General features: G+C 40.3%; 19 protein-coding genes across 43 annotated transcripts; 7 read left to right on the top strand and 12 right to left on the bottom strand.

Annotated features, from left to right (window-relative positions):
* Positions 1-761: 761 nt before the first annotated feature.
* Positions 762-14231, bottom strand: mospd2 (motile sperm domain containing 2). The gene is made up of 15 exons (XM_058612295.1): positions 14015-14231; positions 13843-13900; positions 13165-13320; positions 11989-12075; positions 11707-11861; positions 10419-10479; positions 10250-10288; positions 10024-10148; positions 9689-9862; positions 5753-5868; positions 3057-3150; positions 2613-2709; positions 2157-2277; positions 1946-2048; positions 762-1321 (listed from the first exon to the last, which is right to left on the bottom strand). The coding sequence occupies exons 1-15, from the start codon at positions 14045-14047 to the stop codon at positions 1184-1186; spliced, it is 1557 nt and encodes a 518-aa protein (XP_058468278.1). The 5' UTR covers positions 14048-14231; the 3' UTR covers positions 762-1183.
* A 164-nt stretch (positions 14232-14395) lies between these two features.
* Positions 14396-22545, top strand: fancb (FA complementation group B). Its single transcript, XM_058612294.1, has 8 exons — positions 14396-15486; positions 15693-15848; positions 16296-16382; positions 16623-16751; positions 17527-17699; positions 18671-19101; positions 19191-19431; positions 20205-22545. The coding sequence occupies exons 1-8, from the start codon at positions 14590-14592 to the stop codon at positions 20614-20616; spliced, it is 2526 nt and encodes an 841-aa protein (XP_058468277.1). The 5' UTR covers positions 14396-14589; the 3' UTR covers positions 20617-22545.
* A 1781-nt stretch (positions 22546-24326) lies between these two features.
* On the bottom strand, positions 24327-35787 carry glra2 (glycine receptor, alpha 2). 3 transcript variants are annotated; one of them, XM_058612296.1, is made up of 9 exons: positions 35246-35787; positions 34581-34699; positions 32682-32893; positions 30509-30732; positions 29366-29448; positions 29141-29278; positions 28845-29059; positions 27158-27307; positions 24327-26014 (listed from the first exon to the last, which is right to left on the bottom strand). In XM_058612296.1, the coding sequence occupies exons 1-9, from the start codon at positions 35329-35331 to the stop codon at positions 25733-25735; spliced, it is 1509 nt and encodes a 502-aa protein (XP_058468279.1). In that variant the 5' UTR covers positions 35332-35787; the 3' UTR covers positions 24327-25732. The 3 variants fall into 3 exon arrangements, with proteins under 3 accessions (XP_058468279.1, XP_058468281.1, XP_058468280.1); XM_058612298.1 differs by having other exon boundaries at positions 32826-32893; positions 35246-35786; XM_058612297.1 differs by having other exon boundaries at positions 32682-32749; positions 35246-35785.
* A 15674-nt stretch (positions 35788-51461) lies between these two features.
* Positions 51462-81703, top strand: gpm6bb (glycoprotein M6Bb). Of its 3 annotated transcripts, none has more exons than XM_058613268.1 (7): positions 51462-51691; positions 74837-75023; positions 75804-75960; positions 76617-76785; positions 77217-77290; positions 77464-77529; positions 79650-81703. In XM_058613268.1, the coding sequence occupies exons 1-7, from the start codon at positions 51688-51690 to the stop codon at positions 79797-79799; spliced, it is 807 nt and encodes a 268-aa protein (XP_058469251.1). In that variant the 5' UTR covers positions 51462-51687; the 3' UTR covers positions 79800-81703. The 3 variants fall into 3 exon arrangements, with proteins under 3 accessions (XP_058469251.1, XP_058469247.1, XP_058469262.1); XM_058613264.1 differs by lacking the exon at positions 51462-51691 and adding an exon at positions 68035-68157; XM_058613279.1 differs by lacking the exons at positions 51462-51691; positions 79650-81703 and adding exons at positions 68036-68157; positions 77952-78148.
* A 2-nt stretch (positions 81704-81705) lies between these two features.
* On the bottom strand, positions 81706-90664 carry ofd1 (OFD1 centriole and centriolar satellite protein). Of its 4 annotated transcripts, none has more exons than XM_058613195.1 (22): positions 90558-90664; positions 90280-90396; positions 89041-89244; positions 88875-88943; positions 88747-88774; positions 88554-88661; positions 88332-88468; positions 88059-88232; positions 87811-87917; positions 87605-87724; positions 87031-87104; positions 86869-86960; positions 86559-86748; positions 85754-85884; positions 84956-85067; positions 84018-84569; positions 83743-83899; positions 83551-83642; positions 82670-82798; positions 82274-82494; positions 82106-82176; positions 81706-81922 (listed from the first exon to the last, which is right to left on the bottom strand). In XM_058613195.1, exons 2-22 carry the CDS (start codon positions 90373-90375, stop codon positions 81877-81879), a joined length of 2910 nt encoding a protein of 969 aa, XP_058469178.1. In that variant the 5' UTR covers positions 90376-90396; positions 90558-90664; the 3' UTR covers positions 81706-81876. The 4 variants fall into 4 exon arrangements, with proteins under 4 accessions (XP_058469178.1, XP_058469152.1, XP_058469170.1 ...); XM_058613169.1 differs by having other exon boundaries at positions 84018-84719; positions 90558-90663; XM_058613187.1 differs by having other exon boundaries at positions 84018-84719; positions 90280-90377; positions 90558-90584.
* Positions 90665-92096: 1432 nt separating this feature from the next.
* Positions 92097-94503, bottom strand: LOC131443582 (PWWP domain-containing DNA repair factor 3A-like). Its single transcript, XM_058613321.1, has 6 exons — positions 94253-94503; positions 93517-93656; positions 92866-92961; positions 92599-92784; positions 92386-92474; positions 92097-92288 (listed from the first exon to the last, which is right to left on the bottom strand). The coding sequence occupies exons 2-6, from the start codon at positions 93571-93573 to the stop codon at positions 92162-92164; spliced, it is 555 nt and encodes a 184-aa protein (XP_058469304.1). The 5' UTR covers positions 93574-93656; positions 94253-94503; the 3' UTR covers positions 92097-92161.
* Positions 94504-94510: 7 nt separating this feature from the next.
* On the top strand, positions 94511-96465 carry trappc2 (trafficking protein particle complex subunit 2). Of its 2 annotated transcripts, none has more exons than XM_058613343.1 (5): positions 94511-94545; positions 94888-94941; positions 95148-95296; positions 95952-96033; positions 96128-96465. In XM_058613343.1, exons 2-5 carry the CDS (start codon positions 94906-94908, stop codon positions 96224-96226), a joined length of 366 nt encoding a protein of 121 aa, XP_058469326.1. In that variant the 5' UTR covers positions 94511-94545; positions 94888-94905; the 3' UTR covers positions 96227-96465. The 2 variants fall into 2 exon arrangements, with proteins under 2 accessions (XP_058469326.1, XP_058469317.1); XM_058613334.1 differs by having other exon boundaries at positions 94517-94545; positions 94838-94941.
* Positions 96466-96576: 111 nt separating this feature from the next.
* rab9a (RAB9A, member RAS oncogene family) lies at positions 96577-99102 on the bottom strand. Its single transcript, XM_058613293.1, has 3 exons — positions 98740-99102; positions 98292-98407; positions 96577-98186 (listed from the first exon to the last, which is right to left on the bottom strand). The coding sequence occupies exon 3, from the start codon at positions 98146-98148 to the stop codon at positions 97540-97542; it is 609 nt and encodes a 202-aa protein (XP_058469276.1). The 5' UTR covers positions 98149-98186; positions 98292-98407; positions 98740-99102; the 3' UTR covers positions 96577-97539.
* An 868-nt stretch (positions 99103-99970) lies between these two features.
* On the bottom strand, positions 99971-108530 carry egfl6 (EGF-like-domain, multiple 6). Of its 3 annotated transcripts, XM_058613236.1 has the most exons (13): positions 108135-108530; positions 106782-106888; positions 106347-106439; positions 106023-106142; positions 105803-105922; positions 104710-104844; positions 104503-104625; positions 103962-104024; positions 102956-103234; positions 101450-101524; positions 101261-101356; positions 100886-101148; positions 99971-100638 (listed from the first exon to the last, which is right to left on the bottom strand). In XM_058613236.1, exons 1-13 carry the CDS (start codon positions 108221-108223, stop codon positions 100531-100533), a joined length of 1671 nt encoding a protein of 556 aa, XP_058469219.1. In that variant the 5' UTR covers positions 108224-108530; the 3' UTR covers positions 99971-100530. The 3 variants fall into 3 exon arrangements, with proteins under 3 accessions (XP_058469219.1, XP_058469227.1, XP_058469235.1); XM_058613244.1 differs by lacking the exon at positions 103962-104024; XM_058613252.1 differs by lacking the exons at positions 103962-104024; positions 104503-104625.
* Positions 106813-187721, top strand: LOC131443516 (rho GTPase-activating protein 6-like). Of its 5 annotated transcripts, XM_058613204.1 has the most exons (16): positions 106813-106915; positions 118643-118753; positions 169301-169364; positions 170801-170842; positions 172205-172362; positions 180686-180845; positions 181330-181398; positions 182231-182493; positions 182679-182874; positions 182987-183042; positions 183128-183278; positions 183360-183508; positions 185131-185307; positions 185785-185882; positions 185986-186248; positions 187606-187721. In XM_058613204.1, the coding sequence occupies exons 5-16, from the start codon at positions 172216-172218 to the stop codon at positions 187614-187616; spliced, it is 1740 nt and encodes a 579-aa protein (XP_058469187.1). In that variant the 5' UTR covers positions 106813-106915; positions 118643-118753; positions 169301-169364; positions 170801-170842; positions 172205-172215; the 3' UTR covers positions 187617-187721. The 5 variants fall into 5 exon arrangements, with proteins under 5 accessions (XP_058469187.1, XP_058469180.1, XP_058469196.1 ...); XM_058613213.1 differs by lacking the exon at positions 118643-118753 and having other exon boundaries at positions 106899-106915; positions 168815-169364; XM_058613197.1 differs by lacking the exons at positions 169301-169364; positions 170801-170842.
* tmsb4x (thymosin beta 4 X-linked) lies at positions 119798-121015 on the bottom strand. Its single transcript, XM_058613356.1, has 3 exons — positions 120876-121015; positions 120258-120370; positions 119798-120173 (listed from the first exon to the last, which is right to left on the bottom strand). The coding sequence occupies exons 2-3, from the start codon at positions 120355-120357 to the stop codon at positions 120148-120150; spliced, it is 126 nt and encodes a 41-aa protein (XP_058469339.1). The 5' UTR covers positions 120358-120370; positions 120876-121015; the 3' UTR covers positions 119798-120147.
* LOC131443482 (toll-like receptor 8) lies at positions 121738-126009 on the bottom strand. The gene is made up of 2 exons (XM_058613156.1): positions 125946-126009; positions 121738-125041 (listed from the first exon to the last, which is right to left on the bottom strand). The coding sequence occupies exons 1-2, from the start codon at positions 125973-125975 to the stop codon at positions 121949-121951; spliced, it is 3123 nt and encodes a 1040-aa protein (XP_058469139.1). The 5' UTR covers positions 125976-126009; the 3' UTR covers positions 121738-121948.
* On the bottom strand, positions 126355-129489 carry tlr7 (toll-like receptor 7). Its single transcript, XM_058613144.1, has one exon. It carries the CDS (start codon positions 129487-129489, stop codon positions 126355-126357), a length of 3135 nt encoding a protein of 1044 aa, XP_058469127.1.
* Positions 132757-165464, bottom strand: frmpd4 (FERM and PDZ domain containing 4). Of its 4 annotated transcripts, none has more exons than XM_058613114.1 (17): positions 165299-165464; positions 150818-150934; positions 144897-145057; positions 144504-144606; positions 142722-142767; positions 141606-141710; positions 140441-140548; positions 139962-140093; positions 139320-139439; positions 139014-139150; positions 138597-138723; positions 138280-138369; positions 137982-138164; positions 137701-137821; positions 136625-137605; positions 134861-136069; positions 132757-133994 (listed from the first exon to the last, which is right to left on the bottom strand). In XM_058613114.1, the coding sequence occupies exons 1-17, from the start codon at positions 165340-165342 to the stop codon at positions 132757-132759; spliced, it is 5022 nt and encodes a 1673-aa protein (XP_058469097.1). In that variant the 5' UTR covers positions 165343-165464. The 4 variants fall into 4 exon arrangements, with proteins under 4 accessions (XP_058469097.1, XP_058469092.1, XP_058469105.1 ...); XM_058613109.1 differs by lacking the exon at positions 165299-165464 and adding an exon at positions 159689-159855 and having other exon boundaries at positions 137689-137821; XM_058613122.1 differs by lacking the exons at positions 150818-150934; positions 165299-165464 and adding an exon at positions 150393-150649.
* Positions 187722-193804: 6083 nt separating the features above from the next.
* mid1 (midline 1) lies at positions 193805-220662 on the top strand. Of its 7 annotated transcripts, none has more exons than XM_058622862.1 (11): positions 193805-193894; positions 209059-209780; positions 211590-211649; positions 215168-215263; positions 215764-215871; positions 217405-217553; positions 217638-217765; positions 218267-218410; positions 218888-219049; positions 219162-219369; positions 219622-220662. In XM_058622862.1, the coding sequence occupies exons 2-11, from the start codon at positions 209115-209117 to the stop codon at positions 219968-219970; spliced, it is 2070 nt and encodes a 689-aa protein (XP_058478845.1). In that variant the 5' UTR covers positions 193805-193894; positions 209059-209114; the 3' UTR covers positions 219971-220662. The 7 variants fall into 7 exon arrangements, with proteins under 7 accessions (XP_058478845.1, XP_058478843.1, XP_058478844.1 ...); XM_058622860.1 differs by lacking the exon at positions 193805-193894 and adding an exon at positions 197836-197935; XM_058622861.1 differs by lacking the exon at positions 193805-193894 and adding an exon at positions 200074-200337.
* Positions 220663-222411: 1749 nt separating this feature from the next.
* On the top strand, positions 222412-234489 carry cog3 (component of oligomeric golgi complex 3). 2 transcript variants are annotated; one of them, XM_058623029.1, is made up of 23 exons: positions 222412-222613; positions 222891-223037; positions 223136-223197; positions 224579-224744; positions 226021-226095; positions 226434-226526; positions 226751-226876; positions 226958-227038; positions 227124-227167; positions 227283-227409; positions 228073-228164; positions 228443-228582; positions 229421-229581; positions 230024-230126; positions 230257-230366; positions 230502-230591; positions 231134-231254; positions 231542-231630; positions 231721-231855; positions 232289-232364; positions 232514-232641; positions 233233-233331; positions 233439-234489. In XM_058623029.1, exons 1-23 carry the CDS (start codon positions 222446-222448, stop codon positions 233466-233468), a joined length of 2463 nt encoding a protein of 820 aa, XP_058479012.1. In that variant the 5' UTR covers positions 222412-222445; the 3' UTR covers positions 233469-234489. The 2 variants fall into 2 exon arrangements, with proteins under 2 accessions (XP_058479012.1, XP_058479014.1); XM_058623031.1 differs by having other exon boundaries at positions 222526-222652.
* Positions 234490-246784: 12295 nt separating this feature from the next.
* LOC131452241 (endothelin receptor type B-like) lies at positions 246785-251554 on the top strand. Its single transcript, XM_058622366.1, has 8 exons — positions 246785-246978; positions 247162-247602; positions 247744-247856; positions 248023-248227; positions 248398-248538; positions 248639-248772; positions 248844-248952; positions 249754-251554. Exons 2-8 carry the CDS (start codon positions 247174-247176, stop codon positions 249922-249924), a joined length of 1302 nt encoding a protein of 433 aa, XP_058478349.1. The 5' UTR covers positions 246785-246978; positions 247162-247173; the 3' UTR covers positions 249925-251554.
* A 4764-nt stretch (positions 251555-256318) lies between these two features.
* cnmd (chondromodulin) lies at positions 256319-260729 on the bottom strand. The gene is given in 7 exon segments (XM_058623117.1): positions 256319-257648; positions 258221-258411; positions 258708-258861; positions 259008-259121; positions 259268-259408; positions 259910-260044; positions 260171-260729. Coding segments are annotated over 7 exon segments (1035 nt in total). The 5' UTR covers positions 260243-260729; the 3' UTR covers positions 256319-257420.
* Positions 260730-261217: 488 nt separating this feature from the next.
* Positions 261218-265230, bottom strand: si:ch211-199f5.1 (protocadherin-8). Its single transcript, XM_058623116.1, has 3 exons — positions 262628-265230; positions 262324-262522; positions 261218-261914 (listed from the first exon to the last, which is right to left on the bottom strand). The coding sequence occupies exons 1-3, from the start codon at positions 265103-265105 to the stop codon at positions 261601-261603; spliced, it is 2991 nt and encodes a 996-aa protein (XP_058479099.1). The 5' UTR covers positions 265106-265230; the 3' UTR covers positions 261218-261600.
* Positions 265231-270659: the final 5429 nt, after the last annotated feature.

Below are 270659 nucleotides of genomic sequence, written 5' to 3'. Positions count from 1 at the left end.
GTGATACCAAAAGCTTTTACTTTCAGTCTCTAGAGAAAAACACTCCATTAACCCTCATCCTCTTTCACTTCACAGGCACTTACTGCCCAAATAGGGCAAAATGCCGTTCTTACGTGTGCACGGTTTACAGCCAATGCAGACTTTTTTCTTTAAAATGATCCTTTTCCTTCTAGAAGCAGCTTTTAATGGAGGGGTTTACTACGAAATGAAGAGGGTGACCATGAGAATATGCACCGTTTAAAATCGAGTTCAACGTAGGATTAGTTTACTCATTATACAAATCTTTCTAATCATCCTTTCAGTGCGAGCAGTCACCACCTACTACAGAAAACAAGCAACAACTGTAGCAGGCAGCCAGCCCTTCTGTGCAACTAATAACAAAACTGTAATCAGTCCTCCTTTTGCGGCTGCTCGTGCCCTGATTGCTGTGGGCTGGATCTTGTTATAGATATCAGTGCCTTCCCACTAAGCTACGACTGAGTTGAGCCACATCCTTGTACTCGCCAGTAATTGCTTTGGTATTTTTAGTTTGCAAGAGTCGGGGTAATTAAAACAAATGTAGGAGACGGTGGAGACATTGACGATCAAGATCCCCTGTGGCTCCTTGGTCTGAGTGCGGCAAAGTGTAGTTACGTAGGTCATATACGACAATGTTTTCAATCAGATACCGCTAGCAAAAACTTCAAAATGTGTAAACGTTCATTTTTTTTGCTCCACGTTTACTCATTTACATAAGAAGAAAATCAAACTGTGAAAAGAAATAAGTTGGAAAAAAAAGTTTATTTTATATATTCTGTCGATTTATTTAATGTAAAAATTGTACATTGTGATCCAAAAAATAACTAATATTTCCTAAATAGCGCAATAAATACCCATTTATCTTCACATGATCGTTTTTTTAAAAAAATACATGAATTATAGATATCACACTGACAACAGTGTCTCTGTTACAGAAACAGTCAAGTACTTAGTAAAGAGACAAGTACAATCTCTTCAGTTAAAAGCTCAGTGACGACTCACATGTCCCTAACGTCAGTTCTCCTCCTCCTCCTCCTCCTCCTCTATGACAGCAGGCTGTAGGGAGGGCGTGAATGATGACCGTCCCTCAGGTGGTCAGCTGTGGCCCCGCTGGAAACATCTGTGTCTGCTGTCGACTGATGCAGGCAGAGGGAGAGGTGGCACGTCAAGACGGCTGCAGGTGAAGACACAGCAGGTTCAGCACCACGAGGACCAGCACGAGCCCAGTGAGAACCTTCTGCAGCCACAGACTCGTGTTCAGCTTCTGCTCCAGCCGTGAGTTGTAGGCCATCATTCGCATGAGCTGGTGCGGGAAACAGAAACAAAACAATCCCCACATCACTCGCTGTTTCTTTTCACTCATCATAGACACACGTCAGACAATAAAGGAATAGTTTTGGAAAGACAGGAACCTGGAGGGAGAAGACAATTAGCTTAGCATAAAATTTGGAAGCAAGAAGAAACTACCACACTAGCTTTAACAAAATATAAAAAAAAATGAGAGCACATTTAAAATAACTTAAAGGTCCAGTTTGTAACACTTAGGGGACAGAAATTGAATTCAATAGCCATAAGTATGTTTTCATGAGTCTGTATTCACTTTTAAATAAAAAATTATTTGGTTCTCATAGTTAGAATGCAGCCCACACCAGCCACAGTGTGTGCTTTGCATTTTGAAGAGGAAGTTTACTAAAATTAAAGAAGAACAACATGCTGTCTGGTAAGACCACTGTAGTTTCTTCACAGGCTTGGTAAAGAGAAGGCTCATTACACTCTGCAGTCTCAACATTAGATGTCAATAAACCTTACACACTGGAATTTAACATGTCTTTCTTATTGGTGCATTTCAGATGAGATTGAGGATGATGCATGCCCCCCCCCCCCCAAAAAAAAAAAGTACTAGGTTTCCCCTTTAAACAGAACTCACCACTGTGTCTAATTCAGTCTGCCCGCTGGTCCCTGTATCCAAAGAACCGTCCCTGAGAGATCCCGCTGTTGTTTTAATGCTCTCCAGAACATGGCAACGTAATCTGTGGGAACAGTATATTGATTCATGAGGAGTCCACCGTCACAACTGTGATAACAACTGTACACAAAGAAGACATCACCATCGGGTTTAAATACAGAGGTGTGTGTACCTGTGTTCCATGATCTTGGCTTTTGGTACTTCTTTCCAGAACTGTGCAAGTTCTTGTGATCCGGCATTGTCCATCTCAGCAGCCATGACCAGAAATCTGTCCTGTGGTGAGGCCTGAGATCCTGCAAATTAAGAGAGATGTTGTTGCTGCTTTAAATGCTTGATGAATATCCTACTTTTTGTGATTAAAAAAAGAAGGTTAAAGAAATTAAGCCTTATTTATTCAGTAAATATGAGAGAAGGATTTAAGCTGCAAACAAAACAACAACAACACTCAAGTGCTGCTTCTTTTGAGCAACGTGGAGAATAACATGCAGCTAACACGTTAGAGCTCAAAGGCCACAAGAGGTTTTTTCTCAAACAGTATTTCCTGTGTCGTCTGATAGTTTGTTTTCAGCCTCTCACTTTGAGAGAGTAACATATTCTTTGGTTCTGCATTTGAAAACCAGCAAAGTACCTCCATGTAAGGACACCACTATGTCCACTGAAGCTCCAGGTTCACAACAGCTGCTACTGGGCTTCACTCTGTACTTCTCAGGTGCTGTGGTCCGTACCTGCAGAAACACCACATTCACCACATTTAATTTACTAATAAAGTCCACGAGATATGTCACACACTGAGCGTCAAGTTGACATCAATACAAAACCAAAAAGGAATTCAGTATAATGACAATGAATACAATAAAATCCTCACTCTTAAAGTGAATATCTGGTAATTATACTGCACAAAAGATTCCACTGACAATTACTAATCCACATTCCAGTTCAATTAGCAGAATCAAACAATGGCATCATATAATTATCATTATTTTATATTCGCAGCAATCATTGTGTCAACCCAGACATCCTTCACTAACGAGTGCCCGAGTTGGCACAAGCATGCGAGTGTCTTCACACCCACCTTGAAGGCCACTTGATTTTTGGTCACATTGTCCAGGATAATGAGACATTTCTTCTCAGTCTCTCCCGAACCAAAGCTGAGCTCCTCCGCAGGGCTGGAAAAAGAAAAGAAGAAGAAAAAAAAAATACTGTCACAGGAATTGGATAGAATTGCAGAGATGTTGGTCTTGAACACATCACAGTAATTCTGTGCCATAAAACGTCTATGTGTGCACTCCAGAACTCCCACTTAAGTAGCAACACGTGTCTCTGTTTTATACAGCTTATGGATACAAATATGCCTACCGTGATTTATGTGCCCTGCCGTCTGTGTGGGCTACTATCATTCAGGGACCTGTTGCTTTTCCTTCTGCACATCACCTAAAATAAGAACCTTAGCCAGTCTTAAATACTGGATGATGTACTTGCAGGATTCTCCGGTTCTTTTTCTTACACAATAATTACATTGAAGTCTAAAAAAGTCTTACAATTCATTATCTGGAAGTGCTGGTGGATGCGTTGTGGCAAGTTGATTTAACACCAATTAAATGATCAGAATGGAGTGCAAAAACCACGCATCTTTGATTAATCACTTAAATCAGGCACTGATTGGGGTCACACAACAGTATAATAGATGGCACTGTTGCCTTCCTCTGTGGAATGAGCACGTTCTCTCTGTGTGCCATAGGTGTGTGTGAGAGTGGGTGGTTGTTTGTCTCTTTATGTTTGCCTTGCAATGGACTGGAGACCCGTCCAGGGCACACCCTGCCTTTCACCCTAGGCCACCTTGTATTGGCTCCAGCATCCCCACGACCCTCATGTGGAGGATAAAGCGGTAGAAAATGAGTGAGTGAGAGTGTTATGCTTGATGATAGTGCTGACCTGAGTTCACATAATGTGGTTTGCGGATTAAGATTCATCTTCAGCTCCTGATTACTTGTGCACTTAAGTTCAGTAAAACCCAGCTGAGCTTCCTTTAAGAGGGGAGGGGCAAGGGACGTGCATATGACTGGTTGACAGCAGCGGACACGGTGTGCATCAGTAACGGACCGAGAAAGAGCTTAAACATAATGTGTGCTGTAGTTTACAACCTGTAAACTATCTGTGCTGAAGCACAAAGACCAAATTAGACGATACGTGTCCATGCTGTTTGTGACCTGCAGTTGTAATTATCTGGCAGTGCACTTATCCCTGTTGTTTGTTTTATGCAAAACAAACAGTATGTGCATGTAAGCAGACCGGCTGCTCTCCATCCTCCCAATACAGAACATCATTACCCATCAACTTATTGGCTTTTAATATCTATAGATGGGGAATACATTTAATTAATTCAATAAATGAAGGCAAAACATAAAATTCTTCCTTTTGGGTCTCACGAACTTCACGAACTATGAGTCGTGTGTAATCGATTCATTCAGTTTTTGTAAACACTGAGCGCTTTGACAAACATAAACTGGTAAATGGATGTCTTATATATGTCCAAAAGTTAGAGTCTTTGGAGTCTGTCATTTACTGGAGCTCAGAGGGAGTATTCTAACTCTGGAAACCTTTGGCGAACATGAGATCAAAGCCCACTACTCCCTTTAAAAGCCCCCAGCCTTGAATTAAGGCTAACACAGCTCAGAAACATAATTGTATTTAAGGCTCATTTAAATCTGTTTATCAGTATTATTCACAGCCCACAGCTGTCAAAGTTCTCACATCAAAGCTTTTACTCTGTAAAAAAAAAACACACAGAAATAAGACTCCAACATATATTAGTCATGAAGATGAGGAGTAACTTCACACACTGTATGGATCTGATGTAGCCCAAGATCCAAACACATCGTGTCTGTGATCCCTCCTCTGCGTTACACTGCTTTTGAAGTTGCTCATTGGCTAGAACCTCTCGCTGATTACCGTGGCACCATTAAAAATTAACACCACCAGCTCATTTCTACTTAATGAACAATTGATTGGTAGCATCCTTAATTCCAGCCAGCGTGTGACCAGATCAATTGAGCTATAAAGGGACAAACACATCAATAATGGCTTTCTGCTTTAAGCCGATACACAAAGAGAACACCTTAGTCGATGCGTACAAGGCAATTTAAAAGTCTTATTGCGAGTGGCTTCAACACACACATGCATTCATTTGCAAGTTTATATTAAGTCTATATTTACTGCACATTTACCACCGTGCCACCATGCATCACCTAAACAAGCTTTGGAGGTGTCTTGTACCAATGCTGGGAACAAAGGATGATTCTTGATTCCTGTTGAGTGAATAAACCCTCAGTTCCTGTATTAACTAGTCATCCTGGCTTCAAGCCTTTATGTATCTCAAACACAAACAAGTTCTAATAGCATTGATGGAGTTAGTTTGTCTGGTCAGCCATAAATAAAATGTGATCCAGAGTGAGTTTTCATCCCCAGAATCATATTTCTACAAGCTTAATGAACAGAAAGCCAAAGGTAGCAGTTGTTATTGTACCTCAAAGAGTATTCACAGTTCTGTCTATCAGTGTTATCTGCGCTCCAGGGTTTTGAAAAGACCTTTTCAGTTTCATTTAGGCATGTTAATTTGAAGGCTCACATTTGAAATGTGCCTTGTGTTTGAGAGGTTCTATTCATTTTTGGCATCAATAAAGTTTTAGGAAGCTGAAGAAATGATTTTCTTTTCGGTAACAGACACATGAGGCAAAGATAACAGATGGAGATATGAGCAGGGTGACATACCTAACATCCAGCAATGGGCCTTTAAAGGTGGTCAGTGGCTTTCTAGCTCCTTTGGTCCTAGCACTGTCTCCTTTATCATTTTCCTCTGCCTTCACATTGTCATCCAGGAAATTCACCTGAAACAACAAAGACCCCTTGATTAGAAACTGTACACTATCAGTGTAATCACATGACCCTTACTTAGTTCCTTTTATGAAAACCATCCAGCAAAAGTCATCAGTTATTGAAGCCCTTGACTGTCAAATAGAATGATTAATCAGCAATTCATTGGATATAATGGTATGTGTCAATAAAATAAGTTATTTTTTTTTCTTTCTTGACCCACGTGATTTTTCAACAGGCAGCATGTTCATTCGAAAATGCAGAAAAAAATAAACCACAGACTCATGACTTTTGACCAAAATAACCTTGGTCGAAAGTATCTCAACCAGGTCAAAGGTCATGGATAAACCATCACTTCAGCACAACTTCTGTAAACCTTGCCCCAGATCATCTGCAGGCAGACCACATGACCGTATATCATCTAAGGAAACAGAAATTGAGAAACCTCTGTATCAGTGTTTTTTCTCATGGGTAAAGTTGGTGATTTGGGAATATTGATGCTTTCACATTGAGGACGGCAACCCGTGTGTAATCACATGCAAGTTCATGAGTAGAATGGAGGGAAGAAGGGCAAAGAGGGGGGGGGGGGGTTTGGAGTCAAAGGGAAGTGGACTGTAGAGTGCATGTTATGTAAGTGATAAGTAACAAAACATGTCATCTTAATTTTATGGCTGAAGGTCATACTGCAGCTGCCACAATAAAGACATCAGGAGATAATCAGCCGATGATGAAATGTCTCTATTTATTTGTCATTTTAAAGAGCAAGCGTAACACAATTAAAAAAATAAGTAAAATCAAGTCTAAATTGTAAAAAAAATAAACCTTGAAATACTAGATTGTTTTACACAAATTGGTAAGACAAACAATAGTGCCATTATTGCCAAATGTTTACACAAGATTACATTCTTGATTAACAAAGAACAAAATCAATAAATACTGAAAAACACAATTAATTCAAAAGCACAATCAAGTACAATGCAATAAAAAAAGACCATAATAAAACACATCTACAGTTAGATAATGTCTTAATAGTTTCTAAGCATTTTGCAAAATGGAAAGACAAAAAGAACAAAAAAAATGTCATCATTCTATCAGAAATGTTAGAGAAATGCTCAAAATGAGGAGTGTTGATTTATTTGAAATAAATACATAATTAAAATAAAAAGTCACAACCCCCAGTTGTCTACGTCATGTGCAATCTTCAGGATCACCAGTGTTAGTAAATAAGGCACAGGAGGGCTTTTATTAAAAACGTGCCTCAAAGGCAAGCATGGTTTAGTGCTAAAGCAGTCTACTGTAATATAACAGTAATTATCTTGGTAGTTTTAGAATCTGAAATAATAAAAGAAATGTTAACGGTAGTAGTGATGAGCTTACTGCCCATTTCAGCTATAATTCAACTGAAATGAGTTCTTCACTTGGTTCAGTATTTACACACTAGTGTGTAAGATGTAGGCTATCCATCAGTTAGCCTATATCCTTTGTTTGTCTTTTGTGGTTTTTAAAAACATGTTTAGTTTAGAGGATGAAATTAAAATATTTAGTCCAGCATAGGTCAAGGAATGACAAATGTCAAAGGGTTGGCGAGGACATCAGTCGACTGCGAGGGAGGTGCACTCACAAAAAAAAAAAAAAAAAGGTTTGAAACATGTGAGTGCACCTGCCTTTCCAGCCTGTAGAAAACATCCGGACACAAAGCTCCTTGTGTGGGTGTGATCCTACACTGCCTTACCACCTCCAGCCCTTGTTTCAAAACAGAGAGAGAGGCAATTAGCTTTCTGGAGCCATCACATTTTTAGCACAGTGCTGCCTGGAACCGAAGAAGAATTCAGGTCAGGATGGGTGGTCGTGGTGGTGAGGGCAGAGAGTCTCTTGTTTTTCTGAGAAAATGGGATCAGCTCAGGAGCAGGGCTTGACGTGAAGACTGGCTGGCAAGTTATTACAGAGGTTTAATCACAGCAAAGGCTACGAGCTAATCTCGCTCATCTCATCGAATCACTGAAAAACTATGTGCATGTTTGTTAAGTTACTATGATGGTCTTAGCTAGTAGATTACAGAAAAGTGTTGAATAAACAAGCGTATGGCCAAACCTATGTTGTTTTAAATGCTATATGATTCACCATTCAAAGTTACAGTTTATAGAAAAGACTGCTGATTACTGCTATTACCTCGCCTCGGATATTCTTCAACAACCCATTTACTTGTATTCAGGATTAATAATACAATTACTTACAATACATTATACCTCGCTCAGTGTGTGTGGCGTTTCAAGATGTTCTTCCTCCTCCTCCTCCTCCTCCTCCCCAGAGCTGACTCACAAGTGTTGATATATAGCCTGACACCTCAGGGAACTGTAGCGCTCGTTATAATACAGTTATACAAAGGTTTAGTGTCTGGAGATGAAATTAATCCTTTTGCTCCAATATAGAGCCTTGCCCCTTTTCTCTTTGGTTATGCAGGGCAAGAGCAACCCTACTGTGGCCAAACAGGTGCCAGAAATGGTGTGAAGTGATCCTGTGTTTATATTATATCACAATAAGAACCTTGGCAAACCTGAAATGTGTGACTGTACAGTATTGTTCAGGCTAAATGACAGATTTACATGCCTCTACTTTGTCGTTTTTAAATCTCTTGTGCATGACCATTATGTTATTTGTTGACAATAAGAACACCATTTGTTTGTTAGGGATTAGGAGGCTCAATGGGTAGCTCGAGTGACACAGTACTGCTAGGTGTTTACTGTAGAAGGAATTTGTGTGCTATAGACTTGATATTTATTAATCCTCACATTAAATATGGTTTAAATCCAAGTTTGTAATTCTCTGATAGGACAAGGCAACATATTTGTAAATAAAAGGTTCAATAGTAAACCTCAATAATCCAAATATAATTCATACCCATGGTTGAAGACAAGATGTGTAATAGGCATATCCTGAGATGACTTCTTTAATACCAGCCATCTATATACATGCAGGCTTCTTTTGCATGCTCCTAGCTAGAAAATAAGCCAAATAGATTATGAAGTGCATTAGTATGGAAGAGAACCTGTGACATTAGCTACATTCCTACTGCAAAGTATGTGCAATTCATTGACATCAGAGTGAACAGGAGGCAATGGGTGCTGCAAAGATGAATCCTGTATCTCCTGAGGGGGAAACAGAAATCCAGCAAGAGCAGGGAAAAAGCTTAAGTAACTGACTTGACAAGCTCTGTGGATCATATGAGAAGCTGGGAAGATGAGGGGAACAGTGTGCTGACTGTGGTGCATGGGTTTTGCTGGCAGAGTTTAATTGCAACCAAAGACATTTGGAGTCACCTTCACACAGACAATGAGCAAGAGCTTAAAGTCTATCAAATCCAGACACTGCTTGCCACTTAATTCACAGTTGTCTTGACAGAGCGGCCTGATTACATGGTGTAATCACAGGCTCAATTTAAAAAAAATTAGGAAAGAGAGCACACAAGGAATCTTTGACCATACGACATCTAATTTAAGGAGGACACCACTGCAAGAAATGCCCAGAATCAGAATGGCTCTCGGCTCAATCAGTCTCAGCTTATGTCACACATAAGTGTAACTGCAACCAACTCTAACTGTTTTGACATCAGCAATACTTACTCACGTGCACTTTTCATACATATCCAGATGACAATGAACTCACGTAAAGAACCCACATGTGTCCTACCAAAGCGAATACACAACACACAGGAAACAGTCCTACTCTATGTTGTGTTGAAAATAAATAATTCATTTTTTTAGTGCATCTAATTTCTGAAAGCTGCTAGTAATAGTAAGATGTGGCATGAGATTTAATAAAGAAAAGAAAATGTACCTTCTTGGGCTTCACTGCAATCTCAGAGTTGAAACTGGACTCAAGCGCATCTTTGCTCTCCATTTCACCCTCTTTGCTCTCCGTGTCATCCTCACTAAGAATGGGCCCATTTTCACAGATGGGTGTTTGGAAGTCATCATCAGGAAGAGGTGGGTAGCTATACTTGAAGGGATCCTGGGGTGATATCAGATAAGTTCACTCAACATTACAAATTCAGTGCAGCATAAAAAGTACTCAACGAAACAAAAGTGGGTCTTAGAATGACCCTAACCCATATCATTCCATTACTACATTAAATATTACCAGACTCATGACTACTTCGAGGAACTACATACCGTTCCACCCATATGGAGTGGCAGGTACTCGGGGCCAATAAATGTGTGGACCTCAGATCTGGATGCAAATTTCAGTTTGCTGATTGCCTCGGGACCCAACCACGACCTCACAATCTTCCATGCAGCTGAAATAAAATAAAGTTTGACATATGAATAGATGGGTTACCAATGCACATAAAACATACACATTTGTATGGAGTGTTTGAGAGGACAGACTCAGTCTTACCATTCATGATCCAAGGCATATCCACAATGATCATTTTGGCTGAAATGGTGAGTGGAGACAATTTAATATCATTGGTTTAACTTGAACATAACTGAAAATGACTATAAGTAAATGTAACATACTGGATAAATGTTAATTGTATTGTGTTTTTATAACATTTATTACTTACACAAAAACTTTGGATAGTATACTTTGAAGCAATTAATAACGTACTTCACAAACTCCATGTCCTGAAAAACAGAGGGGGAGACGGTGATTTAAAAAGTACAACAAAACAGAAGAGTTCAAAAAGAGGCTTTATGGATTTTCAGCACCTTTTCCCACCTAGCAGACACTAGATGTGACGTGACCTACTTCACACAAAAAGAAAATAGATAACAACAGCCTTTGCATGACCCCTGCTTTAGGACTGAATAATATTTCCGGTAAACAACTTGAGAATATTTTTGGCTTGTTTTCCACTTTTATTTTGATGGTCACCATTAACAAAACAGATGATATGCTGCAGTATTGTTTTGTAATGATTTAACTACCTACATCAAGCAACTTCTATCTTTTTGAAGACAATTTCCCCCCCCCCAAATAAACAAAAATCCTTCTGATCAAAACAGAATTAAATCAACACAATCAATATCTTATCACAGCTGAGAGATAGCATTCATACTGTGGATCACGTTAAGAAAGTGGATAGATAGGTGAATGTTTCTGCTATGCTTTAAAGTCCAATATGATAAATGTTTTGACTGCTATAAGACCAAAAGCCAATGTGTCAAAAAAGGCAGCCCTTATATCCTGACTGGGCTTCATAATTGACTAGAAGCCTTGTTGCTATGCAGGAGCCTTACTCCTGAGCATTAATGAGATCATACTGGGAGCTCTTATTCTAGCTCCTACTGTGGTTCAACAAGCCTCAATATGGCTGCTTTCAATACTGATCTTCTAATCTATTAATTTCATATTTGGGTTGCGACGCTCTTCATCCTTCCTACCTTGGTTTATTTTTATCTAATTGAGTCACTTCTGCAGGAGAGAGCAGAGCCAAGCAAATTCTCTCAGACAGAAAATGCCATCAAGGAGCTAACGCCTGTGACACAGTGAGTTTACGGATTAGGCAACCCACTCGAATTGACCAATTGGATTTAAAGGTTACTTTAATCTCTAAAGAGCAAAACCTTTAAGGGTTATCAGTCCCTGCAAGTACACAGCTAAAACTGCAAGAGATATAAGGACACTTAACAGCATTTCTATCACAGCACTAACACAGCAAGGACATTATCGTTTATTAAAAATATACATGTATAAGAGTGAAGCTAATTAAATGGAAATTAAAATATGTTTGAAGAACTCAAATAAAACATTAAATAATAATAAATGTGTTTTAAAAGAAAAAAAGTTGAAATCATACAATTACATTTTTATACCCCACCACCACTGAAAAAACAGCATTATGGACTTACTATATTGCTGAGGCCAGACTCACTCATGTCAAATACAACGGTTAGTGGCATCCCAGGTTCTCTGTTTGCATACTGCTCCAACCAGAAGGCAACATACTTCTTCTTGTCAAGAATTGTTTTTGTATCCTTGACATGTAGCTTGACTTTAAACCAAACTAAACACAAGAAACAAAGTTTTAGATATCCAAACACTTGATATCTATTTTCTTTGGTTTGGTTGGTTGTTTGAAGTAAGTTTGTTTAAAAAAAAAAAAAAAATAATAATAATAATAATGTACATACAGAGCTTGTTGCCCTCTTTGTCATAGCCATGGAGGTAAACAGCACCCGTCTCAAACATCCACCTAGGGATGGAGCTCTCAGTAAGATCTGAAAATAGAGGCAGACATTACATAGTTAACTGATGTTCTTTAAGCATGTGTTGCACAAGGGTAGATATCATTTTTAAGGTACACAGCTTCACACAGTTTCGAGCTAATAAACAATAATATAAATCAATACAACTCCCGGATTCTAAAGATGTAAATAGGGCAAATTTACAAAACAACTAATGAAACTAACTAAAGTTAATGACCCTAAACTGCCACAAAGGGTGGGAAAACCTAGGGACTCCCACACCAAAGTCTGAACTGAAGAAGTCTTTTGGATGAGAGGTGAAATGTTTACAAGAACCTGACAGAGGTCCAGTTGTCTTTGTTTTTAGCACTTAAAGACGACCATGACCTGGATGACTGAGAACCTTCACAGACCTAAAAGCAACTGTGAGACAAATTATATTTTGCTGAATGAAAGACAAATCAACAGTAAACAATCAAGACTAATTCCTCAGAAAACCAAAACAGAGATGGCTGTTTTCTCAGGGTCAGTCTATGCATAGAGATATGGGTGTTTAACACACAATGACACTCTGTGTGGATTCAACCCAGAGCAACACAAAGTCAACCAGTGATGTGTGGGTTGCTATCTGACACACAACTTAATATGCTAATGTCAACATCTGTTGTTGTGCAGTGTTTTAATTCTGGGTATTTATGAAGTTGTGATTGCTTTTTTAATTTTCTTTTCATTCTGTTATCAGCTGCTTGTATACTACTTCTGACAATATTAAATGTTCATTATTTAGAGATGTCTGCACACCTACGCACACCCAAAACAAAAAGCAGTATGAAGAGGGTCATGGTGGCTAACACTGAGGCTGCTGCTTCAGGTTCCCAGATGCCAGTCAACTTTTGGATATTCTTACACTTCAACCCCTTAGTTATTGTGGTTGTTTAAATATGTTATATAAAGAAACATTTTAAAATACACTAAAAAATTATTAAAAAACAAAACAAAATATACTTTTAATATTGAGAAAAAGTACTCGGATATTGTACCATCTAGTACTACAACCAAAACCAACTAAATTACAGGTAATGTGAAATTGTCATATTACAAATGTTCAGCATGACTTCTTACCATTCACACCATACTCTTTTCTCCATTGAAGACTCTCATCTATCATTTTTAAGGCATCATCGACAACATAGAGTCTCCATGTGAGGTAGCCCTCCACCAGAGAATCGTCTGTTTGAAGCCTCTCCACATCTCGGGAGTCGTATTTATCAGTTGAATCTGTAAACACAAGATGTATCATCACAAAAACTGAAATACATGGCATTCCACACGCTTTCACTTTCTACAACTGTTTAGAACTCACTTTATGACCTATTCTAAATCATTTTAATGTTCCACGTACCTGCCCAGTGACAAAATTTCCGTTTTACCCAAATCTGATGCAATGCATCACTCAGTGTTTAATACAAAGTTCATGTTTTATTGTACCCTACTACTTTAAAGTACTGCTGGGCTGACACTGTTGTGAGGCACTGTCAACCACCTGAAGGCCATAACAATATATTAAAACGCTGCAATGAGTCTCAATATGTTAAAATACATTACATAGCTCTTTTAACTAGTTGTCTGGTGTGGCTTTTTGGATTCCGATCATGTTGGTCAACATGACGTAAGGTCGCAGTAAGTGAACGGTTAAACGGTCACATTTGAGTTAACGGCAAAATGACAACATTCAAGCATGCTACTGAAGCCAAATGAGCATTTCATGATAATCATATCTACAAGGATGATGTGTGTAACCTTGGAGAAACTCATTCTTGAATCTCTGTCTCGTGTCCTCAATCTTCTTTTCGAGGTCCTGTGGTCAAAACAGAGTTCCTCTAAGTTAGACACGTCTTATAGACGTCCACAGAAATAAATAGTTAAACAGTGTAACATCCGAACTGTGTTATATCAGTCTTAAAAACGATACCTGCTCTCCTTCGTGCTGGTCAAGTTCAGCCATATTCAACTGCCCCCCTCTTGCAGATCTCTGCCGGTCTGTGTAGTTCCTTGTTGCGCTAGTAGCCACCTAGCTTAGCTTACGAACGTTTCGATGAATCAGTGCCGAGTGAGAAACTCATGCCTTGTAGTCGCCATTTTGGCTCCGACTGTGGCCACGCCTCTCTGCTGTGCCGGTTGTTTTTAGGGAAGAGCGAATGTAAAGTGTGGGGTTTTAGTTAACCGCTAGCCACGTACACTGTTAAGACAATTTAAATACAGATACGTTCGCTCGGTGTATTTCAATATTGTCAACTCACTTTTGTTTACCAACTGTCACCCACAATGCACCTGACCGGAAGCTTCGAATTTGTATTGGCGCGCAGCTGGAACGAGCGAGGCAGTTCAGCGACAGTTGAGTTCTTCCTTGTAAACAAATCTTGTGACTGGGCATGACATGTTTCACTCCGTGTCTGGTATGTGAAATACTAGCCCCTTTTCTTCGCGTTTACGTTAACTCAAGTTGTCAATGTGGAGGTATCTGAACATAACACACTTCTCTGCATAATGATGGAGATATCGCACCCGGAAAAGCTGTATCGAAATCGCAATCGGGTTTCCTTGTGTGGGAATATAATTTTGTTCGAAGACAGTGGTGAGAGGGGTAAACTCATATTCTGCAGCCTTTCATTCGAACGGGAGAAAAGCCGGTTTCTGCAGGCAGGGGCTGGAGCAGCTGTCATTGGCAGGAAAACAGCCGCTCAAAGTGTGGAGATTGTAAAGTGTAAATGTGTCACTGACTTTCAGAAGAGAGTCACCTCAGCTTGTGTTTTGGTGACACAGAAGAGTGTGAAGAGGGAGCGTTTCAAGTACACTCTGCTTACACTGAACAGCTCTCACCAACTGGAAACCCGTATTGAGTTTAAATTGCCTTATAAAATAAAAGAGGATGTGTCCATCCTCCAGGGGCCCACAGTGTTATGGAGCCACGCTGGCCATTTATACTATACATCTGTGCAGACAGGAGAGGTGAGACAATTACCTGCATGGTTCTCCAATAGTGTTGTTGGAGAACTCCCCCTCTCAAAAGGACAAACATTTGTTCTTCAGGTGCAAACTGAACACAACCTCACCGGAAGCCAAACCCCAGGCTATTTTATTCAGAGTGGACACGAGTTTGATGGCACCATGATCTTACCTCAGCCCTACGTTTGCATCACAAAGTGCATGTTGGTGCTGTCAGCTGACAGAGTAGAAGGGGCCCTGAAATCTGCTGTGGTGGTCGCAGCCACTTCTAATCAACAGTTGGTGTATATCCAGAATGGAATAGTAAAAGAAGTGTGTCCGCTGCCTTTTGAGGGACCAGAAGATATTCATTTGGTCAATGCTGGTGGGAATGGCTGTCTGTTGGTTGTGTCCTTTCGCCGGGGACATGTTTGCGCTGTGTGGAAGGAGACATTTCAGGTTTGTAAAATAACATTTGTAGAGTTTGCTAAAGCTTTCCCGTTTTACAAGTTTTAATAAGCCTACTGTATTTTGTGAAACTATTCCCCTTCCCCCATTGTTACTGATATTACATCTGAATGCCCCAGAGCTGCTAAACTGTCGTTTGTTGTTTGTTTGTTTTTTTCTAACAATGGCAATAAAGATCTACTCTCCTCTTTTCCCAGATTGCCTCCCACTGGTCAGGTGTCAGCTCTGTCCATGTCGATGACTTCCTGAGATGTGGAACAGACCAGATACTATTGATTTTTAAGGATGGCAGTGTAACAGGGCAGCCACCGGAAAGTTTCCTTATCACTGACCTCTGTGGTATTTTATATTCTGTAAGCCATACCTTGATCAGGGCTGTAATTAATTGTGTTTTATTGTCAAAGAATCTATTGATTATTTCATCTCTTAATCCAGGAAATGGTAGAGTGTTTCCCAAACCTCAAAATGAAGATGGCCTTTAAATTTCGTCTTTTGACAACAAACATAGATAATTTGTTTACCGTCAAATAGGGTCAGAGAAACCAGACAATATACACATGTAGGGTTAGAAGCTGAAATCTGAGAGCATGTTTTTTTTATTTTATTGTAGGGAGCCCACTGGAAACAATTATTTGATTATCAAAAGATTAATTTTTTGGCTGTTAATAATCAATTAATTGACTGACTATTGCAGACCTAACTTGTTATTCACTAGCATATGCTCTTTTCTAGTTGTTTTCATAGTTACACTACACTTGGTTAAAGTGCAAATGTGACTCATTGGAAATACATGTTTCCAGTGTGGACAGGACACTGGAGCTCCAAAGCAATCTCCTGCACCAGAGAGTAACCTTCTTACTCTTCAAGCCTTGGAGTCCAGACTACAGGTGAGCATCGATAAACTATCACTGGATCATGTCAGCACAAGGTGTTAATTCACTATTTGAATAACCATATTTCATGTGTAATTTTATCACGTTGTGGTTTTTTTTAATTTCTATAAATTATTAATGAATGATGCAGAAGGAAACTGACAGAAGTGTGTTGCAATAATAATATGGCCTAAATTGGTAACTCATTGACTGTAAAGTTACCATCAGTTATACTGTATATGATCTGTCTTTCAGAGTGGACTGACCGTTCTTCAGGAGCTTCGAGGAGAAGTGAGAGTGAAGCAAAGAGTCATACAACAGTCCGTCCAAGCCTTGACTGATGTAGTGTCAGACAGAGAACCTGTTCTCACACAGCCCGTGCAGGTACTGTATTTAAATATACAACCAGAACTTTCTGCACTTTCTTTGTGTATTGCAGTTAGTTCTGCTTTTTGTGGGCTGAGTGAATACACTGGGGACTCTTCATGGGAGAAACATTTGCCCTCTCTCTCATCCGGAGATAGAAAAACAAGAAGTCTTATGACTCAATACTGACAGCATTGAGATTTTAAGAGGCAGTATAATATTGTTGATATTGATGTGCCTGTTTTTCAAATCCACAACCTAAAAAAACTGTGAATTGTATGCACTGATTGTAATTTTCAGGGGCAAGCAACGTGTTTTTTTCAAAACACTGATGTGTATTTCTTCTAATCCTTCATTTAGTCCCAGCACTTCTCAGTTGTTTGTCAAGTTGTCTTGTTTGAAATGCCTAATCACATGAGACTGAGGCCACATTGCAAATGCTGCCAAGGGCATTGAGGAAACAAGGCCAAAATAGTGGAAATTAAAACAACATGTCACAACTGTTTTCTTGTCTTCTAGCTTTTTGTGACATGGCGTGATTTATATCCCTTTGTTCTCACACTCACAGTAAATAGTGTGAATGGGTCGAACCAAACTTCTATGAGAAGCAGATAAAAATAGTAATGTTACTATATACTACGTCAATTGTATTAGTGCGATACTGTTTTCAACCTGCATTTTAAAAGTCCATTACAGTGCTACCTAAAGGTCCATTGTTTCAAATTGAAATGTCTGTCACTGTTTTCACATATGTGTCATTGCTGAAAAAAAAGTCTTTGCACTTGCTGTGCAGGAAGGCCTCGTTGCTCTGTGGGAGTGTGATGATGAGTCAAAGGATGAGCCCTCGGATGAAAAGATGCAAGACACGCCAGCAGTGTCCTCGAAACCTCGCATTGACAAGCTGTGGCATCGCATCGCAGAGGACCGAATAGTTGTGGGATTGATACTGACGACTGACAGCTCTGTGTAAACATGTTTTTTTTTTTTTTATGAAATGAATTTTTCTGCCAAAAACAGACGATTGTCTGCTTCGTTTCGTGAGGCATCAATCTTAAATGGAGGAAAAGCACAGGTGTTAACGATTATGTTAACAATGGCTCTGTTATGTTCAAGTAAGTGTGTGACAAAGAGCCAGCATACACTCTGACATCGAGGAAGCTAAATGGAACTCAGCCATCATTCATTTTATTATTTACTTAAGTGCTTTTCCTGCCATCATCCGTCAAAATAGCTGCCCAATGAGTCCAGTGAGTCACGTTCTGTAAACGCGTAGCAGGGATTCTTCCAAAATTACAAATTTGATTGATGTCACGTCAAGCATAGGTTCATCTGGTTTAAGTGGACCCAGCTGTGCATGATAAAGATACAGGTGGGAGGTACTGTGTTGACGAACTGCTCGACCTAATAATTGCTGCCTCATTAGATCAGAATTACTGTTGTGTTGCCAGAATCTAATTAATGTGAGGATTTCCTTTGCTATCAATGAGGCAGTTAAAAAAAAAACACCCACCATAAAGCCTTTATCAACAAATATCACAATTTAAGGATGACATTTGCTTCTTTGATTACCTACTTTATAGGCCACATTCATTAGATGGTCACCATGGCAACATGTCCTTAATAACTCTCCCAGTTCAGTTAATGGGAACAAGAAGCAACCAGTCTCTTCCATCCACTTGTAAGTGTTTTTAATCTAATGTGGAGGAGATCGACTTCTGGCATGACTGCTTCGAGAGCCCGTGTTTGCTGTTTTGGTTGGTGCACTTGTGCAGCTGGTGTCATTTAGCCACTTGCTGATGTTATTGTTTTTAATCAGTTTACATACAGCCACACATTCATTCACACAAGACTGTCGACTTTTGGTATCTGATTTCCAGTCTGATTGCCCAGTGTCTGTGTGATATCTGATTGTTAGTGATGTTTTATTTTTGTTCCAGACCAGCGGCCAGTCTGAGCTTATCCATCCTGACAGAGACGGGCCAGAGCTCAATGCCCGCAGTCATCCAGACTCAGAGCCAAGTGTTGTGCCTCCCCACACCCTGCCCCTCCTCCTCCTCCTCCACCTCCTTCTCATCCTCTGCCTTCACATTACCAGAGCCTGCAGCCAAAAGAAGCAAGCAGCACAATGCCAGCACACCCAATGAACTCACCACATGCAAAATGGCTGTGACTGCAGTGACCAGGCTGAGTCCTCTGCTGAACTCTGGCTGTGTCAAGTGCCATGTCATGCTTCATTATGTCCAGAGACAAGATACTTTTTCTTTCATGAGCAACCCAACACCAGTTGTCCTGCATTGTGGTCAAGTAGCTGTGGATATCCACAGCGATTTCCAAACCCAATTGCTGAGACAACCCAAACTCAAAACAGGTAAAGTCACCCATGTCTTGATTTAAGATTTAAGATTTGACACAAGTGCGTGTGGTTATTACAATGTTGTCCTGTCTTTTTGTGCCCAGACGAGGTTAAAGAAGACTTGCTGAGTTTGTTGATACTGCTGGATCGATGGGTTTTCCACATAGACTCACATGATCAGAGCTTAGGTGATATAGATGGCTGGATTCAGAAAAGCGTGGGTTGTGAGAGGATAGATGTGAGCCCTCAGTATCTACTTTTAAATTCTGCGACACCATCTTCTGTCATGCTTCTGCACTGGCATCAGATAAACCCTTTCCGCGGGGAACTGTCCGTCCACTCCAGGTATTTCCTTTTTATTTATTACTGACCTCAGTATTGTAGGGTTTTAACAGTGATACATAAATATTGATAGTTTTCTGGCTCATTGTGTTCCTATGTGTGTATAAGAACAAACACAAGAGGGAGCCACTCTGAGGAAAAACATTTTTTTGAACCCAATGAAATAGGGCTACCAGTTAATATTGCTACCAGGCTCCTAACACCTATATTTATGCATCTCTCTCTATGCTCTCTATTGCTGGTTTAAATCTTGCATGGCTCTAATGTAGCCCCTTTACCCAGGAATTGAGTACCTCAGACATGTTTTAAGATTTGGGGGAATTGCATTTTCCAGTCAGTTGTACCTTTTTTTTAAAAAAAGTCTCCCAATAAGCTTATATTATTTGGGCTCTCTTTGTTTTTATTACTTTGATTATGAAGCACCCTGACTTGTGTAGGTGGAAGGGAAAAAAAAACGTTTTTGCCTGCCTAGCTTACCAAAAAGAAGTTAAAAGGACCTTTTATAGTCTATGCTCTGAATGTTGTTTTTTTGTATTTCTTGAAAAATATTTTTAAACTAAAATCTTCCTTTTCATGTGAGATGCTGCTTGTTTTGATAGTCAAGTAAATTGTGAGAATGTTACACAGGAGTAGGCAAGGATTTGAGTTCAGCTAGGGTGCATGTCACGTATGTCAAGTATGAAATGACAAATACCTGTACATAAACATGAGGAAACTTCAATAATCAATGTAGTATGTATTAATCTGCACATTTTGACTCTGCTTATCATTTGTAGCCAACTACAGACGCTTCAGTTCCTGGACTCTCTCTTGGCATACCTCCCTGTGTCCTGTATTGTCCAGCCTGCTAAAGGTACAAGATGGCAACATGCAGCTCATATATTTTCTTTGGCACTGGAGAAAGAGGTGGTGTCACTCAGAGACTGCGTGTCATCACTTCTGACAGAAACAGAGCAGGAGGAGGACAAAAAGTTTACTGGACACGGTGAAACCCCCGAGCCAACTTCTGTAGAGGGGCTACAGAGATGTAGAGAGGTATGGCAGCAGGACAAGAAGAGGATTAGGATGATGTTGAGCCCCCTGGTGGATATGGGGAGGTATCGTCAGCTGATCCAAAGCGTGTGCAAAGTCCAACTGGATGGAGACACGGCAGCTCTCTTAGAAATACAAAGAGCTTTGCTCCATTAATCTGTAGTTATTGCCAAATGTCATTGTAAAATCTTTGTCTTCTCATCGAGCAGTTGGTTTTACTGGGGGGGGAAGCCTGTGTGCCTTTATGATTGATTGAATGTTTTGTCAAGTGTAATAACAGATGATAGGTTATCATATCATGTATGTTCTGCACATTTTACCCTTACTGAGGAAAGAGCTATGCCTGTTGCTGACTCTTCTCTGAACCAAGCATCTCTCCTGTCAGAAAACCTCTTGGGGTTCATATCTTCTTAGTGCCTGTTGCCACTGCCTATTTTCCTGGGATCACCTCCTGGGTTTCACAGCTTGAATGTGACACTGATGCAATAGTGCATCTCTGATCAGCTTGTTCCTCTTGTTCATGTCCCATTAGAGCCGGTGTTCAAAAAGGCTCTTTAAGATCCGTTTGTTGCCGTTGTGTGCTTTTCATTATGAGACGGATACCACTTTCATCCTTGAGTGAGAAACTCTTTGTGTTTATAAATTAAGACACAAATAGACAGTAGTACAGAGGCTTATACATTTACTCATGGGTATAGTTAACTGAGGGCTTTTAGTGTTATTTCCACACACTGATCAGTTTGGGGTTTTTTTGCCTGTGAAATGATGTAAAGAACTCAGTAGCTGCACAGGCTGTCAATGGGAAATGCCATTTGTCCAAGTAAACATCAAATCGCACTTAAAAGGGCCGAGTCTTTGCTGGGTACATAAAGTCTGGCAGCTTCAGAAGTCGTGTTGACTGAAATGGCTTTTTTGAGTTTTTTTCCTATCCCAGAGGAGGGGGGGAGGATAAACGAAGATGTGCTTCTCTTTTTTTGGTTTGTTTGTTCCAGAAATGTGTGTGTGTACAGTATAGTACTCATTCATTCCAAGGAAAAATCAACTCCCCCTCTTTTACACCTTTTAATGTCCGTGCAATGTCACACTGGACTCACTTCCTCAGTACTCCCTTAAGCAGAGCTGTAACAAAATTACTTCAGCTTTATCCAACATGATATCGTAGTATATAAGCACTATAAAACCATGAAAAATCTTTTTTTTATGTTGTGAAATCTCATCTTTGCACCTCAGTTAGCTTTTTCTGTCCTCCCTGTTCTCCTCTCCAGCCGCCATGCGGACTGGTTGCTCACAGAAACCCTTTTTCTTATTACAGCTTCACACACAGATTCAAATCTCCCCCTCAGTCACAGACCTATGTCACCGCTAGCAACAAAGAAGACTTGTGAATCCCATTTGGTAAATAACACCAGTAAATGGCCAGTGGCAAAGTCGATCACATGTGGAAAAAAAAGTCATCTGTATTGGTGTTCCCTCAGAGCCCCGACTGCCACCCAGTGTAAAATATATGTTTTGTCATGCCATTATTGCCTGTGAAGTTCTATTAACTCTGAGTGGTGGAAGTAGGCTGCAGGGTTTCTAACCTTCTCGTCTTAATGGGGAACGAAGATGTCGTAGAATAATAATGTCGCTGTTGTTGTGAAGCATCTCAAGACATTTAAACAATTACGTCGAGATGGGATGTTTATATGACTTGCAGGCAATTTGACCAAATGTGACAAATTGACATATTTGTTCTCTTGTAAATGGAATCCCATTTCTGCCAGAAAAGGAAAAATTAATTTAGAATAAATGAGCTAAATTAGAATATCTCATTTTCATTTACCAAATGAAACATTTAAAATTTAATTCTCCGCTATTTTTTGTCATGGCTAACTTTTCATCTGTCATACCCACGTTAAAAATAAGTAATACTGATATTGATTTCTTATTATTGATGGATAAATGATACGCTACATCTCCAGGAGGCATCATGTTAAATCTGGTTCTAATGTAAATTGATTAACCTCTTTGTTTACATGTGAATCAGAGCTTAGGCCTTCGATAATATGAAGCTGAGTCATCCATTAAAGTGAAAGGAACTACGAAGCCATGTTTGTATCGATGCTGAATGACGAGGGCACTGGTCTGGAGTTTGCCTCCCGGTTAACTTATTGATTAGGGTCAGATGATTTTTTTTTTCCCTCCTCTGGACCTGGGTCAACCAAACAGAGGAGGAAGACATTGATTATACCTACATGAATGTGCGGTGTACGGTGGAGCTATTGTAATGTATGGCTTTGCAGCATTTAAGTCAAATGTTACTTACTTTATTCCGCCCTTACACAGGCTGAATTATACTTGGATAGACCTGGCTATTGTGAACTGATTTTTACCATAATGGTGGAAATGTAGGCTGTTCAAGTTCACTCACTAACTTCCAACAACATCCGGCTTCCTTGTTACGGGAAAAAAGTGAAGTTGCACCAAAGTTTTTCAGATTGTGGCACACTGAAGTTCTTCTTCGTGTATCTCCTGAGGATACAGTTCTTATTTTGAATTCTCAAACACTCCTGAGGATACTTGTAAAGAAAGTGTGCCAGCCAACATCCTGTACATAATAGTGCCATTTCACATGTGCGGCTTGAACAATGCCATGGAAGCGTCGCCGTGTGAATATTCCCCACAGGAAACTGATTTGGTTATTTACATAATTCTTCTTTTTTTTTATGTAGTGCAGTAATGATATCCAGGCATACACTTTAATCAAACCCGTACACCACTGTCCTTAACTTCATTAATGTCCTGCTTTTCCAGTCACATAAGCCCACTTGCTGTGCAGTTGCCATGGCAACCCTGATTTCTTGCCTCGCTCAGACCTCTCAGTGTTGTTTCCCTAAACCTTAATGAATGAGGGAAAGTTGTTTTCCTCTTAAACACACATTATATGCTGCAAACAATGTTACTTCATTTTCAGTTTAATTGCATACAGACCGCTGCACCCTTGCATATTAAAGCAGCAACAAGAACGGATTGTGCCGTGAGGCTGTGATGCTGAGTAGAATAGTCTTTCAATGTGAGGATTAGTATCAATGATTAGTTTATAATCTCTGGGTTTTGAACATTAAAAAAAAGGCTGGATATTTATTCACACAGCCTTTTTTTAAACAAGCCAACCGTGGAGATTTATCTTTAAAACATACTTGTTGATTAATCATGGGTTTACCTAATGAAACAAATGTGAACCCAATAATACAGGTAATAAAATAAGATAAATAAACTCCAGCTTATTAACAGCTACCCCTCTTAACTCCAAAATCAAATCCTCAACAAAAAAGGGTTATTTTAAATGAAGAGCTTACATAGTCAGTGCGGCAGATATATTTGTATTTGTCTGTAATGACAGCTTTAAAGGATTAAGAACAATCCTTTTTTTCACATTATGTGAACACCACACCAGTATTCAACTGGTTGGAGACTCCCAACTGATGGAATCTCTACGCTCGTGTGAAATCCATTATCATGCATTAATGGAAGCTCGCTGTCAGATCATATCTGTCACCCCAGGCCGCCCAGTGCTGCATGGCATGTGTCATCCCCCTGACTTGCGCGCCTAGCTGGGAACCGAAACTGTGTTTGTCATTTTCTTTGATCTAATCTGCAACCAGGCGCAAAAAGGCATTTTCATGTGCCTCACTTGATCAGTATTTTTGCTTTTTCTTGAAATGCATCCATCTCTTCATTTTGTCAATGAGACCAAAGCGGATTTAGAGATTCATCTTATCAAATAATGTATGGCAATGTAACATAAAGCCAAGCCGCTTAGCGTTTGCACGTGACAGGAGAGGTGGGAATAAAGTAAATGTGGCGCACAGTCAATTTTATTCATGTACAGGGCAGTGAATAAACTTATTTATTTCCTCCAAGAACAGCATTTAAGACAGGAGTTCTTCACCACAGCATATCAGGAGTTCAACGATCAGTTTATACTCCAAACTGTGAATGTTATGCAGATCTCTCCTTTCCTGTTCAATCCTTTACAAACATACGTCACATTCCAGCAACAAACACACCAAGTGCAGGGAAACTGTCTACAGCAGAGGATAAAGAATTATACAGAGAGATTTTATATATGTATATCTATATATATATATCTATATGTAAACATAATATTTCCTTCATTACAGTAAATATTTCATCAGACTAAATCTATACAAAGACGTAGTCTCAAAATCTAAAAACTAAGATACCTGGAGTATTTACCTGGAATATAAATGGATTCATATGGATGTGGACATTTGACAACGCTGAGTAATGCAGTGTGTGTTCACAGTTTGGAGGCTTACATAACTTCTTCAAAGACATTTGCCATTACACCTTTAACCTTTGAAATACATGACAGTGTATTTTATAAATCACATTAGAACGAAATGGGAAATGAGCGACTTTAAAAACATCTGGAATTACCTTACATTGGTTTTAGGTGACATCATTTTTATGTAGATATGATTCATAATACATTTAGAGAGAGAGAAAAAAAAGGAAACAGGAAACAACTCGGAATGTTTGGCCATAGGTAGAAAAGCTACCAGAGAGAAGATGCTTGGAAAAATAGAGAGACATAGAAGTTCGTCTTACCATGTTTGTTCGTCTTAACATTTGATATCTAAGGCCTCGGGTATTTCATAAAAATGCAGTATCCGATCCCAACTTTTCATCTGCCTTGTCCGCACTCATGCCTGAGATGTACGCTGCTGCCTATAATGTTTGAAAGATGCTGCTGTAGAGAAGAGGTGCTCTGACAATAGTACACTATAAAACAAGATAAGAAGGACCCCTTTTTTTTTTTTTTTTTTTTTTTTTGCAAATCCCAAAAAGTCATCAACGGGTCCGAGTAAGCTATACAATTACAAATTGATTTCAACCTTGGAATGTTTACTTGTTCGTTCCGACGCCAAAGCAGAACTGATTCAAAAAAGATTTTGGTCCGTCTTCCCCAGCATGTTACGTTTAAGCCTTGAGTGAAAACCATTTCCTCAGATTCTTTAGGAAACATTATGCAGCATCTTACAACAACAAAACAGCATCAGTGTCTCAAAAGCTCCTCATGTGATCAGAACATGAGCATTACCGCGTGGTGCGAGAACATTGTACATTATCCCTGAAAGAACACATCACCGTCGTCACCACGGCGCCTCTCAACGCACAGTCTTTTTTCTTCCCCTCACTGTGCTTTCAGAACATTTCTCAGTCTGAGAAGTCCCAAGTCATTGTCATTATCCAGGCGTTTAAGTCTCTACTTTTGGGGGATGTCCTCGTGCCTGATGATCTTGTAGGTAACCCAGTAGAAGACGTTGAAGATGAGGAAGGCCAGCGGGAAGGCAGCTCGAGAGATCGTGTCTATCCTCTTGGCTCTGTCCACAAACTTCTTCTTCATGGTGTCTGTGTCTTTTGGGACAGATGGTTGAGGGTTTGGCGCCGGAGCAGCGTTCTTAACAGCCGAGCCGTCCTTTGTTGGCAGACACTGACTTATATTGTAGCCGGCAAACTTAAAGCGGCCTTCGCGCATATCTTCATCCTGAAAACACACGAGGATAGAATGAACTTTTGAGATTTTTTCTTATTTAGAGCAGTATTTGTACACTCACACAATTCAACTGCATGCTAATGCACTTATCTAATTCCAACACAGCAACTCAATGCATTTAGGCATCAGTATAGTCTGCTGAATTTCAAACTGAGCGTCAGAATGGACAGGCAAGGTGATTTGGGTGACTTTGAATGTCATGATTGTATTTTAAAACCTGGAAATCTACTGGGATTTTCGTGCACAACCATCTCTAGGGTTTACAGAGAATGGTCTGAAGAAGAGACAACATCGAATAAGAAGCAGTTCTCTGTTGATGACGCAGAATGGGCAAACAGGTTTGAAATGAAAGACAGGCAACAGTATCTCTGAATGCACAACGCATCAAACCTTGAAGCAGGCAACAGCAGCTGAAGTCTGGACCTAATTAAGTGACTAATTAAGTGAGTGTCAATTCACCAGTTCATACAGTGCCTTGTTCAGAACAGGAGGAGCAAGGATCAAAAACAAACTGCTCCACCTTCTGAGCCACAATTACCTAATCTCACTGTGGCTGTATGTATACAGAATTAATACTGACATCATCATCGTCATTGCAAATATACCAACTAACCAAATCCACAAAATAACCTCATGCATTTGTGATGACAGCCTGAGCAATGCATGAATATTAATTTCAGCAAATAATATTACCATTATTCCAATATTCCAACAAGAGTTGACAGCTGTGTTTACAGCTCTGGCTGTAGTGATAATTGTCATGTTCATCATCCTATGCTGTGTGATCGCAGACTGATATTATATGGAGTTTTAGTCATGCAAACTGATGATGAAGATCACTTAAGTCATTACAAGTAATTAGCCAACCCCATTTTCCATCTTGTTATTCCAAATTCCTAATGGATTGTTTAAGTTTATGTATGAGATCATCAAATTCAACTAGAGGCATTAATGAAAATCACCTGACAGACACTTTCACTATGAACATAGTGGCCAAATGTGTGCAGGCCATGAATATCTGTATGACTTTAACAGCCAACCATTCGACACTCTTGTCCCTAATGTCACACCTCTAACTGTGGCACAACACTTTGACATCCAAACAGAATCCATGTCAGGTCTCGGACCGCCTACCTTATGACTCCTCCTTTGCCTTCGCCTCAGGCGAAGGAACTCTTTCTGTTGCCGGGAGACAAAATTAACCCCGGCATATTCAAGCAATGCCGCAAATACAAAGAGCAGACACACAGCCATCCAGATATCAATGGCTTTCACGTAAGAAACCTAGGAGAGAAAACAGATGTCCGTTGTTAGACCCTCCACAGAAACGACATTGGCTAGAATCTCAAATTAAATATGGATTTGAGCTTCTTTTTTTTCCCTGCTCTTTACCTGTTTTGAGAAAAAAAGACCTACATCACCAGGTCACCTGCACTTTTATTATAGATGCGTTTCCTCCCTTAATTATTTCAAGTATGATGGATCGATTGCTTGACCATAAACATTAGGACATAATACCTGCTGCAGCTATCAGTAGGCAAATAACTGTCATATTAGTTTGTACCTTTAGCACTGATTTCCATCGGTTTCTTTTGAAGATGTAGCTGAAAGCAGTTATTACTCTTCAGTGCGACCTTGCATTTTCATTGACAGCTGATTAGTATGGGGGAGAAAGCAGCTCAGCTTTTTGAGGGCTTTCACAGGAACGGTGTTATTGTTTTCATCAGTCAAGACTCTCAAGGGGAAGCTCTTTAAATATTTATTAGCATACATGTCTTTCATGTGAGAAGCTCCACTGTTGTGGCTGAGGCCTGAGCTCATCTGCAGACTGATGCGTGGAGAGGGAGACTGATCATCAGGATCTGACTCTCAGTGCCTGTAGGCCCCTTCATGAAATATGTGCATGGGCAGTTTTTCCTGACTGAAAATAAGCTGGCACAGACCACAGCTGATGCTGGAAATTGATACTTCCTTTAGATGACAGAAAGCTAATATTATAAATGCAATGATTTGCACCATGTTGGGTGGAGAGAGTCAAGGTGTTTCATCCTTTAGTGACTTTCTAACAACAGATAGCATGAGAACAAAGGTTAAAATGTAATTATATGATGCCAGAGATAGATTTTCCTTTACGTTTAGTTGATTATATTAATTAATTAACATCTAAACATCTGAGTATCTATCTGAATGACTACATTTACTAAATGAATTGTAACTGTATATACTGAATCAGAGAATGGGTTGCAGGAGATTTTTGGGGGGGTTCGCAAATCAATTTACTTAAGATCAATATGTATATGTTTTTATCATGCATTAGAAACGCTAAAAATATCCATCCATCCATCCAACATCTACCACTTTATCCACAGTGTCTCGCGGGGATGCTGATGCCAATCCCTGCTGACATAGGACGAAAGGCAGGGTACACGCTGGACAGGTTGCCAGTCCATCACAGGACCACATATAGGGAGAAACAAGCATCCACGCTAACGTTCACATCTACGGTCAATTTAGAGTGTCCAATTTGCCTAACCCCCAAATCTGCATGTTTTTGGACAGTAAATACAGTATATCTCTTGGAAATGTCTGGCTTGACCTAAAACAGTCCAAAACATTATAAGGTGCACACATGTTTTCATCTTTAAAAAGTGGGTCCCGTTATAAAAAGTTTTGGAAACAAAGTTATGAACCATTTCTTTCAAATACCCGCTGTGGTGCATTGATGTCTATTTACAGTGTGTTCTGCCATTAGAGGCTTTGATTCACCTTCTATACGTTTACCATTCCTGTTGTAGACGGTGAAAATACAAGTGAAGTTTACCTTTGGAAGAGAAGCTCTGGAGCCGGAGCTTTGGGTGGTCATGGTAAGCACAGTGGTGATGCCAAGTGCCACTCTGGCAGGAGCAGCATCCATGTTGATCCAAAATGACACCCATGAGAGGATGACAATCAGGAGGGAGGGTATGTACATTTGGATCAGGTAGTAGCCCATCTGACGCTCCAGGTGGAAATTAACCTCAATACAGGTGAATTTACCTGGTCAACAACAAAACAACTGTCAGCGCTATAAACAACTCAGTTGTGTGTTTCTGTGTGTGTTTCTGTGTGACCTCTGACCTGTGTTGTAGTGTTTGGTACAGTAGCCCAGCTCTTTCTCCTCCCTCATAATAAACTGAGGCAGCGTGAGTCCCTCTGACACCTGCACTGCACCGTCCTCCAGCCACTCAAAGATCAAGTCATTCATGGTGTATCCGACTGAAGAGAGACAAGAACATGTGAATCATCGGAATAAAAAATGATTATCATTTGGTTAGTTTTAGAAAAGCACACAATCGTTCTTACAACTTTCCAGTTGCATCGTGCAAGTTTGGACATCCATCGGGAAGTTCTTCAGATCCATTGGGCAGGACAGAATCAGAGTCAACCTTTGATGCAAGACAAAGTTGTAGTGAGATACAGAGACCAGACAACATCAATAAACATAATTTCAATAAATATTAAGATACTTTAACCCTGCATTGAAAATAATTGGCGGTGTTTTTAGTTGTCTTAGCATTGTGCGCTTCTTTCTCCTGTGTGATGGTCTCTGACACATGGTTCCCTTCAGCGGGTTCCCATCACACTTTCATTACTGCAACTTATTGCCTCTGTGATGCATTGTGGTCCACAGTCTGCTCACTCTGTCATTTCTCTCAGAAACAGAGAGTGGCTCACCACCACTCATCCCTCCCTTTGTCGCACTCTCCCTCCACACCTGCGCTCCCCTCAGCCCCGAGCTGCTCTCTTAATGGACTCAGAATTGATCTGCTGTGTGATGGAAGTTGTATTGAAATGAAATTGAACATATTTTCCTTATCTTGTATCTTGAGTTTTGCTCAACGTTCGAGCAGACAGACCTTTAAAAGTATTGTCCAAAAGTGTTTCAGAGTTGTTCAGACCAACGTGTAAAAGAATTCACATCACTCCTCAGAGATGAGTCTGCACTCTTGCAATCAGCAATCCTTTCTCTAAAACATCTACAATGCACTGATAATGTGAGAAAATGAATTTAATACCATGCGCTACAGATTGACACTCTGTGAAGTTGAAGAGGAAATATAACAAAAGCAATAAATGAACATGTCCTCGGGTGATATATGCATCAGAGGTCTTGCTTCTCTGGATTAACCTCTTTCACTCGGCGCAGATTTCTTCCATCATTAACAGTAGCCCAAATGGTGTGGAAACGATTTTCATTACTGACTAATCCACTGATTATTTTCTTGGTTAATCACTTGGTGTGGAGAACAATAGCAGTGGAAAATGTCCATCATGGTTTTCCAGAGCCACTGATGATCTATTATCCTTCTAACAGGCAACAATAATAATAAAAAAAACAAAGAAAACCAAAAATCCCCAACTGTTTTTTGACCATTCACAAAGGTGGGTCATTTCTAGTGCAAACTTAACTTAAATACATTTTTTTTATTCCATCTAAGGCATCACCTGATACTGTAGAGGACAGTCCCATTCTTGAAGATCCGCAGCAGCTTGTTGTCAGTGGTGACATCATGGAAGTTGGCTCCTTTCTCGTTGGCAAAGAAAAGGTCAGGCTTCCATATGGAGTCCAACATGGACGGATCCAGGTCAAGGGAGAAATCTGGGTATTTACTGTACGCCAGCCGAGGGTCATTCCACTTCTGCCGCAGGAAGATGTTCACTCTGTAATCCTGCAGAGATGACAAGCAGCTTTGCATATTTTGTGTCTCAGCAGTCGGGGGTTATGAGAATACATGCTGGCGATTAAACATCAATCATCAGTATCTAATTATAGTATCATATAAACAGGAAAATGCTTTTTTTAAATCTAAATTTAAGGCAAGCAGCTGTACCTACCATTTTCTTAAAAAAATGGAGAATCCCTGTACTTGAGTACTTGAGTACAGTGTTAATACGTGTACATTTTTATTTATACTACTTACTATTTCTACATCACACTATTAATAATGAATAAATATTCTACATGTTTTACAGACAAAACAGTCATCATCACCATACATTATGTACAACACAACAATATAATACATAAAAAAACATAATAACCTGGATAATAACATCAGGAAAATGTGTCAATACTCATTTACTTTGTGACATTTACTCAGAATGGCAACTGATGAGTCAAATGTTTCCCACAATATCAAAAATGGATTTTATTACACATCTTTATCTTTATCTTTTTCTTTATCAGTACAGCAATACCAAGTTTAAGGTGCCTGTATCATTTTAAATGTCGTGTGTGTGCGGTCTTCATCAGTGTGATGTTGATCTATTTTTACATAATTTGCAAAACGGAGACTTTATAATAAGTTCTCATGTAGCTCATGAATATCTAATCGCCATAAGAGAAGCTAAACGATGTATTTGTCAGACGTGGAGGCTGATGGGGGAAAACTGACAGTGCAGTTAGTTAGTAGACTAAATGTCACAAAGCTCAGTTGCTCACAGTAATCGACATGTCATGGTGATCAGAAGCCCTTATGTTGTTTGACATTTCATCAGTATATTGGCGGTTCCAAAAACATTACTTATGTGTAGTGTAATTCCCTGGCAGAAATGAACACCCCCCCCTCCCCCCTTTGCAATCTAAATAGTTATAATCACTCATTGTCAATGCTTTCGATCATGAGCTGTTTGAACCTCTAACAGTTGGAGGCTTTCACACTTAAAGGTCCACTGTGTAAGAATTAGTGACATCTAGTGGTGAGACCGCAGACTGTAACAAATGGACGACTCTGCTTCCTTTCCAAAGCATGTCAGAAAACTACGGTGGCCTTCACGCACCAGAAAGCATGTCATTGGTCTTTGTTTCTGTTGTCTGTTAAGCATCTGTCCTACAAACATGACGGCAACAAACGTACTTCTGGGTAGTACATTCATTGTGTGTTTCCACCGAGTGGAACAGTTCGGCTCGGTACTGTATTTTTCTTTGTGTTTACATTAGGAATAGTAGCATAATAACCAGCCCCAACCATTCTATTTTTTTCGGTACCCTTCCCTTGTGGTACTAGAGCAATGGTAAGGTAGAGCTAGACCCACGACAGTGAGCTGACGGAGCGACAGAAAAGCGTCACTCCCTTACGACCGGTGTTTCTTCAACACCTGCAGTCTCTTCTCATACAAAGCTTGACGTCTTGTCGAGAAAAAAACAGCCACAAACCGGGCAGGAAAAAAAGAGCTGCTCTGTTGTTGTGTTGTTGTCTGTTGTGTCACATTCAATGTCATTGTACATTGTCGGCACATTGGTACAATGTCACACTCTGTGTATCTCGCTGACTCAGCCATGGGGCACAGCACACACCCCACCGATCAAAGGTACTGTTCTCAGCTGAAGCGCAAGCTTACAGGCTTTACCGTTCCAAACCGTACCGTACTGTAACCTTTAACCGTACCTTTAAAGTGAGTTTCTAAGGAACCGCCAATAAACTCCTTGATGGCAAAACACAAAGTCTTTTTTAAATGAACAGGAACAACTAAACACAGATAAATGAAAAAACAAAAATGTTGGTTATATGTTGGTTTTCAAAAACAAACGAACCAAACAGAAAAAACACCCAGAATGATTGAGTTTTCACTCCAAAGCAAGGATCAGGGCTTCAGAACATGTCCGAGCTCAACTCACCATCGTGGTTTCTGCTATAGAACCAAAGCTGTTGATAAATATGTTGCAGGTAACATTAACTGGTGGACCTGCAGGTTGAGGGATAAATAACACATTGACACATAGTACAGGACAGAAATCACACAGAATGCCAAAGGAACTCACCATAGTTGTCTCTGTGACAGAGCCGAAACTGTTGATAAATATATTGCATGTAACGTTTACAGGGGGACCTGTGAAATGGAATGACAATGACAAAAGAAAACCTTAAACCAAACTGTCAAGGATGACTGGCTTTGGAGCAGTGAAGATGTTTCATTCATAAAGTGGGTAAAGGGGCTTTTGTAGAAAGATCGAACATTTAATTTCATTGAACGCTAAGTTTAAATAAAATAAACAAAAATGGGAAATGTGGATCTGTTGGTTTACATAAATGTATGTGAACACACGATGACACCAGCAAGCAGTCTGTTAGCTTATTATCACAGTATTTTATGGACGCTTGAACCACAAAGCATATTAATTCATTGACATATTGTTAGGAAATGATGCTAAAATATGCTGAATATTATTAACTACATTAAATAGGAATGATATAATGGTCAATAACGGATGAAATAATTGCCCGTGTGGTGATGTTTTGCAGGTTAAATAACAAATAACATAACGATGGTCTTAATCATCAGCTGTAGTCAACTGCTATCGTTTATTTCTGATATCAAATCGGAGCATGACTGTCAGCGAGCTAAATATATAATCAGCATGCGCTGATGAACTGAGTCATTATTACTCCAGTGGCCTGAACTCAAATGTGTTTGTGAAGCTTGGCGGGTTGTGCCAAAACTGAAGTTGTAAGCTGTTCCTTGCAGAGGCCCTTCCCCCTGTGCTTCCCTCATCAGTACTGCATGGCACCATGCTGATAATTGTGCCTCAGTTTTTGGTGTTTTTTTTGCTACAGAAGCAGAAAAAAAAAACCCAGTGTCACCACCTGACAACAAACTCAGCAATGAATTTTTGGTCAGCCCAAGAAGAGTTCAACACTTCAGGTTCACAACAGCAGGGTTCACGTACATAATATGATTTTCTAACTACAAGGCGCTTGATTTCATGTGAGGCAGGGAAGGTGTATGTATCCAAAAATACAGCACCATTTAAATGCCACTCTGCAAAAACTGAAATCTAACAAAGATGAAATTGCTTCGATTATTATTTTTGGTCTCGCCAGCCTGTGCTCCTCACCCCTCAGGTCCATTTTTGGCTACAGTCTTTCCCTTTCTCACAGAAAAGAAGCCAATCTTTGTGCTGCACTGTCGAGATGTTTCAGCAACTAAGTTCCACTAAATCCCAGCCCCTCTGACCCAGCCTGTAGAAGGCCTGAGCCCAAGTAACTCAGCTCTGTTCCAGTGACAGGTGCCGTGTCTGACACCAGCATCCCAACAGCAGCAGCCGCAAACAGAGGAGGTCAGAAGCCTGCAGCCACGCCACGGGGGCCACCATCCATCATTTGGCCTGTCAGGGTGGCGGTATATCCCTGTCTGCTGCTGTAAGTACCAGTCTGTGTCTGAGACAGTGATATTTACAAGACCACGTCTTTTTTTGTTCTATCGCACACAGTTTCACCAAATGAAAACAGGCGTGTGGTGTCATAATGAGGAGTCAGATCGTGATGTAACTGAAGCCGAGCAAGGCACAGTGTTGTGACTGTCAATTGAAATGATTGATGGTTCTTATCAAAGGACTTCCAGTGCGTTATCTTCCCAACAGAGAATGGATCTCCAGATAAGTGATAATGCCAGAGTGGAGTGTGTGTAATTACAGTTATGGGGGATGGAGATGCAAAAAAAAAAAAGGTGGTGGTTGTGTCATTGTGAAATGTGAAGAAACAAAGATGATGATGAGGATGGTGATAAACAAACACACCTTTAAAATTCGGTCTTATTCGTGCATCATATCCTGACGTGCGACCCATGAGTGAGTCCAGAAAGTCTGATGGAGACATGGAGGAGGATCTGGAATCGTGCTCCTTGGCATCCACACGTCTGGAAACAAACACACACACACACACACACACACGAGAAAGAAAGAAAAAAACATTACCTGACCAGCCTCAAAAGTCCAGCGTCAAATCTCGTGTATTGTCAATCTGATGTTTGGATTAAAATGCGTCGAAGCGCGTGCACAGGTATCGCATACATCTGGAATTCGACGCCGTGCGGTTGTAAAATTCCCGAAACATTATTAAATGTCTAAACTGACACAGCTTGTTCTAATTAATAATGACAACAGTACAGGAATATTGCTCCGTAAAAGTCACTATTCAAGACACTTGTCCTCCAGACGAAAAGATTTATTTAAATTTAGGGGCAGAATGATACTCGCAAAGCAATTCAGATACGGTTGAAAATTAAAAATACAGAATTCGTCAATCCAAATCAAAGTAACAGGTAAGCAGTTACTATGTAAATGAGTAAATTATCCATCTCAAACCGTTTGTTGATTAAGCCATTAAACACTTGATGTCTGATCAGAAAAACAGTAAAAAACATAGTTTGAAACCAACTCATTTACAAGATAAATTCTCTTACCTAAAGTTGTTTGTCTCCATGAAACATGTAAATAAAGCTACCAAAACCTTAATGAGGGAGCGCTTCATTCCCGGTGGTTTTCCCATGTGCTCACTTTTCTATTTCCTCCGTATGTTTACATTGGTCAAACACATAATCCACATAGGGACGCCGCTCTCTTCATGACCGAGTCGTGGGCGTTTGGCTGTTCTTGCAGGGAAACATACGAGACATTCCTCCACGCAGCCACAGATCATAGTTTAGTTTCTTGAAACTCTGACACCCCAAAACAACGATGTGGCAGAGGAGGTGTGAGGAAACATCGGTCCTGCGGTGGTCACACGTCGGGGAGGTGAAACTCCAACAAAAAAAAAAAGCGCGTCCGTTGGGCAGTGTTGGATCAGATGTGGAAGCTCGCTCTGTGGAGACAGTGAACCATGTTGGCTCGTGTTGTTGCTCGTGAAGTGAGATCTTGCGCAGGTGGACCACCGTTCTCTGTTTAGAAATGGAAAAGGAACGCCTTTTTTCCTCACTTCAGCACTTGGACAGCTCCCGGCTCAGTTACGCGCAAGCGCAGGGCTAAAAAGTGGTGAACGTGAGTTGGTTTTCAAGCCCAAAAAAAAAAAAAAAAAAGGCGATTTACAGAAACAAATTCAAACCCGGTCTTCACTGTCTGGAAACGTCTACATTTATTTTCAAGGTTTTGACTGGTGAAACTCCAAGTGCGCGCAACGAAGCGTCAGCAGCTACTGCGTTTGAAATATTTACGTGTCTCCAGTGGTGTAATTAAGAACATTAAATTATAGGCCTGTTGATAACGAATCATTAGACTTTAATACACAAACACTTGAGTTCAATCAGCCCACGTCTCATTACTCTTATATGTTTAATTCTAACCATAACATGACCACAATTTACATCTCATTCTCAGAAATGAGGTTCTGCCTCATTAGGACCAGGCTTTGGACCTCATCTGGTCCTGAAAATGTCAGTGTTTATACCAGAAAAGATCCCAGTGAGGTAACAACAATGTGTATCAAAACACACACACAGTGGACACTGCACTGACTTCCATTCATTTGGGCAGTATAACCAAAGCCTAATCCTTTACCCTAACCTAATCACAATTCAAGTGGTTAGCCCTTAACTTAACCTGTTCCTCAGAAATGAGATTCTGTCTCATCAGGGCCATATTTTGGTCACCACGAGGTCTACTGGTCATGACAAGATCAGTGCGAATGCCAGAAAATGTCCTGAAGAGGTAACAAATACAAGCACACACATCTATGCACACACGCACACACGATCCTCTGATTGACGCTTTTACTCTGACATCATCCACTGGCTGTAATTTCACACAATATGTTTATTTCCTTTGTCCCCATCATTGTCTGTTTAGAGCAACACGCATCCTCATGGAGATATGGAAAGTGTAAACAAAGGACACACCACAGAGGAGCCGCTGGGAGAGTATTTGGTACACTGGTTGCCCTGGAAACAGATTTCTGAGGCACATCATTGGAAATGCTGAAAGGTTGGCCTCCCCGAGCGAGACGGAAAAGAGCTGACAGACAGACAGACAGAGTCACAGGCAGAGACAGCGGGAAATTTAGCAGAGACATGGCTGAAGCCCAAGGGTGCAGAGATAAAGGTTCAGGAGCCCCACCACACAGATTCACTCACTATTATTATATACATGTATGTAAGCTCCTACTATTGAGGAACTGGAACCAAGCGGTGTGTGTGTGTGTGTGTGGATGTGAGTGGGCTGTGAGGCTTCACAAACACAAGCATGAATGACTCATTCCATGCAAGTACACAGGCATGTGCTGTGGAGGAACCGGCTCAACTTAGTGAGGAAGGAAAGTATTTCATTCACCAACAAGCGAACCGCGAGCATCGCGTTGTGAGACTATAAGCTCAGTGCTTCACATGCCTCAGTAATGTGACGCGCCCTGGGCTGCATTTACACTTTTGTCTGACATTAGAGGTTCAGTTTCCAGATGATCTCGGCGTGTCACGACCCCCCAGGACGAGTCACAGACACTTTCCCCTTTTTCACTGCTGAGTGTCACATTCTGTCTTGGGATGGAATGACTTGCTCTGGAGTGTGGATTTAAAATTTGAGTTGACCAGTTCAATTCAAGTCTGATTTATTACAGATCAGCTTTAACAGTTCACATGCAGAAATACAAATATCTTGCATGGGCATGTCCTCATATGTTGAAGACTTTCCAGTGTTGGGGCAGGAGATCAGATTTTGACGATAGGATTCGATTTACAGTGGCTTCAGAGGGCTTGACACATGAACTGCACATGTCCATGTTGTGTTTTGTGTCATGGATAAAAGCTTATATTGTTCTGAAGTCTGTTCAATGAATACATTGCCTGCTGGTAAGAGTGAAAATTCTCTTTGCACTCAAGTCATTTATTAGCCAATCTCAGAGACACTTGGCTTGTCTGTGTAATGACAAGCAACCGGAGCTGCAATTGGCCATTAGTTTCCATAGGGAAAGTTTTCTGGCCAGGTGGGTCACATAATTAAACAAGAGCAAGTCAAATCTGTGTGTGTGTGTGTGCCATTAAGGGAGAGAGAGGGAGAGAGAGATGTAGCGACCGTCTCTGCCTGTGAAAGGAGGGAATAAAAGAGTGCAGTTCATTTGACAAGAGCTGTCTGTCGGTCTCATTTATCCAGTGGTTCTTATACAGCCATTAAAATTACAGGCTCTAGACAGGCAAAGGAGGTATTTTAATGCTGCCCACACACAACAAAGATTGGTTGCTGCTGCCTGTTATTCTGTGGGGAATTAATGGCTTTTATATCATCTGGTTTATTGTGTTGTCTAAAAGGATTTCCATGACAATTTATAACTTAAATATGAGATTTCCTCTACTGCAGTCCGTCAGTTGTAATGCCACATCTCACAATGACTTACAGAGCAGTTTAGAGCCCAGCATTTGCGCTGCCGTTGGTGCACAATACAGTCGAGCAGCGACCATTTGTAAGCTCTGTGTAGCTGTTGGCTGTCGTAATCGATCCCCCTCAATATAACTGAGGAGTTGTGAACCAGCTGGAGAAGTCACCTGGAAACTGAAAGCAGGCTCCAACGCCCTGATGCTCATGTGCACTGGACTGGAGACAATTGAGATGTGCCGAGTATCCATTGCTTTCCATCGATTCCTTGTATCTTTATCCCGCTTAATGACTTTCTCGGCCCATCATTCAACTCATGGAGCTGATCCGCGGCCTAGCAGGGATACAGAGGAAGCAACTTGTGGTGGCGGTGTTGAGCTGTTTGAGAACATTCCTGAGGAAGACTGCAAAGGATTTAATGAGTGCCTTCTTGAAGAAGAGGAAGGATAAGAAAAACAGACAACACAAACATCATAAGCTGGTGGATTTCAGGGCTTGGACGATATGTTTTTGTCACGATTTAATACTTGCAGATTCGATTTGCCTTGTCTTTATTCTAATTTCATAGTATATGCACTGTATGAGAGTTCAGTGACAACACATCATGGTTACGGCATATTTTGTACTGTAAAAATACTTGCACTAATAAAGAAAGGACTGTATAGAAAGTGTAATTTGACATAGATGCTCCTCACAGTTGAAGCGAAGGGAAAGAGAGTGGAGTGGTCTCCCGCCTCTTCAGGGAAACACGTCACAGCCGCGTTAGAATTCGGTGAGAATTCTCTGTTTGAGAAACAGAGTTGCTCGTTTTTGACTCCCCCTTAACACCGACACTTTTTGAGAAACAACTCTCTACACCAACACTGGGAAATTAACACCTTTGATTTGGCTGTGTATTGTATTCACTAGTTTCAGTCGTTCTAAATGAAACGACACATATCTTGAGACAGTAACCCATGAGTCATAATTCCAAAATGTCACATGTCAACGCTCATGTAGTGTCAGTCAGTCAGTCTGACATTTATTTAAACTGAATGGTACATAATATGTTGGCAGAAGGTTGTTTGTTTTTAAGTTAATGGCTACCTGCCCCTTTTTTGGCTTTGTCTACTCGGTGTTCACTGAACCAATGCTGCAAGAAAACAAAATAACATGAAGCTGAACATGAGCTAAAATGATAGCACATGTGTGAGACTTCAAATTAACATGCAAATGTAAGTAAAATGTCTTCAAATGTCAGATAACACTGATAAATAGAGTTTGAATTGGCAAATGTTACTGTTAACAGTTTCTGTTCATCAACCTAGTCAAAAACTGGAAATTCTGGAGGGGGTGAACCATATTTAAAAATGTCCCAAAATAATATTATTTTTTTTTACATTTAGACGATATGGTTTGAGAGCCATAGAGTGATTGAACAGTGTTAATGTCCATAGGTCATTTTACCCCCTTAGGCCAAGAGAAGACAGCAACTGCAGTCTTCACGAGGCTCATCTGTCCATCACAGCTTTCCTCCATCAGTGGGAGCACGCTGACAGCCACAGAGCCTTTCTCCATCACTGAGCACCGAAAACCCTCTGATCCCCAGTCTAGACCCCCCCCCCCCCCCCCCACACACACACACACACACATACACGCTCCATAGTCACTCTGTCTCCACACATTCAATCAATTCAATTCATCCGTACAGGATGTGTACGTTATATTGAACATGGGCGACCGTGTTCAGTATGTTAACCAATTGTTTCTCGAGTGAATCCATTGTGTGTTTCTCATCCACATCTGCATACCAGGATGTCTCCTCTGAGTTTCTGTGCAGTCACTCAGATCTTAAACTACACACACACACACATGCCTGCTCCATGTTGACACTGGCTCACAATTTATCTATTCCCAGCTTGCAGGCTTGTCTCACTGAGCGTTGTCACTGGAGTTGCGCAGCTGTCAAAGTGATGCAACAATAGATTGAAGATCGAATGAATTTTCAATTGCTTAACTGGCTTACATCAGTTTTTCTTTCAAGGGAGCCTGATGCATGTTATGGGACCAATTATGCACGAGGAGGACATTCATTGTATGAAATATTAATGTGTATTTAATGGTATTCCACATTAATGGGGAGATTCCCGTGGCAGGGGATACAGTCAAAAAGGTAGCTGCGTGGATGCCACGCAGATCTAGAAGACAAAAACAAGGACCGTTACGATGGTTGTCATCGAGTGGAGAGAGAGAGTGTGTGTGTGTGTGTCTGCAGCTATACAGTAAACGGCTGACTGTTTAAATTAAAGACATGATGTGCTTGCACAAACATGGCACCACAAAAGTGATTAGAGTGCAGCCTGTCAAACGGAGGAACACGTTAAAGATGACTGACTGTCACGTTTAAGGTGAATCCAGTTGTATGGAAGTAAGGGGGAAGCCGGTGCCTGTTTTTCTGTCCCGCAGTGAAGAAGTGAAGCTTTGCTGGCTGCGCAGTCGTGGGCAACACCTTTCTCTACATCACGCATCAGTAAACTCTGAGTGGACACTCATCATCGTGTTTGTTTGACTTAAAACAGTCACAGAGCACTTTTTCTTCCACTTATCCAGGACTGGGTCGCAGAGGCAGAAAGCTAAGCAGGGGTTCTCCTTTAATGGTCCAGTGTGTAAAGTTTAGGTGAAATTTTTGCCACAAATAGAGTATAAATTAATTTCCGTGTTGTTTTAATTGTGTGTACAATCACCTGAATGTACAGTATAAATTCCTGTTTTCATTTTCCACAGAATGAGCCTTTTGTATTTAAACTGTGAACACTTCTTCTATGGAGGTTTTAATGGAAAAACTAAACACCTTTTGCATTTTAATGATTATTGAAGGCTACCATACACGCTAAATCATACACACTGTAACTTTAAAACCCGGAAATGTTATGTCATAAACTGAACTATAGTTTCGAAACATGTCGAATTTTATGAATTGTTTTTATGTTTCATAGAAATTTAAAACAACTTTATCCTCCACATGAGGGTCACAGGTCACGAAAGGCGGGGTACACCCTGGACAGTTCGTCAGTCCATCACAGGGACACATATACTCTACGGTCAATTTAGAGTGTCCAATTTACCTAATCCCCAAATCTGCATGTCTTTGGACTGAAACCGGAGAACCCCGGAGAAAACCCATGCACACACAGGGGAGAACATGCAATTAATCATAAAACATTCATGAAAAGGGTGTTCAAATGGTTCTGTTAAATGTTTGTGTTTTTTTTTCCAAGAATTCAACTCCAAGTAGTCACCTTTGTTTGCAATGGTTCTCATTCATCTAGGTCATAGTTATCTTCAGCATCTGGACTGTGGTCACGTTGTTCTCAGTTTCAACTGTTCATCAGTTGATTGTAACTAAAGGTTAATGAATCATTAACTTAAATCTGACCCAACACTCATTATTCATTATTGATGGTTAACAACAACTGACTTTACAAAGTATAAATATTTTACTTAATAAGGTTGGAGTGACTGTCACATGGTCAGGGATAAAAGGATGTAACAATGGGCTTTGAACTTACCAACAGACAATACACCTTGGTTTATCAGAACATATCATTATGTAACATATTGTACTGTACACACAGTGTATAATACATTTGACATGAAAAGCTGTGGAGTGGTCACGTCGTCCAGTGATGAGAAACGGTCAGAGAAGATACCTGACAGCTTCCAGGTCTTTGGAACAACTCTGCTTTCATTAAGTCAATGCTTCACTCTGACCAGTCTGTGGTGTGGAATTAATAAGAGCCCTGCACTTCTCTTTCACATATTCCTGTCCATGAATCACAGTAACGTGGGAGCATCGCACAGTGTCCAATTACTTGAAACAATACTCTTTTAGTTCTGCTGCAAATGTTTCTTTTCAACTGCTACCCCCTCACAAAAAGAAGAAAAAAAAACACGATTTGACACGATTTAATCCCCTAAATCAAAAAGGAAATGAAATGAGATGAGAAATGGAAGAGTTAGATTGTAGAAAGAAAATGATATAGAGAATCTGACACAGTATTGTGTACTTTCGCTCATCTTTTGAAACTGAACTGACATTTATAATCTTCACTTTCAGGTGAATGTGTCAGTGTGGGATAAAGAGGACACTGTCCCAACTGGTTAGCAAATATTAACATAGTTAGCCTTTTTAATTCCTCTATTTCACTGCGCATGGATTGACACAAGGTCAACCTTCAATTCTGATTCTATTCTGCCAACAAAGGATTTCTGAAAGAGAAGGAAAGACCCCAAGAATAAATCAAAAGGTGGATCTATTTTGAATTTTTTTCACGATCAAATGACAGGACAAAGTCAGTATCCACAAGGTGACAAAGAAAAAGTACAATGCGGTAAAATAAACATCGTCACACACAATGACAGGACAATAGAAAATAATAATTATGATAATCATTGGCTCTAAAATGTGGTTCATCCAAACATTTTGACAAGCCAGTAGAAAATTATAGACACAGGGTTTGTTTTCATGTATGCATTTAAATCTCACTTTTTGTTTTAGTGTTAATCACTGTCATTGTCCCTCATATCTTTGCACTGCTTTCACTAGTCTGGCACCGTTATCACTTTGGAACCATTTTTAGAACACTGTGGGGCAGTAAACACAGTTTCCATGGAAACATCTCAGAGACACACATTGATAAGCGGATTGGAGCAGCTGTATTTTTCTGATGACGAATGGAACCTCAAAAGCTGGGAGGGCTTCAGCTGGGCGAAAAAACAATTAAACGCTGCCAATATATTTGAGGAGAGGGATCCACATAAGCGGAGGAATCTGGCTGATTTCTCATTATGTGGCAGATAACAAACGACTCTTATCAGGTTTGGCCAAACGCTTCCTCTCTGGCTCTGCCTGCCTGCCTCTGGCTCGGCTTCGGTGTCTGAGCGCAGCCTCGAATGGGCAACAATTCACAATTAGATTTGACTTTACAAATGGATATATTGATTAGGTGCAGCTGCTCTCATCAAGCTGAAGAGAAACTATCAGGAACCGTTTCATTTGGCGCCATGTCAATATCTTGAAACGGATGAAGAAGATGAGCGAGAAAGGTCGAGTTCTTTTTAGATAAAAATGAAGAACAAATTGGGTCACGGGTGATGCCAAACAGATTTCCCTCATATTTTCCTGATTTACCACTGAGCATGGAGCATTAGAATGACAACACTTTCCACACTCTTTTAACACGCTTCTGTAACTAAACGTTTTTAAAACAGATCAGACCCTTTTCAGGTAATGTATTACAATAGCTTGAAGTGGATCTGGGAAAACTGGACACCTATATTTAGTTTGTGTCCCAAGTCTCCCAGGGTTAGAGGCTGCTGAGACGCAGCTGTTGGAGGGACACGCACAGAAAGAACAACTTGGTCACAGAGCAACTGATGTTGTTGTGAAAGATGTTTTGCCTGACAGCAGCAGATTTCTCTTTTTGTGGCTTCTCTGCTCTTAAAAAAGGCTGCACAGGCACACAGAGGAGCACACTCTCCTAAAACAGCCCTTTTTTATCGACAAAGCAGTCTTCTATAAAGTACCTTAAAGGGATACTTGAGTAAAAGTACAAGTATCTGACCAGAAAATGACTTTGATAGAAGTTGAAGTCACTTTTTATAATATTACTTTTAAGTAAAGGTCTTAAAGTATATGAAATTTACTTTACAGAGCATTTCGGCTGCTTTTTCCCATTATGTTAAAATAGCATAGTTAGAGGAAATGTAGTGGAGTAAATGTAAAAGATGCTAGAGATACAAATAACAAAGTGAAGTACAGATACATGAATTTGGTACTTCACATATTCCATGTCAGCTGATTGACCGCAGCCCCCTCGTGTGGAGGATAACGTAGCATAAAATAAATGAACAGATACACACATTGATGCTTAAAATGAAAATGTTTATGGGTTACATTTGCAGATTATCTGGCCAAATAGTAGACTAAAGTTTCTGTGTTGTGTTGTTTTTGCTTTCTATAATCAACTCACTGAATAATTATTATCACTCTCTTCTTTAAAAGAAACCGTGGCTTTGTGTTGTTATGTTGTTTCACACCTCCAAACTGGAGACAAATGAAGACAATAAAATAACATCATTAATTGCCCTATGTTAAATATCAAAGCAGTAAAAATGATAAATTGTCATTATTTGTTTTGCATTAGAAGCAGTGATAAAGTCATCCATACACACGTCTCCTCAGTGAACATTTGTCATTGTGTTGCTGCATGGAGTTTGGATCAATGTGACTGTGAGGTTCGGTGATGAATTCTCTCCCAGGAGAAACACTGATGGCTGTGTTTTCTAATGAAACAGAGGCCTCCAGAGGAAATAATAACACTTTACTGACCTTTGTTGCTGAGTAGAGCCCACATTTGTTCCTTTCCCACGCGTGTATGGGGAGTTGTTTTTTTGTTTGTTTTTTTTGGAGAGCCTGTACTAAATTGTCACATCTGAAACAAAGACATTTTGGTCAAACTGGACCAGTCTGCCAGACACTGAAATTGGCTTCAGTGAAGCATTGATAAAATAATTGAAAGTGGTAATGGATCCCTGCTATTACTAGGTCAACAAGAGACAAGCTACCATTATGTCCACAATAAAAGACCACATTTCCTTGACAAAGACGAGCTGCAGGCAACGCATGCCCAGCAACATCAACATAAACTGCATGTTATTAATAAATCAGCGTACATATACATATGTATATATATATATATATATATATATATATATGTATACTGAACATCATTTTACGGTGTGCGTGTCAGTGTGATCATAAAGAGGAGGAAGAAGAAGAAGGTGTGCTTTCTCAAATAAAGGCTTTTCTGTGTCAGGCTGACACAAATGTGGCGGATTTCTCATCATAGCATCTGCCTCGTTTTCTTTTTTTCCTCTTTCCAAGCAGAGAACAAAGAACTGTGGCAAAATCCATTTAGCAAATGAATAATCTAACTACACGAGGAGCTCGCACTCTGCCGCAAATCAGTGTGAGCCTCTCAGATTGCTAATGGCGTCCCTGAGAACTGTATCCTGTTTGCTGACATACATTAAGAACTGAAACATCTCCATTTGGCGGTCACCAAACATGTGAAATAATCAAATATGAGAAGATGCACTTATGTCTATAATTAATATAGATGTTTAGTTAAGTTTAAGTAAGACACAGGAAGGGAAATCATGATTAGGATTAATGGTTGGTAATGTGTCTGCAAATGTATCAATTGTTTACTTCTAATCTAATACTGATGGTTATTCATTTACAGAATACTTCAATATATTGATTTTATGACAATATGTTTGTGGACTTTACAGCAGATCTTGTCTTTCTTTTGAATGTGCAAAGAGGCAAATTCCGTAAAATTAATAACATTTAAAGAAGGAACTATTACAATGATTAGAAAGGAACTGAACTCTTAGAACACAGAGCATTTCAGCTGCATGTTCCCATATGTTAAAACATACAGCATATACAGAGGCTATAAGAATGTGCCCTATAGAGTGTGTTATATCCTTTTTTTCAGCACAACCTTTAGGTAATCTGATGATTAGGAAAATTCATTTTCACCAACTATGTAAACACACCTGAGCAAAAGATACTCAAAATGTTTAAAATTGGATTGAATTTGTGACATTTGGAGACACGTCACAGTTCAAAGTTCACTTGGCTCGTTTTTATGAACAAAAAGAAAAGAAAAACGCTCTATTTTGTGACCCCTGCACAATTATTGCTACTTTATATCACTACTAATAATGCGACATATAATGAATCATAACTTTGACTCAACAATACATACAGGATTTCCATATAAGGAGTTGTGTATTATTCCCATGGCAGTTTACCATGGGTGCAGATCCGTGCCGTTTGCGCACTAAGGGTTAATAGATATTTATTCTATCAATAACTTTAAAAAACACCTGAAAAAAAACACTTGTGGTTAAAATGCTAAATAATACTAATAAAATGTCCAAAAACCTGTAAACACGACAGAATACTTAAATGTTATGTTATAGTTACATCTATTAAAACAATTGTAAACTAGCAAACCTAACAATTAAATTAATATAGCTGGAAAAATGAGCACAGTATCCTGGGAAAATGCTCTAAAATATTAGAATATGATAAAAATAATAAGAATAAAATGCTGCAAGCTTTTCACAATCCAATCATCAACTCATTGTTCCATGTTTTTTTTTGTTTTTTTTTTTAAATGTTACATGTTCAAAAAAGGACAGAGATGTAAAGTGCACACACACACACACACACACACACACACATACGTTCATACACACACAGCAGACATAAGGCTTTCATCCCAGACTCAGAAGAGTCAACAGGAGAGCAGCTGCTCGGAGGCGATACAATTCAAACATCATGAGTCGCCTGTCATCCAAGGAATTGATAATTTCCCTCAGGTAAACTCAAACTGCTTTTCATAATCTATCTGGTAACATAGCAGGAATCCTCCAGAGAAATTTGACTTTCAGCATTTGTGATAGGAAGAAAAAAAAATTACATTAAAAGCATTTATTAATTAATAAAAGCCTAATAAATTTCTGACAAAAGGACAAATAACCAGCTCTGTACAAGTGTGTGTGTACTTGTATTACTCACCTTGTCGAGACCAGTATTCCGTATGAGAAACAAAACCTGGTTCTAATGAGACAGAACCCCACATCTGACCAACTGGTTAAGTTCAGGGCCGGACAGTGGGTCGCACTGTTGCCTCACAATGAGAAGGTTGCTGGTTCGTGTCCCGGTCCAAGTCTTTCTGTGTGGAGTTTGCATGTTCACCGTGTGTGTGCGTTCCCTCTGACATGTCAAAAACATGCAGAGGTTAATTGGTCACTAAATCAGGGGTGTGGAAGGGAAATGACCTGGGTGCAAATGAGTGTCTAGCAGGGCCGGCCCAAACCCTTTATGGGGCACTAGGCTGAATTTAATTTGGGGCCCCCTTCCACCACCTCAGAGAAGCCAGTGCTTGACTATACTTGATACCATTTAAAATTGCATTAATTATAGTTGCGTTATATTTCAAGTAAAGGTGCTTGTTATGATATGGAATGATGTATTATAATCTCAAAAACAATAGAAATAAATCTAAAATTAAGTACTTACATAGTAACATTAAAACCATTAATTAAAACCAAAGAAGCTTAAATATAATGTATATCATTTGATGTTGAACGCTATAATTGCAACCATAACCACTAGATGGCAGCATGGTGTTTACTTACGCTGCCATCAGTTGACTGAGGCTCTAACAGTGTACATGTTCACATATGTTGTCCAACTAAAACAAACTCACACACCACGTGAGTGAGTTAGTGAAATTGTTATAAACAAAACAGGAAAACTTTTGCCTCTCACACTCAGATTTGATCTTGTCAAGTTATTTACTGTATCTCTGTCCCTGAATGGTTGGAAAATCCAGCATCAGTGTTCAGGCAACTACTCCAACTACTTACTCTGATCAGTACTTTGTTTCCATTTGCTTCCTCCATCAACATTAAAATGTTCCTCAGATTTTCCTGTGTATATTAACTAACCTCACTGAGTGAATTCTCCTGTTTACCCTAAGTATAATAAGAAATATAATAGGAAAAGAAAAACTGGAGTAATCAATGAAACTGTCTTGAGCAGCACACAGTCAGCGCTGGTCTGCATGTCCTCCCTGGAAAATGATGCATCCTGTGTAGCCAATACTTGCTGAGAAGAGTAACAGAGTTGCAATGACCCAATTATCTCTGGAGAGTGAGTCACGAGTGTGTGCATAGTTGCTCTTTGTTTTTCCATTACCAAAGTTAAAGTCTGTGTGGCGAGTTCTTCAAATCTGGCCACTCCCAACTTTTTTCGCTCCAAACAGCACCAGAAACGAGCAGCAGCCTTTTTTTTGTTACTGTTTATGGAAGTGGCAGATGTTAATGTTTCTTGGGGTCTGTTTTTCCTGTTACTCCACTGTAGATTCTGACCTTTTGTAGGATTTTAATGCTCAACTTTTGCACATGGGCTTGAGAAGATAGCTGGCTAGGATGTAACTTCCTGTTCAGTCCCCTGCTGTGTGTAAAGCTGCTCCGTGTCTGCCCTCTGCTCGGGGGCCTCAGCGGCGATAAATAACACGAGCCTGGTGCTGCTTATATGTTCATCACTCCCCTTGACCCGCCGTGGTCGGTCACCAGACTCACCACCACTTCACCGCTCTCTGTTTTGTCTCACGCTAATGCATCATGATATGATATGACGTCATGATTTTTATGTGAAAGTAATAAATGTGCCTTCTGTGAACACATTTAATAAGAGTTGGCGCCATCAAATATCCAGTGAAGGTAAAGGGTTAGTTTGGAAATAAACAGTTTCAGACACAAACACACTTTTGGTCTCTGTTGGGCATATGTTTTCAGCTCGTACGCAGGATATTTTTTTTATAGACAAATTGAATGGATAAAACTCTATTGACAGCCTTATTGCAGACAGTGGTAAACAACATATTCCCTCTGAAATGAAACATTATTTTCCACTTCTTCTCAAATGCTAAACCAGATGTTAATTCCAGACGAAGCCTCACATGTTGTTCACCCCCTCACTACATCGGGAACTGTTGTGGTCAAAGGGATCTAGTTTTACAGAGAAAATGCATATTTGCTGTATGTATTCAAATTCTGTTTTTTTTTTTTTTTGCTTATGTTTAAAAGTAGTGTTGCGTATTCTCTGGGTTTTCAGAAGAGTTGAGAATCTTTGAAGAGCAGCTAATCCCTGAGCATATCTTGACACACAGGTCATTGTTTTCTTACACAAGAAAGGTATTTGAAATCAATTAAATTATCTTGAGCACACAATCATTGCAGGGATGTACATCTGTGGGGGGGATGATATCCTTTGTGAAGTTTTGTAGGACTTTAAGAGTCTTTTGTTTGATTTTATCAGCCTTACAAACAGAAAGGTTTGTCATACAAGGCCTGACACATAGAAGAAGTCAAGTAACATGATTCAAACTTCACAATGAATATGTTTTACGCTGCCTCCCATTCACTGTGGCTGCCATTTTCTCTGATTTGTAATTAGACGTTTCATGGGATGACCTCACTTTGCCTCTATATTGCCTTCCATCAACATACATGCATTAGAAACAGTGAAATTACACTGACACATGTTCGGTGACTTTCCTCTTTCGTTCAAAAGAGTTCATCACAGATAGTGATAGTGTATCTGATGCTGTTATTCTAGTTTAAACTAATCAAATGCTCAATAAATCAAGACCCTGACAGTACAGGGCCTGATTCAGCTGGAATAGATTCACAGACTGTCTATATTATATTGACATTTACATACAAGTGTGTGTATTCATTTGACCGGTTAATTCCACTCGTGAAAAAATGTTCCTGAGGCGATCACGCCTCGTTGCATTGCTTTGTAAGTGATATGTGGTATAATATGTCAAATAAAGAGTCCATGTCTGATGTGTTTTGGGTTATCACGGTCCACCCCCTAAAAAACAGTTGCATGCCTGCTGTCTGCCAGCTGCTGTAGAGGCTGTAACAGCCAGTGCAGAGCTGGAATGTTCCCATGCAGATCCTCCATTCACATGCACGCCGACCAACTGCTCGTGCACGCTAACATAAACACAACAAATGCAAAGACTTTGTGCCACTTGTTGTATTATATGTCTCGTATATAAGATGCATTCTTAAAATAAATGTGTATATTCTGTGCTGTGGGTTTTCACCCATTAGGAAACTCTTTTACAAGACGCTGGATATTTGCAGTAGTGACAAAAAAAGTGTTTGTATATTTACAGATTTCCTGATCATCTGACAAAAAGAAAACCCTGACTTACTGACATTTACACTATCACAGCCTGAGAGGGAAACGAGTGCTGTTTATCAAAAGTAAAACAAAATTAGAAGTTGTATTACCAGTTATATATTTGTCTCTCTGAAGTTTTTTGTGTTGCCCTGTTTGGCCATGAAATGGCCCATTGACAATTGCCCACTTGGCCACCAGTGAAAAGACTGGGCTGGATCAGAAAGGAGCTCAGAACTCCTCGGGTACCGGATACCAGTGAACTGGACTAAAGATGACTGGCGTTGTGTTTGTAAAGGCCCACGTCTTTATGAAACTGTCAATTTTCCACAAAATGATTGTTTGCAGCCATGTTTAGTGTTAAGCTACAGTAACAACTGCATCTGTGGACATGTACCATTCATCTGGGTCAAGTGAGGATCAATCCCAGCTGACCATGTGTGACAGGACCTTGAAGGTTAGGGGCATGTTAGAGGGCCAACATAAAGAAACAATTTACAGTTTCCAGTTAACCATTAGCCTGACCTGTCCATGGTGTACCCCGCCTTTCAACCTACAGTATGTCAGCTGGGATTGGCACCAGCGCCCCCGTGACCCTCATAGAAGATGAGTGGGTGAGTGAGTGAGTGAGTGAGACAGGCCCTGGTTGAACTGGTTCAAACCAAGACCCTTCTTGCTGTGAAGCACCAGCGCTAACCATGTGCCTGCCACCGCTTGACATACTGTACGTGTAAAGATCAGATGGGGACTGGGGGTGTTTTGGGGAAAGATTATCATGTCAAGTTATTGTAGTTTTTATGCATTTTTGACCCGTTTTTATCTAGAGGACAGCAGAATTTAAGTTACACAAATGTATGCTGAAGCATCTGCAAATGAATTTCCGAGTTAATTGTTTTCCACAAAGTGAAACAAACATTTAAGGCAGATGTCTCAAACTTGTGGCCCATGGGCCACACGAGGCCCCAATTTCATGCGGCCCTGCCACTTAATGTCATTATAATGACTTATTATAGATTCATTTGTATCATACATTGTGTTTTATTGTAAACAACAATTTAATTCCAAAACAAACAAAAAAAATGTTGAATATTGATACAATTTGAAGCTCATATCGCCCACCCTTACTGGACAGTCCCCCCCCCCCCAAAAAAGTTGGACTATTTTCATCTGGTTTAGGCTCTTATTGGCTCCCCAGGTCCTTATAGTTTAAGACCCCTGATTTAATTCATGGATTTAAATACATGTATTTCATTTTATTTTATTTTATTTTATTTTATATCAGCATAAAAACAGTTGCAAAGGGTTAAAAGTCATGGTGGACTATCGTAGCCTACAGAAACACCCTTTGCCTCAGTTCCACGGTGTAATCTTGATTGCGGTCAGTTTATTTAACAAGATGTGAAGTGAAGAGTAAATCTCTCCTCTGTGCCCTGGAGGACTTTGGCTTCTGAAATTGCCCAGAAAGACTTGGGCTCGACTCAGCATGGAGCACGATAAGATTTCAAGTGACCAGTGAAACTTCCAGGCTCCGCGGTTCTCCTCCCATCAGTAATCCCCCTCCACGGTGACGTCACTGAGGCTGTCTCCAAAGGGGACGCAGCGTCGAGTGTTGGAGCAGCCAGGCGGCCAGTACGCATCCCAGGACGCAGCATCAGTGTATCCGGGGCTAAAAACTTTATCTTCTCTTCGCTAAGATTCGGACCGCGTTGGAAACGTATTCAGGAAGAAATGGGTACGTTTCACTCACAATTCCCCTCAAACATGCACTAAAGTGTCGCGCCTTCGAGGTGACAGCAGCGCACGCTTCGCAGTTGTGTTATTATTGTTGTTGTGGCTTCAGTGGTTCCAGGGCGCGCCGATGCCACTGGTTTCTACTTTTACTACTCCGCGCCGCAGAATCCGGGCCGTTTACGTGACCCGGTTTCCCGGGAATCAGCGTTGACCACCTGTGGAAAGCGATTAGTGAGATTAAGTGTGTCAGGATTCCTTCAGTCAACTGTGGCTCGAGGCTGCGGAGACTGTGTTTCAGTGCAGATCAGCTGGATGAATTCTCCTGTTCCTTCACTGCTGCTGTATGTCGGGCCTCAGTTTGCTGAACCAAACCTGATGTCATTCTGTTCTTTTGTACATTATTATTGGTCAGAAGTGATCGATTATGCTGCGGTTACTTTGTTGAGCTCTGCTTGAGCAAGTCACATTGTTTTTTTGGTTTCTATTGTGCGTGCACAGTTCATTTTAAATGTACTTATTTAAATTATTTTATTGTTTTTCTCCTTTTGAATGTTCATATTTTTTGGTTCTAATTTAATAGTGGCTGATTGTTGTTCGTCCAACCTCACTGTTCCCTAAATGAACTGCACAGTGTGTCTTGTGGGAAAGAGATGACTGTAAAAGGAAAACACCTACGAGTCAGACGCTGTGAATGTCATGCCACAGTTCTGTAATTGCTGAAGTTACTGTTCATTCCTTAAATCAGTCTCAGATCACGCACTGGAGGGGTGAGGTGCCCCTGACACGGGCGTGTGCTACAGTGCACGAACTATGATGAACTGTGAAGCAGAATATACACCAAGAACACCCAGCTTTCACTCCCAGCTTCTCTAACCCTTCGTTTGGCTCCACATCGAACAGTAAAAAAAACAAAAAAAAAAACAGACACAGAATCCCATTTTCACTCTCTGTGTTGGCTTTGTGCGACGATTGGGGGGCTTGTGTGTTGTTTGCCACGGTGCAGCTGAAGCCAGCGAGGAACCCAGTGTGAGAATGTGTATCTGTGCTCATTAATTTGCTCTGAAGTTCTCACAGAGGCGTCTTTGTGCTTCTAATTTGGAGCTGCTCCTTTGTGCGACTTCAGTGGCTCTTAATGTAGAGAGGGAAGTTCAGTGAATTCAGAGTGGATGCCATGTGAACTAATTCCCCACAGAACCCTTTTCACTTTCTCACAGAGGATATAAACTCTGGCAAAATGACCTTTGTGCATTGTCCACTTGCTGAAGCTCCCATTTTATATTCAAAGGTTCTCGACGGGTCTGTCAGGAGAGAGTAGCCTGACGCTGTGTATACGCAGACTCATTTGGGCACATGCGAGTTGCTATAAAGTCCACTTTTTGTTGAGTAAGAGCAAACGGATATATCTGTGTATAGCTGTGCTGTGATTCGCTGATTTGTCAAATACAGAAAACAGATCCTCTGCGTGTATGAAACAGTTTCAGTCCAAAATAAACAGGATGTCTTGAAGCCGCTTGTTCGCAGCGCTGCGAAAGTGAAGATGTCAGTCAGAGAGGCTACATGACTTACGTCTGATTTGATTTCATGGTGACCCTCACCCTCGCAGAGGGGCCACATGAGAGATTCCCCTCCGTCCTTGGGGTGAACAATATAACAGCGGACAGGCCTGTGCTGAGGATGTGGGAGGGTGATTTGGCCTCAGTCCACTGAGCTCAGTTCAGAGGTCGACGGCGAGTCATTTTGATACAAATATCTTGTTAGGCTCGGTGTTCGTCCATGTGATAATTACCCAACACGCGGCACTTGGCTGCAGTGAGGCTCCTCACACTCAAATATTGCACTATTTTCACTCTGTCTACCCTCTGACAGCAGGTGTTCAGCCATTTAACACTCTCCTTGTCCTTCCACTCCTCTCCATAGCCAAAAATATCACTTTATCTCACTATATCATATTGTCACACCTGTATCAGGACATGTATCATATCAAGCAGATTCTTGCCAATACACAGCCCCACGGTGTGGTTTCACTTCAGCTTCAGATGTTGAAAAAGTGTCGGCCCGAAGATGTTCTGTCTTATGATTGTGCTCATTTCATTAAGAAAAAGAAGCGTGACTTGTACTGCAAAAGAAAGTGTTCCATCTCTTCCTTGCAGCAGTTTTGCGTCCTTGGCGAACAAACACGTCACTTGTTGTTTTCGCGGAGTTTCTTGGAAGTGTTTAAGACTGGATTTGGAAAAACAGTTTAGATGTTCCCAGATTAATTGTCTTTGCAATCATTTTTTTTTTTTTATAAATATAATTTAATTATGTGCTTAGAGAATCCAAAGCCATCTTATGACAGGAGCTGTAGCTGATCAATTATGGACATAACTGTGAACAACTTCTGTTCTACTTGGAGCCAAATCCTGACTGGAAAAAAAGAGGGGAAGATTGTTTCCTCATATTAACTTCTGCATTTTGTTGCGCAAAGAAAAGGTCAAAGCGGCCGGATACGAACCAGATCCAAATGTCACATCATTGTCTTTGAGTAAGTCGGGGGGGAAAAAAGAGAGTTAATCACAGCTGACAAATAAACGTAAATAAACTTGCTGGAGTTCAGCGACTCAGCTGTTATTGACCTCATGCACAGGCGTGAAAGTGAGAGTTTCATAATCGTACTGATGACTGCATTACAGAATATGATCAACTCTGTTCCTCAGCGATCCACACACACACACACACACACACACAAGTCTTTCATAATGACTTACATGTGTGTGTGGGACATGTCTCCAAGGTGTCAGCTGTTTTGTGCTCTTTAAACGATGTGCATTCCCTCCGTCTTTTGAGTAAGGATGTCTGTGAAGTGTCTGATTATTAAGTCCACGCATCAGCAGCGATAACTGTCCCAGACACATGCAGTGGACAGTTTGTGCTGTGACCTTTCACCCCGAGTGTGAGGAGGAGAGGAAAGGCTGCTAACGCTGAGCCGGCAGCGGTGTGTGTTTCTCTGCTTTTGCAATCGACAGCTCGTCAACTGTTGGCAAAGCAATAACAGAGATAAGTGGGAGATTTCCACCCGTTCTGCATTTTTAACTTGGTTCATGTGATATTGGTGGTTATCTGCACATGCTTGTGCTCCTCAGGGTGCTTTCATACCAAGCTTGTTGCGCAAACCGTGGGACATTTCTCCCCTAGATCAGTTCTAGTGGGCTTGTGTGAACAGAGCAGTCGCACGCTGTTCCGGCACAAATCAACCTGGGCTGAGCCCGCCTAGAGAGGGTGGTCTCAGCTTCGTTGCAATTGCTCCATGGAGCTGTTTGTATGCAGTGTGTACACAATTTACAATTTACAAGTAGTATTCAGCTGCATTTACCCACGAACCAGTACGACCAAGAGCTTGAAAACGATGAAAAGAGTTTAAGCTTATAAATGAACTGTATAACTATGCTGCTTATAGTGTACCTGATGCTTCTCTGGAATATAAATTGCCCGGTGAATAAGTTATTATGTTCCTCCAGCACACGTCTTCTCCTTCAGAGGATGCAGCAACACTGGTATGTCACGATCCAGCTGAGGGCATGTCGAGTCTATACTGCAGTGTGTAAATGAGTCGAACTAAGGTTGAGTGCAGCATTCTAACATATTACTCCCTGAATCATAACGAAGTAAAGAGAGAGATGTGGAGAAAGACACTCCAGTTGAGCCTCCAGTTAACCTAACCTTAAACTGCATGTGTGAAGTCACACACACATTTGTGCTTCATTCATAGTGAGGATTCTCATAGCCCGTTACCCTAACCCTAACCCATACCCTTTACCTAACTTAACCTAAACCCAATTCTAACACTAACCAGGTTTTATCCCCCCAACAGCCCTTTAAAGATGTGAGGACCAGCCAAAATGTCCTCACTTTCCCAAAATGTCTTCACTCCATATGGTTTATACAGTATAATTATACACAATTATACACAAATTGTGCAGCTCTAATTTCCTGTCATATGTGAATAGTTTTTCTCTGTATGATGGTGAACTGTCCGGAGTGTACCACCTCTGCCTCTTTTCCCAATGTCAGATTGGCTCCAGCTCCTCCTGTGACATTTGAAGGTCAAGTCATGGTTGTGGATTGATGAATCTTTAGTAATTATTTACACAGTAGATTAGGGTCATACACTACTTTTTGAAACTTTACAGATCAAGAAAGGAGAGAAGATGCCGTGTGTAACACGTAAACTATTTACATAAACCATTTAATTCTATTTGTGTGTTGCATCCTTCATCTGAAAATGACTTCTGTCAAGCAATACTATCAGAACTGTCGGCTGGGTGTTTGTGTGGACACAACGGCAGCACAGGGGTAGAAGTCACTTCTGTCTGTCGTGAGGCAGAATGAATCACAGAGAGTCATGTGGAGCTGATCACTTAACCAGCATTGTGCGCACTCATTTCACAACAATGTAACAAGCATTTGTTTACATATAAAAGTTATGCACAACAGTTTTCAACAGTCAAGATTCCATTCATCTCCTTGCAACCTTGTTCCCTCTGGACTTCCCCTCTCCTCTCTAATCACCACTGATTTCCTCTGCCCCTCCAGCATGTTTATTGGCTGTCACTTTTACTTAAAGTCTTAAATAAATTGGGATATGCAAACCGGTCCATGGGTGACTTTGTGGACGTGCGTTCGCGTGTGCAAGTCCGCCACACTGCCACATGCTAGAAAAAGGACATCATTTAAATATCTGAAAATACTCGCCAAATGTAAAAGAGCCAAGCATCTCAGTTATGCAGAGGCAGCTGAACTCTGGGGTTATATGAAATATGCCAGAGATACAATCTGTCCTTTATCTTATCTGCAAGACTTCAGGAAAACACCCATGACTATCGTGGTTAAACTGTCAAATATATGCATAATAAGGCCTGATATTGAATCTTTTACAATCTTGGCATCAGTATGTAGCGTATGGGGTGTAGAGGTGATATTTACCACAGGAACTGCAATCTGTAGCAGAGCTTTGTTCACAGTCAGATGACTGTTCTAGAAAGCCTGTGTGGAATAATGGGTTGGGGGGAAAACCAAAGAGTCTCAGGCAGCAGCTGACAAACAATTAACCATCTCATTCAACAGTTCTCCAGCCCCACTGCAGGGTTTTCTCTATTAAACGCCTCTATAGCCCTGTGCATGACTGGATCCACTGTGGCATCAAAGACAGCGTCAAGTTGAAGAATTTCTAATGACATTTCAGTCAAATTTTTATAGTTTATATAAATCTGGTCCAGATTATACTCTTGTACTCTATAATATATTTTACAGTAATCTGAGATTCGACTATGTGCAAGAACAAGGCTCGTGGTTGGTCACAGTCTGACAGTCTGATGAAGAAAGGCCGTGACAAAAGACTCTTGATATCACATGATTCGCTGATTACGTGGTCAGTACTGTTTTCCCAGCAAAGCCTATTTTCTTTCATGATTTATTTTCATGTAGGAACTTGTGTGAGGTGTGAGCGTCTGCAGCATGTGTCGCCATCTTGTCTTCCTGTGGAGGATCACACTGGAAAGAGTATTTATATTATGTCAAATAAATCAAATCAAAAATAGATGGAAATAAATGCACTTGGGCTGCAGCTAACGATTGTTTGCATAATCAATTTATGTGTCCATTACGTTCTCGATTCATCTAGAAATGTCTTGTTCTCAAAATGTTTTGTTATATGGAGCAAAGAAACCAGAACATATTAACATTTAAGAAGCTGGTAAATCAGAAAAAAATACTGAAATAATGCTCAAACTGATTAATTGATTATAAAAGAGTTATCGATTATTATTAATTTAGTAATTTAGTAATTCTTTCAGCCCTAATATGCACATATAAAGAGCATTGATGGTTTTAAAATATAATTTACATATAAAGAGCATTGATACAAAGTAAATTTGAAGGAGTGCACTGGAGAAACTGTGGAAATGACAGAAAGAGTGGGCAAGATGAGGAATATGTCGACTGATGAGGAAACCACAACAATTCTCCACTTAGTGCAAGAAGCAAATAATTATGAAATTATTGATTTACAATGCCAATTATTGCATTTAGCAAATCTAACTTACATTTTTTTTCTAACACTATGAAACTGAACAAATATGACGTTCTATCTAATTGCTTGAAGACAAGTAGGTTATATTTAGACAAATTTGGTTGATCAAAAAGTGTCTCAGCCTGTTGTGGTCAGGCAGATAAATCCAGTCCAATCCAACTTTATGTATAAAGCACAGTGGTCCAAAGTGCTGTGCACAGACATGACAAATAAAAATGTAAAAGACAACATCTCAAACTGCGTTAAAAGCCAAAGAGAAAAAAAAACGTGTTTTAAGAGAGGACTTAAAATCAGGAAGTGAGTCAGTCTGCCTGATGTGCAAAGGCAACTTATTCCATAGTTTCGGGGGAAGCGACTGAAAATGTATGGTCACCAAAGAGTTTCCTCTTTGTCTTAGGGACGACTAACAGTGACTGATCTGCCGACCTGTGCAACCGGCAGGTCGGACAGATACTGTGGGCAAAGACCAAGAAGACATAGAATTTTAAAATCAATCCGGAAACAAGTGCTGCTAAAACTGGAGTAATGTGCTTTGGATGCTACTTGTCCCCCCACATCACATCAGCTTCACTTAGGCTGTCACATCTTATGTCAGAAACTTATCAAGAAAGCTAAATCCAGATTCCAGACCAACAAATGTCCACAACTGACTCTTAGTAAACAAGAGAAGGCTACAGTAATGTATGTGTACCAGTGAAAATGGCTGACAAACACTTTAGCTATGAAAGAAGAAGTAGGAGGAGGAGAAGTGAGAAGAAATTAAAGGCACCCCAGCTAATTCCCCTCTAAGATTATCTGTGAGGAGTGAAATCAGAATGCATTAGTCTGCTTTTCAACTGTGAGAGTCTGTAGGATTGAGCGTTTGGCCGTGTGCCCAACTGAATGTATTCAACCCTCCACAGATAGGTCTTTGTGCTCAGCGCTTTTACGCAGCTGCTAAACAACCGTAAGACAAAAGCATCTGGGGTACCCCAGCAGACCAATGAGAAATGTTCACCATATGAAGAACTGTGCCAGAAGCCATTTGGATGCAGCCAAATGCTACGCTTGGGATCAATTAAGCAGGAATTTCAATGAATAGTCATGTAACCCTTGACTTTTCTAAAATTCCGCTTGATTTCTATCATTTCTGTGCGATAATACCGCCGCACGACAAAGCTTGTGTCGATTTCATCACGGCTTGTTTTGTCGCTTTTATCTCAGATGAGGAAGATGCACATGACTGTTGTTTTTGTTTGTTCATGTTGCTTCGCGGTGCCACATGTGACACAGTGAAACCGGAGTTAGAGGCCACTCGGAGACAGTTTTCTCTCCTGCTATGAATCATTTTCCTGCCAAAGCAGAACGATTTTCCAAGTGACAGTTTTCATTCTTGGTGTATTATCCTCCAGAGAAGAGCCTGATAGGAAAGGAAGAGGCGCTTGTGCCAAGCAGATGAAAATCTGCAATGGCTGAGCTTTTATAAAGTGACAGCTGAACCCCATGGCTGAGAATGAGACTGTTAGCGCTTCAAAGACAGGCTGTTTGGAGGGATTAAAGAAGATAGATTTCAATTCTTACTAAAAAGCTGAAAACAGGAATTAAAGAGAAACTGCAATCGTTTTACATTTAATACCCTAAACCCACAAAAAATGAATCTTTATTTTATAGTGTGATGCTTTTACCATTTGCACATGTTTTTTAGGGAACTTTTTAAGAGAAACAGCAAAGACACACTCGGGAGGATAGGAAATCTTAGATGTTTATGTCTGCAAAACAGCTTGACACCATGACAGTGTATAACCACACATATACCACAAGAGAGATCAGTGAGCTGTAATAATAATAATACAGCTCCACCGCTGAGTGTTCTCATAAGTCATCTTAGCTTTTGACCTCCACACTATGGGAAAATGCTATTGTAACAATAGAGGGGCCACAGCGGAACGTATAGAAGTGATACTGTGACCGTCGAGCATCTGGAACATACGGAGCACTACACGCTACAAATGTGTGTGTTTAGAGAGAGGGAGTGTGTAAGAAAGTGTGTGTAGAAGGTTCAAGTTTACATTTTAAGGCAGTCCTCAGTTTCTGTACATTGCCATTTGCTTGCTGTTGCAGTGCATGTTAAAAAAAAACCCATGTACATTTAAACTCACAGTAGCTTTTTATCATTTCAAAGAAATACATTTAAGCTATGATGTAATTCATGTTTCTTGCTCATTTGTTTATTCACTCACAGCTTAACTAATTTTTTCAGTAACGACAGTGTGTGTAGGGTGGCAAATATTCACATTAATTCCTATAAAGTCCCATGGAAAGTTTCCAATTTGGATTATTTCCCAAATTCCCTAACTAAAGTTCCCAATCCCGTGGACAGTTTCTGGAAAGTTTAAAGAAAGAGTAAATATTTAGACACTGAGAACGGTGGAAAAGCGGCCTCACTTGAGATTACGGTTTCCACTTTGCACAGTACTGCTGTTGGTGGACCACTCTTAAGGGCTTAAAGTAATAATGTAATGGATTGACCTATTTTTGCAGAGGTCGCACAGGTTAGAATATACAGTATACCAACCCACGGGAAAGAGAATAGCCTCTTGTCATGTACTGTATTTGCTTACTTGTTAACACTTAAAGCTGCAGCGTGAGATTTGTTGCAATGTCTCATTATTTGTGTGCCGTGTCCTTCATCTGAAAATGGCCTATGTCAAGCAATGCTCTCAGACCTGACTGAGGGAGCGCTTGTGTTTATAGTGCAGCAGTGCAGGAGTGGGCGGGGACAAGAAGCACTTAGAATGACTTAGAATTAACATCTGAAACGTTTAGATTCTTTGTGTTTTCAGTCATACTGTTGCACCTGTATTGCTTTATTAGCATAAATACGTCTATACTGAGAAACCTGGAGAGAGTCAGCATCCTATGAACTCATTTGACGATGGTTTGAATCTAATAGACTTTTTGTAGGGATGAAAGTGTCAGGTTCAGGTTACAAACAACGCTGTCCTTCCAGTATCCAGCCCCAGGACACATGGCTTTGAGGCACAGGGAGCAGCCCCATGTAGAAGCATTAAGATGATCTGTGTGTTGGCTTCTCTGTTGTCATAGTGTCAGCAATGAATCCTGACACGGTGGGGTCTGACAGACAGACTGACTGACTGACTGGTCTGGATGAGTATCACCGACTGGGACTAATGAAGGAAAAAGTGCTGGAGGGTTTGAAATGGTTAGATTTTGGGGTCAGAGGTGAGAGGTTAGCTGTGTGAGGCAGAGAACAATAGGGCTGGCGGGAGCAGCGCAGAGAAAGCGATCCCAGCAGCTGGGGGAGACACGGGGGAGGGTGGGGAGCTGTTCATGGGAAGTAACCCCAAGATTAGCTGGAGAGTCTCGTCTGCTGTCTCCATGTCGCTGTGCTTCATTATGACTCTATTGTGTGTGTGTGTGTGTGTGTGTGTGAGAGTGCAAGTGATTGTGTTCACATGCCTATGCTCTGTGCAACAAGTAGGCTATGAAAGACTGTTTCCAATCCTCCTCCTCCTCCTCCTCCTCCTCCTCCTCCTCACCATTGCAGCAGCTGTAGTGTGAGAGTCAGAGAATGTGATTTGTGGAGGTCCGTGTAAGAGGAACAAAGTGTGTGACAGCAAATGTGAAAAATCAGATGTTTTCACTTTCTTTATCTGCCTCCCGACGCAACTTCCCATTCCACATGTTCCCCTCATAAATAAAGCATTAAATTGCATTTGTTTCACAATGCAGCGTTCTAAAAATTCCCTCTATTTCAAAAGACAATTTCCATTTCTTTGTACCAGCTCTTTCAGGTTTGACATTATTATTAGCGTAATAATGAACCCTAACAGCCACATTTCCATAACATTTCAATTTAATTGTTACAGTATAAGATGAAACAAACAAACACACTGCTGCTTTGTCATTTAACACACACAAGACAACTCAGTTGTCTTTGTTCTCTGCAGCTAAATATAGCAAATGCTTATGTTGATGGTTTGGTTTTGTATTTAAGGGATTAACCTCATTAAGGCAAGTCGCGCGCTGTTAATTGGTTGAGATAAAGAGACATAAAGGTATACTAATCCAATTAGAGGAACTATGACTATATTTACATGTGCCGTACACTTTTGAGATCAAAAACAATATTGGACATTCATGAATAAGTGTTTGTCATGTCCTTTTTAAAATGCAGTTTGTGTTGTTTTTACTGCTTATTTCAAGTTTTATGAATCACAGACATTCGTGACCAGCCTCAAAGATGTCCATTAGATGTCAGTATTTCTTACACACTGGACCAGTGTGTAAGAAACACTGACATCTAATGGTGAGAATGCAGAGTGCAACTAAAGGACTCCTCACCCTTCCCTTTCTCAGGTTACTATGGTGGCCTTCGCATACTAGAGAGGATTTAAACACTTTCACAACTCACTCCTCTGTTCCACTGTCCTTGTTTCTCTCTGCTGGTTCCTGCTTCTTCTTTGTTGGCTTATGCACCTGAATTATGTTATTCTTTGTTTGTGTAGCATACAAACCAAATGCAAACTGCATGTCCGTTTGGGCTGCTGTACCAATATGGTGGCATAAGATGGTGGCCCCAGTAAAGCAAGGCCCCTTGTCCAAAGCACATATAAAAAGGCTTTGAGTCTGTACGTACTCCGCATGGCTGCGAGAAAAGAATGACGTCATTATTTTCCCATGTCCGACAACTATTGTGTGATTGGCCAGTAATTTTAAGTGGTCGTGGTTAATGCGGAAATGTTGTCATTCCCTCTGAGGACTCCCCAGGAGTTCTGCACTTGAGTTTCTCGCGAAGTATGAAATGTCCTGGCTAGAACTGACTTTGTTCTTGTTCTTGCCACCTCGAGAAGAAGAAGAAGAAGAACACATTTCTCTGTTCTTGCAGAGTGTGTCCAGACCTTTGAAGCGATCATAGACTCATATACACTTAAATAAACTTACATACTGGGTAGTTTATTCGATTCCTGCCAGTAACCCCCCCTAAATGTTACACACTGGACCTTTTAATGTGTGTTTTTCTTTCCTGGATTTAGGTTTGTCACTTACTGTTTGGTTGCTTGTAAAATATTTTTTAAAACAGCTGAATAACACCCCAAAGTGTATTTCTATAGCCCTCTTTTTTTTTCCACAGGCGCCCATTTATGGGTATTTTCATTATTCTTGGCCAAGTGTTATCACAGTAGAAATGAGGTTATTATGTAGCATTATTCTAACTGGATAATTGCGTTATAATGGAGGTGTTTGTTTGCTCTACCTGCCTGATTCACTGGCTCCATAATGTGAGATCACAATGACAGCAAAAGCATTAGAATATTTTTTGAAGACCAAAACAAAACCGCTATTATGCAAAAAAAAACAAAAAACTTTACTTCTTTGTAAAATGGCAGAAGTTCATAGCCTGAATGTGGGGTTACAAAATATAAAGAAAGACTTCTGTCTCCCTCCCTTTGTCTGCACAACTCTTTTGCAGGTTTCAGTTTCAGTTTACCTGGCAGTGATTTTATTTATTGACTCCAAGTTGAAATTTCGGAGACTCGTTCCAAGCGACGGCGTTCTGCGCAGCCAAACCATTGTGGCTCTTTCCAACTTACTATAAGCAAAGGAGCCACGGTAATATGAAGCATCTGTGGCTCTTGCTCTCCCTTCAACACACCCAGGCCAAAACCACAGTGGCTGTGGAGGTGCCAGAGAGTCAGGGACGTGAAGTCATTTCTAGAGGAAAAACATGGCTGCCAGCATCGCCAAGTGAGTGTCGCGCTGTTTCCAGACCTGACACGTTAGTAACACAGACATGCAATTAGAGAAGTGCTGAGTCGGATACGCTCGGCATTGTTTGGGCAAACACTTATAATTACAGTGGAGGCACACACACACAAAAAAAATCTACGTGGAAATTATATTACGCAAGAACTGCCAAGAAACAAAGTATGTCTCCGTTAATAATGGTTGAAATTGAGGAGAGGTTGGATTTCCACCATGCGCTGCAAGAAGAATGTGTACGTGAGGGTCTTTTCCTCTTGTGGTAAAGTTCTCCAACAGGAAGAGCAATGTGATGCACCATATACTGGGGTTGGGGTTTGATTTTTTGATGTTGAGTCATCCTGGGCTCATCAAATCCTCAAATGTAATATCTGAACTCTCAGCTCACTCAATCAACAATAAGTCTATCCTCTGTGGGGAACTGCACACATGAAAAAAACACTTCTTCAAATTTGGCACAAATTCAGTTCAGTTGCACTCAATAATGAGTTTTAGTTTAGTTAGAGATTTTAGTGCTCAAAGAGCATAACTTTGGGCATAACTGACAAATATTTAACATTAGCTGACACATCACAAAGGCACAGAAGGCAATATCAGTTTATAATCACAAACTTTTCATAACTGATTATTCCTTGTTTTTTTTTTTTAAATAATAATAATTAAAACAAGCTCTATGATTTTTCTTGATTGTTCTTGGACTGTGGGAGGAAACCAGAGTAGCTGGCGAAAACCCACACACATCTTTTTTTCCGACTGGGTCGTCGACGCGGGTCTTAAGGCAACAGTGCTAACCGCTACACCGCCGTTTGGCTCGTTCCTTGGAGCCATATTTTCCTTATTTACAGCTTTGTGACAGAGCCAACAGGGAACCATAAGGCTCATTATGGCCCACTGTGGTTTTCCCTTTCTTACTGTCACATGTCTTGCCACAGTGAGTGATTGACATTAAGCATATTAATATTTTCATTGCAGACCAAGAATTAATTTACTTATGTGTTGAACTCATAGGATGATATGATGCATACGTTATTCGGCATAAGTCGTACATGGATTTGGTAAAGCTCTTGTTCTGCTGTAGACCCACAGCAGAGGAAAGTGGGTCAGCAAACAAATGAATGGATCTGTGTAATGGCTTAGTAGTGCTGTGCTTTAGTAGACCAATCAATGACCAAATTTAAGCACTCTAACCATGAGAACATACAGAGGACATTGACCTACAGAGGACCTGCACTCAAATTTAGGTCAGTGGTGCCACCACACTCACTGGAACGATGTTGACTGCAAGTCTTCACTCTCACAACACTGTTAAAAACAGTAACGGGAATGTTGTGGCATGTTATACAATTGCAGCAAAAATATTCTGGGATTATTTTGACTATCTATTTGCCTCTCTTTTACACATACTCATACCTCGCATGGGCCACTCCACACACATCTGTAAGCTTTCAGTTCTCCTCCGGTGTAGTGAGCCTGCTTTCTCAGACTGATGTCAGTGTTTCAAGTGGCGCTTACGTCTGGACACAGACTGAACTCCCTGAGAAAACCTTCCTCAGTGTGAGCCAAGCTGTGCGCAGGTCCTCACGGGTGACTGAACACTGAGGAGCCCTCAGGGCCCCAAGTCTCTCCGTACAAATGGGTTGACCCACAATGAAGCCCCCCGTCTCCATTTGTATGAGCTTCATCATCATTCAGATTGTGTCCTCAAGTAGGGGCGTGGCGCTGTCTCGCACTGTAGCTGAGAAAGCGGCGCTCGGGCCTTTCCTCCTACTTTCACATGGTTATTCCCACAGCCACTCTTAGCTTGTCACAGTGTTGGTGACACTGGCATGGTGGTGTCGCAGTCTAATTAGGCCCTTTCTCTTCACAAGTCTGAACATGCCTGTCTTCTCATTCATCTCGTACTGCTTCACATATTATGCCTGTCATTAAATTTGCATCACAATCAGTCAAATGACTACTATATAACTATATATATATATATACACGATGTGAAATATGGTCACGTGGACAAACTCACACCCATTACGTCACAAAACAGTCAGATGTTTAAAAGTCAACAGCAAGTGAACTGTAAATGCTGACGACTGAATTGTGCAGCATTAGTAGCATCTTATTAATTATTTGTAAGCCTATCACATCATTGAATCAATAATATACAACTACGGTAAGTCCATACTGTAGTGCATCACTTTAAAATATGAACTTTAAACGATGCTGATCGAGCCTGTCGGCTCCACACGAGTGGACCTGGTCACAGATGCAGAATAGGAATCATGTGACCAATGTTACCAAAGACAAACAGTGACAGAATAATAATAACACCAACAAAATCACCAAAGCTTAAGCTTTTTCTGTATGTTTGAGAACTGTTTGCTTGATCTGTACAGAATCAAACAGGTGCTACTTGCATTAGCTGACTGACATCAGCTGGTTAATAGACTTCACTATCAGCATCTGAACTGTGATGTCAAATCATGTCCATGCAGTTGAACTGTGCAGCCTGACCATTTGTCACATTGACATCGTCACACGCCTCCTATTGTGTTAAGACTCTCATATTGCTAATTCTTTAACTAAGATTGTATTTATACTGCGATCAGATTGTTTTGTTTACGTATGCCTTTGTCTCACTGGGCTTTCCTTGCGTGTCTTTATGTGAAACACATGTTGAGGCCAAGGTGAAGGATATAAATACTGTACTCTTTGGCATCACAAATGAAATTGTGTTCATGGTTTGCCTTTGGGGAGAGATCCCGGTTTTTGTTTTTCTACAGTTGTCTGAAAGGATCTGACCACGCCTGATGCACAATGTTTCTCACAAAACTTCAAATAGAACACTTGTGACTTCTACCATGTGTAGTTATGAAAAAAAAAAGACAAAAGCAACTGAGCGGCCTGGAGACTTTTACTCTGATTTCATGCTGAAGCTGTTTTTATGACGCCTGATACATAAAACATAGTCAGTGTAGAGTCGTAGATGCAGAGAGAGACAAGGATTCTCCACATTCCATGTGTTGTCCATGATGCCAGAATGTACTGAAGTAACAGTTCAAATGTAAACAACTTAAATCTCTGTAATTCTTTCCCTCTTTTGCGTTTTATAGAGGAGGGGGGGGGGCTCTTGAAAGGGCCCCCCCAGATGCTTGTGTTTGCCTCTGGTCAAACATCAAACATCTTTTTCTGTCCATATACACTCATGTATCACTACATAGTCTTTACACACACACACACTTGAGTGTGCTGCATTTAGTTCTGTTTTACAGCCTCTCATCGCAAGCACAGCTTCCTCTGACTCTGCTGCATTTCTCTCATGCGAAGTGTTCAAAGAGCTATCTCCTCCTCAGTGTCGCGGCTCTGTTTCGCACATTTTCACGAGGATGATGTCAGTTCGCCCCGGTGTTTTACGGGCCTGGCGGTGAAAACGCTTTCAGATGAGTGCAGCATTTGTTGTTGTGGGATCCCCGCTAAGTTCACTTCCCTGACCCCTAAGGCTCCCCCTCCCCTGCTGATCCCGCTCCTCTCTGAGGTCTGGTATCCGTGAGAAGCCCCCTCTTCATTGCCACTCCAGCAACCGCCCCCCCCCCCCCCTCCCCCCCCCTCACTTCACCACTGAAAGGCCGTCCTCTCATTAGCATGCCCCTGGGGCTCCTCAGCCTGCTGTTGCCAAACAAACTCAGCCAAGATTTTCGTCCTCATCTCCCTCTCGCTGTCTGTTCCTCCGGCCATCGCTTGCCATCCATCTCCCCCATGTCTCTGTTATACTGAACAAATAGTTTCTCACTACATCATCCTCTTTGTTTTTGTTGTACTCTCTCTCTCTCTCTTTCGTTCTTCCATTTGTTATCACCTCCTTCACCCGTCTCAAATTTCATCGCGTGTCTCCCCTTCACCTCCTCCCTGGACATCTCTCGTTCATTCGTACATATTTCCGCTGTTGTTTACGTCAGCCCAGAGGACACACATCCATTTTCCCCCGGTTTAGGAAATGTTGATCTGCCTCCCTCTCCTCTTCCTGTGTCGTTTTATGTGTGTGTTAAAAGCCACCAGATGGAGGAAAGACAGCGGTCAAAGTTTGCTAATGTATGCTGAAGGAGCAGAGGCCATATGGTGCAAATCAAAAGATGAAGGGCTCAGCCATGGTCAACACACACACACACACACACACTTAATTGTGTTCCTATAGTAGGAATCACTACTCTCCTGTCCACAATCCACTTTCTCCACATTGATATTCATGGTACAATGAGAAAAAAAAGTGCACATTTATTTGAGTCAAGATGAATTCCAATACAGCAACTTCAAACATATAATTTGGTAGATTAACAGACACGCATATAAGCCTCTTCTGAAGAAAACCATGCATCCAGGAAGTGTGATTTACAGTGGAGCGTATGTGGATCCTTCGTGAGGCAGGATGCGATGGGAAGTGTAAATGTGGAGGAGAGACCGAAAGCATGAGAGAGAGTGAGAGAGAGAGAGAGAGAGAGAGAGAGGGAGGGAGGAAGCAGTAGAGGGGAGAGTAAGGGAGAGATAGGAAGAGAGACTTTGCTGCAAGAAAGCATTTTTGCTGGATGGGAGAAAAACAACCATGGAAACTCCATCAGAGGAAAACCAAGACCAGTGGCAGGACAAAAGAGGTACCAATGAGCACTCACAAAGAGCCAATGCAGTTCTTTTCACTGCTGTGTTTACTGGGGCTTTAACCTTCCCCTGACTGCTTGCTTGGTTTCACTCAACACAATTGTTTGGTAGATTTTTCTCAGCATTGGTTTTTCTTTCTAATATCAGTGGCAGGGTCCTTGTGTTCAAGTCTGGAGGCGCCAAAGTGAAACATCATTTTAAACATGGTGCATCACTGCCTCGGCAAGACAGCTGTCGGTGTCAGGGAGCATGCGCTCTGCTTGTCTTGCATTTGTGCTTTTTATATGGTCTAATTAGTCGAAAGTCTTTCTGTGTGATGTTTTGAGCAGACCTCACTCCCGCAGGAGGGACGCTGTGTTGCCGCTGGCCGTCATCGCACTACTGTCACTTTTCAGGACAATAAGCCTGTTGCAGGATCAGCCGCAGATCAATCAAACCTCAGGGTGCATCTGAGTTGTTCGCTCGGGGCAGACCGATGATTAATGAGGTGGATGGGGCGCTGGCAAGGACAAAGATAAATGAAGCAGACGTTTACCAGTCTCCCAAATAGACGGCCATGAGGGCTGTGTACACGAAAGCCAGAGTGTCATTAACTTGCTCACCCCTTCTTGTAGAAATCAGCAGGAGTTTTTATGTTTTGCTCTTTCTATTGAGCCAGTGGCAGACTGTGCATCTACAGTTATAAAGGGTTGTCATCTTTGAACAGCAGTAGTCCTCACATTTAAGGATTTGGAATTGGCTATTTGTTCTGTTTTTCCAAATCTATTTTATTTTGTCGAGTTTTTTGTGTGTGTCATTTTCTGGAACGCTAAAGCATTCTCTTATTTTCTACAGACTTTAGTCGCGTTTAATTAGGTTTAATTACCTCTGCTAATTTTGTTGTAATTCTGTTTGCTACATAACTTCCTAATTGCTGGCAATGATGTGGTTTTATTTGAGAGTAGGCATGAAATGTGATCAAAAATGAGGGGAAGTGGGATGATGAAAGGTCCCCACCCAGACTCTAACTCCAACCAATGACATAACTATATGGCTGGTGCTGTAAATTATCAGGCCCATTGTTGGTGTCCCAACCTTGGAAATTAAAGGTTGGAACTGCTCATTCAGTACTCCTCTACTTGTGTCCAGATGAGCATTAAATATCAGCTGTTACGGCCATCACAGCTTCTTTCTCACTGTCCGTCTTCATCGTTGCGCGTCTCTCTCAGCTTCTTTCACACGCAGCTGTCTGGGAGCTGCAGTCGACGGCTATTAGCCGAGTAAGTTTCCGATGCTGAATACGTAAACAATGGGACCACTTTTGACAGATTTGCAGGCTCGGATGTATCTCGTCCCTCGGGGGTGGCCATTATAGCCATTAGTTGTGTTCCTCTCAGAGTGTGTAGTGTGGAAAATGAGACTGTTTCTCATAAATGGTGTTTTGGCAGTGCGCCCCACTGGAGCAAGCAAACAACAATACTTAACATTTGTTGTAAACATACACATCTGTGACCAATGAGGCTCGATGTTAGATTAAAACTAGTTTAAATGGAGGTGGAAGTGAGCTTGCTGTTGGGGGCTCATGGGTGAGATGGAACAGTTGCAGCATCTTAACCTCAAATTGTGTGCGTCCAAGTGTGTTTATGTGTGTGTCTGGGGTTTGTCTGGATACGAAATGCATACGTCTTATACGTTCCTGCGTGTGCTTGCGTCGGTGTGGACATCAAATTAGGTTTTTCCCATTTTTTTTTTAATTAAAGAGAGAACACAGACATGCTTCGACTTTACACTGATGTTTTCAGCTGCTGCAGGATTTCAGCTTTGTAGTGATGATGTTCCCTAATCACATCCTGATGGCTGTTGTTGAAGGATGGAGAAGGGGGGGGTGATGGAGCAGGGTCAGCTGCAGGAGGTTTGAAAAATGACTATACAAACACAACATACACTAAAATAAACAGTATGTCAATAACTGTAATAATTCAGTAGTACAGGGGCTAGTAGACATTGTACGTAAAAACTTTATGTGTGTAAAGCAAATTTTCGTAGTAAAAAGTAGTCAAAACATGAAAAATTCAGGTTGCCCTGTGGGTCAATGGCCCAAACGTGAACTCTAACCTTCCTGACTAACATCCAGATGGAGGACATTTGTTACTTGTCATTTCACCTTCCTGTCTCACTCCACTGTCTTTGGCTGTGTTTGCTGCTGGTTATTAAACAAAGTGATAAAAAACTCCAAAGTAACTAAAGAAATACTAGAAAAACTGAAACACAGCAAACGGTAAACTCTTCTTGGACTTAGTTGTCTGTTAGAGATGGCTTGATTCCAGTTTTACAATACAATACAATGCCCATGAGTATCTACAGATACCAATGTCAGTCCAATATAATCTTTTTTTTTTACCGCCCTTAAGCAACTTAGCTGTTAATAAGAACCCAGCACTCTTAACATGTGCAGCCCCCACTCATGTCGTGTTCACATTACAGTGGTGGGAGATACCTTTATTTTACAGAATGTTGCTGTTGTTTATTGAAACTTTTATGTCATATTTAGGGTTTAGTGATCATAGCAGACTTTACATTTTTTCCTGATCCAGTAATTATGGCCAGTATTGGACCAGTGATGATATATGGTATCCGCTCACTCCTGTTGACTAATAATGCTTTGTCAAGCACAGTGATTAGATGTTGTGGTCACTTGTCTGTCTGTCTGTCTGTCTGCAGCTTGCTTACCTGTTACTCATATTGGTTTTGGCAGAACCATCTTATTCACACACTGGCTGATTTGCCTAACAGCCTCCTCCTGGAGTGTGAAGTGGCTGCTCTGATGCACTGTGGCCAAGTTGTGTGCAGCACACAGAATGGAGCTCAGCAGTGGGCTTTTCCTGGGCCTCCAGCCTGCTAGCCGGAAGAGCGGGACTGTGGTTCACTGCAATTCTGAATGGCCCCTGAAAGTCCAGTGTGATGGACAGTCTCGGGCTGCACACAGTGGCTCTTTGTATCAGGACTTCTTAGACTCTGTCTCTCTCTCTCTTTTTAAATATCTCTGTCTCACACAATACCCCACATGCAGACACACTCACTCTTCCTCACACAAGCAGCTTTCTCTTCCTCTCCCCTCGTGATTCTGATGTCACAAAGTTGTCCCTGTGACTCTCCTTCAAGCTCTTTTTCATGCTGTTCTCCTTATTGTGTCTCTCGTTGTGTTCTGTTGCAGTGTGAGGTTGAAGTCTTGAGGTGACTGGAGGTCTCACCACGTCTGTAGTCGGGGAGCATGTGAAAGTCATCAGAGGGAAAAGCATGCTTTTCATTTACGGTGCTCTGCTCTGAGCAAGCCAGCAAAGATCCATTGAGCACAAGCCCGTTGTTTGAGTCGCCAGCTCCTCCTGCTGTTATTGCCTGTGGAGGAGGATGCTTTATAATAAGGCTTACACTGCAATATCCTGTACTCCTGTACTAAACCCACGCAGGATGCTGAGAGAAAACACCCCCTAATTGCAGAGTACATCATCCTGCTCAAACTACAGCACTATGACACTCATTCTGGCATGGTGCTAAACGGAAATATTAACACCGTTATCAATGTAATGTATGCAATGTAGCTGGTTGCATAAAGAAGTCAGTTTGAATGGAAGTCTATCGGATAATGACTCCAGTTCTCGCTGGATTTGTAACATCAGTAAACAATTTCCTGAGGAGTTAATCACTCTCATCCCTGGTGTTGTGTTTTCCTCAATAGCACATGAAGTCCATTTTGTAAATGATGTTCCCATCCGTCCGTCTTCTGCCACTTTATCATCCACATGGGGGTCACAGGGGGCGCCGGTGCCAGCTGACATAGTGTGAAAGGCAGGGTGCACCCTGGACAGGTCGCCAGTCCATCACGGGACCACATAGAGACAAACAACCACACACACTCACAGTCACACCTACGGTCAATTTAGAGCGTCCAATTTGCCTAATAGCCAAATCTGCAGGTTTTTGGACTTTTGAAATTTAATCCAAAAGCATAGCCCCACCTCCCCTCAAAGAAAATAGATTAAAAAAAACAAAGTTGTTGTCAGGAGTCTGAAATCCACAGCTGTCTTCTCTAAAGTCAGCAGATTCATTTGTGTGGACAAATAAGATATTTCACAGATCCCATGATTACTTTCCGAATGAGACTTCTTTTTTAGTGCAAACTACTGTGCCCATGGTACTTTGTGCAGGACTGTGCAAAAGAGGTGTTGAGCTTTGATGTTGTTTCTCTCTCCCCCGGCGTCTGATTCTGGGACCAAACCTTTGCACAGAGGTTCTTTTGTGAATAGCGTAGTATTGCTGAGGCTGCTGAGAGTTGAACCACGGCAGTGGGTCCGTCCATGTGCCAGAGTTGTTTCAGTCTGCCAGAACAGACTTACACTAACCTGCCAAAATGCTGAGTCCAGCTGTGAAAATACAAGCTTGGCTGTATGGTATTATTAAGCCTTACACCCAATAAGTGACACAATTCTTCTCCACCGAGAAAGGGAGATGGCCGACCAACATGCCTCAGTCTGGATGGACTGGTGGCCGCAAAGGCGAGCCAACTCTCGTGGAATGGACACTAATGAAGACGATGCTTCATTATGACTTTAAAACAATACACGTTTCTCTCTCTAACTGCACCAAGAAGGAAAAGCATGGCAAATATCAGCGGCGTTTGCTTGACCTCCTTTGTGACGGGGCGCTGAAGAGGGTTGGTGGATGTTTTAAAGCAACTCAAGACATTTTTATTGTCGCCCATTACATTTAGGACTTTATCCATCTACTTATTTCTTTTTTTGTTTTTTTTATTTCCAGATCCAGTAAAAAATCAGACTGACCCTGATATACAGGACCATGGTGTCAGATTTTGGGAGTACTAGTGTCACATTTCAAAAGATGGTTTAAACGAATTCACAAAGCAGTACAGCTGTCGTCACTCTGCGCACATTTAATATAAGACAGAGACAGATCTATACAGCTTCTTACTGAAGGACCTATATTGACCTATAGCTGGGATGTAGCGTGCGTCCGGATCAGAGCTACCAGACAGTGACATCCACTACAAGAGTGACTCTTCCTTTAAATGGACCGTATTTACTTTGCAGCTGGGCTCAATATCCTGCTTTGGCTCCCAGCGGCCCACTCACCCTCCTCAACATACTCATCAGAGAAATGTGGGCTGCGGTCAAAGTTAGCGACTCCGCTGCGGGCACAACTCATTGAGTTGTGGTTAACATGCTGCCATGGCAACTCTTGTTCACCCACCATGGGACAGAAATGTTTTTATCTCCCTGTACTACACAAACAGTCAGGATAAAGCGTCCGACTGCAAAAGTACTGGCTAAGCCACAGTATATCTGCTTTAATTTCCTTTGTCGTGGCAAAGAGCACAAACACGGATGAACTTTCGGCGTTCTCGTCTCACACAGGAAGCGAAGCGAGTAGAAAAGAATGTTATGACCTTTTTTTTTTTTTCTCCCTTCAAGACAAACACAAAGTGGTGTTGACCTAAGATGTACTCGTGTTGTCTGCAGCTGCACAATATGTAATTCCTTTTCTTACTACATTCAAGAAATAGCTGTAGTAGGAAACCGGTTTGGATTCAAGAAGAATAAGTGGATATATCTTTTTTTTTTATCTTTATATACACTCACTTGGAGATTAGATTAGGTTTTGCCATCCCAAATTATACATGTATCTTTCGCTGTGGAACAGAATGTGTTTTTGTATCATTTTTGAAGTGTGAATATAATAACAATGCTGATAAGAGCTGTGAAAGAAACACTGATATTGTTGGCCAGGAAACCAAAGCAATGAGCTTAGAGAAACTAAAATGCTTCAAAGAGCTGAGAAGAACTTGACTTTATGGTAGCAATCCATGCCTCTTTGCACATTTGCACACTGTAAATATATATATATATATATATATACATATATATTACAGCAGGTTTAAAGACTTCAGCTGTGGCCAGATTTGGGGCACATGAGAGATATATAAAAAAGTAAACAGCCCCTGACCTGGATGTCCTAATGACTCTACAACATCCTGTCAAACACATGTGGATTTTATTGGAGGCACTCTGGGGTTGTTTGTGTCCGTGCAGCCACAGACAGAGAACTGTGGTGACTAGCTCCATTTCACAAAGCATAAAAACACACTGTGTGAGACGGACTCATCTGGGTCGCTTCATCCCCTCATTGTGCGTTGCCATTGATTTCCATTACACTTTGGCAGTCACCCATTGCGCTGACCTGCCGGATGGCCATTAATGCCCTTTAGGTATAGTGATGAATTGTCAAATTAAACATTAAAGGCAGAGTGTGTGCACTGTGGAAAATCCGTGGCACGGAGCAGGCTGCGCTGTTTCTGCTGGTTACAGCTTATATAGAGCGGATATTTCTGTTCCGTCTTCATTGTTTCCTTTGGAGTGTTAAAAACAACTTTTAATAACACCAGATGAGTAGTGGAATTATGTCCACAATGTACCTTGTGTCTTGCCCAGTGCATTGGCTCACAGAATTCAATTGATAATCCATAATCCACATAAACATCTTTCATTTCCTGGAGATCACCTCCTGTCCTGCAACTGAAAATTGGTCATTTACATTGGGGCTGATGTTGACATATAATTGATTTTATCGCCGTTGGAAGTTACTCGTCACTGACAGAGCTTTTTCTCTCTTTTTTTTGCACAGGTTGCTTTGAGTGCTGCATTAAATGTTTAGGCGGGGTGCCGTACGCGTCGCTGGTGGCGACGATCCTCTGCTTTTCCGGAGTTGCCTTGTTCTGTGGATGCGGCCATGTGGCTCTCACTGGCACTGTGACCATCCTGGAAGCCCACTTCTCCAAGGTCACCAGTGACCACGCCATGCTGACTGAAATGTAAGTGACCTCAAACTACATGGCTTGTCTGTAAAATGTCTTTTTTTATCATTATTATTATTATAACATTTATTTAACCAGGAATAAAAACTCAATGAAATCTCTTTTACAAGAGTGTCCTGGTCCTGGTGTCTGTGGTTGTTCAAAATATTGTATCTTTAACATCACAGTAAAGTCCGTTACATAAAATCCTAAATGGAAAGTATGCCTTTAAATAACCAGCACAATAAAAAGAGGTCCAATCTCAAGTCTTTTCATGAGGGTGACTTTATGTAGGCTATTTTTAGCTGATAGTGTCTCCCGCAATCACCTTATCCTTCAGAACATTCCTAATATGGACATTTCTTTGTGGCAGTGCATCCATTAGGCCAGACAATAAAAGAGGAATTGACAAGAGACAGGAATGCACACATGTTTTATGTTGGTATAGACTTGGAGTGCACTGTTTAATGTCTACATGGGCGATCTGGATGATTTCTAGAGACACGCATCACCTGTTGCCTCCACATTTGGTCTTAGCTTCACTCCTCGCGTCGTTGGAAGGCTTCAGGCTCAATCATAACATCTGTTGATGATTAATCAGCCGCCCCAGATTAGTGATGTCTTAACAAAAATGATTGCATGCGGCAATTTCTTAAACAGACAGTGGTATGTCATATATTTGTAGTGGGGCCCTCTCCAGGTGTTACATTGGAGGCTGAGACTATATGATTTGTGCTCACAGTTTGACCCACTGCAGCTTTAGCAGCATAACTCATGTGCAGCATTGTTCCCAAACAGAATACAGCTGATGCAGTATGTCATCTATGGCATTGCCTCATTTTTCTTCCTGTATGGGATCATCCTGCTGGCCGAGGGCTTCTACACGACCAGTGCAGTGAAGGAGCTGCACAGTGAGTTCAAGACGACCATCTGCGGACGCTGCATCAGTGGAATGGTATGTCCATACAACACGTGTGTAATTCTAATTTTGACACACGGATGGCTTCAACACATGCTATGTGATTGAAAGTTACATCCAAAAATAAATGAAACATGCGCATGATAGGAAATAAAGAGTGTGTACCCCATTCCTTCTAGTCAAAAAACATGTTTAACCCAGGATTTGGCATGCTTACTCCTCATTACCGTAACTCCTAGACAAAATTCAAAAACTATGGACTGGTGATCTGTTCAGGGTGTGACCCCGCCTTTCGCCCTTTGTCAGCTGAGATTGGCACAGCACCCGCGTGACCCTCATGTGGAGGATAAAGTGGTAGAAGACGGATGGATGGATACCAGAAAGCAGAGAAATAGAGCTTTGCGCCCGTATACGTGTCATTATGATTCACCAGTGTGTCACACGTTTGTGACGTCATCCTCTCAGTACCGTAATTCCTAAACGATTGAATAACTGCCAGATATTGAAAGTGAAAGTTATCTTGGAAAAAGGGGCAGAAAGACGAAGAAGCTCTCACTCACTGAACATTTTTTGAATAAATCAAGGGTTAAACAGGTTGGAATGCGTTTAATCTGCATTTCCGCCTGCTAAACACCGTTTTTTGACCTTTGAACCCATCCATTTCCAACATTGTGCCATGTCTGTTTCCCCAGTTTGTGTTCCTCACATATGTTCTTGGCGTGGCCTGGCTCGGTGTGTTCGGCTTCTCCGCCGTGCCAGTCTTCCTCTTCTACAACATGTGGTCCACCTGCGCTGCCATGAAGTTTCCCATGACCAACCTCACCAACATCGACTCCATCTGCGTGGATGTTCGTCAGTACGGTGAGCGGAATAGCACTAAGTCCAAGAGTGTTTTGTTTTAACACGAAGGTGGAGCGAGAAACAAACGTTTCTGTTAGACGACGAGCTGTCGCTTGGTCTGTGATGGTCATGTCACACTCTCATACACAACATAAAAATGTGATGATTTTAAAAATGCAGGGACCCGACAGTGTAGTAGGCCTAGACACTGTATGATTGATGGCCAGAGGTTTGTAACCTTGTTGTAAGAGCCAAATGGTTTTGTTTATTTTTTGTTCGGAATGAATTATGACATAATTGGTAACTTTGGGGTGTGGTTTTCATCCATGTCACCCTGGCATTCCATGTCAGGGTGAGGTTAGGCGCTCATATTTTATTTCGTCGTTACGAGGGATACTTTACACACAAAGGGATTTGAGTGTTAATTACATCTTTGAATTTTATGGCTACAGGAATTATTCCATGGAATGCCACACCAGGCAAGGCCTGTGGGTCGACACTAGGCGACATCTGCAACACCAGTGAGGTAAGTCTCACTCATTCTCATCCATGTGAAGAGGAAATCCCATTTGAACTCATGTTAGAACCCGACTTATTTCAGACGTTTGAAATTAAGAGGCAACTAAGAAAGAAGGGAGGACAGGACAAAAACTAAACTGTAATACTGAAGACTAATCTCTCTTGCTTGTCTACTTCCAGTTCTACTTGTCCTATCATCTGTACATTGTAGCGTGCGCTGGGGCGGGAGCCACTGTGATCGCTCTGGTAAGTTTCCCCCTCCTGCCTCTTTATCATTTTGCCTTTAGCTCATCGTTGCATGGTTTGTATCAACAGATCATGTGTCAAGTGGTCCTCTCATCATTCCCATTTGGTTTATGTAACCACCCCGTGACACGGGTTTCTGCTCAGCTCCAGTTCCATTTGCTGTTTACCATGTGCATGGCCCTGTTTTATGTTAACTAGGTGCTTTTTATTTTTGGTAAATGTGTAATTCTTAAAAATCCTGATTTATATTAGTATAAAACCACAAAATTGATAGTGTAAAATGTGGTCATTTGTTCCCCCTTTTCTTTACTTTTACTTCTGGAAAATGATTAGTCATTTTACTCGCTTGTCACAATACTCGTGACAAGGAGGGTCGAGCAAGGGCATGTTCTCTTACAACCTTTTCTGTTCTCTTCCACCAGCTGATCTACATGATGGCTACCACTTATAACTTTGCCGTTTTGAAGTTTAAGAGTCGAGAAGACTGCTGCACTAAGTTTTAAAACTGTTTTGAGAGCACAGCGCAGCATTTGAGGCTGCCCTGAGTAGAGACAGTTGCCACTGACAACAAATGAACTAAAAAAAAAAACAACAACTCAGAATAGAAGAAAAATCAAAATTTCTGTAATAGTAATCGTATGAAGTGTACATAGGTGGTATGTTTCCTTTAGCATTTAGTATCCAGGAATATTTCTTGCCTGAGGACGTAAGAGTTATCTTCAGTGGGAGGGTGGGCTTTCACTTGACTGGTTTGTTCCGCTTTCCTTGGCACTGACTTACAGAAATATGTCACAGATTTTATAGAAACGTGCACAGCTACAAATCCACACTAGTGTTATTTATATTCCTAATATGATTATTTAGCATGCAGTATTTCTGTTATTAAGAGGACAGGCATAATCAGTTGACCGCTATCAGATTGAACAAAAACAATAATAACATAAATCTAAACGTATCTAGACATAGACTGCACCGTCCCCATACAGATATACAGTATAAATATGTACAGTATACATTTTTGAAATTAATCCACATGGACATTTGATGACAAACACTGTGTCAGATTAGCAGTTTTGGTGAAGATTAATGCTACTCACTCACATAATTTGTGTGGCAGTGGTCAAGTGCTGTCCTGATATTCCTTTGGTTTATTGGACTCAAATATTTGGTACCATGAAAGTGTTATTTTTTTTTCCCTGTCACGTTAGAATCTAAAAAAAACCCAACTTTTATCAACTGTAATATAATGCAAATAAGTATTATGGTGACCACTTGTGTATTGTAGACTTCAGAGTAACTGCACATATCTAGCACAGCACAGTATGGAGGGTTAGGCCAGTACCAGGGTTACACTTCTGTATGAGGCCCTAAGCCTCACTTTAATTCCATGTATTTTACAAGAGAAGAGATTTTCCTATTTCAAAGTAGAGGATTTGTTTTTTTTTCTATGAGCGCTGACGCTAGTATGGCCTCAGCTATAAAGTTGGTGGTTGGTTTCATACACTTTCCTTTTATTCTTTCTCAAAGTGCCATTAAAGAGCCATTTGTTTTTATCTTAACACTGAGCCTGCATGCTTACATTTTTTTTCCAGATGTTTTGATCTGTTTTAGAGTTACTTACACTCCATATTTCATATATTTAATTTTCTTACATTTTTGAAGACTGTAGCTTTTATGTTCTATATAAAATAAACAACCTTTGTTTTAAAAAAAAAAAAATCCCCACTTGGTCTATTTCTTATCTTAGTCTTGTAAAGAAGAGTGTTTTAAAAATACAAGAGAGAGTCGCACATGTAGCAGTGTCCGTATTTCATGCTTTGCACTAACCTGATTTTACAGCTGCACTGAGGGTGCATGCACATCTTTCCTATGCTCTGCTCATCATCACGCTTTGAAACTGTCATTTCTGTTATAGCCAGTAACTCCAATACTAGTCATGGTTGCCACAGTCATTTGACACTAGTAGTAACAGTGATGTCCTCCCTGTGTGTTAGGTCTTTTTTTTAAAAGCTTAACTTTTTGTGTTCGTCTATGATGTACGTACTGTAGCTCTGAGTCCTGTAGCTTGCTTTGCATCTCTGACATGCTCACCGGCCATCCACCTCACCCTTCTCTTCCAGATCCACTTCCTCATGATTCTCTCAGCAAACTGGGCCTACCTTAAGGATGCCAGTCACATGCACACCTACCAAGACATCAAAATGAAGGAAGAGCGGGAGCTGCAGGACATCACCTCACGCTCAAAGGAATGCCTCCATTCCTACACATAAGGATATTACACACTCACAGTCCACACACACGCAAAGACACACAGACACTGCAGCCAATCACTGTGGCCCCTTTGGACCAAGACAACGCTCGGCTAAAATAACCTGCCAACTGCCCCTAACACTATGCAGTACTAACCATACGCCTAACAAACTAACGCATCAGTGTTGCTTTCTGCACTAAACTAAACCAAGAATTGTTTTTACAAAAACTGCTATGTGCTTCATTCATGTTGATTCTTTTTTCCTAGATGAAAAACTTCATATTGGTGTTGTCTGTCATTTTCTCTAGCCCCCCCCATTTTTATTTTAATCACCGGCATTTGCTGGTGAAGCTTGAAACATTGCACTATTCTTTACAACACATAACGAGTCTGTTACACAGTCTTGCTCTGTCTTTTCTCTGAGCTGGTGGGGCCAGTCTTCAACAAGGGAATGTATGTTTGTTTGTTTTGTTTTCCCGACCAAAATGCAGAGGATTTACACACATCCAGCCTGAGTGCGTCACACGGTACTGACTACAGTTCAAAAGGTGTTCTACGTGATAAAAAATACGCACCGCAGACTACGTTTAAGTGGCGATTGTTTGTATTCTCTACTGCCAGGATGCGTCAAACTTAAGTACTTCACTGCATCTCTATCTCAATAATTGAGATAATTTAATTCTTGGTGATACTAGATTATAGTTTCCGTTTTACAGCCTCTTAAAAGTCCCACAAGACTTTCATGGCCTACATTAACACTACCTCAGGTGTGCACTAGAGCCTCTGGATCACTTTTTTTTTGTAAAACTATGGTTTGAAAATCTCACTTTAATTGCAAAAGGAAGCCCTAAACGGAGTATTATTCAGGTACCTGCAAAGTAAACCAAGCACATGTACACACAGGCTCCTATTCAGCACAGCATTATAGTATTTCATTTCATGAGTAAAAAACAAGTTTGCTAAGTGAACCGCTGCCAATAAAGTGGCGGAATGATATTTAATGTATTTTTTCCAGTTTGGACAAATGAAAAAGATCAACGCTTGCCAATGAAGACGTATTACAATACCAACATTGACCTGATTTTGACGCAACAAATGATCTCAATAGACTCGAGTTATGAAATGTAAATTGCAAGACGGGATTTTTGTCTTTTATTACTAAAGACAAAAAAAACACCTTTTCCTTAATTTCTATAAATGCATCTCTGTTGATGTGCAAGTGTGGTAACGCTGACAACCTTGTGTAATCGTGTGTGGGTTGAGTTACAGGGATAACTTCTTTGTTGCATGGACGCCGACGTTTCTGCAGCAACCCAAGATGTACAGACATGTATACTGATATCAGTTGTAGGCAGTGTTTGCCTGTTTCCTTATTTCTTTATAATGATTACAAATTAATCCATTTTATGTAGCTTTTTTTTTAGTTGTAGATGTTTTTAGCTTCTTTTAATCAAGTGTACAAGTCCTATATATTGTTTTGTTGCCTAATAGTATGTCAGTATTTTCTGTGAATGTCAAGGGCTTCCACAAGAATTACTAAAACTTAGCATTAAATCCAACTTGGAAAGATTATCCAGGTTTATACAAATGTATGTCAATCTGCAAAATGGTAAATTTAACTGCCATCTTGACTGTGTCCTGTTAAGTATTTTTAGCACCAAATCTGCATTGTTCTGTGCAAGATCAATAGCCACAGGATGATGGGCATAAATGAAGATGGGGTGTCTTGCATCTCATCTGTGTGTGTGGCATGTTTCCTGTTGGATGAACCAAAAACTAAGGGAAAAAAAACACCTGTCAATTACCAGAAGAAGAAGAATAATCCAGTATCCTGTCTGACTGGAAATCCCCTTATGACACGACTCAATTGACGTGTTGACTGTTTTTATGAAAATAAAAGTAAATAAACAAAATTCTACCTGTTTTTGTGTGATCTTTATTGCATGATGGAAAAGATTGTGTGGTAAAAAAAAATCACACTTCAGAATGAATTCATACAAATGCAATAAAAAAATAAATAAATACATCACACGTTGAACAGAACACAGAGGCTTATTTAACTCATCGGCACATAATAGCAGTCTGGGACGTTCAGCTCACCAGAAATCATCATCTTCATCCTTCGGTAAATATGCTGCAAAGCTGGGAAAACAAAAAAACAAGTTGAAAATCAACAAAATGAACGGTAGTAAAGAAATAAAGTCATCCTCACAATGACCTCAATCCATATGTAGACTTCAATATAGTCAGCATTACACGTATTGGGCAGTTCTTTCATTTGAGTAACCTTATTTAAAAACAAACAACTTTGTGGGAGATGGCTACCTGTCGTCTTTTCCCTCAGACATACTCTTGTCCTCTGGGCTTGTATGTCCTGTTTCTTCTCCTACATGACTCTGGAACAAAACAAACACACAGGTGACTTTTGTAAGCCTTTTATAAAAGTATTACAGCAGTGCAGAAGAAATCGTAAGACAATTGGGTGCAACTCACCTGTGCATGCTGCTTCTCCCTTGCCTCCAGAACCATTTTCATGTATTTCTCCAAAGGATCTTCACCCTTATACTCCTTTATATCATCCTCATCATCTCCTTCATGGATTCTTATCTCAGTCGCTGCCTCCTCCTCATCTTCTTTGTCTTTTTCCTCTTGTTCTGCGTGCTCCTCCTCTTTGTCTTCTTCACTCACAGATCCACCTGTGGTTTGTGAGACGTCTACAAAAACCCAGTGACAGTGAAGTCAAACGCATTGTTATTTGGTCGCCAAGTTCCCGACTTACTCTTGGTTTGCATTGTAGACTAGTTACGATAAATCGGTTACTTCGCATTGACAGATCTTGTCATTTGGAGTCAGAGTTATAAATCAGTAAAGGGCGGGCCAACAACTCACCCGCCTGGTCCTGCAAGTCTGTTGGGTCTTCTGGGAGGTCCTGTGAGTGGGGGACAGTGGGTCCATCAGGGGCCTCCTCAGTGAGAGGGATGGCAGTGTCCAGGAGAAGCTCTGGAATGTGGCCGGGCTCTGGAGGGAGACATGCACAAAGAGATCTTTTATGCTGCACCATAATGCAACAGGGACAGAGGACCAGCACAGAATACATAATCAGCTGCCCTTCATCTTCACCATTGTGCGGAGCTACTGAAAGGACACTTTGGAGGCCGGTCACACACTCATTAAAAAGCAGCCTTTCAAAAAAAAAAAATCCAAAACCATCACACCGGATATACAGCAGGGATTTTGTTTTAATTAATAACAAGAATAATGAGAGCAAAAAACTGCTAATGTACTTCCCGTAGCGATGGATTAAAAGTTCCCTTTTGAGAAATGTCACAAGCAGGTTTCCTGTAAACTGCATCATCATCCTACTGTATTTATAGAATGGAAACTAACTGGGTCTCAGTCTAGGGTGCATTAATGAAGTAGGACTCAAGTAGTCTCATTTGATTTATAATGTCAGTTAACCTTTTGCTGCAAAGATAATGGTCTCCATCGCTATGGTTTCAGCTCTTCAATAGAACATGATATCATTATTATCAATTTAACGATAGAAGATGAAGCACAGCACATGAGCAGACACCAGTATATTTGACAGCATGTACCAGTGGATGCCTGGTTGCATTTAAAAAAAAAAAAAAAACATACCTAAGGGAATCTCCAGGTTTAAAAGGGTAAGACTAAGTGCAATTATAAATACAGTTTATGGTGCCAGTCGAGTATCAGTGAAGTTTTACAACAGTTATATTGTAGTATTGCCAACTACTCGTCCATAATACCTGAAAGAACCCCTGTGAGGTCCTCTAGGCTGATTCTGTCAGGTTCTGGTGAAGACTCACAGCTGGTTAGGACCGGCTGTATCTTTGGTGGACTGGAAAAAAAGACAAGAGAGAACGATGAGATCATTGATATTCATCATCTGGTGTGTGTAAATGACACACTGTCCTTTTTTCAGTCATGGCAGATGGTACCTGGGCTGGTCTCTTGCTGTGCTCTTGAGTTGAGGACTGAGAGGTGGACTGAACTCAGATGAGAAGTCACCCGAGGTCACCATCTCCTTGCGAGGGGAAGGGGGGAGCTGTCTGTCAGGCGGCAGCTCTGAAAATGGCACTGGAGTCACAACTGCCTCTATCAGGGGACATTAGACATGATTTAGAAATCATCAGTGGAGAGATATTGTTCAAAAAATTAAAACACAGGAAGTCAATGTTTTAAATGTTTAAAGTGCTTTAAGTGTTTGTAATACCTTCTTCAATCTCTTTCTGACGATTTTTCCTGGGGGAAGCGCGTGGTGTGGAGGACAGACGTCTGAATGAAGTTAAACTTTCATCCAGAGGATGTCCATCGCTTAGAATGAGAGGTTCAGAACATGAATGGACACTGTGCTCGGTGAAAACTGCGGCCTTTAGTTGGTTTGGGGCTTCTGAGAAGGTCACCCTTGGCTGTGACCGTGGTACAGTGTTTCTGGTGTCACAGGATGACGAGGAGGGGGTTCGTATAATTTGAGAAGACAATGGTTTGTGGGGGGAGTGGGTGTGAGACTGGTGAGAGAACCGTTTCCTCGGAGGAGAGCTGGGACGCTGTGAAGGTTGTGGTTGCTGTGGTGAAAGTCTTCGGGGAAGCATGTGTGAGATGGAGGAGTGCACTGCCCTCTGCTGGTAGTTCCTGTAGGCTTCCTCCAAGGTCTCAGCCTCTCTTTGCAGCTCCTGAAAGCGAGCCATGGCTTTAACCACCAACTCATTTTCAGAATCTGAAGAGTCATTCCAAAGCGACCTGTGTCCATGCAGGGGCCCACCTGCTTTAAACATATCACCATCACCCACACTGGCCCTCAGCAGGGTTCTGTCCACATAGATGTCAGGTGGAACCAGTTTGTCAGCACTGAGCTCCAGCACTGAGCGATCAACAAGCGAGGGCTTGGGGTTACGCAGCACTTCGTTTTCAAGAGCTGCCATGACCACACAAAAGGAAGGGACAGAGGAAAGAAACAGAAAAGCAAACACAGGAGCTGAGCACTAACAGAGAAGACCAACCACCATTAAAGAACACAGGATGTCTAATTTCTATTTACATGCATTTACAGCTAGAATCCGAATGTTGCTGATTGTAACACAGAAAACCCCAACATGAATTAAAGTGACTAAACTAAGATCTGATGCACATGCATGTCCTATTAAAGGGTACCTTTCTGTGTTTGGTGAAGCTGCATCTTGAGGTCTTCAACGTGGTTGGTCATCCACTGTGACTTCTGCTCACACTCTATCAACTGAGCCTTGAGCTGAGCGCAGAGCTCCACCTGCAGAGACCCACAGACAACAGGACAACCCACAATGAGTCAGCATTTACACAAATAGGCCACTGTGGGGGCTGTTCACATGCTGCATCTTTAGTGCGCACAGATGTATTATTTTCAATTAGAATGTGCACACAAGCGAGAAACAATACAGTCGCAAAGTGCATCCTTGACACACCAACGTTTTGGAATGCAGTGAGAACTTTGCACATGTTTTTTGATGCTCGGGCCAAAGAAGTGGGTCATACTGAGCTTTGTCCACTCTGAATTAGATGGCAAGTTATAGGATTAAACCAGACTTTTCTTCATTCTCCACACAATTATCAAGCAGAAAAGCTGGGGCGAGGGTAAAGCGGCAATGGTAATAAAATATTGTCAGTGTTTTGATTTTTTTTTTTGGTTTAATATGTTAAATAATTCAGTGAAGCTACAGCAACTTTAATTATCTCAACTGCTCCCATTTTATGATTGCTTTGTAACGACCGATGCGACAGAAGCACAACCCTCCTAGCACCTTGGTTAAACCTCTGGCTTCTTCCAGGCATTTTTCAAGAATTTTTAAATGTTAAATGTGAACTGCCCCTTAGGTTTGAGCACAAACCAAATTTTCCAAGATGAGACAAAACGGCATAAAAAAAAGAAGAATATATTGTTTTCCACACTTAGTGAGAGGCTATGATGTCACTGACCTCACGCTGGAGCTGAGTCTGCAGCACCTGTTTCTGGTTGTCAAACCCTTCCTCTTCCAGTCTCCGAGCGCTCTGCAGCCTCCGAAGCTCCATCTGCAAGGCCAGCTGTTCTTTGGACGGTTTGCCCAAATCTATGAGAGAGGTTATATTAGTCAAACCAAAATCTAAAAGCACAGCTTAGTATATTCCAAACCTACTTTAGAGGGAAAATCGTGTGATGAAAAACAGGTGGCAATATCCAGAAATAGGTCACAGTGAAGATATTATTAGTTATTTGCTTTAGTTCACAATTTTGGTAGCTTGGGAGTTTAGCACATGGTCCTTAGCATCATGTAGCCTTTTACAGTAATCACAAGAGAAGTCCGCGGCTCCTCTGCCGCACTCTAGTGCATCCTTTTGAGAGAGAGAACATTTCCTTACAACCCTCATCCCGTAGTCTCCCCCTAGTCTCTTTTAGAGTGCTGTCAGCCATGCTATAAAACACAGCAGCGATGGACCACATTGGCACAAGAGACACTGAAAATCATTCAGCTGGCCTTGAGGCAGTGATAATGCTTCACAGTACATTGCACCTTCTTACAGCTCACAATGAGCCCAGTTTGACCATTTATTTTAGTTATTAAAGAAAAGCAACTATAAATATTCACAGGTAGTGATTTATTAGGAACACATAAACTAGATCAGATTGCAAATGCCCCCAGCAGCAAAGTAATTAAAGAGATAACACTAAGAATTTTATTCTCTGTTGGGAAACAGGAACGGGACTCCTGACAAATACTAGGGAACAGCAGCCACTCCTCCTCACCTGCATAAAGGAGCCGATTCTCCTCCCGGGCTTCATCCAGCTGTTTCTTAAGCAGCCGCAGCTGTCCCTGCAGCTCTGCTTTCTCTCTCTTCAAACTGGTGTAGTCACTCATGGTCTCAAGTTGCCCTTGTAACAGCTCTTGCCGTTGGGTCATCAGAGACATCTGCTGCTGTGTTGTGTCGAGTTCAACCTTGAAAAACAGAAGAGCCGTTAGAAGTTAATGTTTAAGTGAAGTGTATCACACCGAATCATACTGCATGACACAAACTTGAATTATTGTGCCAGGTGCCCAGTTACAACTGCTGCTTACCTGCAGTTTTTGCAGCTCTGAACATGCTCGACTGTGTTCCTCTAATTTGGAATCAATTACCGCAGCCTCCCTTTGAATACGTGCTGTTTCAACTAAAGGGGGGGAGAATAATGTCAACGTCATCAAAGGCTACTCAATAACTGCCTTCATTTAAATACTCACCTTTGTTTTGGTTCTCATCCTCAGTTAGTTTTTCTGTTCTCCTGATGAATTCTTCCTTAAGTTCAAGCTGATACCTAAAGACACAAAACTGTGTTTAAAAGAATTTCAAAACAAAGTGGCTGCAACAATTAATCAATTGCTAGTCAACTGCTTTATCCATCAGTTCATCATTTGATGTGCAAACAAATTCTCTGATTTTAGCTACAGTGGATATTTTTTAGTTTGTTTGTTGTTTTTTTGCCCCTCTAAACAGAATATCTTTGGATTGAAAACAAGTTTGGATAACATTGATCAACATCTTTCATGATTTTTTCAAAAAAATTGACAGATCAATCAATAATGACCACCTATGTTCCCAATACGTGTTGGGACTATACTGAGTGTCAGTAACTCTTAAAAGCATTACATTTTATTAACCAAGACCAGGACAATTATTTCTGACACTCACTGACAGTATTCAAAATTCTAATTCACATTTACAAGTTCTGTAGCTTTAGAATGTACAGTATATTGTTCAAACAACAATAATCGTCTGATGTGAATGCAACACATTTTGGGTTCAACATCAAAATACCTGGAAAGTTCATTCTTCAACCTTTGCTCGTACGTGTCCTCCGTAGTCTTCAAGGCCAGGTCTCTCCTCCTCAGCAGCTCTTCTGTGGTCTCCACCTTCTCCTTGTGAACCTGACAAGTTCTGTTGTCGTACAGGAGCAGAGGCATTGATCACAATGAGAGCGCACCGGTTACAGACACTAAATAGTTTAAGTTAAAAGCACTTACTTTTCAAAACCCTCCACTCTCATCCTCAGGTCATTTTCTCTGCTACGCAGTGTTTCCATTTCCTTTAGTACCGATTGTCTCTGATTATACACATTTCTTTCTTCAATCTGAAGAAAGATAAAATGAACAACATTAGTACACTTAGATTCAAGCAAATTGCAATGACAGTTTAACAATTAAACGTTTTTTTTGCTTAAGATTTATCTGTAGAGAAAGAATCAAAGACCAGCATGTTAGAAGTAATCTACCTCTTGCTGCTTTTGCAACCGATCAATGGCATTTTTCTCCCGATCCACCAATGCCTTTGTCTTCCTTTCGTACGTCCTCTCCAGCTCTTGTTTCAGCTTTACAAATTCTTGATTAAAAGTAGATTTTTCTTCCATCCTCACTTTAGCAATCTCAACATCTTTAAAATGTTGCAGCTTAAGAAACAAAAACACACAAGTGATTACAAATTTTACTGCATCTTTTAAGGTGTACTTAATTGCAGATGTGAGCATAGAAAAATATACTGCATGTACCTTTGTGTTCATTTCTGCTTCCAGCTGTGCTGCCATTTCTTTTCGATATGCAGACAGTTGTGATTGGAATGAAAGCCATTTGTCCCCACTGTGACTGAAGTTCTCATACTCCTTATCTATCATTTTCATCTTCTGAACTGTTATTTAAGGGACAACAATCAAAAACGTTGCAATGAAAACCACACGAATGAATACAATTTAAGACACCACTTGAGCACATACCAAGAGACTCTCCGTATGTTGCTATACTTGTTGTCTGTGTTTCAGCATCATGATACAGGTCAGGAGTATAATGCTGTGTTAGCTGAGTTAGGAGCCTGATCAGGAATCCTGATAAACAAAAATAAAAAAGATGCACATATAAAATAATGAAAGGTGGCAGAAGCTACTTTATTATTAAATATATTGTACATACCTTTATCATTGCTGTCCTTATTTGATGCCTGTAAAAATCAAATATATTTTTATATCATTACATCATTGTTTTTTTATTCTATGCTTTCAATAAAAATATTCACCATGCCAATTCATGCTTTTATTTACCAGGGATCTGTATAGGGATGAGGATGGATGGATTTTAAGGAGACGAAGAAGCTCTTCTTTTGTGGAAACCTGTCAAATTCGATCAGAGGCCAAAATCATTTTGTGCAACAATGTTCTTTATTTTCTCTTTAAGCTACAGTGAAAATTATGCAGACGTCATGCTAACCTTCTCTTTGCACAGGCCACTTTCAGGGTAGAATACAGATAGAGTGTACTCGTAACCCGAGGTGCTCAGATGTTCAGCCACTATGCTGTTACAGGCAGAGACAAGAAGAGGTTCAGACTGCACAGACACAGGTCTGGGAACAGGTTCTCCTGCAGCCAGAGGTGGGTGTTTTAACTCCTGAATGAGCTGATTCCGCATCTGTGTCTGAATCCCAGAGGAAGGAAACAAGAATGAAGAACTGATTGCTGCTGACTGAGCAGATTTTAAAAGGTCCAGTGTGTAAGAATTGGTGACATTTAATGGTGAGACTGTTTACTATTCCAAATGGAGGACTTGGAACTCACTCACCCCCTCCCTTTCCTGTGGTGCACATTTGGGAACAAGCCTTACCGGTCATCATGAAAAGTAAAAAAAAACTATTGATAACGTAAATAAATGAGTCCACTTCTCTCCAATCATTTTGAGAAACGACAATGGCGAGCCTCACCTAACTCCCGACTGTGCTATCCCTCACACACTGGGTTGATGCATGTTTGCAGACATGTTTATTATACACCTGGACTTTCCACAGTCTGGCTATTATCTTTAATGGATATTATAATGAATGTGTGTGACAAAATTAGTCTTGCTGATTGGAGGGTGCAGAGCAAATGCTCTCTCTCCACCATAAATGTAACATTCTTTCTTAGCTATATATGTACCTTATCTATCCATGTATAAGGAATGCTGATGAGATATGAAACATAACCAGTAGTTAATGTTCAGGCTGCTAATTTAATAGTGAATAAGCTATTAAATTCACTATTACAAAAAAATAAGCAATTTTTTTGTAAATCTGATTTTGAATGAGTCAGTGCCTCACCAGCCATGAACCTGACCACACATCACTGCTGTGTGTAGCTGAAATAATGGCGTTTTTCGACATTTGTGTAATAGGTTTTGATTCAAAATGTACGACACACACACACACACACAGTCTGACATGCCCACTCAGGCTGCTGTAGAAACATTGTAGTGCAAGATGGGAGCCTCCACAAACCAAGTCCCTTGTCTAAAGTGCATATACGAAGCTTTTTGTAAAGCTACGAAAACCAAACCTTTTTCATTATAGATCTATGATACACGTATGCAAACATACTTGTGGGTGGTGTATTACATTTATGCCCTGCTAAATGATACACACTGAACCTCTAGCAAAAGAATCAGACGCAACAAGTAGTCATTTGAAGCAGGACTTACTTTGAGCGTATTGAGCACTCCTTTATTTTTAAATGTTTGGTAGAGTCTTTTCCTGAGCTCATCAGACGACAGGGTGTCTTCCTTGGCCGCGTACATGACTACAGACAGTTTGCAGTACTTGAAAGAAGAGAAACAGAAGCAGTAAATAACAGCACGGCGAAGTCGACATGCCCAACTACACAACGAGAATGTTTTCAACAACTACCATACCTGGTGTAAAATTACAAAATAATAAATACACGATTAATAAAAAGACAACAATTTCACTCAGTGGTAACCTGACGACCAGAACGCGTCCCCCTGTGTTTTTAAATCCAACGGAAACCAGAACGTGACGTCACTGACGTGTTCAGTTCCGCTGAAAATGCAGCTCGACCTACTTGGATGGGAATGCTGAGAACTCGTGTCTTTGATTTATGCGGACACGATATCTATCTGACCTGTCTTTGTTCTGTCATCACAGTTCATTTCATATGTGAGAATATTTTACAGAACGAGGACGAGTCAAACGCTTTTAGTAGGAGTTCCAAACAAATGTTCCGGGTGCAGACACAGTTATCACGTAATGACGCAGGAAACCAAGTTTATTGATCACAATTGTGTAATTTATTATACGCAACATACAATTATGAATTTCCAAATGTTTCCAAAATTATTTTTACAACCCATTCTGTGAGAAATTAAATAAGGCTACTTACTACTAAGTGTATGTCGTCATCTTTTTGCGACTGACTGCCCTGTTGCCTCAAGTAGGTCCAGCTGCAGACCCGCAGACCACTCAACGAAACGCCCCTTCACTCAACGAAACGCCCCTTTACTCAACGAAACGCCTCCTCACACTCAACGAAACGCCCCTTCACACTACACGACACTCTGATTGGCTCTCAAGAGACTGCGTCTGAAACGTGATGACGTTTACTAACGTGATGACGTTTACTAACGTGATAACGTCTTCTTTTATTGAAACTTTATTTACACACGCGTATTTCACAGACACTTGTTGACAAGAGACTTTTATCCCGGTGTGCGACAGGAATAGAGAAGAATAAATACTCGTGTTGACTTTTATGAACACAGAAATGTACTTTCTGTGAAATTTGTGAATAATTAATGTCACTTTGTAAAGTATGAAATGTTATAGCCAAACTGCTAAAATATATAAATGCCGATTGGAAAAGTTCTTTGAACATCACGTTTACACAATATAGTATCACGTTTTTGTGATATAATTATCACGTTTATACAATATAATATCACGTTTATGTGATATAATTATCACGTTTATACAATATAATTATCACGTTTATACAATATAATATCACGTTTATACAATATAATATCACAAATTCCACTTTGAACACACACTTTGAATAATTTCATTTGTTTTTGCAAACTTCCAACATCATGGCAACCTGTATGTTACAAAAAGGTGTGTTTAATATAGGCCTACATTTATTGAATGTCTTATTAGTCTGTAGTTTGACATGTTGTTCAACTGGACAGAACAACAATTAGAACTAATAAAAGTCTACTTGATCAGGTTTTTAACCTGAAAGAAACCCTCCTAAAATTCTGTGCTGGTGTGGTCCAGGTGGTGGTGGTAGACAGAAGTTAAGTAGACAAGATCTGCTGAGTATGTCATTAAGGAGATGTTACCTATTTCCAGGAAGATATGTTAAACATTGGTATCTGAATCAAACCCAGCCAGTTGGACATCAGTAGGTCTTTTGATGAAAGTAAAACAAATGCACTGAAACCCTTGATTCTGCACAGAAAGTTGTATAACTTTCAAATCCATGTAATGAATACAAGTGATGAATGATATATTTTCTTTATTTTATACACAACAGACTATCCAGCAGACACATTCACTACCCAGGGATTACAGGCGCCTGAGGAATTCCTCACACTCCAAGGCTTTCTTGTAATTGCTCAGGAAGCTATCCAGGTTCTGCCTCGCTTTTGAGGAAATGTGGCTCTGAAGCTGTTCCCCAAGCTGGGTTATCTCACTGACAAGACAAAATGATATAGCAAAATAATTAAGTCGTTAAAGACACTCAAATACATAATAAGATATAAACTGAAAACCTAAACTATCCGGCTTACCTTGAGTCAAACTCTGTGCCACGCATGTACATCTCCTTGGCTTTGTCCAGGGAGATGGAGTGAACAGCTCCGAGGGCGTATACTGTTGCCTGTGGCATGAAGATTAAGATTTAAGATGGTGTTAGACAGTGACCATGTGTTAAAAGGAGACAGACATATGCAGTCATATAAAACATGTAGTCTACAAATCAGTGTCAGTGTCTGAGATCTCACCTCTGGCAAAAGTACATCCATTACGAATGCCACTGGATCTGCAGACTTCTTGTCTGTCTCAGTACGTTCGAGTACTTCAGACAAGAAGTGCATGACTTTGTCCACTTGTTCATCATCTTCAAAAAGAAGGATGACCCTGTCCTGTTTCTTGGCCCAAGGAGACACCGTGTTGCCTGTGATGATGTTCTATAAAAATTGTTTAGGATTTTAGTTTGGGTATTCATATACAAATGCACAAACACCACACTAAATGCCATTGTCACTCACTTTAAGGTGTTGCAGCATGCCCTGATCCTCTGTGATTACACTGGTTAACAGACAACATGCCTCGCGTCGCTTCTGTTGGGCTTGTTGGGCCCTTTCCTAAAATTAAATTACACATAATATGCAACACTGAATACATGTGATTAAGAACTTTGAATAAGACATTTTCTTTCCCTGATTATTTGCACTTCCTCTGATAAGAGGTGTCATCCTGGCTGGCAACTTGTTTGGCCACAGTAACATCACTGCCCTAAATGGATATACAGATAAGCCTGTCTGAGAGGCAAATTGTTACATTACTTCTGAGAACAATCATTATTATCAGGGGCATCTATAAAAATGCAGGAATCTTGAAACTTTTTCTCAATATCTAAATTCTCAACAAGAGTGAAAATAAAATACACATTGACTTAAGATTCTACACACATGAAGTACAGTACACATAGATGAAATGGCTCCAGCATTAGTTTACTTTACTTTACTTATTTTGAGTTTCTGATACTCAAATGGATGAGTTGAATAGTTTGATGGTCACAGTTATCCATGGTCAGGACAAACAGAAATAACATCACATTTAATAATACATAAGGCTCATGGGGAAATTAAAGCCTTTCAGCGTTGAAATGAAAAAATATTTGATCATTTAGGACTTACCACCGTACTCCACCATTGACCTTTGGTGTCCCTGCAGATGAGCCACAAGCTTTGCATAGCTCCCCTTTTTTGTGCAGATCAGTGTCCGAGTCGCATCTTCTCAGCTCAGGGTCTGCTCCTTTACTGAACGTAGTGTTGCTCTATAAGAAAAAATGTAAATTAAAATTGTATTTTGTATTTTTAACATGGAAACATTTTTAATCCAGAATCAAGTAGTAAAGAACTGGACTGCATTTGCCTTTAAGACTTTCCCTGTCCTAAAATATATGCAGGCTAACTGAAATAAATCAAATCAAATGACACTGTTGACTGTGATTCAACAGAACTTCTAATTTCTAAACATGAAAAATATTATTCATCATTAAATCTTTTATCTTAACAATTGTTCAACTGAGGTCACACGTTTTCAAATTAGCAAAGCTGTGTGCAACTTGTCAGAGTCATTTAAAGATTAAAAAACAGATAAATACTAATATATAGAGATCATATAGTTTATCTTATACGTTTCTTGGTTGAAAATGAGACAATGTTATATTGTCAATGTTATAACCTGTACATATAAATAAAGGAAAAAAAAGGGAGAAAATCGCTGCGTCTTGCTTGCTGTTACAATCGCTATCGTTACAGCATGCAGACATTACTGGTTAATAAACCGCACTTAATTGATTTAATGGATACAAATAATGACTATTCATCCAGTGTTCAATATCTAAATGTGTTCTTTATCTATTCTTACCTTTTCCTCCGTTATTTTCCCGTGTTTTAACCGTGTTACTTTTTCGGGTTCTCTCTTCATACTCGGTCAACGTAAACTTCATCACGTTTCAGACGCAGTCTCTTGAGAGCCAATCAGAGTGTCGGGTAGTGTGAGGGGGTGTTTCGTTGAGTGTGAGGAGGCGTTTCGTTGAGTAAAGGGGCGTTTCGTTGAGTGAAGGGGCGTTTCGTTGAGTAAAGGGGCGTTTCGTTGAGTGGTCTGCGGGTCTGCAGCTAGACCCTTCTCTGTTGCCTTCCGGGAAAGGAAATTGACGGGTAAACAAATGTCGATTGATCAAATTATATCGTTGTATTTTGTCGTAACCATTGTATTGTTTTAATTTTAGCAATTATTGACAATAGGCATATTTTCTTCATTATAGTTTTACATGAATGAACAGCGCTAAATGTCTGTCTGCTACATGTCGCGTTAGCTTGCTAGCTGAAGGGTTTACACCATGGTTTACAGTCATGGGTGATAATAACAGTGAGGTTTGGTAAGATGTATTTCTTTAACCGCTTTCTTTTTCTTTGATTGACTTTATTACCGCTTGGTGTCACTAAAAAGAGGGGGAAACGATGTCTGGAAGTTTTTATTTTGTCATGGTTGGTCATCAGGACAACCCCGTGTTTGAGATGGAGTTCCTGCCATCTGGGAAGGTTGAATCAAAGGTAAAGTTTCATTATTACCAGCAATAATTCAGTCATTTATTGTTCACTTTTCTTCATTGGTCGTAGTAACGATTATTTAAGCTGTCTGTACTGTCAGTGGCACAATGAGTTGAGTTATTTACAGGAAATAATAATATTAATAATACTCATTTTTAATATTATTTCGTTTTCTAATTATTGGATACCATTTGATTCACTTACCACAGGACGATCATCGCCACCTGAACCAGTTCATTGCACACGCAGCCCTAGATTTGGTGGATGAAAACATGTGGCTGTCAAACAACATGTACTTGAAAACTGTGGACAAGTTCAACGAGTGGTTCGTCTCTGCCTTTGTCAGTGCAGGACATATCCTTTTATTATTCACATTGTATTGCCTGATTTTTGTATCATTTCTCATTCTCACACAATATTCATCTGCATCTTTGCATGCAAGTATACAGTATACACTTTAATAGGTCCACCCAGTGTGGTCTGCTGCTGTAGTCCATCTGGTCTCACCCCACACAGCACATTTAACAAAGAAGCAGCACAATTACCTAACAACAAAATATATAAAGTGATTCAGTCATAAAACTGTTTCAAGTTACTGTTACCTTTCTAACCATTCTGGTTATTTTCATCTGACCTCTGGCGTCAAGCACTGTTGCACAGAGAATTGCTGCTCACTGGATGTTTTTTTTTCGGACCATTCTCTGTAACCCTTAGAGATGGCTGTATGTGATAATCCCAGTCAGAAATTTCTGAAATACTCATAATTAGATGTTTGCTTTTACAAGTAGTTAAAACCGTGTACCTAATAAAGTGGATGGTGAGTGTATGAGCATGACAGTGGTTATTGCAGCCCTAATGTTATAATGCCATGCTGTAATTTACTGGTGGGCACTTATGCACTTAATGGAAAAAATTAATTGATAATAAGAATAATATATAATTGTTGCTCCTTTAATCATGTCAAAGTTATCTATTGTCTGGGTTTATTCTCTTTAATGATTTGCTCTACATATAAGATTCATCATGCTGCATGATGCAAGACAAGAAGATGGAATCAAAAACTTTTTTAATGATGTCTATGATTTATACATTAAGGTAAGTTGACTTTCCTTAAATGAAACTTACTTGAATACTTTGTCTGGTTTATTTTTTGTTCAGTTTTATATAAATGAACTATTCTGTCTTTCAGTTTGCAATGAATCCATTCTACGAAATCAATGCACCAATCCGCTCGACAGCTTTTGAGAGAAAAGTCCAGTTTCTTGGAAAGAAACATCTCCTGAGTTAATCATGTCTCATGCACAGGAATGTAAATACATCATGTCTGTGTTGTATAGCTGTCACACTTGTTTCATGTTTATTTTCATGTTTCATAGATAGAACACAAATGTGGATTTTCTATAATGCCTTTACCTTTGAAGCTAATATTTAGATCTTTATTTCTAAATGGTGTGAGCAGTTTATATGGCTACTGTAAAAAGTGAACGCTGGACAGTATTGAATAAAACATATAAACAGTAAAAGTTATATACCTTGACTTGTTACTGTTTTCTACTGCTTAAAGAAATTATTTAGTTTATTTTGTTACAATAATTAACTGGTTTGGAATCTTCAGGTGATAAAAAAACATGCTACACATGACAATTCACAAGGGTGTTTATTTATTGTTTGGTATACCAGAAGTACATCTTAAAGGACAAATGAAATCCAAACGAAAATCAGTTTATCATTGGTTCATGATTTAAAAGAAAAAATAATTATCTTGAAATTCAGTTATTTAATTAAAAAGAATTGCCCAAATATTAAAAATGCACTCGTGAAATTAATTTTGTTTCATTTAGCGTCACTGGAGGAAAGAATTGAGTCAATAGTTTCTAAGGTAAAACAGTTTTTAAAATAAGTGTTTGCAGAAGCATAAATACACCAAATGTCATGCATGTAATCTTTGCTTAAATATTTATCTTCTGTCAGGGGGTTTGTCCCTTGGTGCTTCCAGGATACAGCCATAATCTATTCACTATCCAGAATGTGCACAAACAGGATCGAAAGGTGCAATAATCACAACAAGCCTTAATTTGTTAGTTACAAAAAGTAGTGCCTTAGAAACCCTATACTCTTGAGAAATAATGTTATTTTCTAAATATAAGTATACAGGTCATGGCTATCTGTATCCTCACAGTCTGGAGGTACACTTTTAGTGATTAATGACAAAATGGAACATAAAATCATTTGAGAGGGAAGTGAAACTATTACTACATTGCCTTTGTGCTGTAATGACATTTTAGGTCCCCACATGTTGTCTTAGGCCAACACAAAATATTACCTTTTCTGCAAAACTTTTAAAACTTGACATTTGAATGGTGATACAGCTGAGTGAATGATTCAGTGCTTTCATTTTTATTTGTCTCAGGCTGCAATGAAATTTAGTGTTTCAGCTTACTCTTTCAACCAAAGGCATATTAGCATTATCACATCTTTTACAAATCACAAAGCCAGTAGCTTAATTTGTTTAAATAAGATGCTATTACAGCATTGTTCACTTACAGCCTTGTTACAAAACAGGCATAAAAGCAAATTCCTGTTAGTGAAAAATCCTGGACGTTATGAACAGCAAGTGCCAGCAGAGCGAGGCTTTCTGTGGAGCTTGACTGTGTCTGTGGGGATGAGGTGGTCTGTTCTTTCATCCATAGCCAACACTCTACGTACTGCTTCCTCAAAGGCCACTGCTACATTGGTGGCATCCTTGGCACTGGTCTCATAATAGGGGTAGTCGCCATTTTCCTGGCACCATTGCTGCACCTCCTCTATAGACACCTGCCGCTCAGTCACATCCAGTTTGTTGCCCAGGATTACAAATGGGAACTTCTCTGGCTCCTTGACATCTGCATAGTAGATGAACTCCTTCTTCCAGTTCCCTAAATTGAGAAAACTCTGGTTGTCATCTACACTGAAAGTGAGCAGGCAGCAATCAGAGCCACGATAGAAAGGAGTTCTCAGGCTGCGGAAGCGCTCCTGGCCGGCTGTGTCCCAGATCTGCAGGGTGACCTGGTGGCCATCAACTTCCAAGTCCTTGTTGAGGAACTCAACACCAATGGTGTGGAAAAGATGTGCATCAAACTTGTTTGTGACATAACGATTCATGATGGAGCTTTTTCCTACACCACCATCACCCAGAAGAATGACTTTCAGCAGGGATGTCTTAGTTGTCATGATTATTCACTCCGGTTTCAAGACTGAAAATAATTTACCTGGTGGGAAAGATGCAATGTGTGAAAAATATGGTACCCCACAATAATATATCTTTTGAGAAACATTTTTATTTTTTTACCAAAACACATTAGTATCTGTCTCACCCCTGATTGATTTTTAGCCTCCTCCACTGGTCCAGATCATGTGCTGTATATCCAGGTTCTCGGTCACATGCTCATTTGTTTAATGTTGACGTGAACAGCCATGTAGGTTCAACCAGCTGGAACACAGTGATAAACAGGTTTCTAATTAACAGAACACAGGACAGCAGCGGAGAGGTACCAATGAAACAAGACACGATCTGCCACCATACGTTCACTGCACTGGATGTACGTACTTCAATATGGTATAAAACATACCACGTACACAATAACACTAATGACCTAAAACTACGAGCTATGAATACTATGCTGGTATATCTAAGTTAGCATAGCTCTGACTTAGCTGTGCCGAACATGAAGAATGAAAACAAGATGAACACAGTTGGACTTTAGTCAAAAAATACATTGGCTAACTCGGGATTACTTGCTGCTAAGATATCTAGTAACGTACCTTGTCGCTTGGGCCCAGTTCAGCAAGTGAGAGATAAAACGGGAGGCAATATTCAAGAATATGTTTGACAGCTAGCTGTCTTGGCGAGATCACATTAGTTTGCACTGTTTCCTGGTAAGCTACAGCTAGTTGCTAACAAGCTAACAACAGCTACACAGACAACCCCGGTATCATGTGATCTTTGTCAGGCAGAAACGGCCAACGAATGATGAGGAGGTAACGATGCAGGCCCTCACAACGTTAACATACAATGTAATTATTAATTCTAAACTCGTAAATAACATTTAATATGTGTGTTAAACGAAACACGGAATTTATTCGGTGTTTACTTGTTGTCTTTAAAGGTATTATTCAGCCTCAACTTCCCTCTATTATTCATGCGTCACCACCAGAGAGCGACAACTAGCTGTTGCTAGCCGACATCCCAGTCGTTTATGTATCCATTGACTGAAAAATGGTACACCAGGGTGTTCTAAAAATAATTGTATAGAAGTGTGTGAACTCTAAAGACATTTTCTTCAAACAACAACAAATAAGTACAGGACAGAATGATTGATAAGGCAGATTTAAGATCTTGGGCATCAAACAGCTCTGGTCTGAACCTATGTCCCTATTTCTATGCACAGTTTTATATTAGGTAGACAAACTCTGCTTTCCCAAATAATACTGTTTTCCTTTTCCTTTAGTAAAACAATATTGCTATAGAACTTAACATAAACAAAAAAAAACTTTGAAAGAAAGTCAGAAAAGAGCGTATGCAGTGACACTTACTTTGCAGCTTGTTGTATGTATGGATAGACTTAAAGATACAGGTAAAGTTGCATGACACCACACAGTGACCGTGCAAAGTTGAAGAGCTCAGATCATTTACTCAAGTACCAGTAGCACAATGTAAACACAAACCTACTTGTACACAGCCAGTGCATCAGCAGTAAAAGTTCTCTTAGAGATCTTTCTTTCTTTCTTTCTTTCTTTCTTTCTTTCTTTCTTATTGTTTGGAAATGGGACACAAGGGACACTGTTTCATGATACTTCTGTTGTATTTCTTGGTGAATTTACCATTATTTTTATTAATTCAGTAACATGTACACTAAATTATTTTATTGCAAGTTATTGTGTAAATTAGTGTAAACATATCAAATTCCTATGATAAAATACCTTAAGTGTCATGATCAAGATTGCCCTTCCAGGTATACAATCTTATGGTATGTGATAAACACAACAAACAGGGTTAGAAAAAATGTTTTAATGTTGTTGTATAATATGACATAAAAGCAAAATTTACAGCACTTACACACTGATATTTTTTCATTATTCAAACTAACTAGCCTTCAAAATTGTTACTCACCAAAGAATGAATCTCAGCACTAGTTCACCTGAGAATTCACATTACATTTTATATGATCATTTTCAGTTAACTTCAGCAATGCACCATTGCATACAAAACCAAGGACTAAGTACAATGTTGTAAATTTAACCAACAAAGTTAGCGTTCCTACCTATTCCTGAGTTCTTTGTATCCTAAAAGAATGTTTAAAATCACAATGGAGATGAATCAGGATGTTCTGGTGCAGCAGCATAGAGACAAAAAAAAGCATGCACGCACTGGTTGCACATAATCTCCCATTTGAAACTATATGTTTCTGTCTGTGTTGATGTCCCAAGGCTTCACCATGAGAGACCACTGTAAAACTCCAGAATTAGGAGACCTTAATAATCACAGGAAACATTAATCTTTGATACATGTCATGTAGAGGAGATTTTCAAGTTGTTGATCCAAGGTGGAGATTCCTAAAAGATTGGGCTCACATCGTCTTGACAGGGCCCTGAGGTCAGCACAACATTGTCCAGCCCTATCTCTCCACCAACACCTGTCCCACGCTGGGCTTCAAAGATAATCTGAAAGACATTCAGTGGTACCATTGCATCTTTAGTTTGTAGAAAAATCCATCACATCCAGTAATAAAAAAGTGCAGTTGTCCTTTAAGTTGAGCTTTATGTGAATTACTGTATATTGACTTGTATTTTATATTGAAAACCCCACCATATACAACTGGGCCACACTTAAGACTTTGAATTATTTCAGTGAGAGTCCCCACATATTTTGTGTCTATAATATATTTTATGATTCGAGTAAATGACTCACAGATTGTGGTGCCTCCTCTTTCCAGGCCACTGTGACAAGTTCTGTCTGCCAGCCCTGGTCTCTGCTTCGGCTCTGCTCCCACGCTGGGTAAGCATTGTTATCCAGCAGCACACTCAGAGTGCCAACATTGTGTCCTACCACACGATAATCAAAGGTGAGGCAGAAGCTGCCCTGCTGGACCCGGTCATTGAGAAGCAACTTCAGCTTGGCCATGTCCTCCCTCTCCCCTAGAAGCCCACTCATAGCCATGTAATACTGTACACCTGAAATAAATGAATTCAGCCATTATACATATCTGTATGTAACTATACAAAAATATTAATCCTAAATGGGTTAAAAACTAATCTTAATGATGCATCTTTATCAATTTATTACCAGTGTCATGGTAGGCTACACTCCAGTCTATGTCATCAGACTTGTCCTGGACCCACTCACATGCTCCCTGGTCAAAGTTGCAATCCATGATAAATTCTACATGGTAAAAACAAAATGTAAATGAATTACACAAACAGCCATTATAAAACATTATAAAACAACATATTAAAATATAATATATTTGATTACCCTCCTGGACTGGTGTTATTTGGATTTCTTTGAGTTCTGTGGCTGGGCCGAATACTGACTCGAAGTCTTCTGATACTATGGAGGTAAAAGAAAATGAATCCATGTAAACACATGAATTTAAGCTAACATGATATTCAGTGGGTAAAACAACATTATCAGGTAACACACCAAATTCCTGAGAAAATATGTGATCTGAAAAAAAACAAAAAACATTCCAAATGTGTGCATGGAAGAAAGCCTCCTCAATGAAACAAAAGCTAGAACGGGGATTTTAACCAACAGGTGTAGACTTGCACAGCTGTCATTCATGTCTTGAGATGGAACTACAACTTTAGGATACAGCTCCCCCAAGCACTTAAAAGCTCTAACAGCAAACCACCCCCCTGGTAAGCAGCCTTAGAGAGTCAGGGTGAGTGACAGCTGGGGGTTATTTAACCTGCTCACCCAGAGTGGTCTGTGGTGTTAGAGAGGTCTCAAGTGCTGATGACAGACTTCCCTACCAGCAGTCAAGTCTGTTTGCACAACAGCTGTTTTGGGGAAAACATAATAAAAGGCTTGGGGGCTCTGTAACCTCCCTTTCTTCCTCACCCTCCTCCCAGGAGATGGGAAGAAGGCCCAGGATGACTTGTATCCTTGGGCTCTCACATACCGATAAGGTAACATTCCTCCCTGAAGGTGATGGTTGTCTTGGGACCTGTCTCCTCTTGCCAGTTCCTACACAGACTCTATCTATGTTTCCATGAAGATCAAGAGTAATGTTAACCACATATGTTTCAGTGATGTGCATCCCACTAAATAGACACACTGCACACTCTTTTTTTTTTATCTGAGGAAAGTGGAATAATCTGTTGCCAAAATGTGCACAGGTTGAATGATATGGATTAGGAGTCATTGTATCATCGTATTCAAATCTTAGCATGTTGGTCAGTAATAGGCATGGGCTGGTATCCAGTGTCAAGGCAAACTATTGTATTGTAAAAATCGAGGTTTTCTGTCATACTGTGTCTAAGGTATGATGTGTTTTTAATTACTTGTCAAAAACAGAGTGCAGGAATCGTGCAGGTTTTGTGCAACATTGAAAAACACGCCTCTGCCTCTTCCAGGTTGGTGCATTCAGTTAGTCAGCTGTGTTTTAGATTTAATCACAATACTGTGAAATACTGTGATATTTTTGCTTAACGTGATCCTACTGTAAGAATCTAGTCAGACAAATGAGTCCTTTATTTTTGTGCCACAAGTGTTTTGAAATGTGTAGTTCTTTATTGTCTGTAAACTTTATTGGTGTTTCTAGGTCTTGGAGGCGCCTGAGGTTTTAGATGTGACCTCCTGTTTTAAACTTATTTCAGCTGCCTACTGGAAAACAGATAATTGTGTTCAGATGCTGTGTACACAAGAACAAAACCTCTGTAGAAACACACTTGAGTTTGTTGGTCTGTGTATGATTAATGCATTGCAGACCACCCAGGATACTAGAAACAGAATAAGTGAACAGCAGCCATACTTAACTGAAAACATCTCCCCTTGGATTGAGCTGGTTATCTTCCTCTTGCTCTTCCTCTTGCTCTTCCTCCTGCTCTTCCTCTTGCTCTTCTTGCTTCTCAGGAAATCTGTTCTCTGGACGCTCCTCTTTGTGGGAGCCAATGTAGACCTCGCCATCATAGTCAAAGGGCTGCTGGCGTATCTTGGAGGGTGGCGTAGCGGCTGGTTCAGGGATGATATTTTTGATTTCCTCATTTTCTAGTTTACCTCCCAGAATTTCAGGCCTCACTTGGGAATCTGGGATGGCTGCAGGCAGGGAGAGGATTTAGGTTAGACAGGTGGAACTGTAATCATGAGTGGGAAATGCAGTATTTCCACTGGATTAAGATCCATTTGTTGGTTGTGGTCATGTGTTTTGCAGCTGCAGCTCGTGTCAATATCCTCCTTGCACTTACCTACCAGTTCATGGGTTAATTCAAATCTATTGCAGGGTACTATAAGCAATGAACATGCTAAAACAACAGAACAACAAAACATATGTTATTCCATGCAGATTCATGACTGACATACGTTATACATAACTTAAACAAAAAAAATGCACAAGCAGTTTATCACATTCAGCAAGTATTCAGACCCAGTACATGTTCACAGTTTGTTATGTTGGAGTCTTATGCTAAAGTTCTTTAAATTATTTGTTTTCTTCCATCAACAGAGTTCAGGATAGTTTTAGAAAATTAACAAAATGTGAAAAAAAAAAAAATAGCATAAAGCTTCAGCATAACAAAGTGTAAAAAAGAAGCGAAGGGGTCTTCATACTTTCTACAAGCACTCTAATGTCTCTATTAAAAGGATCATGCTGAGGATTCCAGTTCGTATATCAAGCCTGTGTGTGTGTGTGTGCCTTGGGCGTCCAACATTTCCAGCCATGAGCAAGCCAGAGTCAGTGGAGGTGTTTTTAAAAAGTGGGTAAGAAGAGTAGGCGAAGGGGGTTGCAGGGAGCGGAAGCAGAATCTCAGATTCCACACATTCTCACCATTGAGGAAATGATCTGCACTGCCTTTGTCTCCATCCCACGACCTTTGATAAAATGGCTTAACTACAAAACATAAAGGCATCTTCATTTATGTTGAAACCCTTGGCTTATACTTCGTATGTGATTTGGCTATACACAAAGTTTCACCTGTTACTTTCTGGACCTGGTTTAGGGAGTGCAGCACAACCTGTTTTTTCCCCCTTCTTATTTTTCCATTGGCTGACTACCATGCAGTGTCATATTTACACAGGTGTGTTTTTAATCTGTCTCCCTCCATTGCTAACATCTGAGTCTGAAAGCAGGAAGCCTTCCTTGGCAGGACTGTTACTTTCTGATGTTTGAAGAGTCCAAATGACATGTGGGGCTGTAAAAACATGAAAGAGCTCTTGAACAATCTGCCTAAATGCTCTCATCTGGGGAAGGCCTGAGACATGGGCATGTGTAATCTGTTATTTGACATGTTTTAGCACAGATTATGAGGCACTCCTAAACTTAATTATTTCTATTCTGTTAATTTTGTGAAACTGATCTCATATCTCACCAGAGCATTCAAAGCCATTGCCTCTGAAGCCAGACTTGCACCTGCACTTGTAGGATCCTTGAGTGTTCAGACAGACAGCATGGTGGCTGCACTTGTGGGTGCCGGCTGCACACTCATCGCTGTCTGTAATCGGAAGAAGCCTATTTGTACCTTTTTTGAGGAGTAGGATGGATCACAAACTTTTCCCCTGAAATGTGTATACCTTACCTACACAGTCATATTTGCCGTCTACATATTTCAAGTCGTAGCCGTCCTGGCACTTGCAGATGTAGCTGCCAAACGTGTTGACACATTGTCTGTTGTTTGGGCAGAGGTTCTTCTGAGTAACACATTCATCAATATCTAGAGGGAAACAAAATGGGGACAAATGAAACAGCCTGTAATTGTCATTTAGTTGTACATAACCACTGCAAAAGTATGTTACATTACTCACTGCAAATTTTATACAAAATCAATTTAGCAATTATAATATTCTCTGAAAATAAGCGCATGTATTCATTTAAAAAACAAACTTTAAAATGTACAGATATTTAATTCCCTATCTTTTACATTACGAAAGTTTTTGTGATGGCTAAGTTCCGCTGCTCATAGTTCTTGATACTTCCTGCTGACTATTGTCCTGGTTGGGATGTAGCCAATTGTGTGCTTCCTTTAATTCACACTAAATCATTGGCTAATTTTTCCATCTGCCAGGCCAGCAGGCATCCTTTAACAAACACTACTGATTTGTTTGATGCAGCTCTGAGGCATGCTTGAAGTAGTGTTTCCACTGTGTGTAGTTTTGATCTCTTATAGGTCTGCAGTTCTGCTGCTAGTCCGTTTTAGAAAATGTCTTCTTTTCATTTAGGGCTGTTTCAAATTTGTGACTAAAAAAAGAGATTTCTAGATATTAGAAACTATTTGGGTAGTCTAGACATGGGTCCTTTATTGCTCTGAAATCTTATCTGGGTATACAGTATGATAAAATGTCTTCTTGGAACATTTTGAGAGGAAAAATGGATGTCTGCTGCACTATTTTTGAGTGTAATGATGATCTTTAAACTATTTAATGACGTCTCCTGTGAGATTAGTATGTCAGACTGTCTCTGTCACAACCCCAAACTATTTTGTGGGAAGACATATCTATAATTGCATCCAAGCATGTAAAAGCCACATAAAAGAAACAGGTTTTTCTGCTATGCTAAAATCCAAGTCATTTTCTCACTACAGTACCTTAATTTAAATAAGGGTTTTTTCTTTATCTGATTTTTTTGTTTTTTCTTTGCTTACATTTTGTTTAGACCTATCTTTGGCTTCTTACCCACACAAGTCCTGTCATCTTGCCCCAGTTGTAGCCCTGCAGATGGGCACAGGCAGCGGATCTCCCCCTGAACTTCTTCACAACCATACTGACAGTGAGCAAGAGAGCACGTCCTGGAGTCTATACACAAAGAAAAAAAAAAATCCACATTTACAATAATGCAAACTCTGCAACTGTATTTTTTACATGTGTAGGAAGACTACGGGGATAAAATACTCACTGGCACAAGCTCCGTCCGGCATTACGGTGTATCCATTGAGGCAGTAGCACTTATAACTGCCATATGTATTCATGCAGCGATGCTCACAGGGACGAGGTTTCAGGCCGCACTCATTCAAATCTGCAAATTAGAGTCATATGCTTGTTTTTGCCCACATTGCCATATTTTCTCAAGGTCAAACATGTAGGTTTTGTCTCCACTTTCATGGAAAAAACAGCACATTCTTGTAGCAAGTAAAGTGAGTTATAGGCTTGAAATTAGATCGCGCTGTACCCAGTTTGACCCATGTTTTCCAGCCCCTCTACACTGACCCCAATGACTCACCTTGACTACATGTTTTTCCGGTGTATCCAGGGAAGCACTTGCATTTGTTGGGGCCAACGCACTCTCCATGCTTGCAGCCGTGATCACACTGAGCTGGTAAAACATTTAAGAAGAAAGTACCATCAGAAATATCAGTGGTTTTGAGAACGATGGATTCAATTCAAACCACACATTCTATTGTGCAGGAGAGGTTTTTCAATCTAGACTGTTAGACTTTCCTCTACATTTCCATGGTTAGGAAAATAGCTCTCATGAAGAGAAGAACAATTGTAAAGACATTACGGGACAATGCAGGAGTAGATCTCGATGATTATGTCCACAATTGAATTGTTAATTCACAAAGCACTGTATGCAAACTACTATGTTGACATAGTGGTTGATGCTAAGACAAGTATTTGTCATCAAATTTATTTCTCTTAATCGGTCAAACCTTACCCTCACACTGTCCTTTACTGTTTTTCTTCCAGCCATAGCAGCACTCCAGTCTCCTGCCATAGCGGCACACACCTGGTTGGTTTCCAGTAAGGACTTGTCCGTGTTGCCTTTGTAAAAGAAGAGAGGAGCAGATGGTAAGAGCTGTACTTTAATTGTGGTAGCAGTATTTATAACACAAAACTTGGACTGTATGCAATGTTAGACTAAGGGGAAATTAATGTTATTTCAAATATGGGTTTATTTTACTATCAAGCATCTAAAAGTAGCTTTTCAGGCATCCATTTCAAATTATGATGATTAGAATGATCCCGATGGTCGTGGTGTGAAAGAAACCCAGCCTAAATAAAGACTCCCCTCACATGCTCCCTTATAAAAGCAGGGCTCCCTGTGAAGCAATGGCCATCTGACAGGATGTTGGCTACAGATGGAGAAAAACACACCAATCAGATGTTTCCTGTGTTGCACATCAATACCGATTGCTCGGCTCTTTGCCTTAATTTTCATCTGACTTTAGTTGCTAGAATCAGATGAGAATCTGTAAAGCTATTCTCAGTTGTGGTCAGCGTCAGCGAGTCAGCATTACACTCAGAATAACCTACACTATGTTCATAGAGATTACATTGCATGTGCATATTTTTAACCTGTTAATTAGATTAAGATGCTAATGTGCTTTTTGCCTTTGGCATATTAGATAAGTAAATGCATGACAGAATCACACATCCAAATCAAATTTGACAGTTTTCAGCATCATCAATTCTTCCTCTGAGCTCAATGGCAATTTATCTTATCCCAGATGTTAAGGTATTGCAGGGGCAGCATCCTAAAATCAGCCTTGGCTCCAGTAGGACTGCAGGAATCTGAGACCTGGTAGAAATCCACCAGAATAGCTCACAGAAAAGGGACTCCTAAGTGTGACAGGTGCTCTTCAGTTATTAACAGTTGCTGTGCCACATTTAGCTGACACACTGTCATAGCTGCCATAGTTTCCTGTTGGCAGCAGTAGCAATGTGTACATGCCATCAAAACAACAGCCTTTCTCTGTAATGATTTAAAGCGCACAGTTCAGAGTAAATCTCCACTTTTAACACGTGGAAGAACTCATTGTTAAAGAGGTAGTCATTCCTTTCTTTGGTCACAGGAAGCCGGCCTACGTTGCACAATAGCCAATTTCATAGGTAACATCGTTGGTTTGTTATTGGTATCAGTACATATCAGTCATCATACACAGGGATCCGTGTAACATTATGCTGCAACATCTTATCAGAGCAAATATCAAGACATAAAAGACACTTGCTGCAGGCCCCTGAGTTAGAAACACACCATGCAACTTCAAACTGTCTTGCTGGTACTTACCTATAGGCTTCTGCTCCAGAAGAGATGCAGGAGACCAGGAAAAGAGCACTGACCAAGGCAAATGGCTGCATGTCTGTGACTGTGGGCATCCAGAGCGCTTTGTTTCCCACGAGGCTGACTGTGGTTGGCGTATGAGTTCCAACTATTCCTCCTGGGGGCTTACGCTCATTAAAATGCTTAGACAAGAACAGGTCTCAGTTGAGCCTTTGACAAAGCACACCAGATTTCATGTATTTCGAGAGCCCAAAGTCTCCTCCTGGGGGAAAAAATCCCTCTCTCACTTTCTTCAATGGAGCAGCTAAACTCTGTGTCCCATAATTTTCCTCTTCTGTCTATGTAAAATTCCAGAGGTGGGTTGACACTCTGTGAAATGACACTGCACTGTGAGGGATAGGTTGTGACTTTTGGAGGTAGGAGTGTGTTTGTAAGGGGGTGGGGATTTTGTTTAGGGGTGCTGCTCTCCTCACTGAAACCCTATACTGGACCACATGAAACTCTTCTCGTGAATCGCCATTAGGAAAAAACAATGTTCAATGCAGGGTTACATAATTCTTTTGATTTAGTTTCTTTCCTGAAATGGCTCAAGCTTTCCATCATAAATGAGTTGTTCGACAGGCTGCCCATGCTGCATATATTTTTGGATAATTAGCTGTATTGGCTAATTGTGGAACTGAGGCATGCGCAGGCCTGTCATTAACAGCTGAGGTGCTCTTTGATGTCTTACTCACAGGTAGCACATAAACCTCTGCTCACTCACATGTGCTAATTCCAAGTTCAGCCATAAAATATTTTAATGAGACGTCACACTTTCAAAGGCAGCTCCGACATCTGGTTCAGTTCCTCCATACCCTCAGAAATGAACAGGTGATGTTTTCTGTGCTGTGGGAACTTCTGGGTTTAGTTTACATGTTTGGTTTTAATACAGAATTAATGTGTGCAGAGAATACACAATCTGCCTCATATACACTTTAAATGTGCAGAGCCATTCTACCAAAAGAGTGACAAGGATATAATTTGTTAAACACTGTAGTTTACCCCCACAATCTGGAAGCAGAAATGTTACTGCTTTTAAATATTGGTTATATCACATTTTGGTTTTACAGCAAGAGAACAAAACTGAGTCAGTCTCATTGAGCCCGGTTATTGCAACAGTCATATTTGACTTTTTTCTAGCTTTGCTCATGTGAGGACTTCAGAAGAAATAGCCAATACAGAATACAATAAGATATGAAAAACTTAAAACTCTAAAACTTTATTTTGTTTGATAATTGGGTATAGAAAAGCAAGGTTATGTTCTGGTGAATTACGCAAGCGCTAAATTCATGGCAGGGAGAGGATTCATTCTGATTCATAAGGTTCTTTTAGAAAATACTGTACCTTTATATGGAGAGTGATTAATTAATAATCTAGGAAAGGATATAAAAGCTTTATTCTGGGGGGAAAAAAAACAAAGCAGTCTTTTTAGGAGTTGATATGAGACTTCATTTTATCAAAGATGTTTTACCTCTCAGTTCATAAACAAACAGTGTGGATCGTGCCTTATGTAGAGTGCATAACACTATGTGCATATTATTGTTGCCAATGGTCGAATTATGATGTTCTCAAATGTCTTGTTTTGTCCACAAACCAAAAGTATTCACATTTAAGAAGCTGAAACATCAGCAAACATGTTGGAATTATTAAAAAATAACACTCAAACCGATTAACCAGTTCTGAAAATAGTTGACGATTCATTTAGTAATCGATTAAAAATTGATTAATTGCATAATCGTTGCAGCCCTATATCTTTACCACCTCTGGTAATTGAAGGAAAGACCTCAAAATAACAAACACACTCACATACTGAGATGCTTTTCTCTCTGTGTCCAATTTCCTGTGTGCAACTTGACTCTATATGACACCTTAAGCATGTGGGTCATGCAAGCTATACATTATGGGGCTGTCTCCGTGTTGCTCACTGTGAATGGACGTTATGTGCACATACTTGTGCCATGTGACCCTGATGAAGACATTACTGTCACAACAACAGCACCCTCGTCTGTCCAGGAATTTGTCCAGCATTGAGTCTATGACTAAAACTTTAGTCAAATAAGATTTACTATACAGTGCTATGGTTTTTGGGCTTTAGTGTACAATTTAAAAATTTATGCTGGCATACTGTATATGATTATACATACAAAAGCACAAGGATTGCATAACTTATGGTAGCTCACTGCTTAGTACACTGAGCTGTTGGTGATTCACTGTTGTTGCTGTATTTTTAGCTTTAGTATTTAAGTGTAGTTAATTTTTTTTATAACAGAGGTTTGCATAATGGATTCACTAAGTTCTGTGTAGTTAAAATGAATAATTATTGTTCTTTCCTTCATCGCATCAATTGCACTTTCTTCCAGAAGGGGGGGACATTGTACTGTGCTTGCTCACAAGAAAGACTCAAGGGGTTGACAGAGGTATTGTTACTGCAAAGTTTGCCATCAGCCTGTATTATAGTTGGAGTTTCACCTTCATTCTTTATTGTCTATGTATCTCACTTTATTTATTTATTTATTTTTTACAGCGTAACATGATTTGTGGCTTGGTATGGTTTGTTGTGCTCTGCCAAGATTTAAGATTAAATCTGTATGTGAGTGGAATTTTACCACCAGCTGTGATTTATGGCATGCTTTGTCACTTTTCTGGCACAAGAGGTCCATATGTCTTTGGATGTAGTTTTAATTTACTAAAGAAAAATCCTGAATAAGATGACAGGGAGAGGTGGTTTTATCATTTTAGTGCATATGATAGATCCAGACATACATTACGCACATTTGGCTGTTTGTTGTTGTTGGTGTTTCATGGCAGTTTGCATGTGTAATGTTGCACTGGTGCCATCTTCTCTTTCCTTTTCCCTTTTTTTCCTCCTTCTCTTTCCTTGTCATCTTTGTCTCTTTCTGTTTTCAGACTGGTTACTGAACTAATCTGCAAGTGGCACAGCACTGTGTTGCAACACAATGACCATCATGACATGTGCTGGCCAGCTTTTTGAAAGCCACCCTCCACTTACCACCATCCTGGCCTGTAAGGTTGCAGACATGAGTTGATTGAGTTATAGTGGCATAATGCAGGCTGATACTGTTCATAACATTTAGTCAATTATATGACTCTGTGTGGGCACACAAACATCACTCATCCAGTCTCTTACTACAGCTCATCGTACAATGTACAAGACTTTTTACTATAAAAGGAGAGACACGACTGTTGAAGAGTTATTTTGAAAGTGATATGTGTACACAACCACATCCTGCCCTGAGTGGGAGATGACATGAGCAGCAGAGAACTTACTTCTCATCAAAGACACTCTAATACTATTTCAAATAATGTGTTAAAATATATTTCAGCAACACTGTCTACATTTGCCCAGGTCACATTTAAAAAGTTCATTGGTATAGTGTGGTCATACTAAAACCAAACTAAACATGATCAGTCATGTGATACACTAATAAGGAATTGCAGTTAGGGAGTTGTGACTTCCTCTTGCGATAAATATAATGTTGCAAAATCTTTTTGACTAGTTTTGACTAGTGTGTGATTGTAACTGGATCATCCATCACACCTCTCTATTGGTATTGTGTGCACACATCCCCATGTATGAAAGTCAGTAATGATGGTCAAGTGTCTGAAAGAGGTCGTAGCGTTTTACTCGTTACTGTTGTATGGACCTGTCCTCTCTGTGACCCAAGAGAAACCTCCTGTAATGCGCACACAGTAGATCTTATAGGTCCAGGTGCTCCTCCTGGAACATCTGCTGCCTGCAGATTACTCACTGACAGGCTGCTTCTAAGTGGAGTGCCCAGAGAGGAAAACCTTGAGGGATTCAGGGTGTGTGAGATCACACAGACACTTTTCCCCTTCAGTGTGACGGGTGTGGCAGACTAAACACGGGCTTTGGCCTCAGCTGGGTACCCGTTGGCCTCTTATTAATTATGCAACATTCGACACATGCTGTGAAGGTGGCCTGATGGAGAAGACATGGCCCTCAAGAGAGTTAATGTGTGGCTCAGCATTATTTATTAATGGACTAGTCTAGCCGAAAGACTTTTTATTGAATTAATCAGTCTGTCAGTCCATATAAAATCTCTTATGTGGCCTCACTGCTGCTGAGCCAATGATGGTCCAAAATAAAACTAAAGTTGTTGTATGTCAGTAGTTTTGTTCTTTTCTTCCTGTATTAGAGGAGGCAACTGGCCTCCTGAATTAGCAAAACTCCCTGCTTTGTTACATTTGTCACAGTGTAGCACAGCATTAAAGTTAACACATATTTTTATCACAATAAATACACATTTCAGCATTGGTCAAAATGATCTGCATTACCTCTAAGGCTCACCAGTGGTGCCAACACCCAAACTTTAGAAAGCAGTGCTCTGGATGTTGCTGTTTTTTTTCTCTCTCTCATTTCTGTTAGCCTTTGTCTGGTTGTAATGGGGAACTTCCACTGTTCACTTCCTGCTTCATGACTTTATTTTAGTACATGTACTTTTCACTGTTTGAGCCTCCTTTTCATGCAAGGTCTTTTACAGTTATTTCTTAAAGACCTTTTCTTTTCTTCTTTGGCTACTTCCTTTTCAATCTAGTTTTACTCCCTGAGTTTGCTGTAATCTGCTGTAGTAGTGTTGGAACCTGGTACACGTAGTCTGTACTAAAATCCACAATTTACTCGCACACATTAGTTCTGGGATGAGGCCTTGACAGTCTCGGCCTGTTTTTTCTTTCAGGTGTAACACAAAACATACGACTTCATGCGTTCTTTGTATGGACATGCATGTTTTCCATGCTGCTATTATCAAAGCTACAATTGAAAGAACACAACCCTGTGATAATGAAGCTGTAAGTAAACTTCACATTGTTCTTTGATGTGTATATGAGTTGAGTTTACCATTTAACCTTTTAAAGTAGCAAGACGTTAAAGGTCAGAGTTTAAATCTGTTCTTTATTCTTCTTAACTAAGGAGCTTCATGCTGGGTATAATTACACAACTATGTACCTAAACAAGAGACTCCACCTCCCCTTAGTGCAGTGATCATATACACTGCATGCCTAACAAGATACGACATGCTGCAGTATCAGTTTTACCATACCAAATGTCTGTTGCCCCCATTCACTAGGGTGTCCGGGGATCATAGGCTGCTGAAAACACATTTTAAAACGATTGTACTGTTCTTAAAACAAAACAAATAAAGAAAACATAAAGAACCTATTTCCTATTTCTAGTTTTGATAAGCTTTGTAGAATTTGTTGCAGGAGCAAAAAAGACAGAGGGTGAACAAACTCTACAGACATTTTTTTTACGTTGAGTACACTACTGTATTATTAAGCCCTAAGATAAGAGAGGACTAAATATATGTTATGGTTTGCAAACAAGTTATATAACTTGACTGGCATGTTTTGCTTGGTTCATATTTGTCCTTAACACATGACTGACTATTGACATTACACATGATTTTAAAATGATTTTACTTACTTTGAAAGCTTTAAATGGCCTGCCTCTTATAGCTATTATCATCATTCTTCTTATTATCATTATTATTATTATTATTGTTATTACTACCACATTTATCACATTTTAGACTTCAGCTTTAATTTGATTTGTGTTGTTTTACTACTTTGTGTGTACACACACACTCACATATACATATAAACATTTACATTGCTTTAAGTGTCACAAATTGCAGAAGTCAGTCACTGGGCCAGGACAAGAGGAGCAGATACAAGACAAGCACATCCCTCAGTCAACAATCCACCTGGTTTACTGTCTGTATGTGTTACATACTTACATATGCGGTGTAGTTTGCACATAATGTTCTTATCGGTGGCAGGCATTGACATTTCACACTGCTGTGCAAAATGACAAATAATTTGAAACAAGAACAACAAATACAGGAATTGGGAGCCGCAAAAGTTGTCATCTTTGATTAAACATGCTTAAAAATATACTGTAAGTTCACCAGCACAGTTTCATTATCTGTGGAGCTTTGCTTCTAGAGTAAGGAACTGCAGCTCTTTAACCACATCCTCTTACAAACTTCTGCGTTCAGACACGCTCATAAACAAGCTGCAGTAATGCACCGTGAAGCTTTAAAGGCAGAACATGAAGATGCAAAGTAGATTCAACATTTGGGGCTCAGTGACACAGTGTGACATTTTGTTTTTTCTCACAGAGGAATAATCATAATCTGTTCTTTGTTGTCTTTGTTTGTTATGAAACATTACAACTAGCACATTATAAATTACAAAGTTACTTTGTACAATTACAAAAATATATATTATATATATAATCCTATGCAGATACAGTGTAACAAGCAATCAAGAAAACTATATTGTAAGTTTGTGAAACACACTTGTGACTACATTAGAAGTGGGAGGAGGAGAAGTTGACACATTGTGGGGAACTGAGTATTTGTCAAGAGCATTACCTTTCTCTATTTTGATGAAGTATATCAACCCAAAAGACTTAGAAAGAGAGCAACATTGTTAGTGGAGCTTTAGTTTCTTTGTGGATTATAACAACAATCATAACAGTCATGCATCTCATCATTTTTCAATAACTATTGCCAGAAAACTAACATCTCTTATAACGTATGGCCCATTTTTTATGTTGTTCTTTCAGGGAGGAACTATGAAGCAGACATGGTCAGAGTTTTACTGAACTTCAGTCTGAACTCTGGACAGATAGAGCCAAAAGTGTTTTTCGCAACAGGGAACTACTTTGTTTCCCTCAGTGAATAAAGCTCTCAGCATGTTCCTGACTAAACTTGTGACTGTGACGGAGCATTACAATAAAAAAAGCCCTTGTTCCATCTTTAAATCCACTTATACTTAGTGGCCTATATATTCACTGTCCTGCAAATGTCAATTTATAATTTATTAAGACATGTTAATTTATGTATATGATGCTTTATGTGTGTATCTCAATTCACACTTATTCCTATCCCTCTGTCACACATGATCACTGATACAATCTAAGCTAAAACCTTACCTTGTTGCCAGTACCGAAGTACTAGCTACAGATCACAGCATGCAGCTGTAAGGTTGCATGTGCACTTGTCACATGGATGAACACAACACTGTATCTCTGTCACTGCTCTCTGAACACATCCATCTAGCATCTAATTCTGCATATTACAGCAAAGCAATGTCTTTGTTGCTTAATGATTGACAAGTGTAGTCATTTGCTGCTACAATTTTGTAGAACGGATGCCATTAATGAAGGTACATTCTGTACTTAAGTAGATAATAAGCAACAAGAGAGGAGACAGTGTCTTTGTATTTACTCTGTCGGTTTGCAAAGATTAGCTTTTATTTGTTTCTGCTCACAGGTAAATGTTGTTCATCTAAGTGATCAGTCTGTAAGGCAGATAGATATTTGTTCTCTACCACAATTATTAAGTTAAGTATGGCAAAAGGCATGCATCCAAGAGTTTTTCTGTCACACATAGCAACCATTAGTGTGTCGCCGTATTGGCCACCTTACACCCTCAGCTTTTGTGTCTGACTGTCATACAATGGAAACACTTCTTTTTCCCACCAACGCTATAGTAATGCAGACAAAGATGAATTGTTCTTTGTATGGTGCACTCTGAAAAGATAAAGATGCTGAACCTCTTCGTGGAAACCCTCTCTCATTTAGATCAATCTCACTAATAGATAGATCTTATTTAAAATTGATTTTAAATCATATTTAACACAGTTAATCCATGCGTGTGTGTGATGCACGCCAACATTTTTATATATATATATATATATATATATATATATATATATATATATATTATAACTTTGCTGGATTGCTATTGAAGAAACGAGTATCAAAATATGTAGTGTGATTGAATTATTACCCAATATCTTGTTGTTTTCACAACAAGCTGCCAACTGTCACCTTATAGCGCTGATTCCTTCATAAACTCAACTGGTTTCGTTCTCAACTATTATGGTGTGCTGCAAACCTGTTTTGGAACAGGACAGCCAGGCTTAAACAGGAAGACCATTGACAATAAGCTTATTTTGTCAGTGTGAACTGAACCAGCTGCTGATTGTTCACAGGGAAGTTTAGTTTCTCATGTGTCACATCAACCTGCAGCTAATTCCAGGGGGACTAACTTATAACCTTCAATTTATATGTTTCCCATAACATTGACAGCAGACCTGTAGTACAAACACTAATTTACAGAAAAAAAAGCCACCACATGTCCAGTAAGCTGCAGGAAATCCACTACATTATCCTTAGAGAAGAAGGCACAAGCTGATTTCTAAAAGCAGTTACACTTCCACTGATTTAATGAATCTCCTCCCTTTGTTTGGATACCAGTGAGATATGATGTACTGAAAGTAACTGTATGAATTCAGAGCTTTGATCAAAACAACACTCTCTGATAATGTGCGAAAACCTAAAAGCTCCTGTCTGCTACCATGGAAACAGAGCACATGAGAGGTGGAGTGGGTGCTCACGTTTAAGAATGAACTCAAGGAAGGAGCTGAAACAGCGATGAGTCTCACCATGTTACAGTATAAAAATAATAATCCATAGGAAGAGGCTTATTTGACATTATTTGGCTGCAGAGGCTTTTATATTTGATTGTAAATCTGAATTGTTTATTCAGTTGTGCCTTTTGCCTATTTAAGACCATACAGCCTCTTTCTTTTCATTTCTCGTCATTTCTTACATAGCGACTATTGCTGTTAATGAGACATTATTAATATTACATACGGAAGATGGACATCCCACATACAGTAGGTTTGCTAGGCCTATCATCATTATATGTATATGAAGATCCAACCTGAGACCTTTTTCCTGTGTCACACAAAAAACATTCAGCTGAGGCCACATAGATTAACATTAGTGCAGTGTGTACATAGTAGTGACTTTTGTTGTTGTTGATGTTATTATTCAACTTCTATTTCATCTCTGAACAGAGACAATGTAACATTATGTGTATTATGCGTCCTTCATCTGAAAACGCTCTATGAAGCAAAGGTTTCAGACCTGACAGAAGCTGTGTTTGCATGTATACAGCATTAGCACGAGCAAGAAGCAGATTTTTGAGCATTACAATTCACTTTAATTCAATTCAAACTTTTCATGGGTGCTTCTATGTGTTTTTACTCACACTTCACTCTGTTTGGCAGCCATCTCTGAACCTCTATGCCAAACTAAGAGTATGTCATTGTTTGATATACGGTATATGACTCGTTTGGCCAGCAGAAGCTTCAGTGTGCTCGTATTGTAAGTGCACATTACGCATGTAGCCATAGACTGCCATCTGTGCTCAACGTAGTGGGCTACACACGGTCCGAGTCGCAGCCAGTCCAGTGGGTGTCCACCCGTCATACTATGTCACACTATGGGCTGATTGTGGTGCCAAGGTCACCACAATAAACCCCATAGTGTGATTTCAGTGTCATTTGCATCCCTTTTCATGAACAGTTATCATTACTTGACTGGGAGGGCAGACTCATAGACAGCGTGACAGAGCATGAAAAGTAAAAAAACAAGTTATCTCGACAAATATTTGCTCTACCTCCAGCACAGGGAATGGGTTTGAGCTCTCCAGCCTGTCTTCCCTTGGAATGTTCTTGAAAAAAACACTACTGTGCCCTGTAGCTATACACTTATTATAAGGTTGGTGGATGTCTTAGGAGGCCACAGTATGGTATTTAGGCAACCAGAGTGTGTCCATCAGTGTTTTGTTCTTTCACACACGTTGTTGCAAATCAGTGAGGAGCTACTGTGTGTGGACTTGCACAGTAAGTGTGACGATAGTGAGGCCTTCTGGTGCTTCTTAAAAACTAAACTAACATGTGTCATTTTAGCCCCACATTAAAAATAACTTGAGATTAAATGTAGATTTGTGGGGAAAAGGATGAATGTTAAATGATGCCACTCTCTCAGCAGAGCCTATTGTTGTTGTTTCAGTACAGCTGTTGTGGTTTTATTGTATAGACACGTTGCAGTTACGTAATCTCTCTTCCCTTCTCCCTCCACCATGAGACAAAGCTGTCAGCTCTGTGCAGTAGAATGAGGTTGTCCTCTCCCCACTTTAATTTTTTTTTTCTTGGTGGAGCCTTGTCAGTGCTTTGATTTACAGACAACAAATACTTTTTTTTTTTTTTTTAACTCTAGTACCACATGTATGGATCTTTGTAGGGAAAAACCTGCAGCAGTTGCACCTAGCACCAAAGTCTGTAGTGCTGTGAAAATGTGTTACCTCTAGGCAGATTCCAACATTCAGTCTCAACATGCAAAGCAGTCCATATTGTTCTCTATTACAGAAGAAGACAGGCTATATTCAAAAAATAAACCCATAATTTAACTATTTACTGTTTTACTGCTTTTTTTTTGTTCAAGCAATTCCAAATGCTGACTTAAATCCAACTCAACATCAAAAGTCAGTCAAAGTAGTGAAATTTAAATATTAGTCTGACCTACTCCAGCACACACAAGAGACACAATGACAAAGGCGTGTGTCTCTTTGCAGTTTCACAGTGGGAAGGCTGCTGAAGCTACAAGTGCTTGGGACTGGATATGTTCCTACTGAAGTTTGGAAAAACATGGCCCCGGTGCAGCTGCAGGAAAGTACATAAACAAGGTACCGTGTTAAAGTAATGTGGTAGGAACATTTGCCTTCACTTCCTCCCAAATGATTGGCACGTGTCAATTTGAAATGTTAGTAATGCAGTATGATAGGCAGACATGCTACCAGACACCACGGCAGTAGCTCAGTGGTAGAGTGGGTCATCTTATTGGTTGAAAGTCTACAAGCCGATGTGTCCTTGGGCAAGACAACTAGACGTTGCTCCAGATGGCTGTGCTAGCATTGCAAGAATGGGTATGAAAGACATGTGATAGAAAGTGTGCTGCACATATATCACTGTATGAAGGTGGTAATGAAGGGGTGAATGGCAAAACTATAGTGTAGAGCAGCCTTGAGTGGGGTGGGTGATGTTGTCATCTACCAGCAGGACAGTGCTCCTTCTCACCTGGAGAAGACTGGGAGCACTGAGGATCTTTTTTCTTTTTAAACTTCTCAAATGCATTAAACACCATATTTCTAAAAGGACAAACAGGAATGGATCCTCACCTCACATCCTGGATTACCTGACCAATCAACCCCAGTATGCAAGGACCTGGGATTGGCTGTCAGACATGGCTGTGCAGTACAGGGGCGTCGCAGGGAACAGTTCTGGCTCTGTTCAGCTTCACCTAGTACATTGCAGACTTCTACAGCTGTTCTGACTCTGCAAAGGTCAGCCTCATAGATGACAGAGTCCAGAGAACTGATACAGGACTTTGGACTAGTGTCTGCAGTATATGTAGGGGATAACTAGAGATCCAGGGAATGACATGGCGATGGCGTCTCAAACGTACTTGCCTGGGTGTTGTCATGAAGTGCAAGTCAATCATATTGTACACGTGAAAAAACATGTTTACCTTCACCGACACAAAAAGTTCCCATTGTGGGACTAAGGATATCTAGGTCACTGAGGAGAAAAAAAAAAGAAAAAAAAAAAAAAAAAAAAAAAAAAAAAACTCTTCTGGACCATTAGTCATAATTAGATTTACTTACCATTTACAGATTTAGTGTATACAACCAAAACTATTGATAAGTGCAAAAACCCCAGAAAGACTCAAGTCAATTTACATTTTTTATTTTGCATATTTGAACATTCCAGTTTAAGTGCCTTACAAGATAAACAGAACACTTGCTTTGCAATCATTCACAGGTGGCTAGAGTAGAGAAAAGCTTCAGATCATGTGAATCTTCCCAGTTGTTAATTTACACAAGACCATCACCCACAGCAAAGAACAGATGACCAGGAACCCACACTTCCTTCCTGTACAAAAAGGGACATCTGAGAAACGAGTGGCACACATTTGAGCAGCCATTATTTGGTCAAAAGGGTACTCCAACTTGGAATGCATGGTGTAAAGTCAAAAGGGGGCGAGGAAAGAGGAATGTTCGGCATACAGGAGGACTGGCCTTCATCCTGACTTCTCCTGCTCGATGGCTGCAAATGGAAGTGAAGAAAGTTTGCATTGTTAGTCCCATATAGCAATGCAAGTGATCAGATCAACTAGGGAGTGGCACATACTTTCTGTAGTTGGCAGTGTGTTTTTCTCCTGGGTCGCAGTCTTCTTCAGCTTTGTCTTGTCAAAAGATTCGACTTCCTTGACATCAGGTTTGTCAGACATGTTGGCGGAGGGTCTGGAAATAAATATAAAAATGTGATAGTCTTTTAAATTAATACCTTAAGCACACAGAAAGGCCAATTATGAGTCCACAATAGGGGAGTGTAAAAAAAAAAAAAAAAAAAACATTTACTGGTGCATAATCAACTCCAGCTGAACACCTCATGGGTCTCAATGGGCTGCTTTGTGAAGAGATGGTTTCATTGTGTTTAGGACCACCGGCCTGCCTTTAAGCACTCACAGCGATCTCCCTCTGATCAATACGCGTTAGATTTCAGTTACATTAACACCGATTGCTAGATTAAAACGGATTAGATTGATACAGCATGCGTGTGGTTTCACATACCACGCAACGAAGCAAGCCGTTCATTCAAATGTCTTTATCGAGTCAGAGTTTTCGGTGATTATATAACCATTACTCAGTAAACCACTCGTTGCGCACGTGGAGCAGGCACATTGTGATTAGTTCAATAACACTCAGCAGATAAGCTGCACATCAACAGAAATGGAGACGCACTTACCAGTGATTCTGTCGGCGAACTGCACGATAAAGTCTCTCGCGTTGCTGCAGAGTGTTCCTCTCGGCTGCGCCCACCCTATAAATACCGCTCAATATGCAAATGAACCCATGACGTCACCCCCTCTGCCTCCAAAACCTGCCTTTGTGCAAACAGGTATGGGGGGAAAAACACCATGACAGTAAAACACCACTTATACACAAACTGAGCAGGGGGTTTGACAAAATCTTTAAATTTAGCAAAAATGTCTAAGGGTTAGGCAGTGATCTGGTGTTTCAGGTTAGGTGAGAGGGAAAACCAGTGTGCTGAGACTCTCCTCGAGTATGAAAGGCTTGGAGATCATTTTACCATGGGTTTGTCCGTCTTCACAAAGCGAACAAAAATGGGCTGCGATATGGATTTGTGAGTGGGACAATAACTTTAGGATTCACTTTCAATGTGCCCTAATTACGGAATGAACAATGATGACACCATGTGGACAAGTGAAGTAATAACCAGGGAAACATGGATACCCTATACGTATACGCTAAAACAAAGATATTCAGTTTACTGCCATGGAGAAGATACCAGTATGTATTCACATTTAAAATGCTGGAATCATACATATATATATATATATATGTGTATATATATATGTATATATGTATATATATATATATATATGTGTATATATATATGTATATATGTATATACATATATGTATATATATTTATATATATATATATATATATATATATATATATACACATTGTGCAGTAATAATGATTTGAAAGTCGGGGCACGTTTGCCTTTTGCTGACTGATCATGTCTTAGTTACATGTACAACAGAGAACACATTGAAATAATCATATAAGTGGCACAGATCTTACATCAGTTGATTCATTTATTCAATTTAATATTTAATAATACACAAAAATTACAAGAAATTCACAAATGTATGCCTCTGAAGTCTCATCCAAAGTGATACATGAAGGATCACATATGTACAGTGCTTTCAAAACAAACAAAGAAAAGATTATATTGTCCACATACGATCTATAAATTACTCCCACACATTTGCCATAGAACTTTCTGCTTCACCTGTTTGTGAAGTACTTTGAATAGATCTTGTTGTACATAAACTGATTGTCTACTCTGACAACATTCCTAAGGTTTTGCCAAAACCAAGGCTCTGCGGCCGCTGTCTTCGGCCACTCTACAACACTTTTTCCACACACCCTTCTCCTCAGGCGCAGGAAGTGAGAGTGTTGCAGGACTGGCTCGAGCATCAGCAGAACAATCACGTCCACATTTTCATCCAGTAGCCTTTGGTGGGCCAGATACATTGCCAGCTTGAAAATCCCAGTCTTAACATAGTCCTCTGTTAAGACAAATAGGGTCTTGCGACTGTATCTGATGCTATGAGTGAGGTTGTCCACCAGTGGGACTCCTGGGACCCAGTCCCTCTCCTCCAGACACAGTGGGAGATGTTTCTCTCCTTCCTCTTCCAGTTTCACCCGCAGATTTCTCATTACCCATTCAGAGACATGTGGATCTTTGGTGTCATATGTCACAAAGACACCATAGTAACTGTCTGTTGAGTTCAAAGATTTGTATCCCTTCAACTTAGCTTTCATATAGTGTATTACATATGACGCATCCCAGTAAAATAGGTGAGCAACTGTTGCCACAAACATAAAAGCAGTGATGAAGAAAGTTGTGAGAATGTATAACGGGAAGGCCTCACTGTCATTTACACACTGCTTAATGTCAAAGTAAATCAATGCTCGACCTTTCTGGTTTTCTGGTGTGTCGCACGTCACCTCAGTGGTCAGGCTTGGGATTTTTATTGTACTGTTTTCCATCCACAGAATGAAATCTAATGAATCACAGGTGCATTCAAATGGGTTTCCCTGCAAGTACAAAGTATGGATCGGATTATTGTTTTTTTGTGGGAAGGTCGATTGATTGATGGTGGTGAGTTTGTTGCCACTAAGGCTAAGAGTCTCAAGACTTTTCGGACCATTTATGAACCCGTCATCCAAGTGGAAAATTTGGTTACCACTCAAATCGAGGAAAGTCAAAGTCTGAGTAATGCTTGAGTTTATACACGTCACATAAACTAAAGAATTGGAACTCAGGTCTAAAATTTGAAGTTGATGGAAATAGTTTAATGCGTCCCATTTAAATTCAGTGAGCAAGTTATTGCTTATGCATAGTTTGGTGAGGTTACGTGGTAAATATTGATAAATATGGTCTGGGATCTTTTTAATTTGGTTTTTGGATATATCTAGATATGTCAAATTAGTAAGAGAAGTGAAAAGCTTATTGTATGCGCGATCTCTGTCTTTCCAAATGTAGCCAAGATTATTATGTGTAAACTGAAGTTCGCTCAAAGATTTGCTACAAAGCTGTTTTGTTGTTAATGTGGAAATGGAATTGTGACTCATATTAAGCACTCTCAGTGCTGGCAGATTTTTTAAGAAATTTAAATTATGCGTTATCCCGTATGCTTCAAAGTAGTGTGAGTTGTAACTGAGGTCTAGCACTTGTAGATTTTGTAGTTCTTTGAAGGCATTGTCATAGGCCAGATCAATCTTGTTAAAAGATAGGTCTAGGTATGTCAGATTCGGTAGCGAAGAGAACTCTGTGCCATTAAGTGCTGCTGAAAATCCATTTCCGGAGAGGTTGAGACATGCAATATTTCCATAGCCATCAAACTGCTGTGGAGAAATGAAGAACAGATTATTGGAGCTGAGGATTAGTACTCGACCAGAGTTATAGCACTCTTGCTTGACAAGTTTGTGTGATATCTCATAAGTAAAGTCTTTTGAATAGGATTTAATTAGGGGGGAAAGTGAAAGGCCTGACCCCAGCATGTATCTGTCATTTGGATGTGGAGGATCTTTCCCTGGAATGGGGTACAGCCTGTTTTCTGCAAGATATATCATTTTCAAGTTGCGTAAACTGCTGAATACGGTTGAATTAGAGTGAATGATGAAGTTAGTCCCTAAATTCAGTGCAGAAAGGTTTTTAAGTTCATACAGATGTCTAAGTGTACCTGGCCCAATATTCTGGAAGACCAACCCTGCTAAATGCAAAGTTCTTAGTGACACCAGACATGAAAAGTCATGTGAAAGATTCAGTGTTTCAGGATAGAGTTTGAGAGCAAAATTGAAAGAGAGATCAAGTTTTTCTAGTTTCCTAAGATTTCTAAGAAATATTGCCTCTCCAACAATTGCTTTTTGCAAGAAGTTAAATGACAAGAACAATTGTTTAAGCTTGTGCAGTCTCTCAAACCAGGAGGGATCCAGGTATTTCAATGAGTTTCCTCCCAGGTGCAGGGTCTGTAACTGTGTTAGATTGTGAAATGCTAAAGGATGGATGCGTAGAGAAATGTTTTTGCAGGGAACACAGGGATATGGTGCATTTTGACATCTTGGACAATTTCCTTGCATTGAGAGTTGTTTTAAATTAAATAACCCAAAAAAATCATCTTCAAATATCTGTTGTATTTGATTAGATCCAATCTTCAACACCTGCAATGACTGAGGTAATCCTTTGGGAACCTCGGTTAAGTTGTTAAATGACAAATCCAGAACCTGCAGTTTGGCCATAACAGCAAAACTGCCTTTCTTAATAGTCACAGGTCTTTTACAGGGAATCCATGAGTAGCAGTTTTTTGATATCCACAACTCTGTGATGTTTGCTAAGCTAGTGAGGTTCATGTTATCCAAATTAATCTTGTTCATGTTCAGAGTAAGGACTTCCACACTGAGGGGGATATTGAGGGGGAGATTCTTCAGGCTGTTGCCAGTCAATTTCAGATGTTTCAGGTTTGTCAGGTTTTTGAAAGCGCTTGCATCAATGAGAAGTTCCCTGTTGCTGTTTGCCCAGTTCAGATTGAGTGTGGTCAAATTCAACAAATTGTGAAATGCATTCGCTGAAATATTTGTTATGTTATTTTCTGATAAGTTGAGGTCAGTTGCATTCCTCATTATCCCAATAGGTACTCCGTGCAGATGGCGCCCTTCACAGTTAAAAATGACGTCAGAGTCATTGCAGACTGTGACATCACAGGGGAATCGTGGTTCCATCCACATAGGCTCACATGCAGCAGTAGGGACAGGTTGGAACTCACAGTGGCAATGCATACAGAACAGCAGCATGAGCATCCAACTCGTGACAGTCTACAGGTGAACAATAAAATGTGTAAGAGGCAGAAGATAATACAGTATATTATAAAGTTCATCTCATATTAAAGGATATATTTTTTTTTTTTCATCTGAAAATGCATGCGGTAATCATCTCCTCTAGTTTGACTGAACATTCATTGATCTCTCTTGAGTTAGCCATCATGGTGACTCGTCATGGCACATGTAACCAGGAGGTGGCAGTGTTTTGTAAGTGAAATAACTGGATTGGCACAGTGGAAAATTACATTATCTTATTAGGTGCACAAAGACTGATGTGTTGTGTGATGTGGTAAAGGTAAATAATTAAAAATGCAGCAACCGTCGCTGAGATGAAGAAAAATTATCACTAAAATGAACGCAGTATTAAGAAATAAAAGAGTTGTCACCATTCTATACATTGGCAAAACCACAAGGTGTACTGAACTTAACACCACTTTCATGTCTTTTTATTTCTTATTCTTCTATTTGTAAATAAACACTAAACATGTTATATATATATATATATATATATATATATATATATATATATATATATTGACATCTGTTTTTCAAATAAGTAGCTGACATTTTTGAAACACAAAAAGATTGAAGCAAATTTGTATTAGCACCACTGAAGTTTATGTCTAAAAATAAAAGGTAAAAAGACGAAGCAAATGACGTAATTTTCCTTCTCACACATATAAAGAAACTTTAATATGTTATATTTACAATACACTTTTAGTAATATATTTTTATCGATTGTATAAACATTTTTCAATTCTTCAATAAATTCATGCAGAGTATTATCAAGTCCTATAAAGCTTGTAGCACACAATTATAGAAGCACAACATCATTATATATACAGTATATATAAATATGTCAAATAAATTCTGATAACTTTGTATCAGTAAAACTCACCATTGTGCATGCATTGAATATATTCCTCATGATCCTTAAATGGTAACTTTAAAAATGTAGTTTTGTAAATGTAACCACACTCACAGGTTACATTTGAAATCAGCTATCTATAAAAAGCTATACCTGCTTTGTGTCACATCAGCTATCTACATTTTTACCATACATAGGATTCTTGAAAAAAGCTACTCTTTCTGAAGTCAAACACAGGCAAACAAACTAGCCAGTAGTCAAAGACAGACAGCCTTTCTGAGAAAAGTATCATGTGAAATGAAGAAGTACTTGTTTCATTTCCCTGTTTTGCGATATGCTGGTAGTTTCACTGGTAGGAATGGTACACATTATTGTTAAAACACAGAAGTACATACAGAACAATCTGAAATGAAAGAAGTATTTCAGTGCACTGTAGCACTTACAATGTCTCTTTGAAGAGGTTGTTGTATTGTTTGTGGCTTTCCGTTGCTAATACATTTCTCAGGCTGAACCAGAAGTATGGCTGAGCTTGAGGATTTGTTGGCCATTCCAGCACAGATCGCTTGTACAGTTTCTTCCGCAGGCTTAGGTACTTTGAATTGCACGGTACTTTCTCTAAAAGGATCAGTACTATGACGTCGTTTTTTTCATCCATTAGCCTTTGATGGGCCAAGTAGAAAGCTGTCTTGAATTTGCCACTTTTGATGTATTTGTTGGTGAGAATGAACACAGTTCTCTTGCTCCTGTGAATGCTCTGGGACAGGTTGTCAATTAGAGGAGTTCCAGGGATCCAATCCCGTTCCTCTAAGCACAGTGTGACACTGTGGTCTCCACAGCTCTCCAGCTGAACGCACATTTCCTTCATCACCCATTCTGACACAGCAAGATCCTCCTTATCATATATGACAAAGGCATCATAGACAGACCTCTGGGAGTACAGGCGGGCATAGCCTTTAATCTTGGCCCTACAGAAATGGTATATATACCAGACGTCCCACAGGAAGAGATGACTAGAGATGGACAGGGTGAGGAAGCTGAGGACAAGGGAAGTCATGATAGTGTAGAGAATGATTGACAAATAGTTGTGTTGGCAGGCCAGCAGGTCAACAGAGATTAGAGGATGACCTCTTTGTGCACCAGGTGCTGCACAGGTCACATCTGTGGCCAGTCTGGGGATGGTTACTGTGGTGCTATTGAGCCATTTTACAAACCATGTGACATTGCAATTACACAGAAATTTGTTGTTATGCAGAAGGAGCATGTCCATCTCTTTAACAGAATCTGGAAAGCTTTCAATGTGCTGTATGCTATTAAAACTAAGATCCAGATATTTTAAGTTGTAAGCACCTTTGAGGAAATCTTGCCCAAGTTTTTGTATTTTGTTTTTATGTAAAATTAGTTTCTTGAGAGATTTGGTACAGTCCGATAGCACTGGAACGGTCTCTAAACTATTTCCACTGAGATCTAAGACTTGCAAAGAATGTAGAAACTGTAGTTTCTCCCAAGCAAAGGATTTTAATTTGTTAAATTTGATGTAGAGTTCAGACAGCTTGTCTGGTAGACTGCTGAACACTTGTTCTGGAATAAAATTGAGGTTGTTATGAGAGATGTCGAGGACTGTCAGGTTGACTAATTTCTTGAAATACTTAAAATATCTGGTGTCCCCGTCTCTCCACAACATATCTAACCGGTTATCTCTGAACTCTAACCTCTCAAGAGATTGACTCTCCAGCTCTGTGTTTGTAGATGTAGAGATCTTATTGTGGTTCATCAGTAATACTTTGAGATTCTTCAAATTTCTAGTGAAATTAAGCATGTGGGTCAAGCCCTCAGATTCAAAATAATAGTTGTTGTTACTTATATCCAGGATGACCAGACTTGTTAGCTCTTCAAATGCAGTGGAGTAGAGCAGGTCCAGACGATTCAATGAAAAGTCCAGATACTGTAAATTGGTCAGGTAAGAAAACTCAGAGCCGTTCAGACTCTGGCTCATTGCATTTCCAGACAGATTGAGGCATCTCAGATCTCCAAGATTTAAAAACTTTGCCTGCAAGAAGAAGATGTTGTTTCTGCTTACATCTAGGGTTTTGCCAAACTGACTGCACTCACTTTTGACAAAGGACTTAACAACCCCAAGTTCTCTGTCTTTGTTTTTGCAGCTGCGGGCATATTCATCATATCTGAAGTAATGTATTTCTCTTACTTCCTGACTTTGGTACTGAGCCACAGCTGACATTGGAGACCAGTCTAAGGGCTCTCCTCCAGTAAAACCAACAGCATCTTGGCTGTCAGAGGGGGAAGATATTTTGTTGTCAGACAGGCTGATTATTTTAAAGCTTTTAAATTCCATCAGAATACTAAGGTTTGCCATTTTAATGAAGTTTGTACCAAGATCTACAACCTCCAGGTTTGGGAGGAGTTTCAAAGGTTCAATACTCTCGGCTTTTAGCTGCTGAAACACAAAACCCCTTAGTCTGAAAATTTTGAGGGACTTGAGCGAAGAGAAAGCGCCACTTAGTCTCAGCGTTTGAGGATACCGCCTAAGCTCATAGTTAAATGAAAGGTCCAGTTCTTCGAGTTTGTGCAAGCAGTGTGGGAATTTGGTGACTCCTATCTCTATTGCTAAAAAGTTTGATGAGAGATCGAGTACTTTAAGTTCTTTTGTGTTGGCAAACCATGCAGATGGCACGCATGTCAGAGAGTTGCTGTGCAGGCGGAGCATCTTCAGTTTTGTTAACATTTTGAATGCCATGTTGTTGATTTTTAGTGGTGAGTTATTTGGACATGGGTTGCAAGGGAAAGGATTATTATAACATCGAGGACAATTTCCACTTATATCTAGAATCTCAAGGTTGGTTAAGTTTTTGAAATCCTCAGCAGTGACTTCCTGAATGTTATTGTTATAGAGATACAACTCCTTCAGGCTTGTGGGTAGATGGTGTGGAATAAAAGATAAGTTGTTTGATTTAAGGGATAACACTGTCAAATTGCTCAGCTGAGAAAATGCACCGTGCTCTATATCATAGGACACATTACAAGGATTACGATAATAGCAGTTTTGACCAAGATAAAGCATCTCAACATTCCTGAGCCCGGAGAGGTTTGCTTTAGAAATGTAATAAATGTGATTCACTTCCAAACTCAGCAGGATCACATTTGAAGGCAGGCCTTTCGGTATACTGGAGAGCTGATTGCCATCCAGATACAAAGCACGCAGACTCCTCATGCTGGTGAAGGTGTTTTCCTCTATTGTCACACTCTTTGTACACATGCGGTCTTTGGGACCAATTTTGATAGGCACACAGTTGCACCTCATGTCTATCTCAGTTAGGTTATGTAGACCGTGGAAGGAGGAGGAGTTTAATTTCGGAATATGGTTGATGGTGAGTGTCAGATTGGTGGTGTCTCTGGGGATGCCGCTTGGGATTTCTTTGAGGCCCCTCTCAGTACAGTCCACTTTGACCTCAATCCCGTTGATGGCCTCGCTGACATCACATGGCAGAGTTTTTGGAAAAGAAACGTTGGCTGCTGATACACAGAGACAACACCACAGGGCCAGCAGTGCCACACACATCTGGGCAGAAGCTGTGGCATTTCCCTATGAAGTTTCCAAGAAGACATTTCACAATGCAGTTACATTACTAAGGAAACACACTCACATTACACAGCACAGTGAGTGTTATTTTCAGTATAAATTATTTATAAACAGTTTACTGCACAATACAGCTACGGGTATTCATTTTCAATTTTATGTGGTCTACAACCCTGACACCATTATAGTACAATTATTGCTGTACATGTTGCCTATATCAACAAAAATATGCTTACCAAGTGGAAGAGCATTGTTCGCATGAACGATTGAAAAGGGTTCCTGCTATGAGTTCTGTTGGATACTGAAAGAACTGTAACATTGATCATTACTTACTAACTAATGTAATGAAACTAGCAGGTGGCTGGGTTGGATCAATGTGTGTATAATTAGGCAGCATCACTTCCTTATTGTCACAAACCGCACATCTTCCAAAGTTTCTGTTTTAATAAAGCTGTTTGATAATGGTTGCTGTTTATTATAACAAGGCACATGTGCTCTAATGTGATGGAGATTTTTACCCTAAAAATAGGATCGAGTAGTCTCTTGTTTTGGTATTTTTCAAAGGCCCAGCTGGAGAAATTGTGGGTTATTCAGTTGTCACCACTGGTGGAAAGAGCAGTTTCATTTCTAATTTACCTGCAGGGGAAACTAAAATCTTGGGTTTCAGTTTTAGGTTTGCCAGCTTATACTGTGAAAATGCTATTCTGACACAATGGGATCTCATGCTCTGGCCTAAAAGTATAAAGGACTTTACTCAAGAGACCAAATGCATTCTAGATAGTCCACCTTCATGTATTTATTTCTTTATTTCTTTATTTATTGACCTGAACAGCCTTTTGCACAGTAGAAACATGATGAGACATGATCTGTCAGCTGGATCAATTCCCAGCTGATTGAGGGCAAAAGGCAGGGTACACCCTGTACAGGTGGCTAGCCCAGTCCGTCGCAGGGCAAATACACAGAATGGAACAACCATTCACTCTTCATGTTTTAAGACTGTGAGAGGAAACTACTTGGAGAAAACCACTTGATGGATTCAAACTGGTCACCTGCCACTATTCTGCTGTGTGGTATTTTGGATTTTTAAACCTGAAACCTCAACTTTGGCTTTTTGAGTATCTTGATTATTTTTTTCAAGCTTATTCAAGTAATTGTGTTAATTTCAACTGCCATATTTTTCTATTTTATATATGTTATATGACATGGTGTCTGTCTGTCAAGTCAAAAATAGCTCAACAACTTTTGGATAGCTTAAAATGGATTTTCACGCAGTTGTCCCCAGAGCATGAAACCATATAACTTGATGTTTGGATCAGCCCCAGCTGTATGTCAGTGAACAAATATTTCAACGCAGTCTGCTTGTCAGCACAACATTGTATTATTCATTAAAACACACTGCATTGCAACATAGAACACAGCAGAATGGCATCATACATTGCACTACAGCAATCTGCAACTCATCTTCTGATGTTGGGTTTGACCCAAACCTAACATTAAAACGTTTTGTGTACAAATTAAACATTCACCATGGTTTTCTGGGAGACTAGACTGAAGATTACCAGGATGACTAACTAAACAGGCTACGAACATGGTTAACATGATGTGTGTAATTTTATTAGCATGCTAATGGTATCATTTAGCTCAAAGTAATGCTGTGGCTAAATAAAACCTCACAGATCAGCCTGGCTGTGTAGACTCTTGTTCAAAATGCATAAACACTACACATCTGCTTTGTCTACTCTCACATACAAATGTGCAAACAATCCAGACATCCCAGACCTGCAAATTAAATGAGCAATTATCCTCATTAATGCAAAAAGCACTGCCACCACTCATGCATGAGAAATAATAAATTATTAACATAAGTAATACAACTATACATGGATTTACCATCTTCTCTGAATGAGTAATGCAAATGCAGAAATGAAAGTGTTAGACTGAAAGTCTAGAAAAGTCACTCAGCCTGTTTGTGGTATTCTGTTTTAATGCTTCATTGATTGACCGAGATAATACGGAGCCCGTCTGGTGACATAGGTGGAAAAAAAACATTCCGTGGCCACGAATTAATGCGTGGGAACGAGATCCTATTCCGTGGCCACGACTTGTTTAATGTGTGGGAACAAGATGATTATTAGGTGTCCACGAATTGATAAAGCGTGGCCACGAGATGATTCAAGTTCCAGATTGATGGGGTGGTGTCATAGGCGCGGATTTATATTTTTGCCCGTGGGTGCCCAAATTATATAAATACCATCATATAAAGATCATATAATTCTAACTATATAGGGGTGGCATGCTCACTGCTTCTGAACATCTGATTTTACAAAGAATTTATTTGTTTTCTAATTCATGCTATTTAGCCTATTTTGATGGACTCGGAACCCCGAGAGGGTGCTGTTCTATTCTGGCAGATCAGAGGGAGAGAGAAGGTCCTGGGTCGGGAAGGAGCCACCGCCCGTCTCTCTCTCTCCTCACTTCACGTCGTTTACGTCAATAGAATCAGATCAAACTTGTCCATGTTTGCGGCTGAAGCTACTGATGCCAGAAAGTCAACAGTCTCACTGATGAAATGACTAACATTTCTCGTGGCCACCTAATAATCATCTCGTTCCCACGCATTTAAGCAAGTCGTGGCCACGGAATAGGTTCTCGTTCCCACGCGTTATTAATTCGTGGCCACGGAATCTTTTTTTTTTTCAACCATGTCACCAGACGGGCTCCGTAAGATAATGTGCCACTGCAAAATATAAAACTGTGGCATTGTGCGAGAGGTTGGTAGTGTATTCCGACTGAATATACAGAGTTCAGACACCAATAGACAAAAGTCATTTGAGAGTTTAAAAGTTTTATTTTTTTAATGATGTTCACACAAAAAAATAACAGGAAAATACTAATGTGTCCATGTGTGAAGTAGTTATTAACGCAAGATGAATCCAGCAAATAAAAAAAGTCATATGCATTCCTTTTATTGGATCATGTATTGTCCTTTGCAGTGATTTGTCTACAGCTATATATATAATATGTGTGTGTGTTTGTGGGTTTTATATATAATATATTTTAGAGGGTTGCATGAGGCCTTCATATAATCTATTTCAAAGTTACAGGATTTATATCATTTTATTTCTACTTTACATAAAATATTGTGTACACAAGGCAAGATTTATTTTCACAGCAGTTCACATTGGTTTTTAAACCCATGTCTCTCATGTATGGCTTTAAAATCAATAATCAAGACAAAATAACTACAGTTTATTTGTTGAGCAGTGTTTCCAGTGAGTTAATTAGTGCGGTAATAATAGCAGACATAGTGGCAGAGTGATGTGTCAATGCATTCACACTTTGGCCACTGGGGGAACTTCCAGAAGCTGTCTCTGCAGCTTTCAATAGAGACACATAGTTCATGACAATTTCATCTACCTTGGCCACCACCTCGCACCGGTCCCTCTCTGTGCTCAGGCCTTCCACCAGTGACATGCAGGCTTGCGTTAGACAGCAGACTGTGTGAAAGCTGTGTGTCAGAGTGAGTAGTAACTCCTCTGGGCTGCTGTACTCCTGGGGCATCTGACTGCAGGAGCTGCTCAGCACTTTGGCCTGCATGATAAGCAGCTGGGAGCATGTTTCCATATCAGCGTCATGGACCTCATGCTTATCCATTCTGGACAAGTGGCCTATGCTGGAACGCAACACACTGACCATCTCTAAGGCATCCTTCTGTGCAAGTGCGAACCCTGTGTGGAGACTATAGGTTTTGCCCTTCATTGAATTTACACATGCTAGCCTTGCTGCAAGGCTCACATCATTCACAGGAGTAGCCTTATTACTCTGCTCAGCTTTATGGCCTGCTTTCTGCTTTGTTTTGTCCTCACAGCAGATAGACACTGTGCTGAGAGAACACAGAGCATCAGGGGGCATGTTTCTGCTTTCTCTATCACCATCAGTATTTGTCTTTTTCCCCCGGAGGAAGCAGTGGCTGAACGGCCCTCGGCACCTCCAGGTACCTGCATCCAACCTTGGCGCTGTCGATGCTGGCAGCAGCTGTGAGGCTCCTCTTTGCAGCCCTCTACCAGGTGAATCAGAGGTGACCGAACCCTGGGAAAAGCTTTTGGGTAAGGTTTTGGCAGAGTATATTCTCTCTACTTTGGGGGCTTCTTGAGACTGGAAATTCTGACTACCACTCTTCCATGTAAGTGTGGCTTTGGTCTTCTCTATCAGTGCTTCTAAGCTCCTAGAACCTGGCATCATAGTGCTCCAACTCCTCCTGAGCATCCGAACCCTGTGTGGCTTCCTGATGCTGCCTGTTGTTGGGTTATATGACGATCCGCTTGAGGGGATAGCCAGGGCGTGTGAGTTGGGTTCGGAGATAGCCCTTGTTAGCTGACTGGGCTCTGTGCTACTTTGTAATGACGGTGGTGACATGGTTTTGGTGGTGGTCTTGTTACAGAGAGCTAAAGATGAATCTTTCCCAGGCTTCTTCAGCTGTGTGCAAGCTACACTAGGGGTAGTAGGAAAATAAAGAGAACTGTTAAGCATCTACCTGACAACAAAACTTCTTCTCAAACAAATAGTTTTTATGCTTTTGAATTATGCAGACAAATGGTGTGATATTTAATGAAATACTGATGATTATCAGATTGACAGCTATGAAACTTAACAAAGTATGTGTTTTGAGAAGCAATATCTGCATTCCAATACTTAAAGTTAGCTAATGAACAAATTGTATTTTATTTGCCTAATCTGTACAAAAATAACTGGTCCACAGTGGTTATATTCTGGACTTCTTCTTGGATGAACACAATGAAAAAACATTCCCTGCACCCAGTGCTGCGCACATACCCACTGAGAAACCACATTATGTGTTTTTTACACTTGCCTCTGTTTTATTTGTCCAGGTTTTGAGATATCATTCTGCTTGTATATACGAAAGGAGAATGAGATTTAATTTGTGGTGCTCACAGCTTCAAACTTTAATTAAATTAAATGTATAAATACAATTTGAATGACTTAATTTCCCATGGGGAATATTGTCACAGAATACCTTTTTTTCCCAATGAAAATTGCAGACAGTGTATCCTGTGGCCCACACAAAGTATTCATTTCTCTGAGTACTTCTAACACAATTCACTTATATTAACTGATGTGAATACAGAAGCTCTGGGAAAATATATCCCAAAACATGGACACATGTAGACAAAATGAAGCCATTGGAATAGTATTGTAAGTTGAGCAAATTGTCTGCATGGACTACATTCCTGCCCTTATTTGTCTATAATGACCAACTTTCTTAAATGTCCTTGTTTTGCCTGCCATTAATACAGATATAGATAAGAGGGAACATACTACTGTGTAGTTTTACCTGTGGTTTCTTTTATCTTGGGCATCCGGTGACTGCCATCCCGTGCAATTGTGAACCCAGGCTCAGCACTGGTAGCTGCGTGGATCTTCCTCAGCAGGGTGGGATCCATGGGATGGCCAACCTTCCCCTGGCTTGGAGGCCCATAAGCCCTCTCCTCAGCAGCTACATAACTAATCCCCTTGATGGAGGACTCTGACAGTATATGCATATTGTCCGTGGCACAAAGGGGAGAATCCATCGGAGTGGCACAGCTGCTGCTGCCTGTGCTGCAGCCAGCATCTATAGAAGAACACTGCGAGCTTTGGAGAGAATGCATACCCTCATTCTGTATCAATGACATACGCTTGCTCACATGGTATTCATATAACCGTGTGGTGTCTTGCTCTGACGCTGGAATCTTAATTTGCTGCTGCTCATTATCCTGTCTTGTGGCATCTCCCTGTGCAGAGATGGGCCCTTGGGATGGGGAGCGGAGATGGGCATTTATCTTTTGGCTTCTTTGATCTGAGTCCTGTTTCTCTCCCTTGATTATCAACCTGTCTGTGAAGGGAGCCTGTGACTCATTCACACATTCTGGAGAGAGGCTCTCTGCCATTTTGTTTACAGTTGCTTTCTGCTGCATTGCTTGATGCATGTCTTTTAAGTGAATCCTCCCTAGATCGAGTTGATTCATGTAATAAGAATCTCTCACAGTGAAAGCATTATACTTCCCAACAAGATGAGGGGGCTCCTCTTTAGCTGAGTCTTGAGAAGTCATGTGCAATTTGTCAGAGGATTCACAGGTATCTCCCTGCATTCTGCTGTCTGCCTCCCTCTGTTTTCCTCTCTGTCTGCTCATTACTGAGCCCATGTGCATCTTAGTGAAGTATTCACTGACGGATTTTATTTCCATTGTCTCTGGCTCCATCTCGCCTCCATCTGAGTGAAATATCTGAGAGGAAGCAACAGCAGATGATTTCACCTCGTCGTCCTGATGCTCCTGTGGATTGTACTGCAGAGCTCCTGCTCTACCATCACTCTGTGCAGACACATTGGCCTTTTCATCATTCATGGCGTGGTATCCTTCTGCAGTGGCTACATGCATCCTCAGGTGGCTCTCTAAGTGTCGTTGAGCGCTGGCCAGCTCAGAGCTTTCTGTCATCTCAGAGGAGTTTGTCTCGTTGCCAGAATCTGAGGACTCAGGACTAAATGCTCGTGATATTTCTACACCTGTGTACCACAGAAAGACAAACACTTCATTAACAATCTCATCTGAGGCAAGTGGAAATTATCACAGATTATGGAGTGAGTCAAATATAACTGATTGTAATTAAAATGTAAATGAGTATGTGGATGAGAAAAGTGTAAATGGGTTCTTAAAAATAACAATTACCATACAAAATAGGCCTATAAATCACTACATGACAACATTTTACTACTATAAAATATTAACAGAGAATTCTCACTGACTTACAATGGTTTCCTCAATTGCTGTTTAAATTTTATTTTCAGTGTTTTCAATATCAGCAAAACTCATCTGGCATTGTGTAAGCGTTCAAATGAAAAAAAAAACAAACGAGAACAAATCTTGACAAAATGATTTACACTGTAATGAACACAGCTGCTTGTATGTTGAAATGAATGATTAAATAAATACACACACAAATGGAAACATAGAACAAAATGAGCTTTATTGAAAAAAAAAAAATGAACAACAAATCAAAAATGAATGGCTGGAACATGTGTGAGGTTAATGAATGAATGTTACAATGGTGAAAGGAGAACCTGTGCTACTCTCCGACTGTGCTGGCCTCTGTTCTTCTGATGCAGCGAGGGCCTCAAGTGCCTGTAAGGTGGACACCACTGCATTGTCCAGGGGCTCTGCGTTGCCCTCCGCTCTATGGGTGGGCACTGAATCTATGAGAGACACTGGGATGTCATTGCCAGCTCCCTGGGCTCGAGTCCCAGCTCCCCCCTGCTGCTCCTCCTCATCAGAGCTGTCCCTAAAGCCAGGAGGAGGAGCAGCAATGGCCAGGTTAAGAGAGTGCAGCAGTACATCATTGCCCTCCTCATCATTACCCTCTGGTGGAGGAGGGAGGGAGGTCAAGTCAATGATGTCATCCGTGGACCCTGAGAGAGATAGTAACATAGGCTTGTCAATGTCACTCATCATCATGTCCTCCTCACAGCTGATGTCATCCTCATCCTCAGCATCATCAGTTGTGTCTGCGTAGCAGATATCGTGTAGCAGTGGCTCCTCAATGCACTCAGTAGGACCAAAGATTTTGGTGGTATAGTGATACCCATCCTCATCTTCTATGGCATCCATCATCTTATAATCCTCCTCGAGACGCCTGTACATGGGGCTGTGATTGTCCAGAATCTCTGGGCTTTCATCCATCAGTCTTTGGTAGCCCAAATTTTGGGGGTTTACACAGTCTAAGGGAGGATCTCCGAATATAAACGAGACCTTTGCACTCCTGGAGGAGTCTTGGGATTTGGGCCTGGGGATGTTAAGATAAGTTTGGGAGCAAGGGATTCTGCAGCACTCTGCTCTTTCTGCCATGAGCATTGAGTGCTGAGGCTGGTGTATCTCAGTTGTGTATACCAGTTGGCCCTCACATCTCCTGTGGTTGACATATTCACACTCCTGGTCAGAATAATCTTGGCTGAACCTCTGGTTATTTCTGTCCTCATACCCTTTATGAGGCGTGCTGTATGTACACTCGATGGCCTGATAGTTCTGCTTTGTTCTCACTGCATGGCCTGAAAAGAGGAACCAGAAACATGAAACAGGTCTATTTGAATTTATCTCTTGCTGAGTCATTGTGTGATCATTTTAGACATACTTGTTTCCATACTGTCTGTATTTTTGGCCACGTTGAAGATGGAGCGTCGGGAGTCCACCAGTAATCTGTAGTACCCAGCAGTCAAACAAGCCAGATTCATCGCATCAACAGACTCCATTAGGAGAGTGATAGGCTGTGAAAAAGGCAGATAATCAATAAATGTTACAGTGGGTCTGTGGAATGAGGTTATAATGACATACTTGACTTTGTGTTGTCTGTTTAGATTCATAGAATATACACAAAAAAATAGTCAGCATCACATATTGTTGTATAAGAGCAGAGGGTTTGTTAACCTTTACATCCAGGACATGTAGTTCCACTCTAACCCTGTTCTCATCTTCTGTATACATCTCAATGCGGTTAACATGACTGAAATCAGCCAGAAGTGCCACCAGGTTCGTTTTGGTGTTAATCACATGACTGATTCCATATCTGGGCCCCACCAGCAATGTCACTTCTGTATGCTTCTCGCCTTGCTGTAAAAAAAAAAAAAGAGGAAGAGAACTCATGTTCTGCATGAAAATGAACAACATGTTATTGTTTCACACGCTAGCTGTGCATAATGTAAAATAGCTAGATGGTTTCACTCACAATTAATGTGGATTTAAACACACGTCCTCCATACAGCCTCAGGTCACTGAGATACTTCAGATAATGAACCTTTGCTTGTAAGGCAGTCAGCTACAAAAAGCAGGAAACAAGATAAAATAATTTAAATTAGTAACTCACACAGCTGAAAGTAATGGGCAACTGAGTCAATATTGTTTAATATTATTTAAGCCATCGCCTAGCACCAATAATTTGAAATTGAAGACTCCAGTAGGTGGCATTTAAGAGTATTATCAGATATGGGGCAAGGCAAAGAGAGACAGTTTAAAATATTACACATAAAGAGATGAAGGCTGTACCTTTTTACCAGGGGGCACCAGGTTCTGATTGGTTTTGAGGATGTGAGTGAGGGCTTTTTTGATGTTCTTCTCTTTCATGCTCGACAGCACTGCAGGAGGCAGAAACAATGCCAAACCCCACTCCTTTCTGTACAAAATTAGAACATAAATATTCTTAAAATAAGTTACTGGGGGGAGAAGTCATTATTTGAATTAATCTTTACACCGACTATTGAATAACTGACAAGCTACAGTCAGAATGAATTATCTAGCAGATATTTAGATTCTGGTATTGTAGTAAAACAATACCATAACATAATTTTATTTTTGAGGAACAGCATAGTAAACAAGTAGAATATGTCACAGGCACAAAAAATGTGGCTCTGCAAATGAGAGACATGAAGTTGTTTCGAGTGAAATCTGATATACTGTACTTACTCTATATACTTCAGGGAAACTTTCTGGGACTGCTTGGTATTGATGGTTAGAATATACATTTGCAGGGTGGCCAGACGCAGGGCTGTGTCATATTTGAGCTCTGACCCAAACCTCTCCAATACCACATCATTACAGCTCTGGATGCACCAAAAAGACAGAGAGAAGGTGATAGGCAGCAGGAAGAGGTTACACTTCAGTCAATATTCTCATTACAACACATCCACACTCAAGTCTTACTTACATGCCTCTCTATGTTGCCATACTTAATTGCAAAACAAAGTTTGTGCTCCATCTTTCTATGTTTACCTGAACATAGAGGTACTCAAATGCTACCGCGTCTCTCCTGAGTAGGTCCAGGGGATCCTTTGGGACAAAAGTGACGCGAAAAAAGCACTTCATCTTGTGTGACCCTGGCCTCTGTGTCACCTAGAGTACAAGTCAAAGAGAGGTCCCATTAGTCACGAGGTCTACAAAATGCAATATGTTCAGATGAACATTGTTTTTGAGGCCCACTAACACTTAAAAAAAAGTTAAGTGGTGAAGCCAGGAGATGTTAGCTGTGTTTTTTCACAAACTATCAGTAGGGACCCACTTTATAAAGATGGAAAACTATTGAAAAGCTTCATTTATGCATGTTATTTATTACATATTGGGAACATTCTGCAGATTTGTTTGGGGACCCCAAGAAAAACCCACTGACCCATTGGGTCCCGACCCAAGTTTTGGGGATCACTGGGTTAGCTTCAATACATAAATAATTAAATAAACATGATATAATTTCACTGCAACATTTGTTTATGCACAACAAAATTAAGAAAAAGAGCCTGCAAATGTGTTAATACTGTACACCCCAGTACAGTAGCAGTAAACATCATGAAAGGGGATATCCTCCGTGTGTTTTGGCTATGCCCCTCTCTTGTTTAGTGTCACCTGACAGAGTTGTCTCACCTGAGTGAGCATCTCTTGCTCATGCAAGAGCATGAGTTTGCTGGCAGATCCATCAGCTCTTTGCTCCAGCATCAGAGAGAAGTGCTCAATGCTCTTAATGGATAGCTTTTCTTGTAGGGTCAGGATGACGTCCTGACACATGAACAAAGTCATTGTTAATACAACATGAGAACCAATGCAAATCATGCTCATCTAAAAGCCATTAGTAATTTTTTTCCCACCTGAGCACACACTACAGCATGCACACTCCCAAACATCAAATCAGGTTTTGAACTGAAGTGGAAAAAAGATGGAAATGTGGATTGCTGTCCCTGCTCTAGTTATCTTATGATCAAGCTGCTTTTTGTGTGGCCACAGTGAAGTTTGTACTTTATGGTGAACAGTATAGCTGTGAATAACATTGAATATTTAGACTGAACTTCAATTTACTTTGTGTAACAGCACTTTGTGAAGCTGGGTTCGTTCGTTCCAGCACCTACCTTAATGGATGTGTTGCTGTCAAATTTAAACGATTTAGTTTGCCCATTCTCCAGGTACACCTTTAGAACATTTGGCATAAAAAGAAGGGAGTTGTCCTTCACAGTTTCCTGAGGATGGGAAGACAATCGTGATAAGTACATTTCACTTTTCTTTCTTGAAAGTTCATACAGCATCTGTCATTAGGACCTGCATTTGAATTGTTTGTAATAAACTACCAAACATTAGGGAAATCAACATAGAAGTGTTGCATGATTAAAGGAAAATTGTTGAGATGAAATGTCGATACCACTGTCACACAAACATGACAATGATACTATTAGGAGATGGTTAGCTTAGCTTAGCATAAAAACTGGGAACCAAGAGATCAAGCTAGCACTGTACAAAACACGCACAGTCTGCCTACCTGGCCCGCAAATGTAGATCTTGATTACAACTTGAACCTGACTGACACACTTTCCAATCCTTCATTTATATACTTATCTAATTATAGAACTACAATAATCAGGAGGTCTCAGTCTAGTCCTGTCCTGGGTGCTGATATTGCTCTTATTTATGGATCCTGGATAAATTGGTTTCTGAATGGACTAAACAAATGATATCATGATAGGTGAGATTAAGAGATGCTGGTAGGCAGTTAAATTGGGTTGGTAGTTTTTCCCTCCTTTTTATATGCCAAGCTAAAGTAAGCTAATCATCTCCAGCAGCACTATGAGTAGTAGAAGTAGTAGAAGTAGATTTATCTTCCAACTGAAGTTTAAATAATAAATTGAAACAACTCATTTACAGAAATGTAAAACAATGTATGTGTTTCATTTAATATATTCATACATAATCATTCTTTGGTTTTATAAATGATGCTTGGGCTGACCTCTCCTCAGAGGTGTGATCACCTAATGTTTTACTTAAATTTTTTTTTTTTTTCAATGACATATCCTCTATGTGATAAATCCAAGGTCTCTCTGTAAAAGAGTCCCCCCTTTTCTTGATGTCACACATGTGCTGTCTTTCAGCTTAGTGCTGTTTTGCTCATGCATCTCTTTCCTTCTGTTAGCGAATTATAATGTTTTCACTCTGCTCTAGGCTCTGTAATCACTAAGAGTTATAGTCTGCAGTTGTTGTATCTTCTGCAGAACCTTGATGTGTACAGAATAAATCATGACTTACTGGAACCTGGCCATTGATGATGACCTCTTCAGCAAAGCGGACTTTAACAGGATTAGTCTTTAACTTGGCCTTTTTGGCTGCACTGATGAATGCCGATTTGGGTGACTTTTGGAAGGGAAAAAGAAAACAGAAAAAAACAACTGAGATTTAAAGGACAATGCCTCCCATCAGAGGTGAGTCACATTGTGTTTTTTTATCACACAAGTCAAGGATGCTTCCCTCTTGAAGCATGGCGACCTCCCATTTCTCCACTCTGTGCCAATGTAATTAAGTTGGCACTTTGTAACACAGCTTATGATCTGTCGCTGCTATCATGTCACTAAGCTTGCAAAGAAGCACCTGCTAAATGGAGTTTACATGGTTGAATAACTATAATCCCTGGCTGATCCTTTGAGTAATGTGGAATTATAAAATCTATGTTTTCCTGCATATCAATCAACTTAAACCGCTTGTTAAGACATTCATCGCACAGAGCGTGGAGAATTGGCACAATGATTGAATTAAATGTAAGATGAAAGGATGTACTAATATCAGACTTCCAAGATTTAGGAAATGTGGCTTTATAAACACTTGTTTACACACAGTCACTTGTTGATGCAAATATCTATTGCATATCATATCATCAATACCATTTAGGGATTTAGACATTGTTCAAATTATATTATAAAACACCATAACCACTGTCAACTCTCTAATTCCCTGCCGCAGCCTACACTATATGGTCCTGTCTGTGAACACACATTGATGTTTTGGGCTATTTTTAGAGCGACAACATTTTATCTGAGTTAGTACATGGCCTGTCAACAAATGTCACATACAGTATATGTTCCTGTATATGTCCACCTCCACCTTGTGACTCTACCAAATTATATGTCAAACTCATCCGAGCTTTTGTGAAGATCTTATGCTACAACATGAGAGTGACCAAAGATAATCAATTGGACTCAATTTGAGTTAGCCCCAATCCATCACACGGTTATAAGGCTTTACTGACACAGTGGCAGCACAATATGGCATGATTAATGACTTGCCTTCATACAGTCAACAAAATAATTAGCTCTGAACACACCTCATGAATTGTACTGAATTTCATTCACAGATGACGGAGAAACTTACTGGGTATGGTTGAACAACAGTTAACAAAATGGATTCCTTGCAGCTCCTGCAGAAAAGAAAAAAAATATATTTTAATTGTAGCAAGGACAACAATAAATCCCAGTGATGCCCTGAGCAGCCTTGTCTTGCCTGTGTAATGTAAAGTTTTATTGTAGACACAGAGGTTATGCAAGGCCACAAGAACTGTGAAGTAGTGTTAACATGGGGACGTTTTACCTGTAATGTTTACTGTTTACTGACAACTGCTTCAGTGACACTAATCCGATGAGATGCATGAAAAAAACATCAGCACCAGCATGCAGGTGAATTGCAGCACATGGAACAGGTGACTAAACAGTTTGGTTGAATTATTTTTGTTTAATAAAAGCAAAACATGATAGTGTTTTCTCTTTTTGGATTGGATTTCAGTTTTTGGATCCCGTGTTTCTACCTTTTATACAGAATAGAGGCACAGAGATGTACATTTTGAAACAATACTATCAGACTAAATCACAAATTGCCTGTATGTGTGAGTGTGTGAGGGTTGTTCGTCTCTATATGTTGGCCCTGAGATGGACTGGCGACCTGCGTCGCGTCTTTCGCCCTACAGTATGTCAGCTGGGATTGGCAGCCGCCCTGTGACCCTCATGTGGAGGATTAAGTGGTAGACAGTGGATGGCTCTGCGGAAAATCATTCAAAGACAGCAACATATATTTAGGCAGACATGCTGCCTATAAGGTACACAACAGCTTGACCATTTATCTATTATACCAGACATAAGATCAGATGATGGACCACATCTGTAGGATATTTTGTCACTGCAAATGCATTCCCGCCACTGCATCTTCACGTTTAAACAAAACACAGCTTGGCCTTTATTTTAAAGTAGTCACAGGAAGGGCAAGTATGTCAAGGAGTTCACCAGTTAGTCCACCACAGCTTATTTGTAATACACACTGCTTTGCTTGCATTATCTCTTTTCTCGCTACCTGTATCTATCTTAGATGTGAATGTTTTGTTAGGAGTATTTCTTGTATAGAGTTCATATATCTTATAATATATATCATATAAAGATGGGTTCCATTACAATTAAAGATCGGCTTAGATTAATAATGATTAAAGATTAAAAATGTGTTTTCATAATTAAGTGTGTGAACCTTTGCTTACCTTATGTGTCAGTGTGGCTGCCTGGAAAACAAATGATGTCAACTCCTGAACTAGATCCAAGGTATATTATTTACACTACAGTCAACTGAAAGCAGTAAAACCTTTTGGCTGCTCCAGCGATGATTTACACACGCACTGTTAAAGGAGATGGATGCTTTTGCAAACAAGTATTTTGAAACTAATTTAATTTACAGACCTCTTTTCTGTTGATATCTGTCGAAAAGTCACACTAAATGTACGTGACAAAAATGTTCTGAAATAGAGTTTCCCAAACTTAGCCAGAATAGAGTGTTTTATCGCTAATTATCAGTTATAACAATAATAATAAGAAGAGGAATAAATAATCATGATCTCAGTTTCAATGTATCAATAAATTCCTTTACAAATAAACATTACATTAAAAATGTGAATAACAAAATGAGACATTATATCTAATTAAAATGTTTTGAATGTGTTTCAATGAGAGTCATATTTTTACAGGCCCACATGAGCCACACTTTAGGAAGCACGGTTTTACGTCAGTAGAGGATTAAAAACTTTCCAAAAGGGGGAAATACTTTTTCAGACACTATATTATCAACAGCAACAGATTTAACAAAAGGCAAATGGCATCTCATCTTGATGTGCTGTCATACCTGACAAGGTCAATAACCCTCTCCCTCGGAGCTGAACTGACAGGCTCCTCATTAATCATGATGATCTCGTCTCCTGGGATCAGTTTACCCTCTGATGGACCCCCTGCCAACACACACCAAACAAGTATTAAGTGCAAAATGTGCACAGGCATGTCATTTTTCTTCATTTTCTTGGTTCCCTGTCTTGTTCCTCACGGCTCAAATGAATTCTTAATGACTCAGTGCTGCTTAAATCAATGAATCATCAAAGTAAACTACAGCCTTTGAGCCTGTGTGCTTTTCCTCTCACTATATTTTTGGAGGGTTTTGTCTCCCTTGGGGATTGTGTAGATGATGTCCAGGGATCGAATGAGTCACTGCTGCATTCGAGCTTGTGCCGCTGGTTCACTTTACCTGGTGTGACTGAACGTACTACTACCGGTTTCTCACTGCCTGCCACAAAACCAAAGCCAAGCACTGGGTCTCGTCTCATCTCCACCTTCCGGGGCGCTGGTGGCACAAATTTGTCTCCGTCCAGACGAATCTCCTCCAGGGAGCTGCTCTGGGAGATGTGGCTGTGGGATTGACAAAAAAGTTGCTCTCGGTTTTTGCCATCATGTCTGGTTGCTTTTGTTACAGTCATTTTGTATCTGGAGCTGTGAAGCTTGTATTTAATTTCATTTGAATGAGAACTCTTATTCATTAAACCTAAATATGACAACAACAACAAAAAATCAACAAACTGAAGCTGAAGCAGTTAGCTAGTTAAAAAATTTGAATTTTCTGCTTTGAAACATTTGACATTGTAATTTGCACTGCTTCGCATTACTCCAATTTTATAGTTAATGTGTGATGGGTATTTTTGATCATTTACATAATATGAATAAGTAATTGATATTCAAGAAAATAACAAGCAGATTCATGCAAAAATGTACACGGTATATATATATATATATTTTTTTTTTTTTTACGAAATAAATCCTCAAAATACAGGATGCCATCATTAAAAAAAAAGGCACTAGAGCAATGCTGCAAAAATAGATCATGTGGGAGACAGCATCCAAGCTCCAATGTTTGTGTTCTCACGTCGTAAATATCCACTGTGTGCTTCGCTGAGAAGCAGTTACAGTTTTCTGTAATACTCCAACCCATAATGTGTTACAAATGACACATGCTGCACTAGTAAAGATGCAGAACAGGTAAAAATGATTCCTGCCCTCAATAGCTTCAAACGCTCCAGCCATATTTGACCCCGGTCACTGAAATGTCCGTGGTCTTAAGCTCTTGCACAAACTGAATGCTTAAACATTCCCTGCAGCGATCAGAGATTTTACTGTGTTTCTCCACCCTCTCTCTCCCCCCCTGGCTGCAAATGCAGCAGCAGCTCTGTGTGGTGCCAACGCTGTTGGTTAATTAAAGCTGTGGGCAGACTGTGTAATTCACAGTTATTCTTGACACATGTACTATTCACCACTAAACACTAACAATTAATCTTTCATGGCACAAAGACACAGTGAGATCTGTCAATTGCAATCCAGTGCGATTAAAAAAATAGCATCAACAAGGGCAACAATGCTCGACGCTTAGTAATTGTCAACTGATATTTGGGAAGGGGGATTCTCCAATTCTCTCTGAGACTTGGATAAATCGGCAAAAAAACAAACAAAAGCTGTCATGAGGACAGACCATAAGATGCTGTTGCTGCTGCTGCTGCTGCTGCCACCACCATACATGTTAGTGTTAATATCCAAATCGCTGTGATGAGCTCACCTTTAGTTTAAATAATAAATGACAATGATATATAATACATTAGTCTGTAAACACAGAATTTAGAGAAATTAGGTCTTTATTACTTGGTGTGTGGGTTGGGAGGTTTATAGACTGTAGCTATGTGAGGAACAGGCCTTGCTTTCTCTTTATCTTAGCTGCCTTAATATAACTTTATAATATATGTAATTTTCTCTTATAGGTCATAAGGGTAAAAAACGAATCTTTACACACGATCCAGGTCGGAATTTAATACTCTAAATCAGGGGTCTTAAACTCAAATGACCTGTGGGCCACTGACGGTCTCGTCTGGTCAGTCGGGGGTCAGTCAAGTAAAAAAAAAAAAAGCAACAGTTGTGGTGGACGTTATGAGCTCATATCGTCAATATGCCGTATTAATTCCTTTTTTTATATGTACTCTGTTGCCTCGTGTGAGCTTTTTCATCTTTTACTTCTTCTGTTTTTATCCATTATTCTGTACAGCACTTTGGTCCACTGTGTTTGTTTTAAAGTGCTTTACAAATGAAGTTGGATTGGATTGGATCATTTCAAAATATAAGTGGTTGTTTTAATATGCAACAATAAAAAAAAAACATATTTATGATGCAAAATGAATCTATTCATTTAAAAATAAAAACATATAGAAATGAGCCGTTATAACTTGATAATGTTTGGAGGGCCACATGAAATCGATTGGACGGCCACATGTGGCCCCCGGGCCGCCACTTTGAGACCCCTGCTTTAAATGATCCTGTGATTAAGTGCTTTTGCCCATTTTTCCAGAATAATCTTTTTTTGACATTTGCTGCGATAGCTTCTGTTTTTGAATTTATCATCATGGGGATCAATAAAGGTTCATTTTCAAATACCTCCCCCTTCAATATAGAGTGATAAATATGAAGTTTTCTGTTGTTGATGATGACCCACGCAAAAAGTTGGCTGTTATTTGTCAACCAAATACTGCTGGGGTGGCCAATGTGTTTACCTTTTAATGGTAATTGAAGAAATATCAAAGTATGGCGCTACTAATTCATTTTAAAATGATGGTGCACGCTGCTGTCTACTGTGTTAATATTATGCAGTGGCTCTAATGTGTGCATTTGTAATTCATTATTTGCTATCCTGCTTTCAGTTAAAACTTCCCTAGCTCCAAGTCTTCCTTTGTTGAGTTTACTAACATGTCTTGCCTCAGATGTGATGGAGTGCAATGTTTGGGGTTGTTTTTGTAAGCTATATTTGACTTAATACTGTAGCTTCATTCTGTTGTGTTACTGTGATCTGTTAAACACTTATTGCTCATTAAACAATTCAATTGCATTTTTTAAAATGCCCTTTTTTAATGCAACCTTGATATCAATCATATTTTTTGTTTTGCAAATTTGCATTTTGTCTGTAAGATAACCTTTAAGATGACTACCAGGCATCGACAGGCCAAACTCATTATTGTTGTAGGTAGATTGCCTTAAATTTGTTTCACTCACAAAATCTTCACTGTCACCCACAGAAGACATTTCCCTAATTACCTACTTTATAATCTCAGCGACAGTTTAATCATGGACAGCACAGATTCTCCGTAGTATGAACAGGCAGGCGGAAGACACTGGCAATGATTTGTGCAAAGTAAAAAGACTAACAACAGGGCTATATTATTCATAAATAATGACCAGAATTATTCTCCCTGCACCAGAATTACCCGAGGTTATCCGAGAAGAAGCTCTCAGTCTGTCATCTTGCAGTGAAATTAATTAAATGTCTCTCCTTTCCTGTCAAATTAGTTTAGGTTTAGTTAACTGTGGCAGTGTGTTTATCAGTTTGATTGAAAGAACAATCATTCAACATGCACATTTTGTGGTTAGTCCCCATGTTCATGCTTCTTCCCACAGTCCAACTGGACTCAGGATTAACTCATCATATCAACTGCTCTATATTTAGTTTATAATTGTGTTTCAGGTTTTTTTTTTTCTTTTAAAAAATGTAACAAATTGAGCACAAATCAAAACCATATGGACCTGTGCATCCTGGAAGAGTGCCGCCTCCTTCACTGCATGGCCACCTGCTAAACATGGCTAGATTCCCATTATGCAGGCAGTCATGCATCTAATGGTTCCTAATAATACCCATTAGTTGTAGCTCTGCAGTCTAGCAGTCATGAGCCATGCGGTGCTACACAGCAATATGAACAAAGTGAGCAGCAAGAGATACCGGTCTTAAAAGTCTAGTGTAAAAAATATATATATATTTCACCATTGGTTTCCAAAGGTAATTTAGTTGAAATGTCCTCTAACTGCTTTGATGCAACTTGATGCTGAGTGGATTTGAAATGTGTTTGTTTTTTTTTCCCATTGGTGTGTACTGGATATTGATCACTGTGTGTCAAATATTTAGAACCTTCCAGAGTGTTGTTTATGCCTTGATTATAGTATGTGTACTTTAGCTTGTTACACGGCTCCTATAAAAATAATGAAATCAATATATGTGGTTTATCACATGTTATGTTGTGTTTTATGTTGTGCTTTTTTTCTTACAGTAAATTAATTGTCTCCCTCCCCATATTCAGCAGTATCAAAAATCATACGTAAATAAAATCTAGAACAATTAGTAGCATCAACAGAAACCTAAGGAGTCCCTTTGGTTCCCTTAGTGCTCTATTTTCCTCAACCATCTTTAAAGGCTGTACAGGAGGTGTATGAGAGCTATATAACAGCAGTAACACACAAGAATAATAGATGTCAGTCAGTAACCTAGCGATACACTTTGTCACACAATACCAAAGTGACTTTTGCTTTCATTCTTTGGATTTGGCTGGTATGTGTGGAAACTTAAAATAAAAGAGTAGGAGGGAGAACAGAGCAGTAGAAAATACTTCATTTTGGGTCAACACTAGTGCTGATGATGTCACACCTACATTTGTGGCATCTGACTATTATACATTTTCAAAATTTTCTAAAAAAAAATAGGTGCCATCATAGTATATGCAAGAGCAGTTTGCTTTGTTTGTTTGCTCAGGCTTCTGTACAACGCAGAAATGCGTCGTAATTCGTGTCTGTGGACGATCAGTTCCCTTTATGAAGGCTAATTTTAGGGTCGGGAAATTACAATAATTAATACTTAAAGATAAGAACATTATTGAAACTAAACGAAGCACTCATAAAGTACAGTGATTCACCAAGGCTGCTTAGTTTCTCGCCGTTTCAGTACGCTCTCCTGTCCTCCAAGGTTAATAAGGTTATAAAAACAATTCAGTTCCATCTGGATCACCACAAAAATGTAATCGTTTCTTCCTCGGGTCATAACCCTACATCCCCCCAAAATGTATTAACTTTTTGAGGTATCCAAAACAGACAGACAGACAGACAAACACAGGCAAAAGCATAACCTCCTTGGTGGAGGTAATAATCCATCAATTGTCTGTACCACTTATCCTTTGAGGGTCACAGGGGGACGCTGGAGCCAATCAGGTAACCCTTGTATTCAGTCTCTGCCATTAGATCCCCTAAAACCTCCAGTCTGGTCCGTCTGAATTTTGTGTCCCACACTAAATATTAAATCCCTTATTTTTATGCATGTGTTCCTATCATGCAGCCTAGACATGTGATTCACTGAGAAATATACCAGTCATGCAAGTATCAACACCCAGGAGTCTTGACAACCTTACATGGCCACTGAGAGTCACACAGACAGACATTTGATTATTCATGAGCCTCTCTCAAAATTGGACGCAAAATGTGAAGCCACGACACCCTCCGTGAACTGCCTCCATCGCACCACGCTCTGCATCCAGCACTTTCGCTGCTCCATACTGCTTATATAACTACTCTGACATCATGCTTCTCATGCTGTAACCCACGTGTGCAAAGTGCTCACCCTCAAGTCTGTTCATTTTTAATTTATTTTCAATGTGCATATAGAGCCTACAAAGACATGTGTGAGTTCTCTTTGTAATAATAATAATAATAATAACAATAATAACATATGAGAGGAGCAAAAAAAAGGCTCATGAATGCAACAATATGTGAGAGCATGGATGCATATTGTACATCTCAGATGTGAAAAAGCAGAGGAAAGCTAAGCTGAACGAACAGGACAAATGAAACCAGCAAATCACTTGTTACATCAGGACAAACATACAAACAATTTTTTTACCTGCCTCTGCAGATTTCCAGAAGTGCCTATTATGTAGGATCAGTTATACTGACAACACTGATCCAGCCTCCTGTAAAGAACATGCAGCCTCTTGCATCCTAACAAATCCCTGCACAGGTCATTTTTTTTTTTTCTTCAACACCAATGTGTACACACTCACACTCTCCTCTTCTCCCTCTTCTGCATTTGGTAGACTGCATGAGGAGTACTGTGGGTGTGTGAGAGCATGAGCGAGAGTGAGAGTAGGCAGTGGCAGAGTGTGCGCAGGCAGCAGTGGAGGGAACAGAGAATCAGTATTCTGAATGCACAGATGGAGACAGTGTGGAGGCAGTGACGTGGCAGGAATAATCACGGGTTGGCAAAGCGTCTGAAACATCTGGGACAGAGTAAGCTCCACTCGGTTCCTTTAAACACAGGGTACTTACTTGATGTAGCAGTCACGCCCCTCTCTATTAGTGCCCATGTCCCATCCATTGGGGGGTCCCTGCGTCGCACTCCAGGTCCCTGAAGGGGGTGGCCAGCCTGAGGATTTGGTCCTGTGGCTGCAGAGGAAGAAATGGGAGAGAAGTGAAGCGCAGACCCACTTTATATCAGAATCGGTGGTTGCATTCAAACCTTCTTGCATAACACAATCAAGCTCCAAGGTGAAAAGGATTCATCATGGACGTATACATAGTCAAATATATGAGTTGTGACGTTGTTCCACCCAGTGATAGCAGAATGTCCGATTCCAACATGATGAACAATGTCCAACAGCCATAGTTCACACAGTAAATGCAAATCAAATTAATTACGGGAGCTCGACACACAGGCGGAGTTGTCATGCTTCACTCTTGTGCTTTGAGAGGCATGAAATTGGTTTTATTTCTAGATGTCAGCCCATTATTTATACAAAGAAGCCCAGAGGAGTTCTCTGATAAAGCTGTTCTTTGATTTGCTCACAGCCAAGATCATTTGATAAAAGTTTATCAGAGAATACAGACAGCTATGATTGACCACCATTCATGGAACAATTTATTATACAGAGCACTCTAAGTCTGCATTAACATGCTCCAAGTTGCCCAAGTACAGGTATTGAGGAGATTATAATTGGTTGAAAAGTATTCGTCATTTGTTTATCGTTTTTTTTTTGTCTGCACCCTTGTGCTTGTCTTTGCGTCTGCAGCACACTGGTGACGCCATGAAAGCGGCGGCAGTAAGTTATGTCACTTCAAAGGCTTGTCTGCTGTGTAACAGGGCTCTTCACATTCATTATTCAAAGCCTCTCTTTCTTTGCCTCTTAATGTTCCCCCAGTTACTGTACTGCGGATAATAAATAGTGTGTGGCATGTGCATGTGTGGGTGTCTCCGTGAACATTTCTGTCACATGGCCATTTCATGAGATATGAATAAAATATCGCCATCCCATCAGCATTAAAAGACGGGTTACACATTGCTATAAAGCTGTTAACCTAAGCCAAAACACAGCTTTGATGGTGCCTAAGCTAATAAAATCAACACATCTAAGTCGGGTGCTTTAAAATATAATGAATAGTAGGGCAAGTAAGGCACCGGCGCCCCCCCACGACCCTCATGTGGAGGATAAAGCGGGAGAAGATGAGACTGAGAGTGAGTGAGTGGAAGTAGTAAGGCTGGTAATTGTGTTTTTCTTTTGTTCACTACATTGTGTGCTAAATTGGTCTCAAAACACTGGAAGCAATCGGATTTCTTCCGTAGTACAGTGGTTTGGGGGATATTAGTGTTTCCACATGGGTATAGATTTATCTGACTTACAATACATTAGCTGGGAGCAGGCCTCCATGATGTATAACTAGAACACATTTCCTGCAGCTCAAAAATGGACGCCACTGGACACTGTTTGACATTTTTGGAGCCGTGCTCACCTCAATGATGAATCATTGTAACCTCTATTTCAGATTCTTGGATTAAGGTTTTTTTTTTTAAATCAAAACAATAACAAAACACCTAGTTTGATAACTTCAAGAAGCAGCATGGGAGCTTGGAGATTCTTGTGTTGTTGTCTTGTTTTGGTTTGCACCACCTAAGTCGATATTACTGAATGGACCATTAAAGATTGTTGTTATCGGAATACGGCAGTAGCGGCGTCACCAGACAGTTTAATGTTTTTATACACAGCATGTGTGTATTCCTGCCATGGACTTACGAGCTTCGCTCTGCCTTTTGTGGCATCTATTTTGTTCATATTTGAAAAAGTAGCAGCAGTACAACTGGCAGTGTTGGGTAATTTATCCTAAATATGGATACTCGGAAATTCAAACATGTTGGGGCAAATCAAGATGAAACCATTTTTTTGAAACATTTGACATCTATAATACAGAGAATAGACAAATTAATTCATCCATATTGTATTACCCGCAAAACCAGCCGCAAGAAACAGACAGATAAACAAGACCAGAAAATCAACATCCTCGGTGTTGTATTCATCATTGTTTCACTGTCGGATTATATGATATATTCAGCATGAATGTCAGCATCTCGCTACATTAATATCACCTGAAACAAACATTATTTTGTGAATAAAGATGTAAAAAGAATGTTCAATAAATAATATACACATACTTATAATAATATTCTTTATCTAAGAATCTAAGAATTTATCTAAATCCCTAGAAGAGGAAAAGTAAAAGGCACCAAAACAGTGCTGTCATTTTATTTTTTCCCGACCAGGTTATGCTCGGAGCCTAAATTACCCTGGTGATGTGTCTCTTTTGTGACACTGAAGAGCTATTTAATTGAGTTTAGACGTGACAAAATATCGCTGACATTGTTTTACGCGGACGCGAATGACAGCCGTAGTGACACATTCTGCCTCTATCTGTGATCAAAGCCATAAGCGCCTCATATCTGCAGTGGCACACAACCAAACCAAAAGAAGGCACATGTCACTGCTTCATTTTTTTCCTACCATTTCAGCTCGACTGGTGGATGTGAGGTGGCGTGAATTTAAGGTAACGCCTTACACGTCGTCGTAAATGTAACAATATTACAAGAAAAATGATTTGTGACTTCATTACCACAAAAAGTAATATATTGCTGTGCATTAACCCCAACACTGGCAACTGGTTGGAGTGCAGTTTATGTTAAATAAATGGACAAGCTTTGTGGAACATGGGTAGCTGTGTGGCTGATTAGCCTCTGCTAAGCTAACTCAACCTTCTCAACACCAAACCACTACAACGGGGTTGGCAGCAAAACACGCTGCAATGACAATGAGTAGTTGTGATCCTACTATTGACAACACACTGACTAACTAATGAAGTATGAAAGACATATCAGAGACAAAAGTGAACAAAATAGGTCCATTGCCTTGAATAGAAATACAGATTTCTATGGATTTACCATACAAAATATATAGCATTAGCCTCACTGTTTCTGCACATTTTAATACAGAAATGTTACATATTATAGTTTTCAGTCACTCACTCCCTCCCTCATTATCTACCGCTTTATCCTCCACATGACGGTCGCGGGGGCAAACTCAGTTTTCAGTCAAGGTAAATGAAAAGAAGGTCAAAGCACTGCAGCATGTGAGTGGTAGTTTTTTTGTCAGACTACACCTTAAGTGGTGTAGTTCTTGACATTTCTTCAAAGGTCTACAACGTATTGAAGAATTTTGTACTTACGGTTTGTTATGCTGTGCCTTCAACATGTGTTTCTGAACTGGCCAATCGTTTCTCACTATCCATTTTCTGTCTCTCAGCCACAATGTTTCAGTGTTGAATCGGCCCAGTCATAGATACTGTGATCTTTGATTTCTTTTGTCTGCAGGCGGGAGGCGTATTGTGCCTCTGAGATGCAGGACTCTGGCTTAACAGAGAGGCTGAAACGGTTTACCTACTGGTGGACAGTGAAACTGATCCGCCCCAGGTAGCATTAATAAATGATGCCTGCGTGGTCACATCGGACTAAGTAATTGAGCGCCAAGTGGGCAAGCCATGCTGCACAATTCATGAACAGGCTACACAAGAGTTGGAGTCCAAGTGTGGACAGTTATAACAAGATGACATTTTTTGGATATGGCACAGTTCTTTGTATTTTCAAGGTATTTAATAGCATCCAAAAACTCATCTTAAAAAGCAACCCCAACAACAAAAGGAAAAGCAAACAGCGCTTATACTGTAGCTCATGAAAGTAACAATACTATCATTATGGTATAATATCAGCAAGCCTTTTGCTACCACAAGTAACATCGACATCCAGATCTAATTTTGTGCTATTATAGCATTAGTTAGGATGAACTGTGGCTCTAGCTTTTTATCCCAACTCATTAGTGGCTATAATTTGGAAGACACGTGTGAACGTTCCATTGTACTGTCACGGGGGGAAGAGATCACCTAACATCCTTCATAAAACTTGCATGAACAATGTGATCCCTGCTTTATCACTGTACTTCACTTTTACTTTCATCTCTACGAAGGCAAGCACGGTTTGCAAAGAAACGTCTTGATGTGCAGTGGAGGCAGAGATCCTGTTAATTTGGGGAGTAATTCTGCATGTTAAATAAGCCGCATAGAGTACATTCCCTACAAGGACACTCACGCTTAGTTTAAATAATTTAGACAATCTCAATGTGGCTACATGAAACCATGCTCTGGCGCGACATGCCTGCCATCACGGATGTCAACAACATCCATTTGTACTTCACAGCTGGACTTTAAAGACATTTATGTGCCGATTGTCAGAGCACCCACTTCTCCATTTCCTTATTCTTTGTAAGATTTCTCCACCATTATTAGGTGTGAGACAGGTTACTGTACCCATGTGCAGACACAAATAAGAATCTAAATTTCAATGCAGCATCACATCATAGAGATTCTCTCTCATTTGGAAGCTCTCTATCTTATGCTTAACTAACGCACACATATACACAATATTAACACAAGCACACCGCTACAACCACAGTGTTAGTGATAATGAAATTCAAAGACAAATGTATGGATTACTTAAATCCACTGCAATGACACCAGTTAAATAGATATATACCTTGTGTGTCAGAAAGTGAAGTGTTTTGTCGTGAAAGGGCTGTGACACTATACTCTGTGCTCTTGAATTAAAGAGACATTTATGCAGAAATAGACTGCTAATGTGATTGTGTTTGGATATGAAATCTGTGGAGAGACAGCAGATGAGATGGCCATCTCGTGGGAGGAGGCTGGGGAGCGGGGCAGAGAAATGGCACAGACAGAGAGGAACCTCTCCGATTAAAGGCCTTATTCCTCTGCTCCTCTTTTAGACCGTTGAGGACAAACATGTGCTGCCTTTTGTTTAAGAAAACTTCTGCCCTCCGCTTGACTTCTCTAACCACCACCTTGGTCCTAATCCTGTGGCCGCAGCGTGACATCACATTAAAGCATAGTGATTACTCTGTAAATGTGACTATTGAAGTACAAGGTGACAATGCACAATATCTCATTTTGTGACTTAAACAGCAGTTTCCTTTTCTTTATTCACTGTAAAGAAAAATCTCAGTTATACAAGGAAACCACTTTCATACGAAGCAAACAGTGATGATGTAACATCAACACAAACCAAATCACGGAGCCTTGATGACTAGGAATTGTACTTTACCCCAGTATCAGAAGCACTGTGCAGCAATGTTGAAATGTTCTATAGTCACTTAAGAATAAGACTCTATTTTACCCATCATTCTAACTGAACACTGGATAACTGTGTTTGTCTTTGGAAGCACTGATATTGTTGCCATGGGCAACCGCCCTATCCTGAGCAGCTTGCTGGTGCCTCTGTATAGAAAGGTTTTGGTTAGTTAATCTCCTCTGGGTGGGAATAAAGCAGCATTTGGGAAACAGCCACCCACCACCATCCTACTGCTCTTTCACAGTAAGTGAGTCTTAGACTCCTGCTGTATGTGGTTTACCTGTTACAACAGTGAAACAAAGAACCACCGACCAGGTGAGCTTGTGTTCGAACATTTACATATTTTGATCCGCAGCGCTTTAAATGTGCAACATGGGAAACATATCGAGTCACAGCTCCGACACGTGATGTGCATTCACATAATGCATTACACGGTCCACTGCTCTCATTTTGATGATCATATTATAAACAGCAAAAACAAACAAATGAAAGAAATTTGTGTTATGATTATTATTTCGGTCTTAGATCCCCCAGGCGCCCAGTGCTCTGGGAAAACATTAACCAAATATAGTGATACACTTACCCTGTGGGCTATGAACTGGACTTGGATTCTCCTGCACCTCATTGTGCTACTCACTGCTTTTATGCTAAAAGCTCTTAAGGACAGAACAAAATAGATGGATGCTGGAGACCTCAACCACCAGCCAGCTGGCTCCCATTTCTGACCCTGAGCAATTTCTGATCCACTCTTTCCTAAAAGCTGCGGCGTTGAATGGCAAAGTATGACAGATCTTTTGGTCTCTGTGTACTCTGATGAACATGTAGGTTAATCAATCTGTATCCAGACCACTGATTTCCTGTGCAAAGTTTGCCATCATATAATGGTATTAAAACATACCAAGTCGCAGAGCGGGAGGGAATAATAACAAGCGGCAGCAGAAAATCTTGGAATCCAACATAATTTCCTTTCATGTTTGTGACCCAGAAACTTTCACAAATCTGGAGTACAGCTTTTATATGAAGGTGACAAAAACAAGCTGCATTAACAGGGGCACCAGCTCCAGGCTATCCAGAATCTAGACCTAGCTCTCAATTCATACAAACATAGACAGCCATAATATACACACATTTCAACCACCCTCCTGTACTGTAACTGAGTGATAATTGACCCTTTCTACATATACTTGTGTAATGTTCATGCTATTATTGCCACAGCCAATGAGTCATTCACACCAGCTACAGGATGTAAGAAAATAATGAAAACACCACTAACAAATTTCTACATTACAACCATGGTTCTCAAACTTTAGGTACATGTACCACCAGTAGAACCAGACGTGCTGTTCTACTGTATATACCAGAGTGTGTGATCGGAGTGGAGCTGAGAAATTTTGACCAGAGTGTTTAGAAAATTAAACAGATAACAAAAACAATACATTTAAATAATAATAATTAGAGTCAGCCTATTTTGCTATACCAGTGTCTGAAATAGATTGCCATGTTTCCACTACATGGTCCCAGCTCGCCTCACCTCGGCACGGATTGATTCTACACAGTTTGATTGGTTTTCCATTACAATATAGTACCTCCTCAACATGGGTGGAGTCATTACAGCACGGCTGCTGTGACTTTGTTTTACCCGCAACACACACAAACTAGTGACTAGTGACTTATAAAGCAGTTGTTTTCAGTGTACTGAATACAGAAATGCCGCTTGCAATCGCCGGCTTTCAGCTGTGCTGTCGCTAAACACACCAGACTCCTCTGTTAAATGATGAGATTTTAGGCATTTCCTTGGTAATTGTTGAAGTTTAACCCAGGATTGTTAAGTCTTTTTAACTGATCTACAGTTCGGCATTGTGCGTTTTGATTCTTGTGTTGGATGTCACACTCATGCCTCTTCCGGTGACGGCACTCTGACCAATCTGTGGCCGGCATTCTGACGACTTCACACATCATATCAGCTCAGCTCGCTTGGGACCTATCCAGAGCAAGTACTAAAAAAAGTATCAGGTACTATCACTAATGGAAACGCAAACTAACCGTACTGTGCAAGGCGAGTTGTGTCGCGAAAAGGGGAAAAGGGGCTTATGTGAGGAAGAGGAGGAGGATGAAAGAGCAAATGATCTTATTGGGAATAAATCTGCCTCCTGTGAAAGGTCAGTTGCTGACTTTGCTCGGCCTATTTACACCACTGTATTTTAACGTTGGCGAAAATGGTGTAAAGAAGAAACATAAAGTATGGAATGCTCTATAGTTCCAAACTTAACCGATGTATGAAGAAAATGAAAGAAGGAGCATGCTTTTGTCGTATCTGGGGACATTGCGAGGCAGGAGGAAGAGACAATGAGGGGAAATGTTCCATTTTTTGTAGATCTCCAAATACGTACAGTGTGTTTTTGTGTGAAATGTTTTATCAGGCTTAATGCAACAGCATCCTGTTGAGTGTAATTCTTGCTGGCAGCTGAGAGGGGGAGAAACAAAAAGAAATGCCACTGTAACAGTGGTAACTCATAATCAGGGACAGCATTGTGTGGCATTATTAACAGTGACAGGATGCGGTGACGTTAGTGGCCCACAGGGAGCTGCATCATAAATGCTGCCAAGGAGGGGGACTAACTGGAAAACAGCCTGATGAAAGATCTCCGCTACCAGTCTGATTTACTCTAGGAATCCTTTTTTTTTTTTTTTAAAAAACAAGCAGCTTTAAAACTCAGGTAAAATACAGTCTTTCACTGCTACTAAAGCTACATTAATATTAATCTTATTTCTTGATGATGATCATATATGAGATGAATGAAATGCAAATATGACACAAACCGGTACATCTGATTTAAAATTGCCCACTCATGATTATTTGTTTCCAACACTGTAGTGTCCCTGATGGAGCCAAATCCTCTCGGAGGATTACTGTTCACTGGGGCAGATCAGATCAATCTAGCAGACCCATGGGTGCATGAGGTGAAGTGTCTGCCCTGGTCATGAATGAATTACTCTTGACTTCATACCATGCACTTTACATAATTTCAAAGCCAAAAAGATATTTTTAAACTACACTTTCCATTCTTTCATACACAAAGAATAAAAAAAGAGCAATCAGGTTTTTTTAACTATATTCATTTATATTTCAAAGTACAAGGTTTCTCCTGTTATGTGAACTTCACTCATAATAAATGCCATATTCAGTCAAATAAGGCTATTTTACTATTGCCAAAGATGTTTCATACACAGTTAGTTATATAAAAAGTATATCTTTTTTTTTATAATTTTATAACCCCTGATCCTCCTGACTCTATTTGAAATCTGGAACAACTGGCAGGTCTGTGCATAGTGTTTCAACATGGTGCTGTTTCTATGACATAACAAAACACTGTCTGCAGAATAAGACATGTATGAAGTTACTGTATATAAAGACAGTTTATATGGGAACCGCATCCACTTCTGCACCCCCCCACCACCACCGCTTTCTACCACACTTGCTCATTCACTTCACATCACACATGACTGCACAACTTGCCCTCTTGGGCAATCAATAACTCAGCATTTTTAATCACACTGCTCCGGCGTTATCCCTGTGTCATTGTCTCAGTCATGCCTTTGAACATACGACACACACAGCCCTCTGGGAAGCAAACAGGCGCAGCCACAGGCAAACACACAGCAGCATCCGTCGGACTCACCCTGACAGCTTTGGCATCTTGACAAAGCTGAACACATCCATGTGTGCTGCAGACTGCAGTCAAAGCTACAAATGTACCATCTACTTCACTCTGGCTCCATTGTCCCAAACTGTCTTTCGCAGCAGGGAATAAATGAATGCAGAAATAAAAGTGGTGCCGCTCTTCCACAAGTCAGGTGGAGAGATTAGTCCTGTTGTCTGGGCTTCTGCATGGCTGAGTGATTGCTTGTCCTCGCCTCAGCAGCGCAAATCCACAGCCCATGGAAAAGGATCTGGCAGCAGAGCTCCCTCCTCCCACAACTATACCCTTCAAAGCATGCCTCTATTAGCTGTATTAAGCCACCTTCATTTCATTTCCATCACGGTGGAATGATGAGCAGGAGCCGCGCAGTAACAACAGCTGTGGAGGGAGGCAGAGAGAGCCAGAGTGATAGGCAGAGGCAGGAAGGGAGGGACAGAGGTGGCAATGGTGGTGGGAGATGAGAGTGGAGGAGTGAGGAAAGAGGAATGTGCAGAGAGAGAAAGAGAGAGAGAGAGAGCGAGTGTGTGTGTCTGTGTGTGTGTGTGTGTGTGTATGAGGGATTGCTACCAAGAGATGCAGCCGGCTTCCAAACATTCCCCAAAGGATAGTCTCATCAATCCTCAGCCATGTGGTGTGTTTCCAGAAGGCACAGAAGGGTTGGAAAGGCTAAAGACACACTACAAGCACAAGCAACAGGGGAGCAGTGAGAGTAGCAGGAGAGACGGGATGACTTAATGTGCTCCTTCCCCAGCTGAGGTGTTTGCCTCACAGCTGCACATTAGAATGTCTGTACTGTACCCATCATTTGTTTTTCGATTCGTAGCATGCATTACCTCGAGGTACTTACTACTAGCATGGTCAAGACCTTACAACTGTTACAGAGAAACAGGAACACAATGAGAATGCACTTGGCAACAGTGCAATCTCTGACAGAACCAGACTCAGAGTGTATGGCCACCTGCCTCGACTGGTTGGGGTAGGAGAGAGGATAGAAAGGAGGATGACGGGAAGGGGGTTAGTGAAGGCGGAGTCGGGTGTAAAGATGTTGAGCTGCTAAATGCTTTCTCTCAATGGAGCCTTTCACTTCGCAACTACTGTAGGCCCCCAAGCTCTTTAGCAACTCACCCAACACAAACAAGCACAGAGCTGATGCAATGTTTTTTAACAGCAAATGTAAAATGGGTTAGTGTAATTAATCAAAGATGAGCAGTCAGCTGTATGCTGACAGATGCTGCCAGCGTGTAATTTCCACTGTAATATTTCTTTAGGCTGAAATACATTCACATCACATTTTCATATCCTTCTCCATTTAGTTCAAGATGGAAGGAAAATCAGTATGTTTGGTATTCTTTACTTCGTGTCAGGGTTTTGCATGTAGATCAATGAACAGGAGAGTCATGAGAACAGATATAATTTGGCAAAAAAACATTTTATCATGATCTTCAGATGAAAGATCACGATGCTTCTATTATCCCACAGAGCAAGCGCCACAGAAGAGGCACCTCTCTTAGAAAAACTACCAAGAAGAAGAAGAAGTGGCTCAGGTAGTTTTTTAAAAAGAAATCTATTATCACAGAAATCCAATGACCATGACACTTTTCTCTGGATCTGTGAAGTGCTTTAGAAACAAAACATAACAAAAACATCTTCTTACAAAGCATCTTGTCCATTTATCTAACTTTATATGTGAATACAACAATTTATTTTCAGAAATAAAAATGTTCAAACATGATCCTTTCGCTTTTGATGAGTGCTGCAGTAAAGTCAAAATGACACCATGTAAATGGCGTAAACAGTGATAATTCCCCGTCTACTTATATCCAGTTTGAATCCCCACTGGGAGCGTCACAGAATGACAAACAGCCCAATCAATAAAAATGTCAGCTAGCAATGAATAAATGAATACAAAAAACATACAGACAACAAATGCTAGTTGAAGAATTCATAGCCAGAATATGCAACTCCTTCAACTGTATTAAGTATTAACCATCATACATTCAAATGCCACAACTTGCAAGTCTCTGCCGGGTGAGTCAATGTGCCTCTGGTGAGATTGGAACACACAGTAAAGAATGTTGTCTCTTCCACTCTGGGTCAGACTCAGCTTTGTTTGCTCTCATTGAAAAGATGGAATTAGATGGGTGAAAAGGTAAATCTCCCGATTGCTCTTGGCAGAAACTATCTGATTTAATCTGATTACATGCACACTAATAATCTATCTATTGACCATTGAAGAAGTTCCAGTTATATTCCATATTTCACCCGTACATCTGCCTTGTGTTCACTGTGGAAACCTGTTTTCTTTAGGTCATTAGAAAAGGCTATAGCCATGTCTCAATCATACTATTGTCTTCATGGTTACAATCAGAATACTACTGTTCATGTAAATGTATGTCTCAGCAGAACTAATGGTCACATCGTGAAGCAGAACAGTTTTTTTTTGTTTGTTTTTTATGAAGCGCACCAGGCATCAATGATGCACTCACTGATGGAGAACATATCTGATGATTTGCTTTAAATGCAACCACTCTGGAGGAGGATTGAGAGACTCAGCGTATTTTGGACAGTTATATTTGTCCGTTTGGGCTTGCGGCCCAGAGGCCAACATGAGTGGCACAGCATATTAGGGTCAGACAGATGCAAAAATCTAAGGAGACTATGGCTGAGCCTTTGACCGATAAAAAACGCTCGCTGCTCTGTTGATCCTTGTCTCTTTTAAAAAGAGCTTTCTGAGACAATTAGCCACTTAAACACCATAGTGCTAAAATCCTGCCTTTGGTGACTTTGCACAAATTCTCTCATGCCTTAATTCAGACAATATGTTATACTCTATTGTACTCATCTTAGCAGTACTGCCCTCTGATCTCAACTCAATATAAGTAGCCCCTGGACATCATCCACATGTGTTAGTGTGTTCACTTCAGCAAACCGCCCCATGGACTGCATTTTGTTTGTTTGTCAAGTGTTTTTGTCAACCTCTGTCAGTGCGCCACTGCTGGAGCTCAACTTTTCCAATCTGTGAGTGTAGCAGTAGATGTGCCTGCGCTGCTGCTGATTTATTCAGTCAACTAAACAGCTTTTAGGCGGAAGTTTAAAGATCTAAATGGTGTTTTCCCCGGGAACATTCTGTGATCTGTATAATTGGAATAACAAGTGAAGTGTTCCCTTGCACTACGTTTTGAAAAGATTATGGATTTGGTTTGCTGGTTCCACTGCACCTGCTGATGAAGTTCACACTCATACTGAGATTACTGTGCTGTGTAGCGTGAATAAAACACCAACAGGTTCTGTGAGTCTTGTAAATGTGCAGTGGAAGCTGCTTTCGTCTTTCAGCTGCATTCTCCTCCCCCACATCCCTTCACCCGACTGGATAAAATGCTCTGGGACACTCAAAATGTTCTCCTCGATTTACTTTCAGTCTTCCTAGACAAACCAATGTCAAGGGCTGTCCCTTGGAGGGGGAAAGTTCACACTCGAACCTTAAAAAAAACCATTCAAATTCAAAACATTCCGCCTAGAGTCCAGCAGAGGGTGCTGTGAGTGCAGCTTGGCCTCAGATCCTTTTTGAACAAAAAAATAGAGTGATGTTGTGTTGTTTTGCTGTGAAAATGGAGGACACGCGCAAGTTAAAGCCCAGTTTATAGTCACTGCAGCACATCTGGAGCAAGGCGTGTTGGGCACGAGGGCTCCACAGGTTGTCAAGGCCATGTGTCATGCACCTCTTCATTTTTGTAATTACGTAAGAAACCGGCACACAAGTGATGCCTTAGAGGGAAGAGTAGTGGAACTGATTAGTGTTTATACGCAGCTGTATGGTCACAGAGATATTCAGATGGTTCTGGAGTCGTGAAGAGGAGAGTTTGTGGAGTTATTAATGAAGTCAGGAAGAAGTTACATGTAACAGAGACTTCACTCATCTCTCACACATCTCTTTTACTACTTTAATGCCACCACCCATCCACCCACCACTGTTAATGATATGTTCGCAGTAGTTCCAATCTAAAGTTAAAAAAACAAGCTGTTAGGAGCAAGAACAGACATGAACTGGGGTTCTGCAGTAAGTGACAGGGACGCCGCTCTCTTCATCGACACACACACAACCACAGAGAGGCTGTCTGCATGTGTCAGACTATGAGGATTAGGAGGAATCTTTTCGTGGGTGCTTCTTGACATTTTCAGACAACGAGGCGGCAGTGATATCAAACTTTCCCTACTCCTCAGGTGACTCTACGGAGTCTTCCGAAACCACAACTCTAGGCCCATATTGTAACGATCTCGTCATAGCTGTTATGCATCTTCCTTACCTCTGTCAGTCACGACATAAAATGCATCACTCTGTGAGCAGCATGGGACTGTCACCGGGCAACAGTGAAATGAGAGCACTGCTATACTGACAAACACACAGGGGGAACTCATTTGACATTCATTCCTTTTTAAAAGTTGCGCACTGCGGCTTTAAACATCACCAAAGTGGGTCACTGACAGGTCATGTTTAATCCACCCATCCATCTATCCATCCATTCTCTATCTATCTGCTTATTGTGTTCATTGTGTTCGCTGTGAGCTTAAGGCTTTACCGGCATGGCACATGCTGGAAATTTGCCAATCTATCACAGCTCAGTCCCGACTGACTAGTTTATATCCAACCCACAGTAATGAAACCTATGTTGCTCTAAAATAATATGCCCCTGACTTCTGATTTGCTGTTCCCTCTTCAACTCACTGCACATTACCTGTCCAAGAGGTTGGACATAGGTATTGACTAGCTAATGAACATAGTAGAGCATTTACCTAGTTAAAGAGACATATTTTTCCCACCAGGAGTTGGTAGAGTTCAAAAACAGAAATAAAAGAGTATGAATATTCCACTTACATTCATCAGGTGGCCAGTAAAGCTACTAACAGGGTTACCATATCAGCTCTGTGGGTGGTGATACATTAGAATGTCCAAATCTTTCCCAATGTGCCAAGAGAAAACAACCATTACAGATTTAAATGTCTCATAAACCAAGCCAATGAGTGAGTATACCTGGACCCTTAAACTGACATCTTAATGGCCAATTATTACAGTTATCAAGACTATATCATGTCAAAATGTGGCTGCAGATTGCAAAGCTACAGATGTTTAATTATACTGACGTCCTGCAGCATAATTATTAGCCTAGCAACACTTGTGTGTAGAGTAAAAATAAATACTCTGGTTTCATTGTTCATTGCTGTGGCACAGGTGCAAGGACCATAAAACAGTAGCATTGAATCACAAAGGAAAGTCTTGCCAATTACACAGGGACATACTGTATATGGAATCATTACAGTCAGAGAGAGTGACTAAGAATGACCCATGACATTAACTCATTGCATTTGATTCATGGCAACAATGAGACACACTACGACACAAAATCAATTATTTGTTTTCAAAAGCATTCCTTGTGTCAATCAGTAAATCTCATTATAAAGATGTAAAGCTGAGGTGAAAAGCAAAGCACAATAACTACCACTCTCATCCTCGGAGAATTGAGAGTTGTGTAATCAGCAGTCAGCCCTGACTGAGTTAGAATATAAGCACAGCATCCACAGCACATTACTCACTGAATGACAGTGAAGATGCCAAGTTCATTGTCATCTGGGTCCATTGCTGATGACAATTCTCTGTTGCAGTACTCAGTTTTTCCTGCACAGGCCCCTTAAACCTCGTCCACTGACGTGTTCTCCCGTCCTTTTCTCCCAACTCCAAACTGCTTTATTTGGTCTTCCCATCGGCATCCGAGCTTGCCTGACTAAGGCATTCAGTTACGATGACATACAGTGTCCAAGCGAGTGGCCAGTGCCCTGGGGGAGGAGACTGAGCTTGTCGCTTCTGCCTCAGTAATGAAACAACATCACATTACGGGCCAGTGCATCAGAAAACAAAGAGGGATCAATGCACAACAGCTGGACTCCAATAGGTTGCTATGCTAGTTAAGGCCGCCTCCATGAACTGACGCTCATGGAAACTATGAAATTCACAAATAGTCTTTTCATATTTCAACTCAACTGCTCTGTTTCATTGCAGGATCATTCAAACAAATTTGAGTTTCCCACGTAAGGCAACTGCAAACATGAGAATTTTACTAACCAAATTGCAGTATCTGAATGTTAATCTGCTTCCTGTGTGTGTCATTTGTAAATGGCATGTGTTTTATCATCCATGAGATTAAAAAAAAAAAAAATAAGCTTCAACCGAAATCCAGACTTTATGTGTCTGCATGCCAACTGTCACCCTTAACACAGGCAAACCTAAGCCGTATATAAACCATGGAATTAACCTAAATGTTTTATAGTAACGTCGCGTATACCTTACACCATACCTACTCTTTTATGTACTTTCATACATCTACAGTATGTAGTATTCAACTAACGAATACAGCTAGTTTAAATTTACATTTTGGGGTGGTTTTAGGGCATTCTCGCATGAAGCCAGAGCACTTTAACATCATGATAGTTGACGCTGGATTATGTCACGCAGACTCTTTCATGCATGAATGGCATTACACAGTCTTCCATTAGTTATGAACTGAGGCACGTGTCTTTGCCTCTGCGAGCAAATGAAACTGCTTGCATAACACATCCCATGCCATGTATGGGACACAAAGCAGGCTGTGACAACAGAAAGTTCAGCTTCCTATGCAGCAACAAGAAACTATAACCATAACACCTGCACATTATTTTCAATCGAAATACTTCTTGTACGTATAGCACCTTGTTATTGCTGCTGTAATTCCTGCTCTGCAAATATATGTACCCACTTTCCATATAGACGTATATGGAAGCTGTGCATGAACATATGGCCCAGTGGATTGCAGTGTGACGTTTAAAACAGACCTTTGAGATAAATTCTGCACATGAATCCATTCAATCATGTGGTCTGACACTTGCCCCTGGGCCTCGGCGCACTGCATCACTGGCCCGTTTTTTCCGTGTCATGCAGGACACAGCACTTAGAACGGGGAAAAGGGGACGTGCAAAGTGCAGCAACCCTGTGCGTTGTACGTGTCTAAGAATCACAGTTGCTTTGCATGTTGGCTTGGGGTCACCGCACAGCGATGATTTCAGATGGTGCTGGAGAGCAGTGTGTGTTCTGAGACTCATTCTGTCAAATGTGCTGTTAACGGCGTGTGGGTGGATGGCTCATTTGCTTCTTTAGACCAACAAGAGGCTCCATGCTTCTTAGCACATTGCTCTGACAGCTTTCATGACTGCCATACTGTTCTGAATTTCTGATTAATTAGTTAACTACTCTTTAGGGCAGAGGGAACCAACATTTCCCAGAGCTATAAAATAAGCAATAAACGGCAGTTAAGACAAATAACCCAAAGCAATAGTCACTTTCACACGCAAAAGATATTAAAATGCAGAACAAATTAATTTTCAGTGCATCAAAGCAGATTTGAGCCTCACATAATAAGAGAGAAAGTGACTTTTTTTCCCTGACTTTATGGAGCAGAACAAACAGTAAACGCGGTCATTTGCATAAAATGATGAGAGTCGCTCCGTGCAGAATAGGAAAACACATAATAATATAATAAGAGCTACTGCTTGGCCCCCGCTAAAGGTTACTCACGTATTTGTAAAATATGTCAACTTGCATCCATTCCAGTAATGTGATTTACACAATTTGGCAGGATCGTTATCTTTTCTGCCATCACAGACGAATGCCAAATAGGTCATTAATCATAATTAATTGAACAAGTTGGAAACCCATTAACGGGGTTGGACACAGCCTTTACTCTTATTAAAGTCAAGGTGTTATAACCGTCAAATCAAACATTTTCATTAAGTTGCATTATTCAATGAAACAGCTCTTTAAAAAAACACATATATTATTATACTTTTTTTGGATGAGTTAAAGCTGCAGTGCAAAACTTTTGATGCTCTCCCTGAACAGAAACAATGCAACATTATTTGTCAGAGATTTGTCATGTGTTTTTATGCTGTAAATTCTAGTTCTTTGTGGGCACTTTCTTGTGTTTTTGCTTATACTCCAACCTGTTTTCAACTTTGTCACTACTTAAACATATGACATAAAACTAATCACTCTCTCTCTGCGTAGCGTTGGAATATTGTCAGATAACACAAGATCTTAACACCACTATATTGAGAAATACAGAGAGAATCAAAGTAGAGCTGGTAGGCTTGATCAGCATTGAGCGAACTCATTTGACAGTGGTTTCAATGTAACAGACATTTGTTTGTATTTAAAAGTTAAGCAATGAAATGAAACAAGTATAAAAACAAGTTGCCCAGTAAGCTGTTAAATATAGTCATAGCATAGACAGGAAGCACACAGGATTCAATAAGAGTCAATGAGAACCCAGGATATCACATTCCTCAAATCAGATAGCTGCTCTCGTGTCAACACACAACTGAGGCTCCTCCCTGCTGCCCTGGGAGGATAGGATTCACAGCATCCAGCAATTATCTGTAATGTGGGAGAAAAATCAATGTGCCCATGGACAGTGGCTAAGGTCACCAAGCTGACGTTGTCACTTGAATCAGAAACACTGCGACGCTGTAGGCTGGGCTTTAAGTCCATCTATCAGCCAGAATCTCATCATTTTGTAAAGCTGTGGATTATGATTACGCCTGACGATAAAGAATATAATTGGTCACAGTAGAATGGAAAATTGATCACTGATTCCACTCATCTAAGAGATCACAGCTATCATTTTACATTTAGACGATTTCACCGTACAACCATTTTTATTTTTATTAAGCGTAAATCTAAATTATAAACCTTGTTTTTTTGTAGTTTGAGTGAATTCTACACTTTTTTTTTTAACTTAACTTTTAAGTTTTGGCACATTCTGTACTGACTCAGTTATGAATGTAGCACATATTTACTTTCATAAATAAACAGTGCATTGACATCCCTTTGTCACTAAACATATAGATATCATCTGATGCCAATTAGTCTTACATTTGTGAGACAAGAATAACAACAGAAACAGCCTCAGACTCACCTCTGCTGCTCTTCATTTTCATCCAAATTACTGCTAACACAATTTTCAATTTCACTTGTATTTTCAATTTCCATGTCTTCTCTCTCTCTCTCTCTCTCTCTCTCAGGTAGTTACGCACAACTGGAGCTAAAGGAGAGCAGGCTTGGAGTGTGCCCTTTCAGAGTGTCCCGGCAGTACTGTCCGGGGAGGGGAGGCCTCCTTGAGACTTTGATAGTCTGGTGTAAATTCTATTAACGGCAAGGGGATATTGAGAACAATGAAAAATCAATACCGTGTGGCCAGTAATGTTTGAAGGATGAGGCTTAGTGGAAATGTGAGATGGCATGGCCTTACCCAGATGCAGAGACTACCTCTGAAAGTGGTTAATCAAATGCTTGTCTGACATCTAGATTGCATTTTCCCTCTCCCCATTACTGTCATTTTCCCCCTTCACCGTAGAGAAGATGCGCTATCAAATGTAGGGGATGGTAATCAGAGAAATAATAGGAGTCTCCAATCTGATATAGCTGCACTAAAGGATTGAAAACTGTGTTTTGTCTCGAGAGTCTCAGTTTTCAAAAGACAAATGCATCATGTTTCACTTCTGCACCAGATGCATCAACACGAGGGGTGGAGAGTTGGGCCGCAGCAGAAAAAGAAACACACAACACGACAATGTAAGCAAATTCAATTTCCCGTTGACAGAACAGGCCTTTAACTGCCACAACTTATGACATAATAGGTGTTTCTCAATAACTGTACACACATAGCAAACAAATAAATAGTCTTGTTTTCTCGCTAGGACAGATTATAGCTTTAATCTATTTAATATCACTGAGGCTTCATAACGCCATAATGCAATGTGCTAAATGTGAGCTCGACAGTGCGCCAGCACAGACAAGTGACAGAAACAAGACACTGCATCAGGTCACGGCTAAGCTAAGTTATACCAGTAATGAAATATGCATTCATTTACATGTTTTCCATACAGTTGGGACAGAGTTCAATTGTCACACATTTAAATCCATTATAGTTTTGTATCCATCCATTTTGCATCATAAATATGTTTTATTGTGAAAGAAACACCATTCCATATCAAAACAAGCACTTTTAATTTGAAATTCTATGAAATGTCATCATGATATTACGATATCACGATGCAATATTATTGTCTTACCTTTTCCCCTCATGGGCAGACTAGACACTCATTGGCCCCCAGGTCATTGGAGTTTGAGGCCCTATACTGTGCCCATATGTCCGATCAGTGAGCAAAGCCCCAAGTTCACTGTGACAATTTTACAAAATCATATGAGTCACTCTGAAACTGTTTATTTTCAAGCATAAATAGAGAACACACCATACAGGGGAAGTTGTGGAATGGTGCGGCCTTGTTGCTCCTTTTTCTGCTCTGGTGCCCCCAAGCCTGTTAAATCTGGTCCACACAAGTCTCCAAATTAATATAATAGTAATTAGCACTGCAATGTGTGTGTTGCTGCCATCTAGTGGTCGCAGTCTAGTAGTCTACAAGGGGAGGATGTTGCCACTCAGATCATGCCATGCTGACTCATCCACAGTTTATCGTCAACACAAACAAGAGATTTGCATTTCCTTTAGCAATTACCAACAAGGACCGCAACTAAAACCACTCACATAGATACATCGCCAACTCTCCCAAGTGTTACAAGATTTGAAATGATTTAATTAAATGCAATAACATTATACATTATTCTAATTCACCCGTCTTAACCTTAGGGAAGCGATACAATGCCTGTTTTGCTACAACCCTCAAAAGATAATAGCTTGAGAGAACTGACCTAATAAAGCACAGGGAAATATGCTCCACACATAATCAGAAGCCTTCTATGGCTCCAGTGTGACAGCAATCCTGCCAGCAGGCTGCTCAGTGCAGTACTAATTGTGTTTATAGTGTATAATATTACACAGTAGAGTGTACCTTGGAAAGCTTGCAATGATTATTTACTTTGATTAACAGCTTATAAATTATATTATTATTGTGGTATCTACGTACATGGTAGATGATTTTCCTCTGTTAAATTACATGTCGGAAACTGAATCAAACTTTTTGAGAGGTAACCTAAAATCTCTCTTATAGGACCAGCGTGGGCCAAACGTTTGTGGTGATATCCCTTACAAGGTTAGTGGATGTGGAAATGACATTATGAGAATCTGCTCTAACTTTTACTGTAAACCCTGGCACCACCAAATAAGTGGATCAAACGCAAAGCAGCCCCTCTTATCACCACTTCCCCTGTCTGTTTGGTGGACTCTGGTATCTGATGAAGGCTTATCGTGGCCATACAGTACTGGTTCACATGTCATGTTATCACACAGGTCCCTTCCCTGGGGCTCCCACAGGAAGGCTCTTTTCCCAGGGCACTACATGCCAAGTATCTCAACTGCCTTACAGCAGGGTAAAAAAATGGAGTGTGGTCAAGGGAGGACTGTGAATCTGGGTACAGTCTGTCCAGTGTTTCTATGATTAACACTGATGTGTGTGTGATGTTTCCTCCATGGGCCTCGAAAAAGTCATGTATTTACCACACTAACATTTTATAAAACTTTAATCAGTATTGACCCACTTATCCCAAAACACAGAGTTTTTTACTTTAACATTTTTGAGGCCTATACGTATACAACAATGGAATCCATTCTTAGATACAGTGTCATCTGCTGGTTTGGGAACCTGACAGTCAAGGCTAAAACAATCTCAGATTCACAACCTGGTGAAGAGAGTATTCAAGCCACAAGATCGGTTTGAACAGGCTACCATCAGACAGGCCAATAAGTTGTTTCCGTAATATGTTTTATTGAATTCAGGGAGGAAGTGCAGGGTTCCTCTATGCAAGCTTAATCGCCATAAGCACTTGTTCATCCCACTCAGTCAAACTCATAAATGAGCGATTCATGGGGGGAGGAAGGTAAATAAAAGTGATTGTACTATATGTATGGATGTGTGGATGTAAGGTACAAATGGGGGTGTGTCACTTATGTATGTATCTATGTACGGATGTAGGTGTGTATGGAGCTTTGTATGTACACGGGTATGTATGTATGTTTGTGTGTATTTGTATGCACTACATGCATTGCATGTATAGTTTATGTTTATCTATGTGTTATGTTTGTTATGTCTGGTATTGCACTGCAGCTTGGTCCTCTAGTCCAAGACAAATAAAAAAAATTGAAATCTTTATTATTTCTACAGTACACTGTAGAAAGAAACCTCCTCATTGTACACTTAATTACTCGATACATCTTGTTCGTAATAACAAATGAGAACTTAGTGAAGCAGTGAGTCAGAGTGTGTGAGTGTGTGCGTGTGGGAGGATGAGGAGGAGGTGACATGGGACTCCAGGCGCCTATTTCATAATACCGCACGGTGACGCGCAGTCAGGCCGGGAAACCTGCTGCTGTCGCCGCTGTTGCTTTAGTTCCGTTTGGACTTGTGGCAGAGATATGAATCTTCTCTCTTACACCACTTTATCCACAACCTGAACAGCTAGAAGAGACATGTCGGCTCAAGGACTGCTAAGCAGCGTTTTCTCGTGCTCCCGAAGCCCCCAAACTATTTCCAGGCGCAGACTGAGGCAGACCAGGAGCCTGGACCCGGCGCTGATGCGATATTATGACACCGAAGCTGAGGAGCCGCTGTACAAGGTCAGTTTACCTGAAAGCTGCAGCAGGTGAATGTACCTGTTATTTACGTTTGAGGAAGTGACCCTGTCAGACATGCACCCATAAACACTGATTGTGTTATTTCTAATGGCATAACTGTCTTTTTGACTGAACCTGACCCAAACAAAGTCACTAAAAAGTCATTATTTGGATTAAAAAGAGCTTTAATAGTCATGCAGCATGCACTTGAACTTGGCTAACAAGTTCGTTTGAAAAGAATATATTTATTTCTGGAATTTTAGTCATTACGGTAATTACACAGCACTCAGGAGCAGCTGTGTACCGTATCCAAATTCCGGAAGTGGGTGGAATACTTCTAAGTAGCCCAGCACAGTGCAGGACAGTATACTACAGTACATACATTACATTACAGCACAGTGTTCTCCCCCCCCCCCCTTAAATGTTTTAGTTTTTACTTGCTGCACATTTTGTATTTTGTATGTTTTTTTTTGCTCTAATGGGAAATGAACCAAAAGGAAACGCTTGTCTGGTACTGTTTCACCACCACCACCAAGTCTGTGACTAATAAGGACAAGAACAGAACTCTGTGCGTGGACCTTTGATTCAGACATTTTTGTTTTACGTCACTGGTCACTGACAGTGATTCAGCTCATGCCTTTTGTTGAAATGATGAAAGCAGAAACTATTACTTGTGCTGACTTGCTGTTTTGTAGTGAAAGGGGTGTGACCTTGTCATAATAATTTGGCAATAAGTGTTTCTCATTCTTAAAAAGAGATGGGTATTAGTTTAAGGATTTCTTTAAAACGGTGAATCTGTGCAAAGCCCATTAGTTCAATTAGTATTTAATAACAAGGTGGAATGACTTACAATAGTCTTGTGGTTTTTCAAAGTTTTCTGTATGAGGCTTTTCCCCCTCACTCTTATCATTCTCTTTTGAATGATATGACCCAGATATTCTCACCTTCAAATAAGAGGGAATAATCTGATTTATTTATATATCTATGTACTTGTTCAAAGGATAAATGTATGTAAAGCAGCAATAGTGCAGTGATACATAAATGCACAGTTAAAAGCACCTTTTTTTTGAGTTAAATGATGATAATTTGTGTTTTCCCTGCATTGAAGTGCAATGAAAAAAGGTAATGTCTTTTTTTTTTAAAGATAAGTATATCTTGGATTTATAGTATTTATATGTCACATGTTCACAATTTGAGACCATCTTTACTGCTGTGCTTAAATTGGTCCTCATGGCAACACTGTTTGTTTAGTTTAATGGAAATGTATCACAGATGTGACACTAGAATAGGCTTGTAATGAACACCAGGTATCTAGTCTCTTTTTTCAGTCATCAACAAGAACCCAAATCCTACAGCCAGAGCTCGTAGAAATGTAATCACAGTAAATCTGAATGAAGCCGATTAATCCTGGAGACAGCTCCGTGTCAGAGAGGATATTGAAGGTGATTTATAACTTGGGGAGTGCTTGTGTGCTGCCTACACTCTTATCCTCAGAGGGTCACAGTCAGCTAAGCATTGCAGAGCTGAAACATTTGAGCTACATTGCCTATGACAGCCTCAGCTATGTTGCAATAATGCTGCGGTTACAGTTGTTGTCATATGTATACTGTTTGAGGTATTTGTAGACTGTAAAGTACGAGTACAACTCGTACTAGTTGAGCTACAGTCTTGGGTGTGCAATCCTTCCTGGAGACTCACATGACCACACTGTCAGCTTACACTGACAGCAAGTAAATGCCCTTTTCGAAGATCAGTAATGAGGCTTGTGAGTGCGGCAGTACACTCAGTGACAACCCTTTTGTAAGATATAGGCACAGTAACGTCTCAGGTTGACAGTGTTTCACCTTTTGCAGAAAAACTGCTGCAGCAGTCAGCTACATGACTCTCCTTTAATGAGATGTATATGTCTTGGAAGTTAACTCAGGCCATCCAGTTGGTTTAAATGCATACCAGGAGCCAGGGCCTGCTAATGGTGAGTTTATAGTCAGTCCAAATCTATCATTGCAATGTGCGTGCTCACACAAAGTGTGTGTATACAATTCAAATGATAACAAAGGGGTTGCTGGCCATAGCACAATCAAACGCAACTTGTTTAAAAGCTGTGTCAGAGTGGTATTCTTCAAATGAACTTATGTTTTCCATAGGCCAAATGTCACTGTGCTCCATTAGAGGTGTAGTCAACCGGGGTCTGAGCTGAGATAAAAAGCAGAGACATCTGGTTTACATGAAGGAAGGCTCCACTCTTATTTCTCACCATGCAACAGCATGACCTGATCCATGGCTACAGTCCCTCAGGCACATATTTCTTCCCACAGGAGACTGTCCATGTGGATGGCATGGCACGAGACCTGCCGGTGTGCAACTGCAGCACCGTTGCATCCTATCTGTGTCTGATGAGAGTAAAATTAAACAGTATCTTTCTGAGAAATACAGTATATGTCTCTGAGGACAATGGAATCATGGTATGGGTAAAAACCTACCTCTTGAACAATTGAACAATTAAACATGACAATATGACCATTGATCATATGTAAAGATGGACTTAGTCTTCTGGTTTCCAACCCAGAACTAACAGTATGAATTTCCCTTTCCAAGGAAAACAGATGTTTAAGTATGACCCATATGAGTGGACACCAGTTGGATTTACAGCTGGTGTCGTCCAATAGGAAACTGGTTGCAGGTGAAGGTTCTTAACTTTTATTTGCATTATGGTGCTGGCCAGGTCGCAGATATCAAGACTTCAGATCAGAGCTCAGATTCTTATGAGTTGAATACGACATACTGTACAATCTACCTGTCAAAGAGTGATAAATACGAACTCCATACATAACCGTACAAGCTGAACAAAATTAATACAAAATGAGCCCATCAGAAAGAGTGGTTTCCTCACAAGTGTACACCATTATGTAATCTCTGGCAACCTGTCTTTGTTGTGTTAATAAAATTGTAAAATATAAAAAAAATAAACGGGGGGCATAATATATATATATATATATATATATATATATATACATATATAAAAACAATTTTAAGGATTGAACAGTCAGTTTTGTTTAGCTTTATCATTAGTCTTTGCACTCCTCTCTTCGACCTTTTCTTACTCAACAGTGCAGCTACTACCTTTGATCTAAAGACAGCTCTCGTGTGCTCCCTCTTTTATTTTACACCATGTTTCTGAAATGTTTTGCATGCCCTTGAACATGACTGTAGTGGATCACTTGTTACGGCTATTTTTAAGATTCATGTCTGTGCTGATTTTGGATTTCACTTTAGCCCAGACTACCCTCTGGATATGAAGACTTTGTGAGTTATTGGAAAATAATGCACTGTGTTTATATCCAAATGTTTTTTGTTTTTTTTTTCCTTTTCCTAGTCAGCATGAAATTGTGTCTTCGGGGGAGACGGTGCGTTTGAAAGGAGCCTATGCAGTGTGCAATCTAATCTTCATTAATTTTGTACAAAGCAGAATACTTATCAGACATACTTGAAGTCGCTTGAAAACAGCCAGATCAGATGCAACTTGAGAATAGTGAACGCCTGTTTCAGTTTGCTCAGACTTTTCTTGTAAACTGCAGGAACTTACAAAAGCCTAGGGAGGGAGTCATTCATCATTCTGATGTAGTGGTGTAGTGGCGAAATGAGGACATTAATCATCAGGACAAAGTTTCAGGGTTGAAACGAGTTGGTATTCAAACATGTGTGCATAGACTTTATATCAAGCAATGTAGATGGAATGAATGTGGTTTATTTCAACCTGTGTTTGTGTGTGTGAGAATACAGATTAGTTTATTCTCCCCATATTATTAATAAAAATGTGGCTTTGATTTAACACACCAAATAAGTGGCAAGCACAATTAGGACATTTATATACTTGAAATATTGAATTTCAGAAACCAATATTGTGTTATGGGCCATAAGGCCAACCAGAGTGTTCCACTAGGACCTTTATGCCGTTTGAGGTGAGTGATGAATGATGCAGCCAGAGTGTGTGTGTGTGTGTGTGTGTGTGTGTTGTGTTTTGGTTGGAGACCCATCTGCATTAGTCTGACCTCAAAGGAGGAGTTTAACTCTATACATCCTAAAGCATAAACAGCTTGCAGGAATCTGAAAACTTGAAACCTGAAACCTTAGTTATAAAGCCACTGCTGGAACGTTGTATTTTCCCCATGAATCTCGGCTTCTCCAACAATAACTTTCTTCTCTGTAACACACAAAGCCCCAAATCCATGATTGATATTTTATGTATTTAATGACTAATATGTCTTTTTGACTGATGTACAGTTCAGCATTAGTCTTGAACTCACTCAGCCTGATTTAGGTAGTATAAGCTTCACTTGTCAGACAAGCTCTGATGTTTTCTTTCTTCTTCTTTTTTCTCACGGTTCTATCACATGCAGCAATGGTGGCTTGTTATGTATCTGGGCACTGTCCTCAAAGACAAATTTAATTTAGATGCACAGATACTATATGTAAAAAAGACACACAAACAGTTGTTCTTGTTGTTAAAAAAAGTTGTTAAGTTTTATCGTCAAAATGTCCAATGGTACCCACCTTTAATGATCCTAATTGTTGTTATGGTAAATATGAGTTTCGGATGTGCAAAATTCACATGAATACCCCTCACGCCGTGATTTAATAAGATCATTTTGATACCCAAGTTTGATACACAAGTTCCTGAGTCGAGATTACCTTTGACATTACAAGATGGCAGAGCGTAAGACAACATTCATCACAAATGGTAATTTTTTTTAGAAATCATTTTTTGTCTTTTCAAAAATAATATACCCCTGATTTAGTCTGTAAAATACTAAGGCTACTCACATATTACATTTCCCTACATCCTCCTCGTACTCTAGCAGGTAAATTAACAATTCAAAAATTGAGTTTTACTCAAAAAACAGGTAAGGGTGAACCGTGTTTCATCCATTTTTCAGTTGCTCCAACAACAAAAGCACTTGAACGTAACGCACCTGTACTTCCGATAGCACGTGAAGGCAGCATTAGTCTCCCCAAAAGCAGTGACGTGCTCAGTAGTGTACTTGGAAAAAGTCAACCACGAATAAAATAAAATAGAAATAAAAACCGTGAACTTTCCCTTTTAAAGTTCTCTTAATAGAAACCATTGTATTTCCACGTCTATCCTGGTTGTTCTGCTGTCAGATAATATTAACATGGTCAAACAGGCAGAGAGAACACTGCCCCCTCCTGGTTTAATGTCCTCAGTGGTAGTGGGTGAGTTCAGCTTCTCGCTGTGGGTTTTTATCAGTACTTAAACTCGCTCACGTCCCGAGTTCTTGTTCTGTGGCGCTCAGACTCTCTGCATGGCGTCGGCTCAGTTATTGGCATTAACTTTAAGTTTGTTTGAGGAGTAACGTGTGTGTCGTCATGGGGGAGCCGCGTCCTCAGCGGAGCATCGCCAGTCATGTGAGTGCATGGCTGCTTTTCTTTTGTCGACATGTCACGTAAAAAAAGTATTTAAATTAGGACTGTATGATTTAATTTACCCGTTTACATTTTAGCGTTGAGTTAAAACAAACCTATTTTTTTTATTAACCATAGGGAAATTATAGGGAAATTGTCACTTTTAATAGTATTTACTAATAAGTACACGTTCAGTAGAGAACAGTTAAAAAAGCCTGATTGACAAAAAAATTATTAGTGACACTAATGAATTATTAGACATGTAAACATGTAGAAAAGAAAGAAAAATAGACCAGCTCAAATATGAAAAACAAACAAAAAAACTATGTAAAACATAATCAAATATCTACTCTTAATACTGAATAAACAAAATAAATAAATAAGGTGCAAGGAGCAGTCAGTCAGTACTAGTAAAGTGATGCTCAAGATTATGACACAATGTGTTAAAGTGAAACTTTTCATGTAAAACTGTGTGTCCTCTGTTTCACAGGATGTGTGTGTGTGTGTGTGTGTGAGTGAGTGATTGAAGGGCTTTGTGTTATTGTTGGTACTTTCCCATCTTTGAAGGACACTCCAGTGTTATTTTAGGTTTGTCAACAGTAATTGTTTTACTAAAAAAAGTGTAAAACAGGTGATGTAAATTAAGTGGGTCATTTTAAACTGAATTTAATTCAGTGTGGACTTCGTCTACACAAAGAAGTGGACAAGCAGCGAGGGCTCGTGTGGAAAACCTTTCCGTTAATGCCCCCATTGAATGGCTTCCTGAGCACTGAGGAATATTCATCTCCTCACTGGATCCAGTTCAAGTGCGGTTGATTGGTGCAATCTGAGCTTACAATCTATACAATTACCTATTTCCTCTCATTGTTTTCCACAGCTCACTACAAAAATGTCATTGTGTTTTGACGAGAATCTGCGCTAACGTGCACCTTGTTGTGTGTCCACAGAAACATGAGAGCATTTTTGTGAACGATTACAGTGATAATCATTATAATATGAATTACTGTTGATATAATACATGCATGAATGTGGTTGCTGACTTAGTTATAAGAGCACATAAACGAATGAATAAAAAAACAATTAAAAAGACTAATCACTAAATTTAATTTATTGATCATTAATACTGTTGATAAATTGATTAAGTAACTTTTCATCGGCATGTTCATATTTCAAAAGACTACACAATATGTTTACAATGAGGCTTTTAAGTATCTCTTTGCTTTCTGTCATACTGAAGCTAACAGCACAGGTTAGGTACTATGCCTTCAAAGTTTGTGACATATTGACACTAAGAAAAATAATGTATTTACTACATCCCCTGACTGTCGCAATGAGGAGAAATTCTAGATTAGTGAGTCACGGTTATGTAGATAGTGTGTGTACATTCAAATGTCTTGCCTTGACATTCTGTGCACACCTGGAATTAGTGTTGCTATTAATGATGTCACTTTGCTGATGTGCTGATGTGTGGGAACCCGGTTTACTATTGCATCAGATACATTTTGCACTCCTGTATAGTCACACCAGAGGAATGTCTGAGAAGAATGAGTGGATGAGCAACAAACGTGACTTACTCTTTGCTGTTCTTTGCAAGTATACAATCACAATTTTGTATGAATTACTGTTGTTTCTCCAACACGTGGAAATGAAGGTTGAGGTGGTGGGGATATTCACTTGCAATGTTCAAATTCACCAACAAATGTTGATACAAAATTGAAGGAGTAACAGAACGCACTTGTGGTAGATTTATGCTCGGTGTGGCCTCCCATCCACTGCCCGTTCTGCTACAGCTGTGCTGGTTTCTGTTGGTCATCGAGTCGGCTTGTTTGTTTCAAAATACATAGTTGTAAGTATCTGATCGTCAGTTCTTGTATAGGTAGCTGAGATACTGTACAGGTCAGATTAACACAGTATACTAACAGATAACTGATCATTACTCACAGTTCAATTCAGAAAAGATGCTGGTGTCAGTCTAAAGTCATTCTGACATTCTCATCTAGCCAGAATTTTGAGGATTCCCTGCTTGTTTTTGTTATTATGTGAAATGAGTTGTGTAATTGTAATAACTGCAATAGACAATTGTGATTGGCATTTTCTACTATTTTCTGACATTGTACATATATTCAGAATGATTAAGTGGCAGATTCATCTATAATGCAAATAATGCATTAGCTGAATCCCACACTTGCCAATGGTGCTGATAGTTTACATACCCTACATGTTTCAATTGCATATTATTGCCCACACAAAAAAACAATGTATTATACTTTGTGCAGGAGAAAAAAAAGTGTGCTACTGTAGCACAGTTCTAATTCTCATTTAAAGCCAGTGAGCCACTTTAGTGTAAGCCTTATCCTTATAATGAGTTACTAAGCCTCTTTGGAACATGGCTCATATGACTGTGCTGGATCAAAGCTATGTACAGTAATCTTCAACATGGAGATGCTCAAAGGTTGAGGATTTCAGATACAGAATGGATAATCCTGAAAAACGTTTACAGATCAAAGTTGTTTTTCTTTATTTCTATTTATCTTGATCACAGATTATTCAAAATCAGGGTGAAGTATAAACCTCCGTTATACACAGACCATTAAACTAAACCCTGATTTAAAAAAAACAAGGACATTACAAAAGGCCTAATGCTGAAATAAAGATGTTGATATAGGTTAAACACATTTGAAAACAACCTGTCACTTTGTGTCACAGAAAACAGCCGCTGATTAATGTTTTCTTTTGAGCTGACAAGTGAAGCAGATAGGTCTGCGGCGTCATGCATAGTGGGGTCAGTGGAGAGACTGCGCTGGTCATGAACTCCGATGTGACAGCAATGATAAATGTATGTGATGTGTAGTGTGAAGTCTTTTTCTCAGTCTGTGTGTGTGTGTGTCTGTCTGTACGTCCTCAGGGGGACTTCACCTGGAATAGCGTGTCAGGATGCAGAGTTGGCCTGAAGCCAGTCCATTTACAAAGCCTCTCAGAGCTGGAGAGGGTTCGTCTGCAGGATGTGGCCTTCAGACGATTGCTTCGGGATGGTGACCTCGGCTGCCACATCACCATCCCTAAATGTATTAGTAAACACACACACACACACACATATAGAGAATGAGAGTAGAATTGCTCATGTCGCAATTTTACTACTCTGTTACAGAATGTTTTATAAAACATGCATCTTTTGGACTGTCTATCTACATCTGCCTTTTGTTTCAGATACATATATACAGTACATATATATATATATATATATCTTTTCACAAAAAATAAGTCAATATTCTGTTGACGTTTTTAAAGTAAGATTTTGGGATATGAAAAGGAACAGAAAACAAACCTCCTCTTCATATTATTCATCTGCAGTATTTCACCTGTGCCCCACAAGCCACAGTTTACGTTGTTGTGTTCTGACACTTTCTGCACAGCATTTGTTTGTTTGCTCTCCTGAATTATGTAACAGCTGAGGGAATTAGCCTGTGAATTTCTGGTGGAACAGGGGGAAGAAAACACGAGCATGCTAAGATTGTGACAAGGAATGTGACACCTCAGTTTCTTTTTCAGGCTACAAACACAAGAAGTCACTGAAGAAGAAGTTGGATTCGTTATCAAAAGAGAAGAGTAAAGACAAAGGTAATATTGGTCAAATTATACTTTATGTCTTGTTAAATTCTAAGGCAGTATTGCTCAAATGTTTTAAGGTCTCAGTTCTCTAATATAGCACGATTTGACTGGGTTGGGCACAATTTCACTGCACTCCCTTGAAAATTTTGTTTATACAAGGAATTCCAACAACAAATTTCCAAACAAGTGAAGATAAACAGCTCTCTTTTATGTCTGTGGGAGAGCCTCTGAGCGCTGTCAGACCTTTATTTCCTCTGATACTTTAAACTTGTCGATCCCTCTGGCTAAACCTGTGTAGAGTCAGTGAAGCAGACATTGGCAGCTGCTAATATTGTACATGTAGAACTGTAGGATCAGAAGTTTAACAGCGGAGTAAAGGAGTTGCAGAGAGAGCCGAGCTCTGCCCCGCCTACTGCAACAATCTGGCAGGAAAGTGATGTTCTCCGTTAGACAGGCAGTCGAGGGAAATAACAAAAACAATCTTAAGTGGTGGTTCATTCATTATAGCCTATTCTCCGGCGGGGCCTGCCCCCTCTTTCCTCTTTTTCTGCATTTGTTTACAAAGCCGTTTCTGTAAGTATGCACTCTCTAATTTTGTATACCGAGTGTGCCCTTCAGAGCATGATCCTGGTAGTGCGTCTACTTTTTTTGAGAAACATTTATTGAAGAGTTCAAGTGGGATTTTAAAAATTGGAAGAGAAAATACTAGATCCAAATGGGAATGCATGCTGTACACTGGCCTGACTGACACATCTCAAGAGTAATTTGACCTTTCTCAGTTGACTTGAAGCGAAAGAGATGAACTTTATGTCTTCCTGTCTCACTCTGCCACCTCATACAGAGACTATGCCGCAGGTGTTTGGCATACCACTGTCGCAGGTTATTTCCAACGACCGCACGCACAAGCAGCGACACGATCCCCCACGGGAGGAGCACAGTGACCCCACGGAACTGATGTTGTCCTTCCTTCACCTCACCTACAGCTTCAAAAGAGCCAATAAAGAGCTGTCCAGCAGCACGTCATCTCTGAGCTCAACCTCTGAGACTCCTAATGAATTGCCTCTTCTCAGCTTACCAGACGCTGCCCCACGGACTCACAGGAGGGTAGGCTGGTCTGTCAATAAACCCGGCACAGTGTTGTAGTCTGATTATTCTTGCACATTAACATTCTCAGGGCATTTGTAACCTTTTTGGGATAACAGAGTGGACCACGCAGCTATTAAACGACTGTATTACATTTAATGACTTGAAACAGTGACTTTATGTGTTGTCACCCATATGCTTGACAGGGTGGGGTGTCTGTGGATTGCATCACTGACCTTGATGATAACCAGTTTCGGCTCTTGGAGGCCCTCCAGCTGTCTCTGCCAGAAGAGGCAGCTGGCAACAGGAAGAAGCGTCGCGATAAAAAGCTCAGCCTTAACCCTATTTACAGACAGGTGCCCAGGGCGGTGGATCTCTGCTGTCAACACCTGGAAAAATACGGTACACCATCATGAAAGTGCTAATGGTGCTGCATAGAAATGTACAGATTAACACCCAATTTACTCTCTTGGTGAGTTGTAATCTGTAAATGCTTCAATTTGTTTTTGCTCAGGCCTACAAACAGTTGGAATCTTCCGCGTTGGGAGCTCCAAGAAGAGAGTCCGCCAGGTACTTTGATTTCCACACTTAAATTCATAAATTCATCAACTTTGGCTATTTGAGGTTTATTCATATTCACGATTATGTTGCCCAGCTTCGCAAGGAGTTGGACCATGGGTGGGAGGTGAACATGGATGAAGAGAACAGTGTCCATGATGTGGCTGCGTTGCTGAAAGAATTCCTCAGAGACATGCCTGACACACTGCTGACCAGAGAACTCTACACGGCCTTCATCAACACAATGTGTGAGGAGAAAACACGCGCTGCACACGATCTACACCCAATACACAACTCGCTTCCTGTTAATGATTGTTTTTCATCTGCAGTGCTGGATCATTCAGGCCAAGCGAGCACCCTCCAGCTCCTGATCTTTCTGCTCCCACCGTGTAACAGCGACACGCTGCATCGTCTCCTCTGCTTGTTGTCTACTGTAGCTGCACATGCTGAAGACAGTGTGGACAAGGACGGACAGCAGGTAAAGAACCTTTTTTTGGTAAAAACTGCTGCTGTGAGCAGTAATTGCTTGTGGTTACACACTCTTAACACACAAAATAATTAGTAAGAGAGTAAATGTTGAGCACATAGTTAAGATTTTTACTGGTTTTCTATTAAGTATAAATTTAAAGTAAAATCTCTTTGAACAGAATAAACTATCAATGTTTGTAAAGCTGAACAATTCATCTATTATCTAGTGGCAGTTGCCAAAAACCAGAAGAGTTTTAAATGACATGACTCTGCAGCCTTTCAGACATTTTATCGTTCATTTCACTCGAAATCTCAAAAAACATGTTCAGGAAATGAGCAGCTGTCACAGACCAATGCTAGAGTTTTTACAATTTTAATGTGATTATGATCAACGCCACGAAAGGCAGTATGGCAGATGCTTGTCAATCTGCAGCTTCTAATTTGTAGACAGAGCAGTGCCAGAGAACAGCACCAGAATGGACGATTCTCCATAGTGAGTATCTTGAATAAATGATGCTCAACAAACTGCTTCACAGTGAATACACAAACATGGTGCCTCTGTCAAACATCATACGTTGTTATTTCCCTAGTTTATGTGTTTGTAAACAGGAAGTGAAGGAAAATGTCACATTGTGGGGGATACACTCTGTCAACAAAATGCTTATCTCAGTATCTACATATTTACATATTCTCACTCTGCTGTGACTGTGTATATATGTATGTATATGTGTGTGTGTGAATATATATATATATATATATATATATATATATATTATTTACTGTATTGTTTTAAATCCATATACACGATGTCTGCTGAACATTTTCAGTTGTGTTCACCCTTGTGTAGAATAGTAGTTTTTAAGATTTGAGATAAGTAATGTGAATAATGAGTATATAATAATTAATCATCCATCCATTTTGGGTCTTGCTTTGTTACTCATCACCTGGAAGCATCAAATGTGAACTCATTTTCTTTAGTTTCTCATGCATGTAAGACCAGTCAGTTCTCTCTTAACAAAAGAAGGCGACTCAGAGTCTGACTTATTGATAGTGGCAGTCCTGAGGTAGGTGAACATTCCCAAAAGGTCCTGGATACCAAGATAGTCTGTTGACAGCCGAATTCAATCCTGTTTGTGAGCTCATGTGCACATGAAAAGAGTAGTTCAGCTCCCTTGTTTCCTTTTAAAGTAATTCCTTGTGGTAGTATGGGGTAAAGCTCATGCGGACCACATGCTCATATGCAGTCGTATACTTTAAAGGAATACTTCACCAATTTGCATTTAGCTTTGCATTTCTCGACTAGGGGTAGTATTTTTGAAAAATAGTGCTTCCCAACCTCAGTTTCCCCTGAGTTGAGAAATATCTTCATTCTTTTCTTTGTTACGTGCCCACCAGTGACACTTGGTCCTGTTAGCATAACTGTTAGCAAAGATGGCAGACACTGTTTACATTCTGGGAATGAGGTTCCGTCCCTCGAATGAAAACATGGTTAAAAATAAACTGTTTTAAAACATAGACATACTCTGGCCCGTCATAACACAAAAAACATTTTTATTGTTTATTCTGTTTGGTGTATATATGTATATGTGTGTATGTTTAAGACTAATACTGTCCATTTTTTGTTGTCTATAGATAATTGGGAACAAGATGACATCACTCAATTTAGCGACCATCTTTGGACCCAACCTCTTACAGAAGCTAAAGAAAGACAAAGAGTTTGCGGTGCAGAGTTTTGCCCGTGCAGAGGAGAGCACAGCCATCATCAGTGTGGTCCAAATGATGATCAATACATATGATAGATTATTTATGGTAAGTAGTGCTTACTGAACACCAAGCAGTTAAAAGACTCTACTGCGTTCAATCAGACAATCTCTCCAAGTCAGGTCTTCTCTACAGATTTGTTTATTGTGAATCAGATAATAAATTGAGATATGGAAATATAAACGGTTAAGGGAACTCTGCATCAGTAATTTCTGCTTTTCCCCTGCTGTTTTTATTATTATTCCTTTATATCATACAAATATAATGCTGTTTCTGTTATAGTAGGTGTTTGAACTTAAATTGTACTGAGAAGACTGGGAACAACAAGGGCCCAGATGTAATTAACTGATTAAAAACACGCTGCTGGGGTGATAATGCTGTTGATTGATGACTGTGGATAAGTGCCTAATTGTTTACCTCAGGTCAGTTGAAGTGTGATAAAATAATTACGGTAACAAAGAGTATAATTTTATTACTGTCATAAATTATTATGAGCTTCATTAAAAAGAGCTTTCGCTCGTGCAGGTTCCTGCTGACCTGCAGAATGAGGTGCTGATGAGTTTACTCGAAACTGATCCTGATGTTGTGGATTACTTACTCAGGAGGAAAGCCTCTCATGAATCGTGAGTTTCCAGATTGCACGTTATATTAATAGCCATGTAGCTCTTACTTGTCAACAGCCATAGGGCGATGTGAAATTTATTGCGTCTCCTCTTGTTTGTGCAGCGATCCAGGCCTTCTCAGAGCAGAGGAGCCCTTCTCTCTGACCGAGCGCTGCTTGTCCAGTGACTGCATTAAAGTGTCCAGCGGGGAAGTTTCTCCCTATGACAACAACTCCCCTGACCTGTCAGATGGACTGCTGTGGAAATACACAGAGGACAGCAGTCCACTCTCAGACACAGTCCTCAGTCTTTCTGAGCAGTACAAACTCAGTTTCCACTCGAAAGACAGATCTGGCAGCACCTCTCCTACAACCTCCACTGACAAAGGTGATCTAGATTGATGGCAGCATCATATTATTATACTATAGTTTGTATAATATAGTATAGGTCAATTATTTGTACATTGATGGGAAGATGCTTATTCACTTTAGATGTCAAGTCTGTATATTAAGTATGTAAGTGGAGCCAGGAGCTCTTCAGCACAGCCCTAGCATTAAATTCACAATATATCATTTCTGCCAGCAGAGTTCTCTCAATCAAAAAAAAATAAAATAACAGAAAACCTCATTTAAGTGTGGGAACATGGTAATCGGTGTCTAATGTGGTTCCTCTGTGTGTTTGAGCTTCACGGGCAGATCTAAGGAGGCAGAACACGCAGCAAATGGCAATAAGTAGTTGTGATATATTAGTAATGAAATTATATGCAGACAAAAAAATAAAACAGTAGTGAATATTTTCTTCCTCACTCTGAAGTCATTTAAAGGCAATAGAAATGAGTTTCGGAAACATTTTGGCCAATGTTGGTACACTACTCTTCATATTTAGATATATTAATGCAGAAGGTTAATTTTATTTATGCAGAAGGTCCGATTTATTTATTAAGAATTAACAAAAGACACGGAGCATGTGCATAGATAACAACTCAAACTGTCTAATGCAGAGGAAAACATCTTTATGCAAGATTCATAAACAGACAGTGAAGGGGCTTAATGTAAATTGGTAAATGTACGTCATTAACCCTTCAACACCTAAGCCTCAAAATGTCCGCATGGACTTGTTTTGCTTATTTTAACCATAAAAGGGCCAGTGAGTAAGTGATTTAGCACATTCCAGAATAACTTACAATATCTGGCAGTTATTTACAATTTACTGCATGTTAAAATAGTGTATTAACAGGTTAAAATGAAGAAAAACAAAATGAAAGAAAAACAAAAACTCTGTAGTTGTACACGGACACCAGATTTTGCATGTGCAATTTGAAATTTGAACAGTATAAAACATAATTAAAGTAACATTTGTTGTTTGTCCCATAGCACAAACTGTCGCGTAATTATGTCAAATTGCACAAACGTGTCGTCTGCGATATGCTCTTTGTTAAAGGGTTAAAGTAAACATACAGGCTGCTGGATGTTGTTTCCTACCTATTGTATGCATATGGTGGTGGCAATGATCTCATCTAACTCTACAAGAACACGAAAACCATCTGTCCGTAGATGTTGGGACTATTTGTTGCATGTGTGTGTAATGGCCTGGAAACCAAACTCATCCTTTCAATTTCTTTCTCAGTGGCTTCAACAGTTTGTGACAGTGATCATTTCTGGCCCACATGGTGTGAGCTGTTTAACACAGATGTCTCTGCCAATCACATGGCTGGTAACAGAATCCTCTTTTCATGTTGTTGCAGATGATATTTGAAGTTCGATGAATGCTGGATGTTAATGAATGGTTTCTCCCAGTCTCCCTTGGAGATATGTCGCAATGTGAGTTGTGCGGATCATCAGAGGGGCTGAGCAGTCACCAAGGTAACCACAACTTGCCCATTAGGCCTACACAAATCTCATTGGGTGAGCTAGAATGCAGGCCACACCTCCCGGTGACTCGCAGCAGCAGTTTTCCTCATGACCAGAGAGGACAGAGACAACCTGAATCGTCATTACATCAAGGAATGAGCAGCCAATCAGGAGCCATTAGGTCAGACAACTTAGCAGCAAGGACAGGACTCTCTGCTTATCCATTATTAAAGGTCGGAGTGAACAGTTTGTCTCCCCTTCACTACTTTCGACCTCTAAGTGACGCCCATATTTCTCACTCCACACCCTCCCTCTTAATGCATCAGCCTGACCCTCAAACTCCACATCAGTCGCAGCAGACTTCTGCCTCCCAGACTGCAGATATAGCAGACGCCTCTGTAGCAGGACAACAGAAGGACACTCGTAGGACAGACTGGCAGACAGAAAGGTGGCACGTGTGGCAGATAGTGTCAAAGGAAAATGCAGCCTCTTTGCCCGAAACCCTGGTGTAAAGATCCCTTTGACTCCCCTTTGCACCGACTTTTTCTCAGATGTGTTTGACTCTATTTAATTTTGTTTATATATGTGTATTTTTGTAGTTTAATATGCAGTACATTCACAGATTGAATGTCATCGTTCGTTTTGAATGTTGCTTAATGCTTAATTTTAAGCCATGAATGTTTGTTTTTGTTTTTAATGCTGAATGTAAAAACACCACGGTGTGCGTCGTAAGGATGCTATAGATTTCTAGTACCTGAATATGTATCGGAGCTACTTTAATCTTGCGTTTTGTAAATTTACAATTTTTTGTAAAACTGGAGACTTGATCTGAATACGGCTGCAAATAACATGATGTTGTACGTTGCTATTTTATGAAGTGTAATTGAATATATTACTATATTTAAGGAAATATATAAACGGTCACATTCAAGCACTAATTGTACACATTCTACTTTAGCAGCACTATTTAAAATCATCTATTTTATTTGTAAATTTGCAGTCGACTATTTGTTTTTTTTACCACTTGCACTTTTTATTGTTCTCCTTAAATAGTTGCAGCCTTTTCCATTGAATACATTCAAATTAAATGGAAACTATAGCACTCAGAATAATGTATTACTTTCTCCATTTCCTATAATCTGAATGCTCCTGAGATCACAGCTTTCTTGTTAATCCAAATTTGTTCTGTCTCCCACAGTGTAGCCTGTGACTCATGTCTCTAGTTTAGCAAAATACGTTATTGAATCAGGGTTGTTGTTTTGTTTTTAACTTAAACACTTCATCACTTTAGAATATATAATAAGACCCATCTGTTCCTTCAAAATTGGACAAAGCAGCAGCTGAATCCACCGTTGGTATAGTATGTAAAAGAAAATATGCCGTCTAAAATTTTGCAAAGAAGTACAAGCCAATTGTATTGATTTAAATCTCTACATATTAATTAAACCTATTTCACCAAGAACTTTATTCATGAGCATGAAGTTAAAATCAAATACTGACTCTGGCTCTATATAATCTGCCTTTTACAGAAATGAAACAGTCACCTTTAATAACCACAAGAGGGCAGCATGAGACCAGGTAACCAGGTCTTCTTTGGTAGTCGTGTCCTTGCTCCTTCACAACACAACCAGAATTATTATTTTACGACTCATTATACATTCAAAATCTCATGAGTTTAAGGTGACGTGAAGAGCGTCTGTTTTTATCGTCGATAATGATCTCTTATGGGAGAATGTGTTTGTTTTGTGAACCAAAAAAAAATCTTGATTTATGTGAATAAAAAAGTATAAAAGCCGAGCTGAGGCTGTAACAATATAGCAATAAATAAACATGTGCAAATTGCTCACAAAGTGCTTCCAGGCGAAGGTGATGAAAGATTCATAGCACTAGTGACCATGAGGAACTAAATTTGTTCAATAAGCGAAGGTAAAATGAAATCAGCCACAGAGGTGCACAGTAAATGCATGTTTTGTTTTTAAATAGAGAGGCATGCGACTGCCCTGAAAGCATATTGATCAGAAATCTGATTGTGAGAGTACATAAATATAAAACTCATCCCTTGTTAACAGAATGTTCTGGGCCATATCTGGCTCCACTCCTGTGTGAATCGAACAGTACTTGACAGGATATGTAGATGGTGTTTTACAGAGAATCCAGCCGCACTTCACTTTTGCATCTGTATCACAAAGTGGTCCTTACCATATCCACATCCAAAAACATGGAGGAAAAACAACAACCACGAGATCAATTTTTGTCTTTATTTATGATCTGACAGCAAACACTCAAGATGAAATATTTAAAATCACATCTTGTCACTGCAGCACTGATGGATGGAACAATGGTCCTTTGGCAGAGAGCTGCAACAACTGTTCCCAGCAGGAAGTCCATCCTGGTTGAGTTCACTCACAGGCACCAGGAGCAGCTGCGGTGAAGGCAGAGGAAGGTCACAGCCAAAATGTGGCTGAATGTCCAGAAACAAGAAAGCAATGGTCCTGTGGTTTCAAGGTCGAGACTGATGCACAAATCTCTGCACAGCAAAAAAAACTGCACTCGATGTGCACTTTTAAAGAAAATGCTTCAATGCAGCCTCTCATTTAACATCCAACTTTGGACCATTAGTATGCTATAATTTGGAATTTCTTGGTACACACACACACACCGAAAAATCTATTCCTGTAGCCTTTGAATATTACAGCGAAAACAACACATGACAACTAGAAAGTACAATATATATGGAAAGTTGGATTGTTGCTTTCGACACAAGCTGAACCAAACTGGTGTCCTGGATTTGTGTGAGGAATCAGTTGAGGTAGCATGAAGAGTTGGGAACACAGCAAGTAAACTGTTGAGACGTCAGTGTAGACGCCATAAAAAGTCCATCAGACTCTGGGCGTCCAGAGTCTGATGTACTACATACAGTAGTACGACTTCACTTCACCTTTGTTCGCCCGCCTACAGCAGGTGCCACTGCTGTGTGAGTGGTTTGTATTAAAATGTATTTCATGAAAAAAAAAAAAAAAAGTATTCAAGAATTAAAGGATTAGCAGTGATTGCATTAAGCCTGTGAGCTTAGAGCAGCACAACACTTCATGAACAAAAATGTGAAGATTTAGATACCAAGTGTTCCTCTGATAAGACAGGTTGCTGCAATTTCTGACTCAATTAGGATTCCGAGCGTCACTTCCCACCTCCTCCAGAGAGCAGTGACTGAACTAAATGACTGTTTTTTGATCTGAGCTGGGTTTAATTTAATATCAGAGAGTTTTGAGATTATCAGGCCAGTTTACAATAAAACATTCTGCAATCTCAGAGAACAGCGAAGCGCACACATTTCCATTTTATTCACTTCATGTGCTTATTGTTTCTCAATTTGTAAAAAAAAAAAAAAAAAGGAGCACGTTTCGTGTTAGTGTCGATGTTAACGTCAGGATCACTATAAATAAAAGCTACACAGCACAGTGAGGTAGTGACTGGTGCTTTCCCAAATACACCACGACGTTGTGTGCACACACTGCCAGCATTGTTTTCCTCTGCTCTCCCTGAGTTCATATAACAGCAGGCAGTGGGTCAGCTGGGCTGCAGCAGAGTTTCAGGTGGGACAGCGTTGGGTCAAACTCTATATGTCACGTCTCGGGCAGACTTGGAGCGGGTTGTGAGCCGCACACGTCCTAACAGACACCAACAGGAAAGAAAGGTTTTATTCCACCTTCCGAGTTGCTCAACAGAGAAAATGTGTCCGAAACAACGACAACTCCCAAGCAGATGTTTTGCTCTCACTTTTCGTTCCACACACATACTCATTCTGTGTGATCTCATATCATTGCTGAATTATTATGTCATTATCATAATCTGTGGAAATACCCAAAGCCCAACACTTTACAGCTGCGTCCTCCTTCCGGTAAATGATGGGCTACATAAAAATGTATTGTACTAACTGTGTTTAATATTTAATATTTAAATATACTGTAAGTAGGAGCACTACTTACAGTAAACCTTTCAAACTACTATGGTCAGGTTTAACCATTTAAAATGAGGCTTGTGGCTCAAACGCATCAGTGCATATACTGTATGTTTGTTTTAATGACCATGCAACGACATTAAAGGCATCTTAATAGTTTAAAAGAGTTTTTCTTTGACTTTACTTCTAACAGAGGTGGCTTTGTCTGAAAGGATCCCATACTTAAGGTAGTCTTGTGGGATTCTTATGAAGCTGTAATTAACCCCAGTAGCACATCTGTTTCCACGGTCAAAGCATATTATCAAGAAAGTGTTCCATTGTTTTCGTATTTATCAGCTGTTGGTGATGTCACTCCACAGTGGACATGCACATCTGTATGTTTGTGTCTGCCCAACACTGATCCCAATGCACTCTCTCACAGCCGAGTCCACTCTGAGCTCTTTCTAATCGAGAAATCAGTCACAGTGATGGATGATCCAATAGTCCGTCAGTCCTTCAAGCAAGATGAGATCAATTCAGCGGAGAGCCTCAAAATTCTGCTTCAAACAGTTTCGTCGCGAGGCGGCCGTGACTATTTTTCAACCTTGAAAACCATATCAAGACAGACTCAGGCAGTGTCTCTCTCTCCAGCAAGAGCAGGAGTATGAGCCTCACCACTTGTCCCAGCTGTCACTTTGTCACAGGAAGAACAAGTAATAGGAGAAAGACAATATTCCATTAGAAGGCTGAATCTTAAGTTTGTAGCAAATTGTGAAGAGCTCTATTTATGAGAGATTCAAAAGGAAATCGACATGCCGGTTAATTACCACTGTCATTCCTTGTTTGGCAGCAGTTCGCCTTTGTGTTGCTTTATGATGGTGTTACGTTTGTGTGCAAAGTTCCTTAACATCACAAGTTTATGCCAACATGTTCTCAGACACTTTTGGCATCCTCTCCTCAAATGCATAGACACAAACCGTCAAAGGGATTGTGGGACATTTACAAAGTATAATTACGCCTTTGCACGAACTGTTGTCAGTGCTGAAGCCTGCCACAGTCAAAAAAAAAAATCAAGGTCAAATAAAACATCTTGCATTGTGGATGGGCGTCAATCCAGGAGGTTTTGCACTGTTTTATAATTTTTTTGTAAAAACAAAAAAGAAAAAAAAAAGCTCTTTGACTTTGTTGATTTGTGGTCCTGTGTGGTTTTTTGAAATTCTGCTGTATCTACTCCAAAAAAGAATTCGCCTTGGAGGATTACAGACTCCCAACATTTGCGATTTTCACAACATTTGCAACCTCAATTTGGTTTTCAGTGTGTGGGTGAGCAAGTCTTTGGCCACACCTGTGCCAAAAGAAACGTTCAGACTTTGTGCCTCAGTGGAAACTTTATATATCACAAAAACCACCGCTCTTTTTCTCCTTAGTTTTCTCATGTGACAATTAGTCACTGTATTTGAGTTAAAAGTGAAGCTTTCCGTGCAAATCTCGGTAACCTTGACTCTTACTTTTCCCCATCTGAGGGATGAACACCCCATTCCTCAAGTATGATCTCATTATTGCAAGTATGGAATTGTGTTTTCAGGCTGACTCATCTATCTCATGATGAATTCTCATTAGGGTGGAGAAATCCAATTCTCTCTTGCTTAATAGCACTTTTTCCCCCCTCCTCTGCCTGCTGGCTTCTCTGGATGCTTCAGCTTGAGCCTGACTGTTCTGTGTTAACTCAATGAAGCTGCCTTTGGCGATAAAGAAAAGCGCTTTATCCCCATTATCTGATGCCCACTTTAGATATATTACTACCGGGTCCAGCCTGACACACATTTTCACCCCTTCTCTTATTCCCTCCTTAGGGTTCTCCGGTGCAAATGCCAGTGTGAAGGTAAGAAGGTAACAACACTTTTTGGCTGATTTTCAGTCCACTGTGATGGCGTCCTGTGACTTTAATCAATGCCATCTCCCTCCCCAAAAAAAGGGTTAAACGTTGCTCTGTGGAGCTTTCATGCTCCTGTGTAAACCTGTAGAGCAGATGAGGAGCAAGAGTGTGTGTCAGTGAGGTATGTACGTGCGTACACACCCCGATGAAAGGGAGTGTACATGCAGACAGTGCACCTTCAGCCTTCAGTCTCCTGACTGTTTCACCTGAGGGGGAAGTACCAGCTGCTAACTATTCACGCTCTGTAGTAGACTGGTATTTATTCACCAGGGAGAGACACACACATAACACTGCAGCCATGGGGAAGCAGGTAAGACCTGATAAAGACACATTAAGTGTTAATGGGGTTTAATTAGTGCTTTTGTTGCTGTTGCAAACAGCAGTAATGCAAACCATCCCTTTAGACCTCTGTTTTTGTATCAGGGTTAAAGCTTCTGTGCATTAAGCCCAATTAACTTTCTGCCAGTCTTCTCAAAATAGATTTTTTAATAGTTCCAACTGTAACTTTATTAACTTTCCATTATGTGTAATACTTGGTTGTGGAGTGTGAATCTACACCCTGCAGTCTGCACAGTCAGGGAGATGCGGAGTGTACACACGCATGGATGCACATGAGTGCACAGCCACTCTGTCACATGTCAAAGCACTGGGTTTATGTGTTGGTTTGTTTGTGTTGTGTCTTTTGTATGGATGTAAATATAGCTGTTGGAGTCAGATATGCTGCCTTGACAAGTTCAGTCGCGTTTGCACTCGCCACACATCTGCTGACATTTTGGGAGAAATCCGCTTCGTCATAAAACAACTTCTGGCAAGTATGTGAAGCGGGGAGACAAAAAAAAAAAAACAACAACAAAAAAAAAACATTCCTCTGAGCACGGTGCAACTATTTGTTGCCACGTTTGTCATTGTCAAAGATTGTCGTCGCCTAAGATGGTGAACGAGTGGTTTTTTTGGAGTTTTGTTTTTGGTGAGAACTGAAGCGCTGTTGTGCTGTTCTGAGCGAGAACAGAAGGTGTAATTGTGCCAAATAACTGTGAATGGGGAACTCTGGTGAATTCATCTTTGGTTTCCAGTTTACTTTTCCTTCATGCGAGCATCTGGTTCTGCTATTGCTTTGAAATGCTCCCATTTCCTCAGTTTTAAAAGACTGTAACCCAGTTTTCTCTGTCTTGGTATTTCTGTTTTGTGAATATTTTATTAATGCAACCACACTTTTTTTTATACAGAATAATGAACTGGGCAGGAACAACAGTCCATGTCTATGTGTTACTATTATAATAGTCTCCTTTCTCTGCTTTTCTCTGTTGAGTTTTTAATCTAGAACTCTTTCTTTCTTTTATTTAAAACCTCACTCATGGTGTCATGATAAACAAGACAGTCTACATTGGGTCAACAATGCCAGCTCCATCAGCAGCTGTGAAATATCTGGGCCTACTGAGAGCTAATGCTAGTTCATTCTCACTGCTAGAGCCACGTGAAAAGCATGTGTGTGTGTGTGTGTGTGTGTGTGTTTGTGTAGCGGATGATTATTCTTTTGTCAGTGATACCTCTGCAGGGAAAGCAAATGTTTAATCCATTTTGAACTCCAAAGAATGCGCTTCACATGCCAAGACTGGAGAGTTTGTTCTCTGTGTCTTGAAGGAATGCTTTTGGTGCCATGTAGACGGAGCGTAAGTGAAATTATTCTGTAATGGACCGGGCAGAAAACCCCATCGCTCTCTTAATCTTTATTATTATCATCATTATTATTATTATTGTTATGTAGTAACACTGCAGGGAGCGGCCTCGCACATCTAAGCACTCTATCCTCTGGTGATTGTGGCTGATAAAATACGACGGTGTCAGAACACTGTCAGAAGTGAACACAGAGTATTCTTTGAAAACATCCCTCAAGTTTGGATGCAGCCGACCCAGATCCCAACAGCTGGACCTCTGCCTCTGGCGCTCACAGTCTCCTTGGACACATGAACACAGAAAAACACAACAGATGTTCAGAGCTCCTCCAGCGTTTCTTGGTGTAGGAGGTTCGAGCCGGGCGTCTCATTTTCCCTGAATAGATCGAGGAGAGACAAGGAGAGAACGTCTTAACCCTTTTTTCACGCCACTTAAAAGTGTAACCTACACCTGCCTTCATTTGATCGATAATGTCTTTAAATGCCGCTTGCTGAGCAGCTATATTTGGGCGACCATGAAGTACTCAGATGTGAGAGGCTGGTTGAGTGCATCACTTGCACTGGGAGATAGCGTCAGGGCTGTTGAAGGGGGGAATTCTTGATAAAGATGTTTAACTAGGTTTTTCCCTGTCCCTCTGAAGCTGGAAGCAATTACAGACTCCATGCAGCAAAGAATGTAGCGAGCATTCACCGCACCCTTTCAGAAGGATCCCTTTTTTCTTTTTTCTTTTTTCTTTTTCGGGGGGAAAATTGAAGCAAAGACTCTCAGGCTATGAGGTTGAATATAAAACATGACCCTACTTTCAAATGTCTTTTCAACGAGAACATGCAGAACACGGTGCGCTCATGAATCATGTGTCTGTGTGCAAAGTATGACTTGTTGTGATATAATAAAATGTCTTTTATTAGACTGTAACTCCAATTCCATATACAGCGGAATGCTACATAATTCTAACATTTACTAAAGTATCTTAACAGGATCACTCTACGACTTGGAGAGTTATTCTGTTGTTGCTGGTTTTATTGTTTTCAGTAAAGAGGAGACACGGGGGCTGAGAATTGATCCTGTTGTCGGCAGAACCGTGAACGGAGTGCCAACAAAGCTGCAGCGTGTTCGGAGGGAAAAGAATCAATTCCAGGTCAATGCCCTCAACAGTCCTGTATGTTCTGCCGGCTAATCATAAAGCACTCTAACGGCACATCGTCACTCGCTGGTGTGATGGGTTCAGCAACTATTTTGCACACTTTCTGCCCAAAAAACGCTTGAAATAAATAGTTTTAACAATTAAAGGCCCCTGGGATATTACCAAATAACACCTCTGCTGCAAGTTAAAGATAAATTACAGTAGGTGTTAATTGGCTCGGTGCTATCGTGCTCATTTATTTGGATGATGTTTGGTAGTGAGTTGCCAGGTTATAGGATGGATACCTTGGGGATGAAAGTAATTAAAATCTTGAACTTTCGCCATGATAGGGGCTGGCTATTCTTTCTTTTTATTGTGTTTACTGCCAAAAATCAGGATTGATTATTTCGGACAGTCCTAGTTAAGGAACGTTGGGGTTTGCTTTATTGAAAAATAGATCATTCGCTACAATGCCCCCGATGTAAAACCTTAGAAGCAACATTTGTACATAATGTTCTGGCATTACGACATTATAAGACTCCTTCAAATCTTAATAATTCCCTCATTAAATCAGTATTACAGATATCATTTGACATTTAATTACCACGTCATATTTTGGCGCAGAATGAAAAATGAATCATTCTGAGCCAAACAACAGAATCTTTGCCATTTGAAAGACTAACTCGTGTTATAGCAGCCATTGTTGGCCTTTATGCTTTTTTAGAATTGTAAATGCTTTTCAAATATAATTTTTTTGTTGTTGTTTGTGCGTTTCTGTTCATATTCTGCCCTCCCCCCCTGTGTGTGTGTGTGTGTGTGTGTGTGTGTGTGTGTGTGTATGTGATTTGTATACATGAATAAAAAGAAAATAAAAAATCCGGCATGTGCACCCTCATTTTAATTATTGCCATTTCAAAGAGCTTAATGGCAGACATAAAACGATGAGGATATTGCGCTTGTTGCGATGTCTTTTTCCCTGAATGTGGTCTGCGAGGTGTCGAGAGCTGTTGTGAGGATGTATAGAGCTGTGTATACTAAGTGCAATGGTGCAGCTCAGCCCTGGAGACTGATCCCATCTGGTCGGGGCCTGCTTGTGTAGTCAGGAACCCATCAAAACCTGGTCCCCAAGGTTTATTCACCCCTCCCCACTTTTGTCTGTGCATTTGTTACCCCTTTGTTTTATGGCTGAGAGGGGTGGGGAGCCAGGGGCAAGAGCTCACCCCCAGAGACGAGGATGCGGGGGGGGGGGGTTGGGGGGGGGATGGTAGACCCAAGTGTTATAATGGAGACAGTATCCCATGAAATGACCCAGTGGAAGTGATGCTTCCTGGGCATGTTTTACGCCTGCGTGACGTAGGGCTGTGGCTCGTGCAGGTCGGGGAGCTCCAGCCATGAGGGAGGGAGTGTAGAGAGAGAGAGAGAGAGAGAGAGAGAGACGAGTAGCCAGGATGTCACTGTATGTTTTGTTTAGCCTCTCATCCATGTGCTCCTGAAAAAGACATCTGAAGGAGTTGCATGTTCATGATTTAGGGTGTCGCCCTGGACAAATAACAAGTAAGTCAGTTTCTTTTCAAGGCTTCTGTATCATTGGTGAAGTTGTACACACCTCTTTTGTGCAAAGTGCAGATTTGGACACATCAGATTGCATATAGATTGCCAATTTCTTAATTGCAAAGGGTTTCTGTACTTGATGGGTTGCAGTGAGGGTGAAAGAGAACCCTGTAGCTCACAAATGTCTGCTCGCCTGGACCCTGAGAGAAATCCTTTTTCTTCCCCCCCTCCATCATCATATTTCACTGCCTATTTTGCTCCAACTTCTTATCTTCTCCTTCAGGAGTGTTTTTCCAGGCCCTTTTCAGGTCTTTTTCCAATTAATACAGTTTGACGTGCCAAGCGCCACTAAGAGAACTGCCTCAGGCAGCAAATGGCCTTATTTAGTGGGCATGAATATTCATTTGTTTGGAATAATTATTTCAACACAGCTGTTATTTATTGATAAGGGGATGTATGTACAGTATAATCCAATATAATTATATATATATATATTATTTCTAGTAGTAATTTTGCTAGGATTACACCAAGAATGTAGACATGGCATATAAACGTTATTGTTAGCTTCCCAATGTTTGTGTTGGATTAAATTGTGCCTTTGAGTTCCATTAATTGCAATGATGGAGCAGTCAGACTTGTTATTTTCACAGCTGATAGACTATGGCATAAGGAATATTCGGACATAAACAGAGCAGTCATGTCTGTTTAGACTACTGAAAGTTCAATTGTTATGTTTTTCCCATTTTCAAAGCCACAGAAACTTTGTGTGGATCCAAAAACAGCTTGGGTTTCCAGTGAGTGAGGTGGAGACAATTGCTCAAACCACACCTCAGACCAGTTTTCTTTTTTTTGGTATGACTAAAACAGAAGATGACTTCTTCTTTTTTCTTTTATTTTTCCACTTAATGTTTATTGCAGTTCAGCGAGCGATGTGAGTTTGGATTGATCCTGGAGTAGCAAACCATTTCCACCTTTGAAAAGTGCTGGCCTCAGATGTCAGTGTGACTCCACGATTTGTGTAAATGTCATGGGTTTTATGGCGTTTTATTGCAGGGAAATGAATCTCAGCGTGAAGGTGTGACGTCGCCAAGTCATTATTTCACAGTGTGGCGGCTGTGTGGCCATGGCCAGTGCCACTAACACGTCCTTGTATACTTCCTAGCCTGTTGTAAATTACTAAAGCATTGGACGGCACACATCTGAGAAGTGATGTGAGAATAATGTAGCATTGCCGTGTCTCTGTGTTTTACATGGGAAATCGATTTGAGCTGCGCTGTTTACAAATCCATTAGTGTGTTCGGAATGTGGGCGGAAGGAGCCAAGCAAAGGAGTCACACTCCAAGTCATGCTTAATTCATCTATTGTGTGTTTGTGCCGAAAAGAATTTTGTCACGGTCTTTGGGAGCGGAGTGGAATGTCACTATATACGTGCTTTTTCCTGACAAACTGCAGCAGACTTTGTGATGTTGGCAGGAAGTGGAGAGTGACAGACAGTTGTAGGATTGAGTGAGGAACAAACGAGCTGGAGACTGTGCGGAAGGTTTGCCAGTGAAAAGATTAGAGTGGCATCTGGCTCAAGTGCCAAGATGCGTGGTTGCTTTTTCCACACTGTCATGGCAACAGAAGCTCTATGCCTCGTTCCCAAATCTCCCCGACTGAGTGTCCCGACTGTACCGAAGAGGCATTTAAAAAGCTTTTTGGACTCCTCACTCTGACCCTCACGTTTACATAGTTAATCATGTACAACATAAATGACATTTCCCTTAAATTGCGACAGAGTTAAACAGTCGTTTGCCATTTCAGTGGCAGCTTTAATTTCCCTTTGAAAGACATGTGAATGAGTGAGCCGCACAGAAGTCTCTTATAAAGGGCTCACGTAGCCTCAGCTGAGCATCTCTACAGGCCCCTCCATCCCAGAGCTGCCATTTGTCATGCAGGGCACCTCTGTTCCCTGGTGACCAATCAGGAACACACCCCCACCCTTCACCACCACCATCATCAGATGTGATTGACAGCCTCCCACATAAAGGAGGGAGGGAGGGGGGGGGGGGGGTCATTTACCTCCTTATGTTCCCATGGGACTAAGTTAATGATCCCAGCCAACAAAATAATACAAAGAAAGAAAAGCTTGAGGAGTCGGCTCCGGGTTGAACTGTTTTTGGAGCAGTTTTGACTGCCTGTAGAAAGGATTAGAGCAGAAGAAGAAGAAGGAGAAGAAGGAGAAGAAGGAGCTGTGTGAAGGGAATTTCAGACGCTTTGAGACAGAAGAAGCTGCAGAGTCCAGACAGAAAGTATGAGCTGGAGGGAGGTTTCTGAGGGAAGCTGGTGTTTTGGCAAAACAACTCTTCCTGGGCTTTATTTCTGTAATAACTTGGACTGTGACTGAGTGACGAGCAGCCCGAGAGGTAAGGGATGGTCTGTTTTTCCAGTGGGTGACACTTTTAAGTCAAAGGGAGGGTTTGTGTTTATCAATGTATTGCTGTATCTCGGTGAAAACAAGAAATGAATATTAATGATAGGCCCATGGCAAGCTGGGGTTGGGCTTTTGAGCTTTTCTTTTCTTCTTCTTTCACAACTTATTATACTAAATTATATTTCAGACTTAATTATATGTGTTTGCTGCACTGCACATTATGCACAGCCGCTCATTTTGAACTGGTTCTCATGCCATTTACCAAGGTGTTGATGTTTGCGCTCACCTTTCTTTTCACACGTCATTGGCGCCTGCGGGCTACACGGAAACACAAGGACTCCTGGCACGAACGCCGGGTTACATCTTACATCGTTGTGTGTCTTTTGTGTTTAACCGCATAACATAAAACATTTTTTTTTTGCTTTACACAGAGATATCGTATCAGAAACAAGTTGTTCTCCGGTAACCGCCTCTGCTTACAAACCTCTGACCTCATTGTTGCACAGACTCAGAGCCGAGAAAGTGATCATATCATACATTTTGTGATCAGCATCGCTGTGTGGATGCCAACTGTGTCAGCTGGTGCACTTTTTGGCAGTGATGTCCGCGCAGCCAAAGACTGGCGGACAGATGTCAAAGAATCAACTTTGAACACTTGGCTCAGCTGTCAACAACTACAGCACATTCCTGTGCTCAAAGAAACGTAGTGTGATTGCTGTGAGGAACAGGGAGAGAGAACTTCCTACTCACTATGCTTTTCTTCTTCATCATCATCTGGGTCAACTAACTGCCTCTGGACATGGTTGTTCTCGCATGATACGAAACAATGGACCGTTTCTGAATGTGCGCCTCCATTTATAACAAGTTAAAGGTGGACTGCAGGTCACAGACGAAACATTACACTTAACCTTCAAGTAGAATCATTATTGATCCGCGAGTTTGCTTGTGCACTGTGCCATTTGTCTGTGTTTAATCCTGCCCTCAACCTGAATCATACACTGTACTGCAACTATCCACACACAGCCCAGTCTTGTTGATAGGAAATTTAAAGCAGTTCTCCCTGAATGTGGTTGTGATTATTTTGGTCAAACAACACAAAGAAATGTGTTTTCATGTTTCGCTTGTTTTGTGTTGGTGGTTGTGTTGCTCAGCTGTTTTTGAGGAAGAAAAAGAAACCAAAACAGGTTTGTTGAAGGCTGTGGGCAGCACTCCTCATGCTCTCTGGTATAGCATGAGTGATAGAGCAAAAAACCCGGGAGAAGTCCTGCCCCTTTCCTACGATTGGCTAATGCAACAATTTGCAGCCCACTCTGTCTAGATGGGATAGGTACAGTTGTGAGAAAGAGACAAGAAAAGAGAGGAAAGTTTCGATCCTCCCACTGATTTTCAGTGCAGGGTTAGAGGGTCAGGAGCTCACAGCGAGCAGACGTGAGTCCTTTTTGCTCTAACTTCTGACCACCGCCGTGGATTTGCAGTGCAGTGCTCCACACATCAACACGGCCGTTAAGGGTGGCTCTTTATTCTTTCTTGCCTGTTCATGGATGTAATCATGTGGCAGGTAAGTCAGGGGGATAATGCAGGGCTTCAGGTTTTGCTGCCAAAGCACTGAGTCACCGTGTGTATTTACAAGTTTCGAGGCAGTGCTGAGTTGGTTTGGCCCTGCTTTCAATGGCAGATAAAGGATAAGATGACTAAGTGAGAAGGCCAAGGGGAATTTTTGTGATTTGAAAAAAGAAAAAAAAAGAGTGGTGGAGCAGCTTTCCAGTGTAAAAGCAGTATACTTGTCTAGAGTCTCCCACACTGCACACTTTTCCATTTGTCACTGTAGTGTACCTTGCAGCGTGATTCCTGAATTTACAGTCAGGGTATTCATTCCCTTGTGTCCTTGTAAAAAGGTTTTTTATTACCTTTGTGCAACCTCAAGTGAGCCACTGGAGCACCGAGGGAGATAAAGCACAGCCTCTCATTCATAATCTGGCTGCAAAAAACACCACTTACTTCACAGATTAGATGAGAGATAATACACATTTCTCTCCTTCACTGTGCTCACGGCGACGCTTCCGCACACAGTCTGTGACAGGCCCACACGCTCAAGAGATCCGTTTCACGAGGGAAGCGAGGGGAGAGCAAAAGTGGGACATTTGCAGTTGTGTCTGACGTGGCCCCCCCTTTTAATTAGTAACCTATCTTGTTCTTGTGGAGAGGAATGTTAGACATCGTCCCACCCAAGCATGCACGCCTCTGATCCCTGCTGTGACAAATAGATATTAAGCTGTCACTGTGGCAGCACTGCAACACAAAACAATGCTTTTGAGTCAAGGCAAAACTGAGGGTGAGTTTGTGAATATTGCCAGCGTTTAACTGTAGAATATAAAACAACATACAATAATATAGAGCTGAAACAATTCATCGATCAACCGATTACTAAGTTAATCAACTATTCAACTATTTTGATAATCGATTCATCGGTTCAAAGCTTTTTTCATGATTAAAACAAGCTTTCTGATTTCTTAAGCTTCTTAAATGTGAGTATTTTCTTAATTTCCTTGCTCTGGATAACAAAGAAATCATTAAACGTTAATCATTTTAGTTTGTGGACAAAAAAAGACATTTGAGATCATCATTTTCTGATATTTTATGGACCAACCGATTAATTGATTATGAAAATAATCGTTAGTTGTAGCTCTACAACAACACATTATTAGATTTGATACAGAATTCTTTGACTTCTTATTTTCTCTGTTGTAACTGTAAATGCCACCATTTGAATGTTTTAGAAATCACCTATTCTGCTGTACTTCATACACCAGCCACACGATGTCGCTCTTTGGACGTTTTTCCACCCCACAGCAGTTAGTTTTTTCATTCTTTTGTGACACTGACAAACGCTGCTGCTCTGGAGTTTGGAGCCCAGAGGCGCGTCTCCCCCTGCGGCTGCGCTGCAGCCTCATGCTCGGGAAAAGTCACTTTCTGTGAAGTTCCTGTGGTTGCAGAGAGGATACAGTGTTTCCCCGCTGATGCCACCTGCCAAGCCGCAGAGAGGAAATGAGAGCTCGCTGCAAACTGCTGTGTGACCACGATGGCCCTGTACAGACAGTAAGCGTTCCGAGGAATGGAAGGCAAAACAATCTCCCTCTTTTTCAAGTTCTCGCTCTGTGGGGGACACTGTTACTCGACTATTCTACTTTTTTTTACCAGGGGGAACACTGTATACATTAGATTACATACATCACTTTGTTAGAAACGTCATACCAAAGTCTCACCCATGTGTTTTATATTTAGTTTCTGTATTTCATTTTGTACAAACTGTAAAAGTGTGCTCTCACTGTAAAAACAGTACATGTGAGCAGGTGAGAGTTGGACTGATGGATTTGTTCCCCCCCATCAAATTCAAATGTGATTTCAGCTACACAGAGCAAAACTGATCCATCAATGCAGTCATATCAATTATTGGGCGTCAAATCAAACATTTTAGTAAAAGTCAAAGATATCTCAGACCTATTCAGAAACAAACAATAACAAGAAAACATGTTGCTTTATTTCTTCAGGAGATTCTTTGTAAAGCATTGTGAAAAGAAGCTGAGCTCTTGAGTTAAGTCTTATGTGACATTATAAGTTTACTTATGTTAATATCACACACACACACATGCGCCTGATTCAAAGTGAGGACCCTAGCCCCTTACCCTTACCTTAACCATCACAACTAAGTGCCTAACCCTAACCATTACCCGTTAACAAACCTAAACCCAATTCTAACCCTTAACCCGCAAAAAGGCCTTTACAGATGTGAGGGCCAGCCCAAATGTCCTCACTTTGCCCAAATATCCTCACTTTGCCCAAATGTCCTCCTTTTTATGGTTCATACTATTCCTGGTCCTCACAAAGCCACGCATACAAGAACACACACCGACACATGTAACCCAACTGCTGAATGTTTTGCCTCAGATTTGCACAAATGCACGTGTTTAACAGTTAACAGTAACTCAAATCAACTTTAAGCCACAATTCACTTGTTTCTTTAACTGTCCGTCAGGGGCAAAACTTTAACAATGTGATATTTCATTCCAATAATAGTTGAAATCATGTGATAATCTTTTGGCCGTATGAGTTTGCCAGACTTAGTCCACAGTGAAAAACAGCCCATTGTTATTCCTTTCCATGTAATCCAGTCTGACAAATGGCTTCAGTGGCTGAAATGTGGGGATTTGCAATTAACTTTAACCCTCCAGAATTGTTTTAATAACAATTATGTAGGCTGTTGGTCAGGGCTGTGCAGGCTCCATGAAGCTAATCCCAGTAATGTGTGCAGCGGCATAATATCTGTTAGATTTGTCAGTCTAATGGTGTGACTGGTGCTGCTACAGCTGTAAATCACATTAGGCCTGCGTGCGCCGCTGCTGAGCTGGCTGCTCTCGGCAGCAGCAACAGGCCACACATTGGTCACAGCTACACTGTGAAGACAGGATTAGAGACAAATATGTTAGGTGTCTGCCCCAGGAAAGACGACAACGAGCAATCGCACTCGCTCACTTGCTAAATACACACTTCAGCGCTTATCATTAAGGGCGATAAAAAACCATAACCGAAGGGATTACAGAGTGCTTGAGCAGGATATTGTCTTCCTCTATGTGACACTGTAATTGTTTCATCTCTAAGTGACCTATTATTTCCCCATCAAATGAAATCTTACGTTAATACTCAAGTTCATCATTGGACAATTAAGAGCCTCGTAGTTAAGTGGGGAAATCTCACACCTGCTATATCTGCTGATGCTGTGCATCTTGAATCACAATCCTGCTGTTTTGAAACACGAACTATTCTGCCTGTATGAAATGGATATATTGTTTGTTTTTTTATGATATGAGACGATGCCTTTGAACACCATTTATATAGCTTTTGTCACAGTGAATTTCCGTTTGTTGTAGCCGAGTGAATCACTGTGGTAATGTTTGGCCATGTGATTCTTTTTTGATCTCAACATTTTATAGTGTCGGAGTGCAAGACTGATAAGATTATAACAACGCATCCCTCGGTACTAACGTAGGTCACTGTTAAGTTGTAAAAGCTGCACATTTATTTGACCCTTTGTTTTGCACCGACGTCCAAAGTCCAACGCTTGAACGATTTATATTTAAATGCACGAAGGAAATAAAGCACAGGAAGTTGTAAAGTGTTTTGTAAATCATTATTTCTTTTGGTTCTCAGTGAAATATAGCTATTTATTAACTTATTTATTATTGACTGATGCCATGATACTAAATACAGTGTTACAGAGGTTTTTGATTATAACAGATGACCTGCGATGGAACCGCAGGAGTCATTGATGAGTGAAGTTGAAAGATTTTATTGAAGACGGCTCTGATCTGAGGAGAACTGAGACAATGCCTGACATCTGAACAGTGAGGCGTCATCGCAGATTCTGGCGATCAGCTTGCCAGGTCTGATACATATACAGTTAGTAAGCCTTGAGATAGTGTATCAGGTCCAGATGCCTGGCGCCTTGGTTTCTAGGGATGAAACCGCCGAGTTTGTGTCTGATGGCTTATGTTGAACAGCAGGTCTGGTTATAAGAATGTGCACGTAATTAAACTTAAAGATTAGGCCGAAGATTAGAATTTTCCCTCACACATGGGTCCTTGAAATAGTTGAAAGTTTGTGAATTTGAAAAAGGACCTTGAAAGTTCTTGAAAATTGCCCACAATAGACATGGGTCATTGAAAGTGCTTGAATGTTGTGCAAGAAAGAAGTTGATATTTCGGTTAATGTCTCCCGCCGCTGATGTGCCCTTGTTTGTTACAGCATCACCTACTGTTTCATGTGCCCTGCGTTGCTTGACGTACGTAGAGAGATTCCATGCAGAACAATGATTGAAGAACGTTAGGCACGAGTGAGCGGATGACGTGACGCCTGGGGTAACTTTTAAGATCTCTTGCTCATCAAAGCAAATTACAAAGACTGTCTTCCCCCCGAGATCCCAAGGACAATCACTCGGCAGGATGCAGAGCGCGCTGCAAATCAATTAAAGTCATGGGTGAAGAGGCTCTTACAAGTTGCCCTTCCATCTTAAGCTGCACATTCAGTCTTTGAATGTGAGGGAATTGGTCCTGGAAAGTCCTTGAAGTAAACCAAGGTGTGGGAAGCCTGCAATTACAGTGTCTCACCCACGTGCATCTACCAAGTCGTAGCAGAGCAGAGTCAGAGCAGTCACCCTGGAGACTCCTGTGAATGACAGGAGAATTAAAATGGAACACAGCAGGGGTCGGTGTGGAAATATGCGCACATGGTAAACAGATGGTACCTCAGTGATTCCTACATAAGGGCCAAGCGGGGCAAATGAGGATGCAGCAGACGATGTGAGGTAGAGCGTTCATTTGACTGGCTGCTTTGTGCCCTCTTTCTATTTGCATTTCTTGAACGAGGAGTTTACTTTGCGATTATTTTACAGCCCACAGAGCTTAGTGTGTGTCGTTATGCACTTGAAAAAAGCCTACGGAGTCACAGACGGCAGTGACAGTGATGTAATCCTCCACGCCCACTTCACGTTATTTGTTGGAAGCAGAGGGAATTTCAGACTTCTGTCCCACGTTACAAACCAGTTCTTACTTCCTCTCGTCTGTGTTGGTGTCTTTAGCCTTTTGTCTTTGAGTCCCTCGTGGCGCAGCCAAGGAAAAGTTCCAATCCACAGCATTGTGCTTTTAGGCGGAGAGGGACGGTCACACATGGAAATCTGAAACGCCTAAATGGGCAGGGCTGAGGACACTAACCTGACTGTGAGGACATTGGCTGTGGCTCTGCACAATCCTTTTCCTCTGCTTATTTGCTGATTTTGACTCCCTCGCTCTCTCTCAGTCTCTCTCTCTCTCTCTCTCTCTCTCTCTCTCTCTCCTAGTACTGGCCAGCACTCCAGCTGTAGGTGGAGCTGGCTTTCCTGGAATTGTCGGGCAACTTTTCCTGTTGTGCTTGCTGCTACCTCTTGCTCAATCTCTAGCTTAATGACAGCTCTGCTGCAGGATTAGTGTGAGGACTGGAGCCATCTGGATGCCCCGCTCCACAGCATGCTGGGGCTTATGGATGCTGCGTTTGTTGTCATAAATATATTTTCATGAATCAGGTCAGAAGTTTCCCTTCAGCAGAAATGTCTCGGAAGTGCGAAGCTGGGCGAAATCCATCGGTGGGTAAACTGTGTATGAATGAGAGCGCTCTCAGGAGTGCATAACTTACTCGCGGCTGTGATACAGTGTGCGCTGGACTCTTTGGCACAGTGTTTGTTTTCCAAGCTTTTGTAACGTTGTGGTATTTCATATCACAGGTGATGACATCAGTGGATGAGTGTGTGTGCATTGTGTTTGTAATCCAAAACTCCTTATTCATTGTGTATGTAGGGCAGCCCGGCTGAGTTGACAACCTGTTTTATGAGACTTTCTGCTCTGCTGTAGCAGATTATCTTTGTCGAAAAGTGATGTGACGTTGTCTTGCGTTTCACAGTGGAACCTTGTCAAACTTTCGTGTGTTCTACTTTTATTTTATGCTTCTTATATGAGCTGGAGTGTGTGAAATTTAGAGCATTTTAAGAGGCTTATGAAAGATACATATATTTTCCAAAAAGGCTTGACTTTTGTCAAATTCTGTTCAAGACCCGGGGGGGGGGGGGGGGGTTCAGAGTGAAGATGCTACTTTTTATTTGTTGCAACAACTTTTAGGCGCTTGCATTCAGTGCTTTGGCCTTGAAAGAACAAGATAGCAGAGAAACAAAGGCCCACAGATGCATCGCAGTCACCAGAGAGAAGCGCAACAATTGCCTCTTGTCTTGTACGGTACGGTGGGGCAGCTGAGCGTCTGCAAAGATTTGACTAGAGAGTGGAAAGAACAGGACAGGTCTGTGGCTCAGACGTAATTGCTGTATTCTCACAACTTGTGCCGAACTGTCCTGATAATGAGCTTTTGCCTTTTTTTCGCACATAATGAGTGGAGGTAGAGGGTTCACATAGGAAGGCGCTGTGAGCACAGCGTGTCCACTCGCAGCTGGAGTGTCTGACCAGCTGGGAACAAAGGCTCAGTGTCTGTGATAGTGTGGAGCCCCAGCCATCAGCAAGCAGGCCAATAGATTTCTGCTTGGCTGAGCTGTCAGTCCACACAGGCCTGCTGGCCTGCTGACCTCAGTATAGAATAGAGCACATGGGGACAGGCTAGACTCTTCCCGTGCCAAATTAAAATGAGCTGCTGCTGCTGCTGCTGCTACATTCTTAAAAGTTATAAGTTCAGCCAACTCAAGCATACACAAGTCTTACACATGCATTGTATGTAAATAAGCTTTTTTTTGTTCAGTGCTGACTCGCTTGCCTCATTTCAATGAATCAGATATCTACTACACACATTTGCATACTATTTATAATCATATTTTATATTATTCAGTTTGTAGCAGAAAGACGGAAAACAAATCATATTTTCGTAGGACTCGAAAACACAGACGGAATATGAATGCTGTCTCTTTTTTTCAAAGAAGCCTCATGTCTACACTTAATGATAATAAGTTTTTGGTATAATTTCATTATATAATAATTGATTTTGTGTGTCAGACTCTCAGACAATAGGTGATGTGTTCACACATTTTTGGTTTTTCTCGGTTGTACAGATATTCAAATCAAATGAAAATTGAAAAACCTAATCTTAGTTGCCGTAAGTGTTTACATTCATTTCTGTTTGATCTTCACAGATAGCTGATCAGCTTCCCTGGATTTCGCGCACATCTCCTATTTGTTTTGCCTGAAAATGGAAACACTGGAGTCGGAACTGACCTGCCCAATCTGTCTGGAGCTCTTTGAGGACCCGCTGCTCTTGCCTTGTGCTCACAGCCTTTGTTTCAACTGCGCCCACCGTATCCTGGTCTCCCACTGCACCCCCAGCGAGCCGATTCAGTCCATCAACGCCTTTCAGTGCCCGACCTGTCGCTATGTCATCACCCTGAACCAGAGGGGCCTGGAGGGACTGAAACGCAACGTTACATTGCAGAACATCATCGACCGTTACCAGAAGGCTTCTCTGAGCGGACCTAACTCTCCTAACGAGACCCGACGTGAGCGAGCCGTCCCTGACCGCAAAGCCATGACTTCTTCCAGTGACCGCGTCCAGTGCCAGTTCTGTGAGCAGGACCCTCCACAGGACGCCGTGAAGACTTGCGTGACCTGTGAAGTGTCGTACTGCGATGAGTGTCTTAAGGCCACCCACCCCAACAAGAAGCCCTTCACGGGCCACCGTCTAATTGAGCCCTTGCAGGACTCCCACCTGCGGGGGCTTATGTGTCTGGAGCACGAAAATGAGAAGGTCAATATGTACTGTGTGACAGATGAACAGTTGATCTGTGCATTGTGTAAGCTGGTGGGCCGACACCGAGACCACCAAGTAGCAGCCCTCAGTGACCGATATGACAAACTCAAGGTAAGACACGAGCTGTGTGTGATGCACTGACGAATTGCTCGTGCTAATTTAAGCACTTCTTAAAACTAATTTCAACACCTTTTTTTTCACCTTATGCAGTATCACAGTATTCCCAATTAATAATAATAATTATTAATTTGTCACAGTTTGTCTGTGAACTGCTTTATTTTAGCGACATAGACATGTAAGCAGACACTGAGCTCAAAAGCAAATCATCTAAAATATAATTGCTCTATTATTATAGTTGTATATTTTTAACTTTCATTTGTTGGACACTGGAAGTGCGTCGACTTTTACCAGACACACAAAAGTGGATGAGTGTGTTTAATAAATGTAAGTGACACCTTGCTGAAGGATCAAATTAAGCAAAGGCAAACTTTAATTACAACTTGATCTTTGTTGTAATCAAATTAGCTGAAGAGTAATTTTTATCTTTAAGTACATTAAAGTACTCCAGACAAACCTCTGGAGTCAAAGACACTTTGCGTCATAGTCTGTATTGGTCAACCACATTAAAATGAGTCTTGTTATTGCATGTATTTACGCATTATAATCATGTTAATTTATCACATTAATCCCAGAGATCCATACTTATCCATGGAATATTACTTTCCTTCCCCATTGCTCTATATGTTTTGGGTTTTTTTACTACCACAAAGTGTAATACTCGATTTATGGCTGCGTGATGCGTCTAAAAAAAGGTAATCACTTTAAAAATGTTCAAGTTAATCAACAACATCGGTAACTACTGCTATAAATTACAAATAGTTAAAGAGGGATTTTTGTTCTTGAATGAATATTATGAGCACTTTGTGTTCAGAACAAGATTGTGTTGTTTACTTTGACATGTTTCACTAATTTGAGGTAAAATATTCAAAGTAATGTGTGTTTGTGCAAGTGACGGCCACTGTTGCATGATTTATTCTTTCCTAAAAACTAATGTAAATGAGAAAAATAGCTCTTAAATGAAAGAAGAAAGAAAACCCCAGGATTTTCTGTGGTTTTGGTTGAAGTTTAATCTGCTTTTGGTTTTGGTCTTTTCATTGGATTTGTTGACCATAGCAAAAATGCTCAACTTCCCAGCTTTATCTTTTCGACCCAATTGCATTCATTAGACCTATCGTTGTGTCGAATGCATCTGAATGGAAAACAGTAAAGTGAGTTTGAAGTCATCCATGACCTGACCATTCCTGAACAGAATGTCACCCCATTGCAAGAGACCACTTTCATAGTTTAATGTGAAGTGGAAGTGCTCACTTTCAGCTAATGATCAATAAGACATTAAACGCCGCCGTTTGCTGGAGCATAAAAAGGTTGCTCAGTTTTCCCACCAATATAAACTCGACTTGAGTTTTTAAGAGAGAGTTTTGCTTATTGGGTCAGCATTTAAACAACACAGTTGGTCTCTACTGTGGCTCCACTAACCGCTAAAGGTATTTTTAGAGCCATGAGAAGAAAATTATGCAGTGAAGCTTTATTTTGAAGCCTTTAAGAGAGAAGAGCAATTACTTTTCGAAATCCTCTGTCTGCTACAAACTCTGCTGCATCGAGTCAAACCTTCCTCTTCTTCTCATCATCCTGTAGGGTTTCTCCAGAGAACTGTATGGTATAATGGTACATGGTATAAAAACAAGAGCCCTGCTCTTCACAGACACTCACTGTGGCCATGCATGACTCACAAAGGTTTTTTTTATTTTTGCCCTTTTGGTCGTCTGTTTTCACAATGGTTTGTCACAGTAGAACTGGAATGCAACAGATAGGTCAGTGGACTGGTCCTAACCCATCCTAACCTATGCTGTCATTGTGCAGAAATCTTCTGGCCGCTTTCTCTGTGTGGGGAGTGATCATTCACACCAGGAGACAGACCAGGTGATCAGCAGCATTTCTTTACTTACACATTCAGGGACAGACTTATATGTTATGGATCATTCTAAACCCTAAATGTTTTTTTTTTCTTTTTGTTTTTTCAAAGGCTGGAATTTAGTAAATTACCCTTTGAAAAACTAGGTTAAATGGGAGTAAAGAACATTTAGCTAAATTGTGTAATGGGACACTAAGTGGTTCTTAAGGTGGTTTGTTGTTCATTTCTCATACACACATTCTGGTAAAAGATTGAGCAGATTGAGATGAGTAGTCCATTTCTTAGCTACTTTACGGGTCTTTCTGTCTGCTGTATAATATCCTTATTTTGTCACACTGACCCTTATACCGTGTGCAGTTATGACTGCATTGTTAAAAGCCTCGAGTGACAGAGGAAAGGGCTATTTCCATCAGAGAGAGAATTAGTTTTTGTTTCCTCATGGCACACAGGACAGAGCCCAGGTGGCAGGCAGCTGAGCTTGTTGATAGTTGTTGGCTTTTCCAAACACATGTTTACAGCCACACTGGCTGACATTTCCCTGAAAGTCTCTCTCTCAAAGGGATGGTGTGACATTGAAAAGGCGTGGGTGAGCGCGTGTGTGTGTGAGTATGTGTGCATAATGCACTTATTCCTGTAGTCTGGTTCCAGCATTGTATATGACACGATCCACGTTCGGCATCTGTTATCATGTATCTATCATCCATTATTTATGTGTAATTATGTAAATGACGCTCACATTCACGGGCAGTTTTCAGTCTGAAGTGAAGTTGAGTGGAATAGCTTTGAACTGTGGGAAGAAACACATAAAGCACCAGGAAAGTCACACATATTCAGGATCTCTCTATAATAATGGAGACACACTTCACACAGACTCTTCATGCTTCTCTAAGCACTTTACCCTTGCCCTGCCATCATTATAAGTGTTGTGTACTTTTATTTTTGTGAGGTTGTGTGAAAATTGTGTGCGTGTTTTTTTAGAAAAAAAAATATTATTATTATGCTGTTAAATGAAAATAAATATTTTTTGACTTTCTAAAATGGATAGTCGTTTCACTCAAAGTGATTCAAATGATTTTTAAAAGACTGTAGTGCATCACTCGCCGAGGGAGTATCACCCTCAGTGCATTCCCAACACACACATATAATTTAATGATATTTCAAAGTCCATAGTGTGTAAAATGCTGCAAATCAGCACATCGGAATGTGCTGTTTAACTTTCTGAATCGTAAAGATTCCTGTTCATATTATTAAAAACATAACAGCCGACCTGATGTACATCAGATGACATCATTAATGTGTCCAGATCTTCTTCTGAGAAGTGATAGAAAGCTTTTTTTTATATATAAATATGTATGTACCATAACAATTGTAAAAAAACAGCAGTCTTGTATAAAGTGCCTTAAAGGGATACTTTATACTTTTACTTGAGTAAAAGTACAAGTATCTTACCAGAAAATGACTTTGGTAGAAGTTGAAATTACTTTTTTTGGAAAATGACTTAAGTAAAATAATTAAAATATATGACATTTACTGTACTTAAGTATCAAAAGTAAAAGTGTTTATTAAAAAAGTGTGGCATATTTGTGTTATATTACAACACTGGGAATCAGTCATAAAAATCTTGATTTGAGCCAGTGTTTCCCCTTCTTTGATTGATGTATTTAACACAATTGACAGCTTTTAACATTGTATGTTCATGAGTAATATTTGAAATTACAGTGAGAGGAGAAACACTGTCCAACTCTTGTGTATGCCCCTAATCTATGATTAGAAAAATCTACTGATTGGATTTGTAATTTAAAAATCACAAATGCATCTCAGGACCTGTCATGTCCACTATAGATAATCATGTAACAACCGTTTACAGTTTTTGATGCTGACACAGGATAAAACAGCAGGTCCTGACAGTGACCTGTTAGGACTGTGTGAGGAAGGAAGAGAGACTGGCCAAAGCAAAGGTGTGGGACCAGAAGCCTTTGCATACAAAAGGAAGCTGCTATTCTTTCCTTTCATACAGTTTAAATGGTTTTAGGAAAGAGACTTCCATTAGAGAGAGCGCTCTGAAAACATGGAGAGCATTAATGTTGCAAAAGAAACCATATTTTAAGGCACATTTAAAAAAAAAAAAATCCATTGCATCAGAATGGAAGAGAACACTCTATTTTCCATGTGCTCTCAGTATCTACATGTGATTATCAAACAAGAACACGTTTAAGCTTTCCATATATACTTGATAATGTATACGTAATGTTCGACATGTCCAATCTAAAGATGTTAAACCCATCTCGCCCTTATCTGCAGCTCAGCTTATGAAATGGCTTTCTATTTCAATAAATCATACTGTACATCATATGTGAGAGCGGTGAAAAAAGGCCTCGGCTATTTTTAGTCCACAATGACGCACATACCTTATAAAATCACAATGTGAAACACCTGAGCTGAGAGAGGTCTCACAACTTTTTTTCCCTCCAAGCTTTGAAAGTGTCCTTCTCAAAGCCTGAAAGTGTTGCTTCTTCTTTTTCTTTTTTTTTTCTTCACATGAATAATGTTCACATGTCTATTTTTGATATATATGGAATTGATGGAAGAAGTGTTAAAAAAACATGAAATGCATCTCATGGTAATAACATAGACTGCATTTAAAAATGGATGCAGTCCTCCAGTTTGACCGGTGAAGCCCAGGAAGTCACAGTTAGCCACCAGAGGGCAAAAAAAACTCTGTTTGAATGAATGAATGAATGAATGAATGAGTCATATCTACTCACTTGATTTATAACATTTTCCTTATGTGTCAGTGGTCTCAAATGCTAGTTTTTAGGTCTTCTTCGATGGAGCATGATGTCAGTGGTGTAAACTATGTTCCCATTCAGAGGGAAATAGAACACAGCACATGTGTGGACATGATTTATAGTTAAAGGTCTATAAAGGTCTGTGACGTTGGGTTTCGTTATGAGTTAAACTCAAGTCCCAACTTTCAGTCACGTCATTCAAATCCAAATGCCAACGATCATAAAATTCGTCAGACGTAAACCCAATAAAGCCCGTGGTGACCTGAGGCTCTTGCTCACCGTTGTATGGTCTGAGTTTCACTTTGATTATTTAAGGATAACAAACAGAAGTTCTTGTACCAACGCAGTACACAGACATTGTGCTACCCAATTACGCAAAGAGATTGAGTTTGAGACATAAGCCTTTGATCTGTGTCAGTAATTAACACAGCCGGGGTTTAGTTGTCCAAATCACTGGCAGATGCTTTGCTAAGCTCCGTGGCCCCAGCAGGCAGTACGATGGGATCTTTGGCACACAGAGAGGACTGGAGGGTGGTGGCGGGGGCTCCACACTGATCACAGCTCAAATGTGGCCAGTCATATCAAGTGGCAGTTTTGTGTGTCCTCTTCTGTGCCCGTTATACCCCATGCCAGATATTGTGCTATTCACCTCACTCTCCTTCAAGATTTATTCAGCTGTTTACAGTTTTATGGGGACAGTATGTGATGAAATTTACCTTTTCAATTTTGTTTTGCAGCAAGCCTTGGATTCCAACCTCAGCAATCTAATCAAGAGGACCAGTGAGTTGGAAAGTCTGATGGGCAAACTTATCCAAACCTGCCAACATGTGGAGGTGAGGTTGTTTATCTGTTCCCATTCAGGTGGAGCTCTTAAAGTCTGTGGCATTTCATGGGGATTATTAACACAGCATGATGATGATGAATTACTCTATCTTGCTTTTCGTGCCTGCAAGATTAATTGTTCATTAACCTCCGGGTCAATCATTTTTTTTGAAATGATGCACTCAGTTTGCTGCAAATTGAGTGTTTTCAGATGAAGCGTTTGCCAAATATTGACACTGACGGCATTAAAACTCATTTTCAAAGTTGCATTATTAATGTTCGGATGATTGCCACTCTGACCTGCCCAACGTGACATTAGACGACATGTATTAGATTCAATTTGATTTTCCTGCTGCTTAACGTTTGTCTAAACTTGATTGCTCTGTTCGTAAATCGCGTTCTAACGACTCCGAAACTTCACTGTGTGCCGTGCAATATTTTGTTGAAGCAAATTAAATATGCTTCCAGTACTGACTGTCTCTTATCTAAACATGCTTGATGTTCTGTCTAGGTAAATGCATCGCGACAAGAAAACAAGCTGCTGGAGGAGTGTGAGCTGCTGATTAATATCATACAGCAGCGAAGACAAATCATAGGCACTAAGATAAAGGAGGGGAAGGTAACGTGTGTATTACCTCTTATGTCTTGATAACCTTTGTTTATCACCTTGTGCGTCCTGATAAGGACACATGCACACACACACACACACACACACACTGGTTTCCGTCACTTCAGAGGACATTGCGTTGACTTGCATTCATTTCCTGACTAACCATAACCATAAATACTACCGGCCTAATTGTAATCCTGACCCCAGCCTCACATCTTCATCTTAAAATGTAGTCGTTTATGTCCCCATAAGGAGAGACAAGTCCCCGTAATGTGACTGTGTAAACAGATTTAGGTCCCCACAACATAAGGAATACCAGGTTCACACACACACACACACACACACTGTGCCTACTTTAACGCAGCGGTGACAAATCACTGCTGTTCGGTGAAACTCTTCAACACAAGTACGTGTAACTGTGAACAGAATCTGCAACATCCATCGTCTTACAAATTGTCAGTGTGATTTATAAGCATTAAAACCCCGCGGTTGTACGGGAGCCGCAGTCTCTTTTCTTCACGTCCGGCCAGTAGCTTATGGTGGCGTATCAGCAGCATTTACACAGATAATGCTTCTGCTACCTTGCACTAGATTTGAGCATTACTGCAGCATTAGCTCCACTTTATGTCTCTCAAATATCAGCGTTAGAGTTTTATGACGCACCTCTAACACTGATAGACTCGGAGGTGATAATTATTTTATTACAGAATTAAAATTCAGCCTACATTACTTTTAAAGCCGCACAACCTCTCTGAAGATTTTTTTCTTCCTCATTGTGGTCTTCATTCATTTTCACTTTTGTAAGATGATTACGTCTTTAAAGCAAATGGAAATTCACATGGTTACTGCACGTTCTGTCTGCAGTCCTCTGAGATTATGACACGGAACCACGGAGATTTAGTGTCACCGCTTGACAGAAGTGCTTCGCTAATTGTATGAAATGCAGTGATTATAGTAAAAACATGGCAGTGTTTCTGCTGTAGTACATGTAATACTCATAGTAAAGCATGGTTCCACAGCTGGCACCTGTGTCCTTACATGTCCTGTGAATGTGCTGGGCCTCTTGAATCATTTCCCTTCCTTTTCCCTTGCTAGACTGCAGTAGACAGACAGTGGCATGCTGTGCTGTGCTCAGTGTCAGAGTAAGATCAGCCCCGGTTCCTGTGATGACCGTCTCTGGAGGAGGACTCTTTCCTTCCTCACCCTGTGCCTCATGTCAAGTTGTGAGGTTGTTTTCAGCCAGTGTGGCACAGAGGGGGAGGGGGGGGTGGGGGTCGGATGGGGTCTGGTTATACTGTGACAGTATTATGAGGGATGTTTCATATATACACCCCTCATTCCAGTCATACTTTTACAACACGATTACACAACTGACAAAAATCACATTGTGGTAGGTGTAAATCCGATTTTTCCTCCGAAAGCTTTTTGTGTTTAGCGAGAGAAAATCAAATCTACCATCTGGCAGATCGATGCGTCATACAGCAGGCCATTCATTGGGTTGTGATTTACCAAGCTTTTCATTTTTCCCCATTTCCTGTCCAGTCTGTGCGAATGAGGAAACTAGCCCAGCAGATAGCCAGCTGTAAACAGTGCATCGAGAGGTCCTCCTCCCTCATCACTCAGGCCGACCAAACCCTCAAGGAGACGGACCACACTCGCTTCCTTCAGACGGCTAAAAATACCTGTGAGAGGTCAGGCTCCGGCCAAAGGCAATACCGTCAACATAAGAGTGAATAAAACCCACATAATGTTGTGCGTGTGCTTCTTTATTGCAGAGTCTCAATGGCGACGGCGTCGTCTCAAATCCTGCTACCAGAAATCAATCTCAACGACACATTTGATAGTTTTGTTTTGGACTTCACAAGGGAGAAGAAAATGCTCGAAAGCTTAGATTATCTCACAGGTGAGTGGCGTTATTGAGCACGTATTAGTATTTTATTGCAATGAATTGATGTAGTCTTGTTTGTTTTAGCTGTGTTTCTGTCTTCATTAAACCAAATGGTGCACTTAAATATATCTCTGCATTACCGTTCAATTTTGCATGCATATAAGCAGTGAGTTTATGGTTCAGCGATAATTGTGCCAGTGACAAACAACTACAGCTACAAATGTGAGGCACTACTGAGTGTTTATTTTCCGCTGAATGAAACAGGTTTGATTGTTTTATGCTTAGTGCCTGTTGTGCAGCATGAATTTAACTGCATGAGGGCTGTAGCTGTAATAGCTACAGGAACTGCTTAATTACACTTGGCAGGACAAAAACACAAATGGATGGTGCTGTTTACCACCTCTGGTTGTGAGTGTTGTCTGATTTTCCTCTGCCGTCGCACGCAGAAAGTCATCCCCCCCAGCTTCCGTTGACGTCTTCGAACAATGTTTGTCTTTTTTTGTTTCCTGATTGCAGCACCGAATCCGCCCATAATCCGTGAGGAATTGTGCACAGCATCATATGACACGATCACAGTTCACTGGACAACGGATGATGAGTTCTCTGTCATATCGTATGAACTTCAGTACGCCATCTTCACCAACCAATCTAATGTTGTCAGTAAGTCTATATTCAGCCGTCTGGTGAATGTACTGGTGTAATGTTCGTGGTAGAAAACGGGAAAATAATGAAAAACATTTACTCAAACATCAAAAATCAACATCTTACACCAGAGGATAATATACTGGCTCTTATATGTATGTAAAAATGAATATATACAGCAATTTTCTATATGACTAGATTCACATTTAGATGCAAAACATATGCTCAGTATTGTCAGCGGGGTTAAACGGAACAGGTGGTTGTTTTAATTGATCGCTCTAATGAGGTCAAACCATGCTTGATGAAACAATTTATTTTCATCTGCCTCAGTGCCCAAGTACAGTTGAATGAGGGGCTAAGCAGCGATATTTGATGATTCAAAATAAAAAACACACTGCTATACTGTCTCACTGCTTAATTACAAGCATGAAAAGCAGTGCACATTTGAAGAGTTTGTTCTCAGTACGTGACTCACTCTCTCCGTGTGTGATGCAGGTTTATGCAGTTCTGTTGATAGCTGGATGATTGTACCAAACATCAAGCAAAATCACTACACTGTACACGGACTCCAGTGTGGCACAAAGTACATCTTTATTGTGAAGGCCATAAACCAGGCTGGAAACCGCAGCAGTGAACCAGGGAAGCTCAAGACAAACAGTATGTGAAGTTCAGCAGTTTAACAAAATAACATTTTTTTTGCTCTATTAACTACCACTGAGAATTGTAACACACTTTTTTCCAAACCGTCATTTCAAAATATGTTTCAAAGGTCAGCCATTCAAGCTGGATCCAAAGTCTGCTCATCGTAAGTTGAGGGTGTCCCACGACAACTTGACTGTTGAGAAGGACGAGACATTGTCCAAGAAGAGCCACAGCCAGGACCGCTTCTCCAGCCACAGCAGCTATGGCGTCACAGGAAATGTCTACATTGACAGTGGCCGTCATTACTGGGAGGCGCTGATAGGCGGAAGCACATGGTTTGTTCAGCACACTGGTACAAATTATTGGCTAGATTCCACTTAAAGTTGGTACAGATATTATTTCCACAAAATAAAATGTGTTAAGTTTTGTGACATTTTGTTTAGAACCGCATCAGCTCAAGACATAACATCACTCTGCCTAAATGCAGCCTGACAGAGAAGCCTTGCATAGACTTTAAGTGGTATTCATATAATTGTAGATAATGCATGTTATTATGTCTTCCTTTTCACTTTTCATTGGTCATGCAGGTTTGCAGTGGGCATCGCATACAAATCTGCACCAAAACATGAGTGGATTGGCAAAAACTCTGCCTCCTGGGTACTGTCTCGCTGCAACGCCTCATGGGTGGTACGTCACAACAGCAAGGAGATGCCCATTGAGCCCCCACCCAACCTGCGGCGTCTTGGAGTTTTGCTGGACTATGACTCTGGATCTCTGTCCTTCTACGATGCTGTCGGCTCTCAGCACCTGTACACATTTGACATTGCCTTCACTCAGCCAGTTTGCCCTGTGTTTAATGTGTGGAATCGGTGCATAACAATCCTCACAGGACTGCCCATCCCAGATCACTTAGAGGGGACATATTTCAACCACTGACAAAACCTGTCCTGCTGGATTTTTGTTTTTGGGAGCCCAAAAACAATTCCACCACGACCTGCACCTCTCTGACTGTGATGACAACTTTATGGCAAAAACAGTAACCAAATGAGATGCATTTACATACCCAGGTGTACATTCCCAATCAATCTTATGTTGAATTTTGTAAATTTTGTTGAAAAAAAAAAAAAATGCTTTGCACATTTGTGTACATTATTTAGCGTAATGGTTTTAAGGGATTGCTTACAGTTTAAATTTGTGGAGATATTTTAAAATAAGCTCCAGATTGTATTTTTATGTCTACGTCCATATTTCACACCCTGTCCATTTCTGTATTGTTCAGGGTGATGGGAAAAAACATAAGCACAAGTGACAAGCAGGCTCTTTGACTCTTTATCTTTTTGAAAGGTTGTATTGTAAGATTGTTTAATTCATAGCACTTTGAGGAGACAACGTTGTCACTGTAAAATGTATTTCTATACCACATTGTCATGCACATGAATATTTGCTTGAAATCATTTTTGCAAGGAAAATGCACTTGAATCAATCAGAAAACAGTACTTTCACATAGAAAATGTAATTTGAAATTAGTCAGACGTTATAGACGAATGCTCTTATGCAGTTCAGCGTTAAGAGCGCCACAGTTTCCACATTTCTTCCTGGCAACATATAATAAAAGTGATTCCATTTGATCAGCTGTGTGACTCATTTGCCTGGTTTACGTTCATTTCCACCTGATCTCCAATTACAGCTTGAACAAGCTCTACGAGCGCCATAGAGCAAAGAAAGCACCATCAATTCCGACGCAGAGAAATGTGTCAGTCCGGTTTTACAGAACTCACCGTGACCCTCACACAGAGCCAAAATGCTGCTTCTGACAAGATTTGCTCTGACAATTCCTTTTGTACTGGTGCATAAATCTGCAGACTCCCTTCAACAAACTGGGCAAAATACAAATCTGAACTCTTAGTGACCTTTCTGTGAGAAACCCTGCAGACGGAGCTTCAATGTGTTAGTGCTACCACCTCCACGTTATGCCACCAGTATTTAGCATTCATCCATGTACATATAATAGATCCCTACGCATGGTATAAAAAAACTAAACTAAGATAATACATAAAAGTAGTTCTGTTATGACTTTTTTTTAATGTATTTAAATAATAGACAATGTAAAATATAGAGGAGAATAAGGTGCTTCTGTCAGTATAATTAAACAAACAAATACACACTTAATTTTCTATCACATATACACATGTAAATGTGAAATAAAAATGTTTGATATCCAAGAGGCATGAGGTGTTTGCAATACTTCTTTCACAATTGTCGATTTAAACAGAAAAATCAACAATGTTTCACATTATGAGATATAAACACAAAATAACACACACACAACCTTTAATTTTCTCAACATATAAAATACTCAACAGTAAAATTGGCACCTTACCCTACACACTCTACCATTTTGTACATAGCACTCACTTCATTTTATTTATTCTACGCTTAGAGTTAAGTTTATTCCTTTATTTTATTTGAGTTGTTTATTTAAGTTGTGGGAAGGGAAATCGCTAAGTAAGAATTTCAATGCCCAGTATAAACACTTGCTGTGTTCATGAAAATGGATTTTGTGAATCTTGAAACTTGACATGAGCAACGTGGGGGAGGCTGAGAACAAGACTCTGCAAAACTGACTGAGAATAACTGAATTAAGGATATCTGTTAAACATTTGTGGACCATATACTGTAATCCTGACCAGTCTCGCATAAAGTACCTAAAAGGGATACTTGAGTAAAAGTATCTTACCAGAAAATGACTTTGGTAGAAGTTGAAGTCCCTTTTTATAATATGACTTAAGTAAAAGTCTTAAAGTATATGACATTTACTCTACTTAAGTATCAAAAGTAATTTTCTAATATACAATGTACTTAAGTTTTAGAAGTAAAAGTATTCAAAAAGTGAGGTGTAATGATTGAGCCATGGTAGCTCAGTGGTAGGGCGAGTTGTCTTTCAACTGGAAGGTTGTGTGTTTAATTCCTGTCTATGTGTGTCCTTGAGCAAGACACTTAACACCATGTTGAAGCATGTTAATGGCTACAGTGTAAAGCAGTGCATCAAGACTAGAAAAGTGCAATAAATACAGACCATTACTAACTCTTCTGATTTGGTAGTAACAAATAAGAAAGATAGTTAGAAAACATGTAATGTTAGTAAATGTGAGTAAAAGTAAAAGTTGCTAGAAATATAAAAAACAAAGCAAAGTATAAATACGTGATTTTTGTACTTAAGTACAGTAGAATTTGTACTTTGCTACATTACAACACGGATCCTGACTAGTCTGAATGATCAAAATATTCGTTATCATGGATTCTTGTTGTGGCTCTGCCTCTTCACCAAGTCCCGCCCACGCTCCCGGAGCAGGAAGTAGCCGTGCTTTGACGCTGACGTCGCCGCTGACGTTGCAGTTGTCCAACGCGACTATGGCGTCCACAGACCAGTCCCTTCTGGACCTGACGGATAAAGACACCCGGGAAAAACTATATCTGTGGGATCGCCGCACCGATGCCATGGCTCCCCTTACGGAGAAACAAATGGACTCTGTTTTGGAGATCCGAGCCGCAGCCGAAACGCTCTCTATCCCGTCAGAGGTGATATGTGACACTGGAGTCAGCTAGCTAGCTAACAGGGTTTGCTAATTTACTTTCCTATCACAAGTGAGGTGAAGTAAGCCCCGAAACAGCCTTCGCTCAAACATAATTAATTTCACTGAGATTGGTAACAAGATATTAAAGTTCATATATGTAGCAATAATAACTTGTCGATCAACGAGCCCGCGTGCACTTACACTTGTGTTCCGCCACGTCAAGCTATCAGCTAGCTTCACAAGCAGGCTTGTTCACATACTGTTTGTACATCGTTTTGCAGCTTCCCATTGAGGACTTGTGCAGCCTCTCGTCCCGGTCCTTACAGTCCCCGTTCACAGCGACTGTCCCCGCCTCAACAGAGGACGTACTGCTCAAGGGTTTTCAGACGCTTGACATGGATAATGACAGAATAGAAACTGCACAGCAGGTGAATTGTCTTTGGTAATTAACAATTCTTCAGGCAGTCTCCCTTACTACGCCACAATGATACGTAAGGTTTTAACACAATGCCCATTTGTGTTGCAGTTCTTTTCCTGGTTTGCCAAGTTACAGGCAAACATGGACCAGGATGAGAGCGCAAAATACAGGTGCTTATGTTTTCAAGTGCTTCATCCTATGTCGTAGTGTCATAATGTTAATGGTATAAGCCCAGTTCAGAGCTGACAGTGACGTCTGTCCTAAGTGATCCCAGCACAAGTAAACAGTGCAAAGTGCAGGTCTGAATGCACGCAGTGTGTTCTGAATCTCTCATTACAACCTGCATGAAAGCAGTGTGTCCTTAGTACACATCAGAGACTGCTTCCTGAGCTGACATCATCTGACAGCATCAAAGTCCTCCATTTGCAGTATTTATTACATTAATCAGAGCCCATACATATATTTATTTATGGTCACAGCCATCATATTAACACTGACTGCCATATAATGTTGTTTTCCCCTCATGGTTAAAATGTTGTTTCATCATTTGATTCACACAACTCTCCCTGACTTTTTTTTCTCTCTGTTTCTAGCTGTTACTAGTGTCATACTTCAACAAACACATTAACAGTGGACACATCTGTACAGTTAGACTTGTTAAAAACATAATTGTCTTCTTGTGAGCAGACATGATGTCCATCATCTGTGTATATTTGCATACAGAGCAGGAAAAATATCTGATTGCTGTCATACAAAAAGTATCTGGGATGCATTTTAATGATGTATGTAAACTCTTAAGGCTGTCCATGATGGTATCTCTAAGCATGAATATTCGTACCAGCTCTGAACATTAGCTAATGTGTCCACACTAGAGCTGCAACTAACGATTATTTTCATAATCGATTAATCTGTCGATTATTTTCTCGATTTATCGATTAATCGTTTGGTCCATAAAATATCAGAAAAGAAAACCTTAAAAAATGTTGTGTGGTGTTCGTCAGAACTGGATATGATGATGTTCACAAATGTCTTGTTTTGTCCACAAACCAAGATGATTAACTTTTAATGATTTCTTTGTTATCTAGAGCAAATAAATGAAGAAAATACTCCCGTTTAAAAAGCTTAAACAATCAGAAATCTTGTTTTAATCATGAAAAAAGCTTTGAACCGATTAATGGATTATCAAAATAGTTGTCGATTAATAATGGATTAATTGTTTCAGCTCTAGTCCACACACATACATCATCAACCATATGCAATAGTTGATCTTATGTCTGAGACAATACAAAATGTTACAAGTTTGTGTTTGGATGTTGATACTGCTGACTTTGACAGATCCATGGCTATCTTGCAATGCATTCAACAGAAAAGGACCAAAGTAACAAACGACAAACATGTTTTGTTATCCTCCTGAAACTTTCCTCCTTGAACACATTATTTATATTTTGTTGTAAAAAAAAAGTAAATTTAGGAAGTGAAGGTTCAGTATGTTGCTCAACTCACTGCATAATTGAATCGATACAAATAATCGACATTATTTTTTTCCTACAGGAAAACCAGAGATGAGCTAAACTGCTATCAGGAACATTGTGATGCTATTCTGAAAGATGTCGGTATAGCTCTGGAACATTTGGACTCCCTCCAGAAACAGTACCTCTTTGTGTCCAATAAGACCGGGACTCTACATGAAGCCTGTGAGCAACTCTTAAAGGAACAGGTCAGTTGCTTTCTGCCCTTTCTCAGCATGCGTGTGTGTGCGACAATATATCTTGGAGACACCTACAGTAGCAGAGATTTCCAAAAGGAGACACTTTTTGGGTGCTTTGACAGCTTTTTACAGTTGGATTCATAAGTAATGAAAATATAAGTTACAGATGTGTAATAATTACTTTCATATTCTTTCCTTTTGTTTTCAAATGTAATGTTGTGATCCAGTCATAATATTCTTCCAGTTAAATACTCTTGTTGATGCTTTCTGTGTCTTGACTTAACGTTAGGTGGTGTAAAAAAGTATCCATGATTGTGTGTTTATTCTCGTGTTAAAAAAATGTATGTCTTTAAAAAATGTGGGTGATAATCGCTGACTGAACAATTGAACATATAGTACAAGGCTCACCAGTGCAGCAAGGGGTGTTTCTTCAATTAGATGCTTTGCCAGGCTTTTTGTGTTACTGCCTTCAGTCACTAAATGTCTGTGGGTCATGGAACCTTTGTCATTGTCTACAGTAAGTGAATAGCATGCTTGGGTTGTTTGAGATCAGGTGAATGAATGTCGGACACAGGAAAATATAGCATTGTTTAGGGCCATTATCTGTTAAGTTCTACATGATTTCATCTTGACACTTCTCATATACCCAGTCCTAACACAAGTGACCAGAGTTCCACTGGCACCCCTGCATGCTCTTGCCATAACACTGCTTCTACAATCTTTGACAGATGATGTGGTATGCTTTGGATACAGTTCCGCAAATCTATTCAATCTCGTTCCAGTTTGTTACGTGTTTGAATGAATATAGACTTTATGTTCAGTGTCAATGTTTTTTGCACCTTGTTTACTGAAAAAGCCTTTTTATTTACTTTAATAATGGCTTTTCTTGATTGTGGACTTTGAGAATGGTATGCCTTTCTCATCGAGAGTGTCCTTGAGTGGGCTCGGTTTTGTGAAAAGGTTTTGTTCATGAAGGAAGGAAACCTACAATCCTTTAACTTAACTTGCATTTCTGAGGTTCCTTTTGTTGGCCTGTCACCTAGTTTCCTTATTTTAAGAATGTACCACATTCTTGATTTGGCCATCCGTTTGAGTGGTTTGTTTTGGAAGTATAAGCCACAATGTCACTGCTGATTGACATTTTGATTGATCGATGAAAAACACTATAGGACAAGGTTACCATATTACAATAAGGCAGCCTTCAAGCCAAGATGTCTGAATAGTTTGTGAATGCACTGTATGTATAAATATGACAGCTGTAGTTTGTTGTTCTCGCTCTTTGCAGTCTGAGCTTGTTGACCTGGCAGAGAGCATACAGCAGAAACTGTCATATTTCAACGAGTTAGAAAACATCAACACGGTAGGCTGAATTTTGTGGTCTTTATCTTGAAATCTTTATTGAAATGTGTGCACTGTAATAAATTATGTTTCAGTTTATTGCTTGATTATGTATAATATTTTTTATGGATCAGCAGCACACATCATTCTGAAGAAGTTTGATGTTGCATCTCATATTGCACTTGTAATGCTTTTTAAGTGTATTTACTAAGTAGAAAATTGTCCTTCACCTACGAAACGTAGAATCAATTTGTAATGCAGTCTGTATAAATGACAAAATAACACGTCTCTGGCAAATGGGGAAAGAGTGTAAGTGTTTTTGTTTGGACTTATTTTTTTACTCTTTCTTTGTCTTTACAGAAACTGAACTCGCCAACCTTGTCTGTTAATAGTGAAGGCTTTATACCAATGCTATCAAAATTGGATGACTGCATTGAATATGTTTCTTCACATGTAAGTAGCTTGCACTTGTAGATTTCATTTTATCACCAATATTTTTAAACAAGAACTAGATTTGAATTAATTCTGTGCCATAATTTGTACCCACTGTGTACACTGTTGTTTTTCAGAACATAGTAAATTGTATTTTGATGGGCTTTAGAATAACAACACACATTCTGTCATTGTAATGCAAACTTTACATTGACAATTGACATTGTCTTATTTTTTGTTTTCAGCCAAATTTCAAGGACTATCCAGTTTATTTGGCCAAATTTAAACAATGTCTTTCTAAAGCTATGCACTTCATGAAGATCCACATTGTGAACACTATGCAGAATCTTACAAGCCAATTAACAAAAAGGGTAAGAAAACAGCTCTCATAAAAGCAACTATACTGTATATGCCCTGTTTATTGGCTGTAGTTGATTGTATTTTGTGCCCAGGATCCGATGGGTTTGACCAACGCAGACAATGCCTTCACACTTTACTATGTAAAGTTTAGAGTGGCTGCACCAAAAGTTAAAGTGAGTATGAATCAATGCAGCACATCATAAATTATTTTCCATGATAAATAACATTTTTATCTACTTTTTTCTTTCTTTCTTTCAGTCACTGATTGAACAGATAGAACAGCGAACAGAGAAGATTCCAGAGTGAGTATTGGCATTTCTCCAGAATAAAGTGGCGGTATTATTATTATTCCTGTGATATTATTAGTCTATGGTTCTTGTGTGAAGTTCACATTTCTCTCCTTAAACTGATGAACAGATACCATCAGCTCCTTGATGAAATTCACCATTGCTACCTTGACCAGCGAGAGCAGCTCCTCAGTCCCAGCATCACATCCACCATTATTGACCTGACCAACCAAAACAGCAAAGACCACTGTGCTCTGGTAAGACGGGACTAGTGCAAAGCAGGAGGTGCCCTTTAGATATTTAAAAATGACATTTGAGCGAGCTTGTAAAGAATGGCCAGTATGGACCTTCTGGGAAATTTGCTAGACTGTTTGGTAACAGACTCAAAGCTGTGCACATGATAAATGAGCACAAGCTGAGGTTCCGTACAGCAGGCATCCAGAGCCTACTGCTGTTTTGTTTGCTAGTGATTTGCTGTGTAGGGACTTGCTGTTGTTGGTCGACTCTCAAGATATTTCTCACAAAGCTGGATTTTATAATGCTTTTTTTCTCATAAGTAGTAACTAACCGTGAAATATGTTTATTCAAACATAACACTTCAAACAGAATAGATCAAATTTTGGCACCTGTACAGACTTATTGATGCTGTTGTGGCGTTATAGACAGTTCACTAATTGGCTTGATGGGGATGCTATAATTAAAGGTCAGAATTTCATGCAATGAAACATCATAGCAGCCCCACTACCCGTCATGACTTTTTTTTAATGAAATTTGAAAGGTTATGTATCTAGTTCCTTTTAATAATAATTAAAACTGCGATACAGTCGGAGCTTGTGGCATTTATGTGGGGGGGATGTGTCCGCTTGTTTGAAGTTGAGTCAAAGCACTGCAGTGCGTGATCATGATGTGTGTTCATGCAGGTTCGCAGTGGCTGTGCCTTTATGGTACACGTTTGCCAGGATGAACACCAGCTATACAATGAGTTCTTCTCTAAACCAACACCTAAACTAGAGTGAGTACTACCTCCCCTGTGTGTTCACAGAGCACAAACAAAAAGCCTTTGTCTTATTTGTTTAAAGGGCGATGCTCTACAACATGTGATAGTCATTTTAGCTTGCAATATTCAAGTGTGTGTTATAGTCAAGTGTTTAAATAAACTGATTCAAACAGTATGAGTAGACACTGTATCCTGACTTAAGAACAACCTAAGAGGATCTCTGAAAGAAAAGTGTATATTTAGCGCTTTTTTCGGCTGTGCAATCAATGACATGGTTTTTACTGTCTTAACAGCGAGCTGCTAGAGAGGTTATGTTTGTCCCTGTATGATGTCCTCCGGCCTCTTATCATACACATCATCCACCTGGAAACCCTGTCTGAGCTCTGCAGCATTCTCAAGAATGAGATGCTGGAGGACCATGTTCATAACAATGGTAAGTCACAGCTTTTGTTCTCTTGAGTCAGCAGGATGCAGCTGTACTGGACAACACCATGTATAAGCTTAGGCAATTTGTTTTGCCAATGCATTTTCTTTCCAGTAAAACTATTAGAAGTGTTTGCCTGGACTTGACATGCCTTTTTAAAATCAACTCTGAAATACAAAATCTTACCTTAAATTACCAATAAGCAAATAAATGACGTTGGCATATTTATAAGGAAGTCCCTTTTATACCCAGTGACATGATTGAAATTGCAGTGCTATAGTTTTTTGCCAACACTCAACCATAAAACGTGATATTTATTAAATATCAGTCAATGTGGATCTTATCAGAATCACAATCAGCTTTATTAGCCAAGTATGTGAACACATACAAGGAATTTGACTCCGGTTTTATCCTTAGCACACGCTGTCCATTAAACGTAAAACATGAACATACATAAACATAACATAACAGACATTCAACTGGAAAGAACAAGTACAACAAAGAACAATAATCAATTATAAATTACTCAGTGTGTTTATTAGAGGTTACTTTAGTAGGTTTGTATCTGATAAGACAAACTCCAGTGAAATTATACTTATCTTAAAGTAATAAGAGCACATCTTTAAATTGAACAGTACCCTTTTTTTTAAGGTACCATCTGATTCTCCTCGCAAGCCCCCTCTCTACACCTAACATCTCTATAGAATACATTGCACATGTCCAAGTTTATACATTAGATGCCACTAGACTTTGCTGTATTTGAATTTGCTGCATCTATTCACAACAAAGTGTTGGACCATAAAGCGAAGGTTGAACTGGAGGTTGACCTGTGTGTGTCTTTATGCAGCTGCTCAGCTGGGGGCCCTTGATGCAGTCGTGAAGCAGATGCTGGAGGATGTCCAGGAGAGGCTGGTCTACAGAACTCACATTTACATCCAGACAGATATCACAGGCTACAATCCGGCTCCAGGCGATCTGGCCTATCCTGAGAAATTAGAGATGATGGAGGTGAGTTCTCTCTTCCTCTTGATATCTTCATACTACAAAGCTGCCAATTCAGCCTGTACTCAACCAACTGTTCAAAACATTTCTTACTGCATGAGTCATTATTTCCGTTCATTATTAGGGTCTGAGCACACAGAGCACGGAGGAGTTATTATTTTATATTTAAATTAAAATGTTCAAACAGTATAAAATCCATTTGATGAATATTTGATGAATATTAGAATACATTTTGCAAATTTTAGTCTTGGGTTGATATCTTGATATACTTGATATCGTTTTAGATAGAGGCTCAGTTTTGAAGTTGAATTTTATTGTTTATTAATACATTAATAAGTACATTTACCTGCTGGCCCGTTATAGAAGCAACACAAGTAAAAACATTACTTTTCTGCATCTCAAACCTCATCTCTACTAATTTGTGCCTTTGCTTTGTCGTCTTTAACAGAGAATTGCTCAGAGCTTGAAGGAAGAGCAGATGAAAAAGATGACACAGGAGTCGATGTTTTCTGATGTACAGCTTGAGGATCCTGATGGTAGAAGAAGTGCTGGTCTGTTTCTAAATTTTGACATTTGTTTGTGTTTGTGTGTGGGCTTTTTGTTGCTACTTTTTTGGTGTTTTTGTCACTTGCCTGATGGCTTTCCTTCTTGTCCTTTGTTCAACAAATGCGGGGAATGTAGAAGCATCACGCTTGCAGACAACTATTTCTCCTGCTGATCTGCACGGCATGTGGTACCCTACTGTCAGACGAACACTGGTTTGTCTGTCTAAGCTCTACAGATGTATAGACGTGAGTCTTCAGATTTTACTAAGTAATTAACACTGTTATATCCTATAGCAATCCAGAAAGTTTTGTATGTGTAGATTTTTCCCAATTTTGCATGTTCTTATTCATGTGTCTCTTATTGTGACTTGGTCTTTCCAGAGAGCCGTCTTCCAGGGTCTATCTCAAGAAGCCTTATCTGCCTGCATCCAGTCCCTCCTTAAAGCCTCTGATATTATCCTTAAAAACAAGGTTGGCACAAATGCATAATGTAAACTTAGTGTTTTGACAAAGAAGAATGCCTTCTGTATTATTTAAATGTTTTCAGGCTGCAGGGTTCTTAACTAAAGCAGCTGGGATGTCGTTTACAATTTATTTTAATAGCTTTTTTCCTGCCCTATAAATTGTTCGGCAGACCGTACTTTATTTATTGGCTTCCCTCATCTTCAGAATTGCTGTCAATGTCTGCGCTAACTGGCACTTTTCATCCTAACACTTCAATTTATAGCTGCAGCATCAGTCTTAGGGGAATTATTCCCATCTTGTGTTGATGACTTTTTTTTCTAACGTTTTAGTCACTAGCTGAACAATAAATGGTTTTAACAGCCTTTTTAGGTCACACTAATACGTCCCTATCCAGTAATGGTTAATCAGCATTTATAAATTATACATACTCTCTTATCATCACTGAGCTTGTGCTTTTTATGTGCTCCGTAGCTTAAAAAGTCAGCAGTTGCCCTTTTGTTTTGTCAGTCTGCAGTGTGGATTTAACGGTGTGCTATCCCTTTCTGTAGACACAAATAGATGGGCAGCTTTTCCTGATCAAGCACCTGCTGATAATGCGTGAACAGATTGCCCCATTTCACACCGATTTTGCCATCAAGGAAATCTCACTGGACCTGAAGAAAACGCGAGGTAAGATAATTAAAGGTGGAGGGAAAATTGGTGTTCAGCTTCATAAAGCCAGTCATTACATTCTCATGCTCATTAAGCAACTTGTGTCTATCACATGCACCAGTGACAACAATTAATGTGGAAATTACAGTGTAATCCAATGCTGTAATGTACATTAACAATGGCTCACAGGGCAGTTCAATCCTCCTGTCACCCTCGTCTCTGTCAAGGTCATGTTAAATTTGTAGCACTAGAGGGCACTGTAATTCTACATCAGGCCACGTTCATTCTTTCTGCTTTGTGTTAAGATGCCGCCTTCAAAATCCTGAACCCTAAGGCTGTTCCCAAATTCTTCCGATTTAACAGCCACAACGCCATTCTTGAATTCCTGTTGGAGGTAGTGTTTTTTTCTTTGCCTTTTTTATGAAACATGCCATGCACTCCATATATTTTGAATTGCTAAAGTTGTTTTCTCTGTGGATCCTAGGGAACACCAGAGATAAAGGAACATTACCTTGACTCTAAAAAGGAGGTGGACAGACACCTGAAGTTCAGCTGTGAGCAGTTTATCCAGCAGCAGACTCAGATCTTTGTTGGGAACCTTGAGGAGTTCCTCACTAAGGTAAAATGTGAGAGTGGAGAGGAACTTAGCCTCAGGCAGTGACGTCTTATTCTTACCTTCATGTTGTTTAGTTTTTTTTTTCCAGCTTTTACATTTACACACATTAAAGCTTAAGTCAATCACTTCTTCACTGATCAATGACAGTCTCAGGATTTGGAAAATAACTGGTTTCTTATGATGTGTATTGATAGTAAACTGTGTTCTGAATTGTGTCTGTGAAGTAATTGTGCTGAAATATTTTCTTGCTCATCTTTATTTCTATCAATCACACACACAAATGTTCTTTTTTCTGCCATGTCTGTAATTTCAGACAGAATGGAACAGTCTCAAGTGCCACTCTTGCTTGCTTGTCTGTATTGATCACAGTAACTAGCACAAATTGAGTCTTTTTCAACTTGTGATGGTATATTTTGATGGTGTCTGCTGCACTCAGGTTACAGCTCTTAAAACTATGGCTATCCAAGGCGGTCCGTCATACAGTTTATCTCAGCAACCTTGGGCACAGCCAGGTAAGATTTGTCTCAAGACACAGTGAGCAACACAAAGTAATTCATCAGAACGTGTATAGTACATGCTATAGGCTTGTTCTTTTGTTCATTTTAACAAAAAAACAACAAAAAAAACAACTCTGTGCTGTTTTTCTTTCTTTACTTTCCAGCAAAGATCAACGACATAGTGATGGCTACCTACCGTGTGATGAAGAGCAAGCTGCCAAGCACTTTACAGAGCATGTCCTTGTACTTAGCCAATAGAGACACCGAGTTCATCCTTTTCAAGCCTGTCCGGGTGGGTGGCAGAAACATGTAACCTCTCCTGCATGAGTCAATATCTTTGTTACAGTTCAACAAATCCTTTTCCTACAGTGTTAACAAAACAGGTAGCTTATGTGTTTGCAGGTCCACCCATTAAGTGATTAAATTATTAAATGAAATGTTTATCATAGCAGAGTTGAACTCGTGAAATTACAGGTCTGTAGTAGTAAGCTGTTAACAAACCTCTCACAGCATCAGGAATTATTCATGGCATACAGTTATTCGTTAGTGTTAGTCTCTATAGTAAAAACCCTGTCAATCAAATTTGAAGATTATGTATTAATAACAAACCTGCGGTTGATTTCCTCTCTAAGGATAAACCCTGATATTTAAAATTAGCTCACAGATTGGGTTCTTGCTGTAAATCTTTCAGAGTGATTGAACTCTAATGGGGAAGTCATTGTCCTGTGTGCCTGCACTGTTCATCAAGGTGCCAGCGGTGAAGCCCAATGGGAGAGAAACAAAATTATGCTGTTGACATGGAAACAAGATTGTGAGGGGACATGAAGGAAATGTAGCATTAATTTCCCTCTAGCACTCGGTAATAGGATGTCTTTTCCCACAGAATAACATTCAGCAGGTGTTCCAAAGACTGCTCACCTTGCTTCATGAGGAATACAGTGGAGAAGACCTTCAAATCATTGCTTGTCCATCAATGGAGCAGGTAAATTACTGTGGCATGAGCACTGCCCAGATTGAGCCATTTGACATAACTTCCCAAAAGTGCTGAGACTCTTTTCTTTTCTTTTTTTTTTTATGGTTCTCTTTCAGATTAACCTGCTGCTGTCTGTGAATAAGTAATGTCCAAATGTTCGGTGAGGCAACGCTGGCAGAAACAGTCTGGAAAGCAATAGGATGCTCCCAGCTCCAACCACAGCACGAGTCATGACCAGAGAACTGAACTTAAATTGCAAGCTGAACTGATGGAAAACAAACAAACAAAAAACCCTGCACAAGGCCAAATATTCTCAGACAGACGCTCAAGCAGAAGTATGAAGGTATTCATCTTGAAGTCCATGACACACTGGGAAGTGCAGGGTGTTATTTTGGGTGCTGAGTCGGTGGTTCTTGTGTGAATGAAATTAAAAGTTGGTGAGGGTTCTCGTGTGGGAGAAATGTTCTGTATAAAAACAAATTTGCACACTATGTGAGGGTGGGTGGCAAAAATATTAAGGAGTGTAAGGACAGGTACACTCGGTGGGCAGCAAAAAGGCACTGAAAGGATTCTTCATCAGGTAGCTAGTGGGCCAGTATGCAGGCTTGCATTCAGATGCCTTGATTCTCTTGTTGGGATCAGAAGGATAGAGAAAAAGAGGAAAAATGCTGCAAAATATTTTACTTCTGTTTTAAATTGTACCGGACTTCGTAACACATGCAGTGAAACTTAATGATGGCCTGAAGTGCTACAAGATGCTCAGGTCCAACTTTGATCATGGCAAAAAAACCCTAAGTTTCCATCCCTGTCAGATGTTTTCTCGAAGATTGTTCCACTTTCTTTGTGTGAATGTTTTTCGTTAAGCTGTTGCAAATATGTACACAAGACGATGAAATGCTATCTTTTATACTTTTTTCCTTTTTATAACTAGGTTGATGAAAACTACTATACTTTTACTCTGGTAAAATAATGACCTGTTGACCTCTGCAGTTTTGCACCGTGTATGATTAATGGGTATCTTTTCTAAGAGGTCCTTACAGAGTAACAAACATAACGGGGCGTGGTCAATCTAACATTTGCTTTGGCATGTCCGGTGTGAAATGATGTGTACAGTTAAATTATTTATGAACCTTCTGATTAAAAAAACAAACAAACAAAAAAACAAGATTAATGATCCTCTTGGGTTTTATTTCTTAAAAGCACTTGTTGATTCAAATCAGGAGTTGCTTCTCTTAAATGGAGCTTTAGGGGGTCTTCTTGGCAGACTTTGCAGCTTCATTGGCAGCTGCCGTCTTTCCATCTGTGAGATGAGGCTTTGCTGGGGCTTGACCTTCTCTGGGCTGACAGTCGTTTGATAGGTGATGAGGGACTGGATGTTCTGGAGCAGGACATTGATCTCTGCCGTCTTCTGCTGCCACATGTCAGGCCCCAGCAGCGTTGGACCTTTGCCTTGATTTAGCTGTGACAAGGCACTTTAAAGCAAATGAGAATTAATGACACGGCTTAAAATGGAATCTATTTTTAATTAATCTTGTATTTCTGCTGTTGCTGTAGTTTGGAATTAATTAACATTAATGTAACCCTTTCATTAGCTTTACACTGTGTTTGCCAGAGAAAAAAGTGATGCGATGCAAATCTTGGGATTTGAAGCAGATGTTGAGGTTCGGGGCAGAGCAGCTGGTGGGGTGGAGCATGAACATGATCTTTATTGTGCACTCAGCTCTGCAGTGTTTTCTAGATCTCCTGTGTCACCGCGGGTTTGCGGTCAGAGCCAATGGTAAGAGAAACGAGGACCGTTGTATTTTCTGCATCACTGGAACCTCCATGCCTTCTCATGGCAAACAGTTCTGCTATTAAAAAAAAGATGCTACAAATTCAAAAGTCTGACTTCGAGATCATTAGTTGATATTTTTCTTTGTTCATGAGCTGCAAAAATCTGTATATATAGATATGTGTATATATATGTATATGTGTGTGTGTGTGTGTATATATATATATATAATATATGTATGTATATATATACCTATATCTATATGATTTGAAAAAAATGCCAAAATTACGGCCATGTGCCTCTTAAGATTGTAGCAATATAGTCTGCAGTACTGACTACAGTTTATTACAAATGTCAGCACAAGAAAATGGTTCTAATGCCAACTGAGTGTTGGATAAACAGTTGGTTTTGCTGGCATTTTGTCATCAGAGAAAATAAGGACAGAATCAGAGTCATTAGGATTTGTATTCCTTGATACCGTCCACCACGGAGACAACTTTGTGCCAGCACTGGTGAACATGAAATCTATACACATACACACATTGTATCACCAGAGTTGCTAACAACCTGGAAATTAAAATCACCTAATTTCAGATCGATTGTAGCTGTTGTTAAAAAAACAACAACAATGGTTTGAATTGAATGGTATTTGAATCTCCATTCTATTTCTTTGTACAGTATCTCCTGTAAATAATCATGGCTGTTCCTTTCTCTCCATACCCGTCTCCAAATACACCAACACTGGAAATGACTAAACCACATTTTTGTTTTTCAGTTTTGTTGTTTTTTAATTGAACTGAGTCTGTTCACCGTTAGCTGCACATTCACTCTCTCGCCTCTTCTGGGTCAACATTGTTGGCTATCTGATCACTGACTGGTAGCTTGGGATTTCTTGAGCTGCTGGCATCACTTAAAGGAAGTAATGAACACAGCATGTAACAACGCCTCTGATGAATGTGATCTAGTTGAGGTTGATAATAATTCTTTCTTCCTTCCTTCTCTGGCATGTCGTAAAAGAAACCGCAGCAGTGACAAGTGGATTTTTAAACAAATGAATATTTATTCTTAAGAAGTTAAAGGAGCCGTTTGCGGTATTTTCTTCGCACCTAGTCCTGATGAGTCAAAGACTCTTGACTTTCTCCTTGGCACGCTGAGGGGTTTCTTTGTTGAGTGTATCCAACTCTTCTTATATCTTATAAATATCTTGGGATATCTTCATGTCAGACTTAATATTGGTAAAACAAAAATCAGTCTCTCTTCAAAGTCTTTTAAGTCCATGTCTCATGTCTTTCACAAGATAAAACATGCATGGTGACAGGGATAGAAACTATTAAAGTGTTTCTTAGTTAAATTAAACACACATAAATACCTCAGGCTGTATATAATAATTGCATTTTTAATGTTTACATGAAAACACCCCCTTCAGAGAAACCTCTCCTGTCCACACTGTCCAGTTTAATTTGTCACTGACGATGTATCACCTTAAATGATGAGTGATTTTACAAGCTTGATTACCTCCGTTATTCAGCACACCTTATTTATTTGTGTTGTTACCCTTCCCCTTTGATTATACCCAAACTCACTGCACTCATTTGCTCAGTTGTCAACTCTGGTTTCCTGTGAGCGACTTTAGGTGGTTTGGATATTTATAGTCTGTAAATTCACAGTCATTTACTCGTCAAGGTCCCGAATTACCATGACGTATAACGAAACTACCTTGACTGCCCTCTTCTTCCTCGTGTCTCAGTCTGTGTTCCGACACTGATACTGGTGACGACCTTCCAGTCAGACGCATGGATCATCAGGTATTCACATCACGCGAGCTCACTCTGGAACCACTTCATTATCCGCAGACAGGAGGTGGATGCAATAATTCAAGCACCTGTGCAATATAACGCGGCGTAACTGGCCCATCTGCCCCGCACTACCTACTATTGTTTTTGTTTCTGAGCTTGAATCATACAGTTCATTTTTGTCCCTTCTCCACCCAAATAAATGAAATCTGCAGCCGTTGCAAAACCTGTTGGATCCATAGAATGAAGATAACATAAAGTATTGTATACAGTATATGCTGTGTATATATATATATATATATATATATATATATATATATATAACAAACATAATTTGTTGCATTTATGAAATTTAAAGAAGTCGAAAAAGAAAACTTGCCATTTCATTATTGTTTTTACCTCTTTGAAATAAGTATTGAAAAATCATGCTTGAGAAAACCTGCTGGCATAATTATGTGGATCAAAGATTGGTTTTAGTGGACGTAATAGTAAACCACTTTAATTTATCGCCTTGATCTCCTGGAAAATAAGTGTTCACTTTGAAAGAAATAATGAAATAAATGACTTGAAAGAATGCCTGAATGTCTCTCCATGTCTTTATGAGGCTTTGAGGACACATTTTGGTTCCCGGTGTTGTGAGGACATTTCAGCAGGTCCTCCAAACTTTAAATTGCTTTTTGAGGGTTACAGCCCTGTGCCGGTTTAGGCAAAGTTGAGACGGTGAAGGACAGGGTGAGGGGCTGGGGAATGCATTATGTCATCAGACAAGTGTTTTTGTCATGGATTATTACTGAAGGTTTAAAATGAGTTTTAAATGATACAACATGGTTAAGACTGAAGTCCCCTTCAAAAAAGGTCACAGTTCTTACACAGCAGTAAACTGGAATGAGATGTGGCTGTTGAGGCGAGTGTTTGCGTCTCTATCGCTGTGATATTTGTGACTCATAATTGAAGAGATGTGAGCAGAGAAAGCACAAATAAATAATGAAACATTCTGAAGCAAATAGAGGAATTGGCTTCTATTTGTCAAACAAAACGGCGTGTATTTGTGCGAGTGTATCATAGCAACCGTAGAACAATAAGCAACAGTTTCTATTGTAGACAAATTAACAAAAGTGGGAGAAAGACTAAGTGAACTGCCCTAAGGTTCTTCAAAAGTCCTTTCTTTTGTCCAAGCTTTTTTATTCTGTAGGTCTCACCATTTTTCCTTTCATTGTATTTTTCATACATGTGTGTTTATATCCATCTACAGTATGTGTATGTGTGTGTATACTGTATATATATATATATATGTATTTATATGTATACAGTACAGTACAGTGTAAGTATCATATATAATAGTCATATTTACATGTGATGCAATTATCGTTTATCCTTAACAATGTTTTACAAATGTTTTTTTGTGTCCAACCTCTGTCTTGTTCTCCTGAAGGATTTTCCACACCGAGTTTGAAGGTACTCGGCAGGTTTGTTTTTTCAAAGCATCTTTCCTCAGGTTCCGTTCCTCTTCTTTTCATAGTCTTCTGTCCTCTTCACGTAATCCCTGACTGACTCAGTGATGTTGAGATCAGAGCACTGTGAAGGCCAGACCATCTGTTTAAGGACTTGTTGTTTTTCTTGCTGCTGAGGGTGGTTCTTTCTTAATGACTCTGGCTGCATGTTTGGGCTTGTTGTCTTGCTGCAGAATAGACTTGGGAACCATCGTGCACCTCCCTGATGGTATGGATTGTTAATGTTTGTGTTTGTGTACAATGTGTTCCATCATTTCTTGGGGTTTTCCTCAAAATGACAGAATTTGTGTACAGAAATGACAAACCTTGTGGATTACTGCTCTTAATTAGGCTTTTGCCAGTACGGCATATACAGATGTAACTAGGAGAGAAAAGGAAGGGAAGTTGACAGGGTATTGGTATTCAGTATGTTTTCATCATCTCTAAATGCTGTAATCTTATGTATAAGTGTAACTCAGTCATACACCCACATTCAGTTGCCATGTGAACTTACTTATTTAGTGGTCTGGGAATAGCATTAATTAACCATCTTCCAGTGGGACAGATATAGTTACCAGATGATGAAAATAAAGCACAGTAGTCAAATGACTTTAAGATTGGGCTCATATAGGACATGATAATCTTGTTGCCATCACCTTGAGGAAAACTGAAAATGCACTGAAATGAAGACGATGACTGACGGGTTTATACGTAAATGTTTTTCTTTCCTGTTGAATATGGTGATAGAAATGAAATCAAAAAACATAATCAACACATGTATGAATGGCAGGTTTGTCAAACCTTTTCCTTTCATTTCCTTTCCTGATTTATCACAAACATTCTAGTGAATAATTTTGATATAGTGTGCAGTGCACCACAAATACGTTTCAGCTCTTAAGCTTTTGTCATCCTGCTCTTATCCATTATAGTGTTTATTTTAGATTAGATTAGATCGGAAATGTATTAATCCCTTTGGGAAAGTTAGGGTTCACTGGTGCAGCATTGTAAACACTTACTGTACAGCACACAATTGGAAAATCTGACTACAATAGGAAGCTAGGTAAGACACAGAGGTAAAACATTTGCTTCAGGAATAAAGAAGTATCTATCCATATCCATATCTATACACCCATATCCACATATCTGTTAAATACAGAGGTCAAATTCACTATCACTAATTGGTGTGTGTGTGTGTGCAGCCCACCCAAGCTTTGCTCATTAATTAGAAATATGGGTTTAAAGGTCCAGTGATAGAAATAATAATACTTAATTACTGTAAAATCACCTGATTGTATGAGTTGTTGTTTTTCATGACCCCAGAATGAACGTTCTATATTTATACTGCAATAGCCTACAGTACAGTGGACAAACTAAACATCAAATTTGATATTAACTGACGTCTACACTGGCTCTCTAACGCAGCGGACCCCAACCTTTATTATGCGCTACGGACCAGTTTCATGTAAAACAATATTTTCACGGACTGGTATAGAAACAACTAAAAACAAAGTGCGTAAAAATGCAACTCACCACCCCGCTATATTAGTTCATGAGGCTAGTCTGTAGCGCCTGTATTTAACCTGTATTTTAAGTAGGAATCCTGATATTGTCTATTAAATGCAGCTTTTTTTTTCTTGGAAGTCGAAGGCTCTTTTTTGACGTACAATATCATGTGACCGAGATGAGCCCGGTACCAAATGGCCTATGGTCGGTCGCCCGGTGGTTGGCAACCTCTGCTTTAACACACTTGGAAGGGAAGAGTGAAGTAAGGGATATTCAGCTGCAACATTCAACTTCACCAATAAATGGAGCACATTTGACACACTGTACCTTTAAGTCAAACGACCCAAAACTGACTTGATCCCACACCATTTTTCTCCAAAGTGTCTCTCCAAACTATTACCAATATTAAGTGCAGTGAGAGGATTTGATGACCGGTTATTATCAGAGACACGATGTTACTGCGAGGCAAGAAGTGGGTTGAGATGGAGATGAACGACGTGTATCTGCAGATCAACATCTGCTTATAGTTGCTGCTGACCTTTTTGTTTTCCTATATGGTATAAATTATGTATGTACACCGACTTGTGCTTTTTTTCTGATTGAAAAAGCAAGAACATGAAGCAAAACTCCTACTGGATTTCTCTGCATATTTGTTTATGGCAATGTATTTCAGCATCGAAGAGATTTCTAATGTTGACTGAAATGTCAGCATTAGCACAGCAATGAGTTCAAATCCTACACACTAATACTCCAATTCTAATAACAGTCAATGACTGTTAGCAGCGGATTTTCAAGAGATTTAAATACAAGAACATAAAGCTAAAACAGAATTGTGAAATTCAGTCCACTAATTCATTTATTTCCTTTCCTTTGCTCAACTGTAATGTCTGGGAAATGAAGTGAAGGTGGTGTTTTGTGACTTAATCTTGTCACAGCAGAGGACATGTAGGTGTACATCTGGCCAAGCAGTGAGTAAATCTCTGATCTCTTCATTTTGAAATATCTTCCCAGAATGCTGGAGTGCCTTACCTTGTCATTGCTCTCTGGACAAATGAGCCGCAAGAAAGAGAAAAATAACATCTCCCTTTATAAATCCGTTCTCTTTGCTGTGCACATTTTCTGTGCAAAATTAATGACTGCTGTCATTTGCTGCATACAGTTTGACACAGATACTCTTATATGATGTGTATGGAGAGGACAAAGAGAAGCACATTAAATCAATGCATGCACTGTTTCTACTACATCTATCAACACCAAGCACATGCTTTCACCCCAATGAAGCACACAGTGTTTACCCAGTGTCTTTTGTCCTCTACCAGTGTGCAGAGGTGACATATGTGCATGTAAATCCTTGTTACTGTATGCATCTAATGTGTAAGGCTCTAAACCAGGGTCTCAAACTGGCGGCTCGTGGGCCACATGCGGCCCACCACTTAGTATCATGTCATAATGAAAACGTGGCCCGCAAAAGAAAATAATATATATAATATGGTAGAGCATATATTATATATAATAATATATTTGCCAGCAATATTTTTACAACAGTAAAAATAAGGTAAAAGATTGTTTGGTGTAGAAATGACTGTTGTCCACATTAGTTTCTACTCCACTTGTTTCCTCTAGACTGGCCCCCTCTTGACCGGACTACACGCTCTACACTGGCCCCCAGTTCATTTGAGTTTGACACCTCTGCTCTAAAACAGGTAAAAATAACCCAACTCTTTTCAAGTCGTGAAGTCAACTTTGCCTCTTTGTTTAGAATAGCCTGATGCTGTGAGCACTTACCACCTGACATCAAATATCCCGTGAAAGAGAAGCTCACAGCTCCATTCATGGTATTATTAAGGTTAGTGTGATATGTGTTCAGCAACTTAATATGGCCCTCAAAGGCTGCTGTAGAAACCCTAAATGGGGGGTAGCTCAGTGGAGCTGGTACTGGATTTGTCCTTTGCTGTGTGTCTTACCCTCTTTCTCTCTATCCCCCGTGTCACACTTCACTGTCCTGTCCATTAAAGGCAAGAAGCCTCCCCAAAAAGGTTATAGAAAGATCTTAGTTTAATATGTTACAATAACGGCTCACTGTGATAGTGGCACGTGGAATGGCCTTAGCTGTAAAAATGGCCTTGATGCTGTGTCCTTGGCCTTAAAGATGACATAAGTGAAGTCAGCAGAGGATAATATAATAGCCGCTCTACCATACGGACAACATTGTCTATTAAATATAATTAACACTCTGCAAACCTTTAATTAAAGTGAACAAATGTGTATACATGCAATCTCATTAGCAAATTGCTCCCGCCCTTGACTTTGAGTCCTAAACTCTGTGCTCCGCTTAAAAGGATGAAAAACATGACACATTCCATTTGGAGACAAGGTCAGAAACATGTCCCGCTTTTGTCGATGTCCTCAGTCACCTCCCGCTTGCCATTGCACAAAACAGATTGTTTATGACTGCAAAATACACTGATGATAAAAAAGACACATTCTTTAGGTTCTCCTGCTGCTGCCTCTTAAAGTGCAAACATGGCAGTGATATTTTCTTGCTCTTCTTTGATGTCGGAGCCTGTAAGAGCAGGGTGTAAATTTCATCTCAATATGGCTTGAGCAGACAAAGGATAACTACTTATTGATATTGTGTCAATGATAACAATGAAAGACAGCACACCTAGTGTCTTCATCATTTATACTAATTTGCCTAGGCAAGGGCCCGTGGGCTGCGTATTATGTAAGTCTTCATTAAAGTTGTCTCTGCTTGGTATTTTCCATCTAAGGCTAGACATAAATTCTAATGTATGATACGGGAGATTCAAATTCAGATGCCACTTCATATTTTCCTCTATAATAAACACAAAGAAAATGGCATGCAATGGGGTTCAGTCAATATAAATGCAATAGAGCAGAATATGTTCCATGTGCAGCAGGCTGTAAAGATGAAGCTTGCTCGTTACCTCTCCTTTGCTTGCTCTCCCTTCTCCTACGATGAGTGTCCATATTCATTCTTTTCATAATGTTCAGACATGCTGTTCAAACTTGTTTCCTCCTCCGAGATGTTCTCGCTCTCTTTTTCTCCTCCTCACATGAAAGGAAATAAATAAATAATCAAAAAATAAATGCAGCATTTCAATTAGATTTCTCTCCTCACAAAAATCCTCTCCTATGACCCCCCACCGCAGTATCTGAACAATCATTTTTATTAATAAATGTATTTCCTGTTTTTTCCCCCATGTTGGGGTTAACACGCTACACTCACCCTCTCAAAGGTAGTTTCATTTTGTCAGTAGTTCATGGCGTATGAAGGACTGACGCATTATAGCTGCTGGCGATAGCTTTACTGAGCAAGATGCACATTCCGTTTAGATTCAACCTCTGGAACCTGCACTGCAGCTCAGAACTGATTCACAATCACCTCTCCACCTCTAATATTATAGCCTCCACACTCTGCTATTACTGCGAGAGAATGTAAAAAGCCATCATCATTTCCAGGGACTATGGGCAATAATATAGAGACACTGCACAAAGTCCATGGAACCTTTCTGAACACAACGAGTTTGTTTTGCCTCTGGTGTGTTACGATGAAGACCTACACGAGTTTTATCATAATCCTCAGGAATACAACAAACCATGACTTGTACACTATAGATTCTTGTATAAACAATGAAATGAATACTTAGAAAAGGTTTTATAACAACCCTACAGCACTGTTCCTTGCAGACAAATCTAGCAATTATAGACTATGGCGTTATCAGCTCAGGTATGCCCTGAGTTGAAATGACTTTGCACAACAGACTCACCCATTTTTTTTTTTTTTTTTTTTTTTGCCATGAGCAGACTCTCGCTCACCTCTGTCTGCAACAACTGGCGATCTTCAATTTACTTTTAAACTGCACATTGTCCATCCAGTGCACACACACACCCATGAACTCTGGTGAGACAAGACTGCTCAGGACACGGAGACAGGAGAGAACAAATTACAGCTATTACAGTTTTACCAGAACAACTCTATTCACCTTCAAGCTGTATTGATTGTTTTGGCCTTTTGCCAACAGAGGAACTTCTTAAAAGACTTAAATCTGACATATTTTGGCGAAGGAGACATCGACAGCAACACTGCGCTGTCAACCCTTGACCATGAAGTTGCTGATCAATCTCCCGCTTGGTGCAGCGCATGTAAGTAGAACACTTTAACACTTTTACTCCGAGAACTGCTGCTTGCTGAAAGCATAACCAACAAAATAAACTCTGTAAAACTGTCGTGCGTAACTTTTAAATTGAAATAAATGTCCGTTTGCTTCAAACCAGTGTCAAATGAGTTCACGCAAGTCTAGGCGACTCTCAGCATCCACCTTATTCCTGGTGGTTTTTATGGATAGAACTTCTGCAGCAGAAGCAGCAGAAGCAGCAGTACGGTGGCAGCTGTGTGGCTACAGGATTGCATTGTTCCTGTAATGCATGAGCATCCTGCAGTTTGATGTTGAAACTAAAATCCAGGCTTAGTTGTGTGGTGCACTAAGAGTCTTACTTGGCTCTATGCCTTTAAATAAATAAGACTGTGTCCAACAAAACCCTACTGACCTTATTGCTGTGAATATTACTGGTATGCCTGTGTGCATTTCAGATTGTCCATAGATTCACCGTCTGTGGTGCCGGAGTTAATAGAGTGGCTAAATGAGGCCACTTCTTCAGGTTGTCCTTCCATCCCACAATACACAAGAAAAACTAGAAAAGGGGAGTTTCAATTGAAGGGTTGTGAGTTCAGTTTCCGACTCTGCTAGACTATGTACTGATGTGTTCTTGGGCCGTGCTAACAGCGCATCAATGGCTATGAATGATGTGTGACCTAGCTGTGCTGTATGAAAGTGTGAGTGAATGGGTGTGATTGTGTGAATGGCAAAACTAAGACTAGAAAAGTGCTATAAATACAGAGCATTTAAAATAACCATAAAACAGTGGATTTATTTCTTTACATTATTGTTTGGAAAATACTAATGTGATAGAAGTAAAGTAACATTTTAACTCTTAGTGTTATGTTAATGCTAAAATAAGTTAAATATATAAGTTACTGATTGTATCTTGTCAAATCCAGAAGTGGTAAATGGACACTTTTAGTGTTTTAACTGTAACTGCAAAATTGAATGTCTAGAACAGGAGTGTCAAACTCAAAGGACCTGAAGACCAATGGGCATCTAGTCTGGGTTCAGTCTAGAGAAAAGACATGACATTGACAAAAACAACCGTTCATTAAAGTAATAAAATCATAACATAATATTCCATCATGATATCGCAATACAGTAAAGATATTCATATTGACATTTCAAAGAATTTCAAAGCAAAAGTGTTTGTTTTGATATGGATCTGATGCATACTTCACAATAATAAGATATTTATGATGTGAAATAAATCTGCTAAAATAAAAAAAGGTTGCGGGCCATGTTTTTATTATTACATGATGTTAAGTGGTGGGGCCCATGTAATCGATTGGGGGGGGGGGGGGGGGGTTAGATCTGGTGTTGCCTGGCGATATCACTGGCTGCACACAGGAAGTGATTTAAATTTAACGTTACACAAGTGAGGTGGCTCCAAAAAGGTTGGAGTATGACTGGAAACACCCAGTGCCCATGAAAAGTTTCACAAGTTAATTTTACTGTTCAAATAACACAGTCAGTCAGCAGTTTGATGGGATAAATGCCTCTTGTCCCCGCCCGCCCCTGCGCTGCTGGTGTATAAACACAAATGCCCCCTCAGGCAAGTCTGATAGTAGTGGTTGGCAGAGCATGTTCTCAAATGAAGGATGCTGCATACAAATAATGTTACATTGTTTCTGTTCATGGAAAATATGATTCGACCCCATTTTTGCCTTTTTTTTTTTTCCCAAATCCTCATTGTCCTTGAATGTCATTACGTGGCCAATAATGAAACATCTTTGGTGCATGGAACTAAAATGTGGGCAAAACTCAAGTAACAATCACAAATAATAGAGCAGGAGATAAAACTGCGAAAATGTAGGTCAGTGAAGTGTTAATTTAAAAGTCTGTCAGTTCTTCACAGTTTCCATTTAGATGATGTCCTTGAGCATCTTGCTTCTTCCAGTGACTCATATACGGAAAAGAAAAAAAAGTTAATATTAATGTGGAATTTTTAGCCAACCTGTGAACAGCTGTCACACGTTTTCATTTAATCAGTTGTTCTTGTAGAAACATGCTTGCACACAGTATTCCAAGGTCATTGGTTGCTAGCAGAGCACAGATATGCGGGTTCAAAAGAGAGCTGCAGCACTTGTCAGGTGTGATATTAACAACCGGAAAGCTCTGGTCGTCACGTATCTTGGGTTCCTCTGGGCTCTTTTAGTCGTCACATGTTTCGAGTTACTCCGGGCTTTTCAAGTTGCCAAGTTTTTGAGGGTAGAAATCACCTTCTTTAGGACTCTGGGGAGATGTAGAGGCAGTATCTCTCTGGTAGGATGCAGACCGACTCATGTTTTTAAAAACGTGACATGACAACTAAAGCAAACTCTCTGGAGGACACTCACTGAATAATGCACGCTTCCATTTGTATCATTTTTGTTGTTGTTCCCCTGCAGTGGGAGTGCATCAGGCTCATGTGCATCCAAAATGTCACACAGTTTCTGAAGACAGTTTTTCAAATCCTGTTACATTCACTGATCATGTTGTGATGAAAGTTGTCTGACTGTAAGCAGAAAGCCCTTTCACTTCACTTTGCATTTTTACTACATTTAAGGTTTCTGCGGAACCTTGGTGCTTGGTACTAACCAAGTTTTTCTGTGGAAACAAAAGGAGTGAGCAACTGTAACGTAACCGCCCCTACACCAGCTGATAAAATGATCTCACTTTGTGATAACAGACAATACCCTTCAACGCCATCCTTTCATTTGGGGTGATACATCAACCGAAGTAATTACAGTCACGACTGACAAATCGATGATTAATGCTGACAGCAGGACCCTAGTCTATAAAACCCTGATTTCCATCTGCTGCGTTGTCACATTTATAGCAGGCACAACAAGAGTGGTCCTTTAACTTGCAATTTGTTTAGTGGATATTATAGAGATCCATTTCATGCAGAGTCGAGTGTGCATCTGAAGGTAAGCTGGCATTATTCACTGTGTATTAGCGCTGTTAATATATTTTATGTTGGCTTTTGATCAGTAAATTAGGGCAATCATTTACCTGACCTGAAGCGCTTTGTTGTAATGTGTTAGAGCTGAGGCGCTGTGCTAATTGTTTTCACTCTCATTTTCAATCCGGTGCTGGCAAAAACATTACAGGGCCCTTTGAGGATGTCATCAACAATGTGGACCGTGGTTCTCACTCTTTGTTTGGGAAATATTCTCATCAGAGCGGAGGCCAGTGATCAGCATTCCGAACCGTTCCCAGTAAATGAACTCTCTGAAACAGCCTCCCCTGGTATTTTAACGCGGGGAAACCAGAAATCCAACAGCTCAATCCATCCACCGCAATTAGCAGGACCAAAAGCATCGCACCCGCCTATGTGCTCGGAGTCGGCCGGAATCAGAGACACCTTCAAATATATCAACACCCTGGTCTCTCTGCTCGTGTTTATCGTCGGAATAGTGGGGAATGCGGCCTTGCTGAAAATCATATATGTCAACAAAAGCATGAGAAGTGGACCTAATATCCTCATTGCAAGTCTTGCTCTTGGCGATTTAATCCACATTATCATAGACATTCCAATCAATGCTTATAGGGTGAGTCATTAAGAACGAACAAACAATACGTTCACCTTTCTTTGCACTGTGCATCTTCAGTGAAGATTGATTGTGAGACTGTTGTTTTCTTTTGATTTTGACTTTCTCTCTCTCCGCACGTGTCCCTTGTTTTCGTTCCAGCTCATGGCAGAAGATTGGCCGTTTGGTTTAATGCTGTGCAAACTTGTGCCCTTCATACAGAAAACCTCTGTTGGAATAACTGTGTTGAGCCTGTGTGCTTTGAGTGTCGACAGGTAAGGAGATAAGCAGCGCTACCCTGTGCCCTGCGAGAAAATGGGTTTTGCGGGCTCCTATCTGTGTTTTTCATCGTGGACACAGATTTGTTGAGCATTACCACTTGAAATGTGTCATTGTTACAGACATTACAAAAAAAAACACATTTTCCCATTGATTGGACAGATACCGAGCTGTAGTATCCTGGAATCGAATCAAAGTCATCGGGGTTTCAGGTTGGACGGCAGTGGAAATAACTTTGATATGGGTTGTTTCGATCCTGCTGGCCGTGCCTGAACTTGTCGGCTTTGACATGATAATGATGAACTATAAAGACAAGCAGCTGAGAATATGTCTGCTTCATCCAATGCAAACCTCACACTTCATGCAGGTATGTAATTGGTATCTCCAGTGTGTAACAGGATGAAACATGCTTGAGTTGATTGTAGTCTTTTACAGTTATATTTATATAACTGTGGAAAGGAAACAAAACCTCTGTGGGTCTCATATTTCTTATGCACATACGCTCACTTGCCACCTCCTGTTGTGTTTAATACGTAGACTTACAAGTCAGTGAAGGACTGGTGGCTCTTTGGATTTTACTTTTGCATGCCACTGTCTTGGACTGCCGTCTTCTACACACTCATGACCTGGAAAATGCTGAGAAACACTAAGAATATATTGAGTGACCACACCAAGCAGGTTGTAAACACTTCTCCACATTTAAATACATTTCACAATATTTCTAACTTAATTCTCTTTGTATGTTTAACTTACATTTGTTTTATGTTCTTTTTTTTAGAGACTAGAAGTTGCGAAGACTGTTTTCTGCTTGGTGATTGTGTTTGCACTCTGTTGGTTGCCTTTATACCTCAGCAGAATCTTGAAATCAACCATATATGATGAAAAAGATCCAAATAGGTGTAAACTATTGAGGTAAGTTGCTTTTTACAGCCCTCTGCTGATATTTTCCTTAAGTCAGATAATATTTACCGTGTTTCCTTTAGTGCCTTCCTCGTCCTGGACTACTTTGGCATTAATACGGCATCACTCAACTCGTGCATCAACCCTATTGCTTTGTACATAGTCAGCAAACGCTTCCAGAGATGTTTTAAGGTAAGCTTTCTGTGATTCTCGTCTTCTTTCTTCCCATGTATGGCTGTGTTCAATTTCCAACAAAGCAGATGGGGGTTAAAACAGTTTGATCCACACTGGATGAGCTATTGTTTGCGTCATCAGGGGCATATGGAGTCATGTCTGTAAATGGCCAGACTTGAGCAAGTAATGACCTGAGGGCGTAGGGAGCCGAAATGGTCTGGAAAAACATTGTTGGAACAAAATGGAAGAAGGAAAGAAAGAGAGAAAGAGGTAAAAAAAATAAAAAATAAAAAATAAATCACCCGCCCATTTTGCGACGTACCAGACAGTCTGTCACTGAATCAGAGGGATGTGTTATGAGGAAGAAAACATAGGTTTGAGGTCATTTTCAAGGTGAGACATTCAAAAGCCTTTATTGTGTTATTTGCTCAGAAGCAGATATCTAACACATACATTGATTTGTTTTTTTTTTACCTAACATCAGGCTTTTGTGCAGAGCTCTTTTCCGTCTGATTTCTGTAAAACATGTGGTTTTAAATTGAAAATATCTTTTCTATTTCAATGAAGGACTCGGCACCATAGAAAGATGTGAACATGACTAAATAAAGAGGGATACTATAAACACATTTTTCCAATTTTCTGAATTAATTCAAGCTTTATATGTTGGATTACTGTTAATATATAACAAGCAAAACAGCCTTTCATTTCTATTATAGATTTTCTAAGAACTTGTTTTTCCTCCATCTGACCCTGACGGTAAGAGTTTTGTCCACTGACTGCTCGTCTCTCTCTTTTTCTGTGTTCTGTGATTTCCTTCAGGTCTGTCTGTGCAGTCTGTGTTTACCTCCTCAAGATTTTACCCATGAAGATGTGCAATCTGTCTCCAAGTCCAGAATGCAGGATCAAGGCTCAGAGCAAAACGGCAACATCAAAGCTCACAAAGACACTTCCATGCCTCTCCCTGAGCAGGAAAACATCTTACTGTGCTAACAAAAGTCACGTGGAACTGTGAGTCCTGGGATAATTTTATTATGAACTATACAGTGGATTGTGTAACCACACCAAAGCTGTTCTGTGGGTGGTTTTGCAACATTAATGGCGCCATCCTTATAATATATAAATACCTTGTGAATAATAATGAATATGCATTGCTCTTGTCTCTTGTACTGATGTCTTGAGCTGAACATCTGCTTTGGCATGAGCAACCTGAAGTCAGACTGTTCAGACTATTTTCCCGTGGGGCTTGAGTCACTCTCAACCATTACATCAGATTTTACCTCATACCTATCCTGTATCGTGCATTACAGTTCTCAAACCGTTGTTTCGGGCACCGTGTTAACCTGGCACCCATCAACAGATATCTTGTCACAGCTGTCTGCATATTACTTCCAATTCCTGGATTCTGGAAAGACACGGTGCCACAGGAAATGAAACGAATGGGAATTCACAATTACCGTGTTGGTTTTTTATGGGATATAGGGTGTATTGCTATTGTTTTCATCTCTTTCATGTTTCCCGTGCGCTGCCGCTCGGGAGTTAATTGTGTTTCTTTCATTCTTAAACCTTGAGGAACATGTCAAATTGGTATCACAAGTAGATTCTGTCACTGCCGCTGAATGACTGATTGATGGTGGCCTATTTTTAATGCATTGTTAAATGTGTAATGCATGGAGACACTTTATAAAAGACCTGAGAGAAGGGAAGAAGGAAAGCCAAGATGACAGAATGAGGTCATGAGGAGACGGGTGGGAGGAGGAGGAGGAGGAGGAGGAGGAGGAGAAGAGAGATGAGCACCTGATAGGTCTTCTTGTCACAGGACAAGGCAAGCACAAATAGAGGGCTGTTCTTCCACCTAATGCTGCATCAGTTGACAAAACTGTCTTGATGTTGTGCGCTGGAATGCCTATTAAAAGTTTCTCTTGTCTAAGCAAGGAACACAACTCTCAACTGTTTGCACAGATTCAGTAATTAATTTGAATAGAAGCAGCTGAATACCTGAGGGGTTTATGATGCTCAGAAGTTTAATAGAGATATGACAGTGCTTTTGATTGAAACCAATTAAAATATGTTCTTTTATTCCTCACATTAAACTTTCTTCTTTTGATTTTTTTTTCAGAATGAACCATGTAAACACAGTGACGTTGTCTATTTACACTTGTTTTTCAATGAATTGACATACAAAATGCAGTCAAACCTTTTAATTTGAAAGAAACCCATGCATAGAAAACCCACGTTTTTGTTTTACATTATGACTTTCTCATACAGCTGGCATTGTGTAATATGTGTATTGCTCTAATAGCTTTTGGCACATCAAATAGGGATAATACTGGTTCCACATCACATCACATCTTATCAGAACAGCAGGCTGTCATCTTTTTTTTTTTAATTATTATTATTTTTTTATACCTTACTCTTCAATATATGATCAAGAAATGAAATGACTACAGTTGGGTATTGGTTTGTTAGTATGACAGATTAAGGGGCATGAATCCGTATAATCACTTCGAAGCATGCGTTTTACAAACATCATAATATCAGGATTGTTAAATGGTATTACAATTAAATGTTCTATACTGTAAAATGAGCCAGACTAAAAATGTGTTTATATGTGAATAGAAAATAAAAAAAAAACTGCATACTGCATGCTGTGCTACATATTTGTACACCTCTCTGTTGTGACATGACAGAGACACTGTCTCTTAGATACTACAGTGTTGGACAGCATACAGTAGGACACTGGGCTCATTACACTGGAGCCAATCACATTTATGGCAATTTGGATGGCTTTCTGATCTGATTTGTATTTGTACACTTATCTGACTTAATAGAAATCTTAATTTTATCGTAGTTATAGCACTAACTCGTATCATGACACAGTGTCAAATACTAATTAGTGTCAAATGCAGTCAATTGCCCCAGTGTCCCTTTTTTTTCATGTAAATGCCAGCAGCAGATAAACAACAAATGGTGTCACGCTGTCATGTCCTCAGCAGTAAAAGCTCACACCTGCCAGATGACATTGACACAATCAGGCTCTGGTAACTAGAAGGGTGACGTCAGTGTCGACATCAGTGAGAGCACGGGTGTGTGAGACCTTCTTTAATAATCTCTATACGCGCCAGGCTTAGATAGGGCTCCCCACAGTGCTGCCCAGACTCCCCAGACTGTGGATTTAATTAAACAGTGTGAAATTAATTAATCAGTCGAGTGGCAGGTAAAAGATCTTCTCTCTGGAACTGCTCACATAACCAAGACAAGCATTTCATGTGTGGTGACAGTTATTAATTTGCTGTGTGTTTTATTATAGTGCTTCTATATAGAGATGCCGAAAAATCTGGGAGATTAAACAGCCTGGCATGCAAAAAAAGTCATGCAAATTATCAAAATAACAGCACCCGAAAATCAAAGTGTAAACCTGTGTTTGATCTGTTCTATCAATTAATTAAAAAAAAAAAATCCAGTTCTGTATAATAATGTGGTGCAAATTAGATGGAAATGAGATAAAATATTCATTTAGTTATCTGGGGAATCTGCCTGGAGGGCTTCTTAGTCTTCAGTCTGGCTCAAAATGCTGTCCATATGGCAATTATGTACAGTAGTGTTGCAGAAGGATTGGTCTGATGCCTACTGGCAGAGAGGAGCCTGCCTGTGACAAACTGCTGCTAGGATCTGATGTGAGTTGAGGGAGATAATGAGGCTGTTGTAAGCCTTAAGTATAGAGCCTGCCCCCGAGGTGGCATATCTAAGCACTCAGGCTCCTTCATTGTTGCATGTGCCGCTGAGGATTAGAAAACACACTACTTTTTTCTTCATAAACTTTGTCGGTACTTCCTGCGATTCTTTGGACAACTTCTGCTTTCATTTGGCACAAGTCTTTTGACATTGCTTTGTGGGGGAGCGGCTTTTTGCCTCATAGTTTTGTAGATGTGAACTCTTGATTTGTTTCTGCTCTGAGCTATAGCTCATTTTAAACACAACAACATCCTGGACTGACTGACTGAAGAAGTTTTCCCGAATGCCATCGGTGCGGCTTCGCAAATGAAGTCCTCACGAAAAACAGCGTGCGTAAAATGATAGGAAGTGAGGTACGATGATTTATGTTGTTGATTATACGGTGTCCTTTCCTGTGCTTGCTGTGTTGTAAAGCTAACTGCCCACCTCTGGTGAGGAACATTTGACATCCACTGGAGGTTGGATGCCTCCACCTCTGTCACGTATCCAGCATGTTTCAAGGAGAAGGATGACAAATATTCCAATTTAGACCTACACCACACTACAGGATTTCTATTATATCAGGGTAGTGTAACAAGAGCAACATGCAACCAAGTGCAATACACAGAAAAATAAATCCCTGCACTGTGTGCAGAGTAATTGAGTTATCTAGGAGAATTGCCATGGTGTTTCATTACATAGAGAGTGCAGTTCATTGAATTCAGGTTGGACTATTGACTTATCAGTAGATTAATCAAATAAATAATCAAGGCAGAGGTCTTTATACAATACCAGCAGGCATTTAATTAATGGCCATTTGGAGTTGGCATACTAAATAGCAGGAAGAGAGAGAGAGATAGTGAGAGGCAGAGAGAGAAGTGAACACTCAAGCCAATGGCAAAGGAACTTCAGACAGATCTGCAAATGGCAGGCAGAATCAGACTACTGGGCAGAGCTGCAAGTGGTCACTCAACCATGGGATTAAAAAGCATTTAAGCCTTGTACCGACCCTCCCCCCCCACTTTCGTCCTGCCATGTTATTTCTGACCATTCAGGAGGAAAGAAAAGACAAATATTCTTTGCCTGGGTTGTTACTGCTGGTGCAAAACTGCGGGTAACAGGTTTTTCACCACGCCAACATCTAAAAATGTATTGCAGTGCTTTCTTGCAGAAAAACATAATGAGCTCGCCTAAAAGGGTTTCTGTGTTGTGGTTAGGGTGCAAAATGGACTGTCACTACTGTTTATTTCATTCATGTCTGGACGTAATGAAAAACATGCAATCAAATGTAGGACACGTTTACTAGAGTGGCTCACTTCACACTGTGGTTCACACTTGCCCGTGCACACACACATGCAACCACAGGCACATTTATGACAGGCTGTTGACATATTTATTGGGAGCTGTAGTAGGTGCATGGGCTTGATTAGCGCAAATCCATGCCACGGAATAAATCAGAGATAACGGTATCCCAAATGTATTCTGCCAAGTGTTTGTGCCAAAGGGATGTTGGCAAAAAAAAAAGCTTTTGATTCAGTGGTCACCAGAGCACCCTGCCTGCCTTTGCTTGTTTTGATGGGCAATGATGAAAGCACAGGTGGATGTGAGAAAGCTCCCCCTGCTGTGTACTCCTCATCTGTGGTTTCCTATTAGCACAGGAGTGGAGGTTTGCTGTCTGGCTGCTGGGCACAGTGGGTCAGTGCTCACAAAGCTCTGTTTGTTCCCTGGCCTGCAGGGCTCCCAGGGTAAGCTTGGCTCCAGAGGGGAGACAAACAAAAAGGCACCACTGTCTCACACACTGAAGCTGCTCTCCAACACATTCGTCTTTTCTGCTCAATGGGGGGACATTTCATTTCTCTTCCTAGGAGTGGAATTGTAAAAGGAAGCATGTTAAAATACAGAAAAGAAAAAAGCAAGGAACAGGGCCTCGGGATAACAGAACTGCAGTTGTTTTGAGCTATGCATTTTCCCCCTCAGTTTAAATGCCACTTTCAGCTGCTGCTTGTGTTTTTTTATTTTTATTTTTACTCTGTGCTTCTCATCCCCTTCCAGCACTTTGTCTTCTGCTGCCGTATCAACACATTCTGAGTGAATCCCAAAGAACGCAACAGGCACATGAAACAAATCACATTTAAATTCAACCGCAGTTGCTTATTATAGAATCAGACCTGTTGAACTGCAGCTGGTGCATCCAAGGTTCTAAGACGTCTCTCAATTAAGTGATAATGTCTAGCTGTCTCTCACACCCGGACAAACTATGTCTGCCTGTGAAGATAAAGTAATGTGTAGGCGACTCTTACGGGTGCTGTTAGGTCATTCACTGTTGTGCTGCAATCTGCAGTCCAAGTATAACTCCATTATTGAGGGGACTTTAAAATGGGAGCTGTGTGGCACGCAGCGGGATGATTTAGTTTAATGACCATGGCAGTGACAGCACTATGATGGAAATTGGACTCCCCCTGCAAATTTACATCACTTGAGGGTACTTGGAGCTCTTTTAGCGGCTGCACTCCAGAGCATGAGCCATCAGGAGGTCCTGGATATGTCATGCTTGTCACCTTCCTTTAAGTGCATCAGCAGATGTGGGAGAGGGATTAATATTATACAGCCTACGGAAGCACGGAGGCCGTCTTATCGGCACCGCAGATGTGATAAGCACCTCTACCCCCGTGAAAACCAGGAAAGATCTCCAAGCAAAGAGACAAGCATCTCTTTGTGTTGTTTCCTCACACAGCTTGATAGTTTCAATGTGGTTTTAGTGGCAAATATGGTGCAATTTCACATCTGTTGTAATTTGATGTGCCTGGATCACCCTCTGTGAAATCGTCTTGATCGCAACATGGGTCCTTTCAATTATTTAGAAAGTTGGCATATGGCTTTGGAGACAGTAATCAGATTTCTTTTGATTTTGCGGCTTTCAGAGTGGCTACGCTACAAGTCACAGTAACAGCTGTGCAAAAAAAAAAAAAGGAAAAAGCCTGCGTCTGTGATCATGCTATTTGGTTGCATCAACACTCCTCCTCTTTTCATGGACAACATTTTTTATTTTATTTATTTAATGGAAATGTCACATTTGTGGGAATAGCTCCCATCACTGCTGTGACACTCATCTCACATTACATCACATCAATGCAGATGTCAGTGCACACAGATTGCAGTGCTCTTAAACTGATTCTGAGCTGTGAATGTAAGTTATGGCATCCATTGCTGTCACTTCAGGTTTATCAGAAAAAGCACCCTGTGCAACCATGGAAACACCATGTGACACAGAGACACACACACACAGAGAGAGACAGACAGACAGACGCCTTCATAACTTCATGGGACACATTTCCTGACGACTGAGCTATCCAGTTAACGTCTAACCTTCCTATCCTGACCACATAATAGAAATGAGGTCCTGCCTCTTTAGGACCAGGTTTTTGTCCCCATGAGGACTACTGGTCCTGAAAAGGTCAGCGTTAATAGCAGAAGAGGTAACAAAAATATATACAGTATAGCCACTTGCCTAACCAGTAACCTCACTGGTCACTTGTGTATCTTTTTTGTCCCCGTAAAAAAATAGTCCCTATAATGTGTCTCTTAAAAGATGTTGGTCCCCACAGCATGCATAATACCTAGGCCACACACACACGCACAGGCACACACAAAAACAGCCACATCAAAGCCAGCATATTGTGTAATTAGAATTTATTGAAGCCTATTCAGTCAGAAAAGGTACATGATCTGCTGAGCATTTGGATTCAGCCCCATACCCTCCATTAAACACAGTACAGTGCATTAAGCCTCGCTACTACAAGATGCAAAATGAATGTGCTCATTTGTGAGTCTGTTGAGCTGCAAATAGGAATATGCCGTTTATATAGCCCCCGTTTTACTGAGGCAGTATAGTAATGAAGCAGTGTATGCCTACAACGAGAAAGCCCTGGCTGATAAACAGATAGCGAAGATAGTAATAGCTTACATAATCATACATCATTATATCATGTTAACAGGTTTAACTCTGATAATTCAATTCAGGATTGAAATATCTGTATCTGATTCTAAGATGATACTAGAGAGACTTTTTACATCGTGGGCAACACTTTCCTTTATAGTACAGTAACAATAATGTCATACCAAGTAAGTCATTTCGTAATAGGGAGGTAATATTTTGGTAATACATCTTAAATCTATAGAAACACATAGTGACAGCTTGGTAATAACAAATGCAAACGAGTGTGGGACAATTAATTGGAACAATTATCAATATTGGTTAAACAGCATTTTCATGTGAATGTGTGACACTGGGGTTTGATGACGGTAAGACTAATTACCAAGCTGTCATTGCTATTACAAAGCAGAACATTGTATTCGAAGTGAGACGGTGTTGTAAGAGGTCAAACCTATGCTTTAAGCCGAGGTGTCTCACTTGAATTAATGAACTCGCGCACAGATAATTACCATGTCTGGTGAAGCAAATTCCGACTCAAAGTTGAATTATATGAGCCCATTTATTTTTTATTCGCAAAGCCTCTTAGTGTCCATTAATGTGGCATCATTTCCATAACATCCACACCTGTAACTTTCCTGTTGCATCGGCATTAAAAAACTCACTTCCTCCCTTTCAGGTGACCTGACTAGACCAGACAGATTCCTACTAATATACAAATGACCACTAATCACCTGTGGGACCAACGGCATGTAAACATACATGAATTGTTTTTTTTTTACTATTACCTTTTTGTTACTGTACTATATCTTTAAGTGTGACTCACAAATGTATAATGTGGTGTTCACACAACACCCAAAATGCGTGCCACCCACCAGCGGCAAGGCATAATGACTCTGCAGGCCACCTGGCATCCTCTGTAGTTGTACGGCCAAGGCCAGTAGCCGCGCAGAGGCTCGCATATTCTCTGACAGTGAGTGTAGCTGCGTTGGCAATTTGAGCAGCAGATCCCCTGGTGGTCTAACATGGTGTCAAAGGTCATGGCGCCTTCCTCCCCGGCCGCTCCAATGCGCTGCAGTTTGAAGCAATGTTAATTTTGAAGTGCAGGGTTTTTTTTTGTGTGTGTGTGTATGTTTTTTTCTTCCTTGACTTAAACTTTCACACATTTACAATTCAAATGTTTTCAAAAAAACGTCTCATCCTCCTAACCACGTGACTCCGCTTCTCTCAGGCAACATGAATTTTTATAACCAGTGGGAATTTTCACTTCCACTCATTAGTTCATCAGCTTGGAAGGGCAGCTGTTACCCTTGTGGCCTGTAATTACAGCTATTAATATGACACCTTTCAAAAGCAGCAACAGTGTTAACAACGCGCAGTTGACGGAAAGAGTAAAACCAGGTTGGCACATTTAATAAGAGTGTTTTTCCCTTTTTGGGAGAGAATACATTTTATAACAACGCTGCCTTCTTAAGGACGTGTTACATATTAATGTATAAAACAGAGAAACTTCAATTTATAATGTTACTTTAAGGGCTGCTTCAGGCTCCAGCTTAAGCCTCTAGATAGTTACTCAGCAGCCTAGTTTACCAGCAGCCTTGTTTGTCATAAACAATCATGTTGACGAACGAACTTGATACTCACATGATAAGGGTTTTCAGGATTGTATGCTGACCCTGCACTTGACTGCGCCCCCTCCTCCTCTTCCTCCGTGACTCTGGAGGTGTCATCCTGTGTGTGACTCACTGGGTCCTTTTCCTCCACAGCTGCCTCCAACTCCTCCGTGTCAAACGACTGTTTGGCTCGCCGTGCGTCTCTCTTTCTCCTTCCCCCATCTGCTGCAGCAGCCACAGGAGGCAAGAGTATTGGGTCAACATCCACAAGTCGGTATACATGTCCTCAGAGCTCAATCCTACATAGCCGGCTCTGTCTCCGATGTCTTGAATAATTCAATTTGCAGCAGTGATATCAGGCGGTCTTGCATATTTCAGGATCATTCTTTTTTAATTCAAGTATTTTTTTTTTTAAGTATGACTCCAAATGTAGTGCATGATCAAGAATCTTTGACACAAGAAACGTGCGATGATTCATTTTGAATGAATGGTTATAAGAAGAAAAGAAAGATGGAAACCTTTATGATAGTTAGGTTGTAGCCAGTAAATGGGAAGTTCTCCACATAGACTCAGTATTTTATTGCTCAGGAAACTGGTGTCCTTTAGAGGCTGGTCTCCAGCGACCCATACCACAAAGCGCTCATCAAACCTCACTGGCATTAATTTGTCTGTCTGGACAGAAAAAAATAAAATAATATCCTTAGATGGGGAAAATAAATGACATTGTTAACAACAGTCTCTGTTTCTGCCTTCTTTTAAGACCCTTATTTTCCCCCTCTCCAATGTGCAATGTTCTGTATCAAGCAGTCTGCATATACCAGGTCGAACAGTGGTGACTCTTTGTTGTGAGCTCCCATGTGTGGAAGGCTGGCTTTGATTTGGGATTTTATATAGCACTTGTCTCCTTCAAAGAAGCGGATTCCAGTTATTCCCTGCACCAAATCACAGACATGCCATGTTTACACTGACAGCTTTGGTTCTTCATTTTTTTTTTATTTTCAGTTTTTTTTTTGCTAAACACACAAAAAGTCTTTTTGAAATACCTGAGGAAGAGAGAACAAGGACAAAACTCACTCACAATTTGAAAGTCATGAATCTCCTCGGCTTCCTCAGCTCGACTCCCGGTTTTAAATCTCTCCAGGTTGTTGTCAGAATCAATTTCCACAGAGCCCTCCCTCACCTCGCCATTGATCTTCATACTGTAATGCACATTGTAAACCTGGCAGCAATCACACTGGAATGTTAAAATGACTGATTATGTCGAGTTATGCAAATCATACTGGAGGAAAAAAAAAACAAACAAACAGGTGAGATACAAAGAAAAAGAAGCTTCACTCTGTGCTTTTACTGTTTCCATGGACAAGATTTCTGTTGCTTCTTTTTGTACAGAAATTCTGTGTGGACTTAGCATGCTGAGAAGTTGAGCAGTGCACCACAGGAGATGCTATTGCAGGACCTTGATGGGCTGTTTGCCCCACAGGTGAGCTCATTAGGACACAAATAAACATAGCACTTATTCTTGAACGATAAATTAGACTTAGAGGGACAATTTAGAAACACCTTAATGTGAAACATGTCAGTTATTTACAGGGAATCTCAGTGATCCTATAATGTTATAACAGTCTCAGGACATTACAGACAACCAGGACTGTAGTCAGATTCCCACCAACAGCATCCTTGGAACATTACAGAAACATTACAGCAAAATCCTTTGTCTTACATTTTGATCATTGGCTTTTCACAGGTAGAGAGCAGCCATGGAAGCACACAGCATTAACACCGCACTGACAATGAGAGCCGCAGCCCCAAATCTCAGGAGGCGACTGAGCACAGCAGACGTGGCTGTGCTGTGTCCCTGCGACCAAAGTAAGAAATGACACAAGAGTAACATTCCTGGAAACGTTAGGCTTTTTTTTTTATTTTAATAAATAGCACAGGTGTCATATTCATAATTCTCATCAAAACCCATTAATTGTCTTACCAGAAGAGAGCAGCGTTGAAAACAGCCATATCCATGAGCAGTAGTTTGGACTTTTTCCATAGGCTCTCTCATGATGCTCCTCTTAAATCCCTTCTCTATACTGTTGCCTCTCCTTTTAGAATCCAGTGATCCAACAGCAGACTGTGTGACACTTGAGTGTGAATGACGTGCAGTTGATATAAATTCTCTGGGCTAAATTCTTCATTTGAATGTTACCTGTAGGTCCAGGTTGCACAAGGCAAGGTGGCCATCCTGTGGCCCCGAAACAAAACTAGAGTCATGAAGCAGTTCAGACGGCTGTCATGGTGATGCAGTGATTGAGGTTGTTTGGGGGAGATCTGTACACCATACGTGTACCGATGCATGCACGTAAACATACATGAGTCAGCTATACTTAAAAAAAAAAAAAAAAACAATTTTAAATGCTTTACATGTCCTGGCATATTTTGGTTACAGGTGTCAGCAGCAGCAGTGAACAGATTCCACTGCTAGAAATCAGACTTGTGTTGCTCGTCCTGTGCTACAAGATTGCACTGACTTCCATTATCACACACAGAGAATAATCTTAATTGTTCAATTTCCTGATTTACAAATGTGAGAAAGGTACAGTGTGGGCAAGGTTACTCAGTCCTCATTACAACATAAAAGGAAGAAATGCTGAAAGATGAGATATTCAAGCGCGCAGCGCTGCGGTTGCTTGGAAACAGATTGAACCACATTTTTTGGATAATTGGTAAGCTGGGAGGCAATCAGAAAAGGTGATGGGATTCTATGACCTTTGAAAATATGTAATTGTAAAAGCATTTGATCAAAAATGTGGTATTTACATGCAAATGGCGGCTACAGTTACTACATTGTCTAACATGAATAGAATAAGACGTGGACATATGCTAATTAACAATTTAGCAGTAGAGGGTCATTTGGGTTATTGTGGTTTATAAGCCTTTAAGGCAAATTCCATTAATTCACCAGGCTTATTTTGTCTTTTATGAATATTTCCTTCATATTTGACTTCAACAAGCTTGAATAACTAAATGCTTTAAACAATTTCCATTAAGCCATTTATTTGTGCAACATTGTGACAAGAATCTACCACAAACATGGTCATCTTTCATATTGATTGTTTATCCACAGTAGAGAAGACCCCTCACAGCCTAAATGTCCAATGGTCATGCCCCTTAAATAATAATGCATGCTCTCGAAAATTCTTAATAAAATTCTTCTTTACATTGAATCATTATGAAAAATATATTATTAATGTACAAAATTTTGCATATTACACATGAGGAAAAATGAACAGTCTTACATGAGCCAAAGGACACATGACATACTACAAAAACACTGCAACAGTCCACCACAGAGTCGATTAAGATAAAAGTACTGTACAGTATAAAGTCAAAATCCATTTTGATGAGTCTCTCATCTGTCATTTAAGAGCTTGTGTACTCTGGAATTGATATCTCATCTGTTTCCTGTATTCGGGCCGGTGTCGGTGGACCAACGAGGATATAATCAAATTCCTGGTGTTGAACTTTTTCGTACACACTTTGCAGAGCGTTAGTTTTGGTCACGTGACCTGGGTAGTAGTTTTCCCGTCTGGTGTCACGCGGAAGTGAAGCTGTCTTGGGAAATGTTGACAGATGTGGTGCAGAGGCCAGACTCGTATTGGGCCTTGTAGCTGAGGGACTCCAGCATCGGTCAGAGTGTCCCAGCACTTTGCACTCGCTTGTACAGGCCCACAGACCTATGGGCAATAACAGTGGTTTCAGAATGGGACATGAACAATCCAGTGAGTCACACTTAAATCAGATTATTATTGTAACGGAGTGTTATCTGCTGGGTGTGTGGCTTATATTTTATGCTGTATTCCAATATAAAGTGCACTGTAGAGAGCAAAGAGAAAACAACAACAGTTGTTGATGTCAGGATGTGACACCAAAAACCCACTGAGTCCTTGCTTAATACATGTTGTCACTAGATGGGTGTATAGCTTAGTATTCGCACTATGTTCAAATATAAATTACAATACAGATGTCAAGAAGAAACCAAAAATGACATTGAGTGTTTGTTTTTTATCTTGACATGTTTTTTTTATTAGACTCCAGCTGAATTTCTAATGCAGCATTATTTTTGATGTGCATCTTGATACTCACTGTTCATTGGCGGCGACTCTTTTTTGTGCACATCCCCATTCAAGTCAGAGTCACTGTCATTGAAGTCGCTGTCCCCTTTGCCACTGTCCTTGCCACTGATGTGTGGATCTCTTGCAGAGATTGTTGTGAACGAATTGCCCTTCCATATCGTTATGGGTCTCACAGTTTCTTTCCCATATCCTGGCAGTGTCGAATAACCCTGCAAAGACACACATGTTGCACACACTTCGAGTCAAAATGTTGCAGTCGACAACAAAGGCAATATGTGACAAACTTTAAATAGCTCTGTATAATGAGAACTTGCCTTTAATTTTCCCTCCACCACCCTGCTGTTTGACTCGAAGACGCCTGCTGTCTGCCTGCCATCTTCACACCCTATCTCTGTTGTGTTGCTGCTGGCCAGTGGAGGTTTCTCTGGAAATGGATGGGCATCAAACACTTTGCCTTTGTGGCTGGCAATCACTGAATCAATATGACCACTTTCCACTTTCTCCACATTTGGCATGTCTTCTTTTTCATCACACCCCCTCTCCCTCGTCTCTTTCTTCCTGCGGCTGCAAATGGTTGTAATGAGAATGATAGCCAGCAGGAGGAGAGAACAGCTCCCTGCCAGTACAATGATTATGGCTAGAGACATGTTCCATTCAAAGAGCTCCTCACTGTCATTATGGGCAAAGGAAGGCAAGCTGGGTAAAGTTCCCTCTATAAAGCTTAAATGTATAATGGCCGTCGAGGAAAGTGCAGGGGATCCATTGTCGCTGACCGCCACTGTGACTTTGACATTGTCAGTGAGATCGTACGTCAGCTGTCTGCTCACGTGCACCTTCCCTGTTTCTTTGTTGATGGAGAAACCCAGGTGTCCCCCGTCTATGATTTTATAGGACAACTGTGCATTTATGCCCTCGTCAGCATCTGTGGCCTTTATCTGGGTTACCACATAACCTGCAGGTGCATCTTTGGGCAGGAAAACCTCAGCCGATCCTTTGAAAAGTGGTGGCTCTATAATGGAAGGCTGATTGTCATTTTGATCGACTATCTTTAGTCTAATCACAGCTGTGCTCTGCAGCTGTGGTGACCCTCCGTCACTGGCTTGGATGTGTATATCCAGGTGTTTCATCACCTCATGATTAAAACTCCTCAGAGCGTATATGGAGCCCGATATTGAGTTGAGGGAGACAAAAGTATTCACTGGGGAGCCCATGATCACACCGTCCACTAGTCTGTAAGTGATTTTGCCATTGATGCCCAGATCTGCGTCGCTGGCCTCTACTGTGGTGATGTAAGCGCCTGGAGCGTTGTTTTCCACCACTGAAACTTCATAGACGGCTTTTGCAAAGTGTGGGGCGTTGTCATTCTCGTCGCTGAGTCTGATGGTGTACTGAGTGATCTTCCTCAGAGGGGGGGAGCCAAAATCCTCAGCCATGACAGTCAGGTTATACTCACTGACCCTCTCCCTGTCTAGGACGGCTGCTGTCACTATCATGTAGCTGTCCTCGTAAGCCTGTCTGAGTTTGAAATGGTCGTGGCCGTACAGAGTGCAGTGGACCTGGCCGTTCACACCAGAGTCTCTGTCCAAGGTGCTGATCAGCGCCACCAGACTGTCCTTGTCTGCCGCCTCGCTGATGTACGCAATGCCTGTGGTGATGGAGGTCATCGGGGTGATGCTGATTTCTGGGACATTGTCATTAACGTCTGTGACGTGAATTATGATTTTGCACACGGAGGGGGTCGGGTTGGCTCCCAGATCGGTCGCCTGCACGTCTAGCTCATAGGTTCTTTTGTCCTCATAATCCAGCGGGCTCCTGAGCGCCAGGCGACCCGATTTGTGATCGACTTGGAAAAGTTCTCGGATCTCGTGCGAGACCTGTTTCCCGAACCCGTAGACGACCTCACCGTTCGGACCCTCATCTGCATCCACTGCGTTAAGGCTCAGGATAACTGTGCCAACCGGCGCGTCCTCCGGCAAACTGACGGAGAAACTATTCTGGTCAAAAACAGGGCTGTTGTCATTAAAGTCGGTCACTTTTATAGTTATCTTGGTTGACCCCGTTCTGTATGGGTGACCGCCGTCTGTGGCGACCAGCTCCACAGTGTATGAAGGCTGAGTCTCTCTGTCTAGCTCTTTCATTAGCACCAATTCCGCATATTTAACCCCATCCGCTCTCAGGAGCACATCAATGGTGAAATGACTGTTGACAGAAATCTGATAGCTTTGTATGTAGTTTGACCCAACGTCTGCGTCCGCTGCGGGGTCCAAGGGGACACGGGAGCCCAGAGCTGCATTCTCTGAGATCTCCACTATAGATTCCTTGTTTGGGAACTCCGGAGAGTTGTCATTGATGTCCTTCACTTCCACTTCAACGTGGATCAATTTGTAGCGATCTTTGGAGAAATTCACCACGTCAAAAGTAATGAGGCACTGTGGAGTGTGTCTGCACATTCTCTCCCTGTCTATCCGTTGCCCGACAGCGAGTTCTCCGTCGCTTTCTCTCACCCTGATGAATGAGTCGTTGAATTGTTTCATCATCCGAAAATTGGTCTTGGAGGAATGAGACAGGCTCAAGGACATGTCCTTGGCGAGGTTTCCGATGACTGTGCCTGGTGCGCCCTCTTCGTCGGTCTGGTATCTGATAGTATTCCCCTCGGACTGAGCCAGTGAGGCGAATAAAAAATGATGGATTGAAAATATACAAATCCAACGGCACCAATAAGTTATACATTTCCCCCGCATCGTCATCTTCGTGGTAATCTTTCCCCTGGCAGGCAGCTGCAACAACCTCATTGTGTGCTGGACAGATGAGACTTGGAGAGTGAGCTCTCCATGCAGCTCCCGCGCCTTTATCAACTGAAATGAGCTCAAAGTGAAAGTTACTCGCTCCTTGCGCACAGCCAGTCAGACACGCTTGTTGCCTCCCCTTCAACACACAGCTCAAAAATCCTGCCTTGGCGGGGTTTATACTGCTCCTCATGCTAATGAGACGGAGTGTGACCAATCCCCCACTTTAGAATTAAAAATACCCCCTTATGAAAAAACAAAACAGCTATAAGCGCATATAAAAATGGGCAGAAATATATGCCACTGCACTCTTTATCATCTTACCACAGTGATGGTTTTATTTACTGAAAGACCATTTCTTCTTATTTTTTATGTTTTCTTTCTTGTCTATTACAGTGGTGTGCACAAACATTTCAGGGGCAGGGGGGCTCAAACAGAAAACAAGGCACCTTATTAATCAAAAACTGATACCTGGATGCTAACATTTTCACCAGAGCTTCAGGGTGTGTTCACACCAGCCTTGTTCAGTCTTTTTGCTGTGGTGCAGTTAGTTTGGGGTCAGTATGAATGCCGTCGGAACCCTTTCAGTCTCTGATCTGCTTGAAAGACGTGGTCTCAGACTGCTTGCGGCTGAACTGTGGGGCCGTCCATCACTGGTGTGAACTCTGTCTGCACCTTTCACAGGCAGTGTCGCAGTTATGGCTACAGCCTCAGTGTTTCATTCACATCCCGAGGGTATAAGGACAGAGGACTTTGGAAAACAGGCACATTGTAAAAAACTGTGATTTGTGAATATAGACGATAAAAATAAAATGTATTTGGTTTGATTTGAACCTCCACTGAAGAGAAGAGAGAGGAGTCAGGAGGAGAGCAGCTGGTAGACGGAATGGAGAACAGTGTGTTCATCTGCCAAGGCGGGGGGGGGGGTTAACTTTTCCTCCTCCACAGGTAAACTAGCACATTTAGCGTAGGTAGCGTTGGCAACATGCATTTACAACGTGCATATCCGGTGTCCACATCACAATCACCCCTTACATCACCTCCCCTCTGTGCGCTGCCATATCAACGACAACGACTTTAGCCGCACATTTGCTTTATGGCGCTCTTTGCTTTCCACTGCAGAAGAAGAAGAAGTCGTCTTTGACAAGCGTACAACCGTCAGAAGCAGAGTCAACTGCTTTGTTGCCACTAGCTAAACGTAGTTAAACGCTATCCTCTGCTTTGTGACCCAGGGGTTTAACCTTTAAATGAATGTTGTGTTTGAGCAAGCTCTAAAGTATGTGTTTGAAGTCAGTTTTACTCTCAAAGGAACAGATCTGGAAAAGAAATCCACGTGAAATGATGCTTGCTGGGCTAAAGGTGCTATATAACCTGCAGAGGAAGAAGAGATGGGACCTCCAAGAGCAGGAGGGTGGATGTCATTCACAGCATAAATCCTCCGACTGTGTTCTAGGCCAAATTAATATTTCCCCGTTGATGCTCCGTGATGTAGAAATTGCGAGGGATTTGTCTTTTCACTGGCCTACATTTGGGACCAATGACTGAACAGCGTTTCAGTGCACATGACTTTTGTCTCCAAGTTATAGCACTTTTGAAGTTTGCCCACATGGACATGGATCCAAAACGAGCTTGAAATTGAAACAATGTATAAAAATAGCATCGGATGCACACCAACAATAATGCGCACCCACGTTTGATTGGTTTTAAAGTTGAGGATCAGAGTGTTAATTATTCCAAGTATTCTGTGCCAAAAACCTGAAAATGTTCTTTCCTATTCAGTTTGGACTCAAGGAGCCAATTCTTTTGTTTTTTGCCACATTTCAATAACCATGCATTCATGCAGATGTTTCATAGGCCTTCTCAACTCAACACATTTCTACAAAATGACTGTGAAATACTCTACAGTAAATGTTGCACTGTTAAAAAGTCAATGTAACACTAATACCACACATACACAAGTGTTAAATGGAACTCTTTTAGTGCAACTTTAACACTACATGAGTTCAATCCCAGTCAGCACTGCTAAATTGAACATACATTTGTGCATTATTTACACGTTTAACTGAGGAATAGTGCTATGGGCATCAACACATTTAATATAAAATCAGGGAAAGAAATCAATTAAAAAACATGTCTCTCAAAAGGGGCCCTTACCTGGCCAGAGATCAAAGGAACACATACTGAGCACGTCTTAGAGAGAAGGGGTTTGTTGCTACTCATTTTGAGAACGGCTTAATTATCAGCCATGATCTCCGTGAAGGAGGGGATGATTCAGTCAATCTCTTGGTACAACAATAGCAGAATACTTTTCTTGTTAAATGTACAAAGCAGATGGTCGCTGTTCAGTACCGCTACCATCAGACTGCAGCATAAATGGAGTTTATTTGAAGAGTTTAGAGTTAAATTATATCTCTTCTGATTTATGGGAAGCACATTTGTTGACTGCTTGTTTATCTTATGAGTGTTGCCTAACTCCCGGCTGTAATGAATTTCAAATTCTGTTAAATTCTGCTTGCATTTATTCATATGGGATACTGGATGAGTCATGTGTTTTTAAATGCACAGGTTAACAGGGAGAGGGAGAAGGGAATTTATGGCCAGGAGTGACCACATGTAGTTTTTTGTATGCAGTTTTTGGGAATATATATATATGTATATATATATATATATATATATATATGTATATATATATATATATATATATATATATGTATATATATGTATATATATATATATATATATGTATATATATATATATATATATATATGTATGTATATATATATATATATATATATATATATATATATATATATATATATATATATATATCCCTAAAAATATACACATGGAAGAACTGGACTGGGCTCTGAGCGCTAACATTGCTGCATGTACAGTAGGATTCACAGTTGTTCATAAAAAACCTCCCCAGAAGAGCTCAGGCTTTTTAACGGCAGAATTTTAATGTGGTTTGGAATATCATGATTAACTAATGACCACGATGTCCAGCTGTCGTCAAACGTATTACGCAATCTGTGAACTCTGTTTTTCTAAAAGTTCTAAACATGGACACAGAACAACAACACCACTGTCTCACTGTTTATACATCTGGAGAAAAACATAACACCGGTATATTTGATTGATGTGACATGAATACTGAACTGGATGACACAAGCTCCTGTTTTGTTGTATTTGTACAGTTTCAACCTGTGATAAGCTCATTTCCATAGTCTTTGTAAATCTGACTTACTTTCCATAAAATGTGGTTGCATGCTCACTCCGTCTGTTCTTTGAAACCGCTATCTGAGCTTATTAGATTTGACAGAGTAAACATTTATTCCACAGTGTAAGTGTGTGCCTTTTGCACCTTTGCACCTCTGTAGGATTATTGAAAAATACTGTCTGAATTTCCCTCTCACCCATGCATCACCGAGACAGGAGTCTGCTCATAATATTTGTGTTAGTACAGTATCTCTAATTTCTCCATCGGAGTGGAGGAAAGATGAAATCTTGTTTGCCTCTTGCTCTCGAGAATTGAATGGTCTACAGCATGCTGTGGTTGAAGCACTTAAAAACAAGCTGCCGATGTTGATGATTTGTGAAAAGCTCACAGACACGGACAGAAATAGAAGACGCTACAGTGATGTATACTACAGTCAAGTTGGAAATGTTAATGATATAAGAATCTTCAGGGTGTTCAGCAACAACTTTAGAATCATTTTTTTTCCAAGCCTGGTGATGTTGGATAAAAAAGTTTTCATAAATAAACATAAATAGACGAAGGTAAAAAAACAAACTTAATTATTCCTGTCACTGAAGGAAAAATGTAGAAGTCAGAGTTTAATTAAATTAAATTAAATGAATGCACCTGAAACACGGAATGTGTTGTTATCGCATTAAAGTAGTTGTCGTAAATCTGTCCATTAGCTGTCAAAACAATGCTCCAAACCACAGGTGTGAGCCTCCAGGTGGCACTAGAGGAAACGTCAGGATATCACCAAAGTCAGATGGAAAAACCGTGAATGTCTGTACGCAAAATTAAGACGATATTTTACAACGTGAAAACAAATTCCTAATGGTGGGAGTGCTCAACGCAGGAGTGGCAAAAATAATATGACAATGTTCCCTTTATGCAGCAAAGGGAAGAGCTGAAACCGTGGAGGATGGTTCATTAAACAGGGTGGTAAACAGATGTTTCCTCTTACAGCTGAATTTAGATCCACATTACGTGGGCTGATTTTTACTCTAATGAGAACATAGGTGATCAGAGATTCAGTGTGGGCGATTCTCTTTGGGTTACATTAAACCAGGTCAAATGGCTATGATGATAGATGGATTATTACACCTCAATATGGCATTAGTTTGAACCGCGGCGCAGAGGAGTTTATGTGAGTTAATGATAAGTAAATGGTTGTTTATGGTGGAGAAAGGTTATTTAGCAGATGGTTGTTTTTCGTTCCGTTGTGAAAAATCCACAGTTTGGTGTGGCCTCATTTACATATTACATGTAATTGTGTTGCATGCTGGTCTAAAATGCAACACTGAATGTTTTTGCACAGATGGATTTTCTGCTCATTATGACCTGCCAGCAGTTCACCGAGATTCACATAACACTCTACGGTTAGAGATAATAACGGAGAGCAGAATAATAAAACAACTATATTCTAATACATGAGCTCAAGATCACTTCCTCAGGAAGAGTTTACTCTGCAAACCAGACTTTGAATTCAAATTACATTTTACATTAATATTTGATTTTATTGCATTTTAGTCACAGGAAAAGCAACAAGCAGTCAATATCATTAGTAAATGAAATGTATTCACCATGTTTATGGAAAGTCAAAGTGTATTTGTGATTAATGCAATATAATTGTGGAGAGTGCGTCTATTTCTGTGAAAGTTAAGGTTATATTATCCACAGCCTCAAACGCATTCTCCAAGCGAGAGAGAGGGAAGCAAGTGGCAAATGGAAAATGTATGAGAGAAGGAAAAAAAACTGTCACAGGGAAAGATATTTTTGAATTTACTGTTGGCCCTCAGACACAATTCCATTTCTAATGGGATTGTAAATGCATTCAGTTTCAAGGGATGCCTCTGCATTTTAAGTTCTCTAATCACTCTGGTCCATAATGGGCCTGAAGAAATGCCATGATAGTCTGCATTTGTGGAAGGCACTTAGCTTCGCGTTCTTTTACAAAGATAAGAAATCAGAGGCAAATTACAGTGTGGTGGAGCTTGGTTCTGCTGAATATTACTCTAGTGGGAGATCACTTGCCTTAGGAACTCAATATTCAGTGTCTTTTGAGAAGCCCAACTCTCCCCCCTCTCTCCCCTCTCTCTCTCTCTCTCTCTCTGCATCTGTCTCTCTCTCTCTGTCTCCATCTCTTTGTGTTTCCCGTCAGTTATTCTGCTCAACTTGACATTAAATCTTCATCTTGACATTAAATGTGACAGTTGACTTGCATTTTAGCGAGTGGGGGCCTCATGACAAGCAGAAGTAAAAGCTATTAGCACGTGTTCAATACGGAGCGCTCTCTGCAAGAATTGAGTGGATATTTTAGG

The sequence above is a fragment of the Solea solea genome, chromosome 2 (assembly GCF_958295425.1).
Source record: "Solea solea chromosome 2, fSolSol10.1, whole genome shotgun sequence".
Taxonomy (NCBI): domain Eukaryota; kingdom Metazoa; phylum Chordata; class Actinopteri; order Pleuronectiformes; family Soleidae; genus Solea; species Solea solea.
The sequence above is the reverse complement of the archived record's forward strand: the minus strand, read 5'-3'. Positions and strand labels throughout refer to the sequence as shown.

Bases quoted from the DNA above. Each gene is read 5' to 3' on its own strand.
- trappc2 (XM_058613334.1), top strand. From the start codon at position 94,849: ATGTCTGGAAGTTTTTATTTTGTCATGGTTGGTCATCAGGACAACCCC. The intron at 94,942-95,147 runs GTAAAGTTTCAT...CACTTACCACAG, and splicing joins CTGGGAAGGTTGAATCAAAG to GACGATCATCGCCACCTGAA. The intron at 96,034-96,127 runs GTAAGTTGACTT...TCTGTCTTTCAG, and splicing joins TCTATGATTTATACATTAAG to TTTGCAATGAATCCATTCTA.
- frmpd4 (XM_058613109.1), bottom strand. From the start codon at position 159,729: ATGGATGTGTTCAGCTTTGTCAAGATGCCAAAGCTGTCAGG. The intron at 144,607-144,896 runs GTAAAGTGAACC...GTGTGTTGGCAG, and splicing joins AGTACGTTCAGTCACACCAG to GGGGTCCATCAGAGGGTAAA. The intron at 133,995-134,860 runs GTAAAACTACAC...CCCCTAGTGTAG, and splicing joins CAAGATAAAAGAAACCACAG to CTTGCACACAGCTGAAGAAG.
- fancb (XM_058612294.1), top strand. From the start codon at position 14,590: ATGATGGAGATATCGCACCCGGAAAAGCTGTATCGAAATCGCAATCGG. The intron at 16,752-17,526 runs GTACTGTATTTA...CTTGCTGTGCAG, and splicing joins TTCTCACACAGCCCGTGCAG to GAAGGCCTCGTTGCTCTGTG. The intron at 19,102-19,190 runs GTAAAGTCACCC...TTTTGTGCCCAG, and splicing joins ACAACCCAAACTCAAAACAG to ACGAGGTTAAAGAAGACTTG.
- ofd1 (XM_058613169.1), bottom strand. From the start codon at position 90,375: ATGTACGCGGCCAAGGAAGACACCCTGTCGTCTGATGAGCTCAGGAAA. The intron at 88,469-88,553 runs GTATGTGCTCAA...CTTAAATAACAG, and splicing joins AACATACGGAGAGTCTCTTG to TTCAGAAGATGAAAATGATA. The intron at 87,725-87,810 runs GTAAGTGCTTTT...GTACGACAACAG, and splicing joins AGAGTGGAGGGTTTTGAAAA to AACTTGTCAGGTTCACAAGG.
- tmsb4x (XM_058613356.1), bottom strand. From the start codon at position 120,357: ATGTCTGACAAACCTGATGTCAAGGAAGTCGAATCTTTTGACAAGACA. The intron at 120,174-120,257 runs GTATGTGCCACT...TTCCATTTGCAG, and splicing joins CACACTGCCAACTACAGAAA to CCATCGAGCAGGAGAAGTCA.
- LOC131443582 (XM_058613321.1), bottom strand. From the start codon at position 93,573: ATGCAAAGCTTGTGGCTCATCTGCAGGGACACCAAAGGTCAATGGTGG. The intron at 92,475-92,598 runs GTGAGATCTCAG...TTCATGCCACAG, and splicing joins TGGATGTACTTTTGCCAGAG to GCAACAGTATACGCCCTCGG. The intron at 92,289-92,385 runs GTAAGCCGGATA...TTGTCTTGTCAG, and splicing joins GGCACAGAGTTTGACTCAAG to TGAGATAACCCAGCTTGGGG.
- si:ch211-199f5.1 (XM_058623116.1), bottom strand. From the start codon at position 265,105: ATGAGGTTGTTGCAGCTGCCTGCCAGGGGAAAGATTACCACGAAGATG. The intron at 262,523-262,627 runs GCAAGTTCTCAT...GTGTCTTTGCAG, and splicing joins TGGTGGAGGGAAAATTAAAG to GGTTATTCGACACTGCCAGG. The intron at 261,915-262,323 runs GTGAGTATCAAG...TATTGCCCATAG, and splicing joins AGAGTCGCCGCCAATGAACA to GTCTGTGGGCCTGTACAAGC.
- mospd2 (XM_058612295.1), bottom strand. From the start codon at position 14,047: ATGGCTGAACTTGACCAGCACGAAGGAGAGCAG. The intron at 5,869-9,688 runs GTACATTTTCTT...TTGTTGTTTCAG, and splicing joins TTGCAGTGAAGCCCAAGAAG to GTGAATTTCCTGGATGACAA. The intron at 3,151-5,752 runs GTATGTCACCCT...TTCTTTTTCCAG, and splicing joins GGCCCATTGCTGGATGTTAG to CCCTGCGGAGGAGCTCAGCT.
- LOC131443516 (XM_058613197.1), top strand. From the start codon at position 118,690: ATGTTCCTACTGAAGTTTGGAAAAACATGGCCCCGGTGCAGCTGCAGG. The intron at 180,846-181,329 runs GTATTAGTAAAC...TTTCTTTTTCAG, and splicing joins CCACATCACCATCCCTAAAT to GCTACAAACACAAGAAGTCA. The intron at 183,043-183,127 runs GTACTTTGATTT...TATGTTGCCCAG, and splicing joins CCAAGAAGAGAGTCCGCCAG to CTTCGCAAGGAGTTGGACCA.
- gpm6bb (XM_058613264.1), top strand. From the start codon at position 68,109: ATGGAAACTCCATCAGAGGAAAACCAAGACCAGTGGCAGGACAAAAGA. The intron at 75,024-75,803 runs GTAAGTGACCTC...GTTCCCAAACAG, and splicing joins CACGCCATGCTGACTGAAAT to AATACAGCTGATGCAGTATG. The intron at 76,786-77,216 runs GTGAGCGGAATA...TTATGGCTACAG, and splicing joins CGTGGATGTTCGTCAGTACG to GAATTATTCCATGGAATGCC.
- egfl6 (XM_058613236.1), bottom strand. From the start codon at position 108,223: ATGCCCACAGTCACAGACATGCAGCCATTTGCCTTGGTCAGTGCTCTT. The intron at 105,923-106,022 runs GTGAGTATTTTA...CTTTGTGTATAG, and splicing joins GCCGGACGGAGCTTGTGCCA to ACTCCAGGACGTGCTCTCTT. The intron at 100,639-100,885 runs GTGAGTCATTTA...AATGTCTTTCAG, and splicing joins AAGAGGAGGCACCACAATCT to ATTATCTTTGAAGCCCAGCG.
- tlr7 (XM_058613144.1), bottom strand. From the start codon at position 129,489: ATGTGTGTGGCACTGCTGGCCCTGTGGTGTTGTCTCTGTGTATCAGCA.
- LOC131443482 (XM_058613156.1), bottom strand. From the start codon at position 125,975: ATGAGGAATATATTCAATGCATGCACAATG. The intron at 125,042-125,945 runs GTGAGTTTTACT...GTTCACCTGTAG, and splicing joins TATTCAATGCATGCACAATG to ACTGTCACGAGTTGGATGCT.
- cog3 (XM_058623029.1), top strand. From the start codon at position 222,446: ATGGCGTCCACAGACCAGTCCCTTCTGGACCTGACGGATAAAGACACC. The intron at 222,614-222,890 runs GTGATATGTGAC...ATCGTTTTGCAG, and splicing joins CGCTCTCTATCCCGTCAGAG to CTTCCCATTGAGGACTTGTG. The intron at 227,410-228,072 runs GTAAGACGGGAC...GTGTTCATGCAG, and splicing joins GCAAAGACCACTGTGCTCTG to GTTCGCAGTGGCTGTGCCTT.
- glra2 (XM_058612296.1), bottom strand. From the start codon at position 35,331: ATGGGAAAACCACCGGGAATGAAGCGCTCCCTCATTAAGGTTTTGGTA. The intron at 29,449-30,508 runs GTGATGCCTTAG...CTTGCATCAAAG, and splicing joins ACTGTCCTCTACAGTATCAG to GTTGACTCTGATTCTGTCCT. The intron at 26,015-27,157 runs GTAGGCGGTCCG...GTGTGTTTTCAG, and splicing joins GGCAAAGGAGGAGTCATAAG to GATGAAGATATGCGCGAAGG.
- rab9a (XM_058613293.1), bottom strand. From the start codon at position 98,148: ATGACAACTAAGACATCCCTGCTGAAAGTCATTCTTCTGGGTGATGGT.
- LOC131452241 (XM_058622366.1), top strand. From the start codon at position 247,174: ATGTCATCAACAATGTGGACCGTGGTTCTCACTCTTTGTTTGGGAAAT. The intron at 248,539-248,638 runs GTTGTAAACACT...TCTTTTTTTTAG, and splicing joins TGAGTGACCACACCAAGCAG to AGACTAGAAGTTGCGAAGAC. The intron at 248,953-249,753 runs GTAAGCTTTCTG...GATTTCCTTCAG, and splicing joins GCTTCCAGAGATGTTTTAAG to GTCTGTCTGTGCAGTCTGTG.
- mid1 (XM_058622862.1), top strand. From the start codon at position 209,115: ATGGAAACACTGGAGTCGGAACTGACCTGCCCAATCTGTCTGGAGCTC. The intron at 209,781-211,589 runs GTAAGACACGAG...GTCATTGTGCAG, and splicing joins ACCGATATGACAAACTCAAG to AAATCTTCTGGCCGCTTTCT. The intron at 215,264-215,763 runs GTGAGGTTGTTT...TGTTCTGTCTAG, and splicing joins AAACCTGCCAACATGTGGAG to GTAAATGCATCGCGACAAGA.